Source organism: Camelus dromedarius, chromosome 22 (genome assembly GCF_036321535.1).
Source record: "Camelus dromedarius isolate mCamDro1 chromosome 22, mCamDro1.pat, whole genome shotgun sequence".
Classification (NCBI taxonomy): domain Eukaryota; kingdom Metazoa; phylum Chordata; class Mammalia; order Artiodactyla; family Camelidae; genus Camelus; species Camelus dromedarius.
The window spans coordinates 19180843-19469200 of record NC_087457.1 but is presented as its reverse complement, the minus strand read 5'-3'; the positions used below and the strand labels follow the sequence as shown (position 1 = coordinate 19469200).

Below are 288358 nucleotides of genomic sequence, written 5' to 3'. Positions count from 1 at the left end.
AGACATAATTAATAAACTTAATCAAGTATGCGTATATTGACTGGTTAACAAATACACACAAAATCAAAAGTGTATACGTGCAGATATAAAATATGTACACATACTCTTTAAAATACATAGAACATTCCTAAAACTGTCCATGTATTAACACAAAGAAAATTTTAACAAATTCTGAAATTCCTAATCAAGCAAATATTAGACATTACACATGCAATAACCACAACCCAATACAATCAACATCAAAGAAACAGACACAAAAAACAATCTAAAACCAATCCAACTGGATTTTTAAAACTAAATCCTTTCAGGTTAAAGGAAAAATGTAAATAGAAATTACTAGCTATTCAGAAATGAGCTACAATAAGGAAAATATATAAAAACTGTAGCACATAGGCAATGCTCAGAGGAAAATATATAGCCTTCAGTGCCTTTATTGGAAGATAGGGCAGGATTCCTTAATTTATGAAAATCTGAAAGCCAACTAAACTGGCTTAAGTAAATGGAAAAACATATTGGTTTATGTAATTAAGGAGTCCAGGGTAGACTTCAGGCATGGTTAGATCCAGGTGCTCAAAAAATATCATTAATTCTGTTTCCTCAGTGTTGCCTTTATTCTTAGGTAAACTCTCCACATATGACTGCAAAATAATCGTCACCTGTAGGGACTGGCATATGTATTCTCTAGTTCAGCAACTCCAAGAGTAAGAGCCTTTTTGACAAGAGGCAAGAATCCTCGTACTAACTCCAGTGTGATCACTTTGAATGAGGAGTGGGTCCGCCCAACTCAAAGCAGAAATACTAAGTAGAAGTGGGTAGGAAAAAAAAATCTAATTCAATAGGAGAGATTGAAAATAAATTAAGCTTATACTCAGTTAAAAAGGTAACAGTAAACCCTGAGAAGTAAAAAAAAAAATCAATTAATTAAGCAAAATGTTATAAAATATGAAAAAGTGGGATTTGTGAACAAAACAAAAAATTACTACTTTACAAAATATACAAATCTTTGGCAATTCTGGTTAAGAACAAGGGTGGAAACACATACACAAACAAAATTAAGATCGATAAAGAACAGAACTCAATACTTGGATTCCTAAAACTATAAAAGAATACTTTTTATGACTTTGTTTTAAATAAAGTAGAAAATGTAAGTGAAAGAGATGATTTTCTATGAAGATAAAATTAATCAAAATTTGACTTAAGAAATACAGCTGATATTAGAAATACACCCTCTACTCCACCTCCCCCCACCCCCTACACAACCAGAAAAGGGCAAAGATGATTCCTAATAAACACCACAATGTTGAAATTATGACAAGTATATTCTATCAAACTTTCAAGAAGAAATACCTCCGATATTGTATAAACTGTTCCAGAGCTTAGAAAAGTATGCAATACCTCCTAATTCATTTTATGATTTTGGCATAATTCTGATGGCAAAACTAGGCAAAGAAAGCATGAGGAATGATATGCAAATCTCACATAGAAACAAAGGTGCAAAAACCCTAAATAAAATATCTACAAATAGACTCCTGTATTTAATAGGAAAGTTCAGCAAGATACATAGAGTCAAGATTTCCATATAAATGTAGATAACATGTCACTGATACTAACCATTGGACCTTTCAATGAAAAGCTCCTATTTTCAATGGAAACAAAAGATAAAATGCTCAGTAATATCCTAATAAGGAGTATGCAAGACCCAAGTGGAAAATTTTATAACATTTCCAGAAAGATGTGCACTGACAACTGAATAAGCAGAGATAGTCTGAGTTCCTGCACAAGAAGAGGAAGTTCCATCCTCTCTCCTTTCACCTCTGGACCTCTTCTAAAACCAGCCGCGTGCTGATGAGGAAATTACCTCCTCACTTTGGAGGGTTGGTCTTCAGCCTAGGGAGCTTAGGACCAGGGGAGCTTTCTGCTTTCTGTGCCTCTGCTGTAAGACCTAGGGGAGAGGGCAGATTCTTCTGGCAGTTTCTTGTTAAGTATATTACATCTTTTCTGTAGCAACCTGCTTTGTTCTCCTCCCCACCACCTCCCTCAAAAGAAAAGTCTCTCTCTTTTTTCCCCTTTTCTGGAGACAGGTCTTATGCAACAAAACTCCCTTTCTCAGATTTTCTGTTTTTCAAAAATTACTTGCCCATTTGCAGGGAAAGGGATATTTCAGAAGCTGCTTTCAGGAACAACATGATTCTCCATTCTGCTCCCTGTCGCTCCTTCACCTTTGAGCTGTTTCTGAAGATCAGTGACAAGCAGAGGAGGGAAGAGGCTGAGGACCCTTAGTTACCCCTTTGAGCTCTATGTGAAGCGATCAAGGCCACTCCTGGGCCTCTCAGTCACTCTCTGTCAACACTGCGGGGCACATTCAGTGAAAGGTAACACAGAGATGCAAACCATGAGCTATCCTATAGGCCTTAAGCCCCATCTACTTCCCTTCAGGTCCCAAACCCAATTCTAGCACTAGCCTCACTATCAGTAAAAAGGACATCTGGAGCCAGAAGGAACAGAGTTGTGCTGTTTGTATTTAGGTGAGAATTCCTCAGAAACTCCTCAGTAGCCTGGGAATTATACTTCATGGAGACTCTAATCTACTGGGGAAAAAAGTTTGTTTCTAATAGTCATTAATAGTCACTGTAATAGTCACTGTGTGGCTGCCCCCTAGTCTTTTCCTCCCGACTAGCTGACCCTCATTCCTCTAAGTCTTCAGTCACTCATCTTTCTTACCTGCTTCTCCACTGTCTTCCTGAGCCTCTTCAACCCCTGCCAGACTCATACTCATACTGCCCTTCTGGTTTTTTGTTTGTTTTCATTTTTGTTTGTACTTAGGCTCCCCCCACCCCTTTTTATCCTGCATCACAACTAACTCAATTCACAATTGCTTGAATAGGGGCCAATAAAGATGTTGGCTTTCAAATCCTCCATCCTCCTTTCCTCCTACCTAACTCCTCTCCAGTTCCTGCTCTACTTCAGATCCAGCATTTTCTGGGGCCAAAGAGCCAGCACATGGAGAGGGCTGCAAGGGAGGCCTAGGGGTGGCAACTCAGATCCCCCCAGGGTCCAGGCAGGTGATAGGAATCTGTGAACGGGCCAGATGGCAAACTGGCAAGCGCATTCCCAATGAAAGGGAGCAGCTGCTACTCAGCTCCTCTGTTGAGTGCCAGGTGGGAGTGCGGGCCCAGAGCTGCCAGAGCCCTCAATTTCTAAGAAGCCAGACATATCTTTGTTATCAGAAATATCTCAGGCTTCCCACACACTGTATAATTCTTCAGCTAGACCTGGAAAACTGCAGGAGGTGACTACCCACTATAGCTCAAATGTATAGTTTGTTGAAGATTGTTATCTCCCACCTGGGGAATGGGACCCAAACAAAGCAGAGAGCAGATGGGTGTCCACCAGGAGGGCCAGCCCTCCCTTTCCTCTCTTGGGACAAACTTGGCTGAAATGCTATCAATCATGCGGTTATGGTGCATGTCGAGCCCTGTGTTAAGCTTTTTACTAAGTGTGTTATTCCGTGGAATCCCCACAATAACCATGAAAGTAGGACTGCAGGATAACAAAGAAAACCACAGGACTCTATTAAATTTGGAATCTGCAAATTCCAGATTTGGAATTTGTTATACTGAACAGTTATTTGTTTCTCTGAAATCCAAATTTAATGGGGCATCCTGTGTTTTATCTGGTGACCCCACATGAAAGTTAAGGTCTGTCTTAACCTCGTTTTACAAAAGAAGCTGATCCCTGTGAGTTGCCCAGGATTACCCAGCTAGTAAAGAGTGGAGTCAGAAGTCAAGATTCAAACCCAGACCTAGTCATTTCCTAAGTCTACACTTAACCTCTGTGCTAGTATTTCACAAACTTTGGTTCACCCATATCATGGGCCCAGAGGTTAGAGAGTAATCCCCAAATTAATTTTTTAAATAGATGACAATTTAAAATGCCTTACTTACTAGTTATACAGGTAAGAAATTGGATCCTGATTTGAATAAACTAATTACAATAAAACATTTATGAGACAGTCTAGAACATTGCAACAGACTAGATACTTAATTATATTGAGAAATTAAATGTAATAATGGGATTGTGATTTAGTTTTTATTGAAGAATTATCTTTATCTTTTAGAAATACCTGTTGAAATATTTCCATATGAAATGACATGGTGTCTGAGATTGGCTTCAGAATAAGATATGGGGGCTAAATGAAGGGTAGGAACAAGATTGGCCATGAACTGATGATTGTTGAAGCTGAGTGATGGGCATACATATGGGCTGCTTATACCACCTCTTTCTCTATCCTTTTGTGTATAATTAAAAATCTCCATAATATAAAGTAAAAATAAATTACATCCTTTTGCAGCCAAAATTGCAACCAAAAGATACTTGCATGAAATAGACTGGTTTCTCAAGTCAGCATTTATCAAACCAAGGTCCAAGTATTCTTTGGGATTCTTGAGACTTGTATTTTTTTTGAAATAGGTACATACAGTTTTCAAATTTGGGAATTGCCAAATGCTGTTTTATTGTTAAACATATACAAATGTAACAGAAATACTCCCAGAATTTTAGGGACATTGGAAATCTACTTCTTAGAGGTTAAAAAGGATTAGGTCCTTTTTTAGAATTTTCACTTCCGTGGGTGGGTGGCAACATTTCTAGACCATGCAGCCAGAGAGTTGTACACACCTCTCACATACAATGAAGAGAATTCTGAGGCTGTTGTTGGTTTTATAACATATATTTGTCCTAGAAGCATCCACTGAACTAGAGTGGCAGGACTAGAAATCTCCTCATCACCCAAAAATGTTGGGCAAAGTGACAATGATGGCAACAGGCTCTAACTTGTGTGTGACCTCAGAGGGGGTTATGACTGCTGAGCTTCCTAATAAGAACTTACCCTGTCCCTTGAACAGCAAGTGTTGCCACTGGCCACCTTCCAAGCACATGCCTGGTCATCATCTGTGTATGTTCCAGGCTTCAGACATAGGAACAACTTTGTTCCTCCTAGATCTTCCCATAAGTGGGCATAAGCAATGTCATGGGGACAGGAGGAAGAAGACAGTCAGAGGAATTGCACAGTGTGTGAAAGTGGGATGGAGAAATAGTATTGAATACAGCAGTGGCTGGGGATAAGAAGCTGCCTTCGGGTGACACTTGGTAGCATTTGTGCTATAGATAAAAATGTTTCCTAAGAGTGTGCCCTGAAGTAGTGAGCCCCCTCATCATCAGGTTACCAAGATTGCCTAGGTGGCTAGATACGCATAGCTGGTCATCTTCATTGGATTGTTTGGATTCCAAATTACCTCCAGGTGACATCAGTGTACCATATGAATGTTGCCATTTTTTCATGAGTAATGTGATCTGAAAAACATACTATAGAGTTTTTATTTACATTTACACAAAAACAGCCAGCCAGACCCAAGACGCCCTTGCTAATCAGTAGCTTAAACTCTACAAAGGAAGAGCTTTGACTCCAAGACTACAAGCCTATATAGCTTCCATGGGTGAAGGATGTTACCATGCCAAGTTTATACTGCCTAAGTACACAACTATGTTGAGATAATCCTTATATGTATCATCTGCAAGATACATCATTATTTTTTTCTCATGGATCCCTACCCAGTAGATTCACTGTAAATATGATGAGTTCACTACCCAAGCTACATCCCATAACTCAGGTAGGATCCTATCCAAGAGACTGAGGAAATAATTTTGTATCTGTTTAAGCACTTTAAAATATTTAGGTGTGGGGAGGGGATGTGTAATCCCTGTAAACTTTTTTTTTTTTTAAATCTCAATCTTTGGCTTGGAGAGCTTAGTTTCTTTGGTTACTTTTTTTCCCCCTTTAAAAATATGAACAACTTTTAAAAGTCTAATCCAGAAGAAAAACATTTCAATGCAAAAACAGATATCTGCAAATACAGTGAGGTGAAATGCCTGATAGGAGAGGAAAAAATGACCTCAGCTGACTAGGGGAAGGAAGCTGGACACGTGCCAGATAACGTATGTGATCCTATGTCTATAATATGCCACTGCTTAGGGTTTTTGTTTTTGCTTTTTTAAACACAGGGACTGTTGATGCTGAGTGTAACAACAGCCTTGGGTAGCTTGGAGGAGGGAGTTGTCCGGGGACTGGCTGATAAGGATTTAAGATTATGAGATAAAGAAAATTTGCAGAAGGGATCTACTGCTCAGTTACCTCAGACTGACTGCTTTGCCACTGCCAGTTTCTCTGCCATGATTGCATTTGTAAATGGTTCAAAGGCCCTAGACGTTTATTCTGCAGCAATTCAGGGAGGCAGACAGGGGGGAGTCCAAACGGAGCCAAGGAACGCCCAACCAAGCAGTGAGAGAGGTGCATGGAATACGGGTGCTTCTAGGAATTATAGTCAAGAGGGAAGGAACACGAAGGAGGTGGGACCTTATAACATAAGGAGTTCACTCCACTGTCACAGTAGTGCCACCATTGTGATCTGAGCGTGGAGGTTAGCGGACTTCTACGCTACTCCTCGCTGGGTGTTTGGAATCTAGAGTTGGCAGGTGTGTGCTGACTGTCAGCGAAGGGCAGGGCTTGTCATGAAGACCTCCGAGTCACTGGGTGGGGACAAAGAGATGGATTCTAGCAGAGCTTGGACCTTCAGATAATAGAGGTGGTGCCCTCTTTTAGCTTGAAGTTCAAAAGGACAAACGTAGCCTTTCTCGACACATTCAGAGAGGCTTTCCTGTTAGAGCAGGACTAGATATTGTCTACAGCAGCGCTTCTTAAATGTTAATATGTGCATGAATCACTCGGGGATCTTGTTAAAATGTGCTCTGAGGCAGGCCTGAGACTGCATTTCTAACAAGTTCTCTAACGATGCTGGTGTTGCTAAAAACAAAATACTCTGACCAAAAATGACAAAATCTAGAAGACTTTCAAGAAAGACTCTTGAGCTGAAGAGAAATCAAAGACAATGATCTAGTTTTACCTTGGGCACGTTTAATCCAATCCTGCCCACGGTAATCCCCCCCCGCTCCCCCCGCGATGTTCAGCACCAGTGATTTAAATAAAAGTGCACTTCTGAGAGAAAATAACAGAGAGGGGTGGTCTGTGGTCTTCCAACGGAACAGTCTGGTGTTTAGCTGGGCTCAGCTCGGCGGCGGTGGGGAGGGCACCTCGTCGGCGCCGTCTAGTGACTCCGCCGTAGGCAGAGGCGCTCTGGCCCTGTTTCCTTTTAGGAGGGAGGCAACCTCCGAGTGGAGAGGCGACTCCGTTTTTCACGAGACAGTTTCACCTTGAGCTCCGTTTTCTTCTTGGCAGGGTCGTGCACAACGGCCGCCCAGTGGGACTCTTTTCCGGCGGACGTCTCACCACAGCCGGCGCTTCACGCACAGACGGCGCGCATCCTCGGACGCAGAGGATGCGGCTCTGGAGGCTGCGCGCGGTGGGTGGCCGTCCGGACACAGCCTTCTCTCCGACGGCGGCTACGTATCTGTCTGGGACCTGAGTTTTCATGTGTCGCCTAAGGTAAGCTTCATGTTTAAATGTTTTCCCGCTCGTGTCACATATTGTTTCCGCTTTATGAGTTTCTCTCACGTTTCAGAAGCTTCGTCCATGTTTTTGCCGCAAAAGAACATTCTCTTTGAAATACATAGTCCTCCTGGATCTTCGGGTGTCGCCGGGGATGGGGGAGGGGGGTAAGTGACGTGTTTTCCACAGCCTTGGGTACACTTGAACAGTGCTCTGTTGTTTTGCTGGTACTGATGGATTTTCAGCTGCAGATGTTTCTGAAAGGTATCACAACCTTCAAAACTGCCTACGTATTGTTTTGGCTGGTTTTCATGTTTGCATATCAAGTGTTTCCTCAGGTTTGATTTTGTGTGGCATTTATGAGCACAGAGGCTAGCTGCACAAAGGGCTTTTCTGTGGTGTGAATCAGGGCGTGGCGGCTCAGGTGGGAGTCGCTGACAAAGGCTGTGTGCCTCGCTGTTCTCACGGTGGCAAACACAAGGTCTCTCCAGTGTGCTGGCACAGGTACAGCCGGCTTCCAGGCCTTCGTGTAATTGGCGCTGCAGTGGGAGGGGGGCGGGGCGGGCCGGGGCTCCCGTGGCCTCCAGGGTGCGCGGGCGGGCGCTCCGTCACGTGCTGAGCCACGTGCCCGGAACCGGTGCAGACTGCTCCCAAGGCACTTCCGGTAAACACTGGTGCTGGATAAATCTTTGCGATGTAAGAGAGTGAACTGGGCTCATTGTGAGCGTCTGACCTTTTCAACTCTTCACACGAGTTGCTGAGCTGACTTCTCAGTACCCATTAAAAACATTAATTCCATGCGGGCGTCTCCCACCAGCACCTCAGTCTTTCCCAGCGTTACTCTGGCCCCAGCTGGAACCTCCTTCTGGATTAAACCACACTCTTCCACCCACACCCTCTCAGGCTCCCTGGAGCCTTCCCGGTCCTAGTGATGAGAACCCCCTTTAGCTGAACCCTTTATGTGTATGGCAAAAAAAAAAAAAAAAAAAGTAATTTCTACTGTCTACTGTTGTTTCTAATCTTTAAAAAGCAAAACAAAACAAAAAACAAACCAACCCAAATAGTGGAAGAGTGAGTAAATGATCTGGGGAGAACATTTTTCAGAATTTATTTTTCTCAGAGTAAAAGGAATAGAAATATGTCAGTGTGAAGGAGACAAAAGAAATGTGATATTCATCTAGGGAGACCACTTTTTTATTTTCAAGATAAGTGATTATTTTATGACTAAGTTTTAGAGCCCTCTCATTATTTTATTCATTTGGCTGTGTTTGCTTAGTTGTTGTGTAGCTTAATCTCTGTAGGTGATGACTTTGGTGCCCCCACACCTCACATAGAACGGTCTGGGTCTTCCTGCAGTTTCTAGCATGTGCATCTCAAACATGGAAATGTCCCATCTGTCTCTATAAAAATCAAGACCTGAAAGTTGCTTATATATAATACAACCAGAAACAGTGATTTTTAAAAAAATCATAATTCCTGTAACATTTAATTGTTCCTTTCACTCTGCTGTTTCCACCACGTCCCTCTGTCCCAATAAATATTTAGATATGGAAATGTGCCTTCACAGATGCCCTAGTTACATTTCCTCATATATATGCATCTTTTAGCTTTGGGAATTTGGTTGGGGAAAAAGCCTCTGTCTTGTGTAAAGAAAAAGTCTCCCAAGTGAGCAAAAGTCACAATGAACTTTTCGTCACCTGGACCTCCTGCCCAGCATACCTGCCTGAGGAGCTAACTTTTGTCTTGGCATCTGAGGAAGACCACTAGGAGATGCAGTGGGAGCAGAAGGAGGCCATCCTGACAAAAAAGGAAGAAGGTCAGGTTCAAGGAGAGAACAGCTCTGCTTCCCCAGTGCCTGCGTGATGTGCTTTATGTATATTTATTTGCTGACGTGTTGGAGGTGTTCTGCTCTGAGAATTTCTTTCTAGGGAACCATCCCAGCATCAGTATCTGTGTGTTTACATGGTTTCTTTACACATGTACCTCCCTGAATATTACTAGAGCCTTCACAGAGACTGCCTACATCACAATGCTGGTGAAGGTTTGCCCTCGCCCCATCTGCCACCACCTTCATAATTGAAAGATTTCAGTTAGATGAACGCAAGTTTTCTGCCATCAGCAGTTAAGCAGACCATCAAGTCAAAATTAGCAAAACATGTTAGAAATTCAACAAGCCCAGGAGAAACTTTCCTGTGGTCTTCTATCATTGTGTTTTTAATCAGTAACATAAAAATGTTATTTTTAAAGAATAAGAAAAAATTAAAATTTTGTGAAAATTTGCTTTGGTAAGAGATGGTGCTGTTTGCAACCTTTCTCAAAGTTAAAAGTAGCCTAAATGTGAACTTTTCCCAAGAAATGGAAATATTTGCATTAGGATCTTTTAGGAATAGAATTCAAGTGCTCTGAAATTGTGGTCTAGGCCCCTGGTCCTGGGTGTGCATCAGAATAGCCTGTGGCCCAGCTGTACAACATCACAGTCCCAAGATCGGCTATAGCCTTAGCATCAGAATCTTGGGCTCAGCATGCCTCAGCCAGTGGTCTCCAGAGTGGGCTACAGGGACACAGGGGATGCCCTAGAGAATACATTGCAGGAGGAGTGAAAAAGATTAGAACTTCTATTTTTATATGTTTCATCTCATCATTTGAAATAGTAAATATTATTTATGTTCAAAATAAATATGATATGTTTAAACATATATACATATATTTGAAATATACATACTATTTATTTTATATGGTTAAAGTATACAATTGCCGCTATCACTTATAAATAAATAGTTGTATTTTGGGGTCCATGCCCAAAAACTTTTAGACAGGGTTGCATGACTAAAATTTTGAAGGCTAGGGACCCAGATCACAGGAACAGCCTCTCGGTGTTCTTCCTCTGTCTGGCCTGTGTCTCTTTATTCCCTCTTCTTGTCATCTGACCATGTTACATGCTTCAGCGGTTTCCCAGGTCCCTCAGGAAAGTTACATCTCATTCACTGGCAGAATCTGGTTTCCTCCTCCAAACCCCTTTCCCTCTGGCATCCTCACCCTACTCTACGTCCCAGCCATGTGGGACTAATCCTGCTCCCCGAACACCCATTCTAGCTCTCTTTCCTAGGACTTTACACACATTGTTTCTTCTCCTGGGATGTTCTCTTCTTCCTCCCAATCTTACCTGATCAATTTCTGTTCAACATGTAGAATTCAGTTTAGATGTTATTTCTTCAGACCCCAGAGACTGGACAAGGTGACCTACCTGGGTGCTGCCATGGCCACCAGGACCTCCCTCTATAAGTAACTGTTACAATGCCTAATAACTCTCTATTTATCCTGCTTTACTCTAAGCCCTTAGAGGGCAGGTTTCTCTGACTTTTCATAGTAATTCCAACACCTAGCCAATAACAGATATGTCCAATACAAGTAGAAACTATTCCACAGTTATTTTTCTAAACAATAAAAGTGGGTCCTCTTTTAATGTTTAGTTCCTTCCTCCCCACCTTTTATCATCTTATAGGAAGAACAAGGGAATTCAGTGTCCATATTAACAAATGTGAAGTTTCAGCAGATTCAATTGTATGCTTGGGAGATAAAATAGGGGTTGTGTGAGTGGTTCTCTTATCCAGGCCACCAAATCTCATCAAAGGACACTTTGACCATTGGAAGGAATAAAAGAAAGAAAGAAAAGAAAAGGATCGATGGAGAGACTGTTTTCATCTACCTGGAACTGAGTGTTAAAATATGTCTTGTTCTCTCTCCAACCTCAAACAATAAGTAGAAGTTGTAATTGCTTGGTTACTGCATTGTCCACTATTCACCAGATAGCCTTTAATATAGAAAGGTCATTTAAAAAGGGGGACAATGGGATAACTTCCCTGCCAACAACAACTTATAAGAGCACAAGATAGACCGTATGGGTGTCCACCCAGGGTGGAGACAGCAACTCTCATCCGAGGCATTGTCATGAGTTTCTAGTTTATGTGGGAGTCTGGAACAGAGGTTATCAAGTGACACAAATAACACATCACATATAAACCCCAGCTAATCACAGGATATTATTCCATCTGTGGTTTTCTGACATGAGAAATATAAATCCAGATGGGTCAAAATTCCCCAAAATAAGTTCACATGGGCTTAAGACCAGCCCCCAGCCCAGGACTGTTAGCTCTGCATTCCAACTCTATCACTGCCTGAGGGAGCAGAGGTTTTGGAATCTCCATACTGCTCAGTGACATGTTTAGGGTCACAACTAACACCAGCTACCCATCCATCTCCTCAGGAACATCATGCTTCACATTCCTTTTATTTAGTCACTGCTGTAAACCCAAGTCCTGCATCTCCGCAGTCACTATCATCTCAGCCGTTATCCCCACACTGTCGCCAATTCTGAACCAAAACTCCACGCCACCCCTACCCTCCAAACCTTCCACGTGTCCCCTGACGTTCAGGAGACTCCACGGTATCTTCAGTCACATGGCTGAACTTGCCCTTCAGCTCTGGACCTCCTCAGAAACCAGGGTACCTCCATAGATTCTGCAAACACCATTTCCTCTGGTGGCCAATCCAAGTAAGGGTGATTTCCTCCTCCCAGCCACAATTCTGCAGAGTAGGAGGGAGAACCAATGATTTCCTTCTTCAGCTGGCTGCTTCCAGACCGCTGTTCACTGTACTGGTCTGTTTTCCTAGCAACAAACAACAGGAACAGGTGGCAATGTCCACTCTGAATTCAAGAGAACTTCCTAGGAAGCTTTCCTTCTTTGAGAAGAAAGGCATAGGAGAATAGGAGTCAGGTATTTGAAGTGGGTCCTTACATGTGATGTGAGCTATCATTCCTGCTCCACCCCTCTCCTTCCCAGACTTATTCTGGCTCTAGGAGAAACAGTCCCATACATAAGGAGCAACCAGATTTCCCAGTTTATGCCTCTTGTACCAGCAAACTATTAATTGCACCCCTGTAACTCTGACACTGTTCTATCCTCCAGCTACTCAAACCTGAATGCCTGACTCCCACCCTGGACTCTGACCTCAGATATGTTTTTTCTCCATGTCAACCACCTCAACAACAGCCCTCCATCCATCCAGTTAACTCAAGCTTGAAACCTGGGTGCCATTCAGAACATCTCCCTCTCCCTTATCTCCCATATTCATCAATAACCAAAATATCTCACAAACCCTCCCTCTTCTTCTCTCCACCACCTAGCCCATGCTGTTATTATCTTTCCCTGTATTATTGCAGGAACCCCCTCTTAGCTATCCCTACATCTACTCTTTTTATTATTATTGTTATTGTTGTTGTTATATTATTATTATCATCATCATCATCATCATCATTATTATTATTATTATTATTATTATTATTATTATTATTATTATTATTATTATTATTCAAGTTATTTACTCCATGCAGCTGAAGAAATCATTTTGAAAAGACCAGCTGGGTTGTGTTACTCTAACGCATAAAACTCTTCAAAGACTCCTCATTGCATTTCGAATAAAATCAAAATTCCTACAAGAACCTGCAGAATCTGCCTGTCTCTTCAACCGCATCTCTTGCTAATATCCCCCGTGCCAAACAGGCTCACTCCCCATTGGCCTTCTTTCTGTTCCTGAATCAGAGGATGCGAGTTCTCCCTAACTTCAGGATCTCATCACAAATTGTTCTCTTTCTGAAAGTCTCTGGCTACTTGAAACATCTTAACGCACTCTTACTTAGCTTTTAACTCTTTAGAGAGAAGCCATTGCTCTCTTTGATTCTATTCTATTTTTTTTTCTTAGAGAAGTCAACACAATGTGTAACTATATATATATTTTTAGATTCTTATTAATGGTCTGTCTCCACATTTGAGTGAGTTTGATGTCAGAGGTCTTGTTTGTTGTGCTCTCTACTATTTTAATTCCCTCTCCAGAGCCTAGCACATAGTAAAGTTTTAATAAATATTTGTTAAATTCACAGATGTGTTTAAGGATTACATTAGTACTTATTAGAACTATATTGAGCATTCATATCTTGCAGTTCATTCCAAATATTTACTGAACATCTGCTGTGTACATGGTTCCAGGTACTGTACTAGGCATTGGAGGTGAAAGGAGAGGGAAGCTCAGAGGACTGATAGCCAAACAGAGGACGGGCCAATGGTCTGAGAATTCTCAATAGAGGGAAAACTCAGGTTTCTAACGGGCCCAGAAAAGCAGCCACCTCTCTCCTGGGGGTTCTGAAAATGTTTCCCAGAGGAAAAGATGTCCCAGATGCATGTTCTCAGGCAGGAATGGTTATATAATTTGCAGGGCTCAGTGTGAAATGAAAGTGTGAGGCCCCTTAGAGGGCATTATGCTTATTAAAATAAGTCAGACAGAGGAAGACAAATACTGTATAACACATATGTGGAATCTAAGAAATACAGCAAACTAGTGAATAAAACAGAAAAGAGACAGATTTACCGATATAGAGAACAAACTAATGTTTACTAGTGGGGACAGAGAATGTGGGAGGGGTAGAGGGGAAAAGGGGTTATTATGGGATTATATGAAATCATGTGTGAATGTTTTGAAAATTATAAAACACTGAAGAATTTAAAGACTCTATCATTCAATATAAAAAAAAGAATTTCAAGATAGTGACAGCAGAATATTAAACTGAGTGTGAAGCCTTTCTGAGCACAGGACCCCATGTGACTGCAAACATCAAATGTCCATGAAGGTGGCTCTGCTCCCAGCAACCCTAGGACATGGATGAGAGTGTGGGTAAACCATACCACCTAAGATTTTAGAGCAAGAAAGACCCCCATTTGTTCACCCTCTTGTTTGATAGAAGTTATATATATGTATATATATAAAATCTTATTTTCAAATCATTTCCTGAGGCTCAGAGAAAGTAAACTTTCCACTGTCTCAAAAAAAGTCAGCAACGTCACGGTATCGGAGCCATGCTTCCATCAGGGCAAACAGTTTCTCAAGGAAATAACAGATAGTATTCTTTCTCGTGGTTTCTTGTCCATACTATGAAGCAAAGCCAGTGCACCCTGAAGCAGCCCGAATGTCCTCTGGTGGGACCATCCAGGCAAGCAAGCACCTGGGCGTGGTTTGTATGGCGGCTGCCAGAAAGAATTCCTCAGGGAGTGGCAAGACTAGCAGAACTCCTCCAGGAAAAGTGTTTGGCAGCTTTACCTTTGCTCACTTGATGTCCTCCCTGCAATGCATGGATCCTCTCTGATCCTCACCAAGACATCAGAAGGTAAGAGGCTCAGGGCCTTTCCTGAGGACCTTTGAGTCTTTAAAGACCCAACAGAGTCCTTTACGGTGGACTTCAGGCATTTGCAGGTTGGTAGGAGACACAGCTCTGGTTCAAGAAGTCTTCCAGCACCAATCCCGCTGCAGAGGCAGCCAACCGTTGCCCACATTCCCAGGTGTACCCTCCCTGCAGAGACAACACCAACACCAGGCTGTCTCCTTGGAAGACTTGCCTAGGACTTGTTGGACATGCCTAGAGTCAGCTGAATAAGACCAGCTGGTGTGAACAAAACAAGCCAGTACACATCACTGGAAAGACGGAGCTGGAGTTTGACTAGGGACTGCCAGGCAATTCAAGTCACCCCTTCCTCTGTGGGAGCAACATATGACTCTCAGAGGAAAAGCAGCTGCTGGCATCGTGGCTGGGACTCTCAGCAGATGCTTGTTTTTGTTTGGGGGCTTCAGGATTCTTTGGGGTGTCAAGCAGGATGAGAACACGCTGTGGCTTTGGTTTAATTTAACGGAGACATGACAGTGTTAAGCTTCAGGCATGTGTGGGTATGTGTTTAAAGTTACTGTCACACCCAAAAGAGAGTGCCAGAGAGGAAATTTCACATTTTCCATGCCCTGCAGCTTCTTTGCCTTAAGATCTTCCCTGACTCGCTACCTCTACTTGCCAAGGAAAACCAGCACCTTCCATAGTCATTGGTACAAGACAGAAGCACACCTGTGATGGATGTTCAGTGACTGCATGGATGAATGAATGAACTAACAAATGAATTAATGAATTCACAACTGCTGGACTTGGCCATCACCAGATGGAAACAGATGGAAGTGTAGTCTGTCAAAAGCACATTAATAACTCCAGTGCGGTACCGTATTGACTATGGGAAAATTCAGCTCTTTTACAAGTGTTAACTAGATTGCTCACATTTTTGCCTAGTAATAGACTTCTGAAGTCTATTATACAGTATGTACATTTAGGAAGAGGAATGCTTTCATTAACATATTTATCTATTTTATTAATGATATAATGTGTAAAATGCCTTGGGATTCACTAAGATAAAAGCAAGCAATATAAATGTGAGATATTATTATGCTTCTTATAATTACAGCATGTGTTTACACAGCTCATTATGAGCACCCATCAAAGTACCCTGTCATGCTGCTGTAACAAAAGGCAATTGTTGGAAGGGTTCAACAAGGCCAGGCGATACCATTTTAAAAGAATTTGGGTTGGCTCACTGTTTACAGGAACACTTTGGTGTGAGTCAGGTTCTTCAAATTCCATTGGCCTAGCCCTGAACATGGATTAAGCTTTAACAAGTTCAAAGAATAAAAACTAGCTCTTCCTCAACTTCCCAGGGATGTACTCATAGCATCTCCTGAGGCAGTGAGCATTCATAGCAAAAGAAAGTTCTCCATCTTTCTTTTGTGTAGCCTGAGTCATTTCAAAGCTGGGGAATGAGAGTTGCAGTGGGGGCAGTGGGGAGGGCAACAGGCCTTTTTCATTTCTCATGGTTCTGTGGACCTAGTCTCACACTGACTCTTAAAATGAATTTTCCAAGAAGCCTGTATGTCCCCCAATAGAGCAAAAATTGACTTGGGGGAGCCAAAAAAAAAAAAAAAACCACTCAGCCTTTTTATGTATAAAGCTTAGGTATACATATAGTACATTAAGAATATCTCAATAATGTTTCTGCAGTATGAAAATTTCACGAAGGAGATTAGGAGAAAAGTGTCTAAAATGGCTCCTTAGGGGGAGTGGTAATGAAAAAAAAAGTTAAGAAACACTGCTCTTGCTTTCTAAGAAGAGTTTAACTCAGAATGATTAAACATGTAGCTTCTCCATTCTGTGGGAAGCAAGCTTCAGGGTGACCTTGGAACCCTGGGAAGAGAGATCCTCCTAGGAAACCATATTCCCACCATTTAATGGAAATCTGGCATTCCACAATTACGGATTTTCTCTTGTGACCTAAATTCTGAATCTTTGCCAAAGCGCAAGTATCTCTGGGTGAGGTAATATTTTAAATTTTATCATCCACTTATACCTTGGTGTAAGGATCTATCAATTCCTTTTGTGACATCAGATTTTAACAGGAGAGACGGTGAGGGTATTTGGTACTTGAGGGAGGGAAGGCAGTACTATGGAGAGAAGCTAGTATGTCTATAAAAAGCAAAGGTTGAAAATATAATTAGGCTAGTTACAGAGCTCAGTCTACCATCTCAGTGTTCAAGAAATATATTTACTTTACAGAACTCCATGTAACTTTTTAAAGAGTTCGTTCTGCTGAGGTATCAGAAAAAGCACTACAATAAATTCAACATTCCCTCTGTTTCTTGGAATCGGTCTTGACTTCCATGGCAACTGTAGAGTGCCAAGGTATGGGCGATGGCAGGTCATGCTGTGACAGGTCTTCAACATCATTTATCATCTCATCTGGGCTTGGTCATTGGTACCTGCAGGTCAATACTAGGTCACTCCTGCCATGTCCTTCGTGTTTACTCTACATCCATGCTGGGAACTCGGAGAGGCACTCTGGCCCCATCAGTCTAGGTACATCACATTGTCTTGGTCTTGCCTCCTCTCTAGGATTCTACCCAGGAAAGGACACCAAGTCCTCTCTAATTCCCAGGATCATCCCAAACCTATCTGAGATTTTTATCATTACCCTTCACAGCCCATCTCTGGGAGGCTTAGTTTGACAGGGGCAGAGCGCAAGGGGTGGAGAAGCACCTAAGTTCTCAGCATATTTGCTCCAACTTCCCTCCTTCCTGCAGCCCAGGGAGTGCCTGTCATTTTCCAGCTGAGGCACTCCTTCAATAAACATTCTTCCAAATCCATTGCTTGTGCACATCTGTCCTTGCAGGCTGCCTGAAGACCTTGGCTGTTGTGACTCAGAAGCCCTGAATTGACTCCTGTTTTCTCTGTCCTCTGCTCTGTCACACCTGCCCTGAGGTGATGTGTACAGAAATGCCAAGAGGACTGGACAGGGACAGGCCAAGAGGAAGAAGGAAATTCTAGGGGAGCAAAAATCAGTTAGTATTTCAAAATATTTTACCACCTAAAGAAAAAAGACACCATTTCACAATTTGGAGGTTGATCCACTACCCAGCACTGGTTGTGTGGACTTCCGCTCTAGGCTGTATTCAGAGAAATGGCTATGTATTTTAGTCATATGAGTGGGTCCTTCGTAGCAAACCAAGTGAAAGCTGTCTCCCCTTTTTGCTTATATGTGCTACTGGGATTGTCATAAGGTAGATTTTCCTGTTTCAACAGGGTTCAAATAATAAGATTGTGAGTTTCTCTCCCAAGGTGAGACTGGCATCAAAAAAAAAATCATACAGGTGACAACACACAATTTTTAAAGTCTGTGATTATTTGGGTGTGAAATAAATGCTGTTGAAATGAATTATTTCAGGTCTGATAAGAAAAAGCTAACTTGAGAGGTTGCTGTGAAGTCAAAAGAGGTTGAAAAAATGACAAAACCTTTCTCTTGGTCCAAATACGAAGTGTGTTGATCATTTTGCCACAGAAGAAGGTACTGATGCTGCTTGGGCCAGGTGACTGGAGATGAGGGGCAGACTCTGTAGACACAGCAGCCACAAAACCAAAGTCTGCAAGAGGATAAGCTAAGCTAGTCTGGATTGGTGTTACTGTGCCGGTAGGAGTGTTTCTCATAGCTGGGTATGCTTAATCACAGGGTAAATCTGACTTCACACAGGATACTCTTAGTTCACTTGGTGGATTTTTTTCTTCCTCAAGGTGGTAACTCAAAGTGTGATAAAAGCCTTATTCTTATGCTTTCTCCGGTCTTCTGTCTCATATATACAATCCACATGTGTTCCAGAGGAGGACTTCAAGGCATTTTCTGACGCGTCATCTCATTCATCCCTTCGGAGACTTTGACGGGGTCTCAAGGGGTGAGAGGGGAACAGGATGGTAAGAGTGATGAATATTAGATTTAAAGAGGGGTAAAAACTTAGTCACAGTGAAAGTTCTCCTTCACGGTCACATTAGGAATCAGAGCACAACTTTTTTTGGGTAAATCTTCCTTTTATTCTCACTCCTGAGTCCCACAGTCCTAAATGTACAGGTTTTCCCATTCTTTGTTTCCATCTTAGAGCTTACTGGTTGCCAAACAGAGACACAGCACAAACAAAACAAATCCAAGAGATAAAAAGAAACCCACCCATTTACCTGACAAATGATTTTCGAAGTTTAGCTTTCAAAATGTTTCGTCACGCTCACCGTTCTTCCCACTAAGATGAAGTGACAATGCAGTGCTTGGAAATGTTGGCAAAAACAAGTATGTCATCCGGAGTTACAAAGAAAACAAAGACACCAGAGAATCCTCACCAAGTTTTAACATGTGGAAACAACAATGCCCTGAACCAGATCCTTGGAGGTTGAATCAAGGGGAATAAAGCAACAGAACAGCTCATTTCCATGTGACAGACCAGCCCTGGGAACTCAGATAAGGCCTTAGTTGCATAAATGCTACAAATCTGTTTTCTGTTTTCTTGAAAGTCCTGGCAAAGGTTCAAAGCCAACCGTTGAAACAGACAAGAGGCCTGTTTTTGGCCAGAGTCTGTGACAGCAGAGGCTCTTGTTCCAGGCCACATGAACAATAAGCATCTTCTTTCTGGGTGGTGATTGAGTTCTCCCACGGAGCCATTGTGTGTAAAATAATTTCTAGTAACCAGAAGCTAGCTTGAAGACAACTCCACTAGTGGGTATAATAATAATAATAATAGTAGCTAACATTTATTGAATGCTTACTATGTGCTAAGTATTGTTGTAGGCATTTTGTATCATGATCTCCCCTAATATTTGCAATAACCATATGAGATGGTATTATTATTCACCCAGTTTTATTGATAAAGTAAATGAAGTTCAATGAAATTAAATTTTTGTTCGAGATCCTGTGGCTTCTAAACAGTGTAGCTGGATTGGACTCTAGAACGATGCTCTTGATCACTATAGCATACTGCAATGATCATAACTGCAAATATTATTATCATCCTCTATGTGTGTTTGAAAGGTAGCATAACTAGGTAAAAAAATAAAAACAGTACAATTACTAATGGACTACCTAGCAGTTGTTATTCTGTCCTAGATGCCAGTCTGAATGTGACATGTTGATACGTAAGAAACAAAATGTCAACCTGTGGCATGTTTTTAGAACACCTTAAATACCTTTGAATCATCACTGAAAATCAGTATTAAAATTTGAGGAGGAAAAAGCAAGGTAAAACAGTTGCCAGACTTTTGTTTAGAGAACAGAATCATCCAGTCAAAGCATAATTTTCAGAGGGTTAAAAAACAAGACTCTCATACAATTATAAAATGAAGATATGCAAAAGATTTTATTCAATTTATTGACTAATGAGGGAGTCAGTAAGATGTTAAAACTGGTCCAAAGGGTATTTGGAAAGCTGTGTATACATAGGTGATTTAATAAATTGCTAGGTTAGATATAAAGCTGGTTAATGTTCACTTCAGCTTAAAATGTAACTTTTGGGCTTACCCCACCAGAGAGAAATTATTTACATCTCAACAAAAATGTACAAGTTGATTTCTTACAAAGATATAAATTAGATCAGCAAATAGAAAACCAATCCTAGCACTGCACTGGGAAAAAAAAATAAAAGAAAAACCTATGCACTATTCTCTTTTATCTATTCTTAAGTTGAGATAATTTTTCTGACAATCCTTACTAAGGTAGGGGAGCAAAGCGTTGTGTCTAGCCAGCTCAAAATGGGCAAAAAAAAAAAAAATTATCCAGAGAGTAGGTATGTTTTAAAAACTTAATAAAAATAGATTCTGTTTTCTAATGATCAAAAAAAAAAAAAAAAAAAGTAAGCCACTGGGACATGGAGAGAGGAGTAGAAAAAGGATGAAGATAAAGGAAGAGCAAAAATCTTAGTTCTCTCTTTTGCTTTAATGCAAACTCTAAAGAATAGTGGGCTCATTTTATAGGCAAAGTGATCAGTAATCAAATTTTAAAATGAGGGTGGATAGATTATAAGAAGTCAATATGCCTTTAGTATATGTCCTCTACCTCCTTTTAAGTCTCTCAGCTACCCCATAAAATGCCATCCTATCCTTTGACCAAAGTAAGTCTTTGATTCTACTCATTTAAAGAACATGAAATTTAGTAGTTAATTTATCCAGAGTGATGGAATCTGTTAATAATCCAAATCGCTGTTTCACTTGAACTAGTTCTCACTTTCGTTTGTGTTACAGGTTAGGAAGAAATGTGAGGCTCTTCAGTAACTAAATATTTGCCAATTCTGTGGGCTTAATGTAGCAGACTCCTGATGTTAATACTTAATTTGTGCTGAAATTTTCTGAGCATTCCAGAAGATTTTTGAGGTTGGATTTTTGAGATAACAATTGCTTATTCCTATCCTCAAAATTATGACTTATCTACAATGGCCCAGTTTTTATTAAAATTGATAAATACAGTAGTTTCCTCTTTTTTTTCCTCCTGCGTGAATGAAATGCCAACTCTTCCCTTCCAACAAAATAAAACCAAAACATCCTACAATGGAAAACTATAACTGGATTAATTTCCCATTGAACAAACTTAACTGTTTAATTTTTAGCCTATTCTAGAATAATTGAACATCAAATCATATTCATTGCATGTTATAAGCCTCTCTCCCTCCCTCAATTCTGTAAGATCTGGAAGCTAAGCTTGGAAAAGAAGAATGGCTCATCAAGCCAGCTGCATTTGTGATTTTTCAACAGGAGAACATGAGTTGATAGTGTTTATCTCTAAGACTTCAAGGCATTGTTTACTATTTTTTTATCCTAAAATATCTGAAAAAAATTACAATGAATATTTAACATTCCCGTAATGGGAAAATAAGTCCATGTAGCTATTTTCACTTATTTATTCCTTATTAACTTAAAGTTTTTTGAAAATGTGGTAAGACTACATTTTTAAGAGCAGTGTAAGATTCACAGCAACATTAAGAGAAGGTATAGATATTTCCTGTATAGCCCCTGCCTCCTTTCATGCATAGCCCCTCCCATTATGAACATCTCCACCAGAGTGCTACATTTGTTACATCATAATCGCCCAAAGTCCATAGTTTACATCATGATTCACTTTTTTTTTTTTGAAAAATTAGTTTATTTACTTCATGTGGGCAAGTGATTCACTCTTGATGTGGCCCATTCTATGACTCTGCACAACTGTATGATGATATGTATCCATCATTATGATTTCTTACAGAGTATTTCAGTGCCCTCGGAATCCTCTGTGTCCGCCTGTTCATGTCTCACCTGGCAACCACTGATCTTTTTACTGTCTCCATAGTCTTGACTTTTCTAGAACATCATATAGTTGGAATCATACAGTATGTACCCTATTCAGATTGCCTTATTTAACTTATTAAAATGCATTTACATTTTCTCCATGATGTTTCATGGCTTGATAACTCATTTCTTTTTAGTGTTGAATAATACTTCATTGTCTGGATGTGTGACAGTTTGTTTATCCATTCACCTACTGAAGAACGTCTTGGTTGCTTCCAAGTTCTGAAAATTATGAGTAAAGCTGTTTATGAATATCCACATGCAGGTTTTTGAGTGAATGTAATTGTTCAGCTCCTTTGGGTAGAAACCAAAGAGTCAAAGACTGCCATTGTTGGATCATATGCTAAGAGTATGTTTAATTTGTAAGAAACTGTCAAACTGTCTTCCAACGTGATCATACTATTTTGCATTCCCGCCTGCAATGAGTGAGTGTTCCTCTTGCCCATTGCCAGCATTTTATATTGTCAGTGTTCCACTGACTGTGTTCCACATGTTGGCCATTCTAACAGTCTACCACTGTTGTTTTAATTTGCATTTCTCTGATGACATGATGTGGAACATCTTTTCATATGCTTATGTGCCATCTCTGTCTTCTTTGGTGAAGTGTCTGTTAAGGTCTTTCCTGCATTTCTAAATCTGGTTGTTTGTTTTGTTGTTCTAAATCTGGTTGTTTGGTGAAGTGTCTGTTAAGGTCTTTGGTGCATTTCTAAATCTGGTTGTTTGTTTTGTATTGTCAAATTTCAAGAGTTTTTAAATATATTTTGGGTAAAAGTTAGAAACAGATGGGTCTTTTGCAAATATTTTCTCCCAGTCAGTAGCCTTTCTTCTCATTCTCTTGACGTTGTCTTTTGCAGAGCAGGTTTTCAATTTTAAGAAATTCCAGTTTATCAGTTATTTTTCATGAATTGTGTCGCATTTAACAATTCATTGCCAAACCTAAGCTCATCTAGGTTTTCTCCTATGTTATCTTGTACTTTTATAGTCTCATGTTTTCTATTTCCATCTGTGATCCATTTTGAGTTAATTTTTTTTTTATAATGAGTGGGTGGTAAGATCTCTGTCTGGATTCACTTTTTTACATATGGATGTCCAGCTGTTCCAGCACCACTTGTTAAAGAGACTACCTTTGCTCCATTATATTTCCTTTGCTCCTTTGTTAAAGATCAGTTGATGTATTTATATGGATCAGTTTCTGGGTTCTCTGTTCTGTTCCATTGATCTAACTGTCTATGCTTTCACCAGTACCATACTATATTGATTATTGTAGCCTTATAGTAAGTCTTGAAGTCGGGTAATGTCAGTCCTCCAACTTTGTTGTTCTTCTTCAATATTGTGTTGACTATTCTGGTTTTTTTTTTTTTTCTTTCTGTATAAAGTTTAGAATCAGCTTGTCAATATCTGCAATCACTTGCTGGGATTGATTGGGATTGCATTGAAGCTATAGATAAAGCTGGAAAGAACTAACATTTTTGATATTGAGTCTTCCTGTCCATGAATGTGGAATACCTCCCCATGTATTTAGTTCTTCTTTAATTTTGTTCATCAGGGTTTTATAGTTTTTCTCATATAGATCTTGTACATATTTGGTTAGATTTTATATAACTATTTCATTCTGGGGGTGCTAATTTAAATAGTATTGTGTTCTTAATTTCAAATTCCATTTTATTCATTGCTGGTATATAGAAAAGCACTTGACCTTTGTATATTAACCTTATTAATTTTTTAATATGGAAACTTTCAGACATGCAAAATTAGAGAACCTATAAAAAATTTTTATCGCATTAACCATATCCACCCCATCTTCAAGTTTATTTTGAAGAATTCTCAATATCATATCATTTTAGCCTAATTTCAAAAAGCATTGCTAAAAGATAAGAATTCTTTAAAAATAAACATAATACCACTTTCACAATCTCTCTCCAAATTAACAATAATCCCTTAACATTATCCATTATTAAATTAATATTTAAATTACCCTGATTATCTCATAATTTGTTCTCTTTTTTGTTCCTAGTTCAAGGATCAGTACATGTGTCTTTGCTCTGGATGACTAAGAGGAGGAGTGACATCCAGGGAATGAGGACTGGAGTTTGGGCTGACCCTGGCCCAAACCACCGGGGAGAATGGGAAAACAGGATTGAGTTTTCTTTGTGTCCAGCCCAATTCAGCAGTTTAGGAAGACCAGTGAAATTGTGGGACAAAATCTTAGCCAAGATAAAATGCAGATATTTGGTAATTATGTCCTGCATTGTATCTCTTGGAAATCTAATCCTGATTGTAAATGGGCATATTAATTACAAACCCTGCCATCTGTCATGCTAGATAACATCTGGGTAGGTAGTACTTGGGGCTGGAAGTGTAACACATGCTCGATGGAGAGCCTCTTATGATAATGGCAAGAGTGGCTACATTTCCCCTGGACTTAGTACTATATGGAGAGTATGATACTCTAGCATTAGCAGAGGCTCATGATTTTGGTGTAGATTGCTAATGTCACACAATGATATTGGCTACTTCAGGGTGTTGCTGCAGTTATTACCATTGTTAATATTGATAATAATAATAGTAGGCATGAATTATTGCTTCTTCTATGGGGAAGCTATCCTTAATCCCAAATGGAGAAACAGAGAAATTAAGCAATTTGTCCACACAGCCAAGTAAGTACCAGAACCAGATTTTTAACTCAGATTCTTTTAAATCACCACCCTGGTACTCCTTTCCTGTTTCTACATTTCTCAGCTAGTAGGGAGGGATCAAAGTGCTGCTTAGGGAGCTTACCCCCCTGTCCCTCTTCCACATTAACTGGCACCTGGAACCAACAAGGGAGAAGCAGCAAGAGTGAGTTTTTAGGATTCCCATGGTTTATCCACAGATTCTCAAAGGCACCAAATCATGAGCTTTACCTATTCAAGAAAAGTTAGTTTCTTATGCTAGACTGAAAAGGTATGAATATACAGGATGAATATACAAAAAGTGGATCCACTGTGGTCTCTACTGCTAGTGTTAGTTGTTCAGAAGCATCTTCCCCTTCCCCCAGGCAAGGTTGCTCCTGGCCTAGGATTCTTAGCAAGATTGAAGTAAACCCTGATCAAAGAGTTGGAATCAGAGGTTTTAACCATAGAAGCCTTGAGGCATTTAATCAATGAGCAGGTATTTTAAATGGTGTCTCTCTTAAATGGGGAATTAAGTATTTTCCTAAATGGAGGTTAAGGAAAAATTCAAGAAATTAGCAAAACTCCAAGGGCTAATGAGGAATTTTAAAACTCATATCCTCCGGACACCATGTTTCTGAGAATTAGATTTGTTCAAAAGCAGAAGTGTCTGTTTTCTGTGGATAAGACACCTTCAGAGACTGCACACGAACCCAGAACCAGTAATTAGGGGAGAGTTGGCTTTGGAAAAAGAACAACACATTCAGAGAAAAGTGGGATTGGACATAAAAATACAGTTTTATTTTGCAGTTATGACAAAGTGGAAACATGAAACAAAGTGGGGAGGAAGACAGTAAGGTCAGGCAAAAGTCTTGAGGAAAATAGAATTTAAGGTGTGTGTGTGTGTGTGTGTGTGTGAAGAGAGAAAGAGAAACAGGGAAAGAGAGGGGGAACAGGTGAGCTTCTATGTGCTAGACACAATGCTCAGTGCTGGGGGATGAGAGAGTTCTAAGACTCCAGGATGATGCCCAGGTTTCTGATATGGCAAAAGGGTTGAATTAAGATGTCATCCATTGAGGTGGGGGCAGTCTTGGGAAGCAGTTTTCAGAGGTGACTCTTGTTAAGAAAAATGTAGGGGTGATTTTTGAGGTGCCAGGAATAAGGAATATATTTTTTAAGGGAGGAAACTCTTTAGAATTTGACAGCTACTAATCTAAGCTACCAGCCAGTGCTAGAGTCAGAGAGAGGAGCTCAGGAGACAGGGATAAGACTTGGCATCCTGTCTGGGCCCTGACAATTTCTTGTGCTGAGACTGAACAGCACAGTTTTCTAAACCATCATTCCGGAAGTTTTTAATCTCAAAATGGAGATCATTGATTTTTTAAATTTTTTTCCTCTTTTTTAATTGAAGTATAGTTAATTTACAGTGTTGGGTTAGTTTCAGGTATACAGCAGTGATTCAGATAGATAGATACATACATACATACACACATACACACACACACACATATATATTCTTTTTAGATTCTTTTCCACTATTGATTATTACAAGATATTGAATATAGTTCCCTGTGCTATACAGTAGGTCCTTGCTGTTTACATATTTTATATATAATAGTACGTATATGTTAATCCCAAACTCCTTATTTATTCCTTCTACCCACGCCCAGCCCAGATCGTTGATTTTTGATGACTGTGACTTTCAGTGTTGACTGCAGAGGGTAGATTAAACATTAATCCAAATTCATAGATAGAGCAACCAAGGCACGAGAAATCAAATGATCACAGGGGTTAATGGCAGACCATAGTGGGAAGAGTCTGTGGCTAGAAAGTTTGCTTCTCATCTCAGAGACACCCTTTCAGACAACTTCACACTGGAAATTGTCAAATTTTGGCATGATGCAAGAAAGGCAGGCTACCCAATCATGTAAATTTGCAGTACCAAGAGCTTCTGTACAGTAGTGAATATGGAATAGCCAAATATTCACCAACAGAGTGAAACTTTAAAAGTCTGATATAATTCTTGAATATATTCCTTACTGCAGATTAACAGACATCCCTCTGGGTTTTTCTCTCTTTCCCTCTTCCATGACTTTTCATTCTTCTCCATCACTATGTCTGTTTCTATGCCCATGCCCTCTGCATTTTGCAGATTAAAAGCTCATTTACTTCCATGGTGAATAAGCAGACACATTAAAGTATTCCCAGGGTAGTGATTCACTCTATTTGATCAGATGTAAAATGTCTGGAATCCAGACTGGCCTTGCAGCGATGGAAAAGAATTTCCAGGAAACTCTGACCCAGAGTTTAAAAGCTAGAATTTGAGCATTCCTCTGGACTGTGAAAATGGAAATAATCTTGTTCCCCAGGGAGCAAAGAGAATCCAGAACATCCTTACAAAATGATCAAGCTTTCTACAAGATACCCTCACGATTATTCGCATGATCCCATCACTAATGGGATCTTGGTGGATTTTCTGAACGGAGGCTGCAGCCTTGCCTGGAATCCACCTTTTGCTTTTGTTCGTATGGATGAGCAATTGCAAAGACATAGCACAAGTCTGACTTCCTCAACACTGAAATTTAATTTTCAAACAAAAGACAGGAAGATAAGGGTTGCATTCTTCACCTGGGAGACTCTCAGGAGAGGGTTCTGTTTGGACTGCTGCTGGCCTGAGTTCCAGCAGGGATGAGATGTTACACTGGCAGGCCAAGTGTAGTGAGGGACCTGTGGACAAAGTTGCTGAAAGTTGGAGTGATCAGATCAAGGGTCATGTCCAGAAGGCAAGCTGGTGCTTGTTGGAGATCCTGTGAGTTTGGGGCAGGGACTCAAGGACAGCAAACCATCCCAACCAGAAGGCAGGCTGAGACTGGAAAGACCAGGCTGGGTGCAAGTTACTAAACTCATCTCAGAAACTGTCTGTGAGCGCTCTAGGGAGCAGGTGTGTCCATAGTTTGGGCTTCTCCATGAATTGTTTTTGTTTTTGTTTTCTAATTTGATTGCCTTTGGCTCACTCTTAGTCAAGCCAACTAGTCTTAAAGATCCAGGTCTGTTGCATTGTGCAGAAAGGACTTCTTAGTGACCTCAACCTTGACACTTCTTTATATTTGAGTCTAAGGAAGGAAGAGGAGAAAGGAGTTCAACCTCTGTAAATTGCCTACTACATTTCAGGTTTCTTCTCAGGCGTTTCCTTCTAAATCTTTATCTTCAGAAAATGGAAAGGAAGTATTCTTATCCCCACTTCAGCACGTGGTGAAACTGAGGATTAGAGAGTTTAAATAACGAGGCAAAAATCAACAGTGAATAAATGGAAATTCCAGAATCAAAAAATAGCAATGTGTTCCAAAGGCCATACTCTTTCTACCTGCCATGTTTCTATGTCTTCTGGAACAGCAGTTTCAAACAAACAGCGTCTCAGGACCCATTTACAGTCTTAAAAATTACTGAGAATCCAGAAAAGCTTTTGTTTATAGGGGTTATATATATATATCAATATTTGTCACATTATAAATTAAAACAAGGAGTTTTAAAGGTATTTATTCAGTTAAAATAATAATACCGTTACATGTTAACAAGCATTTTTATGAAAGGTGACTATACTTTCCTAAGCAAAAAAAGAAAAAGAAGAGTCAGCCCTCCCTTTCCAGCTAGATGTTTGATTTCTGTGGGTACTGTGGTTAGGCCGGAAGTGGGTGTTCCATAGGGAATGGAGGGAGACCTGAACTGCCAGTCAGCAGTCAAGGAGCAAGGTTCACAGCACTGGACTGGAGGTCAAGGATGTATTCCAAGAAATAAAAATATATCACCAGCTCCAACCTTATCATTGATCAAACCATGGGAAACTTCACTGGATCCTCACTAGATCAGACCATAATTGGCATTCTTAAAAACTATTCCCATCAAAAAGTATCAGGAATGAAAATCTGAGATATACATACCTACCACTTAAAGAAAATTCCTGTATCAGCCAACAGTTCAGCAGATCAGCTAGTTTCTTTGATCATTAAGCAGACATAGTCAAGCTACCAACAAAATAGAGGAAAAAATCTCTGTATCATTGTTTTTCACATTATATGTGTGACCCATTTAGTAGTTCATGGAATCAATTTTGTGAGTCACAACGAACATTCTTTTAAAACAAAATAAAATATAAAATATCAGAAAAAAGAAGAAGAGTAGCAGTATGCATTTTTGCAGGTCTTTTAATGTCTGGTTTAAGGGAAGACAGCTGAAATTTCATATCTGCTTCTGCATTCAATCTGTTGTGATATGTTATTTAGGTTGAAGTATACCAAGAGAACCCAGCTTCACATGAATTTGTAGTTGAAAAAGGAAAGAGTACTGAAATAGCCTTTTTGGAGTATTTAGGATATTTTTCTTGAAGAATGCTGCAATATGGACTCTGAAATCATATCAATGAAGATTCCGTACTGTTACATTTAAGTCTCTTCTTAAAATACTTAAAAAAATCTCTTTTCTCTAAGTCCCTCTTGTGCTTTGAGTGAATCTCTTACCCAAGCATGATTTTGTAGTGCTTTGGTCATTTGAAAATTCTGGTTTACTAACTTCCGCCAATGGCAGCATTCCTAATAGCAGCATACTTTGTTACCCAAGACCTGAGAGTCTTGATGGTTAATATCAAATCTGATCTCTTCAGAAAAGTTGTTAAGAATTGGGATGCTGTTAAGCTCAAGGTACCAGATACAAGTTTTCCAAAATTCAATTTTCACTTGAATTTCACTTGAAATTTTCAAATTCTACCACTGACAACAAACACTGTCAGGTTTTCCTGAAGTCACAGTTCCACTTCTTTCATTTTTGAGAACATGCTGGATATCCAAGTCTGAAAAACCTTTGTTTGCCTGTCATTCTTTTCAAGTGAAAAATAATGTTCCATGAAAAAGCATCCAACTCAGCTCACAACTCAATCATACAGGTGCTTTTCCTCAAAACATCTGTCACCCTTAGGTGATGCAGCTGAAGGTGTGCTTCCTTTATATATCCTTTCTATTGTATCATGCAGAATATTAAAAATACACTTGCTGCAGAGTCAAGATCTTTAAAGTCAATGATTTTTATGGCTTTACCAGGGACATTCTTAAGTGAAACTAGAGTTTTATTTTATTTCCTTTTAGTTTTACTGTAATGAAAATAGCTACTAGTTCAGTTTGTTACACCATCTTGATTCATATTAAGGCACTAGCAGTTTTACCTGCCACTGCTTTTGCCCTATCAGTGCAAATGTTAATACAGTAAAAAGGCAAACAAAACAAAACAAAACAAAAAACACACAAAAAACAAAAAAAAACAACACACACACAAAAAACCCCAGTATTGTTATTACAATAGATTAGACGTTGTGAAAACACTGAAATGGTATTGGGGACCCAGAGGGGAAGCTACAGGAGAACCTCTCTTCCGGAAGAACTGGATTAGGTCTAGAGTAGGTCAAGGCTGTTTCCTTCTCCTCGGGGGCCTGCAATCCAATGTGACCCAGTCACCCATGGGCAGCCTGAAGGCATGAGACTCAGGATTCAAGCAGAATTCCCATCAGGCTGGATCCCAAGATACTTCGTCTTCTCAAATTACGTCCTTTTCTGTCCTTGTGGAGTTTACATCTTAGTGGGGAGAAACAGGCAATGAATGAAATGAGTAAGTCAATTATATGGTATACCAGAAGGTGATTAAGGGCAGTGAAGACAAAATAGGGAAATGACTCGGGTAGGGAAGAGTTTTGATATGTTAAATGGAATGATCATGGAAGCCTACTGCAGATCCCAATTTGACTTCAACTACATGATGAGGCAAATAGTATTCCCATTTTAGAGGTGAGGAAATGGAGGTGCAGCTGGATTAAGTGATTCATGCAGAGTCTCATGGCTAGTAAATGGCAGATGGAGGATTCAGACTAAAGCTTGGCTCTCTCTACTGGCACACTATCCTCACAGATCTGTAACAGGTCTCAGACACCCCAGCAACATTTCTAATTTAGTGACCCAACTTGAGAGTTCTAAATCTGTTAGGGACAGGAGATGACACTTTTCCAAATGTACAAAGAAGAGCGAGGGAAAAAAGCACAATAACCTCAGAAGGCAATGAAACGTGAATCCTAGTTAGAAATTAGGATTATATTAGGAAATCCTTTTCTTTGACTGTTAGGCTTTTGACTGTTAGGTTTATTTCTAGACCCTGAATTTCTTCATTTATTCTGTAAGTGTTTAATAAGTGTTTCTCTTTGTCACTCACTGTAGTGGGTGCTGGGAAGGAAGACAGTTCCTGTGCTGAAGCAGTTCACGATTTTAGAGGTGAGAGAAAAAAGAGAGGACACTCCAAAGGGAGGGAGAACTCTCTCAACCTTAATGAGCAGCATCAGAACATGTGTTTAACTGGGCTAAGCTTTAAACACAAATGCACACGTGTGCATACGCTTACACACACACACACACACACACAGAATAGAAATGGTTCCCGCCTCTTCATGAGCCACAGTCTCCCACTTCTTGAGACTGTGACGATGAGAACCTTGTAAAATGGAGAAGCTGGAAACAACCCTTTTTAATCCTAACAGCCAGATAAGGAAGATATTATTTGTATTTTACAGATGAGAAAATAGAGCCTTAAAGGGTCTCTTTGCTCTGTTTTGTTGTGTTGCTTCAGGCCTAAGCAACCACACAGATGTCACCAACTCCCATAAAGGGGGGAGCCTGGGGTCTCAGTTCTGCTCACAGGACATCCTTGGTCCATGGCAGCCCACACCCTCTTTGTGCTTTACTTTCTGCCTTCCTTCTGTTTCAGCATCGCTCTTACCCTTTGTGTCTGGATCTGGCATTTCCCCAACACTTGCTTACCTCTTACAAGTGATAACAGGTCTGATGCCTCAGCTTGAACCCTCTGCCCTGTTCCTCAAGCTTTATTTTGTTGGTTTCTTTTCAACCTTTGGTTTTTACTGGCTCTGTCTGTTTCTGGGGAACTGAGGTAAACCTCACATCGTCCAGCCTCCACCCCTGAGCCCCCAGAGTCAGCAGCCTCCTTGTTCAGGGCCCTGATTCTCTGTCACTTTTAGACCAGCAAGCACAAATTCGCTCAGATTGAGGCTTCCATAAATTTTACACCATGTACCTCTGTCTTGCATCATCCTGGCCTTGTGAAAATAGGATGCTTAACATCAAGAATTCCCATGTCTTTTTTTTTTTTCCTTGATAACTATATCCTTCTGTAGTTGCTCACTCAGTAAAGGACTCATGGATATAAAATTACTAAAAAGAGTTTAAAATCAGCACAACCTTCTCTGAACCATAAACTGGTTTTCTCATGGATTCAGAGCCCATGCTTGGATTCTTTCCCTCTGGTCTATCTTCCTTCCCCAATAACCAATTTTTCAGTGGATCTCAGTGAGTCAAGATCCATAAATCATTGGTTCATTCATTAAGTTATTCCAACATTTATTAGCACCTCCTTTGTGCCAGGGTTTTTGCTGTTTCTTAATGGACAAGCAGTAATTGAACACACAGGACTCATAAAGTATGATTGCAAAAACAGCTTTATTCTGTTTTTCCTCAGTTCTTAACATGGCATTTATTTATTGTTGGGTCCCTCTCTTGATCTGCAATATACACATGGACCGTTCCATGACTTTTCTGATCATTTTTAAGTTTAAAAAAAAAATATATATATATATATATATATATCCTGTAATCAATTTAAGTAAGATTCAGACATTAGAGTGTCTAATCCTATTTAGTATGTAAATCTTTATTTCAAAGAAAAACTTCTCCCTCCCTCCCCTGGGTGCAGATTAGCTAGCCACCATCTATGACTCCTTTGAGATTAGCACAAGAGGAGAGAGAGGAATAGGGCCTAGAGTTCCCCCTTGACTGTCACTGTCCCAAAAGTTCTTAAGCTGGACTGTTTCACTGCTGGGTCCTCCTTCAGCAAGGGGCCTCCCTTTTTTGCCCCAAGCAGCTTGCCTTGCAGCTCCCTTCTGTTGTAATCTCATCACCCTAGGGGCTTGGCCTCAGAACATGTTATCCATTCTCCTACTGTTGGATGGTTGGGTGGTTGTTTTCAAGATTCTGACATTCTAAAGTATGATATGGTGTTGGTGTTGTAATAATTTTTAGACTTTAATTTCAGCATTCTTTTCTATACAATGACATAGATTCTCACTTTAAGCGATGTTAATGTGAGTTGAAGTCTATGAATTTATTCCTCCAACTGGCTGTTGCATTTTAACTATAGCATAAATGGCTTTGGTCCTGATAAAGATATTTCAGGCATATGTGAGTAAACTGGGGTTGCTCTTTCTAGAGCCTTTGAAGTCAGTCAGAGAGACATGGAAATCACCTGTTCACAAATTATACCTTATAGGCAATGCCTGTTTATGAGTAGTTTGCTGCCTCTGACAATCCTTCTGTAAGGATTAGACTTGGCTCAGTTGGTCTATTAGACAGTAGAGAAAAATACAGTGTTTGAATGTGTTTAACTTCTGCGGTAGGGGAGAAAGTTGGTACATTAAGAAAAAACGCTGATGCAAGACTTCAAGTAGACTTAAAAAAAAGACTGAGAGATTGAGGCAGTTGGCTGAGCCCAGGGCTCAGGTCCTCAGAAGCCTTCCCTGATAGATCCTTCTGGCCAGCAAGTGCTCCCTCACCCCCAAGTCCTCAACCCTCTGGTTTATCTTTCTTCTTTCTGCAATTTTAAGCATCTTCTTCTGCTTTGTTTGCTTTTTGTTGGTGGTGGTGGTGGTGATTTGGCACATGTTTCTTTCACCAGACTTTTAGTGAGCACTAGTTAATGCAAAGCATTTGTTGAATAAATGTTAAGTAAGTATGAAGAAGATAGTGCTTTCCATCAACAGCTCTGATGCAGTTGAAGACAAAGCTATATGAACGACCAACTCTGGCTCAAGGCAGAATTCAGCATGTATCAAATAGAGGTGAAAATGATGGCCCAGAGGAGAGAATCATACATTTGCCCCAGTGGATCAAAAAACCTTCTGGAGTTGTTGACAGGAGAACTTTTATTTGAAGTATGAGTGATATTTCTAGAGGTAAACAAATAAAGAAAAGCATTTCAATTTGAGTAACACATTTTGAGTAATGGCAAAAAACACAATGGTATATTTGAGGAGAAGTGGATTACAAGTTAGACTAGAAATAGAGTTTAGGGGTAGAGATGAGTTGCCTAATGCAGTAGTGACTACTAGCCACATGTGGCCAAGAGTGACTGCAATGTGTTAAAAGTGTAAAATACACACCAAATTTTAGTGTGAAAAAAAGAATCTACTATGCCTCAATAATGATTAAAATTTGAAATGCTACTTTGGATATATTGGGTTAAATTAAATATATATTAAAATTAATTTTAATTGTTCCTTTTCACTTTTTTTTAATGTGGCAACTAAAAAACTTAATATTATCTACATGTCTCACTTTATAGTTCAGTTAGATCATGCTAGTCTAGAAATTAGAATATCATTAATTTTTAAGAGGGGAGTTTGTATATTCCCTTCTAGTCAGTGGGAGGCTGAGTATTTTTGAGCAAATAACATACAGGGTATCTTTAAATCAACAAGGCATGTTTTCCATATCTTGTATATTCTGATCCCCGATAGGCATTTAATGCTTATTTAACAAAAATCTTCATTGAACATGCACACTTTATCCAAGAGACCATTGATCAAAATTACCCTGCAAAATACTTTATTATAACTTTTATTTTAATACATATTCATTGCAGAAAACTCAGATAAGCAAAAAGAAGGAATTAAAACTCATCCAGAACCTACCAACCCAGATAGCTACTATAAGTATTTTAGTCTGTACCTTCCAGGTATAGGATCATGCTGAAATAATTATTCCTAGACAGCTGCATTGAATTAATAGTATGGTATACAGTTTCCCATGGAAATAAATTTTGTTTGATACATGATTTTTAATGGCTGCATAGTATTCATTGTATTGATGTATCCACTTATTTTAGTAATCCTTTATTACTGGACATTTGTTGCTATTTTCAATATATAAAATTTTCTAATTTCATTTCAATTCGTTAAGGTCAAAGAGAAAAGCAACAGGAGTGAAGATGTTAACATGGAAGACTTTCATTTCTCTGAAAACATCTAACAAAGCAGGTGCATGGAAATCACCAGCCCCCTTAAAATCCAAGGCTACATTTGGTAATTAAGCAGCTTTCAAGTGTTCCCATAGACACAGCAATCAAAGTGATTCCAGTTAATCTCTCTCTTTCTTGCTCTTTCTCTGGAGGAGGGGGCAGGTATGGGAGTCATATAAATAAGCATAAAACAAGTTTCTCTGGTTGAGTGAGTTCTCCACTCTCTTCCTGTTATTGCTGTTTGAAAAACTCACAGATTTATATAAAAGTTAGAAATAGAGTACAAAGAACTTTTGTCCTGAACTATTTGAGAGAAAATTGCTGACTTAGTGCTAAATCATCGCCAGATAGATAGTTTAGTGTCTATTTCTGAAGACAAAGACATTCTCCTAACTAAAATGCAATCATTAAATTCAGGAAGTTAACCTTAATATGTAACTACCAGCTAATCCTCAGACTTTACCCAAGTTTCTCCAGTTGTCCCTAGAATGCCCTTTTAGTAGTAAAAGTCTCCACTTCAGAATCACACCAGGCATTTAGTTGTCACGTTCTTTAGTTAACTTCGGTCTTTCCTTGGTTTTCATGACCCTCATGCTTTGATTACATGCCAGGTATTTTGTAGAATCTCCTTGAATTTGGCTTTGTGTGAGGTTTCCTCAAGATTAGATTCCAGAGCTGCATCTTTGGCAGGAATATCACAGAAGTGATGCTGTGTCTTTCTCATTTCATCCTATCAGGTGGCACACAATTTCAATTTGTCCCACTACTGATGACATTCCCTCTAATGGGAATTGTCTGCCAGGATTCTCCACTGTAGGGTTACTCTCCTCCCCTTTGTAATTAGTATTTAGGGGGAAGAATTTTGAAACTATGTGTATATACTGTTTTCCTCCTCATTGCCCTCTTCACCCTCTTGGTCTCCACCACCTTACAAGCTTTCCCCTCTCTCTGATTGAACTTTGACACCCCACTCTGGGCTGCTGTGGCCCCTGTTACTCCTCTGTATATGGACACCTACCTAATGGCTTTAAGACTGAATTGTTCAAGAATGAAAGGAAAGAGGGAGGAGGAGAGAAAGATCTCTGATTGTATTTTATATACAAAAAAATGTCCTATTCTTTTTGACTCCAGTGGAAATGTACTACCCAAATCAAGGTATAAAGAAACAGCCCTTCTTGACTGATCGATACTGTGGAAGTCCTTAAAGCCATCCTTTGAGACTCTCTGCTTCTCATTTATTCCTGTTACTCCTGATGCACAATATAATTTGTTAAATGAAGGGCAGGGAGAAAGTTTAAATTCCCAGGTGCCAGTAATAGTAGAGGAGAGGAAATGTTCAACCTAAATGGCATTAAAGAAAGGATAATGATAATACTCTAGTGTTGAGAACAGTGGATCTGGTATATTTGATCATTGAGAAGTCACACAAAAAGACTCATTGCAATTTGGCAAGATTAAGGGGAAAAAAAGTAGAAGCCTCTTTGCAGGCTTTCAGTGGTTCCCAGAGCTATTCTGAAAGGCCTTTTCTACTTCAGGTTCTGCAGGTCACAGACATCCGGCCCTGCCTTCTTTGCTCTAAGACTGCACCAGCTAGACTGTGCTTCCCGGGCTGTCTTTGACCTTAGTAGATAGTTCCATTATCTCACAAGGCACAATCAGGGGAAGGCATTTTTGCGTGTGTCAGAGTAATTAGAGATCACTCGAAGTGCTACCACTGCAGATATGTCATCCCCATCAACAGCTGCAAGCACCACCCTTTCGCCCACATCCCTATCCCTAGGCCTTCCTTCTCAATGCTGAATTCAGAGGAGCACTTAGCCACACAGCTTCCCACTCTTATCAGGTCAAAGTCTACAATGCAGGGCCTTTTCAAATTGAGTTTGGTCAAGTTCAGGCATCAATGCATACCAGTATGGAAACCTAAAAATAAACCAAGCAGAGGAAGCTTCAAAGACATCCTGGAAGGTAGAAACTACTAGAGGTTACAGAGGGCAGGGGGATGACCTCTCATAGCCTCTGTGGAAGCCATGAGGAATTCTCAAATTGCCAGGAATGTCATCAAGTACTGTACCACACTGTCTTGAATGGGGACAGAAGCCAGCATAGTGACTGTAATAGTTCTTCAGTGTTCAGAACAGAAGTGAGAGTGTGCGTGGAGAGGGTGCCCTGTGGTGTCTACCCTCCATGGAGGATTTGATGTAGGCACACTCCAGGCCCTGATGTCCTCAAAGCCAATTCCATCAAGAAATGACTTACCAGTAGTTCATATCTAGTAAGTAAAAAACTGATAATATAACTGATGGGTCATTATGAGTTAATTCTTTTAAAAATTAGAACCAATAATTAGCGTAAAAATATTCTCTCCATTAAATTGTGAAGTGTCATGTGCAGTTGTATTCTATTGATGAAACAATTTATACAAATTATAAGAAAATTATAAGGCACATATTAATGCCAAGTTTTCCCACTCAACAGTTTTCTTCATCTTCTCAGCCCATTGCCTAGGTGAACTGAGCCATAAAAGGATGTGGGAGGTGAGGGAGATGTCCAATGGTCACTGTTTTTTTCTTTTTTTTTCCCCCACATGTTCTTGACTCATATCTTCAGACAAGTATTTACAGTTAAAAGCTGGTGGTGTCCATTGTAACCAAATGGCCATAGTCTTGCCTGGAATCTGGCAATATTTATCATATGTGATATTAAGAGCCTAAGTTCTGATTGTAAAATAGCATCTTTCCTTTAAAATCTGTTTTAACTTTATAGGCTAAGTAGTAGATTTGGAAGAACGTGGGAGGAGTGGACTTTTGGAGCCAGAAGAGGTTCCTTCTTCCTCCTCTTCACATAATGCTGAGCATTTATACTGTCAAGAAATATTTAAGAAACAGAATAAGATTTGTTGATAGAATGGATGACACAAAATAAAAATGAAGTTTGTTTTTGTTTTTATTATGAAAAATAATACTGAATCACTGTAACAATAGAAACAAAATTGTTTGGAAATCAGTCAACCCATCCAGGCACTTATACTGTGTAATGAAAAATCTTACTCATTCTAGCTCTGACTCCAAATGCTTTTGAAAAGTAACTAATTTACCTGCCCACTTGAAGATTAGACACATCGTATTTGCTACCAAATATTGTTGCAAAATTCTTTATTACCTCTTATGAAAAGTTCTAATGAGATAAAAGAAGTAAAACATCCTAGACCACCCAAATAGGATGCTTAAACTACTAAACAAAATTATTTGATACATTTAAAAAGTTGTCATCAATGCATTTATAAACAAATTATAATAAGCATTTTTATAAGCTGCAATGGTGATTTTGTTGCTAAATATCTAATATTAAAGAAGACAACCTTTTTAACTTCATTTAAAGACTGTATAAAATATAATGGAAATTTTGCATAACTACTTTTATGCTTTTTTAAAAGCTATCTTTATAGCTGAATGTTTTTGAAGCTTAACTGGTTGTTTTTCTAAGTCTCCAAAATAAAAATTGCTTTGACCTTTAGGATATTGTTTTGAAGTTAGTTATCACAGTGAACTTTGAGTGTAATTTTGTTTTCTATTATCAAATACCACATTCTTCCAGCCTCATAGTAAAAAAAAAAAAGTTACAATCCTTAGCTCCAATACCAGATAGAATAAATATGACTATAACTTCACTCAAAGAGTGAGTGGCAAGGTCAGATTTTAAAAGCTATGTGGAGATTAGATTGGCACAAGTGAATGTATGCATGTGTTACATTCAATCGAATAGAGTCAAATTTTGTATGTAATGTATGTGTATCAATAGGTACTTTATGGAAGCTCTTCTTAGGTAGAAATAACCTGTGGTCAACTGAATTTGCAAAGTACAGCAAGGTTATTAAATAAACAATATAGTAAGACATCCACTTAACCAAGATTATAAATGAAATCAGTTGCAGGCTGTTTATGAATGAGGTGTGGAAGGCACAAACTGCATTTCTCTTTTCGAAAGTGTACTGATAAAGAAAAGAGATATGTAATTGTTACTAATAAACTTGCACTTCATAATTATGCTACAGAGAGAGAGAGAAACAGAAACCGACCAATGGTGTGATGTTCATTGATCAGGACACCCAAATCATGAGGGTTACCTCAAAGCTTCCCCACTGGTTATAGTTATAAAAGAGACAAGTTACCTTCCAGGGCTTTCCTTCCAGCAGGCAGCAGAGTTCATGCAGAGAGAGAATCACCTCAGAGCAGAACAGACCACAGCACCCCCACTAACGTATTCTGTCTGGGACTATGCAGATGCTTTGGCAGACTAGTTCTACACTTCTGTGCAGTTCATTTACAGAATTTACACTGAGAAGGGATAGTTAAAGGAGATGGGGCTCTCTCTGCAAGGGGGAATCTGATTATACCAAATGGCCAAAGCATTATGTTTATATGGTTATATTCTCCCTTGGGAGGAGTTTGTTGAGATGGGCTCTAATGAAGTCAGATTCTTTTGTTTGTGGGAAATTAAATAGAAGGTTTTGTTAAAGCGGCCCCTTCATCAACTTTCCTGAAGCCTGAAAGTCACATGATAGGGTGGGGCATGCGGGAGGGTAGCAGGATAATGGAAATTCACAACCAACTTTCTGATTGGTGTGTATCTCTCCTTACTGAGGGAGTAAATCATCCTCCAGTTAAATAACAAATGCAGTGCAAACCTAGGTGTTGGAGAAAAGCAGAATCTGTCAAGACCTCATCATAGAGATATCTAACATGAAGATCCAGGAGTAGGAGATCAAGATTTATTCACAACTGGGTTTGCTCATGACTGGTTTCTATTCTAATTGGACAGTATCCTGGCAAATATCTGTTCTGATTGGTGGAGGCTCATATGGTTTGTACCAACCGTAACTATTTTGAACATCACCTCCACTGGAATTCTTGCTAATCCATGGCCCTTAAGAAGCCTGGGAAGTTCACAGAACTCTCAGCTGTAGTGATTCTGATTTGAAGAGAGAGGGAGGAGAGAGACAGAGAGAAAGTGACAAAGACAGAAAGAAAGAGACAGCAAGTTGACCATACATTTTAGATACAAAGATGCAAACAATTTAGCATTGGAAAATTAAGCATTTTCCTCCAGCCAGAGCCAAATGCAAGAGGGGAAACACCTGAGAGAACCATGGCATGTACTCCTGAAGCATGCACCAAAGAAGGGTGACTCTTGAGTGTTTACTCCTCCTCACCTCCTTTGTAAAGCACTTTCCATCAGTTTAGTTCTAATCCTTTGTCCTCTATCATATGCTATTTATTACTGTTAGTTGTAGTTTTGCGAATGTGTACCATCCTTTAGGGCAGGGAGGAAACATGTCATATATTTTGTTGCCTTTGTTTACTGTGACTTGTGTATTGCATGGTATTTTGTTGACTCTTCAGTTAATACAAATAAATATGATCTTGCTCAGTGGATCTTCTCTCTAAGCTAAGTAAGTCTCTAGAGGAAAAAAAAAAACAATCTCCCATGTCCCACTCTTTTATTCCCTACTGTTTTCTGATAGATGAACCCTCTGTCAGTGGCCCCGACAGGCTCCAGGCATAGACCTGGTATGTGGTTATGTGGACCTGCAGTGGTCAACCGCAGTGCCTACTGTGGGGAGAGCAATGTGAATGACAGCATAGCTGCTCACCCATGGATTCAAGAATGACTCTTGCTTTCAGGCAGAGAAGTGGGTGGATGATTATTCTTTGCTTGAACATCTCTAGGGGAATAACAAGGACAGATAATCTTCAGTGAGCTATTTCAGTTTCTAATTAATCTTTTAGACAGGAAATTCTTTTCATATACAATCAAAATCCTTGTGCCACAAATTAAGTCAAATGTCCCTGGTTTTCTTCTTTTCAGAGATGGATCAGAGTCAGGTACTATCCTGCATTTTGTAACCAGGTATGGGTAAAAATACATGGGGTATCTAGATTGCTTATTTAATAATGTTTTATTAAAACGTATATATTACTAGGAATCTCACTTGGAGTCTACAGGATCTAGAGGGAGAAACAGAGCTCACATCTAACTGTGAAACTGTTGATTTACAAAGTGGGGAAAAAGAGGTGTCATGGGACAATCACTTCTTTGACATGGCCTCGGGTGTTGTGTTTTATGTTGTTTGGGTAGGTTGTGTGGAAGATGGGATGGATTTGTTCAGCTGGTGTGGATGTTTGAGGTGGGGATGTGAGAGGGGTTAGGTGAGGCTTCTGTGTAATAAAGGGCAAATAATCTTACAGCACTCTCTCCCTTACCTGCCTGTACTAGAAAAGGCACCCTGCCATCAAAGCAGTGACTCTTACACAGACAGGAACCATATGAAATATTTATACAAGATTGTCTGTTGTGTGGAATCTGTGGAAACCAGACCACCCTTCCTTCGGGTCAGCTGCCAAAGTTCTGAAATAGCTCTGAGGGTCAGGACCTTTCCGTATGGTATTTTGTCTTTCTGTGTTGCATAGAACTGGGGAGTCAAGGGGTGGGGGATGGTTTTACTCCGATCAGGCTTCAGTGTAGCCTCTCCCGCCCCCAACTTATTACCATCTCTTTACTGCCTCTCACACCCTTTTACCTGTTTAAACCTGGGAGAAAAACAGGGAAAGAGGAAAGAGGAAGGGGTGGGGGCGGGGACCTGGACAGGCCTTCAACTGAGAAGGCAGCTGCTTGCATTGTGTGCTGTTGGCAGCTCCAAGCCTCCCTGGAGCATCTCCAAATACCTCTTCCAAATGCTGACTGATATAGAAAATTCCATTTTGTTCTCCTTCCAAATTCAGATCTCCACCATGGATTTGTCATTCATTTTGTTTTATCTTTTTCCAATGAATTTTTCTCCCACCCTCCTCCCCACCAAAATCTCCTTTAAAATAGCTTACCTGTATTTTAGAATTATAATAAAAATGTACAACACATCAATGAATACTTGAGATTATGACTACTAGATGAGAATCTAAAGATAATCTAACCCAACCTTCTCACTTTTCAACTGAGAGGCTTAGAGGGTAAAATGACCTACCCCAAATCAGGCAAATAATAAATGGGAGAATCAAAGCTAGAAATCAGTACAAATGCTTTGTGTGACACTGCCTGTAGACACTTGCAGCAGATCAATGACCAATAAAAACTGTGATGTGACTTTGAAACAAGGTATTAAAACTCTTAGTAATTATGAATGATAAGGACAAAAATGAGGAAAAGAAGAGTTGCCCCAGGCTAAGGTACACTCTGAACTGTTAAATCCTTTGAGACCCAAAGGAATATTAATGATGGAAGCTTTATTCTGGGGAGAAAACACCTAGATGGCTGTGGTAATAGTCAAGACAAACTTCTGACCTTTCCATCTGTCAAGTTTTATCACCATGATTTAAACATTAAGGAGCTTGGGTGAGCCATTATCTGCATCTCTCTCTGTTGTAAATTACACTGAGGATGTTCCATAGCATTACAAGGAGAAAAAAGGGACACTACCAGTAGGACATACAGAGTCTTGTTGATGTGGAAGGATTATTTAACATCGGATAAAAATTCACTCCTGAGACCACATATATCCCTGCTAGGATGCCCCATTAACTCCTGCCACCATGGGGTCAGTGGATGACCCACCAGTGACAGAAATGAGTCAAGTTCAACTAAGATGTGTTACAAAACAGGGCACAGACTATCAGAGTTTTTAGAAAATTGCAGGTGATTTTGCAGAGCTGCAGGATGTTGGAGGAGAATCCTGTTAGTAGTGCTTCTTTCTGTGGTATCTTAACGAGAATGTGTATTGCTAACAATTTCTTAAAGTATTCCACTAATTTAAAAAAATGTAAGTAGCAATGGAAGTCAATATATTCCTCTGATACGACACTGTATTGAAACACAATAAGACAAATTAGATTGGACTTCTTTCATTTTCAAATGGTTCTGAAATCCTTGAACTTAAAATCAGTATATTAAAATGTTCTGTTATCTTAATTATCAATGGTCATGCTTTTCCATAGAATGCCTTTCATTTCAGAGATGTGCCTGCTTACTCAGCACCATCAAATGTTAAGGGACACATTTGAGCTAAATGACTACCATCTCATCTTCATGGATAATTAAAATCCACATTTTTTTCCAACTCTCTTTTATCCTTGAGGTAATCAGGAGGTACTGTCAATGAATTAATTTATCTCCTGGCCAATCACATATTTTCCTTTTGCTTCAAGTCAGTGATTCTGACTGATGTAGTTTTCATCTTCTTAACTCTCCTATCCACTTTTTGGCAGGGGCATGATGGCATAGAGAGGATATCATTTCAGGACCCAGGGCATTCGGGTCCAAGTCTTATCCCTGAAATGTGCTAGGGATCTCTGACAAGGTACCTCACCTCTGAATCTTGTTTCCTTCATCTGTAAAATGAAAACATTGGATTACACACAAAATATATTTTTTTCTAGTTTAGCGTTCATTGTGTCTGAAATGGTGAGGAAGACCAGCAGGAGGGGGGGGGGGAGGGAGGGGAGCAGGGGAAGGAAACAAAGGGCCAGACGAGGGGGCATGTCACAGCTATTTAATCCCTGTATAGTTGGCAGTCAGCAGCACTAGAGGAGATCAGACCTTGCCTGCTGGAATCATTCTAACCTGGAGTGAGAGCACTTACGTCCTTACTAGGACAAGATTGTATTTCATCTCAAATATTGCAGTTCCTTTAAAAGCTAAATTTGAAATAGTCCTTGAATGCAAGCTTCCAAAGGTATAATCCTGATGGGATCACAAGTCAGTTACAAAGGGAATCACTGTGTCTTACTTTTTTCAGGATCATTTTCTATATTAACCCATGAATTATCATCTCTTTTATTGTCCCTTTTTAGACCATCTTTTAACCTGGTTTTAAGATAAAGATGAACTAACCTTCTGCCATTGCATACTGTAGTATGTGGTACAGTTTAGCTAAAGACTACCTTTCTAATCATTTAGTGCTCTGGTAAATTGTACTCATGCATATTTATATATAAATGCTCAGCTGTTTTTACACCAAGAAATCCATACCTAGAGATTTCCCTGGTGAGTGGCTCATGAAAGCAGTTTTCCACATTAGCTGTATTTCTGGCAATCCAACCCAAAATAGAAGTCTTCTTTGCAGCACATAAAAACAGGGCTTAGGGCAAGTGACATCTAATAGGATCTCAGAATCAGAACTCTTTTGGAAAAGCCCAAGAGCAGACTTGCCTTTGACATTCATGAAGAGGCAGTACTGCACATTTCTGTCAATGGCCCTGGGGCCTGTCTGTCATGGAACCTGTGAGGTTCTTAGTGACAGGTTGTGACAATTAAAACAAGAATCAGAATTGTGGCTTCCTTGACACCCCTGATTAAACTCCCTTGAATGGGATCTGAGACAGGCCTGGCAGTTCATTTTGCTTGACAGCAGGTTATGCAACCTCGAAGCCCCAGTGCATTTGCCATTAAAATTCTCAGTAAACCATTTCTATACCATTGGCCATTACTCTCATGCTCCTGTTGGCAGCAAGATGGAACAGTGCACATCCAGTACACAAATCCAGCACACTTTATTGAGTACCTGTTTTGTATCAGACAGCGTGTTAAGGCCCTGAAAGCATTAAGCTAATCATATATAATCCTTATCCCTGAAGGATATGTAGTTCAATCTGGAGTCACAGGAATCTTCCTGGAGCCACTGATGCCTACACTGAGCCTTAGAAGAGAAGGACAAGTTAGCCTAGGGAACCTTTCCTGGGGAAACCTAGGAAGGAGCACAGCCTGGTTTAAAAACCCCTCTGCAGACAAAGGCAAGCAGGTTGGTGTGAGCAGAGCGGGGGTCCATGTGTGAGCACATTATTTCTATAAAGGGCTAGAAGGTGAATATTTCCGGCTTTGTGGCCTACAGGACTGAGCTCCTTTGCTGTCAGATGAAAGCAGCCATGTATGACTGGGTGTGGCAGTGTTCTAAGAAAACTGTATTTCCAACCCAGGTGTCTGGGGTTATTTGGCCAAGGGGCAGAGCAAGGACAGTGACAGAGCAAGGGAAGGTCAAGGGCCTGTTTTGGTGGGACTCCTTTACCAGGTCAGGCAGGCTTGAGTTTGTGAGGAGCGATAAACAGTTAGGGCCTGAGCTGCCTGTAGGAAACCAAAGGCCAGATGGTCTTAGTACTTCTTTAAACTTAGAAAGGAAAGTCTACACCAAGCAAAGGCATTGGCAATTTTCTCTTTCCCTGCATAATGCCCAGAGTTCCTCTAAGGCCTTGCCTGCACAATTGGTACAGCAGGAGACTCCAAGCTAGGCCATGCTCTCTCTGGGTGACTATAGGCACCAGCGTCTTTCCAGTGCACCCTCCACCCCCTATGCCCATAGGCCTCTGGAGATGCAGGCATGATGAAATTTTTTTTTTAACATTTTTTATTGATTTATAATCATTTTACAATGTTGTGTCAAATTTCAGTGTTCAGCACAATTTTTCAGTCATACATGGACATATACACACTCATTGTCACATTTTTTTCTCTGTGAGCTAGCATAAGATTTTGTGTATATTTCCCTGTGCTATACAGTATAATCTTGTTTATCTATTCTACAATTTTGAAATCCCAGTCTATCCCTTCCCACCCTCCACCCCCCTGGCAACCACAAGTCTGTATTCTATGTCTATGAGTCTATTTCTGTCCTGTATTTATGCTTTTTTTTTTTTTTTGGTTGCTTGTTTGTTTTTTAGATTTCACATATGAGCGATCTCATATGGTATTTTTCTTTCTCTTTCTGGCTTACTTCACTTAAAATGACATTCTCCAGGAGCATCCATGTTGCTGCAAATGGCGTTATGTTGTCAGTTTTTACAGCTGAGTAGTGTTCCATTGTATAAATATACCACTTCTTCTTTATCCAGTCACCTGTTGACGGACATTTAGGCTGTTTCCATGTTTTGGCTATTGTAAATAGTGCTGCTATGAACATTGGGGTGCAGGTGTCATCCTGAAGTAGGGTTCCTTCTGGATATAAGCCCAGGAGTGGGATTCCTGGGTCATATGGTAAGTTTATTCCTAGTCTTTTGAGGAATCTCCATACTGTTTTCCACAGTGGCTGCACTAAACTTCATTCCCACCAGCAGTGTAGGAGGGTTCCCCTTTCTCCACAGCCTCTCCAGCATTTGTCATTTGTGGATTTTTGAGTGACACCATTCTGACTGGTGTGAGGTGATACCTCATTGTAGTTTTGATTTGCATTTCTCTGATAATTAGTGATATTGAGCACTTTTTCATGTACCTTTTGATCATTGGTATGCCTTCCTTGGAGAATTTCTTGTTTAGGTCTTCTGCCCATTTTTGGATTGGGTTGTTTATTTTTTTCTTATTGAGTCGTATGAGCTGCTTATATATTCTGGAGATCAAGCCTTTGTCGGTTTCATTTGCAAAAATTTTCTCCCATTCTGTAGGTTGTCTTTTTGTTTTACTTCTGGTTTCCTTTGCTGTGCAGAGGCTTGTAAGTTTCATTAGGTCCCATTTGTTTCTTCTTACTTTTATTTCTTCTAGGAGAAAATTTTTGAGATGTATGTCAGATAATGTTTTGCCTATGTTTTCCTCTAGGAGGTTTATTATATCTTGTCTTATGTTTAAGTCTTTGATCCATTTTGAGTTGATTTTTGTATACGGTGTAAGGGATGATGAGATTTTTGGTGAGATTTTTTATGAGACTTGTTCAAGGGCAAGGTAAGGAAAAGAGGGGCTCCAGACAGCACCAGAAATCTTCTCAACACAGTACGTGTATTTTCTTCACTTCCATAGAAATGTGGGAAAATACAAGCATTTATGCAAATATGTTTTCCAGTATATTACCATTTCCTGTCTCTATTGGCAGACTCCCACTCCAACCAAATTTGCTATGAACCCAACAGAGAATAATATGGCTTGTTCCCGCCATTGTGTAACAATTTGGCTGGCTCCCTGTCACATTCAAAATGTACCCTACGTGAAATAGTATCTATGCTCTACCTGTGACTCTGGTTAAGAAAGGAAATACAAGATTGCCAAGAGTCAAGAGGAGCACAGGGTGTTTAGGAAAGGAGTAACGGAGTTCTTTTGGTGATCAAATTCTTTTTTCTAAAACAAAAACTCCTGCAGCCAGGGGAAGAGGAAGAGAGGAACCAGTGCTACCCTGAGATCCTTACCTGCTTTGTCTGATTCAGGGTTCCCTACAGCTGTGAACTGGGCTTCAGAGCTAGGTTGGCACAATTATCTTTTCAGTGTACATTTTTTTTTACAAATTAAAACAGTTATTAAATTTATAAGTCAACATCATGAAGATTGAGATAATATCTAAAAGTTATTGGCATGCAGTTTCCACAGTATTACTAGAAGTCAACACTGAATCATAGCCTCCAGGTATGAAGGAACTTCAAAGTTATCTAAGCTATGCCTTAGACTAGGGTAACTGAGCCTCTCCCTAGCTGGTGGGTACTTCATGGTAAGTCTGTGAACTATGCTACATTGGAAAGGTTAAGTGATATGAAGGTAGCCCACACTACTAACTCCAAGGTGAATTCTATCTTCAGGTAACGCCAAAGCTTCAACTTTAGCTGAATGACTGTGGATGAATAGAACAGGGGGCATCGGTACAATTGTCAAAGAAAACCCTAAAATACATGGACATCCACAAATAATGAGGGTTTCCTGAAAGACTAGAAAAAAAATTTCACAGAATATGACTTTAGGCCTTGAATTTATACTTTAGCACTTAAAGAGGGACACTCCCCCCCCCCCCCAAATTAATGGCATGTTCATAGATAGTTACTAAAGGGAGCTGCTTCCTCAAATGTCAAGGCAACTCTGACCTTATGAATTACTTTTTAAAATAAATGGTCTACACAGAAATATAATTAGATTCAACAATTATGAAATGAAGGCTAGTTTAGGTTTAAAAGTTTTAACACAATCCTGTGCATTAGCTGTAGGTTGAAAGTCTCTGTTAATACCAATTAAATCTTTAAAGTATTAATCTTGAATTCAGTGTGGCTGTTAGCTATGGAACTATTTAGTCACCAAACTGAAAATACTTAATGGCAAACTCCAAGTGTGAAGTCACTTGTTAACCTACTTTTTATCTTATCAATTGCAGTTGATGAAAGAATAAATTAACATTAGAAAATGTAAGTGATCAAAAGAATAACTGGAGACTCTGCTACAGTACAGATAGCACCCTGTACTTGATCTTGAGGGTCTTAGAGTATAGTCATGAAAAGTGTGAAACCATATCATTGCCAAGGTTCTCAGCAGTTTATGCTGTACCATGTTGGGGACAGTCAGCTGTCACAGCCGAGAGATCTTTATGACTCAACTCAGAAGCCAGGGGTTGGGACCATGAACATTGGCCCAGTCCTTTCTGGAAACTCAGATTTGGGCCCCCTTCTTTCATGCTGTTACACTAATTTTAGAGCTAAATAAAAACAACACTGTAAAATTAATATACCTTATTCAGGTGTGGGCAATGATGTCGTAGGGAAAAAAGGATTCAAAGTATAAAAGGAGCGTGACTCCAGTTTCCTAAGATATCTAACTTCGTTCTCTCTCAGTGGTGGGATTATAGATGACTTTTGTTTTTCATGCTTTTCTACATTCGACAAATGCTGCTTGATAATTAGAAAATATTTTTAAATACTCTGTTCTCAATAAAACATGTAAGAGAAAATTGGTAACCATGAAAAGTGTTTAAACTTGCTGATAATTTAAAAGTATGAATTAAAACAATAATAGATATCATTAAACTGGCTAAAAGAAAAGAAAACTTACTAAATCCAAATTTTGGCAAGGCTGCTTAGGAACTGACACACTTAGACATTGCTGTTAACAATTTAAATTGATAGAATACTTTTAAAGAAGAATCTTCAGTAAATAAAAATGTTCTTAACATTTGACTAATTATAGTGATAAAAATTTTTCCTAAGAAAAAAATTTAAAAATTAAAAAAAGGCACAAATCTTTCATTACTTTTAGGAGCAAAAAATTATGGAAAAAATTTTAAATAATGAATTGGTTAATTGTGACATGTAACCTAATATAATAGCAAGTATCTGTTAAAATTTAAATTTTCATATGACACCGAAAGCACAAATGACAAAAGAAACAATAAATTGGTCTTCATCAAAAATGTTACTGTGCTTCAAAGGAATCAAGAATGTGAATAGTTAATACACAAAGTGGGAAAAATATTTGCAAATCATATGTCTGACAAGAGATTTATATCCAGAATATATAAAGAATTATTACAACTTGACAAAAAAATTTTAAAATGGGCAAAGAATTTGAATGAACATTTTCCCAAAGAAGATACACTAATGGCCAATAAGCATATGAAAAGATGCTCAACAACATTAGTCATTAGGGAAATGTAAATCAAAATCACAATAAGATATCACTTCATACCCATCAGAATGGCTATAATCAAAAACACGGACAGTAACAAGTATTGGCAAGGATCTGGAGAAATCAGAAACCTCATGCATTGTTGGTAGAAATGTAAAATGGTGCAGCTACTGTGGACAAGTTTGGCAGTTCTCTGAGAAGTTAAACATGAAGTTACCATAAGACCCAGCAGTTTCACTCTTCAGCATACACTCAAAAAAACTGAAGATATATGTTCACATAAAAACTCATGCATGGATCTTCATAGCAGCATTATTCATAGTAACCCAAAAGTGGAACCAACCCAAATGCCCATCAACTGATGAATGGATAAACAAAATGTGGCATATCCATGCAATGGAATACTATTCAGATATAAAAAGGAATTAAGTACTGACATAGGCTACAACATGAATAAACCTTTAAAATATTGTGTTAAGTGAAAGAGACCAGTCAGTAAAGACCACATATTATACGAGTCCACCTATTTGAAATGTTCAGTATTGGCAAATCCAGAAATAGACGGCAGATTAGTGGTTGCCAGGAGATGGGATGAAGGGGAAATGGGGAGTGACTGCTTAGTGAGTAAAGGATTTCTTTTTAAGGTGATGAAAATGTTCTGGATTTAGACAGTGGTGATGGTTGCACAACACTTTGAATATACTAAACCCCACCAAATTGTACACTTTAAAATGGTTAAAAGGTGAATTTTATGTTACGTGAATTTTATCTTAGTTTAAAAAATAAAGCTTTGTAAGAACATGTACACTGCAGGTTTGCATTTTTTTTGTTTGTTTATAAAGAACTGTTAAGTCTCAAAACTTAAAGCACTTGCATCTTCAAGTATTGCATTGGAAGCTTACTTCATTTCATCTTACTGATTTTTCCCCCAACAGCTTCTAAATCTGCTGTGTTCTTAACTAAAGAAGCAGAAGAAGGGATATTCCTTCTGCCCCTGGCAGCCAGGATGGCATATGCCTAGGCTCAGACAATGTAATTCTCCCACCTAAAACTTTGAGCCTTAGGGGCATGATACAAAGACCCAGGGTCAGTTTGTAAACTATTCGCAGAAGTTGTGGCAGCATCAAGAGTCGGACAGGGGAGCAGCCTGTGCTCAGCTTAACCTGGGCTCTGGTCCAGCTGTCCAGTCTCCTTCGTTTCTACCCTGTGTTGATCAGTGCATTCATAAGTGAGTGTATCTGCCCGCCCAAGAATTTATTTGTACTTCAGGGGAGATGTCCCAATATACTTATTAATGAGTGTGAATAAATGTATTTTGTGTTTAAAACAAGCTGAGGATTCCCAGGAAGGGAAAGAGGGTAAGGCTTATTGTGGGTTTGATGAGGTGACCAGGATGGGGTTTTATTGTGGGTAGAAAGTGGAGCCAGGCTGGGGCCATGCACTGGGCTAGAGGCTGCATTATTTGAGATTCCTGGCTGCCAGCAGAGGCGTAGAACACCCACCGGGTCTTCTTAATTTGGTTGCCCAGATGTAGAGCAAGCAGGAAGAAGGGTGCGGATCTGCAGTGGTCAAACATCGCAGATGGATCAGCCTGTTCATTACACACCCTTTTTTGTCCTTCTGGTTCTCAGTTCACAGAGCTGAATCTCTGAATTCAAAGACTCTTCCAGTGGATTTCTTTTCATATTAAGTTAACCACACTTGATTTCTGTTGCTTACAATTAAGACTCTTGGCTAATACCAGTGGAGCCAACAACTTTGCCTTTTCAGATTAAACAAATAGACAAACAAGCATAAAACTTTAAGCAGAGAAAGACTGTGAGCACTATTCCAAAGCAGTGAAACTGCCTATGTAGATTTCCACAAGTGCATGTTCTGCTTCCTGCAGTAGTGACTGTATACAGCAAGTCTCAGGGGTCACAGTATTGGAAGACATCTTAAGAGGTCATTTAGTTCAGTCTTGGGCACAAAGATGATTCAGATACATAGAATTCTAGATCTTAAAGAGGCCCAAGAGATTACTTATTAAAAAAAAAAAAAAACAACCTTTAGTTACTGATGAGGAAACCACCACCAAGAACAAAGTGCTTTTCCAGTCATATGAAGAATTGATAGAGGATCAGAGAGCAGGCATTCAGATTTGTCATCAAGGGACTCTTTTTATCATAGCTTGCAGATTCTTGGAATTCAGCCCAAGAGGCTTTCTCATGCCATGGTATTGGGAAGAACAGAATGTCTCTTCATAATATATAAAGGCTTTATCCTATATCGATGCCACAGTGCTCTGTGGCTGCCAATATATTCATGAAACCAAGGTCATAGGCTTGAGTCAGGAATGAGCAGTCAGGCTGGCTCATGTTCCATAGCACAGTGTCCAGATGTCAGCTAGGGACCCTGCTGGCAGCACCTGGGTAAGGGTGTGTGATTGGTTCAGTGAAGTCCATGACCACTGCTTACAACACAGGGCAGAAGCAGGCTCCTAGAAGGGCTGAGATGAAGACAATGGCATCAGCTTTACATATAAAGGCAGCGATACTAAACCCTTTGCTTTAGAAAACAAAGTATATTTGACAGAAAACAGTGAAGAATTCCATTTATTAAGTAAAACAGCCTTGCCAATTAGAAAACTTCCTTTGTCTTAGGACCAAAGCCAGGTATTTCTTCCCTTGAGAATTTTCCTGTTCCTTCTCCTCTCCTTACTTACTCCAGATCATGCCTGCCCTTTAAAAAGGAGAAGGGGAACAGCCTCGAGAACATCCCATGGCCATGGCCCTACAGTTGCCAGCACCCACTCACCTATTTCTTATTGATGCAATAAATTTGGAAAGAACTGGAAGCACCAGATGAATGCATATTTGACTTAGTGAAGGCAGAGCAGTGAAAGATGTCACTGTGGGCTGAATGATTTAAGAATTAGTTAGAGAAAGAACCAGTTTTTGAAGACTGGGGAGGATTCTTATGGAAAAAGAGCGGAGCGTGGGAGACATCCCAGTATTGGAGGAGCCATTTATGTATAAAGACACTGGGGAAAGGGTGTGTGAGGCATGCTCTGGGCATCCTACAGAGAACTGACAGAAGAAGAAGCTTCCTTTAGAAAAGACGTAGGAGATGGGTTTGAAGAAAGCAGGCTAAGGCCATGTTGGGGGTGAGGGGGCTGTAGTGACAGGCTACGGAGTGTCCTCTTTGCTCTGTAGGCAGTGGGAACTATTTGAAGCTTTTTTGAGCAGGGGAGGATTGCTGATCAAAGCCATATTTAAGGAGGAGGAATCTAACAGTGGTGTGTAGGCTGCATTGGAGATGGTGCAGGGAGGCTGGGTATCGCATTCGTGATGAAAATGACCTGAAGTCAAATAAAGAGTTGATGACCTAAAGTCTGCATCCCTGATAAGTCACAGGGAGGGAGGGAGGAGGATTTACTCTTCTCTCTTAGGAAGCAGCTCAGGTGTCACGACTGAGTCCCAGAAGATGTGACTTTGCTTCAGACAAGAATACCAAAGACCACTGCTCTCAGTGAACCTGGCCCTGTAGATACACAGGCAGGCAGCCAAATGAGTCTGATCTGGGAGCAGTCAGGCCACTCTGGACCACACAGTGCTTGGCAACAGTATGTGCTTAATGAGTCTTTGTTAGATGAGAGGTTCTGATTAAAAACAAAGTGTGTTTGACAGGAGACAGTGAAAAATCCCACAAGTGCCTTCATCGACCTTGTCCAGTACCTACTCACCCAAATAGGGGCTGAGATCCATGAACACTGAATCTCCTTCAAAGCAGGATGATGAGCTGAGGGTCCCTGCACCTGGGTCCCCTGAGCCTGGCTTTCCAACCTACTGTTCCCCTACTGCACCTGCCGCTAGGCCACTGGGCTGTAGTACTTGTCCTACAGCTCACCCTCACCCCTCACCTCATCCCACTTGCACACAGCTAGGTCGGGTAGGGATAGAAGAAGGAAGAGACATTCATATTTTATTGTGAAATCTTTTAACTAGACTCCACGAAGATATTATGAATCTGGATCCCTTCCAGTCTGTATTCGTCCAGGTCTACTAGTCAAACTATTTTGCCTGATTAAACAATCTTCTGAGTCAGACAAATGGTCTAGCAGATATTTTACAGGAGTGACCAAATACCTGACTGTTCTGTCTCTTCAGTTCATGTTATCAAAAGACACCAGCATTTTAACTTTCTAAAAATCTGTAGGAAGACTTAACAGCACCTGGCATCTTACCACGACATTTTGAAGAATAATCTTTTTTTATCTGTCACCACCTACATCCAACACATTTATGTGGAGCAAGTAAATTTTCCTTGTCACAGAGCATTATAACCTGATTTGTTGGTCCATAACCCTAAAAGGAGAAAACAGGTATCAGCCTTGACAAAATCGAGAAAAGAAAAAAAATGAGATAAAGGGAATGAAAAGATGTTTGTAATGTAAGCTTGTAATTATGGCCAGTGAATGCTCTTGTCTCAGGAAACAGAACAGGAGGTCCTGGGTCACTGGATCCCAGTCCCCAGAGCAAAAGCAAAAAGACCAGGTGCGCCGGGAGGGCCAAGGTCTGCTCTGCAAATCTTTAGCTCTTGAATGAGCAGGTGCTGCAGGAGCAGCAACCCCACCTCTTTCTGTCTCTCTGCCTGCTTGCTGGTTGGGGAGGGTACAGAGGAATACTCTGTGCACTGAGCAGGTTCTCCACGTCAGCGCTTCCCTCCCTCCGCCCCACTCTGAGAGATCCAGGGACTCAGGTGGCAAGGGCTTTTCTAGCACATGCACAGAGTCAGGGGAAATCACCTCCTGCTCAAGCTTTGCTGAATGTTCAAGAGGCTGATTTCATTTGGTTAAAAGCTCCATCCTCCAGGAAAGAAGCCAGGTCAGTGGGGAGCCTGATTACCAGTAGAATTCTTCAGGGAAGCGGAAAGACAAGTGAAGGGTTCAGCTCTGCTGCTATCAAATATTCAGCTGCCTTTAACCACAGGGAGCCCCAAGCTTTCCTGCCCCAGCCCAGTCCTGGGTTCTTTGGCTGTGCTCTGCGTGCCCTGTGATCCTTATGAAAAGCCAAGTAAGAGGAGATGGGTTAAGTTAAATCCACAGTCAGGGAATGTACTTGGCACATGTCCAAGAAAGAGCTGTGCTTCTTGGTCTGTTACATTTCAGGTCTGTGCTGTTCATACTCTGTTCTGCAAAGTTGGGGGGTGGTGAAGGGAAGGACACTTAGACAGGACTCTGCCTCCTGCCCTGCCTCAAACAGAACAGCTCCACCGGTGTCCCAGATGTCCCCCAGGCCCTCTCAGCCCTTTACGAGCTGGGTAAAATTGCCTGGGCAAGGAGTTTTCAATTCCTAAGGCTCTGGCTCTGCAGAGTCCTCCCCAAGATACTTCCTGGAGGTCTGAGAGCATCATGGTTCTCTTTGCAGAGTGAGATCCTGCCGCCTTACAAAGTTCTGCATCTCTTTGCTGAACGGGGAATCTAAGCCGCATCTCTGATTTCCATAGGGAACAAAAATAAACAAAACAAACCCCAAAAGCCTCAACCATGAGAAGCAGATGTGAGCACAGTAGACTTTGAGAGAGAGCCGGAAGCTACAAGGAGAGGGTCATAGTGTACCCAGTATGGCAAAGAACCCTTAAAGTCTGTATCAGACGTTCTTGTTCTCTAACACCATGGCAGTCTCCTGGTAACAGATCTGCTGTCTTGGCCCTTTACTGAACCAAAGTTAAGTAAGTCCCTTCTTACCAATGGACCCCCTCTCCTCCCTCTCTTTCCTTTTCCCTTCCCTCTCCTCTTTCCTTTCTCTGTTCCATCCCTATGGGAACAAACTAGTTTCTGCCCAGGCTCCTGGGGTTTCACGATCTCATTTAAGCAATTATCCAGATATTTTTCCAAAGATACAGTTGATTCTTTCTATTCATGGTAGTCGTGAGCTATCAAATCATGGAAAACACTGAATCAAGGAGTGCTGAACCACTGTTCCTAGTGGAAATATAGTTAGGCTCCTCCTGTGAGGCTCTCATCACAACTTTTTTGTCAACAAGTCAATAAATAACTTTGTTTTATGTGTGTTTCTGTTTAAAGACACCTTATTTAAGAGTTATCATTGGTTCATTAACTATTCATAATGATTGAACTCATGGCCAGTGGCAATGTAGCTCACACCAGAATGAAGCTTGTCTAACACACGTATTTCCTCTGTAAGGTACACCACAACCTTTTCTGTTTACAGCCATAGACAGCACTTCAGCACTATGCTTGGGGCCATTTCAAACAGCAAAATTGCCAACGAGAGGCACAAAAATGCAAAAATATGTGGCACTAAATAGACCTCAGAAAGGACACTTGTTGACAATACTAGAGCCAAAGGAAGAAGACAAACATTGCCTTGTTCAGTCTTAGCTGGGAGCATGCACATCAGGTGAATTAATGTTTTGCTGCTCTGCAGATGTCAGTGAATCACTGCAAAAGCACTGCAAGTATGGATTTGGGGGCTACAAACAAATTTTAGCCAGTGGATGAATATGAAATTGGCAGATAGGATCAACTCTATGTCCTTTTCTGAGAAGCATCATGGTACCAACAGTTTTCCGTTTTGTCACTTATATATTGGCATATGATTTCACTTGAAAAATGGGTTCTCCTTTTAAAGAAGATTTGGAAACCATTGCTTTGGGAAACCTGATCCATGGTTCATTCCAGTTATGATTATTAGTCTTGTCTGGTAACAGGGAACTGATAAAACTTGTCAACCAGGTTGAGTTTTTGTTTGTTTGAAATATGGTTTTATTTACAATACTGTGTTAGTTTCTGATGTACAGCATAGTGATTCAGTTATATACATATATAATCTCTTTTTCATATTCTTTTTCATTATAGATTATTATAAGCTATTAAACATCATTCCCTGTGGTATACAGTAGGACTTTGTTATTTATCTGTTCTGTATATAGTAGTTTGTATCTGCTAATCCCAAACTCCCCTCCCCCTTTCCCCTTTGGTAACCATAAGTTTGTTTTTTGTGTTTGTAAGTCTCTTTATGTTTTGTAAATAAGTTCATTTGTGTCATTTTTTAAAATTCTACATATAAGTGATATATGATATTTGTCTTTCTCTGTCTGATTTACTTCATTTAGTATGATAATATCTAGGTTCATCCATGTTGCTACAAATGGTATTATTTCATTCTTTTTTGGCTGGGTAGTATTCCATTATGTATAAATACCACAACTTCTTTATCCAGTCATCTGTTGATGGACATTTAAGTTGCTTCCATGCCTTGGCTATTGTAAATAGTGCTGCTGTGAACATTGGGGTTTATGTATCTTTTGAAACAGATTGAGTCTTAATATCTAAAGAGAGCAAGGTTTTTCCACGTGAACCGAATAGAAAGATGAGTCCAGAGGGGAGGATGTTACATGAAGAGGTTACATGTTACTTTATAGATTTCTGTTTGATAGAGAAGATAACCTCAAAGTCATGATTTTATTGTCCTGTAGGACATTAATCAGTTTTGTACCTAATCCAGGAATCTTATTCTAGAATTCCTTTTTTTCCAAAGTGCCTACAAAGTGGACCCTAAGAATCTAACCTTCTCCTCTATGAACCTGAAAAGCATCTTCAGACCTTTCATAGCCTCCAGGTATATGCTGCAGATTGTTGCAAACCTTGGGAACGTTCTGTTTTTTCAATTAAAAGACTAGAACTACTATAACGAACTCAGATGTTTGTGTCAAAAATCGGCACCAGCTTCTTGTGAAAAGTTACCCTGAGGCTCTGGGATCAGCAGTGGGTGAAATGCAGTAAACTCAGACTGATGATAGGTTTACTGGAAGAGATTTTGTTTTTGGAGCTTCACCAAGGTTCCCAGGTCCGTGCTGTTAACTGCTTTCACAGTTCCCCTCTGTTTGCTTTCAGCCGTTAGACATAATTGAAGGATGGATGGGTGGGTGTGTAAGCATGTATGTTATTTTCATTTTAGTTATTTGAACAGCATTTACAAGCTTGAGTCTTTGTGGTCCACAGAGCAGGATTCTTGGCTGTGGAAACCTGACACTGGCTCACCCTCCAGCAACAGGCATGTGTGGCTGTCATATTTACAGATGGCATTTCAATCACTTAGCTTACACCTTCCTCCACTGTCGTTCTGACAGAAATGAGTTATATGTGCTCCATTTTGCAGACGGCTGAAAGGTTACAGTGGATCTCCAAGTTGACACAGTGAGTGACGGCAGTACCCAGTTCAGAATGAGACAAAAAAGTAAAACAATTATAGATGTGAATCAAAGTAGAGCTTTGTTAACTTGAGGATCGTTTGATAATTTTTTTTTTAGCTTGTTAAGAAAAATTATCCCAAACTTAGAATCCACACACATACAGCACCTCATCAGGGCTGAAGACGCGTGCACCTCTCTGTCGCATCCATGAAACGCTCCCCTGAGCGGCAGAGATAGAGGTCCCGTTAAAAAGGCTCATAACATGGAACTGGAAGGAACTCAGACCCAGTGAAGTCAGATGATTAATAATCTGGAGAGGTTGATTTCGGGGATTAAATACCTACCCTGTCAGTTGATCCAACTGTGAGTCGAGTGAGAGACCAAAGAATGATAACCATGCAAGGAATTTTGACCAGATAAAGTGCCCAATAGGTAAGGTCTCATTTAGTGTCACCCCGAGGTTATGGGGAAAATAAGTGAAGCAAGACCACATCCGTCACTAGATAGGAGAAAACAAAAACGAACACATAACATTACTGAGCAGAAATGAGAACAGCAGCTCCTCATTTAGGTAAATTATGTAGACGATCAAATAGGTTCATTTACAAGCCTGAAAAATTTATCAATTAATTCAGTTGGTCAGTTATTCAGCAAACATTTGCTGATAGTCTACAAATACCAGGCAAGCTGGTAAGTAAAGATAAGTAAGAAATATACCCAATCTCAAGGAGCATGTAGTCTCTGCAATTAACAAAATAAATGCCACTGGGGGAGGATATTACCTAGTATGGGGTGTCATAGGAATGAGTGATAGCATGTGAGAAGTTTTTAAAAATTCTGATTATTTTATGTAATTCAGCATCTATTTCTGCAGGGTTAGGTAGCCCTACTTTCAGACATCTAGAAATAATCTAGAAATAAGTTTTTTTCTTTATTCCGATTTTGGTAGTCTGACAAATAACCAATTCATTGATGTGTAAGTGAGTATTTATTTTCCACAGGTAAAATATCATCTAGGGAAATTTTTCTCTTTTTCCCTTGTAAGATCCCTTGCTCCTATCTGGACCTTGACCAGGAATAGCTCAGGCCCTGGGAGTACCTGGCCTGTCCCACAGGAGCCATGAGCTCTGGAAAGCTGGGACATCACTGGGCTCCCCAGTCTATGCTTGTGCCTTCCCTGTAGCAAGATCCCACAGGTGGAGGAGTTTGTCTGAAAGTTGGTTTTATAGATTAAATCATATTTTCATTATACCTACTTAGCCTGCTGTTCAAAAAAATTTCTGCGATAAATATTTTGACAAAATGAAGCATTCTTTAACTTGTATTTTATTTTTGTGCTGGACTTTAGAATATAAAGAGAGATTAGTTATGTTGGTAAATGTAATAATCGGTGTGAAAATATTTCACAAATTAAAAAAAAAAAACCTGTTAGTCTAACTATTTAGACAGTATAGTAGTTATCCATTGCTGCATAACAAATTACGCCCAAACCTAGCAACTCAAAACAACTAGCATTGTATTTCATGGTTTCTGAAGGTCAAGATTCTTAGCTGAGTTGTTCTGCTTCAGGATCTCTCACTGAGTCACAGTCAAGGTGTCAGCTGGGGTTGTTATCCTTGAAAGCTTAACGGGGGACTGGGAGGATTCAATTCCAAGTTCACTCCCACATCCATTGGGAGGAGGCTTCCTTTCTGTGTGAGACTCTTTCTAGGGTGCTCACAACATGGCTTTTCCCAGAGGGAATATCAACATGAGTATCTACATGAGAATGAGAGCAAGCAAGACAGAAGCCAAAGTGTTTTAGAACCTAATCTTGGAAGTAACATACCATCTCTTCTCTGTATTCTGTTGGTCACACAGACCAACCCTGACACAATGGCACTACACAGAAGTGCAAGTACCAGGAGGCAGGGGTCATTGGGGGCCATCTAGGGGACTGGCTACCATAGAAAAATTAAACAGATGCATCTCTCCAAAATCCTTGTCCTGTGTTGCTGTTGTTGTTGTTGTTGTTGTTGTTGTTGTTGTTGTTACATTCATATTAAGAGTATTAAGCCATTTTCCCCCATGGGATCTTCAGTGAGTCATAGAATAAGAGCCATTGACCTGGGAAAAAAGTAGCATTCAGTCAAGTGTAAAATGTGTAAAAATACACATTAAATCGAAGTATTTGACCAGGGCACTCAGAAAAGTATGAGTTGTGGGACAGGCAAGCATCAGTTTTTCAAAGGAAATAGCTGAAAACTTGTTACACAAGTCCTGGGCTTCTCACCCAAGGGCTGTTCCCTCAGATCAGGGGTATAGAAAGGTCAAGAGAGGGGGGAATTAGAAAGAATACGTGAGGAGGGTTTGTCTGAGAGAGTAGTTCATTGCAATGACTCCTATCTAAGGGAGACAAGTGAGAGTCACTTTAATGGGATTGTTTTGAGGGCTTGAAATGTGTTCTCTGTGGCTGGAGGGCAGAAAGGAGAGATGTCTGACTGCCCATGCAGTCTGGAAGTCGATGAGATGTGCAGGCAAGATGTCAGGCACTTTGCAAAGAAGAGTTGCTGGCTTGGGATTGCCCTGAACCTCTAGAGTCTACCTGGGCAGAGAATGCATGTCTCCTGCAGAACAGAAGAGGTTCTGGGGCAGAAGGAATTATCCTGGATCCGTTTCACATCCAGATTGAGCCAACCTGAAGGAGGAGCAGATCAACAGAGATTCTGCATGCCTGGATCAAGAAAAAAACAAGAGCTGAACAAGGAGCAGGCAGCTGATGAAGCATCATTGCCCAAACTGCAGGAATTGTGGGCAGAGGCACAAAGCAAGGAATCTCCAGATAACCTGTCAGGTATCTATAGGTCCAGAGAGGGTGAGCCATCTTAGACCAGCACCAGAGGAGTGAGAACTTTCCAGCACTGCTTTCCTACTGGTCCTCTCCCTCCTGGATCCTGGTTGGCAAGCTGGGGCAGGGGGTTAGGGGGAGACCCTCCCCAGGCAAGAAAAAAGAGAAGTAGAACCTTTTCTTGATGTCACACTCCAGCAACCAGGCCACACCCAGCTGGGAGTGGAGAAGGGGAGTTTAACAATAACTCAAATTTGAGGATTATTACCTGGGACTAGACACCTTACGTTATTGAAATTACATGGTGGGTCTTACAGTGATTGAAAGACTTTCTTTTCCCTAAGAGTGACCAAAATAAGTCATAAAAGTAGTCAGGTCTCCTTCACCTTCCCAAGGGCAGGGTTATAGTGGGATACGAGGAGACAAAATTGAGTTTTTTATATGATTACATCCCATGGTTTCTTCTTGTTCAGTTTCTAAATTTCACTAGCAGTTGCTTCTCTTTTTGAAATTAGGGTCATTTTCAATATGAGGTTTCTGTGACTCTTCCCTCAGTGAGTTACAGCTATCACAGACCACACTGTCACGGGTGAGAGTCGGACAGAAAATTAGGTGAACCAGACAGTAATAGGAGGTGAGATGTCCATCTTGTCATGTGCCTGTAGGATTGAGGCCATGATGGCAGGTTTTTCTCTAGGCCTTGTGATGGGTATTTATTCATCTTCTGAGGCCAAAAGCTTAAAAAGCCCTTTAACTACTGGCCCTTTCTTTGTTCATTCTTTCATCCAATCATTAGTTCATGCAATAACCTTTCTCAGAGCTCCTACCACATTCCTGGAATCCTCCCCTCCACTCCTCAGAAAACCTATCCCACCATCTTTTGTATCTTGTTCTTTTCTCTGCCTCCAAGACTCTCCCAAGTTCATCAACTGCTCTGAGACTGGTGGCAGCTTTCCTGTAAGAAATATTTGGGTAGAATTTAGAGAAGGTGGGTATTGTATGTAAATGTCATAGGACATGAAAGCCTTGAAAGTTGCTGACACTTTTCTGCTATATATAATCATACATGTATATGTGTATGTATATATATTTTTAATGTGTAAAGCTATATATGTACAGACATCCCATATTTTTATTTACATATATGTATATATATTCATAGTAGCACAGTTTGAAAAAGATTTGCAATCTGGAAAGTTTAAATAAAAATAATATTTTATATATTCAAAATACTTTACAGAACATTACCTTTTTTTTTTCTCCTAAGAAGATCATCCTCTCTTTTTACAGCTCAACTGTCTCACAAGCCAAAATCCATTATCCATCCTGGTGAGTACCAAGGAGGCTGGATCATTAACACTATAAACTAGAGCCTTCTGTTGTATAGAACATTTTAAATTACATCTTTGGGCCTTGTGTCCTCTTTCTTTAGGAAGATTTTCCCCATTATTAGAAAACTGTCTTTTTTCATATATATATGATATTTATATAATGTAACATTTTTCTTTCTGTAACATTGAGATATTTAATGTATTTAAAATTAATTTTGATGTATAATGATAGCTAAGAATGCATTTGAATCATCACTTCAGACAAATGGATAGCCAAGTTTTCTGAGTATGAATAGTCCATATTGTTCCACTTATTTGAAAAGAAATTTTAACATATAATTAATTTCCATGGCTCCATCTCTCCATTCTGTATTTGGTGCTGTAATATCTATGCTGGTATAAAACTATTTTATTTACTGTAACATCAAAATTGGTTTTTATGTCTGGTAGCCACTCAGTGTTCCCTGAACACCCTTATTGTCTGAATTCCTCCCCTGAACCAGAATGCCTTCCCCTCCACTCCAAATTTCCCATCCTTGACTTCCAGCTCAAGCAAGGGACACCTGACTTAGGTGGAAAAGACAGAAGGTTTTGTTGGATCGCAAGTTTGCTACTTACCCGCAATGCAATGTGGTGGCTGAAATATACAGCACTGTTAAACTTTTAATAGGTGAATCATGTTCAGAGGATGATAAACTATGGTCACAAGATCTTTGACCTGAAAACTTCTGGAGAGCCAGGCTCTGGGCTGGCACCATCTTTGGCAGGAGTCTTCCCTGAGTAGAAGATGCATCCAGAGGTTGGCCAGATCCTGAGTCATGTCGGGGCAGAGGGAAGGATGGTTGGTCTGGAGAGGAGAGGGCATTGAGACTGCTGCTGGTTGTCTTCAAGTCTGAAGAGGGGTTGGATGAAACTCTTTTGTCTGCCAGGAAAAAAAGAAAGCTAGATCTCAGCTCTAGGTTGTAGAGAATTTTCTAGGGAAAAAAAAAAGAGTATCTTCAAGACAGAAGGGGTTGATTTGTGAGGTAATGGATGCCTGTTATCAAAAATGTTTAAACAGAAGTTGTATGCTGCAGAAAGGATTTCTGTCTGGGTAGGGAGATGAACTTGATGTTTCTGTGGATCTTTTTTATCTCCCTAAGTTCCCTTTCCCTTCCTTGAAACTTTTGAGCTCATAGTGCTTGCACTCTCACCCCAACAAGCACAGAACTTCTAGCCTCTGCCATACAGATATCTGTCTTGGAATATTTCTTGAGCTGATATTTCTTGAAAATGGCGATTTGAATGTTTACTCTTCTTTTGAGTGCAATGACTCTTCCTGAAAAGTCTTTTTTCTTTCACAGCATCTAGCCCAGTCCCTTACAGTTAAAAATAGGTTAATACATATTTATTTATTGTTCAACAATGTGCTGCTGGATGGGTTGATTATCGTCACTCTGGTCCACAAGAAATTAATAACACATTTTGTCAGGGTTGGTCCTGTTTCAGAAATAGCCACCTTGTAATGTAACTCCCTCTGCAAATTTCAATCCTCATTCATTTCCCTCTCTCCATTTCCCTTCCCATGGTTTTTTTAAAGGAAGAGTAATCTTTTGCTGAAATGAAACTCTTTTGTGTGTGTGTGTGTGTGTGTGTGTGTGTGGTCAGAATTACAGCCAGGAAGGGAACAGATGGCTGAGTTTTGAGGAGACAATTCCAGGCCTCTGAGGCTTAACGAAGTTAATAAAAGGTAATTTACCAAAGACTTAGAGAGTCATGAGGCATTGGAGATTTTTTAAAGCCCCAACCCCACTGCCCTTGCCAACACCTCCCCACTACTCTCCCCCAAACCCTTCCATCCTCCCAGAGAACGTGAGGTTGCCAAGCTGTCACTGATGTAGCCACTCAGAGGCTCCCCTCTCCCCATCACTTTTGCGAGCTGTCTGGGTAACAGGCTGGGGTACCATTGTCTGTCAGCAAATGGTCTTGGCACCATTCAGCTGCCCAGGCTGTGGCCCCGTGCACCTGGCTGGAATCCCAGAACCCCCAGAGTGAGAGCTACACAGTGTAAGGCACCACTAGCGTCTTTATTCCGCTCTGGGGGGGATGCGTTGTTTGGGTCTTCATTTCATTTTTTCCCTCACCCGAAAGGCCCAGCTTGATGCTTCCTGCATCTGCTCTGTTCCATTTAGCATTTGTGTCCAAAACCTCTTTATTCCGCTCCTGATTTTCCTTGAATAGAAAGCTGACAAAAAGGCCCCATCTGCTTCTCTTAAGACTTTGTCCCCAAAGGCAACCTGAGCCTCTGTCACTCACGATAAGATGTCTCTTTGCTGCTTCCCTTGGGCTGTAGTTTTCACTGCCATGTGCTAACCCTGCACAGGGCAGTCACCAACCAGAACTGCCCAGAGAAAATGCCATTTGTGCTTTTAGTTTCTTAAGTTCAGGAGATAAATACTGTAAAATGTGTATGACTCATTACAGAACATCCAGGGTGCTGGTGGGACTACTTGGAGCCCAGGTTGGCTGAGGTGATGCAGAGAGAGAAAGGGAGTAGGTCATTAGATACATGACACACTCACTTCAACTTCTTTTTGTTTTCAGTGATGAAAGGCAGTGCTGTCTCCTGCAATATGGCCAGGAGACCTGTGGACTGGGGCAGAATTTGGTTTATGCAAACCCAGCCTTTGAGCTTTCAAATCAGAGCAGCAAACACATAAGGAAGTCTTATTGTTTTATGTGCCTGGTAATGTGCTAAGTACCGGCGGAGGAGGAGAGAGGAGCTTATATTTAGTTACAAAAGAGGTAGACACACTTCAGCATGAGGTGATGATGGTTACAAGGGAATTTACACAGGGAACTGTAGGTATACACAGAAGGGCACTCAGCCCACCTTCTGGAAGAGAGGATATCTGAAGTTGGACTGGAGATTGAGTTACCATCAATGAGGCAAATTAGTGGAGAAGGGAGTTTCAGAAACAGAGTCAGAAAACATGAAACAGCATTATCTAAGACCCAGAATCACGACCCCAGATGCTGAGCGCAGGTGACCTAAGATGATGAGAGCAGGTGCTCATAGGTGGTTTGGGAAAATTGTAAGGTAGAGCAGCTGGAAGTTATGTCAGAAGATAAAGGCAGGGCCATATCACAAAAGGCCTCCTGTGGTAAATGAAGAGGATGTAGGTAAAGGAGAGCTGCTGAAGGTTTTCAGTGAGGAGTGACAGGATCAGGTTTACAGTTTAGAAAGGTTACTCAGGCAGGAGTGTGGATTTTGACGAGGGGGTCCTGGACAAGGAGCCCCCAAATCAGGTAACCACTCAGGTCTAACTCCCTGTGCCCAACTCTTATACTTCTCTTACCATAAACCAGTAGTCCCTGTAGTCCTTCCAGAGATTTCATTGGCTTTACTTTCAAAATATTTCCAGAATCTTCCTTTTCTCACCATGTCCATTGCTACCACCCTGTCCCAGTCACCAGCATCTCTCACCTGGCCACAACCTCCTACCTGGTCTCCATTTCTATCCTGGTTTCCCTGAGTCTCTTCTCAAGGTGACAGCTAAAGCAATCCTTTTAAAACATATATTGAATTTTATCATTCCTCCACTCAAAACCTAGCAGTAACTCCTGACCGCACTCCGAAAAGGCTGAACTTTGTATGTTGAGCTCTGACCTCTTTTCTGACAGCCCTCCCCTCACTACCTTCACTCCAGTTGTGCTGATCTTCACACTGCTTCTTGAACATACCAGCCATGCTCGCAGCTTATGGTCTTTATCTGCTGCCCGGAGTTCTTCCCCCAGGTGACTACATACAGAGATTGCTGCCTTCACATCTTGGCTCAAATGTTATCTTCTCAAAAAGACTCACCCCAATCACTCTACTTAAGATGGCACACTGCAGCCTTCCTGCCAAAAATTCTTCCCAATATTCCTGCTCTACTTTGTGTGTGTGTGTGTGTATTTTTTTAATTGAAGTATAGTCAGTTTACAATGTTGTATCAATTTCTGGTATACAGCATAATGCTTCAGTTTTACATGGACACACTTTCTTTTTTTAGTAATTATTATTTTTAAAATTTGCTATGTAATTTACCCATTTATTATGTTCTTATTATCCACTTTCTCCCCCATCACTAGAATATAAACTCTTCAAGGGCAGGGATCTATGTGTATTTTGTTTGCTGACTGTATCCCAGATGTCTAGAATACTGCCTGGCCTACAATATATCATTAACAAATACTTGTTGGATCAATAATTAGCAATAGTAGATGATGAAGGACTTGACTAGGACAGTCGTATGGGGAAGAAGAGACAGACTTTAGAGACATTGATAAGACTTCCTGATTGATTGAAAATACTGAATGAGAGAAAGGAAATGATCTGGAATGAATGTCAGGCTTGGATAGGTAACTAGGGCAGGGGGTGACCTGGTATAGGGGAAAGGAAGGTAATAATGAGCCCCATTTGGGACATTTTGAGATGGAATTGGCTGCCAAATACTCAAATGAAGACCAGCTGGCAGTACTCAAGCAAAAAAGTCACTGGAGAGATCAAAACTGAGGTGTAGAATTGGGAGTCATTGGTATTTGGATATTGACTTGTGAATAAGTTAATGACGCCCTAACTTTCTCCCAGGACTAGGTATAATTAACCAGGAAGACTTGTTCATCCTGTTATGCTCACACAGAGGAAAGAGAGGGTCCAGGCACACTTCAGAACTGTTGCAAAGGAGATGGTTAAATTTATTTATTATTTTAAATTTCCTTCTCCAAGGGCAGTTTTTCCTGTGAGACTTTATAATGTTCCAGGATGAAACAAAGTTAAAGGTAGAAGCATTCTTGGGGCAGTTACATGTCGTTCAGCTGAGAAGTACTGAACACACACAAAAAGAAATTTAATTGCATTGTTTATCTCAGATAATTATCTGAACGTTGCTGCAGGGGCAAAGTATCATTTTTCCCTCTAGACAAAAACCACAACTTCCCCCTGGAAATCTCATAGATTTTTTTTTAAAGGCACTGTATTAGGGCAAGTAATATTATCTCCATTTACAGAGAGGATCAGGTCACAAAAAGGTTAAGGTAGTTCTCAAGGATTGTACAAAAAGTCAGAGGGCAACTCCTGGAACAAATCGGAACCTTGGATCCCAGGCCAAGGTCCCCCAAATTGGGGTCATCTTTCTGGTCACAAAAGCTTAGGCAGATTTATGAGATAAGCAGAAGAAAAGTCACGCAGCAATGTGAGACTTCTTGGTTTGAATGCTAATAGTTTACTTTTTGCTCTGGGAGTTAAAAACCCACCTCCTTTCACTTTTGCCTTTTTAAGTTTTTAAAGCGTAAGCTCTCTCTTCCATGTACATCTTCTAGTCCTGGATCCTTTTGACCCAAAAGGATAGAGGCAGAGGATGAAGGGGTCTTCCCGTTCTTTCTGTAATAGAAAAAGTGCTCCTATTTTTTTTCCTCCTAACAATGTGAAGCAGTGGGATCAGAAGCCAGGAACCTGGAATTCTGGGCAAAGCTCTGGCGCTAAAGGAATGAGTGTGGCTGGGAATGTTGGTCCTTTAGACCCCAGTTTCTCACACCGCAAAGTGAAGGAGCTGAACACCATCCTTTAAAGCTGTTTCTTGCTTCAGCAGTCTGTAAGTCTGTGATAAGGGAATAAGTCTATTTGAATGGTATATCAAAAAATGTAGCCCATTCCATTCAGATCAACCAAAATGAATAAGGATATGTATGTCTGTGCTATTTTTGTCCTCCAGAATCCTGGGGTCTCCATTGGACAGCCTGAGCACATGGAATTGCTCCCACCTGGAGGAAGGGTGGGAGGTGAGGGCAAGGTGTCAGTAGTCAAGGCAGGGTCAACGTGAGCAGGGAAGTGGGCTTTGGGAGGTGTTGCAGAAGGGCTTGTGGGAAGACTGTGTGGTACATGATAGGACTCTTCTCAGTGGCACTTCAGATCTTCAGTTGAACATCACAAAACACAGACAGGGATTATAGTGCTTGTGGGAAACAGAGAAAAGGATCTATCTTCAGCTTTATGTCCAAATTTGACTCAAGGTGAAACCATGAAGAATCCATGGGCTCAGAAACAGAAACAGAGGAGAGCAAAAAGAAGATGTAGAAGTTGTGGGGAGTACTCTGAACTGTTCTAACCTGAGAAGAAGAGTTAGCGTCCAGCTTGACCTAAATTCATGAGTGGCAAGGTGGCCCCGAGTGCTATGTAATGATATCCAGGTTACTGTAAGAAGTATTTTAGGCCAAAAGTCAGAACTCTTGGTCCAAAATATTAATATAAATATTGCACTTAAAATTAGGCAAAATAATTAATGTTAATGACAGCAACTTCATTCACATCCAGTGCTGAAACCATGGCAAGTACATAATATAAAACATCCCTAAGAACAAATACATGAAGTCATTACAAATGTTTATGTGTGTCTATATTTATTAACAGGGAAGAACTACACTAGTTAGTGTTGAAAAGAAAACCAAACCAAAACAAAACCCAGATGGCAGAGCAATTAATGTGAATCTATTTTAAAAATACATGTGTGTGTGTATTTGCTTGGGGAAAATATAGAGAAAACTATGTATCCTTCTCTGTATTTTCCCCAAGCAAATATAAATATGGTATCTCTCTCTGCATGATGGGATTTCAATTTTTATTTTAAAAATGTTTATCAATATATTCTAGCCTTTTTACTATGTTTGTGTTTAGTTTCAAAAAGTGCATTACAATCTGAAATCAAATAAGAGAAGTCCAGCTGAAAGTTATTCCTCCTCACTGGCTTCTTCCCAAGGAAGCACAAAAAGGCTTGTCTTAAAAACAAGTTATCCCAGCACCGCTGTTCTCATTAAAACCCAGACTTTATTGCTGAAGCCAAAATGGTACAACCTACAGCTCCGTCCAAAAGGAGTGAGGAGAGGTATTCTCTCTGTCCTGGGTTCTTCTCCTGTTCTCTCTCCTTGGACTGTAGTTCCCCTCTGAGGACTCAGTAAAATTCCCTGCTCCTCAGAGTCTCCAGTGAACATCTTGGTTTAAGTGCCCTCCTATCTCAGAATCTGTTCTTCACAATGGAAGGAGAGGAAGCCAAGCAGAGTGGGAAAACTAGATGACAATTGTGGATGAAAGAAGGATGTGTCCTGGGAGGTCTGTGGAAACATGAAAAACAATGCAGCCTTTCTCATCAGATTTAGAGTCCCTCACATTTAAATGAAGTGTTTAATGTGCAGTCAAGGAAGCCAGGGCTTGGGCTTCAAAGATGTTGGAAGCCCGTGGTATACCAAAACAAAACGAACAACTGTGATTTAGAGCTGTCTCCGGGCTGCAGGAGGGCCGTAGTCATCTTGGATGGAAGTTCCATATGGCTTTCACTTCGAGCAGAGCTAATCCATTTGGAATAGTCAAGGGCAGTTATCAGCAATCAATCAGCAAATATTTATTGAGAATCTTGGACAGGAACCGGCTTTCTTGTTTAAAACAATCATGAAACACTCCATAGCTTCATCAGAGAAGCACTCCAAAAGGAAATCTCCAAGTAAACAGAGGGAGATGTAACACTCCCCCTCAACTCCCCCTACCCCTCCGCCTACAGAAGTTGATTTTTCTCTTAAGTATTTCAGTTACTCCCACTATCATAAAACTGAGCCTTTCTTCCATTAAACTCCTGGTTCAAACATAGACAGAAGTGCCCTTTCCTTGGTTCCCTGCCAGCAGCTTTCTGCCATCACCTGGCTGGCCTCTTCTGCTTCCCAACTTCTAAAGTCCCCAGTTCTCTTAGCTTCTATATTCTGTTCCCTAGGGAAGTACAGCGTCTCTTTAACTGAGGCCATGACAAGAGTGCAATAGTCTGAAGAGTATGGGAGAGCACCCATCTTACCTTCTGGCCTTTCTCCTCACTTTCAATGTGTTATACAAACAAAATAGAGCCCAGTTATCTGAAAGAGGACGGTTGATATTTTCTTAAAATCTCAGTCCACACTAAGCTGTAGTAACTCATCCTGGCCTCAGATAGTATGAATGCAGTTTTTAAATAGTACTTCAATTCAACAAGTACTTAATTAATAACCACTAGGAGCTAAATAAGGTATAGTATATAGAAAGGCTTACAAAGATAAGTAAAATTTGGCTTTGTCCCTCAAGAAATGTACAGTTTAATAATGGGAATAGGACAAGTATAGGTTCCACTGTAATACCAAACAGAAAGCAAGTTCCATAAGATTTTTTTTTTAATGTGCAAAGGCAGCTTACACGAGGAAGAAAACTCATTTAATTGGAAGCTGAGGGAGGATGTCTTAAGAGTTAGCTTTGGAAGGTGAGGGAAATAGCTCTAGTGGTAGAGCACATGCTTAACACATACAAGGTCCTAGGTTCAATCCCTAGTACCTCCATTAAAAATAATAATAATAAAATTTAAAAATTTTTAAAAACTAAAAGAAGAGTTACCATTGGAATGAGCACTGAAGGACGAAGTGAACAGAAATAGAGATTTTTTTAAAAAAGGGAATATTATTAGCCACAGCCCAGAGTTCAGCAAGCATGGCAGTAGTCAGGCCACTGAGTAAGTGTGGGAGATTAATCAAAGAAGAAGCTGGAAAGGAGATTCCAGATAAAGTTTGTACTTAATTCCATAGGTAACAATAAACAGCTGAAGATTTTTGAGTATGGGAATGCAGTGATCTGAGCCATCATTAGGTAAACTAATTGGACATAAATATACAGGATAGATTGGATGGAGGCAGGGAAGCCAGTTAAGGTCAACTGTTATGTTCTGGGTAAGAAGAAATAAAGGTCTAAACAAGGGAGGTGTAGCTAGGCACGACAGAGGTTGGGTGTGAGAGCCCAGGAGAGGCAGCATCCTCATACGCAGAGGTCAAGAGGAGTGAGGAATCAGAATGACTCCCAGGTGTCCAGCCTGAGAGGCTGGGAGAGTGGTGTAGCCATCAACCTTGACCTTGGAGTATTAAAACTATAAAAAGCAACCAAGGAAAGCAATCTGAGGAAGACCTCGTAAAAGGAACAGAGTTCTGAGACAGCAGATCCCTTTGCTTTTCGTTCTCATTCCATTCAGTGTTTAAACACGTATAAAGTCTCTCCTTTGTAGGGAGGGAAGCTGGAATGAGTACTTGCAGTTGGTAGATTGCTGATTGCTGATAACTGTCCTTGCCCAAATACTTTTTCCCTCTATGAACCAGGTCTGAAGCTCTTGGGAGACCTGATTCCCTCAGTTCAGCTCCAAGGATCCTCTAATTGATGAAAAAGGTGAAATGCAGCCTAGAGATTAGTTAATCAAAGCATGTTAAAGAAGTCATTGATTCCAAATCTCCTATGAAAACAAATCTACAATGGGCAGAAATCTAGTTTTACAAATAGAATCCTTAAAATAAGAATCCAAGCCAAGAATAGGGCGGTGTACAGGATGCTTCAGATTATAGACAAGCTCTCTTCAAAGTCTCTAATCTGGAGAATCAGCCCCAGTGCCAATATTACAGAGAAATACTGTCCTCCCAGCGCTCCTTCCTGCTCCCAGTGACAAGCAGGGTAGCAGATGGTCAGGCATTTGGAGACCTCTTGTTTTAGCAATTACAACAGCGAAAATAGCCTCCTGGGAAGACCCAAGTCAGTGCAGGTCTATGTCATGAATGTCTCCTGCTTCAGAATTGCCCTCTGATTACTGTCCTTCTTTAGACCTTGGGGATCTGGGAAGAGGCTAGTTTCTGCTTAATGTTCAGCTGAATTTTTCATTGCTTCTCCTACAAAGTGTGAACTCTTTTGTCACCTTGACAGTCTCTACCAGAAGTCTCCAGACTTAGTGCCTATACCTCTCAGTTTCCCTGGGACTGCCTGGGTTTGGGCCTTGATCCCACATCTTTTTTGAGTTGAAGGTTGCATCCAGTAAATATACAGCTCTTAGAGGGTCCAGTTCAAGGTTTTGACAACCATATCCATCTGTATAAGCAACACTCCAATCAAAATATAGAATATTTCTATAACCCCAGAAAGTTGCCTCATACCCTGATCCAGCCAAACCCCACCTCCCCACACATAAATAGGCAAACACTATTCTGACTTCTATCACCATAGATTACTTTTTCCAGATCCTGGAATGTAAATGATCTTCATATAAATGGAATTTTAAAGTTGGTACTCTTTTGTTTTTGCCTTATTTCACCCAACGTAATGTTTTAGACTTACCCATATTGCTGTGTGTTTATTCCTTTTTATTGCTGAGTATATTTCATTGTGGATGGACATGTGGGTTGTTTCCAGTCTGGAAAAATTATGTATAAATCTGCTGTAAACATTCTTTTATAGCCTTTTTAAGGGTACATCTTACATTTCTTCTGGATTTGTAACGTTAACCTAAAACTAATTAAACAGCCACTAATTTTACCAGCAAAATGGGTTTATTTGGGAACAGGAAAGAATTGCAATTCAGATGCAATCTCTAGTGAACCACAGGCATTCCAGAGAACAAAGTAAGGGAACCTGTTTTTATGGGAAGGAGAGGGGACTTGGAAGGGGCTGCTATAAATGAAAATTCATTGGAGGAAAATAGGAGTTCATGGTGGTCATGGCTTCTCACTGACTGAGCTGTGACATTTCTCATTGGCTGGGCTGTTGCTGAGCAAGGAGAAATTCTTCCTTCCCCTTGGTGAAGCAGTTGCGTTTCCTATTTGGGAGTGCAAATACACTTCTTCCAGTGCGGCCTGCAAGTAAATGTCAGTGCATGTAAATAATGGCGAGTGATAATGCATGAGAGCTCCCTCTACAGGCGATTCCTGACTCTAATTTTAGTTGAGGTTTTCTTTATTCATTTTCAATACGTAAGAGTGGAATTACTGGATCATAGGGCAGGTGTAGGTTTAATTTCTTTAAAGAAGCTGGCAAACAGTTTTCCAAAGTGAACGTCTCGTTTTACACACTTACCAGCAATATATGAGTTATAGTTGCTCCACTTCTTAGCCAATATTTGGTGTTATCAGTGTTAAATTTTAGCCATTCAAGTGTGTGTGAAGTAGCATCTCATTATAGCTTTAACTTGCATTTCCCTAATGACTAATGATATTAAGTACCTTTTTATGTACTTACTGATCATTCACATATCTTCTTTTATAAAATACATGTTTATAAGTTTTTACCCCTTTTTTAGATTGGATTGTTTGTCTTTATTATAGATATGTAGAAGTCTGTTGAGTATTTTTGATTCCAGTCCCTTGTGAGATATTAGTATGTTGAAAATACTATCTCATAGACAGTTCCAAATATAGTACAGAGATATCCCCTGTCCTCTTCATGTGGCTTCTCCGGATAGTTGCATCTTATACAGTACAATACAATGCAGTATCTACAGTGCAATATCAAAATAGGAAACTGACATTGCTACAGTGTGCTATGTGAGTTCTGTGCCAGTCTTTATCACAAGTGTGCATTCTTGTAACCCCCATCACAATCAAGATACAGAACTATTGCATTACCACAAAGATCTCCTGCTACCCTTTTAAAAATCACACCCTTCACCTCCCCCACCCCACCCCAGCCCTTGGCAACCACTAATTTGTTCTCCATCTTTATATATTTTTCATGTTGAAAATGCTATATAAATAAAGTTATACAGTATGTGACCTTTTGAAATTAAATTTTTTTTACTCAGCATAATGTCCTTGAAATCCATCCAAGTTGTTACATGCATCAGTAGTTCACCCTAAATAATACTTCGTGGTATAGATGTACGGCAGTTTAACTATTTAATGATTAAAGGACATTTTGGTTGTTTCTAGCTTTCAGCCATACAGGTAAAGCTACTATCAACATACATGTACCGATTTTTGTGTGGACACACGTATTTGTGTCTCCTGGATAAATGCCCAGAGTGTGATTGCTGGGTTGAATGGTAAGTGGTATATTTAGTTTTTAAGGAAACAGCCAAACTGATTTCCAAAGTGGCTGCACCATTTTACATTCCCACTAACAATGTATGAGAAATTCAGTTTCTTCATATCCTCACCAGCATTTGATATTATCACTATTTTTCCTTTTAGCTGTTCTGTTAGATGGATAGTGATCTGATACACTGAGTGGCTAGTGATCTTGAACAGCTTTTCATGTGCTTATTTGCCATTTATATAGCCTTTATGATCTGCAAATATTTTCACCCAGTTTGTAGCTTGTATTTTCATCCTCTTAATAGAGTCTTTCACTGAGCAAACTTTTTTAAATCATGATAAATATCAATTTATCATTTTTTTTCTTTTATGGATCTTGCTTTTAATGTCATGTCTAAGAACTCTTCGCTTTAGGTTCTGATGATTTTCTCCTATATTTTCTTTTAAAAGTTTTACAGTTTTATGTTCTACATTTGAATCTATGATCCAGTTTATGTTAATTTTTATATAAGATGTGAGAGTTACATAATGGGGGTAATGGAAAGTTAGTGTTTAATGGATACAGGGTTTCACTTTGGGAAGATGAAAAAGTTCTTGAGATGAATGTTGGAGATGGTTGCATGAAAATGTGAATGTGCTTAATGCCATAGAACTGGGGAGCTAAAAATAGTTAAAATGGTAAAATTTATGGTATGTATATTTAACCACAGTTTACACCAGCTATAGAGTGAAACTCAGTGAAAATCTGCCTTGGGTTATTACCAGGTGTGGCAGCAGCCAAACATCAAAACCAGGCTAAGAGAACAGAGCACACAAAAATAATAGGTTTAGGTGAGAACCAGAATTCTGGTCTTGAATCCAAATCATGGCTGATTCCATTTTATATTGTTGGATGACATCATCATGTGAAAACCAGAGCTAGAAGCATGGTTAAGTAGGAGCCAAGGGCAGCAACTCTAACTAGGGAATAACCTTAGTTTATTTGTTTTTTTAATTGAAGTGTAGTTGACTTACAATATTATATTAGTTTCAGGTGTACAACATAGTACTGTTCAGTATTTTTATAGATTATACTCCATACAAAGTTATTATAAAATATTGATTATATTCCCTGGGGTATACATTAAATCCTTGTAACCTGTTTATTTTATACCTAGTAGCTTGTACCTCTTAATCCCCTCCACCTATTTTGCACCCCCCACCAACCATTGGTTTGTTCTCTGCATCTGTAAGTCTTTCTGTTTAACTGAAACAAAGAGAGAACATGAAATCACTCAGTGTGCTTGAGATGGAAAACTGGGCTGAGACTTTGGCACCATTTTGTCCCTGATGTGAACATTATGATCTCACTACAAGGTGTTGTTATGGATTCTTGAAGATCTCCAATAAAGATCTGCCAACACTCTTTGTATGCTAAAGCTGTAGGTAGAATACTATCCCAGAAGCAGCCAATGTTATGATTTCTACATGTTATTTTTGGGACTCTGGTTCTTCAAGCAGCATGCCTGAGTCTCATTTCCACAGGAAATTCTCCCTGCAGTGTTTGTGAGCTCCTTGTAAATGGAGAGCACGGACATGGCATGACAAACCAGTCCAGTGACTTTGGCATCTTCAGATCCTGAGCTTATGGAAATGTCTCACTTCCTGGGGTTTGAAGGGACCACAGGGAGCAGGGGGAGGACACCAGACCTGCCCCTGTGCTCTGGGCAGAATCTGATTATTTCCCACAATCTCCTGGCCCAGACAAAGGCCTTTAGAATGGAGCCCGGAATGCTTCCTGGAGTTTAACGTGGCCCGGAGGTCATGAATGTGATGTTGCACAATGATTAATGACAGAGCACTCTGGTTGGGGTTATATTTAATTTATACTTAGATGTTGGTCGTTTCTTGTAGACAGTTATTTCTCCAGGACATCTCCTCATTGGCCCTGAACCATGTGGCTATGACTGTTAGATGTGTCCTTGGGATCCCCGGCCTTGATGAATAGTTGCTGGAAGACACATAGAACTGCCTCTGCGTCCCCATCTGGCATCTGTCCCCTATTGTTCCCATGTTCATTTCTATTATGTTTCCTAAAATGGTGCCACTTTCCTCTACTTATAGAACTGTTCAGCTAATTGAATACTGTCAAAAACAGAAAACAGAACAAGGTGGAAAATGAATATCCTCCTGTTCCGCCTTACTTGTGATCCCAAGTCCATGAATGAAATGTGTTCAGTGGTTACTTATCTTTAATAGTATCATATTTAATCTCATTCCTTGACAATTTTAGATAATAATGTCAATCCCTAAGGTTTAAAAATAAATTTTGATATAAAATCTGAGTCCTGGACTTACTTTTTAGAGGAAATGAGGTTTCTAGTGATTTCCTAAGGAAATTCAAAATTTCCAAAAGTTATTTACAAAAGCTAATTTGTTTATATGCATGGGGGAAAATCACTCTAACATCACCATATTGCTGTCAGGGCAGAAATCCTGGGATTGCTATGAAAATATCTGAATGATATATGCTTCTCTTATGTTAAATTATTTCATCAGCCTTCATCATCACAATGCTGTTATTCTCGGGTGGGAAGCCAAGTTTAGCACTTACTCATGTGGCTTGGTCCTGATTATCACATTCCCAAGAAGCTCAGACTCCTTTCCACATTTGTGTTCATCAGTCAGATACGTGATGTACTTCTTTGACTCAGTGATGTGGCTGGACAGTGTCCACCAGAATTTAGCCACAATACATCCTCTCTTTTTATCTATATAAGCTGATGCTGTCACTGTGTTTCCTTAATATAATGAAGGTAATTTAGTGTTAAACTATAATTGATTTAACTGTTTCCTTGTCAACTAACCTATGAGTTGAGGGGAAAAAATCAGTCTCTAGAAATCTAATTCAAATGTATCTTCTCAAAAGTAAGGATTGATCCAAAGCCCTCCAGTATATGTACCACATCCTGGGGAAATTAAGACCAACTGTGTAAAAATTAGTGTTTTTAAATAGTTGCTATTTCATACTTGAAAAGAATTACTTGTCCAAATAGCATCCTAAGTTTAATTATGAAATAAGACCCATTATCATTATTGAAGCCAGAACTTCTGGATTAATATTAATTAGCATTATGTCAAGAGTACCCAGTGCTATGAAAAGACAGATATTGCCTAGTTTAGGAAAGTGGGACAAGTCTTGATTGCCTTCAGAAACGGGCAATAACAGGTGGGGAGTTCAAGGTACACAGGAACATAACCAAGACTGCCAAGATACTTGGAAAACAAAGGTTTTTGTTTATGTATTTGTTTTTACTTGTGGCCTTCTAAAACATAGTTGGGTGATTTAATTAATTAGAGTCTGGCTTAGATTTTTGATTAATTTGATAAATTTAAATTCATTCAATTTTGAAAGTGGAGGAAGGCTTAGAAAGTTGCCATTTCACCCCTTTTTCGTATTAGCCATTTCCTCTGGAGATGTGATACCTCTCATCACTTTTGAAATTCGTTTCTATTTCCTATGTGTCCTGCCTCTTAAGCATTGCTTACGTTGAGTCTACCAATTTGTTCTAAAATTGCCTAGCTCCACATAGAGAATAGTTATATAAATATATAGAGAGAATATAGTTAGAAATAAAGTATGCTATGGGTGAGCCCAATCAAACCAACCACCACTAGCAGCAAAAATGTTTGCAGTCACCTTTCTAAGGAAAAGTAAGATGGGTAGCAGGAAAAGCACCATTCAAGGAAACTTCCCTGGGGTCAGGAGGCTAATTTCTAGGAGAGTATTGGGAATCAGGAGTCATTATGAAGATGTTGTCAGCTAAACAAGAGCCTCGCTTGGCCTTTGTATGAAGCTAATAGGAAGTATTTCCCCTACGCAGAGTTATTCTTTTCCACCCCGTTGGCTATCTAGGTCAGGCTTCTCGAACTTCAAGGTGCAAATGAATCACTTGGGGATCTTAATAATCTTAATGAAGTACAGAGTCTTATTCAATAGGTCAATAGGTCTAGGGTGGGGCTGAGATTTTGCATTTCTAGCAAACTCCTAGGTGATGCTGTTGCTACTGACCCAGACCAAACTTTAAGTAGTGGGATCTAGATGATCAGCGTGGGGTGGGTTGGGACAGAGATTCCACTTGGTTCTCATTTCATAGGTTGCTTTTCTATAGTTAAGTCAGTGACAACTCCCACACCTTTGTTTCTTCATTAGTAATTGTTCTGTGTTATCATGGAGTGCCTGTAAAGGGACTCTCAATCTTGGCTCTACGTTATAATCACCTGGGAATCTTTTTAAAAATTGGATTCCTGCACTGCACATCAGTAAAACTAAATCAGACTCTCTAGGGAGATGTAATCAGAATGTTTACAGATACCCAGGTTATTCAAGTATGGAGCTGAGAACCAGTCACTGGAGGATCTAGAAGGCGGAAAGGGACCCCATCAATCTGGCTCCAAGCTGTGCTGCCAGGACTTTCCTTTGTCTTCAATATTAACCTGAAAGTTGGCTGGAAATAATTCCCTCAGAAGCCTGTTTGCAAATAGAATTTACCTTCTCTGGAGACAGAGAGATCATTTTAAGGGGACACTAGTGGAGGAAAATCTATAGGAAAGCTAGAGAATTAAGTTTTTCCTTGGCTTCTCTGAGTTAGAATTATATCATAAGTTCATTCAGGGTTTTACCTTTCGTTTCATATCTATGAGCTTGTTGTTTGAATCATTTTGGAAGAAACAAATGATTTTTCTTCTTCAATAAAGTGCAAGCATGTTAAGACAAAAATCCAACTAATCATCCAGGTAATTAAATAATCACAACCCTTACAGATACCCAGGGAGCTGACAGCACGGTGAGATAGGGATTTCAAATAGATGAACCATTAGAAAGAGAAAAGCCTTTTTTTCCTATCTGAAGTTGACTCATTCAAGCAAACTAAAACAACTGAAACCATGTTATTTTAAAAGCAAAACTGAGATGAGGAAGAGTTTAAAGAAATATAAGACATGATATTCATCACAGTTTTCCATCCATCTTTTTTTTTAATTTTACTTTTAACCATCCAAGTTTGCTAGTATCTAATGATTCCCTGATACTATAATTATGATTGCTTAAAAAAAAAAAGAAAGTGTTTCTACAAGTTAACCCATATGATATATACTTTTTATTCCTAGGATCCCCTAAGTTTTCTCCTAATGTCCTTGTGAAATAGGTGACTAGTATGTTTGTCCCCACTCAACAGGAAGAAAAACAACACATTGGTTGGGAAGCAACCACACCCAGGCGGCAGAAAACAGCCTCATCTCTCAGGAAACTGGAGGAGAGTTCACAGTTGTGAGGTAGTGTATTGTTCAGCCTGTTGAACATCTCAAGCAATGATATTCACTTGATACCTGAAAATTACTTTTTCAGAAATGTCCCAGAGCATACTCATTCATTCATCCATCCATCCACTCAACAAATAATCATTGAGGGCCTTTTATATTCCAGACACCAGTCTTAGGTGCAAAATATGGAAGTCAGGGCACTTGTCCTCAAGAGTCTAGAGGCCATGGGAGAAGCCAAATTATGGACAAAACGGCAATAGCACGTAGAGATGAAGAACTCAGGCGCAGAAGTCAGACAGATGGATATATGTGGGAGTTTTTCCATGGTTTTATTGAGAAATAATTGACATATATTACTGTATATGTTTAAGGTATACAGCATGATGGTTTGACTTACATATATTGTGAAATGATGACCACAATAGGTTTAGCTAACATCCATCTTCTCGAGTAGATACAAAAAAAAAAAAAAAAAAAAAAAAAAGAAAGAAAGAAAGAAAGAAGAAAAAAGGGGAAAATTTTTTTCCTTCTGAAAAGAACTCTTAAGATTTACTCTCTTAGCTTTCCTGTTTGCAGATGGATATTTGAATCCCAGCTCTGCTACTGTCTTAGCTGTATGATCTTAAGTTACTAACATCCTCAGTTTCCACATCTGTAAAATCGGGATGACAGTGGTACCTAGGTCAGAGAGTTGTGCAGGCTCAATGAAATCTTCCATGTAAAGCCACTTAGCCCAGTACCAGGCATATACTAAGCAAGTGAGACTGCAGACAGCTCAGTGGTAACACACAGAAAGAGCAGAGATTGATGTGACTGAGGGGTCACAGGCATTTCTGTTTCAAGATTTTATGAACATAAGTAAACTGGGTTGAAGCCAGCTAGCCAAGAACAGAGGGGAGAAATGTCTAGAGTATCCCAGCAGCCATAGAACATCAACTTATAGAGATACCCAATTATCTGTGGGGCTGAAATCAGAGAGGATCTTGATAGCCACAGAATGTGCAATAAGATTGGTTTTTTCCTAGCTCTCTCCTTTTGAATATTTAGATTGTGATAGTATATACTTCCTATATATGCATACTCTGTTAGAAAATAGGTGTCGTAAGAAGGATCTCATCACAATGTTGTTCTGTCATGTAAGAGAATGTGTGTGAAATTCTAAACAGTAAAGCATTGCACAAAATACATGATTGCCCTAATTATGCAAGTAAAGATGTGCTCTCTCCAAGAAGTTCACTAGGCAGTCTTGATGATTGCCAGGAGAGCTTTGCCAGAGCTATCCAGCTGACCTCTGTTCTTCCCTGCCCCAAACTCCTCAACCCCGCCTCAATGTGAGTTTAAAAACTCATAGTCTTCCCACCTAGGGAACCAGGGCACAGCTGATGAAGGGAGGCCCTGAGAATAATAAGAAAGTTGAGTAAAATGAATGAATCAAGAAAATCACACGTACTGGTCAGAAGTTAGAAAGGGCTTAGGATTCCAGGACCCATCCCCCTGGAGGGAAAGAGAAAGCATGAAAGGAATGAGTGGCATCTCCACTTGCCTCAGGAGGAGAAGTCAAAGATCAGAAGATAAAAAATACACTTGCCTAATGGCAAACACTAGCCAGAACAACAGTGAGCTAGGACTGATGGGAACCCAAATCAAAGAGCATACAACATTAAGCAAGTAGCTTCAAAGGCTGGTGCTGTCCTGGGGCTCAAGCATAGCCTGACATCACAGCATTGACAGCGCCCTACATGTGGGCATTTTTGCCTGCCTGCCATCTGAATATCTGTGGGAATCTACTGATGAATGAGCCTTGGGAGGACCAGAGGTCCTGGGATTCTGAGGTTAGAGTGAGTGAAACAAAACAATAGGAATTTGTTTCCTGGCCCAGTTTTGGGCCATCCAGTGACCAGTGGCAATGACGGTATGTCTTAACGAATCTATTTCTGTGGTTTGGCCTTTGCTGAGCTTTTGGCTGCCAGCTGTCCTCTTATCTGACCTGGGGATCTGGCCTTTGTGTAGACACATAGATTCTAAGAGTTGCCTGCTTCCTTCTTATAAACCCTTTACCCTCCTTACCCCCCACTTCACATCTATGGTATGTTTTTAGACTTTTGTTTCCTGATCATCTCCCTGCCCCCACCCACACCCCTTTGGCCATAAATTTTACAACCACAGATAGTATTAAGTATAACTGTATATACAATGGCCTTTTGGAGGGCTGCAGACCATTGTATTATCTAAGGTTTTGTTTGCTCTGCCAAAAACAATATTCACCTGTTTCCTGGGTAAGATCACTCCCACTGAGAATGCATATAGTCATTTCCCTTTCTGCTTATGTGGACCAGAGTTGCAACCATGAACCTTGAGAAATACAACCCATCTCTTGCTGTTAAACCCAAATGAATAAAGTTGATGTTATTTTCATGTACCCTACACCAGAGTTTTACAGGACTCTGTTAACATTAAAAAATCTGGAAGAATTTACTTTTAAAAATACCAAAAATAGCTATTCTGTATTTATCAGGCACTCTGCTGAGTATCTTTCACATAACCTTACTCAATCTCCACACCACTCTATGCATAAGTCATTGGCTATGCTTTACAGATCAGGATATGAGATTTGAGGCATGCCAATAACTGAGTCAAGGTTACCCTGCTTGTCTATGGCAGAGCCAGGAGGTGTACCTTACATGCAATGCTGTGTGTCCACACGGGAAAAGTAAGACTCAATTCATGGGAAGCTTTGGAGCTAGAAAGGGAGCTCTGCTTGCAGAGGGGATGATTAACTTTAGACATACTGGTGTGCTTTATCATTTGCACTCTGTGTGTCTTATCTTCCCCACTAGGCAGCTTATGATGGGGAGATGGGATAGTGGTGAAATTTAAATTATTCAAGGAGGACTGAGTGCATGCCCAGCCAACCAGAATAGACCAGGCACAGGAGTGATGGTCAAGAGAAGGCAGTGGAAGGAAGCTAGATAAATAGTTTTGAGGCAGTGCTCCTGCCTCCCGTCATGGTAGAAGGTGGCCCAAAGGGGAACCAGAACCTCCAGCACGAGAGGACTGGCAGAGGTCTGACACCAGGACAGAGTAGTTGATGAAGACAGTACCTTTTAAGACATAGGGCAAGTGTTCAGAACCACGGGTGGTGGGTGCAGTACCTTGTGGAAATGGATGAAATGCACTCAAATGAGAAAAGCAAAGTCTGTTTAGCAGAGCTTGCTTGCTACAGCGAAGGAGTCTGCTACCATTATTTGTGTTTTGGCAGAGGCGTAAGGCAGGCAGAAGAATGGGGAAGTTTTATAACAGAATAAAAGGAAGGCTTCACATACGCCCTGCCTGGAGGCTGCTGGCATGAGGAAGCTGTAGGCGGGCTGATTAGAAGGACGGCATCCTGTGTAATTGGTTAACGGTGTATATTTGGCTTTTTCTGATTGGTTCTAAGTTGAAAGCAGAGACAAGTAGGGAAGCTGTCAGTTATCATTCAAGGTCTGGCCATTTGGGGCTGATTATTATGGAAGTTATTGTTAGGCTTCCTGGTTTGTTCCTAGAGATAGAAGTCTGACCTGTAAGCCCCACTTATGGAAGGCTGGCTTCCTGAGCTCATTATAGTAGATAAGGAGGTGGTTTCCTGGGCAGTTCTGCAGGTGGTGCGTCAGAGCCTAATTTTATATATGGCCTGGCCACTTTCCTTTTGTATGTTCAATATCTAAAACTCACCCCAAAGGCCACACAGAACCAGTCATGTCTTAGTGGCCATGAGTTTGGATGAGGAACAATTCAACCTCCCCACAGCAGAGATCAGTGAGGATCCGTTGGATTTTCATGGATCTGAGAAAACCCTTCCTCAGCCAATACACTGACTACAACTAGAAAGATGACCTTTCAGAAAAGCACCAGATGGTTGGCAAAGCTGTTACAGAGATCCTGCAAAGGACAGCCCCCACATTCCCTGTGCCCCTTTTAGGCACCTGGGTCCTGCTGCTTGCCGGCCTCTTAGCTCCAAGGAAAGACTCTAGTGTTGCTCAGTTGTACCTTATTTCAAATTAGGATGTGCATAAGTTTACATATATTTACTATTTATTATTATATAATTATTAATTTAAGTACTCAGAAACAGAAAGCTAATTTTAAGGTTATAGGTCCTTTGTAGAGCTCCTGAAGTCATATAGTACAAGCAATCACCAGGCTTTTACCTGGTTTATTGAGTTGACCCTCATGAAGTTGCCAATATTCAGTAGTTTTTGCCCCACAAAGTGGCAATTTCATAGAATTCAAACAGAAAGTAAATTATTGTCATGAGTTTTCCTTGTAGGAACCAACTAGGTGACTAGAAAATACTTGTAAAAAAATTGAAAGGCCTATTTTAAATTCTTGCTTTTATTTAAGAACCCCTCATACATGTGTGTGCATACACACATGTGACTGAACCCTGCTATTAATTTTTTAAAGTATGTGGGAAGAAAGTTTAAAAGCACACCCCTCTCTAATTAGCAGAGAGACAACTATTCCAGGGGAACGATTTTATGAACCATATTTTATGCCTTCTTTCATTTATCTACTCTTGAATCAAGACTTTTTTTTAGACCTCAAAGTGATACATTTGATTTCCCTGTCAAGATGGAGTGATAATGAATAAAATTAAATTTAATCTCCTCTGCAGAGAGTTGGCAGAGGGAAGGCAGAGGGAGGTTAGATACCATGTTGTTATCCTGTAAAGAAATATAGAAGCCAATATTAAGTAAACCGCAAGTAGTTACGTTTCTCGCTGGCTGTCGATTAAGGGGCAGCCATCACAACTGCCTCATGTTGAAAAGTGTGCTTGCCATTGATTTTCTAATGTGCTGGTGGAAATCTTGTCAGCCACTGTCAATTTAAAGCCCCCTGTAATTACACTTCTTGCAAGAGAGATTCTAATCGTATGTTCTATACCAGGGCCTTGTCCCCAGATACCTTTCCATGGTAAATCAGAAGGGAGGCTGCAGCAACTGCTATCACAAGGAGTGTGTAAGGCTCCCGGAAGAATTTTCCTTTAATTGATGAATTATATACTTCATCCCTCTGATGGAGGTCATCTTAGTCATTTTCCTTTCCTACTGGTGTGAAAACCTTTCATGTGTGGGACAAGTTCAAGGTCAGGGAGTCTTATCAGTGGAGTTACCAAAGTTCAAACTCTGAGCTGTCAACCAGGTAACATCGTATTTTTGAGGTTATAGACGTAAGGCTTCTCTACTGACATAACCATGAAGTTTCTATTCCCCTTGATTCAATTTTTCTTAGACGTCACACTTGCCATATATCACTACTTCTTCCACTCCCTTGGTACTTAATCAAAAGCAGCCTTGTGATTGATATATGTAATATTGTTAATATTTCTTATGTCTCTTACATTGTTAATCCAGTGAGAGAAGAAACCATGTGTTCTACCCTGGAACACCTATTTCAATGCTGACCATAAATACATATCTGTTGAGTAGTACGTAGACCTTCTTCTGCACACCTAGGACTCCGTACAATACCAGGAACCCAGGAGAGACTCCAAGTTGACACTGTTGCTAAAAAGTATTGATTTGAACCCCAGGTTCAAATTCCATGAGCTAAGTTTGATATTTTTCTCAAAATAATCGGGGATTTTGAGAAGCAAGTGGAAAGAAAGCTGTTCTACACGTAGGCATTATAGAGAAGCACACAGGGCCTTAAACCAAAGTTAGATGATTGTCAAATGCGAGAGCAAAAGGAAAGCAGTTGACAAACATAGACAGTCCCCTGTGTCCTCCCTTGGAAAAGAGCCCTGGGGTTCTGGCCTTTTGGCATCTCTCCCACACACAATGCCTGCTGTGTGCTACAAAATGGATTTTGCTCTGGCCCCTTGGCATAATCTCATCCCATGAGTTCCCTTATAATGTCTCTATAAGGTTTATGTACACCAAAGACATATAAAACCCAAGATATCCCAGGAAAAGTCAGAAAAAGTTCACCCCTGTCGGCCACACATTCAATTTCAGAGTTTGGCACTGGGAATAAAAAGGTCATGTAAAGAAAAACCAAACAAAACCAGCCCACTGATTCTTTGCCCCTTTTTATTCCTTCTTTGTTTGAAATGAAAATTTCACTTCGGAAATCAAAAATAAAATCCCCAGAAAACATATAAACCTTTCCTAAATTTGCTTCCAGCACTGAGCCTCCCTCCACTGCCCATTAGAGGAGTAAAAAACCTCGAAACCCTAACACATAAATCATTCTGAAAGCTGGGGCTTCCCAAGGGTAACATCAGAGATTATCAGTCAGGCAGAAATGTTAACATCCATTTTCCCAGCATTGTAAGGCCTTTTGTTAATGCCAGTTTTTTTCTCTGCAGAAAAGGCACAGTGCCCGGCATTACAGGGACATTTTATGCAAATGGAAGTTAACCGTGTGAAACTGCTCTGTCGTCTCTGTAACCCAGGGAAATGCCCCTTACACAGAGGGATTTTCATCCCACTGCAAAGCCAAAAAGCACTGATGCCACACGTTCCATTCCCAGGTGAAAATAATCAGGCTTTGAACAGGCTGAGCTCTCAGTGGTGGCCCAGGTAAAGGGAGGCTCTACTCAATAGCAGGAGAGGGACTCTTCCTTGTCTCTTCCGTTCCTGAGGCTGAAAAGCTGGTCAGATCCTGGTCACGGGATTTCAGAGCTGGAAGCATCTCTCCTCTTACTTAGTCATATCAGTGGGGAAACCGGAGCCTGGAAAGGTGACAGGACTTGCCCGAGGTCGGGGAGCCCATTCAAATTGAATCAGGACCAGAATCTGTATTTGCTGGGCCACATGTTACTTATATTCATTCATTTCTTTAATAAGTAAAAATACCAAGGTTGGAGCACTGTGCAGGGTTCTGAAGGGAGAACAATGAATGAGATGCAATCTATGCCCTTGGAAGGGGCTCACAGTCCCGAAGAGGAGGCAGGAGGAAAAAGGCAGATTTGTTCAGTATTCTGAAACACTGAAGATTTTGTCTTAGTTATGTGTTACCAGATTCTTGTAGTCACCAGATGCTTCATCTCTTTTATCTCAGCATATCCTTTGGTGTAAGGACTTGGGTAAGTTTGTTTGCAAAATTTTTTAAAATAACAAGCTATAAGAAATATCCCTGTAGTGCATGGATTGCAAAATTTTCCTTAATTTCTTCGCCCCTCCCTGTATCCACTGCAATGTGACTTGGTGGCTTCTTCCATCAAGAAGCCTGGTGATTGGTTTTGATCAATAGAATGAGGTGAAAATGGTGTTGGGCCAGTTCTGAGCCTCATTTTTCCTCTCATTCTTGAAGTCCTGTCCAGCTACAGTGACAACAAGCCTGGCCTAGCTTGCCTGATCATGAGAATCGAGTGGTCCCATCACCTTGTTGCCCCAGCTCAGCAGCCATCCAACAACCACACATGCCACTGAAGTCATCCTAGCTAATCCAGCCCTCAGCCACCCAGCTACCCTACCAACTGACCACAGATTAGGCATGAGCCCAGTGCAAATCAACAGAATTGCCCAATTGACCCATACAGTCAAGAGCTATGATGAATGCTTCTTGTTCAAGGTCAGTGAGATTTTGTGTGGTTTGTTGCACGGTCATAAGTAATTTTATCACCAACTATTCCTTATAACAAAACCAACCAAAAGAGACAGAGGAGGCGGTAAATAAGAGAGAGCAGTTCTAATCCTATTGAATCCTCTACAGCTTAAACCCTTCTCTCAGTACAAGTTCTTCAGCACATCCTTTGTCTTTCACTGTCAAAAGGAAAACACTACAACTTGAGTTGGTTTGGGAATTTGCAAAAACTACAGAAGGGCCTGGAAAGAATGTCTCATTTCAAAACTCAAAAATGGATAGAAACAAGTATTTGGGTCCACCAAGGAAACATGCCTTGCAGGGGTTCAGTCCCCTATTCCTTGTGCTAGCATTTGATGAGCCACGTTTCTAATGGTGTCCTCAAGCTTCACCAGCAGTGTTTTGAGAAAGCATCACCTGAAGTCATTTAAGGGAGCATATGCTTTTGTTTCTATTTGACTATAAACTGTAGTTAAAAACAGAAGCAGAAAGCAAACAAAAAAACAACATTATATATAATGCCCTTTCCAAATCAGAAAGCAGAGGTCTACAATTGATTAAGCTTTCACATCCCCAAATATGTGTTATCCCTGCAAAAACGAGGAAGAATCTCAAAATATTTTCTCTCTGTGGAGCAAACAAGGGTCTAGCCTTCTCTGTGTCAGGAATTCAGTACATCCCCCTGCAGTCATTACAATGGTTAATTACAGGCCAACACTCCCCAATGTCAGATGGTCACCACAGCTCAGCCTTCTGGCTCCCATCTTCCGTAAGGCTGGGAGGTCTTCCTTTTGAGAGAGTTAAGCAGGATGAAGGAAAGTGAGACTAATTTATGCAAATGTATGTGACATAAATCAGATTATGTCTGCCAGATAGCACAAATCGCTGGGGTGATTTAGTGCTTTCCAGCTCTGCACAGAAAGAGTTCCAGACACCAGCTCTTTAGTTCAATGGCTGTGTACCTGGGCTGCCAACCAGATTTCGCCACAGTAATTTGTTTCTTTACCTTTAAAAATAAACAGGCACAATCCAATGTAATGTGCATCTTGAACAAATAAACCCACAAAAGGGTCTTCAGAGTCTGCAATAAATTAACCAGACCTGAAGAAAGTTAGAATCATGAAAATTTTAACTTCAGACAAAGTAGAATTGAAAAGAATTTTATAAGAGTTGAATATATGTATGTTCATGTATAACTCAAAAATTGTGTTCTACACTGGAATTTGACACAACATTGTAAAATGACTATAACTCAATAAAAAATGTTAAAATTTTATAAGGAAGTTATTTAAAAAAGGAGAGTGAGGACTTGGTCAACATTGAAAAATATCACAAAGAGATGGGAGAAGGGGGGAGGGGACTGAAAAGAATCAATTATTTCTAACTTTATAAGCTCAATGGCAGTAGAATAATGGTGATTGAAGCCAAATAAGATTGGCTTTTAAAATGAGTTGTTGAGGGGATATAGCTCAGTGGTAGAGTGTGTGTCTAGCATGCTTGAGTTCCTGGGTTTAATCCCCAGTATCACCATTAAAAATAAGTAAGTAAATAAATAAATAAATAAACCTAACTACCTCTCTCTTCCAAAAAAATTTTTTTTTAAAAAAGGAGGAAAAAGTAAATAGGAGTTGAATAAGTAGAGACAGTGGGAATGTTTATAGGAAACTTACGTAGGAAAGGTAAGAAATGCAGATGTAACTTAAAAGGTATGACAGGTCAAAGGAATTTTTTGATGAGCAGAGTAATGAATCACAGAAGCATAACTAACCCAGAGCAGCTAGTAGATAGAGATTAAAGTTTCTGGAGAAACTGGAATGTTTCATCGTTTCATTGAGAACTTGGAAGAGGAAAAGGGCCAAGTGCGTGTGTGTTTGGAATGTCATCTTTGTCGCTGAAATCTTGAAGTTTGCCTGAACTTTGTTATAATGAAAGTGTTCTACTCTCATAATAGAAAAAATAAACAATTTATTTTTCAGAAGAAATTTTTTTTCCTTGTGAAAGTGATGGAGTTTAACATGGCACACTGGTTTTACCATTTATTTTATTCTCTGCACTTATGATTGCATTTTACCCAGATGGCCCTAGTTAACATCACCCACCATGTTTATTACTGTAGATGGAGGGAGAGGTTGAGAGAACCTGCCTTTGGAATTAGAAACATCATGTGAAAATATAGTAGCCTTGTCTCAGCCATGCTATGGGAACAAATGTCTCAGATGTCCACATCTGAACTAAAGTTTTATAGGAGGAGAAAAGTCTCCCTAAGACAGCAGAAGAGAGGACTAGTTTCTAGACACAGAGTCCCCAGGGAAAATTGAATCTCTGATTTGGTCAAGCTGCCCTTTTCCAGAAGCTCCTCCACATTTCTAAGATGGCAAAATCTTGGTTTGACTTGAAGAGAAAATGTGGTCCCCTTTCCATCATCTTTCTAAACCATCTTTAATGGCTTCTGCTCCAGAGTCCCTGGAATGCTAGTTTCTCTATGTTCCCATACCCAGCCCTTTTTCCTTTTCACTCTTTCTGATTTTAGTTGGCCTTATCTATTCCCAGGAAGTCAGTTACCTTGTATAGATTGCTACTATACCGATGTAGTTGCTCTTGATATATTGGCATACCCAAGTCACTCCTAGTTCAGATAATTTACAAGGGTTTAGGTTGGTTTTATGATTTGCTAAAGGTTGTGTCATATGACATCCTCTCTAGATAAAAAGAATTAACCTTTCACATACGAACTTTGGCACATGATGGGCCCTTCATAAATATTTATTGAATGAATAAGTAAATAAACTAGATAAGAAAGTAAGGGACCTAAGCTGATTGTGGTTAATGATAATGTGTCTTTATTTGTAAATAGTGATTTTATATATTATACTTTGTGATGAACTATCCTTCATACACATGAATGTACTACACCACCACCATTAATGCAGTTCCTTTCCATGCTGGTGATGAATTTGTGGTGAATGATCTACCATTACTCTTTTATCTAGACTTCCTTGTGAAAAAATTGCACATGCTAGTGGATCAGTAGAAGAAGCTTCTGCCTCCATGCTTCTTCCTTCCCTGGGTCTACCTGCTTTCACTCTCCTTAAACACCACATGCCAGTTCAGTGGAGGATGGGGTAGTCTGATGATGAAACAGAATACATCTAACAGTGTCATATGGCGATTGAAATCATGACCTCGTGTGTATAATACTTGTAACCAGTTAAGGAGTGACACATCTTTGCATTTTAAGAGTTGGCTAAACACTCAGCCTTTAGGTGAATGCCTCTGGAAAGGACTTCAAAAGCCAAACAGGTAAATAGTGTAACTTTTTACTCACAACCGGATTTCTGAACTTTATATTCAGTTACTAGTCTATAAGGAAAATCTTGAAATATTATTGAAGTCACCTAAATTTCCTAAATGTGTATATCATACATCAGACAGAAGAGACAGGGTCGGGGAGAGAAAGGAAAGAAAATGTAATTGAATTGAAACATGCATGCGATGTCTATATCTTCTACCTCAGAAGTCTATGTCTCTTTTGGCCAAAATTACTTTCAGAAAGTATTAGTTTCCTACCGTCAGCTTAAAGGCTTCCTGGAATGTCATGACCAAAAATGAATCAAATTCCTGGCTAATTTCCTCCAAGACAAGACAATACAAGATGTTATTAAACGGTTTGCTTTGGCCCAGAGCTCCTCCTATCTAAAAATAAATAAGTATATTTAACATGAAAGAAACTCTAAACCTTTAAAGAAAGTTTGGTTTTACTTGTTAGATGAAACTCCTGTGTGCATAGGGTCAGCTATATTTGTCCTGGCTTTGTCATGGTTTTAGGCACTTCTGGGCATACCAAAGAGACATCTTGTTTAAATTCCCAAGGCTCTGTGCTGTTAGGAGACACTGGATTAGGAACAAGGCATCTCAGCCAGACTCTTCTTGCTCTTTCTAAGCATGGTAACAACCTCCCAACAAGCTGGCAATTCTAAATGAATTTCAAGTATTTGAGAAACAAAGTTGACTTGAATGCCAGCTCCTCACTGTTTTGTCACTGGCGCCTTAAAATTGAGATATACTGGCGGGGGAGGGGGGGGGTTAGTGCATTTTTCTGTATGTTCTATATAGAAAATGTGTTTTCTATATGTTTCCATATTTTTTCTATATTTCTGTATGTCAGTGGACTCTCCATTTGATTCATCTGGACCCGATTTTGGAAAGCAGGTTGGCAAATGTATCAAAAGTCTCAAACTGTTCATAGCTTTCCTCCCAGTAAATCCACACCTAGGATTCCTTCCTAAACAAAGCATCCTCAACATCCAAAATGTTACTGCAGCATTACAATTTTGAAACAGACTGAAGTGTCCAACAAGAAGGTGTAGTTAAACAAAGCATAATTATATTTACAAAGGGTTTTTAATAATATTGACAAATGTTTGTTCTTTCTATTAACTGAAAAATTGGATGCAAAATTATTTATATAATCACAGTATACATAGCACAATTCTGGCAGAAAGCATTTTCTAAATATTTCTTTAATGAATAAAGGAATGAATCACAACTGTGTTCAAAATAAAAGACTCTTGTGTAGAAAAAGAGGCTGAAACAATATTTATGTATGGATATGGTTACCTCTGGGTGATAAAACTAGGTATAATTTTTTCTATATTTTATAAATTATTATAATTAACACCTAACATTTTCATAATAAAAAAACAAAATTAATTTTGTAAAAGAAATATGTTCAAGAGCACATTCTGGAGACTAACATATAAGAGAAATTCAACTGACTGTTTAAGTCTTCATTGTTTGATAATTCTTAAAAAATATGGCCTGTAAGGCTAACCTGTATTTTTTGAGAAATGTCATCATGGCAATAAAATACTACTTATGATCATAATTACAGCTACCCTTTATTGAGCACCTAATTTATGCCAGGTTACAAGATACCATTTTATACCCTTGTTATATGGGTCTCAGCCTATTAATATTGATGCTATCAGTTAGGAATGCCTGAGATCCTCACCTGAGCTCTACCACTTGGGGAAGCCCCCACAGACATTTCCCCAGCCTGAGCCAGTGTTGTAGCTGGACCAGCCCTTGTGGTTTTTATTATGATGGCAGAATGCACCTCAACAACAACCATCTGGGAACTGTGAAGAACAAGATTTATTACTCACAAGTCCTGGAGGGTACATGGCATGCCCCAGGGCCACACAGCAAGGTCATGGTGGATGGGAATGCAGACAAGGAGCTCTGCCTGTATTAGAGACCAACGGTTGGGTATCTAGCGTTTTGAGACTTCACTCTTCATTGGTGAATTTAGATCTCAGAGCTGGAATGAGGACATGGGTAGGGAGAGGTGGGATCACTCAAGGGATCAGTTTTCTAGATTATCCAGGGCTTTCTAAAAGGGAACCTAGATGTTTTGCTAGTAGCTGTGTCATACTGCTGGCAATACATTTGTTCAAAATGATGTGTTTGAAATGGATACCCTGGCAATCAAAAACTTAATGACAGGCACCTGTACTGAAACCATTTCATTTCATTTTTATTTTATTCATTTAAAACAATTTTTGAGCACTAACTAAATGCAAGGCACCGTTTCAAGTTACCTTCATTGACCATTATAACAACCCTGCAAGGCAGAAGAATCTTCTAATCCTCATTTTATCAATGGCTAATTGTGAAAACTTTATACATGTTGACTATTTTCATTCGCCATTTGATATCTCCAGGAAACAAAATCAGACATACTGTAAAGGGTGAAGCAGTTTCTAAAGAAGTGACTTAGTTGCAAGTTGGCTAAATCTTCTGTTTAAACATTACAGCTTCTCCTCAGATTACCAGAATCCACTAACTCTTAGTTAAGTACTTATACAAAGCAAATATAACACACCTTAGGCTAGGGACAAATTAATTTCATCTTTATATATTTGTAAAACATTCTGACCCCAACTGTGCTGTAATAAAAATATTCTTACAGTGATCCATCTTAAAAGAACTTAGCCCTAAGGAAGTGACTTGAACATAATTAAGTGAAAGAGGAAGGGTAAGGACCCCAGAGGGTTTCTCATCTCCTGTTTGCATGGATTTTACCTGGGGACCATCCAGTTACTAACTCTGGGCTGTTTTCAGGAACTGCCAAGTACCCTAAGGGACCTCCTTCTTCCTATTAACTTTATTATAATGGTTTCCAGGGTTTAAATAAACAAACTCAGAGCTTAGCAAAGGAATCAGATGTCATATTAGAAATTATAATAGCCACAACTTTACCATCTAGATAATGGTATTCAAGTTAAGTACTTCTATGGGATGAAAATGTATATATATATAGCACTTACTGAGAGCTTACTTTCTGCTGTGTGTAATCCTAAACACTTTATATGCATTATTTCATTTAACCCTCATCGTAATTCTGTGAAGTAGGTACTATTGTTGTTTCCATTGCATGGATAAGGCAACTGAACCACAGAGATAATTACTTTACGTCTCATGTGGTCTTCTTCAGAATCTGCTCTCTTGACCCTTTTGCTGCTCTGCATGTTATTAAGAGTAACAAATACCTAACTGATTAAAATAATATTATCACAAAGCAGCTTATATAACCCAAGGGCTTCTAAGCCTCTGCATACTACTTATTTTAAGTAATATTAAATAAAAGCATTTTCTAATATAATTAGAAAAGTCCTATACTCTTCAGATGTTCCTAATAATGGAATTTGAATTATGGTCAAACCACTAATAATATGTTAAACTAACCAAAAGAAGAAGTCAAGGATTGGTGTGTGATTTACTTTTTCCTTGGGCAGCCAAGGTAATCTGACAAAACAAAATCATCCAAACTACAAGTCAAGATGTTTGACAGGCTCTTCCTGACTCCTCTAAAATGTAATTTTGGCAGCAACTTTTGACCGGACATCATTTCAAATACATAAATAGAAGGACATGGATTATCACAAAGAGGACAATCCTGAGCTCAAATATTTCCTATTTACATCTAAAATAACTTTAAAAAGTTGATTCCTCTGAAAATGTATGAAGTGTGGGCTCTTAATTTCTCTTTGCAGCTGCCTCTGTGAGGAAGCAAATAGCAAGGGGACCTGAGTGCAGGAATTGGGAGGTGACGTTCTAATTTCTCCAGGACGTTCACCTCCAGGAGGTGACGTTCTAATTTCTCAATTTAAAGCAGGACTAAGTGGAGGGGAGGGAACAGGAAGGAGGAGTATCTCTGAAAGAAGAAACAGTTGACACAAAGAGCTGAAGGCAAGAAAATGCATATGAACCCAGAAGTTCAGTGTAGCTGGAGGTCAGTTCTTGAGAAAGAGCTCAGAGAGGGGAAGCAGAGGCCATGGTGGAGAAATTAATCCCCTTGGGTGAGAAGAAGCTATGGAAGGTTTAGTAAATGTTAAGCATATCAACTATTTCCCAGGCTTGGTTTAAGGATTTATGAAATAATGTTTGTAAAGTATGTTTGCAGCCTTTAAAAGTGAGTCCAAAGGAAATACCAAGGTGTTTCTGTCTCTTCCCCCAGACAGCAAATACAAAACATCATCCCAAAAGCCTTCAGGAAAGAAACTCATGGATCTCCTTTTAATTGCAAAGAGATTCACTGACATGTCTTCATCGCTAATCCCATACAGTCCACATCATAGATCAAGAATCTATATGATTTATATGGCAAATATCCACACATTTATACACAGCTTTGGTAGAATCATGCTTTCACACATGCTTTTGTTCATAATTCTTTGTAAAGTGACAAAACCATCACCTGCCTTTGAATTAATTCTTCCAAAACATCTCAGTTTACCCAGGTAACAACTACCAACAGTTCACAAAACATCCTTGACTATTGACTTCCGAGGCACACAACAAACAAGGAACAGGATTTGTGATCCATGGAGCCCCTGTAACTAGGTAAAGTCATAGCAGCTACCATGCACTTGAGAGAAACGTGGAAAAATCCACTGCTAGGAAAGACGGAAGAATAAAACCCAATTCCAAGACCCACTGAGTCATGCTTCAACATGCCTAAGTAATCACTGCTTTGCCAAAAAGTGCACATAGTGGGCACAAATGAATCTTCATCTCTCTTTATCCTTTTCTAGCCTAAGGACAATGATGGGTGATTATGATCACCTCTCTCTGGAACTTATAATCACTATGCCTTTTCATCCATTCAACAAATTTTACTGAGCTTCTGCTCCATTCTGGGCACTATGATGGGAAGCAGAAAAGAGAAATTAATAAGACTTAGTCCCTGCCTTTCTCATGGGGAGATGAAAGATGTAGGTGGGTTTTATATATAACACACACACACACACACACACACACACACACACACACACACACACACACACACACACACACACACACACACACACAATATAGAGTCAGGGCTAACAAAGCATTGGACATTATTGGAAACTATGGGATATATGTTGTTCCCAGAACCAGGGTCAGAATGAAAAATAAACAGGAATTCCCAGCTGCAAGGTCTTACCAAACAATCCCCTTTAGGCAGTTAATCTTTAATAGGAAAACAGGAAGCATCCTATTCAAAATCGTAGTTGAAGGATGCAGGCTGAATATTCATTAGAGCGGAGGTGGAGGGGAGTAGGAGTGAGAAAATAGCAGGAAGCCGGGAACACCCACCACATGAGAATGTCTCAAATTGTTGAGATGCGTTTCCTAGACAGCTTCCATGAAGGAGGGAAGTTGAAATTTTCCTATTGCAAGATTAAATATGACAATGATAAGTAGTTTAGATAATAAAATATTCTTTAATTCTTGATAATTGTCAGTTCACAAATTCTGTATACATTTTAACAGTAAGGCATATGAGAGTAAAAGCATCTTTTGCTTTCTGTACTGTCACCTAAAGTCAGATTAAAGGAATATAGTGGCAGTATGCAATGATAATTATGATATAGTGCAGCCATGGGAGCTAACAAAAAAGACTGCACTTTCTTCTTGCTCTTTCTGTAGCTGTTATTAAGCTGCTGCTTTCCTGCTGCTGATATATACCATCTTTGGGCTTGGCTAATGGTTGCTGGACAAGTAAGCCTGGAGGCAGACTGTTAGAGACAGGATTATATATATATATATACACACACACACACACACACACACACATATACACAGTAGTGCTATAAACACAGGACAATAAAATAGCTCTAGAAGAATGAATGTCTTCCTTTTTCTCTCTACTCTTTGAAAAAGGAAGGGAGAAATACATATTGGCATTATCATTAATAGCCAGATGTCTTGTTGAATTGAGACATCATTACTGAATGCAGTTCCTCAAAGGGACACCTAGGAAATTTTAAAGGTGACCTAAAAATTGGATTTTAATATAAGAACTGAAAAATTCTTCCTGGCAATATTTAAGTAGAAGCTAAATGCATTTGGCTGCGCTGCACAACAGAAATCAATGTTCTCTGTCAGCTAGATTTGAGGTCACTTGTGCTTGCTTTCCCAGTCCCTGAGAAACCCAGTTCTTGCAGAGTGAGTCACAGCTCTCTCACCTCCCTTCCCCCGGCTCACTCTACCTCCAGCCTGCATCCTTCTAACTCTCTGACAAACACCCAAAGCTTAGCAGGATCAACTCTTTTGTGTTCAGGTTTTTTTCTCACACATCTTCCTGGGGGAGTGGGATGGGGCAGCAGCAGCCTGATGCCCCCACAGAGCCACTCTGATACCAGAGCCTCTTCTGGGAGTATAGAGAACACCCAGTTCCAGTAAGCAGAGGGGTACATTTGAGGCAAATGACACTACTTAATAACCTAACACTACTATCACCTCTCCTTTACTTCCCCCCAAAAAACACGAGTGAAGCCTTCTGGGGATAAAAAGGAGTCACAGAAAGATGGCCTGCTGGAGGGGAGGGTGGGTATGGTAAGGTGTTAAGTAAGACCTAGAAGGTCATAAAAGGGAATTATTGATGATTTGATTTGATGAATGCAGGTCTCAAGGTTTGTTGTTAGCGCTTGTTTTAAGGTTCCCCAGCTCCTTCCCTCCCTGCCGTTCTACTGAGTGCTCTTCCCCTACCAGGCACACTCTTTTTTTAAAGAAGGTTGGAAGGAGCCTTTGGGAAGAAGGATGGAGTGTTCACACACCCTATACCCATGGGTTCTCTCCCCAGAAAATGAACTTACACACAACATTTTTTGCTAAAAAAAATTGAGTTTTGGCTCTCCCCAAATCCTTTCCATAGTTCGCTTCTTCGAGTCAAAAGTTCACCTCAAAGATCAACGTGAACTCAGCTGTCAACACTGGGATACAATGCTGCCTTGGAATTCTGAACTGTCTTCTTTTACAGCTAAGATCCAGCTGCTTGTGCTGCCTAACAACTTTGCCCTTCATAAAGCACTTCCACATACATCGTTTCATTGGGATCCTCTGGAACTCGGTGTGGTCATCCAATTTAGAGACGAGACCCAGAAGCACTGATGCGTGAGGTCACACCCCTGATGAGAGCAGAGCTGGAACTCCTACTGCATCTCTTGACTCCAGAGCCCTGCTTGGTCCTCTTTACTTTGCAGCTCATTTTTAAAGTCTCGTATGTTTAATCCCTCACGACCAGGCCCTTAAAATGTGATTCTGATCCAGATATTTGCACAAGAATTTGGGAACCCAGGAAGTTCCAACTTCAGGGTGAAAAATGCTTTTTTAAAAAAAATTCAAAGCATTCTTTGGCATTTCATGGCATGAAAATAAATACCTTAGGTGTACACACCCTTCTCTGTTGGCAGGTTTGACTTACATAAATGGGTCCTTCAACATTCTAGCCAGACTTGGCTCGATGTTTTCCTTCAACACCCCCTGATCTGCTACTCATTTGTGCCCACTCCACGTGCAAGGACAGGGCATCTCATAGGCCAAACCTTAAGGTGGGTCAGTAGCATTGCATGTGAGGAAAGCAGTTGGCAGACAATTAGCACATTGGCAGAGTTCATTTCTCTTGGCTTTGTTCTTTAAGAATTTCGTAAGAAAGCAATTTCAAGTGAATCATTTCATCTCTCTGGGACATAGTCTCCCCACCTATATACCAGGCCTGACTCTGGTTGCTCTTTCTGTATAAAGCAGAATTGTGAAGAAGCCAGGAGTTCTTCCAAGGTTAGCAGGCTTCTGAGCCCCAGGGGAAGGGGAGTGCATGAGTGTCCTGGGGGCTGCCACAGCAAAGGACCACAAACCAAGTGGCTTAAATAACAGAAATGTGTTCTTTCAGTTCTGGAGGCTACAAATCCAAGACCAGGGTGTCAGCAGGGCCATGCTTCCTCTGAAGGCACTAGAGAAAGATCTGTTCCAGGCCTCTCCCCTGGCTTCTGGTAGTTCCTTGGCTTGTGGCAGCATAACTCCAGTGTTCACAAGGCGTTCTGTCTGTGTGTGTGTGTGTGTGTGTGTGTTGATCTCTTCACATGGCATTCTTTTTATAAGGACACTAGTCATATTGAATTAGGGGACCACCCTACCCTAGTATGACCTCATCTTAGCTAATTTCATCTGCAGCGACCTTATTTGCAAACAAGGTCACATTCTGCAGTACTGGCAGTTGGGTCTTCAAATGAATTTAGGGGGATACGATTCGATCCATCACAGAGAGCAACTGTATAGTTGGCCACATGGGATAGTCCTGTATTTACATGTACATATCTGAGGACATAATCAACTCTGTGGTTGTCAGTAATTCAAATTCCATATTGGGAGGGGAAAAAAAGACAAACAAGTTACATGTGTATATAGATTGAGTGTACATGGACCTGTCAGTGTTAGAGCAGGAGTCTGACAACTGCTAGGCCAGTTCTGAGTCACCAAGGAGAAGTGAGCACATGCCTGCGTGTTGCCTTTAAAGACACCTGCCTCTGTTGGCTGATGGACACCGTGAGGTTTATGGGGTCACTATGAGAAGGCTAGACGAGGCTTCTGAAGACTCTGGCAAGTGACCTTAGCTCACTGCCTTTGCCATGTTCAGAGGCTGCCCCTCAGCCCTACAATAACCAGGGTTTAAACAGATTCCAGAAGGCTGACTCACCTACCAGCTCAAGCATGCACATCAAAATGCTGATTTGTTCATTTCTACTGAGGGATGATTCTTTCCAGTGACAAAAATGCTTCATTCCCTACCAGGGGCCAAACATCAATTACAAGGATGCTGAATGAGTGTGGAGTGAAGTCGGGGGGCCTGATGCATCATTGTCACCTGAACCACTACAGTCAAAGCCTTTGGGGGGAACCCAGGTTAGCGTGCCTCTCTCCCTGGACATGCTGGGTGAACACTGCCAACTTCTGTCCCTGCCTTCCCTTCACTGCCCTCCAGGCTGGCCACTCCCTCACATGGCCTTTCCCTACAAAGCTACAGTAAAAGTAAAATCGTATGAGGTTTCATTCAGATGTCCCCGAGGGAGCTAGGGGAGGGAGAGGGGAATGGTATGCATTTGTCGTCTCCAGGGAAATAATGAGATCCTTTTCCCATGTATCTGAGAAAATGGGGAGACCTTTGACACTCCCCACCCTCCCAAAGCCCCAGCAGTCCCAGGTCCTCTCAGTAAATCCATCTCACACACTCAGTGAGTCACACACTCAGGATGACCACAGCTGCCAGGGAGATTTGTTCCAGAATCCAGGCAGGTCAGAGGGCAGAGAAATTCAAGGGACCACCTGAAACAAGGATACAGCTCAGGTGCACCCTATTCCCTCCTAGCATGTTCATGCGGGTGCCCACACAAACACGCGCACGCGCGCACACACACACACACACACACACACACACACACTTCAGTGCAAGTGAACCAGAGATCTTCGGTGTTTGAGCTGCCATTTGCTGTAAAGCTGAGATGTTGGAGCCCCCTGTGTGTAAAGCTGAGACTGTTCTCCAGAAAGTTTCTGCCTGCTAGGATTTGGAAGAATATCAGGAGCTAATGTGATAATTCTACTCCTATGAATACACTTCTAGAAAATAATTATTTTATTTTATTCATATATTCTATAATTCTCTATTACATGTGTGTGTCTCTGTGTGTGTGTGTGTTTATTTACTGGAGCATCTTTTTTATAATAGGGAAAGTAAAAAAAAAAAAAAAACCTAAGTGCTACCTTTATGAAATACTTTTAAAAAACATACTTTATCCATATAATGAGTTATGAATCAGATGATTTAAAAACATGTTTTTGGAGATTTTGCAAGGTCTTTGGAAAATGCCCACAGAATAATTATGAAAAGAAGAAAGTGGGTTGTTAAGACTACTAAAATGATAAAATTCTCCAAAAGGTTAATGGTGTTTGCCCTTGAGTTTTTATATTGTGAGTGTTTTAATTTCCTTCTTTAGACTCTTCTGTATTTTCTCAGTTTTCTATAATGAATATGTGTTCTATTTACAAACAGAAAAAACAGCAATAGTGGAAGCATAAGGAAGAATCTATGTCCCCTTCTTTCCCTTATTCCTTCCCAGCCCGACCCCAGTCCTCCAGTGGGGGAATTTCCCGGCATCTTTTCCCTATGTTCACCTAAAAGGTAAACAGTGCTGGATCTGACACCAAGCCCAGGTCACACTTGGCTTTGATACAGTGAGAGAAGACACTCTGGCTAAATTCCTCTCCTTTTTCCTCCTCCCCCAGCCCTCCACGCTCCAAAATCCAGTGCAGAAAATCTTGACCAATGCTAAAAACAGCAACCTGGTCTTTGTACCGTGGCCCTCTAAGGTTCAGACTGTCTTAGCCAGAGTTAAATCCCACCAGAGAGAGGAGGAGAGAGAGAGAGAAGGGGAGAAAAATAGGTGGATCTGGGATTCAGGGTTCCTGGTTGGAATCTGTCCAATTAGGGCAGAGATGAATTAGAAACACAGGCCCCTTCCCACATGTTAGGAACCCTGGCCCTGAAATGTGCATTTCATTTATCTTCTTTGTGGGCTGAACCGGATGAAACTGCTTTAGCTGAAGGAAGTGGCACAAATTTACTTCTGTATTAGATTTGCAGGATGCATCCATCAGACCGACCTCTGGACCACCTGACACACGGGAGCACACAGATAGTGCTGGTGCTCCTGCTGACCAGGTGGGCAGGTGTCCCTCTGTCAGTGGGCAGAGCTGTGTGCTGGTGGCTGGGCCAGTTCCCCTTCCTGGCTGTGTTAGGGATGTGCAGTAGATCACACAACTGGAGAGAGGAAAAACTGGTTAATAGGACTCAGATTTCCATCTTCCCACCTTGTGAGACTGACGTGAGGTCTGCCGAGAACTTTAGCATCCTCACATCTCCAGCCAAGTGTACAGCGCGAGACTCATTAAAATAACCCTTTTCGATGATGACAGTAGTTCTTTATCTTCTTTCCTTTACACACCTTCCCAGCCCAGCCTCCATCCCTGCCTCGCCTCCCACAGACTCCATCCCTGCCCTGCCTCCCACAGACAATCACCATTTAACAAAAAAAAAGCTTTGTTTCATCTCTCGCCTGTTCTAGGTACATCTTAGGCTGAAATGCACAGGGCCCATATCTTATGAATATTAAAATCAAACTTCTCTCCCTCCCAGCATTCAGCGCTCCTCCAGCCCTCAGAAGTCAGCTTCCCTTCCCAGCCTCACTGCTGTCTGCGGTTCCTCTTTCTCACACCCCTATAATGGTTTCTTTCCTCTCTTGCCTACATGCTTTCCCAGACAAAGACTATGTGTTAACCTGTCCCCACCTGAGAAAAAGAAAGGGGCCTTTGTTATACCTGCAGGATCCTAAATATTATCATCATGTAATTACTGCCATTCTCCCAGGCCAACTTCTTGGCAGCAGACTCTCCTTTAGTTAAATAGGCATTTAACTTTTCCCAGCAAGGCTGCATCAGAGATAATTTGTGAATGGAGACTAATTTGGGATGTTGCTGCTGGTATAAAGAAGTGACTCCAAGGTAACAGAGCCTTAAAAGACAAACTGGGAGAAAGGTGATGTGTTTCTTCCAGGAATAGGTCATCTTTTGGAAATGGTTGCTACTCTCAGGTTCAGTGTCTTGGACACAAACCAGTGGATGGCATTATTAATTGGCCCAGATTCAATTCTTTTCTCTTTTTCCCTGCAAGGAGAAAAGGAGAGCTAGATCATATTCATTATGTCTTTGGTTGCCAGAAATTGTTCCCTTAGTTGTGCTCAGGCAAAAGGGCGACTTTGCTTCACTCTTCTGGAATGTGTGTCAGGTGGGAGGGTCTGGTTGACCCTAAAAGTTGTCAGAACCTTTGAAGTTTTGAGATGTCACTTGCTCTGTCAAAAGACCAGAGGATTCCCCACCAGAAGTGACAACATTCCAAGCAAAAATGGCCAGCTCCTGGCCTTTGGAAAGGGTACCCTGATTTGCTGCATTTGTTAATGTGACTGCAGGAACACAGATGCCTCTCATGCTGCCAGGACATCTGTAACTTCTTTTGATCAGGTCGTAACCTTCCCATTTCCTTATGATGTTCCCATGGGTGATGGCTTCCTTCAGTGCTACCAGCTGGAGTGATCCTTCAGTTGTGCTTGTTAGTGGCCACCTAGATTGGGGGAGAAAAATCAACTCGACTCATCAGCCATTCCCGATACTGGAGGACTAGGGAGAATTAACACCAGCATGCTCAGCCTTTCTCTCTCCATTCTAATCTTTTAACATTATTATTATTGAGATATAATTAACATACAACGCTGTGTAAGTTAAAGGTGTACAGTGTGTTAATTTGATATGTTTATATATTGCAATATAATGACCACCTTAGCTTTAACTGCACCTCTATTTTGTTACATAACTAACATTCTCTTTTTGTGATGAGAACAATTAGGATCTAGTCTCTTAGCAACTTTGAAGTTTATGATACAGTACTGTTGACTGTAATCTCTATGCTGTGCATTAGATCTCCAGTACTTATTTATCTACTGCTTGCAAGTTTGTAACCTTAAATGGCATCTCCCCAATCCCCCAACTTCCCAGCCCCTGGTAATTGCCACTTTACTCTCTGTTTTTATGAGTTCAGCTTTTTTAGACTCCACATATAAGTGATATCACGTGGTATTTATCTTTCTCTCTGACTTATCTCAGTTAACATAATTCCATCCATGTTGTCACAAATGACTAATATAGTGAGTGGATTTGAAGTAGCATCAAAAACGTTTTTTCCTTATATTTCCTTCCACAGTAATTGATTCCTAAGGAATCTAGAAGATAATTCAAATGATATCTGTACCTTGGAAATATTTTAAAACTCAGTATGTTAATCCTAGCCTATAAGCACAGGAACCAGAATTTATTAGGGTAATTTAGAAGAATGGGTGTATAAGAATATAATTATTAACAAAATTAAACAGTTATAAATGTTGGCGCAAGTATCACTTCTTTGGGTCATGGAGGCTTATTCAGAGTCAAGGTGCTAGACGATTTTGTTAAAAGAAACTATCAGACAAGACTTCTGAGTGGAAGTTGAGCACTGAACACAGCTACTTGCTGCCATTCTTCCCTAAAGCCCCACAAAATAACAGTAAAAGGACTTTCAAAGACATAATTACAAAGGAAAATGGGAGAAAAGAGACAATAACAGCAAACTTCTGGAAGCTGGAGAGCAAATGAAGATTCACAGCTATGAAAATGCTCTTACTTTGCAGAACCCTCCAAAAACTCAGGAGCTAGTAGCACTAGATACTTCTGAAAGTGGAGGCAAAAATGGAGCTAAATACAGAAAATTGTTTGGTGGTTTGTTGGAAAAAGAGCTGGATTTCCCAGGTGGCCTCCCCAAATCCAAGCACCAGGAAAATTCTCCCCGCCTTCACCAGGAGAATACCGGAGGTGTGGTCTCTGGAGAGGGAAAAACAGAATGTCTTGGATAGGAGACATCAGGCCTGTTGAGGGTGGGAGCCCTACTGAAAATGGGGTCACGTACTAGTGTAGAGCTGCTCTGGCTTTCTCTCCAGAGTTGGCTCCTAAAATGCTGGGAGTCGGGGTTAGATCTTGGCTTAGAAGTTTATTTTCTGTGGAATAGGACCAGCTCAAAAAAGGGAGGGGAAAACTAAAGTTACTACATTAGGGGTCCCTCCCCAAGAAAACAGTGCAGCAAGATCATCCCAACAAAGACCATCCAGGGGCACCCTAGTACATTAGTACATCCCTAGTACATCCCTAGTACAAGGAATAATGTCCTCATATTAGATGATCAGATTAGCCCTAGGAGATCATACCTGAAGGAACTGGGCCACAGAGAAGGTAAATGTTGACACTGGGAGAGAAAACAAACACTGGTGGAAGCCAGCCTCCCCTGTGGTGGGTCTTGCTGGCACCATAAGGTGGGCTCTGGGAGGCCCAGGGCTGCATGAGGTCCTGGAACCTCCAAGGTCCTGGGCCTGGGGATCAGAGAGTCCTAAACTCTTGGAAAAAGCAAGTGCCTTCAAGATCGTCTCAGTTACAGTTCTCATTTTACCAACGATGATAATTTATACTTCAGAATCTTGCCTAAAGCTAGTTCTAAGTCCATTGAACATACCTGTACTTTATGGATGTCCAAATAAACACATGAAGGGTAAATATAAAGAGACCTTATGTACGTTTAATTTCCTGTCCTAATTGTCTTCCACCAACTACCTGTGCTGCCAACGACCTTGTTTGCTGCCATCCAGGATATAAGGTTTCCCTCACTCAGTGTCCCTACAGTTCCTTTACATGCTCGGAGCTGGAGCTGGGCATGTTTCTTCAGAAAACATTCTTTGAAATATTTTTGAAGAGCTTCATGGAGTCCTTGTTACCTAATAGATAGGCCAAAAGTCTGACTCCGGGAATGTTTTCCTTTTGTGTCCTATCAAAGGAAAATAAGGATGAAAAGCCTCCCCGCCACCCCCCCCCCAGACAAGGCAGCTTAGGGCTGGGGAAGGCCCCAAACCTGTCTACTCTATTTATTTATTTGTTTATTTATTTAATATTTTTTATTGAGTTATAGTCATTTTACAATGTTGTGTCAAATTCCAGTGTAGAGCACAATTTTTCAGTTGCACGTAAACATAATATATTCATTGTCACATTTTTTTTTTGCTGTGAGCTACCACAAGATCTTATATATATTTCCCTATGCTATACAGTATAATCTTGTTTATCTTTTCTGCATATGCCTGTCATTATCTGAAATGCCTTTTTATATCTTATTAGGACATTTTTAAAGTAAATAGTTTTAGTCATAAATGTTAGAGGCAGTCTTTCTAAAATAGAGGTATATTTAAGTGGCTAGATTTAATAAATTCCAGCTTACAAATTGAGCTCATTGACCATAATTGCTTGCAACAGTAGGCACTAAACACAGAGATTAGCATAATTGTGATTGTAACTCCTGTTAGCATTTATAAATATAATTAGAGCCACATATTGGGCTATGTTAGAAAGATTTCTCTTGTGAAGACATGATAAGCACATGCCCTTGCACCAGGAGGCAGCATCATGGTTTAGGTATAGACTGGCTCTGTGACCTTTAACCTTTCAGTGTCTCACTTTCCTCTTCAGGAGTACATTGTGTGATTATTCAATATTCATGTTGAAAATGCCCTGATTGAGGAATTTTGCTTCTGCTTAAAACGGAGAAACAAGGACAGGTTTCCCTGCCACCTGAAACAAACATACACAAACAAAAAAATCCCAGCAAAATATACGATACTACAGTTTTCAAGACACTGACAATCAGGCAGTGATGGACAGTGATCCCCAAAGGATAGGAAACAAATTAAATGAGCCCCACTGTTGCCCCAGCTTACTGCCTTGAGAGAGTTTCCACACTGTGGCATGGGAAGGGGGTACCCAGGCAGAGCCTGGTAGATGCTCTCTGTTAAGGAAATGGACTTGAGAATCTAGGAAGACTAAGGCGGCTACCATGCACAGAACAGAGTACCAGCGAGGAGACAGCTGCAGAGCAAGGGATCCCTGGAGATATGGAAGAGATCCCTTGGTGTCTACAGCAGAGTTCTGATCATTACATGTATGTGAAGATACTACTTAATGCCAGAGGAAACAGCAATTGGATAGGATTAGATAAAAAGCACCCAGAGCTCACAAAGGGCCAAGAATGTAGCCTGTTCAAACTTTTTGGGACACTTGGCAGAATACTCATGAATGTTGCACCTCAGTAGTGGGAGATGTTTAGACCCACACCAAATACTGTTTCAGATGCATTTCACAAATTAAAAAATAGACCTGAAGAGCTCAAACTATTTCCAAGTAACTTAATTTCATTCCAGAGCAAAGTTCAAGAATGGCTATAGGAAAACAAAACGAAATACCCAGCATCCACAGAAAATAGTCATTACAATGGCTGGCATCCAGTCAAGGGTTACCAGACATTCAAAGTAAAAGGAAAATATAATTCATAATGAGAATAATCAACCAATCAGGACTGAATTAGTAAATAAGGACATTAAAACAGTTATTATAACTGTATTCCAGATACTCAGAAAGTTAAGTACAGACATAAAGAATGTTTTTTAAAAAGCACACCCAATTTGAACTTCTACAGATGAAACCTACAATATCTGAAATGAAAAATGAACTAATGGGATTAATAGTAGATTATACATTCAGAAGAATACATTTGTAAATTTGAAAACATGGCAATAGAAACTATCCAAAGTAAAACAAAAAGAGAAAAAAATTTTTTTTTCAATTAACAGTATCAAGTCAAGTGGCTTAATACATGTATGATTAGAGTTACCAAAGGAGAGGAGAGAAGTCATGGAAAAAATATTTGGAAAAAATAATCTGAAAATATTCCAGTTTTAATTAAAACTATAAACCCAAGGATCCAAGAAACTCAACAAACCCCCAAGCAAAATAAGCATGAAGAGAATGACATCAAGACCTACCATAATCAAATTACTAAAGAAACCAGGGATAAACAGAAAATTTATAGCAGCCAGAGAAAAAAACTGAGATGTTACCAAAGAGACACAAAGATAAAGAGGAGAGCAGATTTTTCATCAGAAACAATGTTGACAAGACAGTATCTTTAAAATACTGAGACACCTGATCTAATTAGATGATCCCTTAAAAGAAGTCAGAGAGGTTCAAAGCCACATAGCCTCTCTGGCCCTACAGATGCAGTCTCCATGAGTTCCACAGCTATGTGAACTCTGCCCACAGCCACAGGAGTTGGAAGAAGACCTCAAGCCTCAGATGAGACTCCAACCCCAGCTGACTCTTTGATTGCAGTCTTGTAAGACCCTGGGCAGCGGGCCCAGCTCAGCCCTGCTTGGATTTCTGATTTACAGAAACCATAACACAATCAATAGTGTTGCTTTAATTAAGCTTTTGTGTTTGTGATAGTTTTTTACACCGCAAAAATCGAATATACTTAATCCTACCTAGAACAGCGTTTAAAACAAAGAAGGTCTAGGCACTCTATTTCTGAGCAAATATTATCCTGAAAGTGTTGATTTTTTTCTCAGTGTTTTCTGACAAAGCTCTATGTTGGTTTTCCTTCTCTGAATCTCCAATATAGTATTAGAGAAATATCTCAAAGTCTCCAATCTGCTCAACATCGACTCTCCAGCAGTGTTGAATGAAGCTTCATCTCCATATAATTAGAAGCTGCTTCATTAATTTTATTTCCTTTGCCCTCTTGGTCCATCAAGCTCACTGAGTTTTAGGGAAGAAAAGTTAATCTCATTATATTATTGCATTAATTATCACCACATGAATCACTCAACAGGGAAAATAGCAAGCCTGGTTTGAAAAACTAGAGGAAGTGACCATTTATAGCCCCCCATCTGATAGGCCAAATTAAAGTCACCATGAATTGAAAGGTTCTTTTCCCTTAAATATAACAGTTGTCAAAAAAAAAAAAAAAGATTTCCAGGTAAGATATATTATTAGCCATCTAATGCACATAAGAGGGACGTAGGACATGTGGAAATAGGGCAGCATATCTCTTGGGATGTTCTTTGAGAAAAAAATCATAATCTAATTGTTTGAAAAACACAAAATACAAATGGGTCTCATTTAGAGATTCACAGCATTTAATAAGGATGACCCAGGTTTCAAGATGTATGGAAATCATGACTATTATACTGACCTGGTGGATCATTTATCAGTATGAAGTATTCCTCTTTCTCCTTCAAATACACATTAGATTCTAGTTTGCCTACTATTTTTTAAAAAACAGTTCAGGTTTGTGCAGCAAAAAACTTACTTAGTTTATCCTAGAATTTCCCAAACCTATTTGTTATGTATTCTGTCCAAGTTCTATAGTTGAGTTCAGTAGGAGGTGAGTGGAGGTGTGTGTTTACTTCACATGATTGGCAGAGTCATTACTTTGACACACCTATTAGTCCCTGGAAAAGCAAATGTTTTTTCATGGAAAATATTTGGCGGAAATGTGGATCTAGAGATTAAATTCATCATGTGTTTATCCTGTTCCCCTCTTTCTGATGATATTCTACTCTAGGTCAAGGGTTGATAACAAGTGAATTCGTGAGAAAAATTCCTAGCATAATTGCTCTCCAATAGAAATGGGCACCCAACCTCACCTCCAGCTAATATGAAGCACTAATGCAGTCCACAGTCTCCTGAGATAAAATGCAGCCCCCGTAACTCAAGAAGTTCACTGATTCGGCATGGCTGATCACTGTAAAACATTCAGTAGACGTTTTCTAAGCACCTACCTGTGCTAGGCTCCGTGTTACTAGTCTGCCAGCAGCATACTGGCTTTGCAAGCTCACAGAGATGTGGCTATGCCAAGAAGGTATCCAGGAGGAATGATAACTCACAGAGCCCCCAGAGGCTTCTGAAGATGAGTGGTCAGGCTGGAAGATGACAGTCAGCCCCAGTACAGAGGCACCTCAGTAGTGGGAGATATTTAGACCCACACCCAAATACTGTTTCAGATCCATTTCACAAATTAGAAAATAGACCCAAAGAGCTCAAACTATTTCCAAGTAACTTAATTTCATTCCAGAGCAAAGTTCAGGTGGGACCTTGGATGGGCCTGAATGGGGTAGAGAACACACCCCCAGAATGTAAAGCCAGTTGGAAGCAGACATTAGGTTACATCAACCCCTGGTGGAAATTTCTTCAAGTTAAGAGCAAAGGAGGAGTAGGAAAGAATGAGATGTAAGAAACAGAAAAAATAAATTACTTTCCATTTTCCTTTGATTCTAAGGTGCACATTTTTTTTTTCACATTTTGACATCTCTGAACTCTCTGAAATTAGAATATATCTTACCATCCAAAGCATCTTACAGTCGCTGGCCTTCAGGCATCAATACGATCTAGTTGTCATTGCCTGCGTGTGCAAACTTGTTCACAGCCCTTGCTGTTGTCATCACTTTAACAGGATTATGTGCATTGTTGGTATTACATATGCCAGGTTTAATTGCTGTGTAAAATGTCTTCAGAAAGATTATACCATGATTCAGTATTGAAAAGGAAACTTACAGTATATTCAGAAAGGCAAGGAGACAGAGCAGCAGGGCATAAATTTGTAATCTGTGAAGTGAACACTCATTAGAAGAGAAGTAATTGCAATTCCATTATCTCTTACAAAACACACCAAGTGTTTTACACCTGCTAGTCATAGTGTGGTCCATGGACCAACAGAATCACCTGGGAGATGGTTAGAAATAGAGAATCTCAGGCTCTACCATAAACCCCCTGAATCGGGATCTGCATTTAAGCAAAATCCCCAGGTGACTGTATATACATTAAAGTTTGCGGGTACTGCTTTAGCGGACATAAAGTGAAGCTATGTTGTATTGAATTGTTGAGATACATGCAGGCGAATGCTCTTCAGAAGCCAAGCTGTGCAGCCACATCCTTCAGAACTGATGAAAGAAATTTCAAAGCAAGGAGTGGCTGATGGGACCAATCCCCTCATCAGGCAGGCTATTTTCCTTGTCTGATTTTGGTATTAGAATACTACTACTTTGATCAAATAAATTGAGAAATATCTCTTCCACTTCTATATTCTGAAGAGATTGTGTAGAATTGGTGTTTTTTTTTAAAAAAAAAATTTTGGTGGAATTCTCCCATAAAATCATCTGGGTCTGGATGTTTTTTGATAGTTTTTTTAAAACTGTCGATTCAGTTCCTGACTACTTACAGGGCTACACAAATTACCTATTTAATATTGGTGAGTTATGGTAGTTTGTGTTTTGGATGAATTGGGTCATTTCCCTAAGCTTTCAAATGTATGTGTATATAGTTGTCCATAATATTCCCTTATTATCTTTTTGATGTCTGCAAAGTCTGTAGTGATACCTCCTGATATTGCTAATTTGTGTCTTCTCTTTTCCTTTGTCAGTATTGCTAAAAGTTTGTCACTTTTGTTAATCTTTGGAAAGAACAAGCTCTTTTATTGATTTCCTCTACTATTTTCTGTTTTCAATTTAATCAGTTTCTGCTCACATTATTTTTATTTACTTCTGTTTGTTTTGGGTTTATTTTGGTTTTTTTTCTAGGTGCTTGAGGTGGGAGCTTAGATTGATTTAAGACATTTCCTTTTTCTAATGTATACATTTATTGCTATATATTTCCCTCCTAGCCCTATTTTAGTTGTATCCAATAAATTTTGATATGTTGCATTTTCATTTTGACTAAGTAATATGCTTTATATTTCATTTGAGAATTCCTGTTGGATCCAAGGATTATTCTAAGTGTATTGTTTAGCTTCCAAATGCTTGAAGATTTTCCTATATTTCTGTTATTGATATCTAGTTTGATTCCACTGTGGTCAGAGCACACATTCTGTATGATATCAATTCTTTTGAATTTGTTGAGGTTTGCTTTATGAGCCAGTATATGTTCTATCTTGGTACATATCCTGTGGGCACTTGAAAAGAAAATGTTACCTAATCTCTGGAACCCATAAATATTACCTTATATGGCAAGTCTTTGCAGACATGATTAAGTTGAGGACTTCGAGATGGGGAGATTATGCTGGGTTATCTGAGCAGGCCCTAAGTACAAACACACGTGTCTATATGAGAGGGAGGCAGAGGTTGAAGTGATGTTGCCACAAGCCAAAGAATGCTAGCAGCCATGAGTAGCTGGAAGAAGCAAGGAACAGATTCTCCCTGAGCTTCTACGTGGAAAAGATTTCAGACTTTCAGCTTCCACACTGTGAGAGAATATATTTCCATGGTCATTTGTTATGGCAGCTACAAGAAACTAATAAACCCTCCTTTCACCCAGATGGCAGTAGAGCTAGACCCTTTCATTAGAAGTCCCTGACCCCAGGCAAGATGCAAATTGGAAGGAACAGATCTCTGCTCAGTTGTCCTGCTTCCTCCATCTTGGAGAACAGAGAGTCCACAGGATGAGCTGCATCTCATGTAATTGCAACAAAGTGAATGTCCCTGGATGCTCCAATAGACGCTATGCTCAGAGGCACCAGAAACCTTCCTGCAGACCAAGAAGTGTTCAGTCTCCGCATCTCCTCTTAACTCCCACATCACCGACTCTATCTGTGCAGAGGCTATCAATCAAGTTTTCGGTATAAATTAGGCTGGTGAGGGCAGAAGCAGCAGCAAGAGGGGGAGGTAATGATGTCATTCATCAAAAATGTTTTACTAATGCTTCACTTCTATAGGGTGCTATAGTTAACTTTAAAAAGAAAGCTCACACATTCTGTTGTACTGCATCCTGCAAGGCATATAGGGCTTTGTTCTCATTTTCACAGATGAATAAGGGTGGCCCAGAAAGTTTAAGCTACTTAATTACCAAAAGTGATAAAGCCCCTGAAAGACTTACTTGATATTTAGACCCCAAGGTCAAGGAATTTTCTGAAGGATGACACTCCCCCTCTTTTAAGGAAACTGGCAAACTCTGATATAGGCACTGTTTGTAAGTCACTATCCATTTTCTTCATCCCTCTCTCCTACCCCTAATTTAATGACCAAAGACCTTATCTAGGGATCGATGTATTTTACACCCTGAGATTTGCTGACACCTGCTGACAAGCGGAAGGATAGCACTGATGTTTTGTTTAAAAAAAGAAACAAAGAAAAGAAAAGACGAAGGAGAGCAGAAAGTACTCAAACACGCACCAGGAGCCGCAAAACCCCTAGTCGTGCCGCATAAACACTCTACTGCCCTGTGGGGTGGTCTGACGTGAGGCATTGGATGTTCTGTATTCTGAGCAACAAGTCATAGGGATTAATTTCTAACAGCACAAGTAATAAAACTCACGGGGTAACCTGAGGAAACTACTGCAGGTCCGTGCCTCTGCTTTCGTAGAGCACTCAGATGGGACACATTCTAAAATTGTTCTAGCTAAATCCTTATTGATACAAGGTATGTTTAGATAAATAACAAACATAAACACACTCACACAAACTCCATCCATTTTACTGGTAACGATGGGGTCTAACGACCCGTGATGTCTGGACTTTTAAGAGCATGAAGTACCACTTCATTCCATTAGGTGGAGCCAAAATACCAGCTGAAGTTCATCCATCCTGGACCTTAACAAGTGTTTTCCAGTATTTTCCAGCACTTGACAAGCTTTACATTTGTTAGGATCAGTGAGCAAGGTAGTCGGGAGCTCATATCAATCCACCTCATTCATCTTCCACTCACATCAGCCATCCTCTTATTCATAACCTAATCTTCTACCAGAACCACCTCACTATGTATAGATAAGACCTCTGATCTCCCACGCCTTCACTGTCCTGGTTGCCCTCACCTGGTCTGTCTCTTTCCAATCTCAGAACTAAAATTGGCAAATCGGGGTATCAAAACACCAAAATGTTCCACCTCACAGATGCTACTTCTGCCTCATCCCTGTTGACCAAATAAACAAAAAAAAAAACCCTAATGTCTATGGAGCACCTGCTGTATTTCAGGCATTTTCATACACTGTTTAATCCTGACCTACAGGGAGTCAGAATGGGTAGAAGTCAGAGAGGCCCAGCGGGGAATGATAGTTGGTAGAGACCGCCACAAAATGGCCCCAAGAGATGAGCCCTATTTAGCCATCTGCCACACTTAAGTGGGCAGCATGTAACTGTCCCGATCAGATCCAACCTTCACAGCTCTTCTCCCTCTCTTGCCTTGAATCCCAAAGGAGCACAGTAAGCAGGGGAGATGGAGAATAAAGGCAAGGGGAAGGCAGAGAAAGGTATTAACCTTGTCCTGGCCACACAACAGGCTTTCCAGCCTGAGCCACGATGGACATGAGGAGCGGAAATGCTCTAGTGTGTGGTTGACATTTTGATGTTGGGTTGTTTAGTATCTGAAAGGGACCAGAAATGCTTCTATAGAATTCTATAGAAAAGTATAATGATGTAGTGTTGAGAAAGAACAGAATTGGTTTCTTCTCTTTCTGCGTAGAGTCCAACTTGGATGTGGGGCTTTGGGAGGTGGGCAGGGAGAAGGGGAGCAGACAGCACAGCAGTGCTCTCTCCCAGGGATGCTCTCTGCCCAGCAGTTCTTAATGGAGTTTTTCCCTTTATCCTGTGTTTTTGTCAAGGTGAGTGATGGTGGCAGAACAGGTTCTGCAAAGATAGCTTGGCTTCTATTGTTCTCAAGCTTTGAATCGCCTGTGAGAAACAGTCCCATTTCACATTCTGTTACAAAAGAATAAAATGAGTTGGTATGAGCTAAGTATTTTTCACCTTGCCTGGTACACAGAAGGCACTCAGGAAGTGGCAGCCATTGCGATTTCTTTATGGAAGATCCATAATCTCAATTTTCTAGTGGGCAGAACAGTTGTTAAAATTCACCAAAATCTTTCACTGTAATTATAACATGAAATTCCACTCTCTGAATAATAATATCTTTTAGAAAGTGGTTTGACAGTAGGGGGAGATAAATGCTGACTAATTGCCTATGTCTGAGTCTAATGTGTCACCTGAAGCATTTCTGTAAATAGCCTCCTAGCCAGTCTCCCTTTCTCCCCGCTCTCTCTTCTGCTACAGAGCGATGGCTCAAAAACAAATCAGAGCACGGCATTGCCTTGCTTTAAATCCACTGATACTTCTGTTCCTCGTAGAATGAAGACCACACTCCTCAGCGTGGTGTGCAGGTTCTTTCAGAACCTGCCTTAGTGGTCTCGTAGCCATGACGATGATGATGAGATACATACACGGACGCACACACACACACACATTTATACAAATACACATGGCATGATTCTCAAGAATCACTCCTCTGTGCTTTTGCTCCTTCTGTTTCCTCTGCCTGGACCCCTTTCTCCTCCATCTATCTGGTGAAGTCTCATCTTTCAAGGACCAGCTCACCTGTATCCCCTCAGCACCTTTCCTCAAGGCTCACCTGCTCCCTCTCTTCCAGGAAGGGGATTCACCACACTGTGTGATAGGTATTCTTCCTGAGAACCCAGCACAATACCTGACAAAATAAGTGTGTGTGTAGCATGGCAGGGGGCACCAGGAGTGGTGGTGGTTTCGCTACTCAAGAAAATCAAAGAAATAAGAGACAAAAATAACAAAAATGGGAGCAAACTAAATGAGTAAGAGAAGTCATTGAAACGAGAAGAATGAAGCACGTGTGACAAGGTATACATACATTTAATCACAAAATAGACAAGCTGATTCCATGTCCTCCTTTATTTTCAAGTGGCTGGATGTGATATTCAATCCAGTTTTACTTTTTAAGCACTGGAATAATACAATCCAACATTAAAGTAAGAGCCACTTATTTCTGTATTCACTAGGAACATGTAATTTATCAGGTGTTTAGAAAAGAACCTGATTTCATTATTATTGTCAGCAGCACAGCCGCTGAATGAGGATGTGGGCTAGTAAAAATAAAAACAATGTTTGATACGTTTTTTTTGTATTTATCAGCAGGGATAAAAATATTAGCTAGCTACACTATAGACTGGAATTTTAAAACGCCCAGAAAACTCATTTCCCTTGTTACATATGTAGGCAATGAGTAACACTGGGCCAAATTCCAATTAATGATATTCAGATTCATGGCACAGAAGTTAAAGGGTGTGTTTCTATGACAAAGGGGGATGTGGTGAAGCAGGGCGGGTATAAATTAGTAGAGTTCTCCCCTTCCATCTTCTTCCTGAAAGGAAGTAGATCAGTTCATTTTACAAGTGCAGATTATCTCCAAAAGTCACACTTGGAATTTTGTTCACCTGCCTAAGGGTAAAATTAATCAGCAGTGAAACTTGTATCATATTCAGGACAGAACAGCAGAGAGACCAACTATACATTCAATACCCTCTAGCAAAATATTGCAAGAAGTGTCCTTTTAAATTTACAGACCCTGGCTGGAACTTCATGCAAAAAGATTGGTGAAGAGTTAGCGGCAATTAGGATTCTCTGGGGGAAGGCAGGACAGAATGGACTGGAAGAACTAGGTCCATAAAGGGCAAAGGTCAAACCAAATCAAGTCCTCCTGTCACCAGACTGGACAGTGCTCACCATCTCCCAGCCCAGACTTCACATAGATATTTCTGGGCCTTCCCTCCCTCTGTCTCTGTCTGCAATGTTAGTCTCTCAAAACATCTTACCCAGGGTAAATATCACTTCTGTGACCCTCCCACCATGGCCCTCTGCCCCAGATATAGCATTCTGTACATACCTTTCTTAGTGTCTGTTTCTCTGCATCATGGCTGTTTACTTATAATTCTGTCTTGCCCTTTGTATAAACTGAGCCAGTGTTCTCTTTCACCAGTACCAGGCTCAGTGAGCACTCGACAAATGCTTGATGAAAGAATGAATAAATTAATGCATTGATGGAAACTAGATTTCTGGACCCAAGCCTGCCAATGTCAGCCCTCATTTAAATTCTCTAATCATAGTTTCCAGTATAGTTTTGTTATAAAGAAATGCAATTCAGTGGTTTCTAAAATAAGTACAAGTCTAGGATTTGACGGCAGTGTTCTTCTGTATCAGTTAATTATTGCTACATAACAAACCAGCCCAAGACTTAATGGTCTGTTATTTATTATTTCTCTAGAGTTTGATGAGTGCTTTTTCCTCTGATCTTGTCTGGGCTCACTCATCCAGCTGCATTCAGCTCACTGAAATGGAAGGTCCAGGATGGACTCACTTGTCGGGGGCCTCTGTGCTAGCTGTCAGCCAGGTAGCCTTGGTTCTCCTCCAAGCTTCCTCTCATCCTCCATCCATCCACTAGACTAGCTTACTTACTTGGACAGGCTCCATTACACAAGCATCTGTCAAGCCTCTGTTTAGTTATACGTGGTGGTCCTGTGAGCCAAGGCGAGTCACATGGCCAAGTCTAGGCAACGTGGGAGGGAACTTATGGAACTTACTTAGATTCCGCCTCTTGATGGACAAAGTGACAAAGAATTTGTGTCATTTTTAATCCTTCGCAACATAAAAGAAATCCTATTAAATTAATTTTGTTGTTGTTGCTATTGTAAATGAACTTTCTCTTTTCTATTTTGCTTTTTTCTTTCCAGTATTTGTACCCTTCAACTTAGGTTCTTAGCCAGTTTCATTGGCTAGCCCTTCCAGGTCGTTGTCAAAAAATAGTTCTCAACTTATCAGGAATGCTTCTGCTATTTCACCACTTATGCTGTTGGCTACTGATTTACGTAGCTATTCTTTACCACTGAGGGAAATATCTCTTTCTTTTATTTCACTAAGGGTTTTTGTTGTTGCTGTCTGTCTTAATTAGTAATTCACATTGAGTTTTAACAAAAAAAAAGAATCTTTTAGTATGATTGTTTTCTTTTGATTTATTAATATGATGGATTATATTAATAGATTTCCTATTGTTGGGCATTCATCCATTTCTTAAACAAATCCACCCTCCTCCACTCTCCACCTTCTGTTGCCAGGTGTGTGTGTGCATGACTGGGGTGGGGGAAGACTGCTCTACATACAGTCAGTTAATCCCAGTTTCCTGGTCCCATTTCTCCCACTTGCCCCATCTATTAACGTCTCCATCTATGCTGCTTAATAATGGTCACCAGCCACATGAAGCTACTGAGCACTTGGAATGGGACAAGTCTGAACTGAGATGTGTCATGAGTGTTATTAGGTTTTAAAGGATTAATGCAAAAAAAAATAATGTAAAATCCTTCATTCATAATTTTTATAGTAAGGACATGTTGAAATACTACTTTGGATATAATGGGTTCAAATAAGTATAGTATTAAAATTAATTTCACTTGTTTCTTTTTCCTTTTTTAAAAAATGTGGCTACTAGAACATTTTAAATTACTCTTACATATATGAATACGTATTTACATACATAATTACATACATCTGTATTGAACAGCACTGATCTAGCTGAATTCTATTCCATGGTTGTAAACTCCTGAGCTATTGTGACATTCCTATTCAAAGACGGTTGGACATATCAGTGACAGATGGTGGCAGTAATGGGCCAGAATTGCTTTCATCACTCTCTATGCATTCCCTGCAAAATTCCTTCCATGTTCACTCTGACCTTGTCCTTGTGACTTCGCAAATGTGAGCAGAGGCTTGGAAGAGTGCTTGTGTATCCTCTTTTGCTGCGAGAACTCTGAAGCCACATGTGAAGCAGCCCCAGGCTTCCTCCCAGAGAATTATGCCTTAGGGAGAGAAGCCGTGCTGTGTTAGGCAAACCAGCTGTCCCAGTAGAGCCCAGCCCCCAGCCCAGACACTGCAGACATGTGACAAAGCTGAGCCAAGACCAGCAGAAGCATCACTCAGCCAAGCCACAGGATCAAAAGAAATAATAAAATATTATTATTTCAAGCCATGAAATTTTGGTGTAATTTTTATGCAGCAAAGAGGCCAACTGATTCTGTACTTTAAGTCTTTAAGAGAGAGATGATGCTGTATGTATAGTTAGGATTGGCCATAATTTCATTTAGTTGTATGTAAATATAAAACACATTGCCAAATCATCTAAAGTCTCTTACAAATGGATTTCACGCTAGCCAAATCTGTCACCAGTATGTCATTTATTACCCATGTCCTCTCTCTCTTACTGTCACCTGCCTTGCCATGCAGTTGAAAATTTACATACTTTATGGATTTCTCTCAAGAAACTTCCTCCTCTCCTAACCATTTATAGTTTAGCACTCTTGCCTCTATGAGCTAGGTTTTATTGCCCCTGCAATAAGTAACTTTTCGTAGGTGATGTGACTAATGGTTCAACACTTCTGAATCCTAGGTCATTACTTCTCCAGGGAGTCTTCCATCTGACTAACCCTCTAAAGCCAGCCTCCTCCCCGTAGGATCAGCAGGTCTTCCCCAGGCAAAAGAAGGAGCACACGTATTTCAGCTAATTAAATCTGTTATTTAGAACAGAGTCACCAAGTAACTTGGCCAGCAACCCAGTAACATCATGACCAGAACTGTTCATGAATTGTACTCTAATGAAATCTGTTGTCTACGAAATTTAAAACATATTCAAGGCAAAACCACAAATACCATGTGGCTGGGGTCTGATAATAGAATAGGGTATCCACTGATCATCTTTCTAAGTTTCTTTAAGAGAGATTCCAATCCAAATGCATTCACATTCTATTGATTCTGTCTTCCTCATTATACCAGCACTTCTTTGTATCCCCTTAACAAAACATTATTCCAATATGGAATTTACATTCGAATTGTATTATTCTGGAATTTTATATTCAAACTGTCCAATTATATATAAAAATTCTACTCTCAGAAATGCTCCATTACATTTTCAATGACTGAGAAAAAAATATTTTAATTAGCTTTAGACTTCTATATCAAAATTGACCAGAACCAGCCTCTAAGATTTTTATATAACTTCTTCTGCAAAACGAACTCAATTTTAAAAGTGTCTAGGTTTTCAACACTTAAATTTGACTTGCAGAATGAATTACCTCAGGTCTAAAAACAAAAGGAGTATAAGCTAAGGGTTCAGGTTATTGTTAATGCTCCACACACTACACTGGTTGGCAGACTGGACACACTTGTTCTAATGCCACCGCCTCGTGTGTTGGCTCTTTGTCTCATATCCCATAGCTAAAGAAAAGTAGACAGACGTACCTAAATATTGCCTTTTTTCACGTCCCTACCACATACTCATACGAACATACTACTCTCCACTATGCTCTTGAAACTTCTAGGCTCCCATTTTATTATAAATTTCAGAAACACTAGATAGAGTATAATGAGGTTTAAACCCAATATCACTCAAATACAGATTAATCTGGCTTTGTTAATATTAATAAAATAATATTTTAAGTGCCTACTCTTTGTTACATACTTTATAAAGGTTACCTTGTTCATCCTTACAACAATCCTATTGAGTAGAAACTAACTGCTCCATTTTAACTTGAAAAAAGTTAAGCTTCTGAGAGCTTAACTTGGCCCAATGTTAAGAATGCACATCAGAGCCAGTTCCGCTGTGTCAAAGCTGTTGCCAGTTACCTTCACTCCATCATTCTGTAAGTCTCTTCTCTCTGCACCTCTGAATTCACATCAGGAAAATAAGGAGGTTAGTTAGAGTCCCTGCTCTCATGGTCCTTCTAGCCCCAACATTTGCTTATTTGCACATACCACATAGTGGGTTTGCCTATTTCTCCATGGCTGGGTTTTGTCCAGGTGTTTTTGAGTATAACTGGGTCAGGAACTGAAGAATGTCTGTTGAGCTGTAAACATTGTGCGTTGTTATTGATCCAGGAGAACTGAAAACTGATAAAATGCCTGACTGATGGCATCAAGCTTCGCACTGACAAGTTTTGCAAGTTTAACCGGTTCCGTTCTGAATTGCTTCTACAAAATAGAGTTGGAGAGGAATGCTGAACGAAGATAAAATGGTCTTTCTCAAAAGTTTATACTTAGAAAGGTCTCTAATTTTTGACATTTGCTTTCTAGCTACTAAACAAACCTCACGCCAGCCATAAAGTGAGGAACATGCATGTTTTGATAGGATGTGCTTGTGAAATCACCATCTAGATGTTAGTGGTGTGTAACTCCTCTCTCTCTCAGATTTTAGTTGTTTCAGTGACATTCACCCCATTTCTGTCTGTTGATGTGAAACATAGCTGTGCACAGAAGCAAGACAGGACAAAGAACTTCCCAGAGCAATTCTATGCTGTTTCCTACTCAGCAAGGAAAACAAGTATGTCCTGCAAATGTCCAGTCAAGGGAATTATCTTGTCCTAAAATGGGGAGGGAGTTGCTTTTTTTAATACTCCATTTTCATTCCCAAGTTCAGAGGACCCTTCAGCGAAAACAGCTGCTTGTTGAATTATTTACCTTTACTTTGTCCAAAATAATTAAATCCAATGGAATGGGACAATAGTTCCCTTTAAAACCACTATAGTTCTATTTGATATCTTTAAACTAAAATTTCCCCTTTAATTTAATTTAAATTTTCTAAAGTTTATGGAGTTTATTTAAGCTTCCTAACGTTTATGGACTGGCAGTATACAATCTTTGTTACTAGATTCGGTGCGTTTCTCACATGTATTTAGAAGTTGCATAGCATAACACTGTAAATGTAACATTAGGTCATCCACAGAATTGTCCTATCTGCTTGGCAACCACAGGAAAATACATTCAGAGTTCCAGGAAGAAAAAGAGAAAATATGTTTATTACTATTTCTGAGTATACAGTACTTACCACAATTATGAGCATGACATTAATAAAAGTGACCTTCTGAACCAAGAAATAATGTAAAAATGAGAAAACTGAACGTATGGTTCCTCTGTTTACCAGTCTACAAAGTATTTGCCAAATATATTGTTGAAGTTCAGAGTCAATGCCAAATGTGAATTATGAGGCCCATGACAGATCTATATGTTGAATTTTTGCCCTTGCTGTTTGGTGCTAGGTAAAGTGTTTTTGTATCATGCATAAACATGAAAAATACTTGGAAATACAGAAAAATAACCACCCAGTTTTCTTCCTAGAGTTATGTGCTTATTGTTTATTGTGTGTACATTTCTGTGAATGATTTGATGTTACATCAAAATAGAATTTAGCTTTGTGCTTTTCACATAAGACTCAGCCTAGTTATTGCCATAAAAGACTGTACATTCACAATTATGGAAGAAAAATTTGTGGCATAAACTTATGGGACTTGACTTCAAAGTCAGAGAAATTGAGAAACTTAACTGCTCCTATGAACTTTTAAAAGTAATCTTTTTCAAATTTAATTTTAAAAATTCTGGAAAAACGAAATTTTGAAAATGCATAAAAACTCAAAATAAAAACCGGTTGTGAATCCCATCACTCCAAGAACAGCTAATCTTTTGGTATATCTCTTAGTATTTTTCTATATACATACTTTTTTTTTTTTTAACCTAATTGGTTTCTTGCTGCAATACTGTCTTATAATTTGCTTATTATAAAGGACACCACAGTGAATATCCTTATAGCTAAATCTTTCCACATACTCTGTTTATTTCCTTGGGGAAAATTCCTGGAAGGTTAATTGAGAAATCAAAGAGAAGGCACATATTTAAGGCTTTTCAAAACAAACTGAAACTTCACTTCTGAAATATATTTACTCTACCTCCACTAGGGACCTTTTCCCCAGCCCTAGCCAAAATTGATAGCATTTTCCCCCTTAACTTTTCTAATTTAAAAAGAGAAAAAATGGTTTCCCCACATTTTATTTTGCATTTATGTAAATAAAAGGGTCATTTAATTGATACCCTTGAATATGCTTATTAGGTGTTTATTTTCTTCTGTGATTGTGCATTTTCTTTGCCCATTTTTCATTGTGATATTTAGTTTCTTATTGATTTGCCAGATAGATATGAAATATTAACCTTTTTTTCTGCCACAAAAATGAAAAAAGATTTGTCCTAATTTTGTTTGAGGCAAATTTTGTGTATTTGTGGAATAAAAAATGTTAAGCTTTGATATAGTTAGGTCTATCAAACTTTTTCTCTGTAATTACCAACTCTGATGTTTTTCTTAGAAAACCTTTCCACATCCTATATATTTATCTCCCCTCCTACTTCCTTTTAACTTTACCAGGATTCCTTTTTATATGTTACTATGCAGGCCTTTTTTTTTTTTCTTAAAACATCTTTTGTGATAGAGGGGCTTACCTTTTTTTCTTCTCCCAAAGCTAAGCAATTACCACACCACCATTGAATTTTCATGCTTTTCTGTATAAGTTGAAATCTCGCTTTATCATGTTATGAATTTGTACATAACTAGGATCTACTTTTGGCCTTAATTATGTTTTATTAATCTACCTATTCTAGTGCTAATATCCCATTGTTTCAATTATGGCTTTATATCACATTTAGCAGTTGGCACGTGCATGCTTTTTCATTGTTGTTCTTTACAAAAGTTTCTTAATATGTTTAATTCACTAATTTTTCCAGATGAACTTTGAAATTACTTGTTCCATTCTAGTATGACTTTTTATTGGAATAGGATTGAATCTTTCCATTAGTTTGGAAAGCATTACTATCATTATAGTACTTGGTTTTTCCATTTAGGAGTTTGCCATGGTTGTCATGTAGTATGAATTTTGGCAACACAAACAGACAAAACACTTACAATGAAAAAGAATACCTTTCTCAGTCTGAACTGAATACTACCCCAAAGACCTAAATGAACCTAATCTGTGGCACAGTAAATCATTTTGCCCTGCAGTGGACAGAAATGGACAGGGTTAAAGAGACGCAGGCTATGTGAGCAACAGCAGCTGATTCCTGGGAGCATCCCCACCTTTGTAAAGGAGGCAGCCATGATGCTAAGCCAAGAAGGGTTTGAAGCCTCTAGAAGATAAAACTTGGACAAGTTTTTTTTTTAAGTGGCATGATATCCCACATACCTTCTGATTTGTACAAAAGGGATGACAAATAGATTCTTGCTTTAGATGACCAATCACCACACAGAAATGATATAGAGTACATTTTAAATGATATGTATTATCATAGCAGCATTATTCACAATAGTCAAAAGGTAGAAACAACCTGTGTCTGTTGACAAATGACTGCATAACAAAATGGGGTCTGTTCATACAATGGAATATTATTCAGCCTTAAAAAGGAAGAAAATTCTGACACACACTACAGCATGGATAAACCTTAAGGACATTATACTAAAAGAAATATCAGTCACAAAAGAACAAATGTTGTGTAATTCCAGTTATATAACTGGCATTGGGTAGTCAAATTCACAGAGACAGAAAGGAGAAGGGTGGTTGTCAGGGGTTGGGAGGATGAGCGAATGGAGAGTTGTTTAATGGGTAGAGAATTTCAGTTGTGGAAGATTAAAAGATTTCTGGAGATTCAATGTGAATGTCCGTAAGACTACTGAACGGTGCACTTAAATGGTTCAGATGATACATTTCATATTCTGTGTATTTTACTATGATTTTTTCAAATGATATATACTGTGTCTTCCTTTTACTGTGTAGGAATTTTACTAAACTTCTTTCATTTATGTAACAAACTAAAACTATTTATTGAGTACTTTGTATGAGCTAGGCATTATTCCAGGTGCTGAGATAGACCCATAAAAAACCCAGCAGTGTCCTTAGTGTTTGGAACTTAACAGTGCAATGGGAGAAACATTATAAATAGGTCAATGTGTAATTAATAAGAAAAAATTTGGTAGTGATAAGTTCTATATAGAAAATAAATTAGGGTGATGTGATACTGAGCTAACTGGGGGCTAATTTAAATTTGATGTCAAAGGTTATCTATTTATTCTCTTCAGTCCCGGGCTTGAAAAACAGTTTTTAGGCTGTATGCCAACAAGGAAAGCTAATGACATGTGGAAGGTCTTCATTCAATTCAGGCTGTTGTAATGCTGTTTTAAAATAGAGAATGATCACAGTTTAATTTTTATTCTATAACCTACTGAACTGAATTTGTCATTGGAAGACTAACAATGGTGTTTAGGGACTTTGAGGACATGTCATAACAACACACTTATCTTTGCTCCCCAAAGTTTGCAACGTGATCTCCAAGATAAAGTCACTGCAGAAGACTGGGGTTTTGTGGTACTAGGCGGCGTCTGAGACCCAGCCTGTGTAGGCTAACAGAGGGCCCAGCATTCATCCCTTTAGAATTAGTCACTGGGAGCTCTCTGTTTATTGGGAAACCTGGGGCACTGTAAACAGACTCCTGCCTTAGGCCCCTCTTCAGAAAAGAAAGCTATTATAGGGCCTGGGGATCGGCTTACACAGACAGGTACTAATCTCAGCAATAATTCATTCCTGCCACACTGTGATTCACGCTTTGTTTCTCACTCAGCCTCATGATGAATTCGGAGGCCCATGGAACAAAGAGCCCAGGTCTAGAATCAGATACTATACTTAATGCAGTCATCTCTTTTATTACGGTAGAAGGTTACCCTCACAAGGCTACTCTTTTTTTTTTTTTTTGTCATAAATATTGCGCTGTGCTATATCTCATTGTTTTGTCTGCTGAAAAAACATATAAACAACAAACAACTTGTTTATTGAAATGAATTAATAGTTTATTTTGGCCAGGCAGTCGTCTGTAGGTGAATTCTGTGGATACTATGTGAAAGAATAAAGGGCAGAAAGAGATAAAATGGATTTGTTGAGTGGCTACTGTGGGCCAGGCACCAAGATGGATTTCGGGGCAGAACAACTCGAACATTATCCCTCCCTCAGAGAATTTATCCCTGCCCTACACAACTAGCTGACTCAAGTAATAAGGAATTGTGGCAAGTGTTACGATAGAAGAGGGCGTATTTGGAAGCACACAATAGGAAAAGTTAACTTAATCTTTGGGATTGAGAAACCCTCGCAATGAAAATGGCATTTAAGCAGAGATCTGAAGGATGTGCTGGGCTTGAGAAGTGGCAGGCGGGACTCTAGAAAAAGAAAACAGTATATGCCAAGGTCTAGAGTCAAAAGGAAGCACAACACTTTGCAAAAATGAGGAAAAAATCCAGTTTTCCTGGGTTATGGTGTGAGGAGGTGGTGGGAGTTGGAGAAATTGTAACCCTTGTGTACTGTTGGTGGGAGTGTAAAATGATGCAGCTGCTATGGAAAATAGTAGAGCAGTTCTTCAAAAAATTGAAAATAGAGTTATCATATGATCCAGCAATTCCACCTCTGGAGAATTGAAAGCAGGGACTCAAAAGAGATATTAGTGCACCCTTGTTCATAGCAGGATTATTTATAGGAGCCAAATGGTGGAAGCGAAGTGTGCATCAAAGGATGAATGGATAAACAAAATGTAGTATATACACAATGGAATATTATTCAGCCCTAAAAAGGAAGGGAATTCTGAGACACACTATGAACGTAAGTGTGTCTGGAGACATAAGTGAAATAAGCCAGTCATAAGTACTGCATTTTCCCACTTGTGCAGATATCTAAAGTGATCAAAATCATAGAGACAGAAAGTAGAATGGGGGTTGTCAGCGGCTGGGGAGTGGGAGGGGTGGTGGTAGACCCAGGGAGTTACTGATAAATGTTTGGGAGTTTCAGTTTGGGAAAGTGAAAGTCTGCAGATGGGTAATGGTAATGGTAATGGTAATGGTAACAAACAATAGGAATATACTTAATTTCAATGAACTGTACACTTATAGATGGTTATGTGTATTTTTAAAATTTAATTTAAAAATTTTCAAAAAACAGTGATTCCTATCCCTGGTATTGTCCACTCTAAAATTATTTCAAACCAATGCTTAATTAACTTCGATTTTTAGAAATAATTTTAATTTTAATCAGTTATAAATGTTCACACACTAACATTGTAAGAAATACAGAAAATGAGGAAAATAATGTTAAAGGATAATTTTTAGGAAAACAAAATCTTTCAAGAGGCTGAAATAAGAAATTAAAATCCACGGTAACTCCTCATCCCAGAAATACACTCGCTTTGATTCTTTTGCATCAAAGTTAATTCGGAGCATAGAGTCTTTATTAGACAAATCAAACAAAATACATAATTGCAACACTTCGGAAAATGCTTCCCAACCTCTGGGTACACCTGCCCAGCGCATCTCCGGAGGTTCCTCCCGGTAGGCCGCGAGTGGCTGCGTGCTAACAGAGCAAAACTTCGAGGGGCCATCGGATCCTCGCTGAGGGTGGAGGGAGGACAGGCTACAAGCGCAGGGCCGGCAGTCAGGGGTGCAAGAAAAACTTGAGCAACCGACATCCGCTGAGAAGCAAGGGACCTACGCGGCGCCGCGGCGGGGTGCGGCCGTCGAGGCGGTGCCGCCCCTTTCCTTCCCCGCCCACGGCCAGCTGGGCCACGCGGAGCCTCGCCGCGGAGCCGGGGCGGAGCGACCTTTGCTCGGTCCGGAGCCCTGGGGCCGCGCCGCTTCCTGCTCGCCGCTCCCGCCCCTCCCACCCGGACGGGTTAGACCGCGGCGACCGACGTCTCTGGTCGCCGGCACCTCAGGCTGCGGTTTCGATGAGACTCGCCCGCGAGCTGGTTTCGATTAGGCGGCCAGGAGGGAGGGAGGGAGGGCGGAGCGGCCAGAACGCGAGGAGCGAACTAGGGACGAGCGGCGGAGCGCGGACGGCCCCGGGCCGGAGACAAAGAGTGGCCGGAGGAGAACTGGGCTCAGGACTCCGTGCTCAGGACCCCGGGGGCGGCGGCGGCGGCTCGCGTACGGACTTCGGGGGACCGGAGCCTGAGGCGCTCTCTGGGAGACCAGAGCCTGAAGCGCTCTCCCGGGGCGCGAAGGTTGAGAGTGCAAGGCGGCGGAGGCGGAGGAGGCGGCAGGTGCGCCGTCCAGGATGCGGACGCCGGTGGTGATGACGCTGGGCATGGTGCTCGCGCCCTGCGGGCTGCTGCTCACCTTGACAAGCACGCTGACGCCCGGCTGGCGGCTGGTGAAGGGCTTTCTCGACCAGCCGGTGGACGTTGTGTTGTACCAGGGCCTGTGGGACATGTGCCGCGAGCAGAGCAGCCGCGAGCGCCAGTGCGGCCAGCCGGACGACTTGGGCTACTTCACGGCAGAGCCCGTGCGGGTGGCGCGGGGACTCATGATCACGTCGCTGGCCATCACGGCCGTGGGGCTGCTGCTGGCGACGCTCGGCGTGCGCTGTTGGCAGGACGAGCCCCACTTCGCACTGGCCGGCCTTTCTGGCGTCCTGCTCTTCGCCGCAGGCTTCTTGAGCCTCATCCCAGTCTCCTGGTACAACCACTTCTTGGCGGATCGCGCCGTCCTGCCCGTCCAGGCCAGCCCGGTCACCGTGCAGGTCGGCTACAGCCTGGTGCTGGGCTACCTGGGCAGCTGCCTACTGCTGCTGGGCGGCTTCTCGCTGGCGCTCAGCTTCGCGCCCTGGTGCGCAGAGTGCTGCCACAGCTGCCGCAAGGAGACCCCGGACAACCTGCGCCGCAGCAGCATCAGCACCGTGTACGTGGACTGGCCCGAGCCGGCGCTCACGCCAGCCATCAAGTACTACAGCGACGGCCAGCACCGGCCGCGACCCGCCCAGATCGGCGCCTCCAGCCAGCGCAAGGTCGGCTTTCCGATGCCTCGGCCGCCGCCCAAGGCGTACACCAACCCGGTGGATGTGCTGGACGGAGAGAAGGCTCCCGACTCCCACCACGGCGGGTCCTCCCTTAGCACCAGACCCTGCGGCAGCGCGCTGCCCTGCGACTCTGACCTGTAAGCGGCGCCCCCAGCCTGCAATGGTCAGGCCCTGTCTGGATGAAGGACTTAACACCAGGGTCCAACCTTGAACCTGACTGTTACCTTCCCACTGGAAAAACCTGGCTCGGAGTCGGACCCCCGGACACATTCCTGTAACTGATTTGGAGGGCGATCTTACTTTCCTGTGGCCAAAGTCGACTCCTTGAGACGGGATGATTAGTTCAGGTTGGGTTTGGTTTTCTTTTTATAGAGTTTAGTGTTCCTCCCCAGAGGGATCAGGGTCCCCTTACGGAGCAGCAGGCTTTTCATATGTTAGGCTGAAAGATATAAAAAAGGAGACTTTACATTATGTTGACCCGAAACAATAACAACAGGGTGTCAAAATCAGCAAATAGAGGCTCAAGATTGATTTAACACCTTGAAACAACAACATTCTGAAATGCCAATGAATCCTGCATCAATACGATTATTTTTTTTCCCCACTGTATAATTCATTTTCATGCAAACTCAAGAGGCCAGTATATTTCTGGCTATATTTCAATGAGGCTCTTAGAATAAATGTAGAGCCATGAAAATACCAGCAGCTTTAGTGGCTTTTATGGAACGAAATAACCTGATTAACTTGTATTTACATTTCTTCATGTATAAATAGGATTTACCTTTTTTTATCACTTCTTTTTGGTTTAAAAGTTGAGGTCACTCCAGAGTTTCTCTTCTAGAAGCCAGAAGGAGAATGAAGGGACTAACGCTATATTGTTCTATTTCTCTGCTACCTCACCCTGGACCTAAAGTACTGTATATTAAATATTTGGTACAATCACTTTAGGCTAATGTCCATCTGTATCTATCTCTTATTTATAAATAATATTTGAAAGCAAGAGTTTCATTATACTCACAAAAGCTTTTTTGTATCTGGTACAACCTTTGGGAGTTTAAGCATTCATTACTAACAATTTCCTGGGTGTCTACGCACTGTTTCTGAAGTCTAGCACTCAGATCTTTGCACCTCTTAGCATAAGATTACTAAAAGTAGCCAGTGGGCCCCACTTCAATCCCTGATTGCTTTATTTTGAGGTTCATGCTGTTTTCTATGCAAAGCCAAGTCTATTGTTGAAAAAAACTAGAAGCACCAGTTTCTACATGAGGTGAGACTAGAAACCTTTTCCTCTTGTAACAGTGCTGCCTGAAATCACAGGTGGGCAGCTGTGTATTCCATGAATGAGACTAAATCTCCAACAGGGCCGGCTCCAATTCCAAGTGGTTGGTTTAAAGGCGCCTTGAACGGAGTGAATCTCATCTTTAAAACCTGCTGTTGGTAGCCAATTCTGGGGTTGGAACATTCCGTTCAGTAAGCACTGATAACAGAGCTATAGTAGAACTAACTAAACAGCACATACTGCTTGTTAGCAGTGGAAGGGTTAATACAGTTTCACTTCCTTTGTTTCTTTTTGCAACCAAACTTTAATGTGCTGGCATATCGCTTGAAGATCTTTTTCAAATGCAAATTCTGATTCAGTAGGTCTGGAGTGAGTCGTGGAACTGATTTCCTAACTGGCTCCCAGGAGATGCCAGTGCTGATGGTTCACAGACCCTCTTTGGAGCTGCATGGCTTTCACTGGGACGGTGCCTCACTCACATGTCCATCCCACTGGCAGCACACAATCAGACTCTTGAGAGCTACCACCTCAATGAGTTAGGGGAACTTGATCTAGGGAACAGAGCCAGAATGGAGAAAAGGACCCTGCTTTCTTCAGCTGAGACCTCAAAAGGCAGGAATTGGGCACCTGAGAAGTCAGGACGTAGCAGACAACGTAAAGATACTCGGTTTCTGGCAAATACTGAAATTTCTGAAACTTGCCTACATCGTAATTCCAAATATTTCTAAGTGAGCCTTGGTAAAAACAATCAAAACTGGTACTTTGTGTGTTTCTACTTCTCTCTGCCCTCTTATTCTCCACTGGCTTCAATCCAAAACACCTCCTCTTTGGTGATTAAGATTTGTTGCCAAGAGCTAGAACTCTGTTTTTGCCCTATCAACAGAAATAAAACCAAACTCCCTTTAAGAAATACAAACTTCCTTTTGCTATAAAAATATTCAAGATGGCTTGGAAAGAGACTCCTATGTCTGCCAGGATCTGGTCTGGGCCTGAGGGTCGTTCTGTGCTCCAGCAGCACAAACTGACAATGGGCTTGAGACTCAAGATGCTGGAGGAGTCTGGAGCCTTAGGCGTTGCTGTTGTGGGCAAGCACTTGTCCTGAGCCTGATACCCACTGGCCAAACAACTGTGCCGCAGTGAGACAGCACTGAGTGAAGTAGCACTGCCTCCTGGCCTCAGACCCTTCACACCTCTGATATGACATTACAACTCATTTTTTTGTAATCCTAATGACATCCAGAGGATGTGTCTGCATTTAATGGGTGATGTCTTTTCAAGATTACTCAAGTTCTGCCTGGAGAACTGAGGAGTCTGTGAAAGTAGAGTAGGCTCTGCATTAACACAGCACCTGTGCTACCTGTTTGCTAGTCAGCTCTGATCCAGGTGTGCACACTTACTAAGGAGGGGCAAGGTTTTAGCTCACAGGCTGTTGTTCCTTGCAGAGGCTCTGGGAGGTGCTGTTGAAGATGCTTCAGCAACCACCTTCCTCTACCTGGCCCTTATCCTTGGTCCAGTAAGTTTGGAGGAGGGGGCACCTGTCATTCTGTCAGCACATTTCTGGATGCCTTGGAAAGCAAATCCACTCCAGGCTTTGCCTTCGTGGAACTTTCATACTCTAGCATGAGAAGCATGTACAAGGCAAATGAAGAAGAATAAACCAAGGTCAAGGGCTGGAGAAAATAGGGTGATAGTTTAAGAAAGGTGGTCAGGAAGGAGGTGAGAACAGAAAGAAAAGATTGGGCATCAGAGAGAACAGCAAACTCCAAGTTCCTGCTAAGGAAATATTAGTGAAAATTAGCTGGCAGAGTGGGATTGGGACTGGCTTGTTTTGCTTCTCCTTCACTCTAGAATGGGGTGGTAAGAAGCTGGTGGTACCATTGAGTGAGTCCGAGGAAATTTTCTAGTCTTCCCTGTATTGGGCGAATAGCTTTTTTAGGAGGGAATACAGTCTGGAACAGATTCCATCTGTTGTGGAGAAATATTTTCAGAATCAAATAGAAACAACTTGATATATGAATAGATGGTGAAGGATATTCTATTCTGCCAATGGATAGGTACTTCCACAATGCAGTAGGCAAAGAAAGATATTTCATCCTCAGAGCCTCATCACATCCCCAGAGTGCTGGGAAAGGTTAGTAATCAGGATCTCTCTCCCCTACGCTAACCCTACATCTTCACTCTGAGCTTCCTAAAATGAAGGGCTGTAATTAATCTCGAAAACTCTCAGGCTCTTCCTTATGTATTATCTACTCTTAGGTTAAATTCTGTTCATGATTTAGCCAAGGCTATGTTTTCACCCTCTTGACTTTAACTACTTTCACCATCAGTTTAGAGGTGTCATATTTGAACACATCATTTAAATGTTCATATGTGTAGTTTTCTTGGTGTATTTTCTCATTTTACCTCTAAATTGAAGTTAGGGGCACAGACGGTTTCTATTTATTTTGGCAGTCCTAGAATGGATACTAACATTTCTTCAGAGCCTGTTAGCAATTTTAATAAATTAAAGGTGCCTCTAAAAGCCATTTCTGTACCCAAGTGCTTCCTTACTTGACACACAACTTATCATGCACCTAGGAAGTAATTTGTGGCCCGAGGCCACTGGCTCGAAACCCAGGAGGGGGCGTTTGTCACTGGATGGCAAACATGTTTGGTACTATTGGACCAGAGTGTGGTAGAGTTGTACTTAAGTCATAGTCATCCTCTCCACCTGCCCCCACTGGGGAATCAAGCCTTTTGGTCAGTACTGCGTCCCCCTACACCCCAAGCTTTGTCCGTATTTTCCCTTCTTTGGGCAACTTAAACCATGTTTTCCTGTGTTCAGTGCTGCTTCATTAAGATTTGCTGGAAGAGGTCATTTTATTGAGAGCAGAGGAGAGCAGAATGTGCGCAGAGGTTGTTGGGAGATGGGGTGAGAATTTCACACAAATTTTTATCTGAAGTATTAATTGAGTTCCTTATTTTCCCCACTTCCCACAGGGAGAAAGAGCTCATCTGTAATATCTTGGGAATAGAGGAGGCATGAGTTATGCTCGACTGGTCTTTGTAAGCCAGTCATAATCCAATTCACAAAATTGCTCCCGTGACCAGTTCTCCACCAGTGTTGATGTGCCTCCACTAATGTAGAGATGATCACTAGAAGGCTCTTACACTTCATAACATGCTTGTTGCTCCAAAGAGATAAGGTTATGAAATTGACATATAACAACCAATTTAGGGGATAGGATAGTTAGGAATTAAGTATTCTTTCATGAAATTAAGACTTTATGGTGAAAAGGGCATTCAGATGTGTCTTGTGAATTCTTGAATACAGAAAGTCCAACAGAATGTGTTAAACTAGATTCAGGTGGGATGTTTGTAAGATAGGCAGACATTCATAAAAGATCAAAGATAGGAAAAGATACAAATACCAGCGGGTAGGGTTGGAGGAGTGTATTTGTGACAGATTTGGTTACAGCCAGCTCCCTTTTCCCCAGGAAGAGCAAATAGCAGGTGTTTCTGGGGCCCAAACAGGAAATGGGCCTGCAATGCAGAAGGGAGGGCCAAGAGTACCACTCCAGCACAGAGCCGGCCGAAGCAGGCCGAGCTAGCCAGGACACAAGCTCTGGAAGCCTGGTAGAGGTATAAGGTCTAAGGAGCCAGGGCGGAGGCTTAAGCACATCCAGAGAAAGTGGTGATTCTGTTGTACATCATCCATGCAGACTTTTCATCAGGATGCTTTTGTGTCCTTGTTATGTACTTTTGCACAGATAGAGGCAGAGTCTTGCCAAGGGCAAACTTGGCAATGAGGATGGCTCTTGGGAGAGGTGGCAAGAGAAATGTGAGATTCACCCTGTGGAGGACAGGGGTCTAGGGTACTGTGGTGCTGAGATGGGTTCTCTCAAATACAGCAGAGCCCCAGAGGCAATCTAATGATGCTGCACGTGCCTGCCAGCCTCAGGAAGTTGAGCCCCCAGCACATATTCTTCAGGTCAAGCTGATCTGTACTTGGGAATTTTTATAGTTGACTACATAGCACAGTTTACTTTATGCACTACACCCACAGGATTAAGCCCAGGATTCCTCTTTATGCTTGGCATCCTGTACAAATTCTTTCTGCAGGAAACTGAACATGAATAGTCTAGAAAAGATCCAAGCAAGAAGTCTTCCAAGTTGTGTTTATTATAACTTGGACTCATGTTCATCAGTCTCAGGTACTATGCTAAGCAGGCATTTTTGTGTTTTCATTCAGTATCCAGTTGGCCTGATACAGGTTCTGTTAATCTTACTCAGTTTCATGATTAAGTGATTTGCCCACGGTTGGTGCTGTTGAGCTTAAGACCATACTCCTGCTTTGCTGCCTGTGTCCCATCACAGATTCCATGCCCTTGATTCCTTATGTGGTGTGAATAAAGTAGTGATCCAAGAAGACATGCAGAGATATTAGCAGTCGAAGGAATTGGGGACCTAAGTAGCATTTGCATGTTTCCCCAGCCAGTGTGAGCTGGTTGAGGTGAATTCTGGTCCACACCTATAATTCTGCCCACCAGTATCCACCCACTTTACTTGAAAGAAGTCTTAGACAAATCATTTGTCTAAGTTTCTACACCTGTAAAATTGATTTCCCTGTGCTTAGTTTTAGAATCAAGATGAGATCCTGAGAAACATATGGTTTTTATAAATTGTCAGCAGAAGTGAGTACTAAACTTTGCAGCCAAATGTATCTGAGAGAGGGAGGTTAGGAAACTAACACTTGAATATCTTCTGCACCGCAAAAGCTTGACCTTTATCCCCAAAAGCAAAGATTCAGGAGAGGTCATTCCCTTTTGTAAAATGGGGAAACAGGTTCAGAGAGATTAAGTAGCTCCAAGTTAACGTCAGAGCCTGGATTCTGGATTCAAATCCAGAACTTCTAACTAGTACTGAGCCAGGCATACTGGGAACAGAAAGCTTCTGTGGATAACCCAGAACCTAAATTACATGGAGATTGTACTGAAATCTGACCCTGCCTATGAATATTCAGTTTTTCAACACCCACTAACAAAACCAGATGACTTCCTCCAATTTAAAAAGCAGTTCGTTTAAATATGAAGTTACCATTTACCACAAACTGTTACAGAAGTTAAAACAGTACACAGTGAAATATAGAAACAATTTTTATTAAGATGTTTCAGCTCCTTTTTTTATCAGGTTAGTCAGTTTGTAAAGAGGTTAACAATTCCTGTAGGAAAAGAGACTTGAAATTAGACAATATGCATTACATTAAAACAAAGCAAAAACACAGAAATGGTTGAGCTATGCAGAAGTTCACAGAGATCCAGGGTTGGGGGGGGGAGCATAAGTTTTAGCGGTAATTCTAACTAATTACATCTTAATCCATTCCACAATAGGATTGGGCCCCTTTTGGAAGACCACCAAAAGCTGAATTTCTTAATTATTATTTCAGGTATGTTACACTTTGGTTTAAACAACTAAAGATTGAACAGAGTTGGAAAACAAAAAAAGTTACTGAGCACTCATTTGATCTACATAGTAGCATCATTTGCCAGTAACAATGTTCACTCTGCTAGGATTTTCCAGAAGGGGTATTCTGTAACTATACCTCACCCCCTCTTTTTCTCAGTGACACTTCCCAGGCATACCTGTTCATCATAAGCTTCATTGACAAAAATCTCACTGTTCATCAGATTCTCCTCTTCTTGATTATTTTCTTTATGGCGAGTCAAATTTCTTGATGATGCTCTACTGTTTCTAGAAATCAGAGAAAGTCAAAAGAGTTGTTCCTTAAGGTAGAAGCTGGGATTGGGACATGGTTAGACATGTCCAACTTATCTCCTAGCAAACGTTATTGTTATGAGGGCTGTGCTCCGTTTTAATTGTCTCTTTAGCAAAGTGACTGAAGAATTAATAATACTCAAGTCAGTTATGATTCATTACTGGGCATTCACTTAACTTTCCAAAGATACATCTTCTCAATTGAGGGGAAACTAGGTAATTGGAATCAGTGAGAACTGAATCCAAAAACAGGTTAAGTAGCAACTGGACACAGGTAATTTAAGAAAGCAGCTTAATGTAGAAGACAGACCTGACTGACAATCAGAAGCCCAAGGGAAGCACCTCAGTTCATCTGAATATTAACCAGTTAGCTATTAACCTGTGTTACTTTAGGTAAAGACAAATCATTCCTTCTGGCTTTTTCTTCATCTGTAAAGTGAAGGCTGGACAGAGGAGATATAACTTGTAAAGCTTTTTTTGGTCATCTCTGCAATGTCCCTTCCCAATATGTTTATCTAATCATTACTTCCATTCCTATATCTTGCTACTCTAAAGCTTCATTTTATTTAATTAAGCTCATTCTTACTCTAAATCATCATTTTGTTATTCTTGTTTGTTTTGTTAATTCAATGACTCTCTTGCTCTTAGACAAAACTTACTGCTTTTACGTTAAATCTTTCATGAGTTTGTTTATTTCACCTCCTGTTATGGGCTGAGTTTTGTCCTCCCAGAATTCATTCGTCCTCCAGCCTCGTGTACATGCCTCGTACCCCTTACAATATTGTTTGCCGCAGATCTCACTCAAAGAGATAGTCACAATTATGATTTTCCCAGTAACACATAAGGCTGCTTCATAGCCCAAGTCTTTCCTCAGAGGACAAGTTTCTAGAGTGGATTCATACTTCCAGCCGCATTAATCTTGTTTTTATTTATTTAATAAGCCTTCTTTGGAATAAAATTCTCCCATGAGGACATTAGTAGCTACTCACCGTTTTAATTCATGGTCTCTTCTGAAATATACAAATGCTCCCAGAACCACGAGAACAACCAGTAGGGCTATGGTTAAGCTGAGGGCCATGTAGCCAGGGGTGGGTCTGCGTGCTGCTTCTTCACAGAACTCTCCACCATATTCCATCAGACAGCTGCATTTCCTCAGTTCTCCTTCCATAGTACAGGCTCCCCTCCCATTACAGAAATCGCTGCTACAGGGCAGATGTTTTGCCTTCTGTGAGTCCTTGAGCTGAACAGACTCTCCTCCTCCCTTGGTTTCTGGAGTCTTGCTCTCTTGAGTAGGAATGAGAGGTATTAGTGTTTTCCTAGCAGGATGATTCATCCCTTCTGGACCTGGAGATCTAGCTCTGGTGAACTTGGTACCCTGGACAGGCTGGGCAGCTTTTGGTGTCAGTCCTTCTCCAGCCCCTGACATTTTAGGTGTCAAATGAGTTTTATCTGGATAGGTACCTACAAAAACAGTAGGTATGAGTGTGGGCATATACACAAGTTTGTCACTGTCAATTAAGAACTATTTCAGAAGAACAAGAATTCTAGCAGACCTAAGCAGATAAGTTTGAATTTTTGAAATCAGAATCACAACCATTACTTTTGGCCAAACAAAAAACTATTAAAAGCTTATAAAAAGCTGAATATCTTAAGGCACTTAAAATATTTCATTCTGGGACCAGTGCAGTCTGTCATACCAATCTATTTTTAAATTATCTTATGCAGAATTTTAGCCAAGGTAGATTTGTCCAGTTATAAAAATGTTTTACTCTGTAAGGATGAGTGTGGTAGATCTAAGTAGTAAATATCTAAACTAAAAAAGTTTTTAAGATATAAATTTATCTGTAAGTATTTCAGATTTTTTGAGTCCACGTAAACTGCAGGTTTAGTGAGATCTACAAGTTGCAAATAGTGAACCAGATTTGGTGGCAGTGGTGGGAGGGGCCCTTATAAGGCAGGGATTAGGCAACAGGGTTCTAACCAAAGAGAAATCCAAGAATTAAGTTTGTGTTTAAGGCATTTCACCATACTCTCCATCATTGTTGGCAAAAGTGTTATTCCTCACATGGAAGACCAAACTACAAGGGGTGAAGACAGCAGTATTAGCAATAAAACTGCCTCTTGCCTCTGCCCTAAGCTGGCATCACAGGAGTATTTTCACTCCTGGGCGTTTAGGGCTCTTGATGGTAGGGTACATCCAAGGGAAGCCAGTCTAGTTGTATATAGCCAGAACCATTTCCCCCAAAAAAGTTTTATGTAAAAGTCAGGGTGAAATCATAATTAAGGAGCAGAACCAACTCTTGGGCCCAGGTCATCAGGAATGGGAGAGCAAGTGAAGGGATGTTAGGTTCCTGGTTTCATTTTAAAACCAGGTGGTGAAGGTGACAAATTTCTCATTCATTTGCCCCCATCCTTGAGTCACTGCCAACACAGGACTTTCAACAAAACCACCCTCATTTGCTAAATGAAGGAATCAAATGAGGGAATCTGGGAATCAAAATCCTTTATCTTTCCTGTTTAAGGTGTTTTTAGGGGTAGTAACTGGTCTTCCAGCTAGTCGGGTTTTAGGAGGATGAGAATTTAAGTTGAGAAGTCAGTGAGAACTCTTTACTGTAAGACTCCTTTCCCAGGTCTCTTCCTATATTTGTTATGACCAGTTTCAGTACCAAGCCCACTGTCTCTTCGATTCTACAGCACAGGGACTTGGATACCAGTGGAGCTATAGCTATAGAATAAGAGGCTGGTGGTTGCATCAGAATTAGATATTATGATCACTCAACTGACTGGCCATGACAACACCTTCCCATGAAGACACTATGTGGCACAATATTTCTATAACAACCATCTAAAACTAACATTTATGTACTAATGTGACAGTACTATAGACTAATATAACAGCTTTACACACAATCTCTTGGATTCATTAACAACTCTATGAGATAGAAAGTGCTATTTTCACGTTAAAAACAGGGAATCAAGACAAGTCAAATAGTTTGCCCAACCTCTTACCCTAGGTGATGCTCACAGTTGTGATCAGTTTCCATGGACTAAATCATACCTAGGTTAGATGAGTGCTCTTTCACACAACACACAAACTGGCGAGCCCTGTGGAGCACACTATCATATTGCCTTACCCTAGAGTCAAATTAGCTTTTTACAAAGAGTCCACGTAATCTATATCCAATTGCCCATTGTTAGAAGTTTCATATTGTTCAGTTTAATAATACAGTAATAAAGAGGTAACAATTTAAAGGATAAGATCTTGAGAAATACTGTGGAATTAGATATTACTAAATAAATCATTCATGGTGACCAGTATTGGGTCCTGGGTAGGAGTTACTCACAGTCCATTTCATCAGATCCATCCAGACAGTCAGCTTGACCATCACAAACTTGCTCCACGGAAATGCACTTCTGACCATCCTTACAGGATTGTGATGACGCAGAGCATTGGACAGCTTCAACACATTTATGTCTGTCAGCCAAGTAGTACCCACTGGGACATTTACAAGTCTGTCCTTCAGAGTTTGGTAAACAGATATGGCTGCATCCTCCATTGTCTTTTGAACAACTGTTACTACCTGTGGATCCCCACCCCCAAAAAAAATTTGATTTAGATTGTGTCAGAAGGGTCTTCTGTAAATTTTCTGCAAGTAGACTATCAGAGTTACAGGACCCAGGTGTTCTGCCCAAAGTAGCTTTTCAATTTAATTTCTTTTAGTCAACTAAGTACCAAATGATTGGTTATTCTTCTTCATGGATAAAGATGGCTTTAGAAGGCTAGGAGTTAAGATAACGAACCAGCTTAAGAAAAACTAAGGTGAACTCTGGCTCATCCAAAATCTACTGTAAGTTCTCTCTTACTTTCTACCAAGTAGCCAATATCAGAACTAGGGGTGGGCTTAGAAATAAAGCTCTCTTTAGATGAGAAGATGGAGGCTGTGGTCTCTCTCATCCCTCTAAGAGTCATAGATATAAAGAACAGATTGGTGGGTGCCAGGGGTGGGGGTTGGAGAGTGGGGGACAAGAGTCTGATTAAGTCAGCCGTTTATATCTTCCCATAGTTCTCCAAGGTTTATATCTCAAGCTTTTACTTCTGGTGAGGTTTTACCTCTTGACATATTCTAGGAATTGTGGAATAGGCTGCATATATAATGAAGATAAAAAGTACTTCAGAGGTGACAGGGACCCCCTTCTGGTTCTCAGAAGTCAGTGACAGATCAGCATCACTTGGATGACAATTTATCACACTGAAGAATTCTTAAAAGTTTCTCCCAACAAAACCAAGACTTCAGGAGTTTAAGCCAGACTAGTACCAGTTTATAAAGCTTAGCCTTCAAAAGCAAACCAATGGAGCAGCATTCCCTTAAGACAAGTACATTCATCATATATGGTAGTGGTAGGTATGGTTAGCTATTCAAGCTCACATTGTTGGTGTTAATCTCAACTAGGGACAAATTTCATCTATTACTAAGCCCATCATCACCCTCTCCAAATGCTCAATTAGGCACTCCATTTGTGTCTATAATAAAGTTGGAGAAACACATTTGAGCACCCTCAATTTGACATTTCAAAGATAAGTTAACACCGTAGGTAGATACAAGTGACAGTGAGTAGGATGAAAACCAGTTTCACTTTAGAACTAAAAGGGAATTTTGATTATGTCACAGTTGAAATTCAGCCTACAGTAAAAGAACTTAAAATAGAGCCCAAGCCCCAGCCCAATATTCTTACCACTATTGTGTCTCCTAGATAAGAAATAGGACTAGTTATACACCAGAATCAGATTGTATAACTGCATAAAGATATGAGAGTAATACAGATCTACAGGAATTTTCCAGAGAAACATCTTAATGGGAAGCACAAAGATATTCCAAGGAGATATTGCAGGATGGAGCAATCCCTTCAGGGGAAATTCAATAGACTTCAGTGTTGTTATCATCTTTGTAAGCTTGCTTACCCTGTTGACCAAGTTTGCTATAAACTTTTAAATCCATAATCTTCTGGTCTACTTGGAACCACCGATTTTCTGAAAGTTCTGTGTTGCTGTACCAAACTTTATTGATTTGGGCTGAAACAAAAGCCAGTGAACAATCATTAACAAAACTGAAATTCTATCTTACAACAACTTTCTAGGCAAAAAACATTGCTCAGCAGAAAAACTGTCATTCATGTGTCAAAACTCCAGTTGAATGACAAGGTTTTTACAGAAGAGACATGTTTTTCTACATCTTGTTTCTCGGAAGAAACTTCAAGATAAATAAAAAAGTTATATGCCTTTGTTGAAGATAAAATCTGTGGAAATTATGTACAGCACATTCATATGTGTCCAGATATAAAGGTAGAAAATGAGGATATGAGACACTTAAATGCAGCTCATGCAACTGATGGGTCATGATTTTAAACACTGTTCTAGAACAACATTTCTGAAAATGGCTCATCTGCACCAAGAGTCACCAGGTGATCTTAAAATAAATGTCAAAGGTATCACCACACACCTAATAATTTAGCATCTTTGGGGTAGGATCTGACAACTTATTTTTGCAATTCTGATGAGGGCAGCCCAACTGGTCAATCAATAGACCAGCATTTGGAAATATAAAGAGAAAGATTTGTTTTAAACAGAACTTTCCAGTTTTAACTAGTCAGAAGCAATGTACTAGAACACTGGGGTTTAGATAATTTCTTTGAATATTAGAAATACCCAGGAAGGATAGAATGCTCTAGAATTCACCTAGTACTCTATGTGTATATTTGGTCAACTGAGACGGTACTGCCCTCATGATACAGCTAAGGTGTTACAGCTACTAACTGACAAAGAAGTCATAGCACCTCATTCCAATTCCTGGCCCAGTTCTGTCTGTACCATACCGTGGTGTCCTCCAAAGCCAAGAACTTCATATGAGAGCCAGAAATCTCAGGCAGAATAGGATTAAGCATATTCACATTAAGCACATTCACATATAAACAATAACCAAATGAGTAAAAGCTCCCCAAATCACAGTCAGATTTAGAAATAAGACCTACCATCATCAACTGTTGTCCAGAACATCATGCCTTGGCCATACGTAAAGAGGTTAAGGCCCTGAATTCCTCTGCGGTCTACTCTGTATCTAGAGCCATCTGGTTGAATACTTTCTATGAGTCCTCTCCCTAGAAGGAGAGGTTCAGTTAATCTCACTTAGCCCAAACAGCTGTACTCCATCCTGCAGCTCATTATGTCCTGTCCTGCCTCCCCTCCAGGAGGACATTGCCGTGCATTCTTTGAAGGCCAGTTTTTATTCATTCCACTCTAACAGTAATACACAAAGATTTGCTCATGCACATATGTTAAGTTCTTGATTTTATTCCTTCATCAAGAGGCAACTGCATGACTCTCTGGGCTACTATATGCTACTCAGGATGGGGAATGATTGCATTCGTTTGGAAGGTTGTGCAGAAAATGTAAACTCAGACCTACAAGTTATTTAAAGTTCTAGCTGAAGACCAGAAAGCAGAACATCACTATTTCACTCTGGCCAAGGTCCCTCAGACTCACATCAGAGTGTAAAAGCTAACTGCTTACCAGGATCAGCCCAGTACACTCGGGTCCCTACATCTGAAAAGGTCAAGCCCACAGGGACCTGGGATTTTTGCCATAGCACTTTCCTCCTGCTGCCATCCATGGAGGCACATTCAATGCTGGAGCCACGCCGACCGTCATCCTGGGAACCCAGGTCTACAAAGCACAAGGTTGCGGTCGGTGGGTGGAGCACGACAGAGGCTGGGCGGTAAAGACTGTCGCTGAACAAGACCATGGAGTACTGGCCCTTGGAGGAAGCTACGTTGATGTGAGGATTCTCACTGTCAATCCAGTATATGTTTCCACTCAAGCAGTCCACAGCAAGGTCAATCACTGTCCCCTCCACAGATATGATTTTCCTCCAAGAGAGCTTTCCAGATTCTTTCAGCCTCCATAGCCAGATATCACCCTTATTCCACTCTGAAAGGTAAAGCATCTTCTCCTGCACAAGGTAGTCCATTGATGCAAGCTGGCTCACACTGGTAAAGGGAAGAATCCTATGTTCTGGGAAAGTTGCTTGTTCTCGGAAAGCTTCTAGATTTCTCAGATAAATCTATGGGAAAAAGTTAGGTGGATGACACCAGTTGAATCTAGTCTAATCCTTCATCTTGATTTTGCATTCATGTTAGGATACCTAAGTTCATATTTTCACATCTTCTATCTTCTAAAAGCAGATAGTATTTCTCTCCCTTCCTGGAGCTCCAAGCACTTAAAATTCCTTGATTCCACTCTTCTATGAAAGGCTCTCCCCTTAATTTTTTAAATTTATTTTTATTGAGATAAGATTGACATATAACATTGTGTAAGTTTAAGATGTAAAAGGTATGGATTTGATACATTTATATATTAAAGGCCCTCCTCTTTAAATGAGTTCACTATTCAGATCTTACTTAAATTGAAGTCAATTTTCCAACCCCAAAATTTGTTTCATCGTCTTAAAATACCAAAGTTGACAAGTCCTCTGGGGCATACTAGGAGTGACTTGCTTGTTGGTACCTTTTATCCTCCTATGATTTAAGAGACGTTCCCTCACAAAATGAACCTATCCCTCAGGCTGCAACCCCACCAAGCTCCTTGTATTTGGATTTACTCTGCCTCATCAGCTAGGTACTTGGATGATTCAACCACGTTAAACACACTCTCAGATCCCTAACCTCACTATGTTCTGAGCTACGAAGCATTTCTTAAGAAGTTTCATAGAAGTGGTCTTCATTTCCTGGCTACTTTTTTTTGGGCATGCCAGCTCCCAGCACACAGTGAATATTAAAATTTAAATTGTATTTAAAGAATATTCCAAGAGGAAGAGCCCCCTGGAATAGTCAAATTCAAGAGGATTCAAATTACTCAAAGACTGAGATAGACCATGGCCCAGGCACAGACACGGGACAGGACAGGGCAGTACCTGCATGATTACTGTGGGCAGCATGAGGAACAGAAATGCAGACTCCTTGAGTGGAACACAGTTGACGCCATCGTCTGCAAGCAAGAGTCCGACTGGGCAACGGCAGCTTCCCTTGGATCTCGGGCTCAGAAGGCACAAGTGAGAGCATCGCGTGTCCAGACAAGGATTAGAAGATCTGGGCTGTAGCACTTGGTGTATTACCTGGAAGATAACAGCTAGATGTCACCACACATTACCGAGTCCTTAAAAAGAGCAAATGACTAAATCTTGCCTTCTAATCATTAGAGATGGATGTCACTCCAGTTGGTCCTTGGGCAGCTCATATATGTAGCCTTTTCAGGGAGGATTAGGGGGATATTTTGAAGCGTAAACTATAGACCTTAAGTCCGTAAGGCTGTTCAAAACGCTTGATGAGGACGGCCCTCTTCTTGCCTGTTGCCTTTTTCATGCGCTGTACTGTTCGTGTCTTCATTTCAGACCAGAAGACTTCATCTTCAAACACAGCTACCGAAAAGGGGCTCTTGACTTGTGTTAGCTGCAGCATCTAAAATGGCGATGGTGAGGTTTCCGGGACGAGTTTTACACAGGGCACATGACATTTCACACAAGCCTGACACCAAAAGAACACTTACACTAATACCAGTGCCATCGAGATTGGCAGAGCCAATACAGTGAAATTTGTCATCAGACCAGAATAGCTTCCCACTCAGCTGATCAAGAGCTATGCTAGTTGGCCAGCCAAGACCTTGGTTGATGAGTATTTTTCTGCTGCTACCATCCATTCCAGCTTGTTCTATTTGAGGTTCTCCTCCAATTTCAGACCAGTACATTAACCTATGTGGATAAAAACCAGCTTTAAGATAAAGTATTATCTCATGGGAAAGAACATCTATTCATTCCTTAAAACACTGACTTAAAGCCCAAACTTAAACTTGGTCTATGCCTTAAGCATAATTTGTGGAGTAGTAAAAGAGGGCTTTCCTTGAAATTTTATGGTGATTGTTTATTCATCATTTAGGGGTAAAATACCTATAATGACACCTGTATAAGAAACCTAAAAAATACGTTAGTCCCTAGCCTGGAACATATCCAGGGAACTTGCCAGTTTTTTCTGGGCTAGAAAGTAGCCTAGTTCCATGGGCAGATATGTGCCTCAGACCTCATTCTTGGTCACAAGCTATTCCATGCTCCAGGAAACTCCTGCCAATTTCCTGAGGACCATGTTAACAGATTCCTGGTTGGAGGTACTGAAAAGGTGAGAAAAGCAGAGGGAAGGTATCTGATCTCAGTGACCTTTGGATCCTGAGTTTTGCTCTGTCTTGTTCTTCCATTTGATACACACATGGCCATTCTGAGGGCTTAGCTCTGACAAGTAGGAAATGCTGTCTCTAAGTTTCTGGCCCTTTGCAAAGGAAAAGGACTCTAGACAGAAGAATCTGGGCTCAACCCCATCACCCAATTATTTTGACCCCATCACCACCACCAATCACATTATTGTAAATTAAACACTATCCCTAGTTTCATTCTCCATCTTCCTGCAGCTCCAAAGCCATAAAAATTCTCCATTTAGAGGTATATTTGTTTATCTTAGCAAGTGAAAGTATAAGCGGGCCACCAAGTAAGCACATCTACATCTCACTTTTCTGGAATAAAGGACTTTTCCCAGGAGCTTTCAAAATTACTGTGTTGACTCACATCATCATAACATCTAAAGTAGAGTAAGATAAGTTTCTGTTCACCCATTCTGTGTTAAGGGAACACAACCAAAGTAGAATTAAAGAGGAACATCAATCTTAAAGGACTTGACCAGGCATTGTGACACCTGGACTCACCCATTTAGGGGATCTAAAGCCAAGGACCGTGGTTGGTTTAAGTTAGCGTCCAGCACGATTGTGTACTCAGATTTTCCTCTCCAAACAGCAGTCAGTTGAATTGCCAAAATCTGACCAGCTGCCTTGTCCGTCCAGTAGAGATTCCTCCCAATCCAGTCAACCGCTATACAGTCTGACTTTATCCCTGAAGAGAGAAAAAAAAACATTCAACATGTGTACTTAGGTTAAATTATAGCCTTTACTAGGTTTGAGGTCACACAGCAGACTCACATGCCATGTTTATTTATTTTCCACTGGTATACACATCTCCATCAGAGCAGTCTTCTTTTAAATGCTCCAAAATACTATTTGTCAAGGAAGATGGCACTATTTGCAGAGGAAGATGACCATTATAAATGATGGTCACTGGCTGATAGTTTGTCTATGTCTACTGAGATGGCACCTTTCCATTTCTAACCACTTAGCAAGCCTTGATCCCTTTTAGTTAAGGAGATATAATCCAAGGTTTAGAAAGTTCACGGCCACTCATCTGATTGTTCATGCTACGCGTATGTAGTAAGGGCAAGATGAGAGACCACGTAAGGGCACATACCTTTCACCACCGTCCCTTTCCTCTTCGTATCCATGCTTATCCACTGGATACTTTCTGCACCAAGATCAGTCCAGAAGACTTTCTGATCCACTAAGTCATAGTCGATAGAGAAAATAATTAGGTTCTTGTCTGTAGTTGCGAGAATATCTTCTTTCAAGCTCCTCAATCCATAGAGGAGTAGTTTAAACTGAATTGCCACAAGCAGGACTGGTTCAGTACCTGTCAAGTAAGGACTGCTTTCAGCATGGCCTGAAGGAGTTTGAATGGTGAACCCAGCACTGGCTAAGGAATCAGAGGACAAAGCAGTGTTTGCCTTCTCATTGCCAGAGCTGTCATACTAGGTAGCTGGCATTTAAGTGGTTCTTCCCTTGATGTGATGGTTAAGCTAATAGCCGCGGTTCAAAGATACTTAGAATAAAGGCATGATTCGCTTAAATTGAAAACCACATTTTAAACTAAATATTTGGGGGTAGGTGAGCAGGAAAGAAGTGCTTGTCAGGTCCTTAGATATTTATTCTAATTCTAGGTAAGGCTAACCCATGGTAACAGAGGCCCGAGTTATGATTTTGTTATACTAATGCCTTATTAGTGGATGCTTTCAGACTCGAATTCAGTCTAAAATATGAGGTATAAAAAGGGAGTTTGGGATCGTGCTAGTCTTGTTCTAAAGACAGGTAAAGCAGGCAAGGACACTTAAGACCTGATAAAGAGAGATTTGTATCAATATTCCTGGAAGATCTAGGACCTCCAAGCCTTTGACCCCCAGCTTGGGAGATAGTCCCAGCTCTAGTTTACCTGTTGCTTTACAGGTATGGCCATCAGGCTCCAGCAAGTAGCCAGGATGGCAGGTGCAGCTGTAGGAGCCCTGGGTATTGATACATGTCTGACTGCAAGGCTGACCGCCTAACTTCCGGCATTCATCCACATCCTCGCAGATTTGGCCACTGCTTTTCAGCTCAAAGCCTTGCTCACAAGCACATACCTGAAAGAGGTTGGAAAACATTAAGACTTTCTGAAGACAAGTACAACATTGATATAAAGGCCTCAACATTGATATAAAAAGCACATGGCAATGTATTCAGTGTTAGCAACTCAAACTGTTCTTTGAACCAACTTCATCTTAATTACAGTCAGTTTCTCCATCTCATCAACCCTGCCGCACACCTCACCCCCTTGCCACCACTGTGGGTCCCAAGTTAACAAAGGAATCAGCCCAGGACACTAGAACCCGAAAGTGAAAGACACGTAGACAACTGAACTGGTTGCCGACAGATGTTACTGTGACCAGACATCAGAACAGTTTTTTTCCACGTACCTGTCAGAATCAAGTTCACCATGTTCAGTCAACTAGTAATTCCAGACCAGAACACAGTCAGTCCTCAATTTAAGGGCAAGTCATTCTAAATACTCTTATGGAAAGGATGTCCATGGGGAGGTACTCAATTTCCTAAGCTTCATCACGAGGGGGATTTTTTGGCTCTTGGGACAATTCACAAAAACTTGCTGCTTTGGTGACCCTAAATGTCACCCAGAGCTCACAGCTGGGGTGGGAAGGACCTTAGTAGTCGAGTTTCTAGAGGCTGAGCAGCAGAGTTCCAGAAGACACGAGACAAGAAATGAGCTAGACAGGACTCACCAGAAAGGCTCAAGCACGGGGGTGCGGAGGGATCCAGACAGCTCTGCCACAGACTCAGACTCTGACTCAGAGCTTCAGGAGCCATCAGAGACAGCCCAGATTAGGATGTCTCCCCCCTTCCTTAAATCACATCTCTGGTGCTAAAGGACAGGAACTGAAACCACTCACAGGTCCACGGGGTGATGGGTAGCAGGTGTGGAAACATTGCCCTTGGCCACATGCCGACGACGAGCACCTCCCGCCTTCATCGGAGCCGTCGGCACAGTCCTCCTTCCCATCGCACACCAGACTGAGGTCCAGGCAGGTGGAGGAGCGGCACTGGAACTCAGAACTCTGGCACTTTCCAGGGGGGCCTGGAGGGAATGACTTCCTACTTTCATCATCAACCCACGGCCAAATATCCCTCCCACAGCAAGCCTCCCTTGTATGCATCCTAGACGACTCCATCCTGGTAAAGGGCTGGATTTCAGGGCCTGTAGCGAATGCACCTGCTCACTGAGCTAGGTGCTCATGCCAAGAAGCAGCAAGCAGCAGGTGCCCCTTTGAAGCCATCTGCCTTCTCCCCTGCACTTACATCCAGCCTCATCACTGCCGTCCCTGCAGTCAGTCTGCCCATCACAGCGCCAGGGCTCAGGCACACACTGGTCTCCACTGGCACAGGACCACTGCCTCGAGCCACAGCGAAGCTCCTCAGGGTCACAGTCCTGAAGAGACAGTGACTCCATCAACAACACCTGCATTTAGAGCCTGGGAATTGTCCTGGAAGAAGAGGAAGCCTCAAGTCCCTCCTGAAACAAGGCTAGACAGAGCCTGAAAACTCGAGTGGTATGTATTAAAGAAACTCCTGCATCTGGAATTCAGGCGAGAAGTTCTAGGTGATACCAACGTGGGCGGGAAATGGGAAGAAATGTCTTATTTTGCAAACTGACCAATCAGGAAGTCTTAGTTCCACTTAAAAACAAAGCAAAAGAATCTGCTCTAGAAACTCTACTGTAGAATTCTTCCCACCATTTCTAACACATACTCCAGTAAATTAAAACTTAACACCACATTTTGCACCTGACTTGGATTCTCAGATCTGGTGCAGGATGTACGGGAGAAAGGAAGGGGGACTTCTGTGCACCTGCTATACTCCAGCACCTTGAGATAGTCTCAGCCCCTCAGACACTACCCATTTTACTGAACACTAGGGCATAAGTACTTTTTTTAAGATCAATGCAAGCAATAGTTCAAAGCCCGGGCTGCATCTCATACAATGTGGGAGCACCAGTGGATGTCACCGTGACTATTAAGCAGAGCATCAGAGCATCTAAGTAAGACCTTAAGCCACAACAATCAAGACCTAACACTTGCAAACCTACTACAATAAAGACCTCTTACAAGTTTGACTTTCAACAAGAGGCTATTAACCCTTTGGACACTTTGATGCAGCTATGACTGGCTTTCTGGGCAGGAATTATGGAAGACTTCTCTGTTGTATTTTCCCAAGTTCTCTACTAGGAAGCATGTGTTACTGTTGCGATTAGAAGTCAGCTGTATTGTACTGAAAGGAGAGTGGGCTACCTTCTCATCGGTTCCGTCTTTGCAGTCTAAGTCATGGTCACATATCCATTCTGCCAACACACACTCTCCACTCCTCGGGCACTTCACCTCCCCTGACAGGCATGTCAGGGGCCAGGCAGGACAGCCCTCTTCATCTGAGTGGTCCAGGCAGTCCCGGTTCCCATCGCAACGCAAGGAGGAAGACACGCATTGGCCGTTCTGACATTTAAATTCAGACGTGCTGCATTTTTCATAAACTGAAAAACAAAGCTTTAGGTAAGAACTCAGCCAGATAGAGAAGCAATTTGATGGGAGATAAAACGGTTTGAAGATCCTCAGTCTTCTGCTGTCACCTTGAGAGCTAAGCCCCAGCAGGTGTTAGGACAGGAAGGTGGTTCAAGTAGAGTGTTAGGCTAGAAAAGACCTACTAAGCAAGCCCAGAAAACGCTCTTGGTCCTGAAGAATGAGGGCTGGGGGACAAGGTTGGGAGGACATGTAGGACATGTAGAAGGATGCTGGACTAGGTAAGGTAGTGGGATTTTCCTCTGGGATCTTAATGTCATCCAGGAAAAGAGAAATTCTCCCATAATTTCCAACATACCCTACAACTTACGTTCTTGGACTCAATTCCTCCAGATAGGAGTTGCTTGACTTGACTCAAGAAAAAGGGTCAAGTCCTAGGCAAAACTATAAATATGTATTGAGAAATAAATTATACCTTGGGTTCCTCCCTCATTCCTTCCTGTGTCTTTTTCCTCCTGATGTTTTTCTCTCGAGCCCAAGTGCAGTCACACCCTCTGGCTACCCCACCTCCACATCCAAATCTATCATGGTACCTTACCCAGCCTCCTCTTCTTCCCACTTGCATTCCCCAAATTCTCTCTTCTACCTTCCTCCCACAACATGATTAAGGCCTTTGAAATATATCATTAAGAAGAATGAAAATAAAGGTGTATATCCCCCAAAAATGAGGGGGAAGCAATGATGTCTACAATGAGATGGCTCATCCCATGAGAAGGCCTAGGAACAAAATTAAATCTTCAAGGAGGCAGATTTCAGCCCAACAAGAAATTATACGTTATTTTATACGTAGACTGATTTTCCACTAATGAAAATCTTGTCATAGAAAGGGGTCCCCTTCTATCTCCAAACATGATCTCCAAGGTCCCTCTACCTCAGAATCCTTCATCTTCATCTGTTAACTCTGTCGTGGGTACAGTTGCTCCTCATCATTTGTGGATTCGGTATTTGCACATTCACCTACTTGCTAAAATTCATCTTAACCCCCCAAATCAACACTCCCACACTTTCATGATCATTTGAAGAGGCGCACAAAGAAGCAAAAATATGAGTTGCCTGACGCAAGCCTTTCTAGTTGATGCAGAACAAGGCAACATTCTGCCTTCTTGTTTCTGTTCTCATACTATAAAAAGGTGTCCTCTTTGCAATCCACTTAGAACCATGCTTTTCACCTTTTTTTGTACTTTTTGGCAATTTTCCTGTTTCAAGTGGCCCCGAGAGTAGTGCTGAAGGGCTATCTGATGTTCCTAAGTGTAAGAAATCTACGATGTGCCTTGTGGAGAAAATACACGCATTAAATAAGCTTTGTTTGGCAAGACTTGCAGCACTGTTAGCTGTTAATGAGCCAGCAATTCGTGTTAAGTTGTCTTTAAATAGAAACACACATAAAAGAAGGTTATATGTTGATTGGCTGGCAAAAATGTTGTGACCAGAGACGCAAAGAACCCTCACCCTGTATTTTTCCCAGGAGCAATGATTCAGTATCCTCTAATTCAGTGTTCATGGCAACTTTATGGAACATACCGACCCTGAATAAGGAGAACTGACTGTAATGCAGTTGAAAATACTGCGAGGAACTTCCATGAACTTACTACAGCCTTGCTCGTCTTTTTTGTCAGAACAGTCTGGGTTGCCATCACACAGCCAGCTCTTGGGGATACAGCGGGTCTTGTCACAACGCAGAGAACAATCTTCTACGGGCTTCCAGCAGTCCAACTCATCGGACCCATCCAAGCACTGCTGAGCCCCATCACAGTGGTACTTCTCCTCAATGCACTTGTTTCCATCCAGACACTGGAAGACCCCTTAAATGGAAAGGGTCAAAAGCTATCACCATATATACTCATCACCCTGTAGGTTTATAATTAGATTAACTCACCCTCATTCTGGAGTTTGAACTTACTTGTTTGAGTTCTATATCTTAGTTGCTCCGTAAGTGAACTTTAATAAAGTGCGTGAGTCAATTAAGTTAGCAAGCTGAACTAGGTTGTTTAAATAATAAGGCCTCCTGTAGGTTTGGTTACTTTAACGACTTGTTAAAACACTACCAAGTCTGTTATAAGTGGTCCATTTAGGTCAGTCTATAAAGGCAAATATTGGCAAACTTAAGCAAATGTGAGGAAGCAAGGAAGCAACAAATTATCCCTAGCAAAACATGGCGGATTTAAATGTGATAAAATGGACAATCACAGAGTCAGTATTCTGACAGACTGTGATTTTTATCTATGATAATACATAGGGAAAGTCAGTGTGATTATAGTAACAAACACTCTGGCATTTCGTATGGTGCACCCAAGGCTGAATCAGTGTACCTGGACCAAGAGACCGAGAACAGGAGATGGTGACACACCTGGTCTGTTGCAGAACTGAGAACAGTTCTCTTCATCCGAGCCATCCTCGCAGTCCCGCTTGCCATCACAGAGGTTCTCCCGGGAAATGCACTCCTGCCCGTTCCGACAGGGGACAGAGGATCGGGTGCAGAGGAGAGGGGGTGGTGGAGGAGGAGGACGAGGGGTGGATGTGGTGGCTCCTTCTACCTCAGGATCTAGAATAAACAGGTGAATCGGCAAGTCTGTCCATTTGGTTTCAGCAGTGGAGACTTGCTTTTACCGTCCCCTCCTCGAAAACCCATGTCACGGCTAGGTTTAGGCATGCAAAATTAAGTAAGTTTCTGAAGACAGGGACTTGTTCTGTCTGGTTCCTGCTCTAGCATCGCATGCTGTAGGACAGAGACCAGCATTACTCTGAGGTGTCCAAGTCACACTACTAAAAGTTACCAGTGAGTACTCTTCAGCAACTGTCCCAGTAACCTAACAGATTTGTTAGTAGAATAATCAAAACTATATTTTTTACCAAAAAGTTAACCTTTTATTGGCACCCTTTACCACCTAAGAAATATGCCTGATGTTTCTTAGCCTCAAAGATCAGGTTAAACCCATGAATCCAAAAATAAGGCAGTTTAGACAACAGGAGATGAGAGACCCAAACAGAGCAAGTACAAATAAGGAGGAAAGGTTCTGTCCATCTCTGCTTCTACTCTCCCTTGGGACTTCCGGCTGCTTCTACCAAGAAAGCCCTCTGAATTCTGTTGATAAAACTTCTTCTTTTTCTGCCTCAAGATCCAAAATCAGAACTTTTGGCACCACACCAAAGGCTTATATGAAAAGCGTTAACCCAGGTGTAAGCAGATTAATCTAAATGACAAGGCCCAGCTTCAGCAGGAGGAAGAGCTGCTTCTCCGGGTAACCACAACCCAGAGCAGCTCCACAAAGGGTGCTCCGCAAGATGGCACTGCTATGAGAAAGGGGGTTCCTTGGTGAAGTCAGTTTGGAAAACTGGTTTAGAGCAAGTTAAATGGATCTCTTTACTGCCAGACTGAAAGCTGCAAAATGGTAATGTGAAAGATGAATCCCGAAAGGGGCTTGTGGTGTACACCCTCCTTGGGGTATTACTTAGGAACTCGTGTCACTTAGCGATTTTGAGAAACGTGTTAGAGTCTTACTTCTCCAGGACCAGGACAAGGAAAAGTTAGGGAGAAGGCCCGCTGAGTCGTTGGTTGGGATGACTGCCCATACACACTGGAAGATGCCCAGGATTTTCTCCTAGAAGCACACACCGAGGAGAGCCTGGGAAAGTGGATCTCAAAGATTAACCCCCCCAGGGGAGGACTCACCTGGAACCTCCAGGTTCTCTGCTAGGATGATCATTCTCTGTATGTATGGCTCTTTCAACACCAAGAAGGGCTCTGGCATCCTCCTGTTCCACAGCACCAGAGCTGTTCTGTTCAGGGTCACCAGGTAAGGCTCGTGGGCCGCTATCATCCCGTCACTCCAGGTCTTGTTCAAAGTGTATGTTCTATTTTTTAGGAGACTCAGACTTTGCAACCCTAGGGCAGAGTCAAATTCTTACAAGCTGACACAGAACAAGTAACTCATGACAGTGAGGAGGCATGGGTACCACTGGATTGCAAGGTTCAATGACCTCACACTGAAAATCAGCAGAGTCTTATAGGTTTTAGTTTTATCTTTAAAGATAATCCAAGAAAGTGGTTAAAGCTCCAGAAAAGCAAGGTCTGCCCTATGGAAACATCAGATGTGACTTTACCACCTCCCGTGTCCTGTCTTAGAACCCCGAGTCATCAGCACACAGCTACCAGTTCTCAAGGATGGCCTCTGGGTGAGAAGATTATCACATTCAGCTACAAAGGCATAATCTGTACCTGCTCTCGAGTTACAACTGAAGCACCTGTACCTCGTTTGCAATGGAAGTTTGGTTCCATTATTTCTACTTACAGAGATAGAAACAAGTAGCCGCCTGCAGTGTTCAAAATTATGTGATTTCTGAAGTTTCTCTACCTTTAAAATCATAAATCTAGACTTATAGATGAGAGCTGAGCTTAAGGTCCATGTCTGTGCTCAAGCTGTAACTATGCAAGTCAGAGTTTGAGCCTACATCTAATGAGTTCCAAGAATGGCTGGCATCCTTATACTAAACCCAGGACTCCCACTCATCCTCTTAAGCTTCTTCCAACCTCTCTGGTTGTGTAGTGCTTACCTGACCCTTTGGTGGCCCAGAGGATGCTAGATGAGCCGAGGTCTAGGGCCACATGGGTGTCTGCCGTCCAGGTGCCTCTCCAGATTTCCTGTCTGCCTTTGCCATCAAGGGTCATACTTTGCAAGTGTTCCCCACTTTCCATCCAGTAGAGCAGCCTCTTTGGCCAGTCGAGAAGAAGATGCAGGATAACACTGCCTGTTCTGTACAGGGTACGTGTGTCTGGGCCAGTGATTCTAGTCTTCTGAACAGCACTTCTGTCACAGGGCAGCCAGTACAAGTTCCCAGTCGGTATGTCCACACTAGCTGAACAGACTGTGTGGAGGACAAGTCACTTCCATTAGAAAGGGCATTCAAATAAGTTCACACACTGTCTTAAACTCTGGACCAAGGATAGAAGGGAGACAATTAGGGGAATGCAAAGATCAGTCCCTACAAGCCCACACACCTTGGTGGCACAATGAGCCCCATGGTGACTATTCTGGTTCCCCACCTTGTCTGTCACATGAGCTCATTTGATACTTGACAACCACCTGGCAAGGTAGACAGGCACTGCATTTTATAAGTTAGATATTTCAGTGGCAAGGCCTGCATTTGAATGCAGGTCTGCACCTTCAGATTCACATTCCTTCTTCACAGGCTAAGGATGAAAATCAATCAATTACATGTCAAGTGACTAGGACTGAAATTGCTCTGGGAAGGCAGAGATTGGGCTCAAATGACACCAGGACAGTAGTATGAAAGGTTATCAGTACAATGGCTAGACAGTGAGGAGATCTACAATTACAAGATACAAATAGAAAGTTCTGAGCTTCTAGTCATGGAGCAGTCTTTCTGTGACCAACCTCCAGAGGCACTGATAAGGTTTTTTAGCTTTTTCTGGTCTTGAGTCTGGGTAGGATAGAAATGGACCTTAAATTCAATTTTGCATTGCATTGCAAAGCCCACCAAGCATTGTCTCATTAGAACAAAAGCAGTTCCTATCACTCAGGAAATTACAAAGGTCTTAGGAGCTCTGTGCCATTAACTGGGGACAGAGGCCAAAATATATATTTTCTACTATTTCAGAGCTATCTATCACAGGGACTCAAAATTCACCACGAGAGCCAACTCAAAGGAATTGTCAGTCTTTTGCAAATCCTTGATATAGCTGTAACACAGAAACCAGTTATCAAAGATTAGCCAGTGGGGGGAGTTACATTTTAATTAAGTGGGAAGAAATCCATGATCAGAGTTTCCTAGACAGCCATCAGATGTACTGCAAGATCACTGCCTGTTTCAGTTTTATCCCTGAAGTTCTCTTAGTCAGGGACAGAAAGCTTCTATGTGCCAGGCTTGCCCACAGGGCTCTGGGTAGATTCTACTGCTCTGAAGGCTCTCAGGAACACGTATTCCAACACAGCACTTCCTGTAGTAAAGCAGATCCTTGGTACTTGAAGTACCCACTCCACAGGCATTCAGAAATCAGATTACTCACTCTGGAACTCAAGTCCCAGTTCTCTTTTGTAAAGCAGATATTTGCATTTAGGCTGAGGACAGGGAGCTGAGGGTGGGGTATGCCATGCAGGAGTGTGGGAGGGGAGAGAAAGTATATATTATCATATTAACAAAATATCTTGCTAGTTTACTCTGAAATCTGCATTGCAAATTGCTCCTAAATTAGTGTAAGAAAAATCTGCAATGCAAAGTTGAAATATTTAAGGTCCGTTTCATCCTACCCAGGCTTAAGGCCAGAAAAATAGAATTTTAAAAACCTTATCACCAACCATAGGATTTCCCAAATCATGGTGGCCTTGTAAACTGTCTGCCCACCCCTCGTAAGAACAAGGGTACATCAGACACAATATTAAATTAGTTTAAAAACCACTCTTTGACCACTCTTTGAATCAGAAACAGGTAGGGTTTTTGGCTCTAGTTAATTTTAGAGCTAGAAAATGAAAAAAAATAAAATAGGCACCCCCAACTCACCTGTATGCTCTGTCCTAATCTCTTGCTTTTCCCCTGAATAGCCAGTTGAGTGGAACAGATGCCCCCGGGTATCTGTCCAGTAGATCAGGTTTCTTTTCCAGTCAATATCCAGTAAATAGATGTTCCTAGGATGCTCCTGAATTACAGTTCTCTCTATAGAAGTTCCCATAAAACCAACCTTCAACAAGTAGAGACGCTTGCCAGAGGAAAACACTAGTTTTAATTCTATCAAGGAAAAGGAGAGATTGATTCTTTAACTGTTTGTCAGATAAGCCCTGTGCTCCCCCCTTGAGCTATGCCCCTCTCTCAAAGCGAGGTTCCCCTCCAAAGGAATCTTATAAAATTCGCTTTAGAAGCACGCATATGACGTATAAGATGTGAATGCCCCTCAGAACTTCCTTGGAGAAGGGAGTCATGTGGGCAAATGGCAGTGCTGCTCAGCTTTCCCAAGGCACCGAGCCTTTTGAATTTCTGCTGAAAGGTTAACACAGAATCACGAGGGTTAGGGCTGTAGTGCTGCTCCATTTGATTCAGTGAAGTCATCAAGTCCTTGCTTGTAGCACACAAGGCTCAGTACAAAGAATTTTAACTCCCTATTGTTTCTCTAAAGGAAAGTTACTTGGGTATTTAACAGTATATATAATGTTTAAAATACAGTTTCAGTTGAAGTCTGGAGTTGGGCGCAGCAGCTTATTACGCCATAGCTACCTCTGCTGAAGTATGTTTTTTTTTAAGGTAGTTAGAATATCAAAACGTTTACATCATTTATTCTTAAAGCCTCAATTTTCTATAGAAAAAAAGTCAATTAATTTGGGTAGAATGGATAATCAATGTAGCCTTTACCATTTCAAAGATGGAACAGCAACACGAGGAATTACATTAATACCGAAGGAGACACTGCTTATAAGTCAGAATACACAACAGTCATAAGACTATAGAGTGTTTCTTATACCAACTTAGCTGTTAAGTTTTCACATAGAAGCTATTTTTTTCCTGGTTTAAAACTTACCAAACCCTAATGTCCACAGATGGATGAATGGATAAACAAAATATAGTATATCTATACAAGAAAATATTATTCAGCCTTAAAAATATTATTCAGCCTTAAGCCTTAAAAAGGAAAGTCTGACACATGTTACAACATGAATGAGCTTTGAAGATATTATGCTAAGTGAAATAATCCAGTCACAAAAAAGACAGATTCTGTATAATTTTACTTATATGAGGTACCTAAAGTAGTCAAATTCATAGAGACAGAAAGTAGAGTTGTGGTTGCCAGGGCCTGGGGGAGGAAGGGGTGGGGAGTTATTGTTTAACAAGAACAGAATTTCAGTTGGGAAGGTGAAAACGTTCTGGAGATGGATGGTGATGGTTGTACAAAAATGTGAATGTACTTAATGCCACTGGACACTACACTTAAAAATAGTTAAAATGGTACATGTTGTAATGCTTATTTTAGTACAATAAAAAACTAATCAAGTTCTTTTGATAACAAAATTTGTCATCAAAGTAGGTTGTCAGTATAAAAGCGATTGATCCAAAAATGGAAGCTATATTATTTCCAGACCTACCACGGGAAGTGCCTTTTTGAGCCAAACCCATTTCACCCAGCGTACTTACTGCTACATGTACCAGAAGGTAGAAGAAACATCCCCTCTGGACAAACACACTTATAGCCCTTGGGATGGACAGGGGACAGGAGACATAAGTGGCTGCAAGATCCTGGAACACATGCTGGGTATCTGCCTGTTTTAAAATAAAAACAGGTTAGTTACAATTTCAGACGTATTTAATCCAAACCGGTTCAAAACCTAAGACTCAAGGGGAGTTAAGGCATTTTTGCCTTAAGGGGAATCCCGATACACTTGTTACCTCCTAGGTTAGGCATACTGACTTTGAACTCCTGTGGATCCCTGTCTTTCAGATCATTACAATTACCTATCTGTACTCAGCTTGGGCCATTAAGCTTCAACCAAAAGCATCTTCCCTCTCGGAGTTAAGGCAAAATGACTGTCTAACTTGCTTACAGGAAGTAAGTCATGGTTCTAGGCTCTCCACTTTGCTTAGTTTCTTGGGCCCATTTGAGAAGCATTATCTGAGTTGACTCACGTACAATTTCAGATTCGCAAGTTTTTAACTCCTAGTCAGTGAATGTTTGACTTCCTCCTCTAAGGAGGATGCTACTCTTGGTTAAATTTTCTGTTATCAATGGACATGTCCGTGAGTAAGCTATTCTAGCCCTTCTGTGAACAGCTTATGACCCTGTTTTGTGTATTTCAGACGTTAAACCTCGGGTTGCCATGTTAGACAAGAGCAAGATGTGTGCCTGGAATGTTTCCCAGTAGATATTTTCGTTCAGTTCATCTTGCTCAGAAGTCCTGTCTGTGTCTGGAATGATACCCAGAACATTTCCCCTGCCTCAAAACAGCAGTTTCCAACAACAGACCGAGGTAGTTATTTAGGTGTTTTCCATTTAGTATGCGTTCTGATTCATAAGCATTTCACAAAAGCAAGCTGATGACTTACTCTTAGGCTGCTGGGACTTGTGGAGCACAGAGAAGGCAGATACGGACGTGTTTAGTAGCGCCACTCTCTCCTTTGGGGTGTGCGGTGAAATACGAAGCAGCTGTAGTTTATTTGCCCAGAAGAAGGAGTTCTCAAATACGGCGAGTCCTACTGGAACTTCATCTTCCAAGAAGATTTCAGGAAAGGTGTGCCTCCCACTGCCATCCACATTTACCGTCTCTATGGACTGAAGGGTTAGAGGGTCTCAAGGGAGCATCAGCGTGAAGTGCTGACCATGGTAGTGCCCCTCAGTTTCTTGGACACTGATTAAACATCTTTACCTGATATCAGCTTGATAGAGATGAACTTGTGTTAGGATCCATGGCGGCTAATGCCAAAGCCTGTGGATCTGGCTGCTTCTTATACAAACCAGGGTCACAGATATTTTGTACAAATAGCTACTATAACTTATTGTCTGCATCCAGACATTGTACCAAATCCTTCCACTACATTCTCCAAATGCCTTCTGAGGTGGGCATTCTCTCTATTTTCAGAGAGGGTAGTGGGAGCTCAGAGAGGCACCTAAGCGGCCAGATATCATAGCTGGAAGAAATAGGCTTAAAAATACGACTCCTAAATCTAAGCTTTCAGCCACCATGTCCTACTGGTCTTCTAGTTTGATGGTTCCAAAAATGAGATGACATGAACTGTAATATTAAGACCTAGAAATGTGAGTGCCAGACATTGAAGTACTTCAGTAACTGCATGCTTCCAGAGAAGTGGTCCGCCATCTTTAAAATTTTGTATCTTAGGTACCACATAGAACATGACCTATACTACCAGGAAATTTCAGTGCTGAGTTTGATTGTAGAGAGCTTAAGAAAGTCACACTAAGTCTCCCCACCTCTGTTGATACAGCCTGGCTCTACCTGAAGATGCTGTGCAGTTAGGGCTTGCTTTTCTCACTTTTCATGGCCAGAAGATGCTTCACCAAGTTGGTGGAGGACTCAAGAGAACTTTGTATTTACCACGGTCCTACCAAACCCCTACTACATAGGTTTACCTTTTTCCTCCTGACCCATCTGCGGTACCTCCTTATATTCACTGATCCAGTAGAGCCTGCCAGTCACATGGTCCAGCGTCAGTCCTGCAGGTTCCTCCATGTTTACAACTGTCAGCACCTTCCTGTCAGAGCCATCCATCCCTGCAGTTTCAATAGTCCTCATGCCTTTCCCACCTCGATTCACCCAATACAAATACCTGAGAAAAGCAAAGCACAAGGATTAGAGAATCCCCTCGGGAGCATCTATATGACTGAACAGCCAGGCTTGCCTGGCTCTCCCCCATGGACCTCAAATCACTGCACTGCTAAGAATGCTGGAGATTTCTGCTCTTAGACTTAGTAGACTTTGAAAAGTTTGGCTCTATGGTATTCAATTGAGACTTCAAAATTAAGAATTTTTTTGAGCAAATAAGGACTAGGTTGAAACAGTTGATGTATTCTTTTATCAACTTAAATATCTAAGATAATATATCCATGAAGTCCTGGGTTCAATCCCCAGTACTTCCACTAAAAATAAATAAATGAATGAATGAATGAATAAATACATAAATAAATAAACAAACAAACCTAATTACCTCACCCCAATCAAAAAAAATTTTCTTCTAATTTTAAAAAAGACTACACATACAATAACATATCCAAGATCATTGGTTATATTCCAAAAGAAACACTACTTACTTCTTTGCAGGAAACACTATTAGCTGTTCTGGCACAAGATCCTTTTCCAAGATTTTGACGTAGCCTCTGCCATCACTTAAACCAGCACAGACAACCCTTGCAAAGCTGCTAGCCCAATATAACTGTCCCGTGAACCAGTCCAAAGAGATACTGTTCACTGCTTTAAATTCTGGGGATACAGGAGACAGTATTATATTTCTGTATTCTTCTACACCCATCTTGAAAAAAGAGACTCAGACAAATCTTTTCTACATCTTCTGATTTCAAGCTACACAATGAGGCAAGTAGGACACAGGGAATGAGAGCCAGAGCTGTGTGAGGGGTTTCCAGTATACGGTGGGCAATTAGGACAGAGAAGGACTTTAATAAAAGCATAACCAAGAAATCCAAGAGAATGTGACCTTGATTTGGGACACTGTTTATTACAGAAGTTTCCGATGAACTGTTATGAACTCCACCTCCCAACTACTATCAGAGGATTTCTCTGCGCCCAGGGCTACATTAGGCACTTTCTTCCCACGCACTGTCTAGCTTAATCCTCACACTTAACCAATGCTATTACCCTCATCTTGTACACAGTGGTTCAAAGGAGTTAACAATTTGCTCAAGGTCACACACCTAGTGATGGGGCTGAGACTAATACTTGTCCTGAGCCACATCCTCAAACTTTCAGTACTGGTTAATAGCAATTTCATTCTCAGGTTATGCTCTACAAAGCTCCCGTAGAACCAAACTACATAGAATCAGTATCTTGAATCAGGATTTTATGTACTCTCATAATTCATGACAAGGGAGTCACAGAATATGTCCAGATGAGCACATATGCTTCCTACACTATGTTTAAGTAACCTGAAGAAGCTAGGGCTCTTAATATCAAGAAATATACCTGGATAGAGAGGAACAAAGTTTGGCTTTCCAAGAACAAACACATTTAAGACTTCATCCACCCAGAAGTACATGCTTCTCTCAAGATCATATGCAACAGAAGTAGGCCTTGATTTTATAGGTATCAGAGTCTCAAAGATGCCTGTTCTTTGATCCAAGACACCAAGTTCTCCATCAGCTGCGGTAAGAATTTTAACAGCATCATCTGCAATAGAAGTAGGAGTGACACGTTCCTATGAAACTTCCTTCCATGCCATTCCCTTTAACTAAAGATGCTGTCCCATTGCCCATGCCAAAATCCACTTATCCCTGAAATCTGGACTAAGGTGGATCGAGAGCGGATCTAGTTGACCACCTGAAGCCTCAATTCCTCCTCTGAGCTCCGGCACATTAAAACTAATCTTTGGAACTTTTCTGCCTGATTTCAGATTCAGCCCTTCTCCCCTAGACAGAAGCCTTCTCCATGCCTTGTATATAGCAGCCAAATGTAATTAAGTGTCCCATCATTAAGGAAGCACAGAACAAGTTGAGATTATTGGTTGGGTCTCTGGAGCCCCAAACTGTATTATCCTATAGAAAACCTAAATCATTTTATAGACACTTGATAGCACCTGATACTCAAAATTGACCAATGAATGTTATAATAGCCGCTTCTTTATGTAACGAGTAGTGTCATCTCTAATACCAAACCTTAAAGTGAATCGTCTACATCACTTTTATCTACACCTACTGCTGAGAAGAGAGCATGAGCTCAGCTTTGCTTCCAGTACTGAAGCTTACCTGTCACTCGACAGTCGGTGCCATTGTAGAGCTGGTAACCTCGAATACACTCACAGGAATAAGAGCCTGGTGTATTAATGCACAGCTGGCCACAGGGGCTGTATGCTGTAGAACACTCATCCACATCTGATGATAGAGAGTTGTAAATTAGAGAAGACTGAGGAACAATCTCTTGAGTATTTTTGTTCTTTTGGGCCACTTTTCAGGTGCTCACGAGACCTGTCATATGTGGAGATCACTGTGCTGGGTACTGGGATAGAAGTTGCTGCCTCCGTAGAATTCCCACCTATGTGGTTGTGTTTCAGCAGAACCATCACTGTAGGGAACCATCAATGCAGAGGTTTAACTGGTACAGTATATTTATCTGTGTTACCCTAGCAACATTCTTGGGGACGTGGCTCCTCTCAAGCCAGCTGGAGCCTAATTTGAGAATGAGTGGCAAGGATGTAGAGAAATCAGAACCCTTGTACATTGCTAATGTCAAGTGATGCAGCCACTGTGGAAAACAGCTTGATAGTTTCTCAAAAAGTTAAACATAGAATTTACCATATGACTCAGCGAGTTCCACTTCTGGTATATACCCAAGAGCATTGAAAGCAGGGATTCTTGTACACTTGTACACCAATGTCCTCCACCACAGCCAAAGGGTGGAAACCACCCACGTGTGCATCAGAGGCATGGATGTGGTATATAATCCCACAAACAAAATGTGGTATACAGTCATCCCACAAGGGGTTGATTCTGGGACCCCCGAGGATACCAAAATCCATGGATGCTCAAGTGTCTTCTATAAAATAGTGTGGTATTAGCATATAACGTACACACATCCTTCTATACATTTTAAACCATCTCTAGATTACTTACAATACCTAATACAATGTAAATAGTTGCTAGCATGCAGCAAATTCAAATTTTGCTTTCTGGAACTATCTGGAATTCCCCTTACCCAGCGTCTTCAACCTACAGATACAAAGAGCCAACTGTTTACATACACTGGAATACTATTTGGCCTTTAAGAAGGAAGGACATTCTGAGACATGCTAAAACATGGATCCACCTTAAAGAGAGGCTAAGTAAAATTAGCCCAACATAAAGGACAAATACTGTATGATTCCACTTACATGCAGTATGAGAACAGGCAAATTCATAGACAATGTCAATGAAGGTTCCCAGGAGCAGGGACAGAGAGTTACTGTTTAATGGGTACAGAGTTTCTGTTGGGGATGATGCAAAAGTTCTGGAAATGAATAGTGGTGACAGTTGCACAGCAGTGTGAATGTAGTGGATGGCACTGAATTACACACTTAAAAACTATTAAGATGGTAAATTTTGCTATGTATATTTTACTACCACAAGAACTTTTGAAGATGAGCCAAATGAATTCTGACCTCCACAGCTCTGACCATCCGGCTGTAATAGCCATCCAGCTCCACACGAGCACTGAACACCCCAGTCTGTGTCACTGCAGGGCCCCTCACAGCCCCCGTTGGCCAGAGAGCAGTTCTTACCTGGTAGAGACAGGACAGTGGTCAGTACAGTTGACCATGGTAAAGATCAGACGTCTTATAAACCATATTGTGTCACAAACCTCTGTGCTTGTGTGAGGAGTGTAACACTGGTTAAGAATAACCTTCGACCCTGCCCTCTTACCTAGGAATGTGGAGGCTTTCGGGGAAACCAGAGAACAAGGAAAGTTAGGAATCACGGAGCAGGGGAAAGGTGTTTCCTTCTGGGAGGACAGTCTGGACAATTCCAGATGTTGGTGTATTGGTCACCTGTGGAGGGACCAGCGACCTCTTCTGTATTTTTTCTAGAATTTATGGGCAGGTGAGGCCCTTAGCTCAGGAAATGATATAATAATTTGCTAATCCCAGTGAATTATCTATACAGGACCAAAAACCTGTATTTTGTGTCTCACTGTTTATGCTTTTTGTATCTCTTATGTGTTCCTTTTGTGAAAAGCTTCTTTCGCGGCCTTTCACATTACTGGAGAGGTTTCATCATAATGTCTCAGACCAGATTTGAGGGGGAAACAGGAGACAGACAACAAAATGACTGGGGACAGATGCCCCCCTCCCTCTGCCCCAACTGGAACCAACAGTGATTTTTACGTGAGAACCACAAGAGTTTCAAAGTCAGAGGTGCTTGCTCAGAAGCATCCCTCCTCACCATGAAATGGTCTTCTTGGGTCCTTTTTCAGTTAAATTCTTAAAGAATTTGCCATTTTGTCTTGAACAAATGTATTGCTTCTCAGTGGCAAAGTTTGTGTTCTTTATTCCAGAATTTTAGGAGCAGTGTTGTTTGCAGTGGTGAGCTCGTCTGTTTCCTTAAAGCTACAATATGAGAACAGCGATTTTTATAGCTCAGGAGCATTGGCTCACATTCAGGAGACGAAAGCCAAGGGTTGGAGCTTGTGAAATGTAAGCGCTCCATCACTGAAGGATAATTGCTCCCGTAGACGTCTGAGTCCAAGTGTTGTCTCAGAGAGTAGACCCCGGTGATAACTGGGGCACTCAGTTACCTAATCTTACTCTCCCCTTTCCATGTTAAGCCAAGCAATTGATTTCTTACCACATGTGGCAGGTTCATCGGTACCGTCAGTACAGTCTGCTTCCCCGTCACACATCAGGGATTCTAGGATGCATTTCCCCTCATCACATCTAACCATGCCTTCTGGACAGGGCCCTGTGTAGGAAATTAAGCATTCTTTTTTTGTATATATATATTTTATTGAAGTATAGTCAGTTTACAGTGTGTCAATTTCCGGTGTACAGCATAATGCTTCAGCCATACATGAACACGCATACATTCGTTTTCATATTCTTTTTCACCATAAGTTACTACAGGATATTGAATAGAGTTCCCTGTGCTATACAGTATGAACTTGTTGTTTATCTGTTTTATATATAAGCATTCTTTTTCATTAATACTCAGGGTGGTGGTAAAAATAGACAATGCTTACAGTGGGTAAGGAAAGTGGCAATATTTCTACTAACCCAATGCAAGTCTGGGTAGGAAAGAATTATTTTTATCTTTTTAAGCAGAGTTTTCAGGAATTTGGACTTGATATCAAAGATGTTAAGACCTCTGGGCCCTGGATTGAAATAATAGTAAATTTGAACTGAATTAGTATTAAATATTACTGATTGACATGGTATTAAATTCAGGTAATACTAGCCCTAAAAGAAATATTCTCTTAAGAAGCCAGGTTATAAATTATTATTAAAATGTTAGAATCTGAACACATTTGAGATTACAGATTTAATGCTAGAAAAGAAAGGGTGAATAGAATTGTGGTTCACCAAAACGTTGGGGATTCCACTACACTGTGTGTTTCAGGTAAAAAAAAGGATTGTAGTGCTCACTGAGTTCTTTGGGGGTTTTCTTTTTTTTAGTGAGGAGTGTTCTTCCATATTCACTACACAAGGATGTAAGGCATCTGTTAGGAGGCTTCCTTCAGATACTGATGCTCAGGTGCTCTGTGCGTTGGCCAGAACTGAATGGTGGGAACATTCGAGGCCATGCTTAGAGTGTCCGCTGCAGAGTTACTATTTAAGCACTGCTTTATGTTTCCAAGGGTAACTAAATCTTGGTTATTGCTAGCAAACATCCTATTTTAGATCTAGGATGGCAGTCTCAGCCATAGGAATGAAACCACAACTTGCAGAAAGCAGCCAACATAGTACGACCTTCCCTTTAGACAAAAGGTGGGGGTAGAGTAGGACTCACCACAGACCTCCTCATCGGAGGAGTCCCCGCAGTGGTTGAGGCCATCGCACCTCCAGCGGTGGGTGATACACAGGCCGTTCCTGCACTGCCACTGCCCAGCCATGCAGCCAGTCCGGGGGCCACGTGCTTCGTCCAGCCTACCTTCACAGCCCTTATTGGCATCACAGAGTTCCCAAGCATCGCGACACAGAGAATCTCCTGGGCACTGGATTTTTTGGTCCGGACGTGCTGTCAGTCTCTCTAAAAGGCAGGAGTTGGCTCAGGGAGGTCGCACTGCTGTCCCACGGGCTTGTTTATTTAGGTATTTATGGTTTGCTGATGAATTTGATCTATAGAAAACCAAGGCTTGAAAGGGCTGGTAGCCATTGGAGATGTGGCCACAAGTTTGTATTCTGAAGTTTCACCCCTAAATAATTTTTTAAGTCAATAAAGCTAATAATCTTTTTAACCTTAGGTCATTTTGAAAAATGAGTAAGTGGGGAAAAACAGGCACCTGTGACACCAGAGACAATTTAATGTCTGGGTTTAGCACGTATGGCAGGCTATTTAATGATGGGCTTGCTTCACTTAATACTATTGATGTTAACCAATGCTGTTAATAAACAGAATGTGACTGAAGGTAAACATAAGTTGTACCTACCACAGTTAACCTCATCGGAGCCATCTAAGCAGTCACCAACACCATCACAAAGCCAGCTAATAGAGATGCATTTTCCATCATCACACTGCCAGGCCTGTGGGTGTCCACGACATATTTCTTCTGCGGGCCAGCAGCATGTTCAATAAGAAGCAGAAAGGAAGGGGTGTTTGTCAGGGCACTAGCGTCTTTTAAATTTGGATTTCATATTAAGTATTTTAATTAACAAAGGAATAACTCCTGATGTGCCACTGGAGTCAACCCTAAACTTGCCTGTCCTTTTTGCGTTACTTCTTATGCTACAATTCAGTACCCCTTCCTCAGGGACCATCACCTAGCAGATCAATAAACATATCCTCCTCATCATTCATCCAGAACACCACTGTCCAATAAAACCTTCTGTGACAACAGAAGCACTTTATCTCTGTGTTGTCCAAAATGGTAGCCACCAGTCACATGTGTTTTGAGCACTTGAAATGTGGCTACTATGATAAACAAACTGAATTTTTTTTATTGTATTCATCTAAATAAATATAAATCCTCACATGTGGCTAGTGGCCACTGTATTGGGCAGTCCAGTTTTACAGATTCACTTCTTTGAACTCCTTTGGAATTTGAGACTATATTAAGATGTAAGGCAACCTGGGAACTGGGCCTTGATGTTTAGACTTTCAAATACTTCCACCTAAGTCTGCCTACTGGCTGAAGCAAGTAAACTTGGGGAGCTGGGGTGAAGTGTATGGAGGGCCGAGGATTTCTACAAGTATAAAATTTTACTCAAACCTGTAATAGTACACATTTTGATATCTCAGGTTTCATGTTAAATTAGGTACAGTTAAGTGATGACCCTAGGAACGTGCACATAGGTGGAAAAAAGGAACATAGCCCTCACCAAGTACAGCTGGGTCTTCCTGTTTTAATGAGGACTGTTCCCTTCCATATTTACTGCCCAGGGATGCCAGGCATCTTTTAAGAGGCTTTCCTCACTTACAGGTGCTCCGGCGTCCCTCCTGGGGATCTGAGCTCTCTTGGCACAGAGAAGTACTTGACTTTATTTCAGGAAGACATTTGACACGACACAGCAGAGAGAAGTGCCTACCACACTGCTCATCCGTCCCATCCAGGCACTCCTGCTCCCCGTTGCAGAGCCAGGCCACAGGAATGCATCCCCCACCACATGCAGCTTGCCTCGTCACATTACACTGTATTTCATCTGCGTTGGATGACCAAGAAGCAAAGCCATGAGAATTCTTGACTTCTGTGGGTCCAGGAGGACACCTGACCCTGGGCCCAAGCCCCATTTCCTCCGGGGCTTTCTGGAGGGAGGCACCTCGTCCCCAAACCCGGGCCGCCAAGAGGTTAAATTTGCTGCCTGATGAAACCCCGGGCAGCAGTGGGTCCCAGTCAGAGACCAGGGCAAGAAAGCTAATCCCACTCGCCTCAACTTTGGGGGAAGGAATAGCCTAAGAGAGTGAGTGCGCTCCTGAGAAACGAAGAGAAAAAGTCGAGGAATTTGTCCGCTGAGCCCACCGCCCCCCCCTTCCCACTCACTGAGAGGAATTATCAAGGAGTAAAGAGCGGAGAAGCAGGGGCCCTCTCCAGATGGCCCAGCCTCGCCCTCCCGGATCAAAGGTCACAGGACGGGGGACACGCCGCGCACAGCCAGCGAGGGCGCTCCCAGCTCTCCTCCGACCCTATCCAGCAACCCCGCAGCCAGCAGAGCGGGATGAGCTCCCTCCCAGCGCGGGTCCGCGGGCCCCACTCACCGGCCACTGAGCCCTCGAGGCCGCCCAGCACAGCCAGCAGCGTCGGCAGGAGCAGAGGGAGCTCCCGGCGCCCCATGGCCGCGAGGAGACAGCGCGGGGACCCGGGAGGTAGGCGCGCTGCGCGTGGAGCCGCGGGTGGGGCGGGCGCCGGGGCGGCTTTCTCTCGCTCCCTCGCGGCGCACGGGGAATGGCGGCGGGGTCTGGGGGCCGTGGGCGGGGAGTTGGCGCTGCCGGATCCCGGGGAAGAGCCGCCGGGATGCAGCGGGGCTGCAGAGGGAGTCGCGGCGCCTCGCATCCGGCTCCCCGCGGATGTTGACTGGCCAGGAGTGCCTAGGCTCCTTGCGCTCCTGCAGTGGGACAGCCGACGCTCAGCTAATGCAGGGCTCGTGTCACACTGAAGCTTAAGGTAAAGGTGGTCTAAAGGTCTAACTAAAGGTTTCTTAAACTTTTGCTGTGCCCACAGAACGCCTGGAAACCTCCTAAATACGCAGACTCTGGTCCTGCAGGTCTGGGGAGGAGCCCGATACTCTAACAAACTCTGAGATGACGCATTTGTTGCTGGCCCTGAGACTTCGCTTTGAAAAGCAGGGGCTTGATAGCCCCAAACCGAGGGCATCACTGTGACTGCTGATCTGTGGGCTGCTGTCTGCGTGGACGCCTTGCTGCCTCCTGTCTTCCCACCTGAGCAGTTTAGGCCTTGACCCCAGGTCTGGAATGACAGCTCTGACAAGTCAGTCCTCTTAGACTGGCGGTCAGCCAACTGTAAAAACAGAGTAACAGCACAAGAGCCCCGAAAAACACCTACCGCTTTCAGTCTGTATCACTGCCAGGAGAGGAATACTTTAATAAGCAATTGGACATGGACATGTATCAAATTTGATGGGTTTGAATCAGAGTCAAATATAATCCCTGTAGGGTGGTAGATTTACAGGTCTGGAGGAATTTAGAGGTCATTTAATCCAAATGCTGCCATTTAGGGATGAGATAGTGGAGTCTGCGACACATTCCCTCAGACAGACCACTCTCCCACCCCCTTATTTATCTAAGTTGTGACATTCCTTCTTTCCAGGACACCCTGAGAAAGAAGTGTCAGATTCTTGGAGAGAACACGGTGGAGATTGAATTTAGAATGGAAACTGGCAAGGAACATTTATAGTGTTTGGGAATGAAAGGCAGCAGTAAAACACCAGAAACAAAAAAAAAAAAAGAAAGAAAGAAAGAAAAGAAAAGAAACAGAACAGTGAATTGCAAAGTGCCTACTTAGATTTTATTTGCAACACAACACTCCAACAGCTTTCTTCTAAATCATACCTCCTCTTCGTGTTCACTGCCGGTCCCACCAAACCACACTTCAAAGACGTCAGAATGCCATATGTTCTGAAGCTTTCCTTAAATTCATTGTATGCTCTGATTGCATAAGCCCAATTAAAAGGACCTTTCTGCTTTTAACAAAAATCTCATAAAATATATCGATTTCTGCTGAAATGTTACTGCTTTGGAACCAGATTGAGATGCTTCATGGTGTTCCATGACACAATAGAGTAATCAGAGGTATAAGAATATGGACCAGTTTTCCTCCCTGGTCCTCAGAACGGCACTGAAGCCAGTGGTAAGTACCTGGGACTGGAATATGATCGACCTGGGATCGAATCTCAACTAAATGAGATTATATGTACATATAAAGGGTGGCTTTATTATTGTTGTAAACAGTCAGCATCAACTCCTAATCTGAGGTAGCCATAGACACAGGTGATATAAATAATAAGTAATTTAAATGTTTATATTTCTCTTTAAAGTATTATATTCTCCCTATCAAATGTTTAAATGCAAGTCCTGTTACAACCAGCATAAAAATTCACACCTTCCTTGAATGCATTAACAAATTATCCAGCACCTCCTCCTGTGTCCCAAGCACTGTTCTAGACACTGAGGATTCATCAGTGAACAAAACAGACAAAACTACCTACCTTCATAGAGCTTACATTTTGGAGTGATTCAGTGGGGTAGTGGTAGGCGTAATTTGACGGAAGAGCAGATCAGTGATAGGCCTCATGATGAAAGCAGTGTACATTGTGCACTGCCTTCCAGACACCCAGGGTAAAAAGGCATTCTACCTGGAAGCAATTACCAAACCTGGAAAGGGAGGGGGAATACAGTGGTCTCAAGGGGCAGAGGAGACAGATCAGAGTCCAGGGAGCTTGAAACAGCTGGATTTTGTAAAACATCTATTAAATGTTAACATAAATAGCATATTTTATGAAAAATAATCACATTTTCCAGATTACAAAAACTTAATGAGAACACTGGCATTATTTTACATTTTTTCAAATCTCTGTAAAGATAATAGAAGACAGCTGTATTCTCATATGTGATTTTGTGTATTCACAATCTGTTATGATACGTTGTTTTGGTTGCAGTATATGAAGAAAATCTGGCCTTACATGGATATGTGTTAGCCACAGAAGTATTTCAATAGCCTTTTCAGATAAATGTAGAAATCCTTCTTTGATACTGCTATGGGTTGAATTTTGTTCCCCAGAAAAGATACATTGAAGTCCTAACTCCCAGTACCTCAGAATGTTGACCTTATTTGGAAATAGGATCTATACATTTTTAATTAATTTCAGATGAGGGCATTAGAGTGTGTCCTAGTCCATTTTGTCTTATGAAATTATTGTAATTGTAATACTTCATAATAGACAAATATTACTTATGAATATGGGAGCAAAAGTCTAAACAAAATTAATTGCATCAAGAAGTTTAAAAAATACATAATAGTGAATAACAAGTAGGGTTTATTCTAGTAATGCAAAGTTGATTCAACATTAAGAAGAGACTGTCTTTTCTCCGTTGTATATTCTTGCCTCCTTTGGTAAAGATTAATTGGGCATAAGTCTATGGATTTATTTCTGGGCTCTCTATTAATCCATGTGTCTGTTTTTGCGCCAGTACCACACTGTTTTGATTACTGTAGCTCTGTAGTATTATCTGAAGTCTGGAAGGGTTATTTCTCTGGCTTCGTTCTTTTTCTTCAGTATTGCTTTGGGAATTCTGAGTCTTTTGTAATTCCATATAAATTTTAGGATTATTTGTTCTAGTTCTGTGAAAAGTGTCTTAGATGATTTGATAGAGATCACATTAAATCTGTAGATTGCTTTGGGCAGTATGGCCATTTTAACAATATTACTTCTTCTGATCCAAAAGCATGAGATATCTTTCCATTTCTTTAAATCATCTTTAATTTCCTCAATCAATGTTTTGTAGTTCTCTGTGTATAAGTCTTTCATCTCCTTTGTCAAGTTTATTCCTAAGTAATTTTTATGAGATTTTAAAAGGGATTTTTTTTTTTACTTTCTTTTTCTGGCATTCATTGTTAGTGTAAAGAAATGCATCTGATTTCTGTATGTTAATCATGTATCCTGCTACATTGTTGAATTCTTTTATCAGCTGTAGTAGTTTTTGTGTGGCGCTTTTGGGGTTTTCTGTATATAGTATCATGTCACCTGCATATAGTGACAATTTTACCTCTTCTCTTTCAGTTTGGATCCTTCTATTTCTTTTTCTTGTCTGACTGCTAAGGCTGGGATTTCCAATACTATGGTGAATAGAAGTAGTGAGAGTTGGCATCCTTGTCTTGTTCCAGAATTTAGCAGGAAGGCTTTTTACCGTTGAGTATTATGTTGGCTGTGGGTTTGTCATAAATAGCTTTTATTATGTTGAGATATGTTCCCTCTATACCCACTTTGGTAAGTTTTTATCATAAATGGATGTTGAATTTTATCAAATGCTTTTTCTGCATCTATTGAGATGATCATGTGATTTTTGTCCTCTCTTTGATCGATGTATTGTATCACATTGATTGATTTGTGTGTGTTGAACCATCCTTGTGTCCCTGGGATGAATCCAACTTGATCATAGTGTATGATCTTTTATATGTGCTATTGGATTGTTTGCTAATATTTTGTTGAGAATTTTTGCATCTATGTTCATGAATGATATTGGCCTGTAATTTTCTTTTTTGGTGGTGTCTTTTTCTCGCTTTGGTGTCAGGGTGATGGTGGCTTCATAGAATAGCTTGGGAGTGTTCCCTCCTTTTCAGTCTTTAGGCAGAGTTTGAGAAAGATCAGTGTAAGTTCTTAGTATGTTTGGTAGAATTCCCCAGTGAAGCCATCTGGTCCTGGACTTTTGTGTGCAGGGAGGTTTTTTTTTCCTGATTCTATTTCACTTCTAGTGATCAGTCTGTTCAGATTGTCTATTTCTTCTTGATTCAGTTTTGATGGACTGTATGTTTCTAGAAACTTGTCCATTTCTTCTGTGTTGTCCAGTTTGTTGCCATATAGTTGTTCATAGGATTCTCTTATTTTTTTTGTATTTCAGTGGTGTTGGTTGTAATTTCTCCATTTTCTTTTCTTATTTTGTTTATTTGTGTCCTTTCTCTTTTCTTCTTGGTTAGCCTGACCAGAAGTTTGTCAATTTTGTTTACTCTTTCAAAAAACCAGCTCTTGGTTTGATTGATTTTTTTCTATTATTTTTAAAATCTCTTTTATTTATTTCCTCCCTGATCTTTATTATTTCTTTCCTTCTGCTGACTTTGAGTTTTGTTAGTTTTTCTTTTTCAAATTCTTTTAGATGGTAGGTTAGGTTGTTTATTTGAGTTTATTCTTGTTTTGTGAGGAAGGTCTGTATTGCTATGATCTTCCCTCTTAGGACTGCTTTTGCTGTATCCCATAGCTTTTATGTGGCTATGTTTTCATTGTCATTTGTCTCAAGGTATTTTTTAAATTTTTTCTTTGCTTTCATCATTGACCTATTGATATTTTTAGGAGCATGTTTTTTGGTCTCCATGTAGTCATTTTTTTTTTTGTTTTTCTTTCTGTGGTTGATTTCATACCATTATGGTAAGAAAAGATGCTTGAAATTATTTCTGTCCTCTTAAATGTGTTGAGGCTTCTTTTGTGTCCAAGTATGTGGTCTTTCCTAGAGAATGTTCCAGGTGCACTGGAAAAGAATGTATATTCTATTTTGGGGAGGAATGTAATGTCCTGAAAATAGCATCAAGTCTAAGTATTCTACTGTGTCATTTAGTATCTCCTTTATCTCATTGATTTTCTGTATGGAAGATCTATTTAATGATTTTAGTAGGGTGTTAAAGTCTCCTACCATTATTGTATTCACATCAATTTCTCCCTTTACAGACAGTCAGTTTTTATAAGATCATGCTGGTTACTACTTCTGATGTTATTGCACAGAATTTTACTGTAATTATCTCTTTACACATCTGTTCCTTTGAGATTTTGAATTCAAGCAAGAACTTTGTCTTAATCATCTCTGAACTCCAGTATCTAGCACATTTTTAGTATATGATAATCAAAGAATCAGTGATTGTCGTGAATGACTTCTAAAGCAGAAGAGCCAACTGTTCTGTTCCCAGTGAGGATAGCTTCCTTCTGTAACAGTGCAAGTGCTCAGAAGCTGGTGTACAAATGCTTAACTGACTTTTGGCATGCCCCAACAAGCCACATTTTGTAATTTTCTACTGGGGCTTCCTGAGCCGGTTGTGATGGTTAACTTTATGTGTCAACTTGACTGGGCTAAGGGATGCCCAGTTAGCTGGTAAAATGTTGTTTCTGGGTGTGTCTGTGAGATTAGCTTTTGAATCAGTACACTGAGTAAAGAAGATCCACTGTCACCAATGTGGGTGGCATCAAGGGCCCCAGTAGAACAAAACAGGTGAAGGAAGGGTAAATTCTCTCTTTCTTCTTGAGCCAGGACATCAATCTTCTCCAGCTCTTTGGCATCAGAACTCTTGAGTCAGTCTCAGCCTGTCAGTAGTGATGCTGTTGGTTAGAAATGCCCAGGGCACTCATCTAGGCCATAGTACTTGTGGCAACCCCGACAGACATTTCCCAGACCAGAGCCAATGTGTGGCTGGACCAATCCTTGTGGTTTTCATTATGATTACAGGATGTACCTCAGCAACAACCACCAGAGAATTTTCAAAATGCAAGGTCTGTTACTCACAGGTCCTGGAGGCACAGCAAGCTCATGGTAGAGAAAGCAATCATGGCTCTGGGGCTCTGCCTTTCCTGGGGTCGAGAGTAGGGTGCCTAGGGTTTCAAGAGCTCACTCTTTATTGGTGAATTTTAAACGTAAGACCAGGAATTAAAGTGCAGGAAGGGACAGACAGTCACTAAAGCAGCCAGTTATTAAGGTCATCTAGAGCTTTCTAAAAAGGGGAACTTCATGGAGGAAACAGCCTGGCTCTTTACGTAGTTGTGTACCTAGCAATATGTTTATTCGAGATAGCAGCCTTCAAAGTGGATGCTCAGTAATCAAAAGCTTAATGTCAGGCACTTATATTACAATAATTTTTAAAAAGCTAATTAATTGGTTAGGAGCTTACACAACAACCAACCTTGCATTCCGGGGATAAATCCATCCCACTTGGTTGTAAACATAAATTCGTACTAAAAAAAATATAGTGTGGTTAATGGAATACACCCCCCAAAACACTGATTCATGAGAACATGAGTGTGTAGTTATCACAGTACATCCTATCAGTAATCCAATGAATACCACCATCACTGTGAATGTTGTGTGCTGGCCAAAGTTCAGAAATGTGCAATTAATAATAAAAATATGAAATAAAAATAAAGTAAATTGCTATAAAGTTTAACACCAAGGATTGATACTAAAATTATTTATTTGGTGTTATGTGCATTTTATTTTCTAAACATGAAATTTGCTAATTTATGTACATTTAAGGATAATGAATCTCCATCAGCGAGTTGATTCACCAACACCTTATCCTCTGTTGGACTGGATAGCAGAGAACTGGGTGGGAGTCCATGTGAGTATGAAACAGCTTCCAGGAAGAAATGTTGAGTTACGACATGCTAGGAGATACTGGCCTAAAAAGATTTCAGGAAAGAGGTGAAATTTAAGCAGCAATTTGAAATAAAAAAGAAGCACGCTACAGAGGACCATTTATGTAGCAAGTCAGAGCTGTGTTAATTTTCATAGCTGTTGATTTGGCAATTTGGCAAACGGAGTTACTTGGAAGAATCCATCTGTTTGAGTATAAATACCAGAGAATCTTTCTGAGCCTCCTTTACTGGTGTCCATCTGGGCCGTCTGATTAACAGATTGCTAACATACTCTGGTCTGACATGAGATATTTTGTCCCATCCCAAGTGATAGCCTGCTTCTACACCAGTGATTTTAACTACGTTTCTTGGGGGTGTCTCCATTCTGTGGATCCATTTGACTTCACTCCTTGCTCATATTTATGTCATTTATGATTTCAATGTATAATGTTGTACTTTCCATTTCTAGAAGAGTCATTAAAATGTTATTGTCACTGGTAAAAAGGAATCATCCTAACTCTTTTTGCTGTTTCTCCAAACTGTGTCTCCCAGGGATTCAACGCGAAATTCAGAATAAAAGAACTTGAAGTTACAGAGCAGGAAAAAAACAGTAAGTAAATTATTGGTGGTTCATTTACTGCATTATTATTTTTCATCTTAGAAAGAGTAGTGGCGAATGTCAGCATGGAATCATCACAAGCAAGGACCACAAATGGTACAGGTAGAGGGAGACTTCAGAGCTGCAGCCACAGGTTTGGGGGCAGGGTCTGTGTCAGCCTGTTCTGTTCACATATTAAGTTTCTAACAAGGAAAAGAGCAGTTAGTGACTTTCCTCTGTATTGTACTAACCCTTGCCTTGCTTGTTCGGTCAGGTGTTAGCGGGGCTCTGTAATCCCACCTGTGGCACCTGCTTTCTCACGCTCACCTACGCCCCTCCTCCTGACGCCCACTGGCCACGCCCCCACCCTCCCGCCCTCAGCGCCTCCCACGTGCCCTTCTCAGTGGTTTGCACTCAAAGGCTGTGATCAGAGTGTTGGGGAGCCATTCATTTCACTGCAGCAGGCTACTCTCTGCTCTGACCACAAGTACTCTTACTCCCTTTCACCTAATGAAAGATAGATCCTAGTTTATTCAGCAATTTTCCTTCTCTGCTTCTGTATACCAAATACTACAAGATCATAATTAAGAGAAAACAAGAGCGATCAGCTTTTATTAGACTTTAAAAGAGGCTTGATACTTCATTTACCAGATTTTTTTCTTCCTCCCTCCATCCCCCATCCTTCACTTTCCTTCTTTTCTTTCCTTTCTTTCTTTCTTTTTTTTTCTGTTGTGGTAGTGGTGGTTTTTATTGTTTTGACTTGGTTCTGATTTAGAGAGTATTTGCCAATTCCCATGTAAAACGAATTAGGATAGACATATATCTGGTCATACATCATTGAAATTTCTGAACCTCAAGGATGGAGAAAATAAAATATTTCAGAGAGAGAAAACAGGTACTTGGATAGAAAGAGAATCGAGACTATCAACACACTGCTGATTTGCAGGATTTTGATAGGAAAGGACTGTGATCTGGGACTCTTGTTCAGAAGCATTATATTCAAATGTGAGGGCAAAGCAGGCTATTTTTAGATGTTCAAGAATTCAAAAGTGTATTCACCCTTGTTCTATTACTAAGGAAAACGCATGATGCTCCAAAAAAGAAGGAAAAATTAATTCAAATCCAAGACCTAATGAGAGTGGAAAAAATTAAGAATACAAAAATTTGTGACAAGTATATATATTCTTGTAAAATGTATAATTTAAATTGTTAATGAATAATGCAAATAAGAACAGACAATACATATGCATATATGTAATAAAGATAAGATCATAAATCAAATCAGTGGAGAATAGAAAAAAATAATAGAGAAAATCAATGAAACGAAAAGCTGGTTCTTTGAAAAGTTTAACCAAAAAAATGATAAAAGTCTAGCCAGACTCACCAAGAATACAAGAGAAGATGCAGATGACTAACATCAGGAGTGAAGGAGGGAGACAGTCCCCATAGACCATCTGCCCACATCCCAGACATTAAAAAAGTGTCTTAGATGAAATGGACAAATACCTTAAAAGACACAAACTATAAAACTCACTCAAAAAAAAAAAAAAAAAAGATTATTGGAATCGTCCTGTATCTATTCAAGAGATGGAGTTTGTAGTTAAAAATAGTCCAAAAGGGAAAAAACTCCAGGCCCAGATGTATTCACTGGTGAATTCTACCCAATGTTTAAGGAGAGGAATTTGCTACCAGTTCTACACACTCTCTCCCAGAAGAACAGGGAAAAAGAAGAAACAACACCAGCAGCACCAAAACCCACCAGAACCTGAAAGCAAACTGAAACACACCTAACTGTATTTCAAATGAATGTCATAACCAGACTGAAGGGGAAGGAGGGAGGGAGGAAGAGAGGAAGGGAAGGAGAGAGAAAAAAAGAGAAAGAAAGAGCTGCAGGTGTTAGCTGTCTGAAAGAGCTGACTGCTACACGAACACAGGGTCTGCCAGTGGAGCCTCATGTGGGGACAGGCAAGGGCCATTGAGGTGGGGAAGAACTGCAAACAAATCCTGAACTCTTTTTAGTAGTTTACTTATTTAAGCAGCTTGGAAAAAGTAATTCTGCAATTATTTTAGATATATTTTAAAAATTGAGCAAATGTCTCAGTATGTTGGCACTGTTGGAAGCCAAGTTCTCACTATGGAAGAAGGGATGTATGACTCTCACTGCCAAACCTGGGCCGGTTTGGGCGCCAAAATAATGGAAGTACAGCATTGAATTATGAACCTTTGAAAATGTAGGGATGAGTCTATGCAGTAGATTAGATAGATAGACCAGATAGACTAGATAGATAGATAGATAGATAGATAGATAGATAGATAGATAGATGAAAAGAGAGGGCTCTTGTTTACAGAAAAGTGCCAAGAGCTGACCGGCAGGGAGTGATAGAGTAGGAAAAAATCTATTTTGCGAGCATCATAGGTAATGATTAGACCAGGCAAGAATCATCAATGGATAAATCTAGGAGGGAATTTTGACGAGGATAATTGCGTGGCAATGAGGTGTTTTGCTACAGACTGCTTATTAGTTGCAAAGGAGAACAAAACTGTAATTGTAGGATGGAGAATGAGACAACAGCCTGTGTAGGAGATCAGAATTAACATCCCCTGGGGAGGGCAGATGGATGCTGTGTGAGGGCAAACGAGGGAGCCCGGGGAAGACATGGCCTCACATGATGAGAGTGAGCTAAAACGTCTCACTCAAATCTAATCCGATGGAATGATCCGAAAAGCACAAAATGAATGATCTGCTTTTTTTTTAAATGTCAAGGGGGACTTTACTCTTTAAAAATATTAATGTCATAAAATACCGAGAAAGACTGTAGAGGGTTCTAGACTAAAGGAGGCTTAAGAAATATAAAGAAATGCGACACTTAACCCTGGGCTGGACCTGCCCTGGGGAGGGGTCAGGAGTGCATACAAGCCACGCTTAAGTCAATGGACAAGATATGAGAGTGAATAATACACTAGAGCAAAATGCTCTATCGATACACATTTATGGAACTGATACCTCTATTATGCGTGTACAAGACAACATCACTCTTTTCAGGAAGTGCACACTGAAGTGTTTTAGGGGTAAAGATGTAGATGTAACTTACCCTCCGATGGCTCAAAATAATTGTGCGTGGAGTGTGTGTGGTGTGTACACAGAGAAAGCAAATGAGAGTAAACTGGAGTAAAATGTTAGTAATAGGTAAATCAGGGTAAAGGACATTACGGATTTTTCTCCTATTTTTATTTTTCTAATTGTAAATTTAAAAAAATCCATAACTACAGGTTCTAATTTTATTAACAAAATACAGGGGTTAGGAAAGGGAGAATGCATGAATGGAAGGGCAGAGGCATCCCAGGTGGCTCCGTTTGGTGGCAGAAATGGCTTAATGATGTTAAATCTTTATGGAGTCAGAGTGACTGTGTGATTTCAGTATATAGTTAGAGACTTCTACCTTTAAGTGTGAGTTTTAAAAAAGAGGGATGTACAGTAAGTTGTATATTGCTTGAAAAGAAGGAGGGAAGGGGGATGACATTTTAAAATTAATGTCCTGATTAATCTGGAAATTTGTGTAAAAGGGAAAGGTATGAAGGATAATAAACATAATAAATAGTAAATATAAAGTAAGAAAGAAGTTAGGAGATCAAACCTATTGGAAGAAATGTGAACAGGTTGGACTCCAGTATCAGATAACAAGGATTCTTAGGCTGGATTAAGAAATAAGATCAAGCTCTATACTCTCTAAGAGAAACATATTTTTTTTAATTTCACAGAAATTTTTTTAAAATTAAGGGAGGGATAAAAACAAATCAGGCATATGCAAACCAAACAAAATCAGATGAAATGAAATGCAAAAACAGTAACTTTGCCATCAGCTGTTGGAGAGCCCATATGGGTTTACCAGTGAGGAATCATTTTAGGCCTCCCTGTCTCCTGTCTACCCTGGGAGGGTCTGCATTGTTTCCTTAGCAACCCCGTCAGAAGGGGAGAATTTGTTCCAGCATAAGAAAGAGGAACAATGGCTGTCACAGGCTGTAATTCGGAAGCCATCTCTCATTAAATGTTGAACTTAGCTTCATAACACCCCATTGCTGAGAAGGACATTCTAATTTTTTTTAACATAAGCATGAATGCATGATTCTTTGGAGTTTGTATTAATGATCTCAGATGTGTTCATTCACACTGAGAACAGACAGGATGCCAACCGATGGTGATTAAATGATTAAATGAGGGGATGCTCCATGGAAAAAGGCTTAGTAAACGTTAGTTATTTAATTTTACTTTGGAAAATTGTCATCATTGCTTTTGAAACATCTCAACCATCTTAGCACTGTGCTGAGCACGTAGTAATTACCCAATAAATATTTGAAAGACTGTGCACCCCCCAGTTGAAACACTACTGATTTGGAACTCCAGGACTAGAGGTTCTTGCTCAGCATACAGGCTGCTGAGAAAAGTGTGGTTAAGACAAGATGCCAAAGAAACTTGGAAACAATCCACCTCTAGGTCAGTGTTTCTCTAAATGGGGTTCCTGGTCACCCAGCAACAACTATGATCTGGGTGTTTATTTAATATGTTTAATATGGAGATTCCTAGACCCTACCCCACACCAACTGAACTGAAAACTTTAGGGAGACAGGCCTGGGAAGCTGTTTGTTTACCAAGCAACTTGTGTGTTTCCTAAGCGCAATTAAGTTTGAGAAATATTCTCTTGGCAATCTCGTTTCTCTATTTTAGGTCTTGCTGGAGCACCAAAAGGGTGCACATTAGCTGCATCGTTGGCCCCAAAGTGCCTTTACTGAGGGTTTTTCTTGTGTCCTAGGGTTTTGTTAACATCACAAACAGATGTGTGTGTAGCACTGTGGTGTCAGTCTAATAAAACCTGAGAGTTCGTGCTGATGTCTGTGGTGCACTGAGAGCAGTCTCTCCTGTTTTAAGCTTGTTAAGGGTTTTAATTTAGAAAACAGGGCTTAGAAATACAGTATATCTCTTGCTGTTCTGGTATGAGACCCAGTTACACATCACAGTAAAAAGTGTGCTGGTCTAGTTTTCCCTTTGTGTCCCGACCTACCAGAGCTTGTAAGCTAATTTAAAGTGTAATCACAGCCATGGTGAGCTTTCTAAATAAAAGAAGGATAATCTCATTTTTATTGATTCTGAAATTTTACTTTATCTTTTATAAATTTCATTGTCTACTTTTGCAAAAACTGTATTCAAACCTCAATGTTTGACAAGACTTTCTCCAAGTAACTTAGGCCAGACAGTTCAGTTATTTCCTTTTTACATTTTATGGTAGTTATTTTTTGTTTTCATTAGAATAATACAGGTTAATTACATTAAGTTTTAGAAAGCTTGGTTGAATATAAAGAATTGGTCAATAATCTTTCAATCCAGAGAGCCACAGTTACTATGTAAACTCCTACATACAGAGTTTTCTTGCAGAATTGGAATTACGCTATGCACTGAATCTGCATTTCCTTTGTTTACTTAACAAGATTATATTTATTAAAAGCATTTAACCATGTCATTAAATATTCTTGATAAACATAATTTTTAAATGTAGGTATCTCCTCTGGTTGTTTCTAGTTATTTCCCGCTACACCAATACTGGGACAAGCATCCTTTACACACCTTTTGTGCTCTTGTGTGATTGTTTGGGAATAAACTCCTAGAAGTAAAATGACTAGATCAGTGGGGAGGAACATTTAAGTCTCATGTGATGTTTTACCAAGTCCCTTTCTGGGAAAGCTTTCTCCATTTTTTAACTCTCCAGCTCCCCAAACTCCCTGACAATAACCCCTCCAGTTCTCCTTCCGTAGACCCTTTTTTTCCATTCCTGCTGCCCAAGTTCCAGCCCTGTCCTCTCCCACCTGGGCTGTGAGGAGAGCCTCCCTGCCCCCAGGTCCCGCTCCCCAGTAGCCCTCTCCTCCCCCACTTCTGTTCCTCTTCCTCTGCTCTGTCTCCTGCTCCTCCTCCTCCTCCTCCTTTTGAATTGAAATAAGTTTTCCTTTTAGTGCTTTTGCTTTCCCTTTGCTCCCATCACCTTTCCCTCCTCTTTTGTCAGTGATTGGTTGTTCATTCCATGGGACAGGACTTTCCAGAAGTGGCTGGTGTAGCAAGCAATGCTCTTTCTCTCTTACTAACTGTCCCCGTCCTTCTCATCTTTAGACAAGGAGCGTGAAGTGTCCCGAGTCCCTGGGCAGAAGACAAGCCCACATTTGGCACATGTGCCCAACAGAGTTTGGACAGATAACTTCTTTAATCATGGATCTGACTTTCTCCTTTGCTTAAAACACTGAAAGGCTGACATTTCATCACCAACTGCATGAAGTCCACATTTCCCACATGATCATCGAGACCACGAAGACATATCCCCATCCTAGTTTCCAGTGTCATCACTCATCACTTCTGCCTTGTGAACATGCTCTCCTCAACCAAGGTGCCCTTCTTGTTCTGTTGAAAATCCTCCAGTCTATGATTTTATCCCTTGATTCATCTTTCTCTGTCTTCTCTCTCTGTCCAAAGCCTGCACACACTTCAAGATCAGGTTAGCTGCCTCCTACCCAGGAAGCCATCCCGAATCCTCTGCCTTGAGTCAGCTCCTCTGCTCACTGGCACCCACAGATGCTGCTTTGCTGATGCTCCCAAGTATATTCCTTTGCCTCTACCTCAACCCTGGGGAGCCCTCAAGTGCAGGGACTGGGTCTGTGTCTTATTCTTTGATGCACTTCTCCCAGCCAGCTGACTAGCAATGCTTGTGCCCAATAGATATTAGTTGTATGAATGAATGAGTACCCAGGTGGGAGAGACAAAAGGAAGGAGGGAAGAATGGTCCCTACCCGCAATGTAGGGTTTGTGCTCAATTACCTGAGAATAGTCACACTGAAGAGATTCATCACGTGGGTTGACACAGCCCCACGGTTGTAACCTCCAAATCATTTCTCTCTCACTCCATGTGCTTTTATTACCTTAAAGTTATGTAATGGATAGAGTCCATGATGGAGAGGTCCTGATTAGGGGGTGGAGGTTAGGGTTATGGCTTCATTTTTGGGATCTGTGAGATGTCAAGATGGAATACTTGAAGATCTTTTTGCTGAGGACCCTGTCAGCCTCTGAGAAAATAGTGACAAGAACTTTGGGGTATTTGTTAGGACCCTGGATATTCTGCTTAAAATTTATAAGCCCGGCCTGGGTATTGTCCTTACTGCTCTGGAGTTGGGGTGGTAATCTCTGTAGGGGACAAAAATCCTTAGTCAAGTGTTGGCCCAATGCCTGGGAATTTATCTTAAAGGCCTTAGAATAGGAGACTGTGAATGAAAAGAGGAAACTTACTCACTGGAAGCCTAATTAGTAGCTGAAAATGCTAGCGGATAAAGAATGCTCCCCATCTAAGAGGCTCCCTGAAGCACCAAGACAGAGGCAGGGAATAGAGCAATTGCTAACTGAAACCACCAGGTGGCGCAGCAGACCGCGGAACTCTGGGCAGGACAGGGCTGACCCACACCTTGGGCTGTCCCCCCGGAAGAGGAGTTTGGGAACCCCAGAAATTTGTCTGGAGGAGGGCGCAGAGTCAGACACCATTGAGATTGTGTAGCCCGATACCTTAATTTCACCCTTCTCCCAATTTTACACTGAAAAATACTTCCAGGAAATATATTATCTAATAGAATTGGCTGGCTCTTGAGAGCCAATTGGTAAATTTTTCAGAAAGTAAAAAAAAAAAAAAAAAAAAAAAAAATTCAATTAGAAGTAGATCCTATACATTTACAATAAACTAGATTATATTAAAACAAAGGTAATAATTATTCAAAACTCAATGTCTGATTATTTTATTACATTTTACTGTTTTGGGGACCCTACAGATTTGTCCAAAGGGGAGTTCAGAATTAGACACCATTGAGATTGTCATAGCCCAGTACCTTAATTTCACCCTTCCCCAAATTTTACACTAACAGTTACCTCCTTAAAATACAGTATCTGACAGTGCTGGCGCTTGAGAGCCCATTTCAAAATTTCCAGGAATTAACAAAATTTTTAAATTAGAATAAGATTGTACAATCTTGATTGTAGTAGTGGTTTCATTGGTGTACACATCTATCAAAATTCATCAAAGTGTACATTTGAAATATGTGTAGTTTACTGTACAGGAACCATACCACAATAAAGGTGTTTTTTAAAAATGTACAAATTTACAATTAACTAGGTTATATTAAAACAAATACTCAAAACTCATTATCTAATTCGTTTATTAGAAATTGTATGTTACATCCACTAAAATTATGGCTGCTAAAAGCGTCCAGGTGTGTGTGTGTGTGTGTGTGTGTGTGTGTGTGTGTGTGTGTGTGTGTGTGTGTGTGACTAAAAGCAAATAGAGAGTCCACTGTGATACAGTCCGGCAGAAGCCTTTGTGGGCTGTGTCTTTTTTCCATGCCTGGGGTTTTGCTCCCACCTACTACCTCAGGCTGGGCATTGCACTTTCCCCTTAAAAATGCTATTTTTCCACTCTTGCCAGAAATTCATCTAATTATTTTATTACAAATGCTGTGTTACAGCTACTAAATTATGGCTGCTGAAAGCTTCCAGGTCTTTATTGCAGGCGTCTAAAAGCAAATACAGGGTGCACTGTGATATAGTCCCGCAGAAGCCTTTTTTTTTTTTTCCCGTGTCTGAGGTTTTGCTGCCGCCTTGTGGCTTAGACGAGGCATAGCAGTTTCCCCTTAAAAATGCTGTTTCCCACATTTGCCAGAAACTCATTATCTAATTCTTTTATTACATTTTATTACAAATGGTGTGTTATATCCACCCGAATTATTGCTGCTGAAATCTTCCAGGTCTCTACTGCAAACGACTAAAAGTATATAGAGAGGATCCAGTGTGATACAGTCCCACAGAAACCTTTGTAGGCTGTAGGTTTTTTCCATGACTGAGGTTTTGCTGCCACCTCGTGGCCCATGTGGGACATTACACTTTACCCTTAAAAATGCTATTTTTCCACACTTGCCAGAAACTCATTATCTAATTCTCTTATTATATTTTATTACAAATAGTGTGTAAAGTACACTAAAACTACGGCTGCTAAAGGCCGTTTTGAGGAGGTCTTTTTTGCAAGCGACTAAAAGCATATTCAGGATCCACTGTGACACAGTCCCGCAGAAGCCTTTATGGGCTGGCTTTTTTCCATTTCTGAGCTTCTGCTGCCACCTTGTGGCTCAGGCAGGGCACAGCACGTTCCCCTTAAAAATACTATTTTTCCACACTGGTCACAAGGGTCCTTCAAAACTGCTTATGTTGCATATTGAACAGTGAATAGAAATATGAAGGCCCCGCGGATATAGTGAGTATCACGCCAAGAACTGCAGGCATACATGCCGTCTGTGTCAGGGAAAGCAGTGGGACGATTAAGTCACAGGAGGAACATGTTCCTTTGCCAGGCTTTGGGAGGGCCCTTGAGCTGCTCTGCTGCCTGAAACCCTCCTGCCCAGCCCTCCCTCCCTCCTCCACTCCCCACCCAGTAGGGGCTGATCTCTGTTTGTGGGCTCCCTTGCCCCCTCCTGCTCTCTCCCCTTCATCACACTTCAAAGCTTCTCCCCCAAATAAGTGTCTCGCCCTCAAATCCTATCTTGATGTCCACTTCTCAAAGGAACCCTACTAATACAAGAGGCCTGATCCCGCAGTCACCGGGGCCAAAAGGGACCGAGATGCCTTCAGTGAAGTCAGATTGGGGACCAACAGGAGATGGGTATGTCTGGGCAGAGAGTAGCAGACTGGGCACTACAGACCTGCCTGGGCCTGGAGCAGCCGTGGGCCTGAGTGCTGGACCTTTGGCTCAAGTTGCGGGTGGACTGCAGACCCTGTTAGGGTCTGCGATTGAGAGCACAGCCAGCCAGGAGCCGCTTGAAGGGCTTTTGTCAGAGGAAGGACGGAAAGTGAAGGAGCTGCCAGCAGCGCAGGAATTGTGCTCTTTAAGCTTTTATCTCGCCTCTGGAATCCAAACCTCGTCCTCTGTAAAGTGAATTCTGAGCTTTAGCAAGTCTGTGAGGAAAGGCATCTCATTGAACCACACAATCCAAGGCTGATCCTTGATACACAAAAGATTCCGTGTAATTGCTGCAGAAATGCCTCATTTCTAAAATTCTCTATATTGTCAAAAGTCTGTAAGGTGTAACTGGGGAGAATGAACAAATTATTTTACCACTCAGAGCGTCAGTTTCAGGAAACTAAATGAAGTAAAACCCTGTAAATGGCCTTCATTTCAGTGGTCAGGAGATGCTAGGCTAGTTATCTTTGACAATGCTTAACATTATGTCACTGAAAAAAATTTTTATACAAATTTGTTTTTCTCGGGACATGAGACTTTCGATTTCATAGGTTATACATAATTGCTGTTGACAGTTTATACTGATAAGCCTTTTAGCTGTTGTCAGTAAGATGTTCGTTTTTCTTATTTATTTTTCTTCCTTGGATATCACGACTAAAATTGAAGTTGGTCAGAGTGTAGATACTAACTGAGCTTTAACTCTATGTACCCTGATACGTGGCGGATTTAGCAACTTTACCTCTAATGCTCACATGTACTGGAAGTCACAAGATTATGAGGGAATAAAGGGCAGTGACGGAGACCGGTTGGACTGGTATCTTAGTAAGTTATTAAGAACCCCTGAGAACAGGCACAAGTTTCTTTACAGGTGATTATCAACTACACACAGGGATTCCCTCTCCAGCCAATCGCGTCCGAGTTCCGGGACCGCCCCTAACAAAGATGGCGGGGAAGGCCTCAGGGAGCGCGCGGACTGAACGGCTGAAGCCGCGGCGGACGCGGAGACAGCGGTAGCGGCGCGGCGGGGACCGCGGTGGCGGGCAGCCGCGGTGGCAGCGACGGCAGCACCAGCGGGAGTGGCGGGGCGCAGCGAAGGAAGCCGGAGCGCACGGCCGAGGTCCTGGTCACCCGGAGCAGCTGCGGTAAGACGGAGGGCAGGGCCAGGGGCTCGCGGGGACACTGCCCGCCCGCGTCCGCATCGTCCCGGGCGCCGAGGTTCGCGGTTCGTGGCTCGCGACAGGCTCGGGACTTCGGAACCCCTGGGGACGCCGGACCGTCGGCGCCGCGCCCGGGTTTGGCTGCTGCAGCCTGGCGACCTGCGGACTCAGGGCCGCCCCGGGCCCCGGCGGCTGACTCCGGCGAGCCCGTGTTTCGCGCCGCGCGCTGGCCGGGCTGCTGCAACCCTGGGGCCCGCAGATGCGCGGCCGGGGACCGCGCGCCCCGCAGCCCCGGCACCCAGCCTGCTCCCAGTCCGCCCGGAGAGCGAGAGGGGACGGCGAGGGGGCCCCAGCCGGCCGGCCCCAACCCGGCCCCTTTACTCCTAGATAAAACTCAGCCCAAGGATTGTCTTCACTTAAGGGTTTCCTTTTTGCTCACAAGGCTTGTTTCGCTTCCCTGAGCTTAAGTGTTTTCATCTGTAAAATGGAGCTGGTCGTGGCGACGCCCTCGAAGGGTTGTTGGAGGGGCTAAACTGTGAACATTTCTGACACGTGGAACCAATCACTTAATTGGCACGTCCATCATCATTTGTATCGGCAAGGACGCGTGGAGGCCCCTTGTCCCGCTGCTGGCCTGTTGCTCTTACCACCCCAGAGCAAACATTTTGGGCAGCAGAGTCCATCCGCCCTGGGCTGCAGTGAGAACTGGTGCTTGACGTGTCTCACCGCGTCCAGGTTCTGCACTGACTCCCAGATTCCTCCCAACCCGGCCACCCCTGATCATTCCCATCCCTCCTGGTCCTACCTGGATTCATGTTTGGGAATCCTGCTAACGGTCCTACTGATTCCGCAGCTGCCTGTCCTGTGGTCATACATCAGTTGCCAGGAGAAAACCTGAGCCTCAACTTGCGTACTCGGCCCTGGCCCCATCGGAAGGGCGCGCTTGCCTGTTCCTTCTAGTACTTGGCCTGAATTTCCAGGCTCATTTTGGCTTCTAAACTGCTGTGTTTCAGGACCTGGAGGGGAGAGACTCTTGCAAAGGTCTCGAGAGGCTTGATAACCGCCCTGCTTGCTGTCCTTAGACCGAGGAAATAAATACTGGATTAATTGAGTTTAACGTTACACACGTTACTGTTCCTTGATTTTTTTGAATGGATGGTCAGTATTAAAGGAATTAAAAGCTTGTTTTCCATCAAAAGATTTTCTAACTGAAAAAAATCAAAATACAGCTTTTCTAACTCAATTTGAAACATCTTTTTAATCATTTAAGTTATTTGCTCCTCATTACTTTATCATCTTTTTCAAAATCCTCAGTTGGGTACTTTCATTTCCTTTAAAATCGTAAATTGCATGGTGCCTCTCTCTGTCCAGCAAGCAGTTTCCCCTTCAGGATGCTTACATGTCCCTTCCCTGCTGCTCCCCTCTTCCCTGGCGCCCCTCTGTCCTGCAGCAGGTTTGAGGGCTTAGTGTGATGGTGAGAAGTTCGGTTAGACAGAACTGTGTTTGAATTTCTGCACAGCCACGTTGTTGCCAAGTCAACATTAAGTTGTTTTGAGGAGGAATTTAAAGCCAGAGGGAATCCAGGTTTGCCACTGACGAGTGTGGAAGCTTGGACATGGTACTTAACTCAGAGTGATGGGTAATCATGGAATGTGCCTCATAAAAATCCTCATGTGATGAGGATTAAATAGATGAGTTTGTGCTTAGAACAGTGCCGGGTATGTAGTGAGAGCCATGTCAGTCATAGCTTCTATTGTTGTGCGACTTTGAACAAGTTAATTCACTTCTCTGAGCCTCTGGTTCCTTCTCTGTAAAAAGATAATGAAAATGAGCACTTGATGGGGTTGTGTGAGAGTTTCCCCTGGGCTTCAAGTACTAATGAGCATTCAACAAGGGGTTATTGGAGTTAGATGAGCATTACTGGTCTCTGTGCGTCACCACAGGTGATTTCCCAGTGAGCAGGCTGGAGCGGGCAGGCTTGGTGGGTCAGTTACCTTCTTTTTCTATTTCATGGCAGTTATTACTTCTTTGTACAGTAGAATAATACAGGTTAGTTATATAAAATTTTAGAACACTGGTGAAGTATAAAGAATTAGTCCACAATCTTATGATTCAGAGATAGCCACACTTAATATTTTCTTTTGCTTCTTTTTTTCTTTTTCTATACATATAGAGTTTCTTTACAAAATTAGAATCATGCTATGCACTGTGGATCCAGATTTTTTTCACTTAACATGATTATATCTATTAAAGGGATTTGCCCATGTCATTAAACATTCTTGATAAGCATGATTTTTAAATGTATCTCTTTTCTAGATATATCAAAATGTATGTATCTCCTCTGGTTGTTTCTAGTTATTTCCTGCTACACCAATACTGTGATAAGCATTGTTACACACCTTTTATGCTCATGTGTGATTATTTGGGAATAAACTCCTAGAAGTAAAATGACTAGATCAATGGGGAGGAACATTTAAGTCTCCTGTGATGTTTTGCAAAGTCCCTTCCTAGGAAAACTCTCTCAAATTTGTTTAACACTCAGGCTCCCCAGACTCTCCAGCAGTAAATCACCCTAGTTCTCCTTCCGCAGACCCTTTTTTTTTTTTTTCCCATTCCTGCTGCCCAAGTTCCAGCCCTGTCCTCTCCCACCTGGGCTGTGGGGAGAGCCTTCCTGCCCCCAGGTCCCGCTCCCCAGTGGCCCTCTCCTCCTGCCCTTCTGTTCCTCTTCCTCTACTCTGTCTCCTCCTCCTTCTCCTCCTCCTTTTGAAGTGAGACAAGTTTTCCTTTTAGTGTTTCTGCTTTCCCTTTGCTCCCATCACCTTTCCCTCCTCTTTTGTCAGTGATTGGTTGTTCATTCCATGGGACAGGACTTTCCAGAAGTGGCTGATGTAGCAAGCAATGCTCTTTCTCTCTTACTAACTGTCTCCGTCCTTCTCATCTTTAGACGAGGAGCTTGAAGTGTCCCGAGTCCCCGGGCAGAAGACAAGCCCACATTTGGCACATGTGCCCAACAGAGTTTGGACAGATAACTTCTTTAATCATGGATCTGACTTTCTCCTTTACCTAAAAACACTGGAAGGCTAATATTTTTATCACCAACTGCATGAAGCCCACATTTCCCACATGGTAATTCAGACCACGAAGACATGTCCCCATCCTAGTTTCCAGTGTCATCACTCATCACTTCTGCCTCGTGAACATGCTGTCCTCAACCAAAGTGCCCTTCTTGTTCTGTTGAAAACCCTCCAGTCTATGATTTCATTCCTTGATTCATCTGTCCCTGTCTTCTCTTTCTGTCCAAAATCTACATACACTTCAGGATCACCTTAGATGCCCCTCCAGGAAGCCATCCCGAATCCTCTGCCTTGAATCAACTCCTCTGGTCACTGGCACCCACAGATGCTGCTTTGCTGATGCTCCCAAGTATATTCCTTTGCCTCTACCTCAACCCTGGGGAGCCCTCAAGTGCAGGGACTGGGTCTGTGTCTTACTCTTCTTTGATCCACATCTCCCAGCCAACTGACTAGCAATGCTTGTGCTCAACAGATATTAGTTGTATGAATGAATTAATACCCAGGTGGGAGAAACAAAAGTGAATAAGATTGGAAGAATGGTTGAGGACACCCACCCCCAATGTAGGATTTTTGCTCAATTACCTGAGAATCAGTTACACTAAAGAGATTCATCATACAGGTTAATATAACCCCACGGTTGTAACCTCCAAATCATTTCTCTCTCACTCCATGTGCTTTTATTACCTTAAAATTATGTAATGGATAGAGTCCATGATGGAGAGGTCCTGATTAGGGGGTGGAGGTTAGGGTTATGGCTTCATTTTTGGGATCTGTGAGATGTCAAGATGGAATACTTGAAGATCTTTTTGCTGAGGACCCTGTCAGCCTCTGAGAAAATAGTGACAAGAACTTTGGGGTATTTGTTAGGACCCTGGATATTCTGCTTAAAATTTATAAGCCCGGCCTGGGTATTGTCCTTACTGCTCTGGAGTTGGGGTGGTAATCTCTGTAGGGGACAAAAATCCTTAGTCAAGTGTTGGCCCAATGCCTGGGAATTTATCTTAAAGGCCTTAGAATAGGAGACTGTGAATGAAAAGAGGAAACTTACTCACTGGAAGCCTAATTAGTAGCTGAAAATGCTAGCGGATAAAGAATGCTCCCCATCTAAGAGGCTCCCTGAAGCACCAAGACAGAGGCAGGGAATAGAGCAATTGCTAACTGAAACCACCAGGTGGCGCAGCAGACCGCGGAACTCTGGGCAGGACAGGGCTGACCCACACCTTGGGCTGTGCCCCCGGAAGAGGAGTTTGGGAACCCCAGAAATTTGTCTGGAGGAGGGCGCAGAGTCAGACACCATTGAGATTGTGTAGCCCAATACCTTAATTTCACCCTTCTCCCAATTTTACACTGAAAGATACTTCCAGGAAATATATTATCTAATAGAATTGGCTGGCTCTTGAGAGCCAATTGGTAAATTTTTCAGAAAGTAAAAAAAAAAAAAAAAAAAAAAAAAAAAATCAGTTAGAAGTAGATCCTATGCATTTACAATAAACTAGATTATATTAAAACAAAGGTAATAAATATTCAAAATTTATTGTCTGTTTTATTACATTTTACTCTTTTCTGTGCTCTTTGAGGTTATATTGTATCTTCAGAATACAAATACTACCTAATGGATTATACTGCATATCTATTCCCAGCTCCAGTTTCAGAGGCATCAAGTTGGTAATTTGTAATTGGCCGTGGAGATTGCTAAATGCTGCAAACCAGCTCTTCGGAGCACTGGTTGTTAAACATTTACCAACTACCAATGGGTAAGAAAAAGGAGAGGTGGCCCATGAATTATGCTGGGAGGCAAGGGAAAGGAGTTTGGTATTACTATTTGCCTGTATAATAATTCAGACATGGCAAAACACAGTAGCTACTAACTTGTCATGTTGGAGGCTTTGAACCTGTGCTCTGCCATCGATTAGCCCTGCCTTAAGCAGCCGACTCTTGGTGCCTATTTTTCTGTAAAAAGAATATAATATTGCAATCTTCATAAGGTTATTATAAGGGTTAAATGAATTAATAAATATAAGTCAACTTAAGTAGCTGTGTGTGTTGACTGTTACTGCTGAAAGGGATGGAAGTATGAATATTCATGAGAAGGAATGTTGATGCAAACGGCAGAGAGGTATTTGAATTCTCAGATCCTAAAGCCATTTACCAATCTTGTTAGATTTTTACATTTAAATTCACATAGTGAAAAGAATATGAAAATGAATATATGTATGTATATGCATGACTGGGACATTGTACTGTACACTAGAAATTAACACATTGTAACTGTACTTCAATTAAAAAAAAATGAAATCCTGGGGGGGGTAAATTCACATCATGATTTAAATTTATTTTCTGAAAAGAGACTAAACACAATGCCAGGTTTCAAGAAACAGTAATAAATTATAATAATAATAATAAATTTAAAGTAAATATTTATAATAATAAGTAAATAAACCATCATACATTTCCTTTTTGATATTGGGGAAGTAAATTTAAAATCTCCAAGGTTTAGTTCTGAAGGCTATCTTGATTTCTTAAGTACTTTGTAAATATCACAAAGTCAGCTGGGTTTTCCCGAAGAGCATACCATTTTACACAAGTATGTCTTGAGTTGTCTGAGTCAACCAGAGAGGCTGCTCAGAAATCGGGTTAATAGAATATCCACATCTCATTCCTCTGAGGAGTCAAGAATTTGTCTCCATATTTGAATGGTGGCAGCCTTTGAGAATAAATTCAGAGAATGATTTCTCAGTGACAGAAGAGAATGAGAAGAATCTAGAATAATTGGACACATGACTCTCTGAAATCACAAATTAAATACAAGACCCAGCTTTGTGATATGAAAAGTTTGAGCCGTTAGGACTGAATTTTAAGTGATAAAAACTTTAGGATGTCTTTTGACATAAATTTGTGACAGCTCTTTCTGGAAGTTTTGGAGACGGTTGGTGTACAGCCTACGTCTGAGATCCTGACATGTTGATACTTTCCTGCCTGAAGCCAGAGGAAAACTCAGTAACCCACTAAAGTCACCTCCAACTGGCAGAAACTGGAAAACTGTTAAATAAATTGGTCACAAACTGTCAAGCCTATTGCATAATCCAAACTTCAAAACCCAGATGGCAGAGTTTTCTCCTCACCCCAGTCACTCCCACCCTTCTGATTCACTTCTCGATTCACTCATCAGAGGAGCATTTATTGGCTCTCTGTTATGTGTGCCCAGCACTGAGAAGTGATGTTTTAAAATTTATTTTTAAAACCATAACTAACAGGGAAAGAATTTGGGTGGTTTTCCAAGGCACCCAAAGATTGAGATGGTACATTCTATAAATCTGTAAGAAATAATGATTTGCTTAAAAAAAAAACAATGACACTTTAACAGGGCAGACAGACTCAATGTTCATCACGCTGGAACTTTTCTGCTGCCAGAAAGTGACAGGGTGTTTCTGCAGCAGAGTATGCACATTGCCATTTTTAGAATTTCTTCTGTCATACGGCATACACGTGGCCTCAGGGGAAGAACATGTGACACTTCAAGTCATTTGAGACTACAGTTGTCTTGCTATCATGATACATCAGGAACTATTCTGGCACTGCCACAGCTGCTGGCAGAGCCCAGGTGGGTGTGACCAGGCTGGGGCGTGCAGCAATATGGACAAGACAGCTGACACTGACAAGGTGCCATTGTGACAGATTGAGAGTCCCAGCCCTTGCTAGCACTTCCTAAAATTGTCAATATATCTGTATTGTGAGAATACATACAAACTCGTGGTTGAATATGTGTGAAGCAGGAAAGCATGAAGAAGATTTTATAATTTTTTATTTTCCCACAGCTTCATGGAGATATACTTGACATATAACATTGCGTACGTTTAAGTGTACCACATAATGATTTGCTACAAGTATATATTGCAAAGTATTTACCACAGTTAGGTTAGTTAACGTATCCTTTATCTCATATAATTACCTTTTTTTAAATTGAAGTATAGTCAGTTTACAGTGTGTCAGTTTCTGGTGTACAGCATAATGTTTCCATCATCCATATACATACATATATTCATTTTCATATTGTTTTTCATTATAGGTCACTACAAGATATTGAATAGAGTTCCCTGTGCTATACAGTAGAAACTTGGTGTTTATCTATTTTATATATATGAGTATCTGCAAATCTTGAACTCCCAATTTATCCCTTCCCTCATAAATTACCTTTTTGTTATTGTCATTGGTCAGAACATTTAAGATCTACTCTCTTATCAACTTTCAAATATGCAATACAGTATAGTTAATCATAGTCACCATGCTGTACACTAGATCCCTGCAACTTATCACCTTGTAACTGGAAGTTTATACCCTTTGACCATCATCTCCCCATTTCCCCCTCCTCTTAGCCCTTGGCAATCATTATTCTACTCTCTGTTTTTATGAATTTGGACTTTTTTTTTTTTAAAGAGATTCCACATATAAGTGAGAACACACAGTATTTATCTTTGTCTGACTTATTTTACTTTGTATAATGCCCTCAAGGTCCATCCACATTGTCACAATGGCAGGATCTCCTTCTTTTCAGCTAGATAATATTCCATTGCACACATGCACACAACACACACACACAAATAAATGTGTATATCACATTTTCTTGTCCATCCATCCATCAGTGTGCCCTGGGGTTGCTTCCATTATCTTGGCTATTGTAAATAATGCTGCAGTGAACATAGGGGTGCATATTATCTTCTTGATTAGTATTTCTGTTTCCTTTAGATAAATACCTAGTGGTGGAATTACTGGATCGTATGGTAGTTAAATTTTTAATTTTTTTGTGAAAACTTCATACTGCCTTCTGTAGTGGCTACAGCAGTTTTCATTTCCACTAACAGTGCAGGAGGGTTCCCTTTTCTCCCTGTCCTCGCCAACACTTGTTATTTCTCGTCTTTTGGTGATATTTCTTGTCTTTGAGGTGTGAGGTGGTATCTCATTGTGGTTTTGATTTGCATTTCTTTAGTAATTAGTGATGTTGAGCATTTTTTCATGTACCTGTTGGCCATCTGTATGGGGAAAATGTCTATTCAGACCCTCTGCCCAATTTTTAATTTGGATTGTTAGCTTTTTTGCTCTTGAGTTGTATGAGTTCTTTATTATTTTGGATATTAATCTTTTATTGGATATATGATCTGTAAATACTTTCTCCTGCTTTGTAAGTGGCCTTTTTATTTTGTTTCTGTTTCATTTGGTTTCCTTTGTGCAGAAGCTTTTTAGATTGATGTAGTTCAACTAGTTTATTTTTAATTTGTTACCTTTGCAAGAAGATTAATTTTAAGTGTGTTGCCCCACCCTCTAGATACAAACAATATTAACATTTTTGCTGCGTTTCCTTCTGACGTGTTTCTGTGTGTGGGTCTGCGGAGACAGAGAGACAAAGACAGAGATGGAGAGACAGAGACACAGAGACAGAAGAAAGAGGGAGAGAGAGCGGAGGAAGAGAGAATATATATTTTTTTCCTCACTATCTCTACCATTTATTTTGAAAGAGTTTCAGGTTTACAGAAAAGTTATATAAATAATATAAAGAATTCCAATATGCTCTTCACCCATATTTTCCAAATATTAACACTTTATCACATTTGCCTCCTCTCTTTTTCACTGAGCGTTTGGTCTCTTTGGTGTCCTTTAATCTGGGTGGTTCTTCAGCCTTTCTTGTCTGGCTCTGACATCTTTGAAAAGTACAGAGCAGTTACCCTGTAAGAGAGTCTGGGGTTGCTGTTTCCTCATGATTACATTCACACTGCGCGTCTTCGGCAGGAATGCTGGGGGGTGAGGCCGCGTCCTCAGAGCATCTTACCAAGGGCACGAGTTGTGCTTTGGACACATCCTGCTGATGTCAACCTTGGTCAGTCGAGTAAGGTGGTGTCTGCCAACATGCTGTACCATAAATAATACCCCTTTACCCTTTGTAATGAAAAACTATCTCGTAGGGAGGAACTTAATACTGTGTAACTATCCTATTCATGTTTCAGTTTTTACCTGCTATTTTTACCATCCTTGATGATTCTTGCTTGAATTGAACATTATTATGATTGTTACCAAATAGAGATTTTCTAATTCCATCATCCCTCATTTATTAATTTGCATCTGCTGTAAGGGAGCACTTTCCTCCTCCGCACTTATTCATTGACTCACTTTTATCAGTATAAGATATAAATACTATAAGATACTCATAGGTTCTCGTTTGAGCCTAATTTATAATCTGTTGCTGTCTTTATTGATTTCGATGCTCAGATTGTCCCACCTGTGGTCATTGGGAGCCCCTTCAACCTGGCTATGTCTTTTTGACACGTCCCCCTCATCCTTTGAGCATGTCCTTACTTCTTTGCACAGCAAGATGCTCCACCAGCCCTGGAATCAGCCAGTTCTTCAAGGAGGCAGTTCCTTTTAGTCTGGAGGTTGGTATTTAGAAACCCGATCTGGACACTCAGTGTGTTCACTGCTACTGGGATGTTATTGGTTCTCAACATTCTCAGCAAACAGAGCCAGGAATATATGTTCATGCCCTGAGATTCGTACTGATTTCTATATTTGAAAACCATGTTTTTACACCAACACCTCCAATTCCAATTCAGCACCACAGGGCGCATCCTTGCCTCCCCTTTGTGTATCTATAGTTCCTTCTCTGATAGTGAAAATGGGACCCCACTGTCTGCTCAGTGCTGGAATATACATAAGTCGGTTCAGAACTGCTAACATACAACACAGTGAAAAACAAACTTACTAGCTACAATAATTGTTTATAGTTTTTGTGTTTAGCCTAAGGGTATAAAATCAAACTACCGTGTTCAAAATTACTTGATTGGATCCCCACGTTCTTTGTCTGTGTGGTAGTTATTGTAAATACTATTAGGATTATTTGTTTCTGTTCATATTCTGCGTGCAGTTTTTATCCCACATCCTCACTGATTCTGATTATTAATTAACACATTTGGTTATTCATTTATTCACTGAGTAAGTGAACCATAAACATGATTCTAAAATCAAAGGTACACCAAAAGGTTACTCAAAAAAGTGTCCCTTCCATCATCCATTCTGCCCTGTTCCCACCCACCTGCCCTGAGGGTGACCAATCTCTGTTATTTCTAGTCTGTCCTTCTGGGATTCCTTTTGCAAAAATAAGTAGATACAAGTATATTTCCCCCACTTTTTTTGTTACACAAAAAGTAATACAGTAGATACTACATTTGCAAACTGATTTTTTTTTTCTACTTAACAGTATGTCCTGGAAATCAGTCCATATCAGTTTGTAGAGAACCTCATTCTTTTTCCCAGGTGTACAAGGTACTCCACTGTATAAATATACCAGAGTTGGTTCAACCTCTCATATACAAGTGCTTAGGATACTTCCAGTATTTTGACATTACAAGCAATGCTGCGATGAATTACTGTGTGCATATGTATTTTCATTTTGCTGGAGTTCTGTCTTCAGGGTAGATTCTTGGGAGTGAAATTGCTGGATCAAAAAGTAGTTTTAAATAGATACGCAGTCATTAGATACTGCCGGGGACCCCTCCAAAGGTGATGTACCAGTTCCATTCCCACCAGCAACGTATGAGAACACCTATTTCCCACAATTCCTTTAATAGAATGTATTGTCATGCTTTTTAATTGTCACCAATCTGATAAGTGAGAAATGGGCGTCTCAGTAAAGTTGTAATTTGCATTTCCCTAATTATGAGTAGAGTTGAATATTTTTCACATATTTAGGCTATTTCTAGTTTTTTTAATGAACTGTCCTTTAGTAAATTATCCCTTTTTCTATCTAGTTTTTGGTCTTCTTTCCCTTAATTTTAAAGAGTTCCTTATATATTAGGGACATTATCTATTTATCTGTGATAAGTATTGCAATAATTTTCTCACAGGTTATCAGATGTATTTTGATTTTATTCATTTTTTGGCAAAAGATTTTTATCAATCTTTTTCTTTCTTTTCCCTTTCCTTTTTTTTTTTTTTTTGCTTCCAGATTTTCAATCTTAGAAAACCTTCCTCTCATACATATATTATAATAGAATTCACCCCTGCATTCTTCTAGTGCTTCAATGATTTAGTTTTACAAAATTAAGATAATGAGCTTTGTATCCCTTTTTAAAAAATTAACATTATATATGAAGGCTTTCCTGTGTTAATTAAAAATGATTCAAAAATGTGGTTTTTAAATGCTGCATTTTCTTTGAATGGACTGATTATAATTGCTTGATTTATCTCTTATTGTTGGATGTATAGATAGCCTCTAATTTTTTAATAATTAAATAATGCTGTAATACATAACTCTATACATAAATCTTTGAACAAATATCTTACTATTTCCTTAGAATAAATGTCTAGAAAAAGATGGACAATTTTATGCCAATTGACAGGTGAATGAATAAATAATGATATATCCATAAATAGAATATTACTCAGGAATAATAAATAAAAAGGAATTAATTAGATACATGCAATAGCATGAATAAATCTCATAATCATTATGTTGAGTGAAAAAGTAGAGACCAAAAAAGACTGTGCTGTGTTATTTAACTTATATAAAATTCTTTAAAATGTAAAATCTATAGTGGCAGAAAGCACAGCAGTATTTACCTGGGGAGGGAAGTAATTAGGTTTATTTATTATTTATGTTTTAATGGAGGTACTGGGGATTGAACCCAGGACCTTGTGCATGCTAAGCATGCGCTCTACCACTGAACTATAACCTCCTCCCACTGTAACTATTTCTTTAAATTTGTCTTTTTACTTTCTTATTTTGTGTATGGTATTTTCAGAGAGACAAAACTTTTAAAAGATAGACATAATCAAATGTGGTAATTTCCTTTATGGCTGTTGTTAAAAAATCCAACCCTATTCTGAAATCAAATGAACATTCACTCTATTTTCCCAGTGTTTATTTAATTTCAGTTTTTGTACTTAATCTCCTTATTCCTCTCTGGAATTTAGGTATGTAATTTTTTAAAAAGTCTAAATTTTTTCCCCACAAGTAGTAAAAGATATTTCCCAGGACCATTTTGGTGATATTTCTAAAGAAAAAAATAGCAATTTAAAAAAACCAAAGATTTTTAGTTATATTGTCCTGTCTTCCTGTCTATAAACTGGGTATAGTAATTTCTGCGTCATCACTGCATCACACATGGAAAACACTTGCTCACCGGGCTAGTTCTTACGTGCAAGATAAGCATTTTTAACAGGTTATGAAACTCTGATGCCCTGAATTAATGTACAGACAAGAGCTTAACTATATTTGTAACCCATCTGGAGGCAAAATGAAGCACTTTGGGGGAAATGTTCTCACTAATGATATTCCCAGTGTCCTAAGCATCTTGTTTTTCACTTTTTACCAATCCCTCTATGGACCATTCATCAGACAGAGAGGAAGAGAAATCAGATAAGCCGCAAGACAAGAAAAGGAAAAGAAACAACAAGAACAAATGGGTAGTACTATTCATCAGGTTAAAAGAAATCTAGAAATGATTTAACCTGCATGAATTTGATTCCAGATTTCTCCCTCTATATGCTATTCTCATATTTAGTCCTTAAACACACACACTTGTTCAGGGGGAAAAAATAATGTAGTGATATACTGACTTTCTTACAGACTTATTCAATTTTGCAGATATAACCCCTGACACCTAGTATGTAAAATATAAAATAGAGAGTAAGTATGCTACTGCAAAATGATCTACTCTGTGGATCCTTTAAACGAGTTAGCTGTCCTGGTACATCTAAACTCTGACCCAGTTGATAAAGTACAGTGTTTGAGGGTGCAGAAAATGAAGCTCATGACATTTCTAGTTGGCTTTTAGTCTATATATAGCTAAACTTCTATCCAGGGAACACTGTCATCAACTTTTTGACCCTCATCCAGAAAGTATTTTATAAGTGGCCTTACTATCTTAATAATATTGGAACGCTTTGTAACATTTTATGATCACAGGCTTGGGTAAACCATTGGCTACGTTATGCACTTATAAAACAGAGTCACCAAACAGGGTCGCTGCACCCTTAGCAAAGGCTTTTACCCAACATGGCCAGTTTTGTTAGCATTTCCAGCATCACAGATGTTGGTCCTTTTCTTCCCTCACATGCCCACATACACAGGCATTTGGAATGGTCTCTGCAGGCCCTAATTGTGCAGATATTATCGAAGCCTCCTTCTTGAAGGGCTTGAATTTGGTGAACTGTCTCACTAGTGGCGAGTTTAGGCTTTCGTGTGTCTAACGAGTATGCCTTAGTCCATTTGGGGAAAGAGCTAGTGGCTATTGTCAGATCCTGAAAGAAAGAGTGTGATGGTCTAGAAATCTACCTAGTAAGGCATTGAGGATTCTATGGACTGATGTGCGGGCTTACCCTCTTTCTTCTCTCCCCACCCCCGCTTTCAGTAGGAACACAGCGTCTGATGGAGCTGGAACTTGGCGCTCCCACAGCACCCTGTCTGCATACCTCTCTGTCAAGCATTTATAATGCAGGGGTCCCCCAAGGGTGAGACCCGCATCATCTGGGATCAGACTGACTGGATCAGGTGGAGCCCAGCAATCTATGGTTTAAGAAGCCTGCCCCCGCCCCAGTGATCCTGATGCAAGCTAAATTTTAAGAACAACTGCCATACTATATAGTCAGCCCTTTGTAGCCGCGGGTTCTGTATCTGCGGCTTCAACCAACCGCAGACCCAGAGCCGTGGTTGCAGAGCACAAACTGTACTGCATCGTTTTATACAAGGGACTTGAGCATCCTAAGATTTAGGTGTGCAGTTGGGTGAGGGGTGGTCCTGGAACCAGCCCGCACAGATGTTGAGCAAGGGCTATCATAGTTAACTCGTATATATTCTCAGCGAGGCAGGAAGTTTCTTCAGGACAGAGACAAATGTGGTTATCAATGCTTTAATGTATAGATTATCAAAAATATTTGTGAATGAATTAATGAAGCAAATGAACTCTTGCACAGTCCCAGCTATTTAATAAGTGCTTAGTAAATAATTTTGACAGCATCTGGCTTGAGGTGGAGCCAACAAATCACTGAGAAATATCCCCTGCCCTAACCCTGGAACTAAAAGGACATTTTAGCTGTGAGAACAAACATTTCTCCGTAATCCATTTAGGACTTGTTTAAATAACTGTATTTTTTTTTTTCTGTTGGAAAATGGAATGCAGTTTCATTGCAAAACATTTAGAAAATGCAAAGAAAGTATGAAAAAGAAAAGATTTATCTCTTACACCACCTCCTTCTGAGTCTTTTCTATGTACTTTTATGCATATCCCTCAATTATATTAAAAATAAAACTCTTCCTTAAAAACAACACATACAAAGATTGGAAAATGCAGGACAACATCACAAGGAAAATACCACTGATAATTTCATCATTCAGCGATGTTAATTCTCTGGGGGGTCTCCCTCCAGACTCTGTGCATCTTTGTATGCATTTTAAAAGCCCTGTATATGCATATAACCAGCCCCCACTCTGTGATTGCACCCCCAGCGCCAGCATTTCGTATGTGATTTCTTCCTGTGCTGTATATCTTACAAAGTACGCTCAGGGTTATCCCACAAGACAGACTTCCAGGAAAAGCCTGTTCCAAGAAAAAGTGTGAAGTCCTCAGGGCCTTCCTGGAGGATGGAGGTGTGCGGGGGTCAGCCCGCTCTCTTCTGGCCTTTGGGTGATGCTTAGGACTTCAGAATCAAGCAGTGGTGCACGATGCCTGTCTTGCTGTGTTTTTTCCTATTGTCCTCAAAATAATCGTTTGAAAGTAGATAGAGATATTGCCCCCACCCACCCAGCTTGGAACTCTCCAACAAACCTGTCAATATGGGCTGTGACATTTGTAATTATCACTAGCCGAAGTGAATTATGTGGCTTTGATTTTCCTGTTGCCATTGCGTCTGCAGGGAGAAAGGCATGGTGGTGATGAGAAGGGAGACAAGGTAATTTCAAATGAAGGAAGGGGTGGTCATCTAAGGAACACTCAGTTTTTTATAATGATATTATAATTTCAAGGTAAAATTTATTGTGGGTGATTTGGAAAGCAGAGTAAAGTGAGAAGTGGGAAGGAGGAAGGGGGAAAAATCACTTACCCTCTCAAATCTAAAGTAATCTGTTAGCATTTTGTCTTGCATCTTTTTGTTTGTGCATTTCAAGGATTGAAAAATATATATAAAACTTGCAACCTCATTTTTTTCACTTAAAATTTGTAGCAAAAATTTTTGTATATTACTACAAAACATCCTTAAGAAGCATCATGGTAATAATTCCCATCATGTATTTGTGTTACGGAGTCACTTCCCTCTTGTTGCTTTACATTTTTGCTAGAAACATTCTTATACACAGATCTTTGACCTTATGTCTATCATGTGGGAATAGATTCCTGAGAGTGGGATAAAATTTGGACACACTGATGGATTTTGAGAGCTGTTCCTAATTGCTCTGGAGAGTGGTCCAACTTCCACTGCCACGGCCTCAGCAAATGAGTACAAAAGAGGCAAACTTGAAAAGCAGGTTGTTGGGGAATGTTTGTAGCGCCCAACGACACGAGATATCAAAGATGAGGTGTTTACTGATAGGACCCCTCTTAGCAACTTCATTAATATCTTTGACAACCCTAATAATGCAGCACAAGTCTGTCTTGGATTCTGTCTGGGGAGTCTGGCCTCAGAAATGCCTCACGTTGTAGTCTGGTTGGTCCATGTTTTAAAAGCATGAGTTCTAAGAACTGCATTCCAGAGGGGCCCTGGGGTAGGCTTGGGGGGGGTAAGCATCTCTGGTGAAGCCAGATTTACCGTTTTCCTTTAGCTGTGCTGCATGTACGTTTTTCACAAGGGATCACCCTTACACAGAAAGTGTATCACTCATCCACCCTCTCCACTCAAGAACTTGAACACTTAGTTCTTTTCACTTGAGTTTAAAAATAACACTGTGATAAAATCCTGAAAGGCCAGTGAGCGCATGAATCCATTCGTTCACTGTCTCTTAGACTCTGGAGCTAAGGAGAGAGCAGTCTTAGAGGCTGTGCCCCTAACACCACGTGTGAGTAAGAGTGTCACAAAGTGTCACAGCCCCAGCCAGATGCCATGACCTTAGGCCACTGCATGACAGATGTGGGGTTAGTCACATGGAGAACCAGGCAGATACATGTGTGGGGATCGGTGCAATTAGAAAAATGACCCTCATGTTACCGGCTTAGCTCTAGTAATCTTGTGGCCGGGGAGCAATGGTCTAATGAGTTGGCATAGATTCAACTCAAACTGGGAGGAACCTTAAGCAGTTGTTGAGTATACAGATGAGCGATTTAAAGCCCAGAGAAGCCCAGTGACATGCCCCAGCTCCCGGGGCTGGTTAGTGGCTATCGAGGTCTTTACCCAGGCCCCCCGATTGCACACTCAGTGTTCTTTCTGATACTGTTAGCTACATCTCTGGCCCATGTCCGTGGAGTCTTGGCAGAACTGGTTGAGAGACAAGCCTGGCCCCATGGGGAGGCATCCCTTATTATTCTTATTTATGCTGCTGCCACCTGTACATAGTTAGTGAAATTTTCTGGTGCAGCCCAGACGCTGACAGTCACCCCCTTGTCTTCGTCTGTGTCCCTCAGGAGGAAATAAAACTCACTTAAGAACACACTTCCCCGCCCCCTTATTTATAGCAAGCCCCCTCTGCACAAAGGAATAGTCCAAAGCAAGATTCTTTTCCGATGAGATGTAAACCAATCGGCAGTGAAACATGTAAGCAGGGAACTGTAATTTCCTGACCCGGCACCATTAAATCTCAGCCATGCCATTACATTAGCTTGTTTGCTTGTAATTGTATAAACACAGCTTGGCCAGTTCAAAGCACTTGGAAGTATTTCATTATAAAGCCTTCTTCCTAGCTGGGCAATACTGACCACGGCCAGGGCTGAGAAAATAACTCGCTTGTCTGTGAGCTGCAGATGATTTGGACTTGGAGGAGGGCAGCTGGACCAAAGGCTTTAGATGCATGGTGCCATTTAAATTTTACTCTAGACGATAGTGTGACAGTGAGGGACTCAGGACCATGTGCTTGGATGCGGAGGCTGAGAATGAGAAAAGGGTGTTTGACCTCCTCACTTCCTCCCAAGCTCCTCACTGGTTGAATTTAGTTTGGTGTAACCACTGTGCGTTGGAGGGATCCCATGTGGAAGGTTCAGTGATGGGAATCAGGCCCAGTTTCTGTTCTCAAGGAGTTCAAGTTCCTGAAGGTGAGATAGGCATGTAAATCACTTGAACTCGGAGGCAGAGTGGCAGGAGTGCCATGATGGCCACAGATGTGCTAAGTAGTACAGAAAACAGGGGACTTACTTTTGCCTGAGAGATCCTGGAAGGCTGCAAGGAGGTGGTGGCATTTAGCAGGTGAAGGGATTTCTACGGAGAGGAACCTTTCTGAACAGTGTGAGTCAAGGGCGTGGAGCCAGGGGTGTGGGAGCGCAGGGCCAGGGGCTGCCAGAGGGTAATCCAGTGGGAGTGGTGACCACCAACATGAGACAGTTTCTGACCACAAGGAAACCGGCTCTGTGCAGAGGCCCAGCTTGCCTCATCTAGTGCGGTCTCCTGTGCCTCAAACAGCGCTTAGCACGGAATGAGTGCCCGATACTTGAGTGAAGCAATTCCTAGGGAAGGGAGACTTGTGCAGCCAGGTATTTATGGTGCAAATGCAGGGCTCCTTTCAAGGTACCTCTAGGAATGGGTGGGGCTCAGGGGAGGGGTGTCACTTTAAGAATTTACTTGGACTGGGACAATGGAGGCAACTCCAGAGACCCCTGATTGTCTCCAGACCCAGTCATGGGGGTGTGGTCCTGGCATGGTTTCTGCATTGTTCAGCCAGCTTCCTCTGCTTCAGCCAGGTCTCCACTCCGTCTTCCCTTTGGTCTGGAAGTGGCCGTGACAGCCATCCCAATGCAGCTTTCCATGTCACAACACTCCCCTGCTATTCCCAATCTTTCCCGTTTCCAGCAGGAAGCTGGTTGGCCTGGACAGTTTTTGCATCATACTAGGTGACCAGATGCCCATGGCTACTTTAACCAGCGTCACGGGACTGGCTGCGGGGCAGCGGGCACTGTGCACACCGGCGTTTCCCTGAGAATTGGGTGTGGCTGCACTGATTGTCTGGAGCACAGCTGTAGAGGGAATAAAGTGATGTTAGATTTATGCTAGTTGACCAGGGAATTGCACTGAGCGGTATTCAGTAGGCACAAGGTTGTGGAAGGGTTTGATCGGGGTGCAGGCTGCTGGCTCTATACTCTTGTCATGTCCTCAGACTCTGGCATGCCAGCTGCGTAACAATTCATTGCCCCCAGATATTTTCCTGTATTTCAGTTTTGTGTCTTCACATGACTCATCACTCTATTCTCAGTTTGGCCCCATCACACTCTGCCTTTGCCCTCATGGAAGCCCATGCCCTCAGCTTTCATAACAGCAGGTTGCTCTCTGTAATGTAGGTGGGCCTCATCCAATCAGTTGAAGGCCTGAGTAGAACAGAAGGGTGATTCTGCCCTGAATAAGAGAGAATTCTCCAGCTGGACGGTCTTCAAATTGAGACATTGGCTCTACAGATTTTTGGACTTGCCAGATTCCATAGTCACACGAGCCACTTTTTTATAATAAATCTCTTTCCAGTATGTGCTACTGGTTCTGTTTTTCTAGAGAACCCTGACTAATATACTCACCCAAAAGAAACCTTGTACTGTTAGCGTCATTTTCTAGCCCTCCTCCTCCCAGCCCTAAGCAACCACTGTATCTTTGCCTGTTCTAGATATTTTGTATAAATGGAACCATACAACATGTGGTCTTCTGTGACTGGCTTCTTTTACCTGCATTAAGGTTTCTCCAAGTGACAGCATGTATCTGCGCTCGGTTTCTTTTTATTGTTAGATAATATTCCATTGTATGGATATATCACTTTTTAGTTACTCACTCATCAGGAGAAGGTACATTTGGGTTGTTCCCACCTGTTGGCTATTATGAATTGGGCTGCCATAAACATTTGTTGACAAGCTTTTGGATGGGTGCGTGCTTTTATGTCTTTTGGGTATACGTTTGGAGTGGAGGAGTGGAATGGCCCAGACAGAGGTAACTCCTAGTTTAACATTTTGAAGAACTGTCCAACTGTTTGCCAAAGTGTCTTGACCATTTCCCCAGCAACATATGAGAGTTCCAATTTCTCCACCTTCTTGTCAACCCTTGTTGTCTGTCTTTTTTATCACAGCCATTGGGGTGGGTGTGAGGTGGTACCTCACTGAGATTTTGGTTTGCATTTCCCTCACAGCCAGTGGTGCTGAGGGTCTTTTCATGTACTTAGTGACTACTTGCATATGTCCTTTGGAGAAATACCTATTCAGATCCTCTCCCCATTTAAAAATTGGGTTATTTACCTTTTTCTTATTGAGTCTTAAGAGTTCTTTATATATTCTGGATAGAAATCCCTTACCAGACATAAGATTTGCAAATATTTTCTCTGTTCTGAGTTGTCTTCGCTTATTGATGGTATTGTTTGCAGAACAAGAGGGCGCTTCTATTTCCTGGAAGAATTTGGGAAGGATTAGTAGTTCTTTTAAGATGCGATGTACTTCACTAGTGAAGCTATCTGGTCCTAGTCTTTGTGGGAAGGTTTTAAATTACCAATTCAGTCCCTTTTCTTAGTGCAGGTCTAGTCAGATTTCCTATTTCTCCTTGAGTCCATTTCGGTGATTAGTGTGCTTGTCCATGTTGTCTAGGTTACCTGAGTTATTGGCATACAGGCGTTCGTCGTGTCCCCTTACAACCCTTTTCATTCTGAGTGGTCAGTAATGATGGCCTCTTATTCAGGTTTTCGTAATTTGAGTCTTCTCCCAAATTTGAACTTTCCTTGACCAGTCTTGCTAAAGGTTTGTCAGTTTTGTTAACCTTTCCAAAGAACCAACTTTTGGTGGTGTTGATTTTATGTTCTTCTGTTCTCTGTTTCATCTATTTCTGCTCTTTGTTACTTCCTTCCTTCTGCTTGTTTTGGGTTTTGTTTGCTTTGCTTTTTCTAGCTTCTGAAGGTGAAGTTTAGGTTACTGATTTGAGATGTCTCTTCTTCTAAACATAGGCATTTACAGCTCTAAGTTTCTCTGTGCCTGACATCCCTTACGTTGCCATATGTTGTGTTTTCATTTTCATTTATCTCGAGGCATTTTCTAATTTCCCCAGTGCTTTCTTTGACCATTGGGTATTTAGCAGTGTTGCTTAATCTTTACATTTGTGTTCATGCCTCAAATTTCCTTTCCTTCCTGATGGATTGACCTTTTTTCATAATGAAATGTCTCTCTTTGTCTCTAGTAACACTTTGTTTGCTTTAATGTCCATTTCGTCAGATAGTAGTCTAGCCATTCCAGCTCTCTTATGGTTGTTTGCTTTCCTGGCATATCTTTTTCCATTTTGTTACTTTCCACCTATTTGTATCTTTAAATTAAAGTCTACCTTTTTGTAGAAAGCATAATTTTTAATCCAACCAGACAATCTGTCTTTTGATGAAGTTGTTTAATCCATTCACATTCACTATGATTGAGGATGTGGCTAGATGCACATCTGCCATGCTGGTTTTTGCTCTCTGTATGTCTCATACCATTTTTGTTCCTCTCTTCCTCCTTCACTGCCTGCTTTTGAATTAAGTGGATATTTTCTAGTGTAACAGTTTAATTCCTTTAATGGTTTCTTAAATATATTTTAAAATTAATTCCTTAAGGAGTGCTCTCTAAGCCTTAGCAACAAACTTGTTAACCTACCAGAATCTCCTTCAGATTCACATTGGCTTAGTTTCAGTGAAATACAGAAACTTTACTCCATAAAACTCCATTCCCTCCACCCTTTTCTGTATTATTATTGCTATACATATTATATCTACATTACAAAAACAATATTTATAATTATTGCTTTATGTAACATGCCTTTTAAAGAAGCTGAGAGAAGAAGAGGACATGTAACTATAACTTTTGTTATAATGACTTCTTTTTTATTCTTTTGGCTCATTTCATCTCTTCCTTTGGATTTCAGTTACCATCTGCTGTCATTTCCCTGCTTCAATGCAACTTAGCTCCACCTGCCTCCTTTGGGCTTTTATCATTACTTATAGGACCAACAATACACATTACATGCCTATTGTTTTCTGCAGTTGTTTTAAACCAGTCAAGAAAGGAAAGGAGATGTATGTAGTTACAGTTTTTATCATTTCTTACATAATTTCCTTAATGGGGCTCTTTGATGTCGCTGCTCATATTTTCCCCCTTGTTTTTATCTTTTAGCCCAGCTTCGGGACAGGGGTGTATGTGCCTCGGTTCTGCATAAGTAACTTATTGGTCAAAAGTGATCCTTCAGCCCTCTCCACCAGTTAGATTTTTACCCTTTCCTGTTGGATGCATGTCTGTCTAGCTTGTAGGTTGCTGTCACACTTCGGGGAATTTGCATTTTTTGGCTTCACATTCCGCCAGGGACTGGCGCTCGGAGTTCCCTCTCTGATCACTCCTGAGAGGGCTCCGCCTTGGACATGAAGAGTCTTCCAGGCTCCCTGGAACAAGTGTGAGTTTAGTTACAAGCCTGGCTTCCTGGCAGCAGCCCCTGGGTTGGAGTAGCTTACTGCTCAGTCAGTATTTGCTCAGAGGTTGTGTTTGAGCCCTTGTGCCCCACGATGGTGGTCTGTGTGTGGCTTTGAATTTTTCCCCATGTCCTGCCCCAACTACTCCTGAGGGGTACAGCCTAAGCACCCCCAGAATCGACGGTGATCCCAGAAGGACCCTCTGGCTCCTTCCCTGGGTGCTGGGCTGTCCTCCTTGCCTGTGGAGCTACCAGCCCCCTCTAATGCTCCCCAGCATCGCCACCGCTGTGACAGCGCCCTTAGGCATGCGGTTCCCTGGGCTCTGTTGCAAAGAAAGTCAGGCTCCTCAAGCAGAGCCGTGGAGATCTTCATCTTTATGGCCCTCCTTTCCCCCTAAAACCCCTGTGCCCCTGCACTGGAACTGAGGGCGGGGACCCTCTTTTTCTGGGAGTGACACCCCTGCTCTACAAGTGGGCACTGAGGGAGGGAGTTGTGCAGCCCCTGGTCTTCTTGGCTTGCCTGTCCCGGGGTGGGACCCCCGCCCTAAGCTGGCCTGTCCCACCTGTGGCGATGGAAGGGAGGCCCTCGCCCGGAGGAGAGCTTGTGCAGTAAGGGGCTGGGCAGGGTAAGAAATGACAGCAGCCTGTCTCTCCTAAGGTGAAACTGGAGCCTCAGAGTTGAGGGGAGAATCTCCATCTTGAGCACACCTGCCCAGAGCAGTCACCCGGGTATCAGAGCGTGGAGCCTGGGGGAGCGGGGGGAGGTCATGGCTCAGAGGTCACAGACCCTCGCTGAGCTTTTATTTAGTAGGCTTTCTTGAATGACTATTTCTCCATTTGCTGTATGTCCTCAGGACAGTTTCCAGGGATATTTAAATGATTGTGACAGTTTTTTTTTTTTTTTTAAACAATTTTCCTCACTTTGTTTTGCTGGGGAGAATTTCCACTGAGCTCTTCAGCTCATCTGCCGTCTTGACATGCTTTTTGGAGCAGGAGAGAAAAGAGTGTGTCACTGGGTGGCCGGCATTACATCCACCCCCTGACGCTCACGGGGCACGTGGCCTGTACCCGGCTTAATTTCATGCCATGATTTCTCAAGGACTGAAATGACTGTAAAACGAATCCAAGCAATTTGTTCTGTTCAGCATGTACCAAATTGGTTAGCGAGATTTCGCTTTGATTTCTGATGAGTGAAACATGTGAGTTCACTTTTCCAGTCTGGCTTCAGTAAAATATTCAGAGAAAAAGTGTTTTAAGGCCTTCCTAAAACACATTAACATTTTCACAAATGGAATTTTCCAATATTTCAGGATTATATTTATATGAAAAGTCTGGCTGCACTGAAACATTTGAGAAAGCAGAACTTATTTAAACTTCAAGAAATACTAATTTTCTAGTAATACAATTATTCTTTTGTAATCTTCCAATAGTTTTCTAGCAGAAATTTTAAAACTGAGGGAGGTATCTTTAAAAGATTATGTGGCGGGGGCAGGGATCCTCCAGGCTTATGGGGAAGTTGCCTCGTCTCCATGGGTGGCATCAGACTGGGTCCCAGCATTGTGTCACCTGGATGCTCACGTACCGTTCTCCTAAGTTTTGCCATATAGTCACCCTTTGTTCTGTGTACCACCTGTGCTTAATATTTCTCTCTGTAATACATTTGAAGTATTTCTTTCTAAATGCATTCATTTTTTAAAAAGTTTTATCACTGGTGTGAATAACCAACTTGTAAATATGATGAAGACAAAAGCTTAAACATTGTAGTTAGATACTGTCAAAGACTCAAGGCTTGAGACTAGCTCTCTTGGTTAAAAAAAGGAAAAAAAAGAATTATGCACATTAACAGAGTAACATTAGATGTATTTGATGACCAGGAAGAGGCACTGTCCTATGTCCTGTACACATAAAGTCTCATTCACTATTCATCACAATTGTATAAGTGGACAGTTTTCTCCATTTTACACATGAGGAAACTGAGGCACAGGGTAACTGGACGGCAGAGCCAGGATGCAGCCCTGCCTGCTACCAACAGAAAAGGCCTCGGGAGATGTGATTCTGCAAGTGCCCCAGGTCTCACTGGCGGAAGACGGCCTGCACTTTGGAAACACTGGTCTCAGAGGACGTCCACAGATGGCTCTGGGGAAAGGCTTCCTTCCACTCGGCACAGTCTGCTGCCCTTCCGGACACTCACGATCTGCGTTAGCATGTGGACCGTTCTCAGTCCTGCAGTGGAAATCTGTTTACGCTTTATCTACCGCAGCTTTCTTACTCACTTGTTCTCATGCCGCCACAGAGGCGTGCTCCTTAGCGCCACAGGAGACGTGAATGGCTCAGGGAGCAGTTTGGGGAATACAGAGTTCACCTCAGTGTTCAGAATGAAATTCATTTCACTCTAAATTATTTGCATAAAGATGAAGATATTTCTTGGCGCTGAAAGATTCATTTAGGGTTTCTGATACCAGGTGAATGTCCTCATGCTGTCAAACCCAGATAACATCAGAGGGTCACGTGCGGCCCCGCTCAGTGCAGCCGCGCACATCCCACCCCCTCGTGTCCTTCCTCATTCCCGGGACCCCAGGTCCCGGTCACAGGCAAGGGAAACCCTGGGTTTTTGAATCCACTGCTCATGGGACACTGTGTATTGATAGCAAACCAGGAATCTCCTTCAAAAAGCTCACAGTTAAATGGGAAAAACACCGCCTTGGGAGGGGATGAGGTATGTATGTGGTGAATGAGGCATTTCTAATTGTCACCAGGAGCACCTGCTTGTCTGTGACCTGCTCGGCAAACTTACAGAGCTCTGAGTTTCTTGGTTAAGAAAAACGAGGCCCAGAGTGATGATTTACGCTCCTCGTGTTCTCTCCGGCAGGTGGGTCACTGGTGGCACTGAATCCGGCCTCTGCCTTACTGGACTCAGCTGTCAGGCGAGCCCACCACCGGGGCACACCCCTCGGCTCCCAGCTCGTGAACGGAAATTCTGATCACGTGGTTTCAGCGTTTCCACTGACAGAGGTACAGCTGGTTCGGGGCACCCCTGGCTGCTCCTACCTTCTCAGCGTTCTCACAAGGGGGCCCCTCCTGCCATGTGCCTGCACTGCCTCAGGGCAGGGCTTGTCCAAACCCAGTCCTTCCCCAGAGGATGTTGCTTTTCCAAGCAGCAGCCACATGCTTTGTGCTTCCTTATATTCCCAAATGTAGAAAGAACGAGGAAGAGGGAAAGAGAAGAAGGGAAGGAGAGAGGAGAAAGAGAAGGGTAGAGATGGGGAGAGAGAAGGGAAGGAGAAAGATAGGGAGAGAAAGTAAGAGAAGGATGGAGAGACAGTGAGAAGGAGGGAGGGAAGGAGAGAGACGTAGAGAGGGCAAGGAGAGGAGGAGAGAGAGAAGGACAGAGAAGGAAGGAGAGATGGAGCGAGGAGAAAGGATAGAGAGAAGGAGGGAGGGATGGAGAGAAGGAGATAAAGAGGGATACAGTGAGAAGGGGAGAGAGAAAGAGACGGTGAGAGGGAAAGAGAGAGGAAAAGGAGAAGGGAAAGGTAGAGAAATGAAGAGGAGGAAGGAGAGAGAGGAGGAGAGAGAGAATGAGAGAAAGATGGTGAGAAGGAGAGCCAGAAATACGAAGAGGAGGTAGAAGAAAGGAAGGAGAGAGAGAAGGAGGTAGGGAAGAAGAGGAGAAAAGGCGAGAGAGGAGGGAGAGAGGAGGAGAGAAACAGGAAGAGAAGGACAGATAGAGATGGAGAGAGGAAAGGACAGAGAGAAGGAGGGAGAGGAGAGACACAGGTGAAAAGGAGGGAGAGAAGTAGAGGAGAGAGAGGAGAAAGGAAGGAGAGAAAAGGGAAGGAGAAAGATAGGAGGGAGAGAAAGAGAAGGACAGAGGGAAGGAGAGAAAGAGGGATAGATGGTGGGAGAGAAGGAGACAGGAGAGAAAGATAGAAAAGGAGGGAGAGAGGAGAAAGGAGAGAAATAAGGACAAAGAGAAGGATAGCAAGATGGTGAGAGAGAAGGAGAGAGAAAGAAGAGAGGAGAGAGAGAAAGAGACAAGGCGGGAGAGAGAGGACAGAGAGATGGAGGGGAGGGGAGGGAAGGAGAGACAGAAGAAGAGGGATAGAGAGAAGGAGATAAAGAGAAACAGCAAGAAGGGGAGAGAAAGAGGAAGAGAGAGAAAAGGAAGGAGAGACGGTGAGAGGGAAGGAGAGACAGGAAAAGGAGGAGGGAAAGGTGGGAAAAGGAGAGAAGGAGACGGAAACAGCGAGAAGAGGAGAAAAGGAGGGAGAGGTGGAAAGACTAGAGAGGAGAGAAAGAAAGAAGGAGAGAGAGGAAGAGATAGAAGGGAAGGAGGGAGAGAGATGGAAAGAGGGAGGGAGAGGAGGAGAGAGACAGAACGAATAGGAAATGAAGGAAAGAAAGAGGACAGAGAGAGAGATGGAGAGGAGAGAGGAAAGGAAAGGAGGGAGAGAATGAGAGAAGGACAGTGGGAAGGAGAGAGGAGAGCCAGAAAGAGAGACGAAGAGGAGAGGAGGTAGAAAGAAGGGAAGGAGAGGATAAGGACGGAGAGAAGGAGTGAGAGACAGAAGAGAGTAGGAGGCAGGGGAGAAGAGGAGAAAAGGAGAAAAAGAAGGAGGGAGAGGTGGAAAGAGAGGAGAGAGAAAAGAGGTGGAGAGAGAGAAGGAGGGAGAGAAAGAGAAGGACAGAGATGGAGAGGAGGAGAGAGAAAGAGACGGAGTGGAGAGAGAAGGCTGGAGAGAAGGAGGGAGAGATGGTAGGAGAGAGGAGAGGCGGGGAGAGACAGGAGGACAGAGATGAAGAGAGAGATGGGGAGGAGAATTAGAAAGGAGAGAGAGAAGGAGAAAAGGAGAGAGAGATGGAGGGAGGGAGAGGAGAGATGAAGGGAGAGATGTGAGAGGAGGAGGTAGAAGAATGGAAGGAGAGAAGAGAGATAAGGACAAAGAGAAGGACAGAGATGGTGGGAGAGAAAGAGACAAAGAAAAGAAATGAGAAGTAAGGAGAGAGAATGAGAGGAGGGAGTGAAGGACGGAGAGAATGAGAGAAAAGGAAGGAGAGAGAGATGGAAAAGAGGAAGAGAAGGACGGAAGGAGAGAGGGAGAGAAAGAGGGAGGGTGAGAAAGAGAGAGGAAGAGAGGAGAGGAGGGAGAGATGGAAAGAAGAGATAAGGAGATTGAGAAAGAGAAGGAGGGAGAGATGGAGAGAGGAGGGAGCAAGAAGAGGAGGAGAAAGGATGGAGAGATGAAGGGAGAGAGGAGAGAGTGAGAGAAGGAGAGAGACAGAAGGGGAGAAAAGGAGGGAGAGATGGAAAGAAGACTGGAGAGGAGGAGGTAGAAGAAGGGAAGGAGAGAGAAATAGGAGAGAGGAGGGAGATGGAGAGAATAGGGAATGAGGGAAAGGGAGAAGGAGAAAGACATGGAGAGAGGGAGGGAGAGACAGAAGGAAGGAGACAGAAGTAGAGAGAAATAGAGGAGGGAAGGAGAGAGAGAAGGAGAGCCAGAAAGAGAGATAAAGAGGAGAGGAGGTAGTAAGAAGGGGAGGAGAGGATATGGATGGAGAAGGAGTGAGAGACAGAGGGAAGAAGAGAGAGATGGAAAGGAGAGGAGGAGGAGACAGAGAAGGAGGTTAGGGAAGAAGAGGAGAAAAGGAGAGAGGAGAGAGATGGAGAGAGAGAAGTAGAGGAGAGAGAAAAGGAGAGGGGAGGATGGAGAGGTGGAAAGAGAAAAAGAGGAGGACAGATGGGAGAGGAGAGAGAAAAGGAAGGAGAGACGGAGAGGAGGAGATAAAAGAAGTGAAGGAGAGAGGAGAGGCAGAGAGAAAGAGAGTGGTGAGAGAGGAAGAGGGAGAAGAATGGAAGGAGAGAGAGAAGGAGAGAATTAGAAATGAGAGAGATGGAGGGAGGGAGAGATGGTGAGAGAGGAGAGAGGACGAGGTAGAGAGAAGAAGGAAAGGAGAGAGATGAATGGAAGGAGACAAAAGAAAGGAGAGAGATAAGGACAGAGAAGGATAGAGAGATGGTGGGAGAGAAGGAAAGGAGGAGGGAGAGACAGAAAGAGATAAAAGAAATGAGAGAAGGAAGGAGGGAGTGAAGGATGGAGAGGAGGGAGAGAAGAAAGAGTGGAGAGAGGGATGGAAGGAGAGAAGGAGAGAGAGAAAGAGGGAGGGAAGGAGAGGAGAAAGGAGAGAAGGAGAAAGAGACAGATGGTGGGAGAGATGGAAGAGGGACAGGAGGGAGAGATGGAAGAGGGACAGGAGGGAGAGATGGAAGAGAGACAGGAGGGAGAGATGGAAGAGAGACAGGAGGGAGAGATGGAGAGAAGGAGGGAAGGAGAGAGAGGAGAGGCGGGAATGAAGGAGGGAGAGAGAAGGAGAGGGAAAAGGAAGAAAAGGAGAGAGAGTGAGAAGAGACGGAGAAAAGAGAGAGAGACGGATAGAAGGAAGGATAGGAGAAAGAGAAGGAAGGAGAGGAGGGAGAGATAAGGAGAGACAGAAGGAGCAAGGGAATGACCAAGCGAAGGAGAGAAAGAGAAGGAGGGAGAGGAGAGAAGGAAAGAAAGGAAGAATGAAAGTCGGGAAGGAAGGAAAGAGGGCGCGGGAGGAATGGGGGGAAACTAACCCGGGAGCTGGAAGCCTCTCACGCGGTGCGGGCCGGAGCGGAGGGCGGCTCCTGGGGCCTGCAGCGCAGCCCGGGGCAGGGAGGCCGGGAGAGGGGACGGCAGGCTCGCCTTGCGTTCCTAAGCTCTGCCAGGCACGCGCAGATCACTGAAAAAAAGGTTCTGATTTAAGACACAATAAATATTCAAGAGTCGAATCTCCAGCCTGAAAACAGAGGCAGAGTTTGAAACGGAGACTCTGGTTTTCTTCCTGGGGCCTCAAGCCCCAGACAGTGCTGTCACCACGTACACCTCTCATGGCTCAAAACTTAAATAAATATTTTGAACTAAAAATACAATACTGTGATACCTTAACTGATAAAATTGAAACAAACAAACCAAAAAACCAGACAGAAATAACTAAACTCTGGCAATATAATTGCTTAACCATTTCTTTGTATTTTTATTACACCTTTTTGAATTTTTTTTTTTTAATTTCTGCCCGGTCACGACAATTAAATAGGAAACCACAATTACAATTCACAAACTGTGGCATGAAAAAGAACACACACCCTACAGGAATTACACCAAACCCTTTCCTTTTTATTCATTCAGTCTAATGCACAAGCGTCAGATACGAGCACTGTCGTTTTTTTTCTTGGAAGGGGGAAAAACATTTATTCTGGCAGCGTTTTTACAATTCCAGGAAGTGGTTTTGATACCACACATTGCAGGAATAGAAACCATAACAAACTTGGAGGGCGTCTGCTTGCGAGGCAGGGGACGACTTTGTTGGAAAAGGTTCCCCTTGTGCTGAGTGAATTGCCTGTCAGCCTCCCTGGCTGAGTCCTCCCAGGTGTTGAAAGAGAACATGGAATTTCCTGCATGGATGAAGACAGTTCCTACAGAGCAGAGTGTTTCTCTATCTCCCACCATCCCCTCCTCCTGAGGCAAGTTCTCAAGCTTTTCTGGAGCTGCTTGTGGTCACATGACCCTCTATCATGATGACCTTCTTGCTAAAATACATGTGACACCAAGATTTCCTCTCACACTGCTTCTCTAGGGTTCAGATGACAGCAGAAAACATCACTTGTCAGAAAATAGCAGATATTAAGAATGTGGGCATCTATGTTCATAATAGCAAACACTTTGCAGGATGTGTCACCCAAAGGAGCTTTTTTCCCCCCATTAATACGGTCCCCTGGGGAGTTAGCCTGAAGTCACACACTTAACAGTCTTTTCAAAAGACTGGTCAAAGCCAGTTAATTTGACAGTTTAGGAACCGTCCAGTGCCAATCAAAACTTTTATGCCCCCCAAAGCAATTCAATGTTACCATTTAGTTCACACACACACACACACACCCCCACGCGCACATGCACACGCGCAGGAGAACTGTGACAAAGGGATGAACCAGGTGAATCTCGTGACTGCTTAAAAGAAAATGAAATCCCAATTCAAGGTGTCGTATTCGATTTCAAGTATTAAAAAGTACAGAACTAGTCTGATCCCATTTGATTTTAGGAGTGTAAGAGTCCAGTCGTGTTTACCTGGAGGTTCTGGAGTTAACGAGGTTCACTCCTGGGGCACAAAATAATCTACAAAAATCAATTCATGGTTTTCCCCACTGTGGCCACTTGCCGCTTTGTTATTTCTCTTAAAAAATATGTGGAGACTCCACATACTGCGCCATTCTGAGAGTCAATACTTGATAAAGGAAGTCAAAGAATAATACCAGCGGACTCACTTTTCTTGCTCCACACGAGTGAGAAGCAGTTTTACACATTTTCAGTCAACACGGGAGGAGGCAGGCAGATGTAAACAGAACCCTTCACATTCTTAAAAGAATGTGTTACTGTTGTAGCAGAGGCTGTCTGGGCTGGATGAGAAGTAGGAGAGGGAGCAGTTTGGTTGGTTGGCTTTTTAAGTTTCACCTTGTGGAGATTTTAAACCAGGCTTTCAGTAGGCCCCGGCAGCAGCCCGGCTGCCGGGAGCCGTGCGCCCAGGCGGGCAGCCCCCGCTGAGGGCCGGGCAGCCCGGGGGGGGGGGGGGGGGCGGTTTCGAGCGCCCTGCTAAACTGCACAGGCTGTTCTGGGGGGAAAGGACTTGTTAGCAGAGCTCTTCACACACTTCACAACAGACTCCTGATTATCATAAGCTATTGCAAGACTCCGCTTTTCCATGGATTCATGGAGCCCTTCGTCCCCGTCCCCTGACGAATCCTAACATCAGGCCCCTGTCAGCCTCTCAGCCAGGGACAACTCAGTCATCACAAAGCCTGAAGGAAGGAGGACTCTGCCCAGCACTAGTCATATGTGGGCAAAGGACAGGACTAACCCTATTGCCCTGTCTAGCGGTTTGCAGGCAGGGACCTTTATTTAAAAGGAGGGGAGGGGACCTGAAATGCACGACTTACCGATAGTGTCAACCTCTATGAACTAACACTTAATCCGTGGGCAGAGAGAGAAATATCTTTTTTTTTTTTTAATCTGCAAAGGATTAAAGAATAAAGAATAAACAAAAAGATCCTAGGCTAAAATAAGAAAGCCCCATCTTGGCACAGTTCTCGTCAGAATATTGCACCCAGTGTCAGCTAACGCTAGAAGCTTCAAACTGTATAAATTTAAATGTATTTGCATATTATAAAAATAAAGATAAACATATACATATTTTACACTAGTTATGGAACGGCAATGAATGGTCAGTCAATCCCTCTTTCACATTTAACAGAACTGAAATCTGAGTGCTCTAAATACTGCCACCTTTCCTGGAACTATGGCTTATATGTGCATGGAAAACAAAATCCCTGAGAAGCCATTTGACTTTTTTTTTCCTTTTCTTCAAGTAGCGCTCTCCTTGGAGGATCACAGTTCTGAGGTTCAGGTTGTAAAATATTTGCTCCATATTCTCTCCCATCCTCCCCTCCTCCCCTCCCCGCCTCACCTACAAGCTAGGTGTGCCTCCTCCCCGGAAAGCACCCTGCACACGTACGCACGCAAGGTCCTGGAACATGCCCGGGAGGACGCAGGGTGTGCCGGGCACGAAAGATGGTCCAGCTTGAGTCCCGATGAGGCTCTAATCTCCACGGAAATTCCACAGCCATAAAAGTCACTGGTTTCTGTGCTTTTCACCAGCATTCTTCCTACATGGGTAGGTGAGAAGAAAGCACAGAAATGACCAAAGGAAAATAGGAGATGATACTCTTCAATTATAAGAACAGCATATGGTCATATAAATCTTTTTGGCAGAGATTTTCATGTCTACTTCTAGGGCTTCTTATACAATGGTAAACGTCAGACAACTAACATTCCTACAAAGGAAGGAGGCTTTTTACTAGACACCTCGTCAAACATTTCTGTTTGCGACATGAAGTTCAGGCATAAAGAGGGAAATAGACTAAGTAGGCTGTAACTGCCTATTCTGTTGTAATTCCACAGTGCAACTAGATTTCTGATTAAGAGCCCCAAGCTCTAAACACAACACTGTTTTCCTTTCAAGAAACACACATGGACACACACAGACACACACTAATCGTCAACGAGTAGGAACATACACTAGCAACTGAGAATGGGTGTCTATCTGGACTAAAAAGCATTTTACTTTAGAAGGCAGTCAAATAAAATGGAGTTGGGTGAATATAAAATGATGAAACTGCTGTATCTTCAGCTAACTAAACAAAAGTGGCCTTCAATTCAGACAAAATGGTTAGACGAAAACACGTCACATGCCCCCACCCTGTCCTTCAGCTTTTCTGTAACGACATGCAACATGCGATGTTTTTAAAAGTGTTTGGCAACATTTAATAAAGACATGAAGGGCTTGTGACCCACTTCCCCACCCTTCACACCACATCTCTCTTAACGCTGCTTGCTTTTAAGGAAACTGGCAATTTAGTGTCTACCTAAGACATCAATCACTTCAGTCCACAGAAGAGTCAGCCGAGCATAATGCGAATACCATCACCCAGAACAGGCACCTTCCTTTTACTAAGCACTTACTACACGCTGGGAGCTGCACCGAATCCTTAACCCACAGCACCCCGTAGGTGCGCTCCGCCTTGCTGTGCATTCACCAAGAAAGCAGCTAATGTTCCAATAGGTTAAATAGTTTCTCCAAAGGTACACACCAGTGAGCGCAGGGCCAGGCCTTTAAAGAGGGTTATTTGACTCCAAAGTATGCTTGACAGCTCAAAGCAAGGCTGGAATAGCTGGGGCCCTGGGGAGAGAGTCGCATTTCTGTGGCCCTCAGCCATGCAGACTGAAGATCTATTAATATAGTAAACTTCCCAGTAGAGAAAGGTTTGAAAACTGCCTCACAGTCTAGTAACAATATAATAACTCTAAGTGGGAAGAGGACGGCAATGTGAAAACACTCGTCCCAACCAAGCAGTGAACTCTGGCCGTGCGGGCTCTGGCTTCATGGTGGAGAGGTGCTGTGTAAATGTTTTTCTTGCTGAATCTAACAAACCTTGGGAAACACAGACAGTTGTGTCTGGCTGTCTGCTCCCCAGAGCCACTCTTTAGACTGAGAACCACAAGGGTACGTAATCTCGGGCACCCAGGGAATTGTCCAGAGTTCAAGGGAGAAAAAGGAAAACCGGCTTGAACGTTTTTCCACATTGATGTCATTTTTTCTCATTCAGGCTCTTGGGGAAAGAGAAGAACTATCCAATCACCAACCCTCCCCACCTCTCACTGCTTCTCTGTCTTAGTAAACTCGCCCTCTGCTACTTCCTGGAATTTTCCCCAATTCTTCTGGTAAAGTTCTTTCTTTCTTTTTTTTTTTTTTTTTTAAGTGGAGGTGCTGGGGATTGATCTCAGGACCTCGTGTATGCTAAGCATGCGCTCCACAAGTGAACTGTGCCCCTCCCCACCAAAGTTCTTTCTTCTCTGTGCCATATACCTGTCGCCACAGGTATCACATTTTAATAGGAATTAGACACTCACAGGTTTGTCTGGTTTTGCCTTTGATTCCCTTTCTCCCCAAGGAGGCTTATAGATTCTTAAGAATCTGTTATTTCTGTACCCTCAACCCTTGGCACAATGGCTAAGAGAGCAAATACTCCACAAAGATCCACGGAAGGAATGAGGAATAAGATGTGATGAAAAAGTTACAGGCAAAAAAATAGCCAAGCTACTGTGAGATCATCACTGTAACGGAGGTATATGAGACACATGAAGAAGACATGAAGGGAAGAGTGTCTGATTACATCAGGACTGAGGATAGCTTCTCAGAGGAGGTGACACATGACCCGGGTCTCGGGGATGATGGGCCTTCATCAGGCAGGAGAGCAGGGGTGGCAGCTAGCTGTGGACTGAGAGCAGCCAGAAGTCAGATGAGGCTGGCCCTCCCACAGTAAGGGAGTGTCACAAGTCAGAAGTGGGGTCCAGTCTCACTGGGAAGCCCTGTGGGTCGTGCCCAGGATTTTGAACTTAAGCCCATAACCACCAAGAAGCCAGTCGAGGCTTTTAAATACGGAAAGAAGTGATAACGTCTGACACTGAAAGATCGTACTGGTTTCAAGGACAAAGACTAGCGAGAAGGAGGCCAGTTGGGATCTTGGCAGGACAGCTGCACTGACAGGAAAGCGTGGGCCAGAGAGAGTTCAGTGGCCAAATTCACTCATTCAGGACACACTGATAAGAGGGGTACCAGGTCTCAGTGGAAGAGCGAGAGGGAAGCATTGAGTGGACAGACTCCTAACTTGGCAGCTGGTGCAAAGCTGTGCCATCACCGGGGACAGGAGGCCCAGACCATGAAGAGCTCTGTGGGACGAGGGCTGTAACGTGCGCCTGCGCAGTGCACGGGACATCCAAGGGAGGGGCCACGGAGGGGCGATGGGAAGAGGCCCGCAGCTGAAGGCAGAGGTCAGCGTGGGTGCTCAGAGCCAGAACCCTCTCAGGTTACGGAACCTGCTCTTCCTTATGTCCAGCAAAAGCATTCAAGGTATTTAGAAGGTCAAGCTGAAAATGAAGCCATACCATGTTGTATTAAGCAGGTCTTGGATTTTCTGTATTCTGATGCTTTGACCTCCGGGGCCTTGCCCACCCTGGAGGGACTGCCCCTCCCAGCATCAGTCAGTTAGTTCCCAGAGACCGTAAACCACTCAAGTGTGAGCATGTGTCTCAAATACAAACCCACGAGTCCCAAGCCCACACCTCCACCCACCTCCTTTATCGGGTTCTCACGCTACAGTCCACCTGCCCTAATCACCCCAGATCCAGGCTCCAGACAACCGTGACTGTCTATGCCCCAGAGCCCGCAGAAGTGCTCCAAAACTGCCCATCTTCTACCTCCCCCGACCCTGCCTTGCCAGTACCTTCCCGCAGAAACCACAGTCCAGGCTCCTCCCACAGTTCCGCCCTCTCCATCTGCCACCTCACTGGCCCAGGTGCCCCACCGCACAGCACCCCCAAGGCATGGCGTGCCCCTCTTCTAAGGAGCCCTAATAAAGTAGCTCTTGAACAGCAGTCATTTCCAGACATGCTGGCCTTACTACGTCTCTAGTAGTAAGTTCCATTCCTGCACTGTAGGAGTCTGTCCCGGCACCGGGGGCACAGGCACTACAGGACCAAAGGACTGATCCCACTCATCTCCTCTCTCCCGGGAAGGTGGGCTCAGAGACCGAGGTTTACTCAGTCTGCAGGGAGCCTGGTCAGCAGATCTCCGTGTAGCTCACCTTGACCCCATCGTGGTGGTGGAGGGGAAGGTGGGCCAACGTGCTCACTTACCTACTGAGCACACACACTCACCTGCCTTGTGCAGGCACCTCAATTAAGAAGCCAAACAATCTTAGGTGAGTCAGTGAGTGGGTTTTACTCTAACATCTATATTTGCATTTAAAATTTTTTAAATTACCTTTGTATCATCCACAGTGTACAGCACTAATATTTCTAGTAGAAATAACAGCACCTGAATTTATTGAGCGCTGCTTACTCTGTGTAAGGAATAATGCTAAGTGCTTTCCTTGCAGAGGTCTCCCTAAATGCACACAGAAAAACCCCGTGACACAGTGCTTCTGAAACCTGCACCTGTCACAGCACTAACAAATCACAGGATTCAAACTCAGGATGCTGACCCCAGAGCCCATCAAACTGCCTTGAGAAAATAAACACTGCTTTTAAAAAGCTATTTGCTGTGTTAATCAACTTGAGCTTTTCCTGATAGATTCTTGCCTAACATTAAAATTTTTTAAATCGCTTATTTTTTCCAAAAAGGATCAAAGGTTACTAATACATGCAGTACAGCAAATCAGGCAAAAGAGTCAAGCAGTTTCTTTACTCTTAATTCCCAAATATATCTTGATTCTGCATAAGTAAAAGATCTGTCATCTTAAAATACCCTGCTCTATGGAGTCTCTTCATCCCAAACCCATCCTCCCCGTTTTTTCCCCTAAACTCTCCAAGTCCTTGTAAAGCCCTTACCTATTTAAGAAACCCTCTCTGCTTCCCAGAGACTTACCCTTAAAAATTGGTGCTCCTAAAGTCACAGAGTGGGTACAGTAAAAATGATGGCATAAGGGAAAGAAGCACTATCTTTTCCACTTAATTGTCCAAGAAAGTATGGAGATACCTAAGCAGAGAGGGAACAAATTCCAGTGTCAATGTGGCTGATGGGAGACTAAATTATCAAAGAACCACTGTTTGTCCCAGCCTGTGAAAGTAGCAAGGCAATGAACTGTCTTACTCTTACAAAGAACAAAACAAATCAATGCAAATCAATGATACCCCCGACAGGCAACCTCCACATTCAAGCCTCCTTTCCTTCTGAAATATCATCCCATCCCCACGCTTCATGTTTTAAAATTCTGAGATCACTTAAGTCTCCATTGTGATTAAGCCAAATTCATCCATTCCTTTTAAAAAACTTTTTTATCAAGTCCAGACTAACTGATCTTAGTGCAGTTAAACATACTTCGCATATTTATTTGGTGAGATAAAGGCTACCAAATCTTCATCCTACTTTTTACAAAAGGCTTATTTGAACTGGTCTTGAATATCCTTATGTCATAACAAAGTAACTGCCAAAATTCCTGTGCAAAGTAATCACTATGCTTTTGAGAATACTTATAAACAGTAAGAAATTGGAACCTTACTGAGCTGTTGGCTTGAATTGGGAAACTACAGTATATATGCAATAATCCAGGTTTAAAGAGCAGTTTTGAAATGCAGTGTCAGCCTTGTCTTTTATTAGCAGTAGTACTTTCCAGAAAGGAGAAAGCTTTGCCCAACAATTTTCGAACCAGCCCATTTTTTCTAATTCTGTAACAAATGATCTGCCCAGATCAGAATGAGCTTGCTCCTTCAGTTCCACCTCTCCACGGACAGACAGGGTAGCACTACGAGAGAAGTGGCACTCATCAGGAAATAAAAATGACACATTCCCCTTTCCTGCATGTTCAGGACCGGTCCATTAAGAAACCACATGGAAGGCTGTGGGTTGCATTTCAGTATGTTTTAAGGTAAAACATTTGCATTTGCTAACCTGCTGAATTCTGTCTTTAAAATGAAAATCAGTAGGTAAGTTGAGTTAAGCGGCAGTTTCTCAGACAATATGCTTTAATTAGTAAAGGAGGGAAATAAATCTCTTCAGAAATAAGAGAAATATTTTAAAAGGTATCTAAAAATGAAAGGCAAACAGCAAGCTGACATTTGCCCAAAGTTCACACTTCCCTTCCAAACTAGAATTTTAAGTGTCTCAATCCAAGAGCAACAGGATGGAATCAAGAACTCACAAATAAAAATTTTTAAATAAATGTAAAAAAATTTATCCTTCTACTTTCTCCTTCCTTTCCCCACTGAAAGTGTATTTTTGTCCCTTCTGACCCCAAATGTCCAAGGGTCAGCGTCCTTTTAACTTTAGACTGAACTGGGCCAGGTACGAATAACTAGTGTTTATACGAATTTCTTTAAAACTCACAAATCTATTTAATACCAACACACCAGGCAACAAAAGCATTCCTGAAAGGAGCACTAAAAATATGTACTGACTGCATGGAACTAGGTGTTCTATTAGGCACAAGTGACTGCAGATGGGCACGGAACTTCTCTCTGGAATGATGGAAATGAAATTTCTAAAATGAGATTGTGGAGACGGTTACACAACTCTGTAAATATGTGAATCGTCACTGGATGGGCAAGCTTTATGGGATGAAGGTAACACCCCAATAAAGGTTTAAAAAATGTATCAGACAATCCATATCCATAAGGAGTTCAGAATTTCAGAGCAACCCAGCAAATCTGCTTCTAGATGAGTTTTCATCTCCTCTCAAAAGCAAATATCCTTGAAAATCAGCCCAGGATTGCCAAAACCTGAAAATGACTCATATTTCTATCCAATAATCAGCAAAGGGGCCAAGAAGCCACTCAAATGCTAGTTTTCTCCCCGGAGGGTGAGGTGCAGAAGGACGGGCATTTCATTCAGTTCATGTAACCTCTTCCCGATGGAATGCTGGTAGAGATCTCACTATCAATCAAGGAGACTATGAGCGTAAGTCAGGTTTGCTCTTTTTTTAAAAAATTGCTACCTACTCTTTTATTCTGTCACTCTCCGTAGGGTATTTAAAATTTTTTAAATTTTTAAAAATGAGAAATAGAAAAACTTGGAATTTATAAGAAAGATCCAATCAAGTAAGTCATCAATGGTTTCTCTTTATAAAGTGCATAGTAGCATCATTATTTTATATGTGGTCAAAGGCAGGCCATTAATGACAAGTCTCTGATTTGACCTAAAAAGGAAAGGAGTAAACTGGTCAAAGCAGAGCGTGAAATGCCTGTTTAAAAACCACTGTATGATCTAGATCAATGACGTAAGAGTAGGATGATGATTCTGGTTTGCCTGGGATGGTTCCAGATGATACCTGTCATCCTGGTATAATTATTAATAGCTCTCGTCCTTGTCACCCTCAATCCTTTCCTGAGTTGGCCAACAAATTACATGTCCAGCTGTAAGGGTGACGCTGGGGTGGAAGGGATTGGGTCAATTGGCGCAGCATGGATTAATGTTGCCTTAGTGCTGACAACTGGTTACTGACTAGAGAGAGGCTCTGTAGCCAAAGATGAGGCCCACTGGCCAGGGAGGCCACCCCTGGGGCCACGGAGGGATCTGAGAGAGCAGCATGTCCGGTACATACATGACAATCATCTGAGTCACTCCTCTTTTCTTAAAGACTAGTCCCTGGCCCTGGAAATTCTGATATACATGCCTGGTCAAGAAAGTCTGATCTTGACCATCGACCTGCATTTTAGGGGAAGAGACAGAAGTAAAAGGCCACTTTCCAGTGACTTGCCTAAGTCAACAGGGGCTGGAGTCGCAAAGCCAGGGCAATAGCTCCAGTCTCCCCATTTCTACTGCCAGCTGAGACCCCAAGTCGAACTCTCAGGCTCAGACCAAAGCTATATTGACCTAATGACCACCTCCTGGGGCCGCTTTCCTCTTTGGTACCCAAATCCCCTACTTCCAATGCATTGCCAGTCGCTTGTAAATTTGAGCTTCCACTGGGCTGCGCTGGGCCTGTTTTCACTTTGTTCTCAAGGATATTCCTTCATTTAGAATTGAGACTTACCCTCTACACCTGCCACCCATTGTGTGAGACCTTTTTTTTTTTTTTTTAATCCATTTCAAAATAAAACTATTCACAGAGCTAGGTCAAAAGTAGTTCAGTCCCTAAACGTGTTCCCTCCAGAATCTAGATGTCTCAGGCCATGTGGCTCCGATTACCCAAGACTTGAAAGCTGCTTGTTCATTTTAGGTGTGATAAACTGGGGGAGAGGCGCTGACAGCACTTCTGCAGGTTGGGATAAATGTCTCTCTGTGGCAGTACAAGAAGCCCGTGAGAAGACACCGATAAACGCTGGCTTGGCGCCACCGCGGTTTCTTGTGCAAGTGGATATTCTGATTCCTATTTCTATCTATCCCGCCTATTAAATGCCAAGTGGCTACAGCAAAACAAGAGGTTACAGTCTCTCCTGGCTCAGGAAAATCTACACCCGTGGAAAGCGTATGGATCAACTGTTTCCCTCCATTCCAGATCCTACTGTTTCTATAATATCCCTTTTTCCTAACCTTACACACATCTGAAAGAAAAGGACTAGTGTACACCAAGTCAAAGAACTGGTAAAATTCCTGCTGGCTGGTACGTTCAGCACAAGGGAATGTTCTGGTTCATATGAAGTTACTATGTAATCCTCAGAAGCACTTCCAGGTTTCACAATGTCAGAGGGTCATTATTAGTGATGAATTATACTATGTGCATGTTACCTTAAAAAGCATTCTGAATAGAAGAGCATTAGAGAAGAGGTTCCCTCGGGTGTTCAGTGATATTTTCCAGCAAAGATGGATTAGAGTTGCTCTGTCTAATGAGTCACCCGGTTTGGAGAAAAGGAGCAGCTGCTAATGAATGAGAAAGCCTCTGCAGAGAGCATGCCAAAGGCAGGAAAGCTGACACCTGAGGGGCGAAGGCATGAGCTTTATCACACACAGCTAGCAGGAATGCAGCCTGATAGCAAGTTTCTCAAGATGCGATGACAGGTCACCATTCTCAAATGTGAACTTCCCAACCTCCCTATAAAAAGCTTAGATATGAAAAAAAAAATATTTGTGGTCAACTAGGAAGAAAAATGGAAGTTTCCTGCAATGCATACTTTGCAGTATAAGCCACCTTGCTGATCTCACCCAGGTAACGAGATCTCCAGGGAGACCTGGGACTGCTACTTTTCAAGATTTGCTCCCAAAAAGGTATTTCATCTCAGTTTAAAAGTGGCCTGTTCAGTTCTTAGCACTACCAAAAATAAAAATCAAAACAAAAAAACCCCATACAGATGAGTTTTACCTGTTTATTATCTCAGTTTGAGTTTAATACTAGGCTAACATTGTATGCAAAAGTGAGTTCACGTGTGTACATTCTATGTCTCTAAGTCCATTTTGGGGAAGGTGGGAGCAAACTTCACAGCCTCTGATTATCAGGAACTGATAGAGAATCAAAGATCAACAGGAAAAAAAGATCTACTAGAGATTCTTCTGCCAGCTTTTCTTATTAAGAGGCTCTCACTGTTTTCTGAAGCGATGGCCCACTTAATTCTACAACGACAGAATTAAGACTATCCATCAAAAATAAAACTGCTCTTTTAGGTTGCATCTACCTGCAAATATACTAAAAAACAATGCATCATGCACTTTAAATGAGTAAACTGTATGACATGTAAATAATAATATCTCAAGAAAGCTATTTAAAATGGTCTGACTTTTATCAGCAAAAGTAAAAATAAATTACAAACAAGAAAAAAATGAAAGTTCTCTTAAGCCTTGGTGTTGATGGCAGGTGGGTACCAGGTCTGCCCTAGGGGAGGTTTTCAAGGTTTGGGGAAGGTACTGTCACTCGGCTTTTTGGTATCACAACTGCTGAGGCGGGCTCAGGAGTGCGGGACGGGCGAGCGCATCCGGAACTCACTTGGAACAGGGGCTGATCACAGTCGGTGTGGGTGGGTACACCAAGGCAACATTCACCCGCTCGCTGCCGTTCTTGGGACAAATGATCTCTGCCACTCCTTCCGGTCTGGGCTGACTCAGCAACTCCCCTGCAGGAGGAGAGAAAAATGCATTAGTGAGAGCTGCTTCAAGAAAAGGACCACCTTATTGAGAAGCACAGCACTGGGGGTGGGGGAAGCAGGGAGGAGGGCAGGTGGTGAGGAAGGGAAGGGTCTGCAGTCAGAGAACAGATGTGCACCCAGGGCAGAACCGGCTCTGTGCTCACTGTCGCTGCCTAAATTCTTGTCTGCATCCCCATGAGGAGCGGTGATGGCAGGAAGGCCACCGTTCCAGACAAAGACAGCCTCTGCCACTCTTCCCTCCACCTTCCTTTCCACAGACAGACTCCAGAGATCTTTATCTAGACGGTGAGGCGAATTGAGCCAGGATCCCTAGAGCCCAGAGAAGCCCAGGCTGCCAAGGAGGTGTTCATAATTAGGATTCAGGGCAGATGGGATTCGTGGCAGCCTTGCAACAAAGCCCTGCATTAACGAGCTGGAAATGCAGCTGACTAGGTGTGTTATCAAGGTGCACAGCCCAGCTTAGCTTCGTGCTGGCAGGAGGATTTCCTGGGTAGGTATGTGTGCAGATTTGAAAGGCCCAACAACAATGCTATCTCATGAGTAATGGGGACTAGTAAAAACAGACAATTAACTTAATGGATTACCCCAACACCCAAAGGAAACCTGTGTACTTTGCATGCCCCGGATCTTTCCAACTAGATCATTAAATCCCTAAGAGCAGTGATAACTCCCATTTCTTAGTTTGCTTCCCACTGTCCCCTTTCCCGGCAGCACCCTGACCTGTCTCTGTTTTTGCAGCTAGCACAGTGCTCTTGCTCAGAGAATTAAAAAGATAGCTTTTGACTGATGATGGTACCTTATTACCCCAATTCCCCTACTTATACCCAGAAAGTAAATAAACCAAACCAAGGACACAAAACATATTTAACTGGGGAAAGATGCTATTGAAAATAAAACATCAACTCTATGGCAGCCATCACTTGGATTACTGATTTGAAATTCTCGGGACTCCAAAGTATATGCAACATGTGTGGATACAAAAAATTCTTTGCCTCAAAATACCGTATTTCTAAACATCTCCCCTTCAGCAGAATTCACATGGATAGAGCATGTGCAAGCCCCAGCACGGAACAGAGAACTTTAAATGTACATCTTATTTCATCTTTACAATGTCCCTGTAAGGTTAATCCTCATTTTGCAAACGAGGAAGCTAATATTTAGGGAGGTTATGTGGTGTACCCCAAGTCAAGAGTTAGCAAGAGTTATTAGCAAGGGGTGACTCGGGATGTGATCCTGGGAACCCATCTCTGGGGCCCTTACCCTTTGCCACCACCCTCTGACACACACCCCGAAAGTGGGGGCTCCTTTCTTACTCCAGAACACATCTTTCCTAGAAGAGCAAGCCAAAAATGCTATCATTAAATAATGAACTAAACATTGGCAAATTTGTACTTTTATGAAAGACAATTATTTCCTGGTTTGAACACTTTTATTGGCTTTGCACAATATCAACTGAATGTAATTTGAAAATTAAAACTGTAGTTTAAAACCAAACTACTGTGAACACCAAAATGACTGCAAAAGTTAATTTAGCATCATTAGCTTGTATCATGGATACGTGGGTATCAGAATTATGCTCTAACATCAGTTAGAGAAAGATGTCAAAATATAAAAATGCAAATTAAAAACATAAGCATTAAATGCTATCGAAGTCATAAAATGAAGCAAAGTTAGAGCATGTTACAGCAGACTAAAACTTGGAAGTTATCCAGCCCAAATACCACTTAACGAGTCAGAAACTCTTCGAGTTTAACAGTTTTGCTCCAAGTCCCACAGAGAGCTTTAAACCAACCAACCCACCACATACTACAGGGCTAGAACTGTACCAAAAGAATGCTCTGAACACCCCAGGCTTGGGATGGTCCTGGACTGCCCTCCCTTGCTTCCTCACCTGATATTTTCAATTCTACTTTCTGTTCCAAGATTACCCCGAAGGCTTTAATACAGACTAGGAATCTCTGGTTTCCCTGAAAATTCCTGGTTAGAATTTCACACACAGGCCTTTGCTCCTTTTGGGTGCAGCTGCCCAAGAGACCAGGATAACAAATGTAGAGGTCAAGCCCCCGCCCTGGGCACCCATCCCTGCACAGCTGGCTTCCTTGCTGGATACACTGTAGGTTTTGGTGAAAAGACCAGTTTCCCAGACAATGTGAAGTAGTGTGCAGTTGACTATAAAGCATTGGTTATCAATTTCTATTAAACCAAGGGCTTTACTGCCCCCCATCTCAGATTCCCAGTATCACACAGGACCAGGGAGCTGGTTTTGTTTGGGTCCTACCCTTAGCAGCGTTGCCAGCCACTGAAATAATATAAAAATTTAAGGCACCAAGAAATTCCATGCATATGAAAAATTCACTTGCTATGGAAGACTGAGCAGAAACAGAACAGCCCGCAGTCTCTAGGATGCCAGCAAGATACTGCATGGGGCCAGTATTCTGAGGATTTAAGAAATGTGTCTAGTGGCTAGATTAAGAAAGTAAGAAAAGCAGCTTTTTCCTCTCAAAAAAATCTATCCTATCAATAATTCAAAGAGTGACTCATAACATGTGTTAGCTACTAAAATAGAAGTGAATCATCTCAAATTTCCTTAACACAAACTTGATTTTCAAATCAAAGTACAGCTATTCATTGAGCATCTAATTAGGGAGGTCTTACTGTGTGAGGAGCTGCAGCAGAAGCAGGGATACAGGAGCTTAAGGCAGAGCCTCTGAGCAGAGGGTCTCTGCATCCAAGCAAGTCAAGTGCACAAAAAAAGAACTATCGTCCTGCGTGGTGGGTGACCCCAGGAAGTTATGAGATGCTAGAGAATGAATGAGAAAGGCAGACTAACACTGAGCTGCAGGATTGGAAAAGACCTGGAAGTGCCGGGAACACTGACTCAAAAGACCCAGTAACATTCCTTATCAGGATGGAGAACAGTACGCGTGCTCTATTTTACCATCGTGCTGTGGCACATGTCAAGCTGAAGATCAAACTAACCCCAGAAGAAAACCCAATGATCACAGCAGCCGCTAACATTTACTGAGCACTTATTATGCACTAAGTCTATAAATGTATTATCTCACTTAGTCCTCATGCCAACCTGATAAAGTGCGTACAATTATCCTCATTACATAGAAAAGGCTCACGGGTTAAATATCCGCCAATGGTCACAAGGGGGAGGTGGTAGTGCCAGAATTTGAACCCAGGATGACTCCACTCTTAATGACTGTACAATACTGTCCTGGGATGATTAAATTAGATAACACACGAGAAGGAAACATGGGGCATCTAGTAAGTTCTTGACACTATTATTATAGACATAAAGATTTTTTAAAAGCTTACTCTTCCAAATATAAAGAATTCATGTGAATATATGATCAGAACCCAGATTCTCTGGTAAAACAGTATACGAGGATTAGACCATAAATTATCTACATGCAAAACACCTCGCCACACATGTGAAAACTTCAAATGAAAAAAAAAAAAGATTTATTATACATCTGTCATCACTAGCAAAAGCAAAAAAAGATAAATCCCAAAGTTGGTGGGAGCTATAAAAAAATAAATGTTATATTTACAGAAAATATATTACCAATAGGGTAAGGAGAAATACACATGGGACCTGGTATATTTCCATTTTTAGGAACTTGCTTCAAGGAAGTAAGCCTTTCTTTCTGACAAAAATTATACAATGATTGCTCATAGCAACACTGTTTATAAAACAGTGAAAACTTTGGTAACCCCCTCAAATATCCAGCAATGGGGAACTGATTACAAACTACGACACAGTCGAAAGACAGAATTCTCTGTAGTCATTAAAGATTATAAGACTGATATTTCTATGTGGAAGGTAAATCTGAAAGTATGTTTTCATTAGAAATATAAGCTGACAAAGAACAAAGAATTTATAGTGAAATGGGTCATTCAAGATTAAATGGTCCTGAGGTTATTGTTTATTTATTTTTATGCTTAAGTCAATTAAAAAAAAAAGACTAAGTGTGCCTCACACTAATGGGAGATGCCAGCTTTAAACGCCCATGCTTTCTCCTCTGTTGGCGATGTTCTATTCATACGCAGTTTTTACACAGTCTTTCTGAAGATGCAGAAATTTGACCTCATTGCATTCACTGAGGCTGTATTAGCCCCCTTCACAGTCTCCCTGTGCCCATTAAAATTATGAAAAACTCTTCTTAATTACTCTGTTTCAAGACTTCTGGCATTAAAATGCTAACAAATTCTTATCAACTGTTTCCTCCCTTGTGTAAGAACAGAACATCAAGTTTTATTACAATTTTTTTTTAAACAGGAGAAAATAAGTGAAATGAGCTCATCTTTTTCTGCTAATCACCAGAATTCACAAACATTGGGTACTTTATGCAAAACACTAAAAATGATCACTCTGATGATGCAACCAAAATATTAAAAGCCCCAAACATGTCTTTTCGGTGAAAACAAAACCCACTTCCTCATCCAGGATCAAGATCAGAGTCATGAACATCCCTCAAAACAACAAAAGTGGTCTGGAAATTAAAACAAGCAATTATATAGGTTCCATTACATAAGGAATTATCTAGATTTCTTCAAGGCCTCTTTCAGCTTGAATATTCTAAAGTTCACACCCCTCCAACCCCCAAAGTCTACTGCTGTCTTTTAGTTAAGTCTGAATGTCGCTGCAAAGATACACAAATGCTTGTTCCCCACATCCCCTCTGGGCAAAGGCAGCATCCTTGGAAACCAATGAGCAGGAAGGTTCCCACTCTGCAAGTCCACTGAGTTATCAGATACAGCAAAGATGAGAGACTCGCATGGTCACTTTTATACGGAAGATGAAAGCCAGACAGAGAGAAAAGGACACTTTTATCTGTCTTAAAACAAAATAAAGCCCAGAAAACATATACACAGGAGAAGTAAACAATGTAAACTGGTGCAGCCACTATGGAAAACAAAAAACTGCTTAATAATCGGATATATCCTAAGTTATGAATTCCAAAGGCAGCTGCAAAAACTTACGCCATCAGACACTGTAGACATTGTGAATCTCTTCCACAACTGGGTTTTCATTTCCACCATATAGCCCTGCAGTTCTTCAAACTGTCGGAATTCACTGAGTTCTAAAGCAATTTCACTGTGTAAAAGCATTTCCATCTCTGAGATTTGTTGAATTCCCAAATCCAGTTTTGATTCTGAATGCTGAGATTCTGTTTTTTAAAAAATCACTCAGGAATGCCCTCTGTGCCGTGAAGCTCTAGGGACAATTTGTAAAGTCTTATCATTAAGAACTTACAATCTGCAAGCCATACAGAAGCAGGTCAGCTGGGTTCTTGGAGATGGCCTAGAACCAAGAGCACAACTCAGTACCTATCTTCAGTGAGTTTTCAAAGCCTGGTCATTAGGCTCCACTGAATAAACTAAATTTCAACATTTCAGTTTCTTCCCAACATCCTCCAAGGTGGTGACAGTGGTGACAGTTACAGGCAGAAGGAAAAACAAAGGCCACACTTTGTTTACTTCTCTGACTTATACACTGAAGCTAACCTGTGAAGCCCTCAGACTCCTGGTGAGTAATTCAGTGGAAGCCAAGCCAGCCCCTCATGCCGGGCACAAGTGACAGACACTTTGGATTTTCCCTTTACGGCAGGTGCTCATCTGGAGCAGACAAGCTTTTCTTTGTTTAACCCAATTCCTGACAGAAGATGATTGTCCTCACAGTTATACTTGCTTTATAGTCACATAAAGCTTTTTCTTTGTTTGTTTATTGAGGGATAGAAGGAGGTGGCTAAGTACCTCAGGTGAGCTCCACTAAGAAGAGGGGCATAGGGTCCATGGGGCCGCTCCTGGATGGATCCTCATGCAGGTCTCTTCTGGATCAAGAGTCAGGACCTGACATCACAGGTCCCCTTCCAAGGCATTTGGCAAAAGTTCAACAAGGGGGAAAAACTGCTGACAAAATTGCTTTTCCAATCTCCTTCCCTCACATTACAAGCTTACACTTCCTCTTCCTAATGCCTTTTTCTTTTTGTGTGTGTTTTTATTTGCACACATGCAAATAATTCTCTTCCCCACTGCTTCCTCGCTTGGCTCTTTGAAGTTCCCTTTCCCCCCAGCCCCCTTTTTTCCATCAACAAGAGCCCCCCATCCCCTCCTCCTTCAGGCTGCTCTTCTGCCTAGACTCTCTCCAGCTGCTGATAGGGTCTCAGGGTCCCTGAGGAGTTTCCTTTCCCAAGTGCCCATTACAAGTACTGGGAAGAGATGCCAGGGAGAAACTTTGGGAAGGTTCCACTTTGAAGTGCGAGGTCCCAACAGACACAAAATAAATAGTCCTGGGGGCCAGAACAAACATCCTGGGACAGCAGGTGAACCTGGCTCACGTGACACTTATTAATATGTAGGAGAAATTGCTGCAGGGGAGTTTCCAGAATATGAGTGCCTGTGCTGGCTTTGCTTTGGTTCTAAAAGAGCAAAAAATAGCAAAATAAAAGACTGTTTTCTATCAACATTCTATACACTTGCTGTTGGCAGCATCTTCACCAGTCCCAGACTAGCCCAGATAATATACAACTGCAGTATCACAAGAACAAGAGAGCCTGCCTTTGGATTCTGTACAAGATTTTGCTAGAATGTCTAAAAAAGAACCACACTGTATCCTAGAAACCTAGAACCATGATGCACCACTTGAAGCTTAAATAAGGTGGTCTGAGGACAAGAAAACCTTCTTATCAATGGCAAGCATGCTTTAAAAACTCACTACCCTAAAATAAGTCAGAAAGACAAATACCATATGATTTCACTCATATGTGGAATATAAAAAATGAATAAGCAAAAACAAAATAAATGAACAGACCAAAGTAAACAAAAACAAACACATAGACCTAGAGAACAGAGTAGTGGTTACCAGAGGGGAAGGGACAGTTGGGAGGGTAAAGGGATCAAATGGAGGGTGATGAATGGAAACTAAATTTTTGGTGGTGAGCACACTGTAGGGTAAACAGAACATACGAAACTTATTCAATGCTGTAAATCAATGTGACTGCAATAAAAAAATAAAGAAGTAAAAAGTCACTACACATGAGAAGTGGCGAGGGCTGGTCCCAAAAGGTGTACACAAACTCATGCAAGTAAATCAACAATGGTACACACTCTAAGAAGGTCAGGCTTCTGAGACTGAAGTTTCAGAGGACAGCTAAGGCCTTCCACAACCCTATATTCTTAGCGACAACGAAATAAGGTGACCTAATCATTCATATACATACAGCTATTGCACTGGAGTTATGAGCTAGAGTTGATTAGCTGCTGACTCAGCTGAAGCTGTTGTAAACACCGCTCTATGAAAAAGCACATCCTTCAGCAAAATGCATGTGAGGACTGAGACCTTTAATGAGTCTGACCCAAGTCAAAGCTGGCTGGGGTCAGAGGGACACAGGGCCCTACCCCTTCCCACCACTCATTCATTCCAACTCGCCCCAGCTCAGACATGTGTGCCCGCCACTTGGCTCCATCACCACTGCTAAGGGTTTATATAAATACAAATCCACCCAAGAAAGGAAAAATATTTCCCCTTTTCCTGCTCTGGATAAAGTTCTAGCAGACTTGGCTGAGGATTAGACACGCTTCACAGATCAAAGTGCGCTAGGGGGAGGCGGGAGTGGGGAGGACCAGAGCCCCAGCCCAGCTCTGGCCTTCCCTCTCTCAGATGCAAGTCAGGATCATAAAAAGCCCCCTCACTGCTGGACGGAAGTGCTTTCAAAAGGTTACTCTTTATTTGGATAGCTTGTCACCTACTTCTTACTGGAAATGGTTCCAGGCTCAGAGAAGTGAAGGCAGACAGCATAAAAGCCTTCAGACTGAAACTGTCTCCCTCCATCCTGAGTTTTCCTTTCAACTGAAAATGGGAGGAACTTTTAGGACCTGAACTGAAATTTGAAACACTGGCCCGGTGGCCTTGTCAAAATTGACTAAGGGAACCATCTGAAGTCTTTAAAAATGATCAGAAACAGTATCTTTGCGTCACGTCTCCAACAAGGAAGATGACAAGAATTCCTGCAAATTCACTTTTCTTGGAGGAAGGGAAGAGGGAGGAGGAATGAATTTTGCCCAGTGAGAGAGGAGCTGTGAAGCCTCCTATAGGGGCCTGAAAGACCTGGTAGACTTAGAGTCAGACCCCAGAGTCTTCAGGCTGGAAGGAACCTTGAGATGGCCCAACTTCCTTATTTTGCACAAAAATAATATCTCACACTTGCACAAACAGACACTACCGGGGAACATGGTCCAGCCAGGACCCTCTTCCAACATCAGCTTTTCTTTATCTACTCTCCCCACCCAAGTTTCTTTCCCTGAAGATCCAGCCTGGACTTGAGGCTATAAAACAAAAAGCACCCACGGCATCCTGAAAAGCACTACATTATGTGACCAATGGAAACTAAGTCCTTCTCAGCCTTTCCAACCTCTTCAAAATTCTGTGAACAACAAGAATTCTTACTTAAGTCTTTATTTTTTCTTATTTTTCAGGTGCATCTTTTCCTGCAAGCAGGTGTAGTTGGCTTCCAAATGAAGTCTCAATGTAGATAAAGAATGTAATCATAAAAGCATTAACGCCCATTAAAAAGTATGGGAGCCCAGACAGGACTAGCTTCCTTCATAAGGGGAAAGAGCCACTTCTGGGGGCAGATCAGGTTATGCAGAACTGCCCCCCTCTTCAATGAGGTCCCTCTACTCCTGAGCTCTTGACTGAATATCAAACCATGATCCGACTACCTATTCAACATTGTCATTTGGATTCTGATGTGCCTAAAATCAAACTCTTGATTCCCACTGGCCCCATGCCCCACCAAGTTATTCCATTTTCAGGCTGCCCCATGTCTGTGAATGTCCACTCCGTTCTTCCAGTTACTTTGGACAAAAAAACATGGAGTCATTTTTCCCTCTTTTTCTCTCACATCGTACACTCAATACATTGGTATATCCTGTTGCTCTAGCTTCAAACCTATCAACATCTGACTACTTCATCACCTCCCTAGTCCACTCCACAAGCAAGCTGGATGTGTGATGGTCTCCTAGTGGAACTCTTGCCCCCACAGTCTATTGCCCATTGGAGCCAGAAGGATCCCTTACAATGCAGATCAGATCACGTTACTCCTCTGCTCAGACCCTCCAAGCCTCATTCATCACTCAGAACAAAAACCCCAGTCCTCACAATGTCTACAGGGACCTATGTGATCTGCCCCTCAAACTTCCTCTTTACATCTTGCAAACCTATTCAAAGGGCTTTTGAGGCACAAGCAATGTCACACATTCATCGTTCAACCATAAGTGACATCAGTCTTCTATACCTAGTTCATTGCTCAGTGCACCCCTATATTTTCTGCAATGCTAGAGTTACAGAGATTTCTAATTTTCCAGGAAAGAGGAGGAGGAGGATCAAAAAGAACATGAGTACTGTGACAAAGTTGGAAAGCTGGCTCTACCACTTATCTGCTGTGTGACCTTGGGGAAGTCACCTAGCCTCTCTGAACCTTATTTTTCTCTGTATACTGTGGACAGTTAATTGCAAATATATACTTCATAGGAGTGCTATAAGAATTAAATAATGATGTTTGCAATTCACCTAACCCAATGCCTGCACATAATAGCAGTTCACTAAATGTTTATTTCTTCCTCACACCATATTAATCTAAAACATAAAAATCAAGGTTTGAGCAAAAATAACTTCTGAAAAGAGAAGTACCTCTTAGAGGAGCATTTGAAAAGGCCCTGACTTTCCTAATACCTTGCCTAAAATCCCTGTTGCTGCCTTTGTATATAATCCAGCTCCAAGACAGCACTGTTCTCCAAGGATTATCCAGCACTTTCACACATTTCTGAAGGAAGTATCAATTTGCACCTCCTCTCTGGAGAGAAATTTGGCAATTCCCACTTCAAGATATTTATTCTCTGGGTCTACCCATAAATGTCAAAGGATAAAGTCACAGGTATTCACTTCAGTATTGTTTCCAAAGTAAGAAATTGAAAACAACTCAAATGCTCGTTCAACAGAAGCCTGGTTAAATAAAACCCGCTTATATAACAGAATATCATACAGCCAGTGCAAAAGGAGTCAGCCGGCTCTGTTAAGTATCATTATGTTCAGTATATATTTTTAACTTAAAAAAAAAGACCCAAGCAGTGTTTATATTATGCTACTATTTTTATGGGAGGGGGGACTCTCTATTCCCCTATTCTTACATACAAATATACATTTGTAAAAACACAGAGCATTCCGCAAGAATACCCAGAAGTGTGGCAACACTGGTGGCCTCCAGGAGGAGAAACGGATGGCTGTGGACAGAAGACTTTCCTTTTCCCCATAGGGCCTCAGGTACCTTCTGAATTTTACACCCTTTACATAGACTACCTATTAAGCATAAAACTTAAAATAATCTACCCAGTGTAAATGAAATTTTTTCCTTTTTCCTCCCTAGAATGGCTTTCTTGTTTTTTAACTATTTAAAAATTTTTAATTATAAAAGTTACCATGTACTGGTTTTAATAAGCAAATTAACATAAAATGTGTAAAGAGGGGATAATCACTTTCCCCTTCACCCGCTCCCAAGTATCCAGGGGTGGGCGGTGTGGACCCTTCCGTATCTTTCTCCTGGCTCAGGCACACGGGTGACGCACATACACACATCAGGGACTTTAGGGGTTGATTTTCCACGGGGCAGAATCAGACTGTAAGCATCAGTGCAATGCTCCTTTCTTTCATCTGGCAGTGCATTATCTGACAGTCTCTGAGAGTGAGAACTATATTTGTTCCAAATTTCTCTATCCACTCAATTTCAATGTCTTTCTCTTCTCTGCCCCTCCACCACTCCCACTCTCACAATTTTACATAAATGGACTCATGTCACACATTCATTTTTTTAAATGGGATCCTTTTGTTTGTTTGGTTTGGGCCACCATCCCCACTCCCATCTCCTAAACAGTCTCACAGCCCTTTGTAGGGTGGGTCTCTGTGCCCACAGGGGACCCTGTGGTCTCCCCAGGCCCACCCCTGGGGCTGGTTCCTGCTCTGAGGGCACCTTCCCACTCAGGGATGCCCTGGGGCAAACCTCAGCCTGCTGGCCAGTCAGGGAATCTGGGCCCTGGCCACGTGTCAAGTGTGATTCCAGACTCCAAGATGAGACGAGTTTGCATCATGAAATTAAACAAGTGAAAAGAAGCAGCTACTGGAAGCTTTCACAAAACCAAATCACACATTTGATTAAGAAAAAACAGCACAAGTGACAGAGAAAAGCTCTCCAGCAAGTAGAGGCCTCCAGCTCCAGCATCCGTCCCCAGCCCTCTTCCTTCAAGATGAGAGAAGTTGAGTCAGAACGGGACGGGGTCTTGGTCACACAGATGGTCACACTGGCCACCCTCTGGGGTCCAAGGCCACTGCCTGCCTGGCCTCGGGTGTGAGAGGAAGCAGCTGCCAGATGGAGCCGGAATGAACTGCAGCGGGGATTAGCGGCTTCCGTGCAAAGCTTACGGGATGCCTCCAAGGCCCCCGTGCAGGAGGTCAAAGAATAAGGAGGAGGGAGTGGAAATGGAAGGTTACTTACTACTAAGCCTATTTCCACCCAGCTTTGTATGGTTCTCAGATTTCATCAGGGCAAATTTTATGGAATGTAGGGAAGTACTTTCAACCTTCATTCAGCAGGACACTAGTGTAGAATGATCACTTCGCCTCCAGATATGCTTGCAGTTCTTCTGTCTACACAGAATCTTTCCTGTTGCCGGGGGTTAGGAAGATACAAGTCAATCACCACTGATGAATTAACATTTGATCTACTCCAGGGCTTCACATCTTCTTCAAAAGGGGTGGAGGAGCTTTTAAAAATTCCACAAACCTCTGGTGATGTTAAAACCTCACTTGGGTGTTTCTACAAGGACTTGACCTAGATTAAAGGAATCCTCCTGGGACCCCAAGCATGTGGTAGATACCACAAGGGGCTAAAGTGAGGTTTTTATAAAATCCTATTGATATGAAGCCTGTACTGATAGCCCAGATGCCTTCATAGTAACATCCAAACACGTGCAAAAGACAGTGGGTCTACTTCACATTAGAGCGTTTTAACTTATTAGGGATCCACAGATTAACTTCAGAAAAGCCCAGCACAAGAAGGAGGCTGGTGCCTCCCAGCAGTGGGTCCCCAGGCAATGGCTTTACCAGTGCTGGGCCTGAATTTCCACGTCCAGGTGGGGGACGATACATCACAGGGTCCCTGTGAGGACTGAATGAGATCGTATACGCCCACGTGTTTAGCACAAAGCTAGCTGCCCTGCCTGGAGCTCATGAGGCCCCTGGGCCCCTGGCCCCATAGCTAGCTCAGGACTGGCCACAGGCAGCCAATTCCTAAGTGGGGCCACAACACGCAGTCTGGTGAGAAAAGCTGAAGTAGGTAGATCAGATGGCTCCCAGGGGGAACTGGAAATTGGAATAAGAGATAGAGTTAGTCTAGAGGGAAGAGTAACTGACACAGAGAGGTGTGGGAGCAGACATCTGGATCATCTTTGAGCTGCAAAGTAAACTGGTTTGAGGGGAGAAGGGAAAATGGGGCAAGCCCTTAGGGAGAGATAGAGATGGCACTGAGAGGCGACCACACCTGAGGCAGAGGGCAGAAGATGGGAGGGGACCAGGATGGAAGACAGGGGACTGAAGTGGGCACAGGGAACAAAGAGACGGGACAGGGGGACCAAATCAAGGGGATGGAGATGGGAGACAGGGTGACTGATGAAAAGAATGACAGGACAGGAGGCACCAATAGACTGGGCAGGGGGAATGGGGGGACAGGGATCTGGGACAAGCAACATAGAGAGGCTGGGACAGAAGGATTTCCTTTCCTTGGATCCTAAAGATGGCTCTAGTCTTGCCATAATCCTGTTGCTTTATCCCTTCAATTATCTCAATAGCTCTGACTAGAACATAATAATCAATAAACAGCTTTTTACTGAGAATATCCATTTTGTGCATTAACCATGTTCTTATTTGCAATGAAATTATGCAGCTCTAATAAACTATTATAAAAACAACTTTTGAAACCTTGGCTTTAGTGTATCCCTCTGGCTTTACCATATCCCTCTGTATCCAGGGAGATGCTTTTGCAAAGGCCCGGTGAGCATCCCTTCTAGAAGGGAAGGGGCCAGGAGCTGGGCATTAAGACCTGGGTCCGGATCCTGGCGCTGCACTAATTCCCTGCCAGTTCCTGGGGACCCTGACTCCTCCGGGCCTCAGTCCTTCTGCTATAAAAGGAAGAAGCTGAACTGGCTTATCTCCAAGGCCTGTTCAGCTTAAAGTAGTCTGTTCCAGCTTAAAACACTGTGAAAATGTATTTTCTACTGAATTTTCTAGGCTTCTGTAGTAAACACCTCGCCAATTTAGCATGAAGTAGAACAATTTCTAAAACAGGGCAAACAAACATGTCCTGCACTCTCCCCGGCTGCCCTCCATCTCTTCCCTAATTCATCCATCCTCATGCTTCGACACAAGGTACCAAAACCCACCAGCACCAAGAAGAGTGTTATCTGCGAACTCAGTTTCAGGCTTAGCATGGAGAATGGTCAGGGCCGAAGAAAGAAATTGTATGGCCAGTAAAACCCTCCACCCGGAGATGCTTCTGCCTCCCTGGGCTTCAAAGAGCTCAGCCACATCGTGCATAATGCAAAGCTGAACGCTCGCATAAAAGGCCTGCCACTGTTCTCATCATGGCAAATTTCTCTGGAGTGAAAAAAACAATGGTAAATCAGACAAAAAGCAGTGAGATTTAATTTTCCATATAAATAAGTATTTTTCATTCCTTATTTAGCAAAAATCAGTACCCTCCAGAAGCTCACAGCACCAGCCACACCTAAATATTTCCATCTGTGCGGCTCTCTGCTCTGACACCAGTGCGTCTGCAAGGTGGACATGCTGACCGTTGAGGCTGCCCCGTCCCACCCGTACACTGTGCTCCGTGAGAAGAAATCCATAAATAGGCAGGCAAAGGCCTCACAAAAAAGGGGCTCAGCAGGGAGTGGACTGCCCCGAAGCCAACCTCTGCTAATGGAGCATCCATTAGAAATGCATGCTTGGGTTCCCCTAGGGCAAGCATGAGTGCCCCACGGTCACTGCCCACTCCAGATTGGAAAGTGGGCTCTCGTTTGGCCTCAGGAAAGATCAAGTGTCCCTTAAACTGGAACATTGCAGGCCATTTCAGGGTCCTCTGGCCCTGGCCAAGGCCTGGCTCAGACAGAAGGCTGGGGCTGGAACAGGTGTGTAGACCCTGTGGATTTCACAGCCAGAGGCCAAAGAATCAAGACCACAGGAGAGCATCCATTGGTTCTGAAGGTCAAGGACAGAAGGCGGATGAGAGAAGAGGCACACAAGCTGGAGGCAGAGCTCCAAGGAACCCAGGAGTGGGGTGTGTGGGGAGAGGCTGGCGCTGGCGCTGGCGCTGGCCTCACGGTAACGACACTTGCTTCTTCCTGCCAGAGACCCGCCCTGCTCCCAGCCCACGTTCACATCTCCAGGTTCCAGGGCTGCACTCCCTGGGGACCAGCTTTCACGGGGACAGGAATAGACGGAATAGCCAAGTCTGGTGCAATTTCACACTATCCTGGAGATTCAGCAAAATACATAACTATCCCCATGAAAGTGTAAAGGGATAGAAGACTGTATAATTTGCCAGGACTGCTATAAAAAAGGACTACAGACTGGGTGGCTTAAAGAGCAGAAATTGAGTAGCTTGCAGTGCTGGAGGCTAGAAGCCCGAGATCCGAGTGTCAATAGGGTCGGTTTCCTCAGAGGTCTCTCTCCTGGCTGTCATCTCCCTGTGTCTTCACACAGTCTTCCCTCTGTGTGCATCTGTATCCAAGTCTCCTCTTCTTATAAAGACACAATCATCCTGGATTAGGGTCCACCCTCGTGATCTCATTTAACTTTATCACCTCTTTAAGACCCTCTCTGCAAATACAGTCACGTTCTGCGGTACTGTGGGTTAGGACTTCAACACAAGAATTTAGAGGTCAGGGAGACAAAATTCAGCCCTTAAAAAAGACTGAATGAGAACCTCTTCAAGATGCTAGGTTTCTTTTGTGACTAAAGGAGCTGATTCTTAATCTCCTTCTCTGGGTCATTAAGTGGAGGTGGCTCAGACCCAGGAGTCCAAGATGGGGTCTAGTCTAACCTTTCCTCTTACAGCTGAGGCTGAAGCCCACAGGCTCTGAAGAAGTGGCTGGACAGCTGTACCCAGGGGTTCTGTCACTTCCCTATCAACTTCCTTCCTTTAAAGTTAACATACATTCATTCTTAAAAAAGAAAGTAATCTCAGCAGGAAGGAATATAAAGTGAAAAATAAATGTCCCTCTTCCTCTGAATGCCAGCCTACACTGAAGAAGTAACTACTGTTATCCATTCCTCAGGCACCTTCCAGAAATACTGTAACACAAACACAAACGTGTGTGTGTGTGTGTGATACACTCCAGCTGCCTACCCAATATTCCACTCCTCTTCCTCCACACTCACAGGGCCCTGGCTTGTGTGTCAGGGAAGAGCATAGGCCTAATTAAAATCCTTGCCTGCACAGATTCCCTTGAAGGTCTGGGAGCCATGGGACAGTTCTGGCCAATGAAATGTAAGCAGAAGTCCGCTGAGGATTTCTGGAACTATCTCAGCTTTCCTAATACAGAAGCCTTGTTTCTTCCTACTTTTCTCCAAATATCTTTTCCTACCTGGAAATGCAGATGGGAGGCCAGGTGGAGATCCAGAGAGAAAAGAAACTTGGACAGAACTATGCACAGATGGAACAGGTTATCTCCAGTGGGGTTACCCTCAGAGGTCCAGAGGCCAGAAGCTCTGGTGGGAAGGCCACAGAGATGACCACACAGTGCTTCTCAGTCTTGAAGGTATCTACCTGCACACACCTGACTCAGTAGGCCTGGGATACAACCTGATCTTATGCATTTCTGCCAAGTTCCTGGGTGGTGCCAAGGCTGCTGCTTCAAGGGCCCACCTCAAGATCAGGGGCTACATGTCCTCCGGTTCTCTCCAATCCTGAGATTCACCCATGGACCCTGATAGGAGAGGCGACCCACAGCTTCTGGCCACTAAGAGTTAATAACTTGGAGTTATATGTGTTAGGAAACACCAAGATGAAAGGCTTAAGGGAGCAAAGATTGTAAAAGCTCCTAAACTAAAGAGTCCCATTTGGCATCAAGATTTTCCTGAAGCATTTTGACTAAAAAAGGATACTAAGTTATTATTAAGGGTCAGCCACTGTTTTCATTAAGCTATTTGGTTTTCAGTATTGTTTTTGCTTGGCTATTTTAAAACTTGAATCACAGCATAGTACATAAGTAAAAGAAAAAATTGTCTATTAGCCATCCAAAATTACAGGGTTTTAGATTTAAATGAGACATCGGTGGGGACTATTCTAGAGTCCATATCTTCTGACAGTCAAGAAAACTGAAGCCCAAGGTCATCAAATCTCACAATGAAGATCACCATCCTATATTCTCAGTATCCTTTCCTTGTCTGTCTGTCTGTCTGTCTGTCTGTCTGTATTTATTTATTTATTTATTTATTTATTTATTTATTTATTTATTTATTTATTTATCTATTTATTTATTTTTGGAGGGGGAGATATTAGGTTTCTTATTTTTGGAGGAGGTACCAGGACCTCCTGCATGCTAAGCATATACTCTGCCACTTGAGTTATGCCCTCCCCCTTCCTTTCCTTGTCTTTAAAGTCAGCTTAGTGTCCAAGTCTAAAAAGAAATATGCTTACTTCAGTTTTCAGAAGTAACTAGAATAAAGTATTTGAGAAAAGTTTGATAAAAGAAATTGAACTTAAAAAGACATCTTCTCCGTAACACCGCTTGATTTTAAAACTTATCGTAAAGCTACAAAAATCAAGGTAACATGAATATATGTATAGATTAATAGGACAGAACAGAGTTCAGAAATAGATAAGTACATTTATGGTCGATCAATTTTTGACAAAAGGGTCCAGGTTAATCCCAAAGGGAAAGGATAGTTTTTTCAACAAATGGTGGTGGAACAACTGGATATCTGTATGGAAAAAACAAACCTCAACCTTTATTTCATGGCATACACCGAAAATAACTTGAAATGGAGTCTAGATCTAAATGTAAAAGTCAAAATAATAACACTTCTAGAAGAAAACTTAGGTGAAAATCTTCTTAATCTTGAGATAGCCAAAAAAAAAAAAAAAAAAAAGTAGTAACCAGGGGAAAAAAAACTGATAAACTGAATTTTTAAACTGTTGCTCTTCAAAAGATACTGTTAAGAATGGGATGGTGGTTGCATGTCAAAACTCATGGAACTTATCATAGGCTTAAAATCAGTATCTTTTTACTACATGTAAATTATACCTCAAAAGAGTTTATTTTAAAATAAAATACCCCCTAAAAGTTAAAACATATTTTTAAAAATATCCTCTCTTGTAGGCCTTGAGCATCTTTCCGAGATGGTAAGTGCCTCGGAGCAGGAAGCATGTGGCAGCCATGTCAGCAGCTGCCCGTAGGGCCTGGTAGAGCATCATGGTTCCGCTCAGGAAACATTTGTTCATTAATTCCCTCATTTTCCTCACAATGAAGATGTTTCCACAAGAAAATGAAAACTGAAAACTGAATTCCAAACTTGCTATATAATTATCTTTTCATGAGAACAAATTTTTATCTCAGCAATTTAATTTTTAGCATCTATAAATATTTATAACGCTTTCTCTCTTACTCTCTCAAGATTCTAGTCACTGAATAGGGTTCCATATTAAAAAATGTATGAGATCATGTACCCCTCTAAGAATATCTGGGATCCTATTAATACCAGGGAGGAGAGTCAACATCTGGAGATGGCTCTCATTACCCATGTGTTGAGATTAAACTTTCCATGGCCCCCTGAGATTATTTAGAATAGGGATAACCAAAATAGGGCCCACTGCCTGCTCTTGTAAATAAAGTTTTATTGGAATATAGCCATGGCCAGTCTTACAGATTATCCATGGCTGCTTTCCAAGATGGTACAACTCTGCTTTCCAACTTTACTACAACAACAGAGTTACGTAGTTGCCAGAGAGACTCTATGACTTACAAACCTGAAGACATTTACTATCTAGCTCTTTACAGAAAAAGTTTGCTGAACCCTGACCTAGGATGTATCTGATCTAAAAGAGTACATACCATACAAGATAGAGAGGAAGGAGTAGGAGAAAACCCAAACACTTAAATGAAGAATTTCTTTTTAAGCACAACTAAACAATTCTGTGCAGACTCTGATGCAGGAGGGAAGTTTATTATTTCAAATGCAAATGTTAGCCTACTCTGTTGTTCCTAACAAAATGTGTAGCTTAAGTAGCACCAGGTTCTGGATTGCATCCCACTCAAAAATATCTACTTCTGTGGGCTGTTTCAAGTTGTATCAACGGTTCTAAACTTCTGAGAAAAAGCACCCAGCTTTCTATTTTAAACACTTCCTGAGTGAGGCAATGCATCTATGAACTCAAAATTTTTATGTGCAGTAATAATTTAGGAGAGAAAAAATGTAGTGGAGCTGGCTTTCTTTTGTTCCCCTTTTCTATTCACATGAGTCCAAAAAGCCTGACTGCATTTTCTTCTATGAATTTCATCATGTTGCTGGAAGTGAACCAGTCTTTCTTCTTTTTTCCCCATAGTAATAGTCATCTCATTATTTATTTAAACTGGCTCTTTACATGTGTATGAATTTCATTCTGTCTAATGTAGAGACTAAGCATAGTTCCATGTTTAGGTATTTTTGTACAAGTTGAACCGGGTTAGGGAGAGCAATGGGGGAACAGTGGCCTTGTGACTCTAGCAAAGCATAACTAAGCTCTGTGTCTATAAATTTAGTATTTTGAAATAGAAACTTATCAATAAGTAATCAGCAACTAGATGTTCATAACACTGTGATTCTTAGATGATGGTGCAAATACTCTGCTAATGTGGACAAGCTCTTTATATATTCTTGAAACAGATGACCAAACAAGTTATCCTTCTAGGCATTCAGGACAAAAGATTTTAAATAGGAATGAGGCAAATGCTTGATTTTCTCCAAAGAAGATATATAAATAGCCAATGAGCGCATGACAAGATGCTCAACATCACTAATCATTAAGGAAATGCAAATCAAAACCACAATGAGATAACACTTCACACCTATTAGGATGGCTACTATCAAAAAAACGGAAAATAACAAGTATTGGTGGGAAGATAAAACAGTGTAGTTGCTATGTAAAACAGTACGGCGGTTCCTGAAAAAAATTAAAAATAGAATTACTGTATAATCCAGCAGTTTCATTTCTGGGTACATACTCAAAAGAATGGAAAGCAAGCTCTCAAAGAAGTATTTCTACTCTCAGCATTATTCATAACAGCTTAAATGTGGAAGCAACCCGAGTGCCCACCGACAGATGAATGGATAAGCAAAATGCAGTATATATTAATACAATGGAATATTACTCAACTTTAAAAGGGAAGGAAGTTCTCACACATGCTGCAACATGGGTGAACTTTGAGAATCGTATGCTGAGTGAAATAAGCCAGAAGAATACTGTATGCCCTTCCATATTACCTCTCAGTGATCTCTCTTGTGCTTTGGCAGTTTGGGTTTACAAATTAGCATGGTTTTAACCAACATGAAAACAAACAAAGTAGGTGTCCCGTTTGCATATAAGAATGTGAGAGAGGAAGAGAGGGGGGTCTGTGTGAGAGAGAAAGACTTAAAGGGAAAGCTGGGTACAGGATGGGCAGTGCAAGGGCAGGGGAGGGAAAGAGGAGAGAGAAGGGAAGGTAAAGACATGGTCATTTCTCCCCTGGATGTCACCTTGAGCCCCCTTCCCATAAACACTAGCAAACCCACCCATATCTTACAGGCTAAAAATGAGACACTAGCATTTCTCTTAAGTTAAGCTTTTACTTTTATTGATCCTTTTCATTATATAGGGTCCTTTATCTTTCTTTATGGCCTCTGTTTTAAAACCTATTTTGTCTAATACGAGTATTGCTACTCCCACTGTCATTTCCATTTGCGTGAAATATCTTTTTCCATCCTCTCACTTTCAATCTATGTGTGCCCTTCACCCTAAAGTCTGTCTCTTGTAGAGGAAGCTTATTGTTGGCTCTTGTCATTGTAAATTGTCTATACTTCAATAAAAAATAAAAAGAGAAAAAAATTAGCTTTCACACTAAGGTCAGTGAAAACAAACCAAAAAAGGAAAGGTAGAAATTGAAGAATTATCTGGGGCAGATATACCTGTATAAAGTGGACAAAATATAAAAAGCAGAGACTTATTTTATAAATGATTGGGGAAATCTGCTCTTCTCTGGGATTCTGACTGCAGGAACATGGAGACACAGATTCTAATCCCATGGAAAAGTCTAATGGATGGAGAGGAAAAGAACCCTGGCCTGCAGCACCAGCCCGTCCCCTAACTGGCAGGGAAACCCGGGGCAGAGCTTGTCTGTCTCAGCTTTGTCATTCAGAGAAATGGGAGAAATCAGACTACATAGTCCCCAAAGTTTCCTCCATTTCAGCCCTAAAAATGATATGACTCCAAGTCATAGAATCATTGTCCCCATATTACTCCCTTAAAAATGGGAAAAATAACCCACAGATGTTCTCATCAGAGGCAAGCTTCAAATGCGCTATTTGTTTCCTTTAGGAAATAGTACCGCCTTCTTCAAACAGGACTGTGTTCACACTTAACCATGTTTCTTTACAAAAATACAAATAAAATATGCACGGTCATATACATCACTCCTGTCATTGTTTAAAATTAGCAGGACTCTTGCACCAGATTCTTACGTGAAAAGAGCTAGAACTACACAATTAAGATGCTCTAAATCTGCAGAGGCAGGAATGACCTCCACCCACTCTCTCTGTTATAAATGAGGAGGCTGGTGTGAGGTCAGAGCTCAGCTTCAGATGCCTCCTTCTCAGATAACCCCAGGCACTGCCCATCACTCCCTGCATGACCTGACTCTCCCGATACTTACTCAAAGCTTTACTCATATATTTGGATACTGGATTACTGATTGCCCAACACACACACCCAACTAGATTTTCAACTCCTGACAGGTGTTGCCTGTCATTGCTTCATCCCCAGCCCCTGACACAGTGCCTGGCACATAGGGATGCTCCAAAACTGCCAAATAAGCAAATTTAAGTTCTACTGGGCACTTTGGGCTGTTGCTTTATTTTTAAAGGAAGGCCCAAATACTACCAGCATAACAAAACAATTCTTTTTTTTCTTTTCTTTTTTAACATTTTTTATTGATTTGTAATAATTTTACAATGCAAATTCCAGTGTAGAGCCCAATTTTTCAATTATACATGAACATATATATATTCTTTGTCAGATTTTTTTCTCTGTGAGCTACTGTAAGATCTTGTATATATTTCCCTGTGCTATACAGAATAATCTTGTTTATCTATTCTACATTTTGAAATCCCAGTCTATCCCTTCCCACCCCCCGCCCCCTTGGCAACCAAAAGTTTGTATTTTATGTCTATGAGTCTGTTTCTGTTTTGTATTTATGTTTTGTTTGTTTATTTGTTTGTTTTACATTCCACATATGAGCGATCTCATATGGTATTTTTCTTTCTCTTTCTGGCTTACTTCACTAAGAATGACAAAGCAACTCTTGGGTGAAGTTCTGAACAACAGCAATAACAAAAGATGAAGGAGGAAGGAAAAAAACTTCATTTGAGTTCGAATAAGAGGAAGACTCTGGGGACATTCTAAATGGAGTAAGTAGCCTCCTTCAGTATTTTGAAGGTACATATGTTCTTTTTTCCTTAAAGCTAGAGATAGAGATTTAAACCAGCCTGCTTTTAGCCATATGCAAAGAAAATAAAGTGGATTTTGTTTTTAACATTCTGCTTCAAAATTGCCATTGTTTCTCAGGCATGATCAGCTGAGCAAATAATGGAATGTCCTAGGTTCGTTCATGTAAAAGTCAGAAACAGTTCCATTAAAAAAAAAAAAAAGCTACTTTCACAGGGCAAACCAATATTGGAAAGATGATTAGAATTGATCCATCTATGACCCACGGGAAAATCCATACTCCTTTGCAGTACTCTTAGCCCCATCATGCACGCAATATAGCAAGTAGCAAAGTCCAAATGTGGAGGCCCACCCAGTTAGAGCCAGAAGAAGGAACAAAATATTGTAAACGGCATCTGTGAGGCTGTCTGGAAAACGGCTCTCAATTAGAAGCCTACAATTTAATTAAATTGCCTTTTATAAGACCCTCCTGCAGGGGATCATATCAAGCTCCTGAAGATGCTTTTCCTCACTGGCCTGTTCTGATCTTAACCCTCAATTTTTCTTTCCTTGACTTCATGTTTCCCTATCTGAATCTCAGTGTTGACCTGAGATTTATTAATAAAAGCACAGGTATCCCTGTGGAAAAGCATGGAAAAGACTGAATGAAACAATAAAAGCTTTTAATTAGCACCATAACAACAACAACAACAACAAAAAAAAAGATACAGGGCCCACACTCAACTTCTGATTTTTCCCATCAAAATTTCCTCCTCTCCCTGATCAATAAATGGCAACTCTAGATTCTGGTTGCTCAGGCCAAAACCTTTTGTCTTTCTTTACTTCTTTTTCTCATAACCTGGAGCCTATCAACAAACCCTTCAGCTATCTTCCCATCAGATCTAGAATTTGGTCACTTCCCAGCAGCACCACTGCTAGGGTGGATTCCGAGCTACCACTGTTTCTTACTTGGATACTGCACCAGTCCTACCTCCCCTCCCCGCTTCCCCTCCTTGCTTGCCTATTCACCACACACCCTCTGTGGTATTTCTCAGCTCAGAAACTCCCATTGGCTTCCCAAATGTCATAGTGTTGGTGAGATTACAAGTGATTTTTATTTTCTTCTCCTTTCATGAATTGACAATAAATGTGTTTTACTGTCTCTGGAAGGAACAGCCACAGGGCTTTTGTTTCCAATAAGCTCGTTAGAAATGTCTTGAGAGAGATTTTCAGAAGTAGATAGGATTAATTTAAATGATAGAAAAAAATATGAAGAATAGGAATTCATTATTGGTAAGACAGGTAGTGGTTATATACTAAGAAATAAAAATGACCTATATTTAAAATTGTCATGTATTAACTACCCAAGTGAAGATACTTCACTGCATAAACCAATTTTGCAGTAAATTCCCCGCACTTTCTAGGCCTCCCGAAAAATGTGTATTGACTAAAGTTCTTCCTGATCATAAACAGTGAAAGGCATATTTTCATTCCCAACCACTTCAGATAGCAGGCTAAGTCACTCCGTCCTCTGATGGCATCACCTACTTAGTATAACCAATACTTGGTCTAGCCCGCAGAGCTGCGTAACCTCAACCTCCTACCACAGTCATGCTTAAGATAAACATCCGTAGATACCAAGAGGATGCAGACTTGGCACGGCACACACAGGAAGGATGTTCAGCAGTACACTAACACCCCTTCCTATCTGTGGAGATCTTCCCCCAGCCCATGATAAACGGTGAGCAAAGACAGACACAACCCAACACTGTGGAACCGAACTGCTTGGAAATTCTGAGGACTTGTGTTTTGTCCCCACGGCCGGGGCTGCGCTGCCAAATCCCTCTCTCCTCAGTCTCTTTCAGCTGTACTCAGAGGGTGTCCCACCTGCCACCAAAAGGCTTGAAGTGGCCACTTGTGTCCTACATGCTTTTACCTTTAATCATTTCCAGCACACTTATTATAATAGCACTCCTCCCAGTCTTCAGAGAAAGGACTCTGACCCCAATTTACACACAGCTGAACATGTGAGCCATCTCGAGGGAGTGACTCTCCTCCCCATTTCATAAAGAGCCGGTCAGGCTGCAGCATGGAAAAAAAAGTCATCCAATTTCATTTCCTTCTCCCTCTCAAGCAAAGGAATAAAAGTGAAAGCCATTAACACAAAGAGGCACACGTATAACAGTACAGAACTCTCTGGGAAGCTCAAAACCCCCTCATTGTTCAACTGAAAACTGAGATACTGAAATACTTCGTGAGAGGATGGGAAGCTTGCTGACTAATAACAGAGCTGGATAATCATTTTTAACAAGTAAGTAAAATATTCAACAGAGAACTGAGAAACCTTTTTGTCCTTACATTAGGACTTTTTTTTTTTAAGGAAATAAATGAAAAATGCAGACAACCAGAATAAGCCACCAGCCCACAGGCTACTTAACACAAAAAATTAAATGTCCACACAACTACCATGCAGTGTGGGCCTCCACACGTGAAACTGGTTGGGGAGAAAGTGGTTAAATCAAACAACCTCCCCCTCCCCCTGCCTGCCGAAAGTGAGAGGGAGATTTACTTCTGTTCCTCTTAAATCACAGACTGACTGAATTTAGCATTTCCCCACTAAATATCATGGTAAAGGTACATAGCTGAAAACATAGCATTCTGAAACGGTTAACTCTGAAAGTTCACAGTTCACTGATTTTTATTCCTTCATCTACCCACATATGTATGTGTACATATACTATCTATCTATACATACAAGTGTATACATAATTCTACATCAGTCATATTACTATAATGATACAGTAATATAGTAACATAATATAGAATAAAACCCATTACTAATAGTAATATTTTACATATTCTATTCTCTAGATCTTTATATTCTAGTTTTACTTTTATACATATATCAGTAAGAAGAATGTGGTGTTACTATAAAGATATTTACCCAGTCGCACATTGATACCTTTATGGTTCCCTTCAGAATTCAGCCCAAATTTGGCACCAAAAGAGCCTGTGTGGGCTGAAAATGCATCTGTGTCTCCTGGATGCAAAGTGAGACGCCCAAGTGGCTGCTTTATTGTGGTCGGGGGCGCTATGCTTTTGTATAGATAAATGATTCCTTTCTTTAAAGTGCAAACAGGTAAGGGCAGATAAGCTTTACTTTCTAGCAAGGGTGCAGTTCTCTCCTTGCCCTTTCTCTCAGAGGGAACCAAACCCTAGGAGAAGGTTTATGGCTCAAAGCCCTAATTGCCTGGTATGACCCAGGGAAAATTCCATCTTGAGAAAATGCACTTTCCTTAAATACTCTGAGGCAGAAAGCAGCCAGGTCTCTAAAGAAGCCACTAGACTTTCTCAGGATGCTAGAGACTTATAGAAAAGCAAAGGAAATTAAATTAACTCAACCTAACAAAGTGTTTGAAATCTTCACTGTGAGCAACAGTGAAAAGCCAGTACTATGCCTGTTCTTGGGAAGATGATTTTATGATCATCTATTCTTGACTAAGTTTGAGGCTCCCAAAACTAAAAATTAGACTGTAAAATTGTACATCCAGTGGCAATCATCAGCTATTAAACCAGTTAACACTTATGAACTATTAACTCTCATCTGCACACTTTGGTAAAAGTGAATAGTCACTTAAAATTCTCTTTCATTAACTGAAAAACAAATAGCTTAGCTAAACCCAGGCATGACAAGACACACTCATCATTTCCCACTTTATACATTTTATAAAATATTAGTAACAGTATTTTTGCTGATACCCAACCTGAAAATAATTCCCATATTAGAAAAGTAGACTACAGAGCTGATTATTTTCCTAACAGTGTATTTCCAAGTGAGAGCAGAATTTTTAACCTGGAAGAGACTTTAAAGATCATCTAATCCAGCCCCTCCCTTTGAAGATTAGGAGACAGAACCAAAAAGCTGAGATGCCCAAAGTTACAGAATTTATTAATAGAAATAACATCAGAAGACCCTGAATTCCCAGGCCCCCACACTACACATCAACCCACCTAGCCCTTCACACTCATGTGACCTCAGCAGAACTCTTCTTCTTCCCCAACTAGCCACTCCCTCCTTCAGTGGGTTCTACATACATTCAGACAATTCCATCAACGATTTTACCACCCTTGGAACCAATCACCAATCAGCTTTTCCTTACAGAGCACCTCTGTACTTCATAACCCAAAAGTCTTATCCAGGGTTACATATGTAAGTTTTCCTCAAGGGTTTAGAAGAAAATTCCAGAGCTAGATGAAGTACAGCAATTAAAAGTACAAGGTTTGCTTCCCTTTTTCATTACGCTTTGGTTGTTTTCATGATGCCCAATTCTGCTGACAAGAATCTGCACTTTTCATTTGTGCTATGATTTCGACTTGGGTGTCTGATTAACAGGAACTAGATTTTGTCATCTGATCCCAAATATTGGTATGTCATATTTTCCCAGTACTTAATATTTCCCAAGTTTCTGTCACTGAAATGAGGACTACACTAGCAGGTGGGGACACTGGGTCTCAGGGAACACGATGGACAGTCAGCAAGCAAACACTCCATGAATGCATGGGTGCAGAACCCTCCAAGACGTGAGGTCTGGAGTCCCCCAGAGAGCCTCTGCTAACTCTGTTTGAGGAATTGCTGTCTAAAGTTTAACCACAGTCTTCAAAAATGGAGTTTTAATGTGCCATGAAACAGTCAGAGACTAGAAAGTGTAAAGTACTTAGCTACTGCTGCAAAACACAACTGGAAACAAAACCCTATGCTTTCATAGTGTACGCCTTCCTCTTGCCTTAGTTTTCTCTTTCCATTCACTCTGTAACACTTTAACCAAAGAATGCACTTAAAACAAAAACAAATGCAGGAAGTTAATCTGAGCAAAACACTAGCAGTAATGCTAAAACTAAGGTAAATGGAAAATAGGAAGTTTCAATGCCTGCCATAAAACAAGGGTTCTCAGGCCTGTGAGACTTCGAGAGTGATCACCGTGTCCTCCATTCTCAGTAAGTCCTCAGTGATGGAGAGAAAATATGTTCTCTGGGCAAAGTTGAAGCTTAAGTGTAAATTCCAGGTAATTAAGACCCCTGCTAAGGGCTGGATGTTGAAGAACACCTACAGAGCCCAGTTTTAGAGACACGGGGCGGGGGGGGGGGGGGATGCTAGCTTCTAGTCAAAGGGTGCCCGGTCCCGCGACCACGTGAGCCTCCTCATACCCAGAGAGCTGAGGTTTCAGGAGTGCCTGGTATGTTAACCACGTCATTACTACATGACTGCTTAAAACATACCACACACAGTTTTCTATCCAGCATCTGCTGCTCTCAAGGGCTTCAAAACCAATGGGAGGGAGTATTTTGTTTCTTTGCAAATTCTGTGCTCTCAGGACAGCACTGCCCTTCGTTAGGGCTGAGATTCCAACTTCCATGGCCATTTGCCACTGATGCTTTTAATAACCATACCTTGATTTGGTTCTCAAGTCTAGAGAAAAAGCATTCTATTTTTGCTCTCCCTAATAGAGTAGAGCCAACAGGGCATTCTCCACCATGTGAAGCTCTAATTTGGGTGACACCAGAACAAAGTCTGTTAAATGGTTCTTATATTAGGCTATAACTGTTTTTAGCCCTGAGTCAAATTTACATTCTGGGAGAAAGGCATGAGTCCTTACTTCCAAATGCTTTAGGTCAGAACTGTTTTACATTTCCACAAAAACATTTATACCCAGACCTATTTCAAAGTATGACTTTGTGGATGGAAAGATGGCCTTAAAAAAACCCATTTAACTCAAAGGAGGAAGGAGGTCCCAATTCTTCTCTTGGCAACAGCAACTGCCTGACTCAGCCTAGTGTCTGCTCTCAAGCCCCTGACTTCATCGCTACCTGCTCCACTTTCTCCTACTATAAAAATGGGGATTTACCATCCACTCCTGCTTATGTAGTTAAACTGTGGATATACACCGACCCACACATACACACTCACATATCCTGTGAAGTGATCTCCCTCTAGCTCAGCAGATAACCAACTCCTATCCTGCCTGCCCCTTCCCATTCCTCAGGAAGGAAGGGGAGCACTGGAGAGCTGTACTGAGATGAAGAGAAAGAGCAGAAACAGAGCAGGAGGCCGGTGTCTCTTAATCACAACTCCATAATCCCACACAAAAATTTTATTAGTTAATGTGCATAATCTCCCAAAATGGCCACTTGTTATTAACATTAAAAACTTAGGTTAGGAGTGCCTGGCTCAGAGAAGGTCAGAAGCACTAGCAAATCCATTAATTCAGGTCCTGGCTACATATTTCTATCACCAAGGCTACGCAGTTGTAGGTGAAGTGGTCCATCTTCACAAGTGCTATTCGTGAAAGGGGGTCATTACTCCTTTTACAATTCCCATTCTACAAGCCCAGTGAACACCTTGATTTCCTTTAGTGCGGTCACATTTTAGAATTATACCTATTTGGGTTCAAAAAAATAGTTTCTAAATAAGAGACATTATATAGGGTTGCCTGATTTAGCAAATAAAAATACAAGAAGGCCAATTAAATCTGCACACTGTATGGGACATATTTATACTAAAAAATTGTTTATTGCTTATCTAAAATTAAAATTTAACAACATATGTCTTATATATACACATACTTAGAATAAAACTTGGTTGTTGTTTACCTGAAATTCAAATTTCACTGAGCACCCTGCATTTTATCTGGTGACCCTGATGGTTCTGCACTAGGGCCTAGAAGAACAAAGATGGATAAGACACGACATCCAACGCCCCGGAGCTCAGTCTGGTGAGAACCAGAACAATATAGGTTATCAGAGAGGATCAGAGGTGCAAGTACTTTTGCAAACACAGGCAGAGGAGCTGTTACATCCTAACTTAGGACACAAATATCCCTACTCTTCACAATGAAAGTAAGCATTACGGAATTTTTTATTCTAGAGTCTACCTTCTCCAGATTCTATAACCCTGATTCATGAACTTGGTAAGTGCTTGTCCCTGACTGACCATCACCCACCATTCCTCCTTCAGGAGTAACATCCACAGTAAGAAGCAAACCCCAAGCTAAGCTGAAGTTTCCAACACCTCCAGGAGTTAAGGACTTCTCTCCTTAACCCAGAGCTATGCTGCTAACCTGACAACAACCCACACAAAAGCAGAGCGCACCGTGGCCTGCACGCGGCTGCTCAGTAAGGGTCATCTGGATAAGGAACCGAATGTTACCAATGCCACACCACCTTCAAGTGTAAACCCCAAACCTGAACAATTGTGAAGAACACTCATTCTGCTTTCTGCCATTATTTGCACCTGAAGCAAGTTACTGTCAAGGTAATCTGGAGGGACTTAGAGGATACCATCCATAAAACAGATTTGAAAACACAGATTAGAGAATAAACTGAGTTGTTTACAGCACCAAATACTCTTCCTCACTGAGCTTGGAGAGCCAGCACAGCCTGAGAGTCTATTTCAAATACAGTGTAGGGGACAGTCTTCCCCATTTCTGCTGAGATGAAGGATTCCCCACATTCTGCTCATGAGCACAGCTCTGAAAGGAAGGTTTGGAGCCCATATTTGGAAAACTAACTCTCCTTTTATATCTCAAGCTCTCTTTGGCAGCAGTGGCCAAGGAGCTGGGCAACGCACAAAGTTGACTGGTCAGGTGGGGTCAGGCAAGGACAGTGCCAGACAGACCTGCCCAGCTAACGCTGCTCTCAGAGGGCACCCAGGCAGGCGTGATCTGCGTGGCCTGGCACAGAAACGGCTATGGCCTAGAAGTCACCCGCACCTTTTCGTGAAGAATCACTCCATTTCCCCTTGATTTAGAGATCATAGCAGAGAGAGCAAAAGGAAGCCAGGAAGGTACGAAATAGGTGGTGTGTATCTATTTCCTGCTGGAATTGCCTTAGGTGACAGAAAGAGGGCATGATCATTCCCAAGTGCATTAGGTCAGGCTTTGGGATCCATCGGTGGGAAACCTATATCACATACATCACACCAAAGACAACAATTCAAGGACTTAAAATTGGGTAATTAGCTTTGTATTATTTTACTCACAAGGTCTCATAGTTCAGTACTGAAAATACTAACACTTTAAAAAATGAAACTGGCCTTTTATTCCAAGCCTATTCATCTTTGCATTCCCGGCACTGAGTGTCGTCTTGGCCCTCAGCACAGACCTTATAATGTTCATGAGTTAATGGATGGCATCCATGAAGTTTCAAGCCTATGGGCCAGATTCCCTACCACGTGCACTCATTGGTTTATTACTGCACATAGGGAACCTGGCAGGCACCTGGCTCTGCTTACACACTTTGCTAACAGCCAATATGATTCCCTAGGTGATAAAGAGAAATGAATAGAACTCAAGTTCTCATCTTTCAAGGCCTAACATTAAAACTTACTTGAAACCAGACACTTTTGCAAGTCAGAAAAGTAAAAACACTATTTCATACTTTATCAAAAAAGAAGCCAACCTGTTTATAATTTTGTTTTGGAGGAAGTACAGAAGGAAACATTTTGGAAAGCACTGCCAAATTCTAAAAAAAAAAAAATCGTAAAAAAGCCAAAAACAAGTTCATTCCACTAAACAAAGTGGAAAAAAAAACCCTATCAATTCAAAGCAATAGAAGTTTAAACAGAAAGTTCATGAAAGATCAATAAATAAATTCCAGATGTGGCCCCACTGTTTAAGTATTAAACAGTGAACCCTACTTACATTGGTTAACCAACCCAGAATGGGCTTGCTTCTAATTTAATACCCCTTTCAGATCTCTGACTCCATAATGAGATATCTTTCAAGCCAACATATGCCAACTTTTTCTGCCTTAAAATAAACATGAGAATTTTCTGGTTTTAGATACTTTCTTCTTTACTTTATTCAGCCACAAATGGTCTAGTCACCTCAACCACATTTAATAATATGTAAAAGTAATGTATGATTAAAAACATATATACACATAAGTTGTGTATATATAATATGAAAGTAGTATGTACATAAAATTAAAAACAAACCTGGGTATAGATAACTGCCAAGTGAGATGAATTAAAATAGAGAAATTAATTCTAATAATAATTTTAATTAAAATTGAGTTCAAAATTAATCATTCTTCCATTTTGTAAACTCAATAGATGTATATGACTTTTAACTATCTGTTAACCTAACAAAACTTGACAGTTACAACCTAATTTTATTTTATTATTCTTTTAAAGGCGGTACTGGGGATTGAACCCAGGACCTTCTGCATGATAAGCACCCACTCTACCACTAAGCGATACTCTCCCTGCTACAAACTAACTTTAAAAGTGCCTAAAACCTAAAGCAAGTTTTCCTCTACCGTCAGGCAAGTTCCATCTGCTGAAATGCCCCACTTGTTGACACATACAAACTGCTGTCAATAATCCACCAACATCAAATTTTGGTAAAAATATTTTCAAACAGATTAAGAAAAACCAAGATGATCTGAATACCTGAGCTGCCTCAAACAAAATGCTTCAATACAATGAGCGATGTATACTGACCTGGGTCATTTCCCAACCTCTGAGCCTAACAACACTTGACCCAACCAGAGCAACAGCCATGTGTCTAGTATCTGAACTGGGAAGCGTAGAGAGTGGTCAAAGAACCAGGAAGGAAAGGAAGGAAATTGTTCATTAATTGCCTACAATGTGCCAGGCAGAGTTTTGCATTTTAAACTTTTTAGTATCTTACTGAATCCTTACAATATCTCTATGAAATAGTGTTAGTCTTTTCATAGTGAAGGAAATAGACTCAGATGTCCCTGTGTCATCTAAATATAATTATATCAAAATGTTCACACCTTTTTATTATGCTTTGGTATATAAGAAAATTCTGTTAAATGGCCCATCCAGTTTTGGAGGCTAAGAAGGGCTCAATATTGAGATATTTTTTTTTCAACTGGGACTTAAAGCTACAGACTACGTCAGTGCTACTTAAAACGATTACATGACACCATGATTACAATTATATGAAAAATGCCTGTGCCTTTTGTGGTGGTGGATATGTTCATTATCCTGATAGTGGTGATGATCTCACGGGAATACATATACTTCAAAACACATCAGACTGTACACTTGAAATATGTGCCGTTTACTGTATGTCAATTGCACTTCACTAAAATTGTAATAAGAAAAATGCTCATGGATCAGATCCAAATAGGTATAGGGAAAGTGAAAATATCCATAACTGATACAGTTTTCTGAATAAAAAAAGGGATGGTGGTAAATGTGGGCAAGATTTCTCTATCAGCATTTCTCAAAGTGTATTCTATATGACACCAACTCTGGGGGTTGTTAACAAGTGTTACATAGACACACAAGTTCTATGGTCACATAAGTATGAGAAGAAATGCTTGCTTAAACAAGGCTCACCACATTTGTTAGCTGTGGAACTTTTCAGAGGCTTCCTCATATGCTAATAAGCTAAGATTCTCAGTGCTTTTCAAAAACAGCTCTACAAAATACAGCTTTTCTGAAAATAATTTGACTAGAAGCCCTTTTTCAGAGGATCTCCTGGGACTGATAATCTACACAAAACACTTTGGGAACCACGGCTCTAATGCACAGACCACAGGGTCCACACTGGCCGGGAGTTTAGAGATCAGTGAGTCTGAGGTCCTCAGAACTTAGCCCAGAGATTAACTGCAGCTCTGAACTCATGACCTGTCCCTTTTCCTTCAGCTGTGATAAGGGACAGTGCACACAGCTTAGAGGCACTGAAGAGCAATAGAGGATGAAACCATTCAGCGTGGCTGTTTTCTGCAGCTACATTCAAATACCTGAATGCCAAAATGCCTGTGCAGCAAGGAAACTGGACTAAGGGAATTGAGATGAATAGTCAGGAATAGATCATGGAATTTAAACTGAGTGAGGAAGTGAGGGTGTGAGTGGGGTTGGAAGATAATATAAAGGTGGAAAGGTCTGGAGGTCTCAGTGGGATCTGGGAATTTTTAAGTGGATTATGTAAATATGCCCTATGAATTTGGATCTTCAAATATCACATTTTTAAAAAATGTAAAGCAGAGTCTTGTCTAGAGCTCAAGCTGGTATCTGATGGGAGTTTTCTTGAACAAAAACATAATCACTTAAGAAGCAGTCACCCCTAAACACCTATCAATCATGGATTTCCTCCTGTCAAGGGAGAGGGCTCGATGAAGGTACAATACCATTTGATTCACATCGTCCCTGTGCAGCCATGAGTGAAAAGGCATCTGAGGAGAGCAAAAGGAGGAGGAGGAAGCAGGCTTCCAGGGGATGCAGATTAGGCACTCATGAGAGAGGAAAAAGAATCGGGAAGAGAAAGGGAGCGAGATGAGGTTGAGGGAACGACAGAAGAGAGGTGAACACGACAATAATGTTAAAAACCTCTTTTAAGAGTCAAGAGAGTACCAGGTTCCACACCTGGAAGTGTCAGCCCCAGGAAACGTCCACGTCATATACTGAGTGGTCATTAGCACCAAGACTCTAAATTTACCGAACACCAGTGTCCTTTCTCCCTATACACAAAGAAGCTGCCACTTAAAAATACCATTTTTATTCAGGACTGTGTATTAATGACCTAGGGCTGCCATCCAAAATACTGCAAACTGATGGCTTAACCAACAGAAATGTATTTTGTCACAGTTCCCAAGGCTGGAAGCTCAAGATCAAGCTGCTGGCAGGGTGGTTCTCCTGAGAGTGGTGAGGGGCCATCTGTTCTGTACCCCTTCCCCAAGCTTCAGTGGTTCGCTGCAGTCTTTAGCATTTCTTGGCTTGAAGATGCAGAACCCCACTCTCTGCCTTCTCTTCACATGGTTTTTTCCCCTGTGTGCGTGTCTCTGAGTCCACATTTGCCCTTTTTTTTTTTAAAGACATCGAGCCTTGTAAGTTAGGGCCCACCCTAATGGTCTCAGTTTTAGCTCTATGATGATTATCTCCAAATAAGGTCACATTCTGAGATACTGGGAGTTAAGACTCCAACATACCTTTTTTGGGGGGTGGCGGGGGCTGCAATTCAACTCATAAGGGACAGGAAGGTGTGTCTTAGTTTTGTCTCTTAAATTAGACTACAAGTAACCTAAGGGCAATATCATTTTTCAGAGAACTCTGATTGCCTCAAAAGATGGAGGGATTTTTATAGACAAAGTACCTATTTTACAACCTTGGTTAGAGCCAATGTTAAATATGGTACACAACACAACTTCGTTCAATTTCATGTCAGTGTATGATTTCATTAGAAAGAATCTCAAAGCAAAGGACGTACTTTTGAAATTAGACTTTCTGGAGTTTAGCTTTTCCAATGTGCAGAATTATGTTGAGAAACGGGCAATGGGAGAAGAAATACCCCACATACTGTCCCACACACACACTCTCCTGCCACATTGAGAAAGGTGATTCCTGACATATGCATGTATTTGTTTTATCATAAGCTAAAGATTTCCCTAAGTTTGGGGTGATATAAATATAAATTAAGCATAATTTATACCCCAAGGCCCTGTTCAAAGAACAAGTCCTTGTCATAGAGGAAGGGTGAGATTATAAAGGGTCAACAGTAGGGAGTTTTCTGGAGGTAACAGAATTTTTCTGTACTCTGATTGCTGTGATTATATGAACATACACGAGTTAAAATTCATAGAATTGTATGCCAAAAAAGTCAATTTTACTACATGATAATTTTAAGAAGAACATTTAAAAAAGAATATCGGCACTTAACTTAGTGCCTATTTTTCAACAATTTTAAGTGACATCAGTATTAATCCCATTTTTCAGATAAGGAAAGTGGCAGCTCAAAATTAAGTAACTCGCCCAGGATTATATACCTTAGGTGGAAGATCTAGGATCTGAAACCACATCTGGCTGTCTCCAAAGCCAGTACTGTCTTCCATTGCCCCACAATGCCACCATGAAAACTAGGGAACTGCCTAATGTGGGTAGGCCAGCTCCTTCTCACAACTGCAAATCCTTGATCAAGAGCAAAGGCTACTGTCAGAGGGAACACAAACAGAAGTGAGATCCCACAAAGAGAGCACAGAACAAAACATGGAAACCCACCCTACTTACATAACATCATTTCTTGGGTACGCGATCTTTTGGGGCAGAGGTCCAAAAAACAATAGCCATGTGCTATGTGTCAGCGACCAACAACCTCATCTCTGATTGCTAGGATAGCTTCACTCCACATAAAAATAGCCACCTGCCCTCTCAGTCGCCTGGACTTATTTAGAAAAAGAGAAGGATGAAACACACCAGAGTTAGGAAACGTAAAGCATGCATCCCACTGTTTTCCATTTGGTTTGGATGGGTCTCCATTCAGAAACCTAGGAAAACAGGGCATTGAGTTGACCAGCCTGGACACACAGGTGTACTGAATTCTCTTAATATGTTTTTAGAAGTTTCCTTCTAAACGGTTCTTCATTTGATGCTGAGTGTGGCCCCTGTCACCATCTCAGCAAACAACAAAATTGAGTCTTAGGATGAAGTGACAGCCACTCTCCCCACATCTTCTGCACTCCAAACAAAAGGCCACAGAGATACCTAGAAGCAACTCTCCTTAAGCACTGATCATTTCACTTATGACTAATGGCTCAATACAGTTAACCAATAACTAAAGGAAGAGTCAGTGAGGTCATCCACTCAGTAAAGGCAAACTATACAGACTTCCCCTGAAAAATGTAAAGAGACGCTTGCTCTTGGCAGACTACTGGTCTTGTTTCCATTTTTTCTTCAGGCTCACATGTATACACATCCACAAGTACTTATTTCTTCAGTAAAAAAAAAAAATCCAGATACCTTCTGTTAATGACTACAATGGAGACAACAAGGACCAAGAGTTGAATTTCACATCGAGAGTATGGTAAAGTCTATACATTTCTTTTAATTTGATCACCTAAATTCTTTCAGGCAAGGTCAACAAACTCATCTTAATATCCACCCACTGTATTCCAAGTAGAATGTCCCAAAAGCACTAGAGATACATGAAACATTTACTGAACTGAAAAAGCCAAATGAAAGAAAAGAACATGCATAACTTAGAACAAAAATTTAGGCTTTTTGGCTTACAAAACCCTTGAAATCTGACCCTTGCCACATAATCTTGAGCTGTAACCATTGCCAAAAGTCTTTCCAGTTAATTAGAAAGCAAACAAAATTTCTTCTGTTAGTTGAACCATAGGAAATCGCTACTTTTGAAGGTCAAAAATAACTGAACATCAACAATTTCATGTGGCTTAACCTAACAGAATATAACCAATCACACAAACTAAGGTGGAAAATCTGGCTATATCTTCATAATATGTTCCACTTTTAAAATATTCATATACAAAGTATAGAATCACAAGGCACATACCATGTTAATGTGAAAAAACTTGTTTCAAGATATCCAAGGAATTATTTTCATCAGAACTTATCTTTTAAATTAGCTTTAATGAGGTATAATTTACATATAATAATATTTACTAATTTTAAGTGTAGAAGTTGATGCTTTTTCATAAATGTATCCAGTCTTGTTCCCTCCACCACAATCATGATGTGGAATATTTCCATCACCCAAAAAAAGTTTCCTTGTAGTCCATTCCCTTCCCACCCTCCCCCAACTCCTGATTTGCTTTCCATCACTATAGCAGTTTTGCCTTTCTAGAATTTCTTATAAGGGATTCAGATACAAAAGTACATACTCTTTTGTGTTTGACTTCCTTCACTTAACATAATGCTTTTGATATTCACCTATATTGTTTTATCAGTAGTTCGTTTCTTTTCACTGCTAAATTATATTCCATGATTTGTTTATCTGTTCACGAGACAAGTTGCTTCCAATATTTGGCCATTATGAAAAAAGCTGTTATGAACATTTTTGTATGAATCTTTTTTTAAACATAGATTTTCATTTCCCTTAGATGAATATCAAGAAAAGAAGTTGCTGAGTTGTATGGTAAATGGATATTTAACTTTATAAGAAATTACCAAACTGGTTCCAATGGTTACTATACTATTTATATTCCCAACAGCAATGCAGGAGAGCCCCAGCTGTTATAAATCCTCACCAACACTTGGTATGGTCAGTTCTTTTAATCTTAGCTATTCTAGGGAGTGTGGTTTTAATTTGCGTTTCTCTAATGACTAATGATGTTGCTATCTTTTCATATGCTGATTTGCCATTCAGATATTCTATTTGGGGGCATGTTTATTCAAATCTTTTGCCCAATTTCAAACTGGGTTTTATCATTATTGAGTTGTAAGAATTTTGCTTTTCTTGTTGTTTTTTTTTAAATCAGACTTACTTTTTGCAAATATTTTCTCCTGAACTATGCATTATCCCTTCATTTTCTTAACAAGTCTTTTGAAGACCAAAAGTTTTTAATTTTCATTAAGTCTTATATTTCAAATTTTTTCTTGTATAGTTTCTGTACTAAAAAAAAAAATCTTCATCTATCCAAAGGTTACAAAGAGTTTCTCCTATGCTTTCTTTGTAAAATCTTACACTTTTAGCTCTTATATTTAGATCTATTATTCATTTCAAGTTAATTTGTGTGTATGGTGTGAGGTATGGGTCAAGGTTCATTTATATAAATACAGATATCTAATTGTTTCAGCACTGTTTGTTGGAACTATTACCCTTCCCTTACTGAACTGCTTTTGTACCTTTGTCAAAAATTAATTAAATATGTATTAATTAAAAAATATATATATATATATATTCTGTTCTATCGATTGGAGGGAAGGAGGAAAGAAAAACAAGAACTGAGATGAGATACCATAAAATTATATAACACATGCTAAAATTTTTCTCATCCAAAAGATTACTTGAGAATTCTTTTGGCTTTATGTATGAATTAGTTACTTAAAAAACAAAACAAAACAGAACAAAACCTAGTCTCCAAACAAATCAATTAGGAGTCCACCTAGATTTTTGGTTTTTTTTTTTAAGTTTCAAACAATGTTTCACAAAATGAGAAGCTTAGAAACTATTGCCTTATAAAACCTGGCTCTCCTTCAAGAAACTAAACTCAAAGGGCAATACTTGGAAACTGGATACTACAATTAAAAATGGGCAAGGAGACAGAGGTGTAGGAGCTGCTGAGGGTAGGGATTACCCTAACGCAGATGGCCTGTAACCCAACCAGGGTCACAGCGTAGGAAAGCCCTGAGAGAGGGGAGTCATGCTAAAAAGCAGCCAATAACACATGATATCAATTATTCTCTGGAGAACTTCTCTGCATATTAAAAAGTGGCTGTTGAGTATAATTTCCTATCACTCAACTGTCAAAACTTACGTTGCTCCAGGTGAGCTGCCTGCAACTTCTCTGAAATTCCTGGTAATTACATATTACAAAAATCAAGTTACCACCATTAAACCATACGGCCACTTAGTACAACTACTTTTTGTTCCCAAAATTAACATCCAGTATCTTAGAAAAACTAAATTTTCACAGTCCAAAAAGGCCAGAAGCCTGGTTATTATGGACCAGCTGGTGTCCTGTTAGTTTACTGGGGAAGACAGGACAATGAGGACAAGGACCATCCTCACCTGCAGAGATGACATCCTCTCCTGCCCACCTCCTCACACTCCACACAGGAAGCACCAACCATGCCACCTCAAACGGAAGTGATGAGGAAGATGCTCAAAGGCTGGGTCTCCCAGGATGTGGCTGGGCAATTTTGGGAAAGTTTTACTCCTTGTTGAAGTGGTTTTATTATGCTCTTTCTCGAAGCAGGAAGATAGAAAAAGAAACTCAGGGAAACTGGGGAAGCTCTTTACCCACTTTACAGGCACTTTGCCTGCCCCAAGCACTCTCCTAACTGATCATCGCTTTTTCAGAAGAGAAAACGTAGGCATTTAAATGGGGACTCAGAAGAGGGCTTTGTGGTTACCTAGTAAATACCACTCTTAGAGCTGGAAAAAAGGAACAGGGAACCTAAATGACCACTGATTGATTCTCTTCTCTTTCTCCAATCTCCCATATATTGTCACAGAGATTGCTTCATTTATTTTCTGCAGAAGACAGAACTCCATGAACGTGATAGAAAATCTTCATAATGCCACTTGGATCTCTCTGGTCTCGTGAACTACCTGAATAAGCAATTACCTTGAGGAATCCCAAAATAAAATCATGATATGAACTCATGAATCAAGAAAGTACAATTTACTTGCATTAGAGATTTCTTTAGAGAATGAGGAGAAATATATCTGATACAAGACAATTTAAAAAGTAAAATCCCATCATTTGTAAATAACTAACATTAAATTTAGAATGTGACACTGAGCAAAAAGAGAGAAATGACTTAGTATGATCTACTTTCAGCATATAGCTATGCATAATATAGTCACAGTATTTCCTATATTACTAAGATGCATTAGTAAAATAGAGAAGGGGAAACAAAACAGGACTCACTTGAAGGAAAAAAGACAATAAAGCAGATGGACTGAGCTCAAGTCCATGCCAGCAGAGAATGCAAAGGCTACAGTTTTATTAAAATTGCAGTGATTAATAGTGTAGGTAGGCCCAATAAATTTCTTCACCATATAAACTCTGTTACATGTGTATAGCATAAATTAAAAATGTATGCCTTTAACTGCTCCTAAGATAGCAAAGAAATAAACGATCCTTAAAATAGCATAAAAATAAATGGAGGTACATATGTCCCTTATATGTATCACATAGAGAAAAAAAAATCTAAATAATCAATGTTTCTACTCTTTTGTTATTATTTCCATCCCAGGATTTGAAAAGCAATGCAAAGTATTGTTACATGAGAATGGGCTAGTGGTAATTCAAAAATTATGAATTACTACACTTTTTTAGCTAACAGGTTAAAAGCCCAGGGATTTGACTGATCTCTCTAGAAGAAAAAAGACCGTTTGTAACCTCCTTTACTCATAAATGCCTTTCCTATCACTTGCAAGTGGAATTCTAGTTTTTCCACAGCCCACTCAGTTGGAAGTAGTCTCCTTATCCTCTGAATTCTCATGGCACTGGGTCTAGACTCACTTTAAATGTATCACAGTGGTGCTCAAGCCTCATGTCCCTTTCTAGACCAGGGTCCTTGAGGACAGGCTCTGAGGGTGATTCCTGCTGGATGTCCCACAGTGCTCCTGCTGAGTGAATACAGGATTAAGCGAATGTGAATCCTGACAAACATCTACCTGTGTGTTAACTCTAGGCATTATTCTGCTTCTCACTGCTTGAGCACTGTATTAAGACTTTTAGTTAGTTAATACTATAGGCAAATGGAGTTAAATATTTCCTGCAAAGATTTTTAAAAATTTAGTATGAGCTAAAAACTGTAATTAACCTCTCAGATCAGGATAGCCCCAACAATCTGCAACTGACTGTAAACTGGAGCTCTGACGAATGCATGGGGACCAGCCCTTAGCAGATATGTGCTTCCCCAGGTGGCCGGGGCCTTGGAGCCAAAGTCTGGAGCCACTTCCAGTTTTGAGATGTGCACCTAATCACCCCACAAATGATCATCTTAGGGCAGATGAGACAGCTCACCTAACCACAATGAAATACATAGATAGACTAATTGATTCTAGATGAACCAGGCCTGTCATCTGTGTCTGGGAGGCTCTGCCCTCATAAGGTAGGTAGTGCTTTCACTATAGAAAAAGTTATGAGTGACTAAAATATGCAATGTCACCATTGGTTTCCACTTACAGTCATCATTACTTCATGTATGAATTTTTAAACAGTACCTTTGATACCTTACTCAGATCCTAAAGGAATCTTTGCCAGGGGATTGGGGCAGGGAGAACAAACTAATTTTCTGGTGCACTTCTTGTTTTTTAATCCTCTCTAATTGCATTGAGAGTCTAGAGAATATTAGTGGGAGAAAAGATCATGAGCTTGTTAATAATTCATTTCAATTTATTTTATTTTATTATTAGGTTAAAAAGTAGTTAAGGCCCAACTGCTTTTACTCAAAGCATAAAGATCTTCATTGGGCCCCACTGCCTTGAAGAGTTTAAAGAGGGTGCAGCTAAGAGGAAGAAGGGGCAGGAAGAGGACTGCTTTAGAGGCACAGGGAATCCACAAGGGATATACAGGCTCCATGCTTTGTCAGTAGCCTGACCCACAGCTGTTAACTCCACGGGAGGTCCTCCTGCCACTGTCCCCAAATCCTACCCTACTGCGGACCAATTTGATAATGAATAAACAAAGCACAAACAAAAGCAACTAACAGAATAGGACGGCAAGAAACCATCATCCTGCATCAAACAGATCTCTTTAATGCATCTGCTTTGACCTCTTCTTTTACAAGCACCACCACCGAAAATAAGCTAGAACAAAAGATGATTCGTTATGCACAGCCATAAAGAACTCCAGGGCACGCCGCATCCATAATTCATGATACAGAGCCAGCCACCATCAGCATCATTTATCCTTTCAATATTTTAAAGCAGTGAAAGGTTGCTAGATATTTATAAAGTCGCTTATTTCTATACGACCCTTCCAAATTGAGGAACAAATGAGAAACTTTATTCTTCTGCAAATGATACTACATACAAACCTAAGACTATAAATCTGCTAGAATTCACTTGGTATCCATCATAGGAGGGTGACTAAACAGCCCTAACAAACCAATTAAGCCAGCAGGCAACATATTTCAGGTCTGTTGAAATTGCTCTTACCAAATCACTGCTGCTTTCTGTTTTAAAAATAAACGCCCCAGTTTTCTTCCCACTGTGGTTAAAATCCATCCCACCCCCTACATCCCAATCAAAGAGATATGCTTTCCACCTCACAGACAGGAAAGCAAAGCCGAGAGGCTACTTAGGTTGCCCAAGATCTCCCAGCTAGGTAGCCGGAGAGGCCTGCGACTCCACCTTCCTCATTAACATTCCGACTGTCTCCTTCCCACGACCCCCTCAACCCCCGGAACCTGCCTGGGGACCTGCATCACGTAACGTCTGAGTGACCTGAGATTGATCCCCAGACTCTATTCCCGCTTTGTTCAAGTCCACCTCCATGCTGCTGCCCTGTGTAATCTTACAAAACAAACCGGGCAACTCCCCCTTTGACCCTTCAGTATTTAATTCTCACCCTAGGAAACAAAACTATGAAAACAAAAATATTTTAACTCTTTATCAAGCTGGTAAGAATTCTGCTTAGAATTTTTGCTAATCAGGTAGGCAGGATAAAAAAGATTTACATGGCTTGTGCCCTGATAAGTAAAGGCTGGCTCCCCATAATCTGCACAACCCTCCTCCCTCATCCCTACTCCATCACACTTCAGTGGACCTGCTGGTCTGCAGAATGTCCCCAAGGATCACCTCCACTCAGCTAGAGACCTGCTCCTATCCATCCAACCCCACCAACGCAGCTCCAGAGAGCTCCCCTCCTCGGGCCTCTCCTGGCCTCTGGAGAGCTTCTTACCTTGGCATTTATTACCCTGTAATTGTACGTTTACTGCTTGTGCCACTCCCCTCAACTGTAGCTTCCTGGGATCAGGGCCTGTTCACCCCGGACTCCCCATCACCTGCCCAACTGTCACTGCAAATTACCAGTTAGTGCTCATAGTTCAGCACCAGAGTTAAACACACATGCCTTCCATACACGTTATTCCCTTTTCCATTCAACCAACCAGCCATTTTTGGCAGGTGAAAAGCTGTGGTTTTCCTGAGAGGCAGTACAGGGTGGGGGCAGACATTGTGGAGGATGGCCTGGGCCCTTCATGTACCACGTGCCCCGGGCCAAGTTACTTAGCCCTCCTGTGCCTCAATGTTCCTCCCCTGTAAACCCCTGTAAACAGGAATCATGAGGTAACATTTCCAGAGCATTTACTATATGGTAAAAACTACTCTGGACCCTTGGCATGCATTAATTCACTTAATCCTCACAGCATTTCAGGAGGTTGTGAGAGCAGGAGCAAATACTTAAGAAGCATTAGAATTATTCTCCTCATTCACAGATAAAGAATCCAAGGTTCAGGCAGGCTTCCCAGAGGTCCAGGCTTCTTTTCTCCCTAATCCACTGGCTTTGAAAGATAAAAGATGCAAGGCCTCTTTTTCTGATGCTGGTTTCACATAATATAAGAAATCCACATGGCAACAGCCATCTCCAGCTATAGCTAAAGGGACCCTTGTCCTGGGTCACCTTTCTTAGGAAACTATGTAGACTCCTTGTGGTAAAGATCTGTCCCATTATAGAAATGAGCTAAGTTAGAAGAGAAGGAGGAAGCAGAAAGGTATTCACCCTTTAAAAAGCACACACCCAGACTCCAAGCATTATCCAAGTGTCTGCATAATGCATGCACCTGCATCCTTAGAAGGCAAGAGAGCGTGTCAGTGCACGGATGTGAACAAAGCCACCGACACAACCCAGATTCTTCAAAAGCAAATATTTGTCTACAACTGAAGAACCAGGATTCTTTTCTAACAAAGAACAATGAACACCATTCTAATTCCTGATTCGTCCTCCTGCTTTACAGCAGGCTCTGATTTCAATGGAAATCCCCCCACTAATAAACGTGTCTCGAATCCCAAATGGCACGATAAATCAGAAGATTTATGAACTGTAAAAAGGGATGACACAAGGAGTCCAACCTTCATGGAACACCTGGGGCCGGGTATGCAGCAGCTTTTGGTTCTTGGAAATAGTCACCTGCTTTTTTGGCTCAGCCAGAGAATTTTAACAGCACTAGTAATCAACAAGATGCGATCGTCCCTGCTATTTGGGTAAGCTTTTAAAGCTGTGCCCTGTCCCACAGGCAAGGCTAAGATGCATCAACAGTTTTCAAGAACTGGCTGAGTCTATCAGAGAACCGATAAGCTGTGTGGCTACAGGAAAGCCTGGCCCAACAGCCCCAAAGGCAAATTCCTGAAATGACCAAACACAAAACTAGTGAATTTTCCTTCTCCCTATACCAAGGAAAAAAAAAGGTGGAAACAAGGTACCAGCCAGGGAGAATGCACATTACATCACACAGTAACCAGAGGGTGAGCACATGTTTTTCTTGGAGAGGGGAAAAGGCATACACGGTCGCAGAGGCTTAATAAAAGAAATAAATTCAAAAGAACACCTGCCCCAAACTAGAGCAGGGCACAACCAGGGCTGTGCCGCTCACTAGCCATCTGGGGGTGAGTGGTGTTGGCAAAGAGGACAGATGCATCCTCCTACAGGGGCTTTGAATCCCATTTTTTGTTTCTCTAACCTGGACACAAAACAGCTCAGCTCTCAGCAGACCAGAAAGCTGCTTTGGGCATCAGTGTTCTCTGGAAAATTCTCATCTCTATTTTTAACTCTTCCCCATGCGATTCATAAGCAATAAGCTCCCTGAATTCAAGGCACCTCAGCTATGCCATGTTGATGTGCAGCTAAGGTGAGTCAGGAATATCTCAGCAAATATACACGTTTTAATAACATGTTCAGAAAACACAGTACCCTCTTGCCCTCCAAGCTATCTGCACTGACTTGGACACTTAGTATAAGATGGAGGATTTTAAAGATCTTTTTAAATGAAAGAGCATTTCAGTGAGTCCTGTGAACAATCTATTTTCTCCAAGAGCCTGACTGGTGATTTTATTCACGTTCAACACAATATACAATTAAATATCTTTTAAACACACAAGTAACTCTACCAGGATTTACTTGTTTACTGTTCTTCCAGGTCAAACACATTTTAGTGGGCTGGGTTAGAACCATTCTTTATTCATGACACACACTGAGAAGCAAACAGTTCAGATAATCTCTTAAATTTTGAACCCCTATGGGTACCAGGATAAAATATCCAGGGCATATCTGTGCATAACACACCAAGCTGAGGTCTAGAAAATACAACGGTATGGAATTCTGGGGCTAGTTATAACACAGAAATAAAAACTGCCCTACTGGTATAGGCAGACTATCCTTTAGATGATAGTTGGGGTGGAAAGGCAGAAGCAACGTTCTGAATCAATTCATTACCAATTATTTTTCATTAATGTCTCACGTGGACACAGCACTATTCTTGCTGCCACTGTCTTACTTTGATCAGTGGTGTATTTGTAGACATGCAAGATTTGTAATTATTGCTATGTCTAAACATTACATCACATTATAATGGGTGAATTAAGCTGGGAAATGCTTAATTATGGTGGAAACAATGGTATTCCAATAGGCATCACAGAAGCCAATTAAAAAGATTACCCTTATTTTACATCACAGAATTAAGCTTTTATAATTCTCAGCCCCCTTTTTAAGTCCCACCATTCTGACACAGATTTTTCTTTTTCTAACTGCATCTCAACAGTGTCCTGAACACAAAGAGGGGTCACCAACCCTGAAGGAAATAAAATTGACTATTTCTCCAAATTCTGGAAGGTGGAAAACAGCATAAAATCTATAAAATTATCTGGAAAGAATCAAAGGTCTGTCAATATAGGACTAACTAAACAGTACATCCAATGGTAGCATATTATGCTGTATGTGTACGTATACATACACACACACAATAGGTTTGTAACTGCTCATGTGGAAACATCTCCAAAATATATTTTAAGTGACCAAAAGCAAGGTGCAGAACAATGAATACAGAAGGATCTCCTTCAGGTTTTATTTTCCTTGAAAGCAATCACAAGGAAGAGTTCAGAGAGGAGAAAGAGACCTCCCTGGGGAGGGGTTGAGAGAGTTTTGCTTTTGAATATACCATCCATGTACAGATATTACTGCTTTATTATCAGCAGAGGTTATACAGGTAGAGAATTATGATTCACAGTGTGATTCCTTCTGTTACACCTCTTTATTTAGAAAAATAATGATGGTATTTCATTTAATCACAAAGGAAGCTATCAATACATTGTATCATATGAAATTTAAAGTTTTAAAACGTAAGTTTTTTAAATATCAAAAAGGCACATGCTAAGTATAAATAAACACCTTAAGAATGAAGGAGTTTAAGGCAGCCCACCCCAGTAATATGCCATTTTGACACATATTTTGAATTAAAGTTACTTAAGAAATAGCTGGTACAAGAAAGGCACTCTGACCCTCTTCTGTCCTCCTGAAAGAAGGAAATAAATCTCCCATGTGAAAGGTGCCCTCCCTGTACCAGGAGGTAAAGAGACATTCTTACTGCCAGAGATAGGGAATTCATGGTGGAGAAGGCCGCGTAACCAAACTCTGCTTAGTTTATTAATTAGTTCCCAAGCCTAACTTTGTCTTGTCAGCTCTTCACAAATTTATTTTGTCTAAAAGGTATATAAACAGCCTGCTTTGGTCACCTCTTGGGTCCTATATCTATGAGACCTCCCTACATAAGAAATTAAATTTGTTTTTCTTTTTCTCCTATAATCTTCCTTGTGTCCATTTAATTATTAGACCTGCCAAAAGAACCAAGAAGAGTAGGGGGAAATGTTCCCCTCCCCGACAGTTTGACAGACAAAAGGTTATCATCTTTTATATATAAAGTGTTGATATAAACTGAACTTTGTGATTATAAGAAATAACCGTGATTAAAAAAAAAAAATACCAAAATGATGATCCCAAAAGGCATGATCAGATGACTCACAAAGCAGCAATAAAATTAGGCAACATTCATACAGGGAAACATTCATGTTCACTAATTTAAAAGTTAATAATTGTTAGGAATTTAAAAATCTATCAGTGATATATTGTTTTCCATTAATTGTTACTGCATTTTTAAGATGATACCCAATGCTGAAGAAGTGCAGTAAAATCAGGCTTGCATCCTGTGCAGGTAGGAGTATAAACTGTGTTCCTTGAATGGACAGTGACTTAAACACATATCAAACCTTAGACATTCTTTGCCTTTGACTCAATGAGTCCGCTTTGGGGATTATTGCCCAAATAAGAGCTTTTATACAGAAGTATAGTCATCACAGAATTATTCATAACAACAAAACTTGAAACTACTCAAGTATCTAATGGTTAAATAAACAAAGGTAAAAATCTTCCTGATGTGCTATTATGCAAGCATTTATAATTACCGTGAGGATACTAATAACATGAAACCATACTCATGGTAGCTTAGGTTTAAAAAAACACTTAAATTATTTATACAATATGATTATCACTACACATTTTAATAAACCTAAGCTTAAAAGGAAAAAAAAACTGAAAAGAAATAGAACAAAATGTGTATAGTAATTATGTTAGAAACCAGCTATGAGTGGTTTTTTCCCCCTTGACACTCCAAATTTGTAAATATTTTAATAAGGGGAAAAATGCATTTTGAAAAGAGCATAAGGTGTTTATGAATAGGGATCACACTGTACTATACTCCTTCTCTGAAAAAGAAGAGTTTTACCCATAATTTTATCATGTGTCCAAATAGATCTTTAAACTTCTGCTTCCTGGAATAACTTTCTGGAGTAACAGCAGCAGCAAACATCTATTAGGGTCCTGCCACATGTCAAGTAGTGTTCAAAGCATTTTACGTATCTTAGGTCAATCTGCAGAGCCAGCCTAGGAGACAGAAGCAATTATGACATCCAAAGTCACACAGCTAGCAAGTGCTAGAACAGGGATTCCAACCCAGCAGAATCTCAAGAGCCCTGGCCACTAACTACTGGAATGCTTCCATTTTAAAATGCAACACAAAGTTCCAAGTGTTTCAAAAAAAAATATAAAGTAAATATAAACAAAATATAAAGTGCTTTAGTATCTTGTACTTCCTAGGATTTCCATTAAAATGTAACTAAGTATAGTTTGATAAATTGAGAGGCAAGGGAAACAAACTCCAATTGTGATATAATGAAAGCTGCAGGAAAACGTTGTCACAGCATGGTAAGTGGAGTCCAAACAAGTGAAATGCAAAAAACATGGTGTTCCATCAGTGCAAAATTAATAAAAAATAATATTTTCAGTCAGTCTGTGGTGTCACAAGAAAACTCAAAGTAAAGACAGAGAAACTTAGTACACAATAAAATGCTAAAAGTATTATAGCCAAATTCGCCTTTATCACACGATCTGTTATGGTAAGATTTAGAGTAAGGAAAATCGATGTTCTCGGATACATTCCTAGGGATTATGGAGGCATGTGGCCATCTGGCTGTGAGAAGAGCCAACGTCCCTGTTCCCTCTGTACTCAGACACAGAGAAAGCGGCCAGTGGGGTGCTTAGATGGGCAACTCACAGGACAGGTGTTCCGTCAGCCCAACAATAACCTGATTATGAGCCTGAGCAAATCATATGAAACCACTCTCCAGTTCTCCAAGCCATAAACCCCTTCCATGGTCTCAACAGGCCCCGCCCGATGGAAGAGGAACGAGCCAAGACAGGGCTTCCAAAACTCTAGTTGATTAGCCAGCAGTGCCAATGACAAACTGTGACCAGTCCATCAACGAAACTTTAGAAAAAAGCTTCTTCCTTATGACAATTTCTAAATGCTTCTGTGCACATACACCCACCCCCAGGCATGGCCTGCTGAACTATCTGAACCCACACTCCGCCTTCTCAAGAGCCATTCTAATTTGAAATGCCCTTCCCCACTTCTCCATGAGGTTCACTGGGACTGGAAACCACCCTTTCAGGAACCCCTCTCTGAGACCCCACCACTCCCTGGCACCTGACCGTGACCTCCACATGGGCAGGTCCCAGGCATTCCAACCCTGTATGTATGCCCAACACTGTGACAGTGGCCGGCACTCAATGACACAGAACAGACATCTAAGAAAGAGGGGAAAGGGGTGAATTTGTGTTGCTGCAGAGCAGTGGGCAGTGCAACCCCGAGGGGCAGGGCAGAGTGGTAGGTAAGAGCAGAGGGGAAGGGCTGAAATCCCAGGGTGCTTCTGGGGAACTCATTCCTCTTTCTGAACCTCATTTTCTCCCCCTGAAAATCAGGACAATGATAATATCACCCCTCCTAGGGTTGCCGGGAGGGTTGCATGAGATCGCCCATAAGCAGCACTCAGCACTGTCTCTAGAACAGGAACTCAACAGTGTCACCAATTCTTGTATTTTCTTCCAACCCTATACCCTTAGAATGACTGATGTGATCATTAATATAATAATAACCTCTATAGCATGAAAAATAATCCTCTCATGGAAACAATAATAAAAGTTGGTTAAGTCACACAACAGTATCTAGGAGAAATATCACTTTTTAATTTTATATTTTCCTTCTCCATTACCTTTTTAAAAAATTCCCTATTTTTAAAAGAAAGAAAAGAAGGGGGGAAGGGAGGAAGAAAGGCTTGTTCTACTACCCCCAAATTCGCTACTACTGTAACACAGTACTAACACAATGTCAAGATCACATGCTTCATTTTAGGAGCAGGGAGCATCTAAGAAAATTAACTCTTTAACTCTTTTAACATTTAATATGCTAAGAATAGAAAACCACCTAACAAAGCATCCCTCAACGAAGGCATCTCAAAGTAGCAGCCACACACGTTTATTATGAAGGTATCCAATTTAATTTAGATTGTCTTTGGAGTCAGTATTCGTATAGTCTTTGGTGTTCAGAAATCCCTGCTGACGTCAATCCCTCTCAAAACAGAAGCAAATCCATAAATGATTCTGTAAAAGATTCCTGAAGAGGAGATATTTTCCCCCCTCCTCAAAAAAGTTGATTAGTTTTGAAAGTTTTTAGAAATCCTCAGATACAATGCTTTTTCTTTCTCAGCATCTTCGCAAGATCTGCCTAAGATTTCTTGCAAGCAAATGATCCAAACAGAAAATCAACTGCAAAGAATGACTTATGTCAAGCAAATTCAAAATTGTTCCCAATTTTTCTCAGTATGATCACTTTTTTTTTTTCCTGGGAAATCAAAAGCCAGTTTTTTTCAGTCATTCCTCAAACATGCAATGAATTTCTCCATATATGATCAGATTCCCTATGCACAAGAATCAACAATTACATCAACCAAAATCCCACCTCAGCTCCTCATGGCCAAGGCCAGGTATTTTATTTTATTCTCCTAAAATTCCAAGTTCAGTACAGACTTCTGTATGCAGCAAGTATTCAACAGTGATTGATGACAAAATCCAGCTAATAAACTTAGGGTACCCTTGCCTGTCTAATTTTGTAATGACCCAATTTTGAATCAATGCAACCCCATCCCCTTAACCCTCATATTTGCCTACAGCCTTGCCACTCATTCCAGAACTCCACTCAAAATCTATTTGCAAAAAAAACACCGTACAGAAGATAGTAATTACACAATACTTATTTGTGCTTCTTGCCTATGTGTTCTTTATGTGACAGCCCCCCATTAAATCACATATGCTACAGAAAAGACCAGAAGGTCCCATGTCTTATTTTCTGTCATCTCATCAACACTAAGGAAGAAGCTTCTCATGGCAGCCGTGTTCAAAAGATATTCATCAACGTGGCATCTCAAGGCCTAAAAATCCCTCTTTTTAAGTCACTCCTCAGAAGGAAAGTTGCCACAAAGAGCCTGGCAAAAGAATTCCAGAACATTCACCCAGAAAGGAAGCCACCAATCTAATCTGCTCCTTGCCTCCAGAAGGACTTGACTTATAGTTGTGAATACATAACATTGTGACTGCACTGAATGCCCAGAAACTGTTTTAAAGTAGTTCATTTCAAGCCTCACTGTAGATGAAAATGGGTACTGCTGTTCATGGTGTCCAGAAATGGTTGATGTGCCCACCTTAAGACATAGGTTTTGTATCCATCACAGTCATTTTATTGCAGTGGTGACAGTGAGACCTGTGACTTTTTTTGCTAGGCTCATGAGTGAAAATTGGATGTAACAAAACTTTTCAATATTAGAAATGATGAAAGAACATTGTATTTTAGATCATCTGCCAAAATAACAATGTGCTTCCTACAATTTAACTTCTAGGGCCCTAAAGCAAATTGCTTGAAGAACTTGGATCGCAAAGATTACAGGTGGGGAATTGTCAAAGTATCTCCATATTCAAGGGAAGATCAAAGATGCTCAACTAAAAAGAATCGTGGGCTGACTAACATGACAACTGTGAACTGAGCCACAGTTCTTTTTAAAAGGGCAATCTTGAAGATTATGACTCAAACACTGAAGGAACTAAGGTGATGGGCAGTGGGAGGAATCCTAACATGAAAATGCATTAAGTAAAAATGAATTGACTTTAAATAATTTTGCCCATGTTACTTTTAACAAAAGAAAAAAACTTTACACTCTAAAATAATGGTTAATTTTATGTTACATGAATTTCACCTGGATAAAAAGGAGGAGGAAGAGGCAGAGGCAGAGGCAGGGCTAGACTCAGTAAGCCACCCCACCCAAAAAAGCAGAAAGGCACACACAAAACAGGAACCTTCAAAGTAGCCATGGTATAACTTAAGACAATTTCCTTTCCTCCTCACCCTTCTCCCAAGTGCCCTTGTGCACAGATTTGCAAAAGTGAAGGAAACAGCTGGAACAGCCTGGGTGCCTAGGATTGCCAGTCCAGAGCAGGAAGTTCTTTACTGAGGCAATAAACCGGGACCCGTGTGCCTCTCACCTGCTCCCATGCGCCCCGCTCCAACTTTGTTTCTCCTCCTTGCCTTTTATAAAGCCACAGCTAAAAGAGAATGTGCTGATGGTTTTTCACTAAGTTACTCTTTAAGAAACAAAGCATCACTATTTTCAGCTAAGAGATTAGATTAAGGCAGGAAAAATAAGAAAATGTTTTCTTGCATTCAGCACCAAAAATAAAAGTAACTAAAAATATTTTCTCCTCCCTTTCCACGAATAAGTCGGCCCCTCTGGCAATGGTGTCTGCGAGTTGTTACCATGGTGTACAGTACACACGAACCATCGCTGCCTTGCTTACAGGCAGCGACTCTTCCACGGTCTCCCGTGACCTCAAACAGCAAGAACCCTAGAAGAAGCTTCTGGAAAGCAACGGCTCTTGGAAGAAGGCAAAACAGCTGGTACCTACCACGGAAAACATCTTTCCTGCATCACCAACATCACATCCTCACTTACCTTACAGTTTACACTTTCCCACTCTAGAGGCCAAAGTCAGGGGAGGGTCGGGGGCTGGTTAGAAAAAAGGAGCTACGAAACATAGGGTGGGGTGCCCATGTCTCGAAGAGGTCAGATGTGTGGTCACCTTTCTGCAGCCAGCTCCTGTGCTTCACTCACCTTCACATCCTCATGAGCTGCCCCTTGCCCATGCCCCCCTATTTCTGTAAAGGTCAGGAGGATGCAGAAAGGCGGCAGGAATTTGTGTGCCAAAAAATCACATGGGAAAATTATATGTGCTTCCTTTAAAGTATACACTTCGAGATAAAGAACAACATAAGTAACCTTTAAAAAGCACTCTACCAAGGAATCAATTAATAAGCACTAGAATTTCTCGAGTTCTTGAAAAATAACCAATCTGCTTTGAGTCCCTTCTGCCTACTCAGCCCCGTGCAGCACTGTCCGGGCAGGGGTGCGCCGTCCCAGGAAACATCGGAAGTCAGAGAAGTGAGTGTATCACCGTCCAGTAAGCTGCTATGCCTTACATGGGACAGGGTCTTCGTAGTTCGGCAAAGACGTGTCATCGTATGTATTCTGTGGTTATCTGAGATGCCTGCCAATCCCTCCAGGCTCTGCAGTCTGTGCAGCCTTGAGGAACTAAACAGGGATTGGAGGGTCAGGTTCACTGGTGCGAGAGCAGGACTGGGGCAGGCTGGCCAAAACGGGGCCTCCTCAGCCCTCCCCGCTGAAGTGAAGGTAGCCCCCAGAGCAAGGGAAACCTGACACCAACGTAACTGGTTTTGCAGTGAGAGAAGCTGAACTGGGGGAACAGAGACCTGCTGGGCTGGCCCCAAGCAGAGCCTGAAACACAAACAACGCTCCTCTCCAGCCCCAGGCCCAAGGGTGCCAGGGCTGCAACAGACAAGAGAGGGTAAGAGACAAGGCTGGCACTTGTCCCCTGCTTTTAAAAAAAAAAATAGCCAAGACATGGAAGCAACTTAAATGTCCACTGACAGATGACTGGATAAAGAAGATGTGGTGTGTACACACACACACTGGAATATTAATCAGCCATAAAAAAGAATAAAATAATGCCATTTGCAGCAACATGGATGGACCTAGAGATGATCATCCTAAGTAAGGCAGACAAAGATAAATATATAATATCATGTATATGCAGAATCTAAAAAAAAAAACCGATACAAATGAATTTATTTATAAAACAGAGACTCACAGACAGAAAACAAAATAAAGTGTTACCCAAGGAGAAGGGGGGAGGGAGGAATAAAGTAGGAGTTTGGGATTAGCAGACACAAACTGCTATATATAAAATAGATAAACAACAAGGTCCTACTGTATAGCACAGGGAACTATATTCAGTATCTTGTAATAACCTATAATGAAAAATATATCTATATGTACACCTGAATCACTATGCTATACACCAGAAACTAACACAACATTGTAAATCAACTATACTTCAATAAAGACAAGCAAACAAATAAACAGACAACTCCCTGATGGATGAATGGTCAGGTCCTTAATCAAAACAGGCTCTCATGGAGAGAAGCAAGTTACTGGATGAACAGGGAAATCAACCTGAAATGTTCACTCCAGTATCAGCCCCAACCCGTGCCCCCTCCAGTACACGGATCAGGGGCCCTCCCTTCTTCACAGACACAGAAGCATAACTGCTTTACCCGACACATTCTCACCTAATCCTCAAAACAACCCTGTGAAGTACACCCTGGACAAGTTTTAGGTGTTCAGATGAAGTCAATGAATAAGAACTAAAATAGGTGAGACTCACTGGGGAATAAGATGAGCAGGTGGCAGAGCAGGACAAAAACCCTTGTTAATAAAATATACTTTCTATAGGAGATTCCAAACTGCTTGTGCAGGGATGGGCTAGAGAGTTTATTCTAGAGTTCAAAGAAAAGGCACCTAATACTTAAAATAATTTCAACCCTCCAAAGGCCTTTCAAGTCTTTGAACTCTGTTTTGCACCATATTTCTTTATTTCATTGCACAGTGAAGGTTTTGATTTTTATATGAAACAAAGCCCAGGAGACTTCAAAGAGGACTCCACAAAAATAAAAGCTGAGAGGCATCAATATTAATAAAGCCAAACTAAAAAGATGTTCAATAACCTTTGCAAATTTAAAAAACAATGACTAATTCAAGCCAAGTAACTAGGTCATGTTCAAATTCCAGGAACTCTAAAATGGAGCGAGAATAAGGCAAGAATTTTGCTTTGCTCCAGTGGTCAAAGTGAAGGGCCCATTCAAGGGCCAGACCAGAATACAGTCACAATGAAAACATGACAAGGACCTATGGGGCAGGGGAGGGAAGCTGGGACACAGGACAAAGGGAGATGACCACTACCCGTACCACCTGGGAATCTGACACAGTATGTGAATATCAAAGAAAAAAAAGTATTTCTCACAAAAGACCAAACAATCATTCAGCAGACATCTGAGAGGCTCTTACAGAAGCCACAAAGCCTCAGGGTGTCTCCTCCTAATCAAAGAGATATGATGACCTAGGCAAACAGCAACAGAATGAGGCAAAATTCACTGAGGGACTCAGAGAGGGACACAGTGTGTAAGAAATTAAACAAGGACAAGAGACACTTGCATAGGGAGGTGTGGTGAGGCACTGAGCGACTGAGTGAATGAAAGGCATCAAATATGGAGAAGGGCATCTACCAAGTCTGTCTCCAGTTCTGGGGTTGCTTTCTAATTATTAAGAATGACCTGTAATAAGTTGGAGAGTGGGGTATTTCATGAAATATCACATGCAACCCAAGTTCAACACACTAAGATGCACTCTTCCAATTAAAAAACACACAGCATCCTTTCAAACACTGAAGTGGAGAGCAAAGCACTAGAATCTTGCTGTGGACCTACGGTCTCGCCTCCACGTCTTACTCCACAGACACACACCATCCAACCCCAGTAGCAATCAGCTTTCCTGGTTTAGACACCATAGTGGTAGGAAAGAATAAGAACATAAATAAATATCCACAAGAAGAAACTTACTCAGGGCCAAGAAGCTTCGACCACGCTCATTCGTGATGGAGGAGGCAGGCTGGCTGTCAGGTGCTGGCAATGAAGTCAGTACCTGCAGAAAGTAGGCAACGACTCACACCTGACAGGGAGGCTGCATCACAGGCCTCCTTGGAGTTTCCAAAACCCTTTGCTGTCCCTTAACCCATTCAGCTCACATGAAACAAATAGGTCATCTCCCTGACAATGTGATTAGATCTTTTTCACAAGAATTTTTAAAACCAACCATTTTCCAAAACACTGCATTGCTTTTGTAGACCAAAACAAGAAAGGAGAGAAATCTAGCATTATACTTCCCTAGGCCAACTACTTCAGTGCAGCTCAGGCCAGAAAATTCAATGCCCTACTGACAATGACAGAGCCAAAACAGACTTTACACACAATTTTAAGATATGAATGCAACTTTGTTTCTTCCGGATAAAATCAAAGGAGACACTGCGATTAATTTGCTATTTAATCTTAATGTCTTGAAGTTTAAAAAATTAAACATCCAATGTTTTTTTCACCATTGTATACAAAATTGTTAGTTTATAGAACTTGACACTTTAATAAAATGTAAAACTAAGTAACCAACTTTTTTCATGTCTCTAAAAAGCAAAATGACTTCTTAAAGAGACAAAAGGCTATCAAGAGATTCAATTTTTTTTGGTGAATTACAACATATTTTAATAATCTAGAGACTTGATGAATGTTTTCTTAAACGTATACCTGAACACCCAACATTATAATTCTTTCTGTTTCTACATCACCTTCCAGCTTTTTATTATTTTAGCTCTTCTCAAATCTTTCAGAATTGTGACAAATGCTAACAAATGACAGCTATCACAGAAAAATATGAAAGAGGAAAACGCACTTTTCCCTTGTCTTCTTAATGTAATAAATGTACTATAATTATCTTTTCCCACTACTCTGTACCTTCTGCTACTTCTGGAAGAAATACAATCCTAAATGAAGCAAAAAAGATAATTTCTTCCTCTGACCATAAATAAGACAGAAATGTACAGTGTACACTGTTAAAAAAAAGCTGATGACTTATTCCTACTCATTATATAAGATAATTTGATAATTTTCAACCATTTAATGGCTATTTAATGTTCAAAAAGTCATCTCTTCCCTAAAGCCTGGATTGCAAGCCAGGTGAGCCTTTTTTGAAACACAAAAATGCAAAATAATAACAAGATAATAACAAAATAATAACAATGGGGTTATTTTTGCATCTGGAGACAGCTTGTTTGTGGAATTTATGACTGTTAAAAAATAAAGAGCCGAGGTTAGGGAAAAAAAAAATTCAGCCTTACTGTTTACTCTTCAAAGTTCTTGGAATTCCTCTGTACAGATCCTTACTTGTTCAACAACGTCAGTTTTATTATCAGTCCATCTGTGCATTAGGAACTGGCTTTAAGTAGCTCCTTCAATAACCTGCTCTGTGAATATGTAACTCTCAACCACTTTCTCCTATTTAGTGGCACAATAAAGAAGTATTTGGCATTCATGAATAAAAGACAATGGCAACATAACACAAACTGAAGAGTCTACCAACTCACCAACTGTGAAGAGACACCAGATAATCATACCAAATGGGTGGCTCAGCTGACTGGTAACTGGATAAGGTAGCTTTTCTCAAGCTGAAGAACTGAGCTCAGCCTAGATCTAGGGCAATGGGGAGATGTTACCTTTGGAAATATCCAATTCCTTCCCGATACTATTACAAGTATCATTCAGACTAGGACAAAGATCAGAGTGGTCTTCCATTTCATCACACAATGTACCCGGGGGTGGAGGATAGAGGGGAGAACCTGGCAATGATGCTATCATGGAGTTTGTCCTCAAGACACTTGAAATGTTGTTAACCAAGTCTGCTTCACAAAAATCAGAGCTGTTTAGAGAAGAGTTCCAAAGTGTGAAGAAATGGACACATTCCCAAATAAAGACTCTTAGAATATCAATTAGCCAGACTCAAAAAATCCCACTAGTCCTGGAAGTCTCTCTCACCTATTAACAGTTAAAAAAAAAAAAAAGTCTGCTGGAAAACACTCCCCAAGAGAAAAAAAAAGAAAAATCTTGTCAGCTTTTTGTCCCTCCCATCTCTTACAAAGCATCTCCATAAAGTTCCACTCTCTAATACTTAACTAAAAACTAAACCTTAAGATGTCAGTAGAGCACAAAACTGCCAGGAAATACCCAAAAACTCCCCTAAGAGATTTCAGTAATCTCTTTCATGCCCTAGAGCGTCAGCCATCCCAGGAGTGAGTCATGCCTTACAGACTGACTTTTTTGTCATTCATCCTGATTACAAAACATTCTTCTCTGGAATTTCTTAAGAAAAATGAGCAATCATTTCTACTTTATGATCACACTCTGAATTTAAACAAAAGACTACGACAATGGACATCTCAAACTCAGAGCACCCCTTCGAGATTGTCTAATAGGCATGATAGCCCAGGGCTCAGCATCAGACCCCATCCACCTTCTGTTCAACCATCTGAAATTTCCTTTCATGAAAGGTGGGCAAGGTCGGGAAGAGGGAAAAAGAGACAAACATTTCCAAACGGTTTTGACTGGAACCCAGTCTTTCTGCTAGAAGGGTCTGATACCGGGGACTGTATTTCATGTTGCTCATGCATGCACTGCCTTTTGCTTGTCCCCCAGGCCCCTGTATTTACCTTGAAAAGCTTTCCTGGGGAGCCTGTGAGGTTAGGCAGTCTGCCAAGTGAGAAACAGATATCTTCCAAAAATACATCTTAGAACACACCGCATAAGAGCCACGCCCCTCTCCCCCCTTACCTGGGAAAGCATGTGGATTGGGCGACCCTCTCTTAAGGCACTTAGAACAGAGAATGTGCACGGTGTAGTGCAGTCCAGGCCATTCTTGAAGTAGGACATTCAGTTCCTCTACCAAGGGGGTTATGGCTTGCCATGCCGTCCATATGTTTGGTAATGATGCATGGCTGGCAATGGACAGAGTGTCTGGCTGCAGGACCCCCTTGGCAGGTCTGTAACTCACCACCACAGGGACTTTCCCTCTGTATGCAAAGATCTGAAGTTTGCCATCCGACCTGTGCACCACATGGCTGTTAATCTGGACACTGTAGCGTGCAAACAAGCCAGGTGGAAAAGTAAAGGGAAAACTATATTCAATCTGCAATTGCTCAGCCACAAAAGACTGCCCGGCCAGGTTGGTCCCATTAATCCAGGCCTCCGCGTGGGGCACCTCGTTCTGCACATAGCACGGGAACTTGTACCAGGCCGTGGACCCATTCAAAGGCTTGCCCTTGGGTTTGTTGAGGCAGTAACAGAGTCCCATCTTCTCCAGCAGCTCCAGCAGCAGCTGCAGGTCCTGCTGAGCCTGGACATGAGGCTTAAGCAGCAACCGGATGACATGGGCTGGCAGGAGCCCGTGAAGCAGAAAGCCCTCCACGTAATGATGGAGCTGCGTGGCCCGAAGCGTGTCCTGGCTCTGGGTGGACAGAGCCTTTAGTGGGGAGCTCTCACCCTCCCCCTCGCTCTCACCGCTGGTCCCTAAGAGCAGCTTATGCAGCAGCAGGGAAGGATCCCTCTGGAAGAAGACGTTGAGGATGTCGATGAGGCGCGAGAGGTTGTGGAAGACGTGCTCCTTGAGAGCCGGGCTGTCCTCAAAGTAGAGCAGCTTGCCGCTCTCATGCAGGTAGGAGAGGGCACTCTGCAGCCGGTCCTCGGTCAGCCCCGCCTGCAGGCCCAGGCGAGCCGAGTCCCACCAGCTGAGCCAGAGCCGCTGCGCCTGAGGCGGCTGGAAGTGCAGCTCCTCCAGTACCTGCCAGGATCGAGGAAGCACTCTGTGTAAGTTGGGGAAGATTTCCCGGTGCTCAGCCACCGAGAGCAATTTGTCCCGAAGGCGCTGTAACTGGCGGGGATCCCTGCAGCTCACGGGCAACACGGGGGAGAGGATCTGCAGCCGGTGGTTGAGCAGGTACTGGAAGTGAGCCTTGCGCCGCCGAAGGTTCTTGTCGGAAACACCGTAGTAGGCTGCATGGGGGCTGGCGGAACGCAGCTCGAAGTCCCGGGCCAGTGCCTCGTCCACCACCTGGGCCAGACGGCTCAGCCCCTCAGCATCGTGTTTCTCCTGCAGGGCGATCTGGCGGTGAATGTCCAGACACTTCTCCTCTAGCTCCTGCTCCCCGCACAGGTCTGCGTGGGTGCCCACAATGCACACGACGGCATGAGGCACCCGGGCCCCCACCCGATGCAAGAAGGAGCCCACGGTGGTGGGAAAGCGCAGCGGCTCATAGGTGGCCAAGTTAACCACCAGCACGTAAAGGGCCCCGGGGGAGAGGAAGAAGGGCTGGATCACCTCGTAACTTTCATCCCCGGCCAAGTCATACACGATGAAACGCAGGCCCCGGGAGGCATCTGCTGTCCAGCTGGTCACCTCGATGCCCTTGCTCACGGGAGGAGATGAAGGGAGGTAGCTCTTCTCCTTGTCACCTCCACCTTGATTCCCCTCCACTCTGCCCTCAGTGAGGCAGTGACGGAGCAGGGTCTTTCCTGCAGCCTTATGGCCCATCAGGAGCAGCTTGAGGCGGGGCTGGACTGCTGGCTGGGAATGAGCCAGCTCCTTCTGGTAGGCTGCGATGTAGGGGATCCCCTTCATACAGACCTCGTAGGGGGGCTGGATAAGCGGGTTGTCCTTGATCTTCCACAGGCCTACCCGGGAGAGCTGGCCAAAGTTGTCTGGCAGCACAGCGATCTGGTTCCCCTGGAGGACTAGCTCCTCCAGGCCGGTCAGCTCCACGATAGAGTCCGGCAGGTACCGGATCCGGTTATTATCTAGCCACAAGGTGAGAAGATGGCCCAGGCCCGAGATAAGGGATGGCACTGAGGTGAGCTGGTTGCGACTAAGGTAGAGCTCCTCCAGCCCAGCCAGGGGCAGCAGCGCAGCAGGGAACTCCTCAAAGAGGTTGGAGGAGAGGTTGAGCATTTTGAGTCGCTGCAGTCGGCTGAACTGGGCGGGCAAAGCTTGCAGCCCGTTGTTGTCCAGCATGAGGCTCTCCAGGCTGGCCAGCTCGCAGAAGCCACTGGGAAGGGTGCCAAGCTCGGCCCCGCTCAGCCAGAGGATCTTGAGTGCACGCAGGGCATTGATATCCTCAGGGAGGCCCCGCAGCCGATTGCTGGACACGTCTAGCTCCTCTAGGGCCACCAGCTGCAGCAGCTGCCTGGGAAAAACCGTGAGCTGGTTGTGGTCCACGTCGAGGGTGCGCAGGCGGAAAAGGCAGGAGAGGGAGTCGGGCAGGTGCGTCAGCCGGTTAAAGCTGACGTCCAGCTCCTCCAGGTGGACCAGGGCGCCCAGCTGGGCGGGCAGGGAGGGCAGCTGGTTGTGGCTGAGGTTGAGCTTCCGCAGCTCGCGAAGGGCACTTACCACCTCGGCGCCCAGGACGCTCAGCCGGTTGTGGCTCACGTCTAGCTCCGTAAGGTGATGGCCCAGCTCGGCCACCGCCGGGGGCAGCCGGGTGAAGCGGTTCCGGCGCAGGACCAGGACGCGCAGGCTGCCCAGCGCCGAGCCCAGCCCGTCGGGCACCTCCTCCAGGCCGTTGTTCCCCAGGTTCAGCACCTCAATGTCCCCGATATTGGCCGGCAGCATGAGCTGGGGGGTGTTGGGGGAGTCGATCTGGTCGGCCCCCGAGCAGCCCCCCGCTGCGCTGAGAGTGAGCTGGCGCAGGTTGCTCCGCAGCTTCCTGGCGCGCAGGGCGGCGTCCCGCCACAGCCTTACAGTCTTCAGGTTCCCGCTGCCCGTCCCCGCCATGGCGGGGCCCCGGGCCGACACCTTCTAGAGGGAGCCCGCAGCTACATGCCGCGCTGCGCCCCACCTGGCGCCAGTCTCCGGGGCCCTCTCGCTCCCGCTCCTCCCTTCCCACCAGCCCTCGGGGACCGGCGGCGGCCGCGGCGGGTCCTAGCGCAGCCAGCGGCCGGGCGCCCGCAGCTGGAGGACGGCGGCGAAGCGAGCAGCTCCGGGGGGCCCCGGGCACGGGGCGCGGGGGTAGGCAGCGGCCGGCGTGGAGCGCAGCTCGCATTCTCTGGGCTCCCGGGCCAGGGGCGCGCCGGGGCAGCAGGGCCGCCGCCCGCCCGCCGCGCCGCGGAGGATGCCTGCCGCTCCCCCTCCCTCTCCGCCCGCCTCTGGCGCCTCGGGGCCGGGGCCCCGCTACCCTCGCTGCCGCGGCCCAGCGGCCCGCAGCGTCGTCACCTCCGCGAGCTCCACGAGGACGGCGGCGCCTGGCTCTGCGGCGGGCATGATGCGGGCGCAGAGCTGGGCCGCCTCCCCGTCTCCGTTTTCCCGGGCTCGGGCGGGAGCTCGAGCGCCGCGTCCCCAGCGCTGGGAGGGCGCGATCGGGAAGCAGCAGCGCCGCCCGGCGGAGCGGCCCCCACGTGACCGGCGGAGGAGCCGTGTGCTCCCGGCACCGCCCTGGGGGCGGAGGCCGCTAATCACCTCCCGGTGCGGGGCTGGGGGCGCCTCGCCAGGTGCGGAACGGCGCCATGGGTCGCAAAGGGCGGGAGACGCAAGCGGAGGTCCAGTCCCGGCCGCAGATCGGGGTCCCGAAGTGCTCCTGCTGGAGTTCGCCTGCGTCTGGCTCTTTGTTGGCCCTGCGCCTCTAAGGATTTCTTTTCTTCCCTCACGTATCGGATCCCTGGCCTCCGTTACTCATTTCTGACCTCCGCCTTCCTCCTTCCGCTCACCCTACATCCAGTAGAACTGGCAGCATGCAGGGGCCTGGGGTCCATTGTAGGAGCTTAAAACGAGAGTGTGACTAAACAAAAGAAGGAGAAAAGCAGGCAACCATTCATGCACTCGGTAAATATTTATTGAGGCCCTATTTTGTGCCAGACCGACCAAGACAGAGGTTCTCCGCTGCCCTGGGGACAGCTCTAAGCTGGTCTAATTGGGAGGGGGGAGGCGGTGGGCACACATGGTCTTATCTGGGATATCCCATTCATCCAACAGGCCTGGGAGGCAAATACCATATCCCCAACTGTGACAGTACTTGTTATGCTGTGGGTTCAAGCAAAATTCGCCGCAGTCGAGTGCTCAACTCGAAGGTTTATTTTTTATGTAATTATTTAGGTGAGGACGTTTCTTTGAGATCATGTCTATACTAAGTAAATAATTTCTTCAGAATTTGCCCCAACCTTGAAACCTATCCAGTCTCCGGATATCATCTCCCTCGTTGCTTGCAGCTTGATTAATGATGAAGCAAATAGTTTTCAGAGATGCAAAGCTGAATTTAATTGGATAAGTGCACCAGTTAACATGTCGTGGCCCTCCTCCACACTTGACATTGCTGTCATTTAGAGACCTAAATTCGGTGCAGGTATTTGAATAGAAGTAGTTTGTCTCTTCAGAGAGAGGTACTGAACATCTCAGGCTGGAAATCTGCCCCAGTGATGTTTATCAAGCCTGGGGTGGTACATCCTGCAACTGGAGAATGCTCCGAGGGCCAGGTGGAACTCAGAAGCTCCAAGTATGTTAACAGGGACAAGTGAGCTGTGTTAAGCCTGAAGGACTGGAAGATCAAATTGCTCAAGGGTTCCCCAGATCACCTACCCCAAGGAAAATTCTGTATCATCTAGGCTGATCCATTTATTCACAGAGGAGGCACAGGCCTAAGAGAAGCACTGCCCCAATTGGTCCGCCAGGTAAAGGGTAGATCCAGGTGTGTTAACTCCCTTTATGGGGTTATTCCCCTGAGTGCATCACCTTCGTGGTATTCTTTGGTGGGAGGAAGAGGGGACTGAAGGTAATTAGGGTTACTGATTTATTTTTAGTAGAGGTACTGGGGATTGAACCAAGGACTCAGTGCATGCTAAGCATGCTCTCTACCACTAAGACATACCCTCCCCCATCATGGTATTCTTGAGTCAGACCCTCGACTCCTCCAGGCTTTAGCTCCTGGTTACAGAGACTGGAGAAGGCAAGAGCTTCCTACCCTCCTCGGGGTAAACTGAAGTGGTCTGAATTTGATCTAAATAACCCAGGCTAAACTGCTTTAGAAGCCATCAGAAAATTACACTTCCATCTCAAAGGTCTTTGAAAACACTGTGCTTACTTTGTAATCTGCAATTTGCTTTAGATAAAGAGATGGAGAGGACCAGAGAACATCCTGATTGGGGCCTCTCACTGGAGCACCAAAGCCTGGTGTTGGATGAGTTTGCATTCTTTCTGAGCCCTTCAGCCAGCTCTGAGCCGTTGCAGTCAGTATTGTGGGCAGCCTCGCAGTAAAGTCTTATCCAAGAGTTATTTGAAAATCAGATAAGGAGAATGCAACGATAAAATGTAACTCCAGGAGAAGACAGTGTGTCCAGTATGATTTTTAAACTCAGGCAAGAAGGATCCTGGTCTGGGCACCCAAGCCGGTTCTCCTCTTGCTACTCCCTACCCCTTGTGATAAAATTTCTGATGAGCCAAGAGGTTGAT

The 288358-nt window shown here is 41.6% G+C and overlaps 3 protein-coding genes, 1 long non-coding RNA gene and 1 other non-coding gene across 7 annotated transcripts; 3 read left to right on the top strand and 2 right to left on the bottom strand.

Moving 5' to 3' along the window:
• The first annotated feature begins 125410 nt into the window (after positions 1-125410).
• Positions 125411-127484, top strand: CLDN23 (claudin 23). Its single transcript, XM_010995690.3, has one exon. It carries the CDS (start codon positions 125802-125804, stop codon positions 126681-126683), a length of 882 nt encoding a protein of 293 aa, XP_010993992.1. The 5' UTR covers positions 125411-125801; the 3' UTR covers positions 126684-127484.
• A 5486-nt stretch (positions 127485-132970) lies between these two features.
• Positions 132971-167976, bottom strand: LOC105102390 (prolow-density lipoprotein receptor-related protein 1). Its single transcript, XM_031440186.2, has 34 exons — positions 167971-167976; positions 166004-166763; positions 165337-165450; positions 164241-164360; positions 163601-163840; positions 162443-162556; positions 161260-161379; positions 159872-159997; positions 159093-159296; positions 158207-158375; positions 157557-157725; positions 156487-156712; positions 155581-155706; positions 153961-154185; positions 151996-152307; positions 151115-151327; positions 149792-149986; positions 149034-149246; positions 147163-147398; positions 146174-146303; positions 145768-145952; positions 144759-144945; positions 143964-144182; positions 143372-143555; positions 142172-142373; positions 141919-142083; positions 141540-141740; positions 140141-140690; positions 139603-139728; positions 138536-138646; positions 136920-137156; positions 134565-135036; positions 133443-133551; positions 132971-133021 (listed from the first exon to the last, which is right to left on the bottom strand). Exons 1-34 carry the CDS (start codon positions 167974-167976, stop codon positions 132992-132994), a joined length of 6996 nt encoding a protein of 2331 aa, XP_031296046.2. The 3' UTR covers positions 132971-132991.
• A 16231-nt stretch (positions 167977-184207) lies between these two features.
• LOC135318906 (uncharacterized) lies at positions 184208-276599 on the top strand. 2 transcript variants are annotated; one of them, XR_010377340.1, is made up of 9 exons: positions 184208-184412; positions 208935-209077; positions 235493-235597; positions 246903-247024; positions 254053-254349; positions 260744-260869; positions 261909-261943; positions 262020-262064; positions 275765-276599. It is a non-coding gene; the product is annotated as an uncharacterized LOC135318906 (long non-coding RNA). The 2 variants fall into 2 exon arrangements; XR_010377339.1 differs by lacking the exons at positions 254053-254349; positions 260744-260869; positions 261909-261943; positions 262020-262064.
• On the bottom strand, positions 213098-286272 carry MFHAS1 (multifunctional ROCO family signaling regulator 1). 2 transcript variants are annotated; one of them, XM_010995689.3, is made up of 4 exons: positions 282703-286272; positions 225105-225231; positions 220118-220228; positions 213098-215798 (listed from the first exon to the last, which is right to left on the bottom strand). In XM_010995689.3, exons 1-3 carry the CDS (start codon positions 285692-285694, stop codon positions 220201-220203), a joined length of 3147 nt encoding a protein of 1048 aa, XP_010993991.1. In that variant the 5' UTR covers positions 285695-286272; the 3' UTR covers positions 213098-215798; positions 220118-220200. The 2 variants fall into 2 exon arrangements, with proteins under 2 accessions (XP_010993991.1, XP_031296043.1); XM_031440183.2 differs by lacking the exon at positions 220118-220228.
• On the top strand, positions 275505-275639 carry LOC116149266 (small nucleolar RNA SNORA1). The gene has a single exon (XR_004132882.1). It is a non-coding gene; the product is annotated as a small nucleolar RNA SNORA1 (small nucleolar RNA).
• Positions 286273-288358: the final 2086 nt, after the last annotated feature.

Bases quoted from the DNA above. Each gene is read 5' to 3' on its own strand.
- LOC105102390 (XM_031440186.2), bottom strand. The intron at 159,998-161,259 runs GTCAGAATTCAT...CTCTATCATCAG, and splicing joins GGATGGTCAGAGCTGTGGAG to ATGTGGATGAGTGTTCTACA. The intron at 158,376-159,092 runs GTATATTTCTTG...CTGTATCCCCAG, and splicing joins CTTTGTTCCTCTCTATCCAG to AATTTAAAGCAGTGAACAGT.
- CLDN23 (XM_010995690.3), top strand. From the start codon at position 125,802: ATGCGGACGCCGGTGGTGATGACGCTGGGCATGGTGCTCGCGCCCTGC.
- MFHAS1 (XM_031440183.2), bottom strand. From the start codon at position 285,694: ATGGCGGGGACGGGCAGCGGGAACCTGAAGACTGTAAGGCTGTGGCGG. The intron at 225,232-282,702 runs GTAAGGGGGGAG...CTCCTCCTGCAG, and splicing joins CAATCCACATGCTTTCCCAG to GGGAGTTGCTGAGTCAGCCC. The intron at 215,799-225,104 runs GTGAGTTCCGGA...CTACCCATGTAG, and splicing joins GTGATCAGCCCCTGTTCCAA to GAAGAATGCTGGTGAAAAGC.